This window comes from Silene latifolia, chromosome X, assembly GCF_048544455.1.
Source record: "Silene latifolia isolate original U9 population chromosome X, ASM4854445v1, whole genome shotgun sequence".
Lineage (NCBI taxonomy): Eukaryota > Viridiplantae > Streptophyta > Magnoliopsida > Caryophyllales > Caryophyllaceae > Silene > Silene latifolia.
Genome location: NC_133537.1, coordinates 323,986,330 through 324,242,937, shown reverse-complemented (window position 1 = coordinate 324,242,937; position 256,608 = coordinate 323,986,330). Strand labels below are relative to the sequence as shown.

The 256,608-nt window shown below is 37.8% G+C and overlaps 7 protein-coding genes and 5 long non-coding RNA genes across 21 annotated transcripts; 9 read left to right on the top strand and 3 right to left on the bottom strand.

Moving 5' to 3' along the window:
- Window positions 1–6,443: 6,443 nt before the first annotated feature.
- Window positions 6,444–10,737, top strand: LOC141618167 (putative UMP-CMP kinase 2). Of its 2 annotated transcripts, none has more exons than XM_074435273.1 (9): window positions 6,444–6,697; window positions 8,104–8,157; window positions 8,521–8,575; window positions 8,706–8,823; window positions 8,904–9,060; window positions 9,594–9,674; window positions 9,808–9,915; window positions 10,142–10,207; window positions 10,296–10,737. In XM_074435273.1, the coding sequence occupies exons 1-9, from the start codon at window positions 6,665–6,667 to the stop codon at window positions 10,308–10,310; spliced, it is 687 nt and encodes a 228-aa protein (XP_074291374.1). In that variant the 5' UTR covers window positions 6,444–6,664; the 3' UTR covers window positions 10,311–10,737. The 2 variants fall into 2 exon arrangements, with proteins under 2 accessions (XP_074291374.1, XP_074291375.1); XM_074435274.1 differs by lacking the exon at window positions 6,444–6,697 and adding an exon at window positions 7,913–7,951.
- A 1,447-nt stretch (window positions 10,738–12,184) lies between these two features.
- Window positions 12,185–16,478, top strand: LOC141618165 (putative UMP-CMP kinase 2). 2 transcript variants are annotated; one of them, XM_074435270.1, is made up of 9 exons: window positions 12,185–12,438; window positions 13,845–13,898; window positions 14,262–14,316; window positions 14,447–14,564; window positions 14,645–14,801; window positions 15,335–15,415; window positions 15,549–15,656; window positions 15,883–15,948; window positions 16,037–16,478. In XM_074435270.1, the coding sequence occupies exons 1-9, from the start codon at window positions 12,406–12,408 to the stop codon at window positions 16,049–16,051; spliced, it is 687 nt and encodes a 228-aa protein (XP_074291371.1). In that variant the 5' UTR covers window positions 12,185–12,405; the 3' UTR covers window positions 16,052–16,478. The 2 variants fall into 2 exon arrangements, with proteins under 2 accessions (XP_074291371.1, XP_074291372.1); XM_074435271.1 differs by lacking the exon at window positions 12,185–12,438 and adding an exon at window positions 13,654–13,692.
- A 2,550-nt stretch (window positions 16,479–19,028) lies between these two features.
- LOC141620732 (NAC domain containing protein 50-like) lies at window positions 19,029–19,916 on the bottom strand. The gene has a single exon (XM_074437530.1). The coding sequence runs from the start codon at window positions 19,914–19,916 to the stop codon at window positions 19,029–19,031; it is 888 nt and encodes a 295-aa protein (XP_074293631.1).
- A 30,283-nt stretch (window positions 19,917–50,199) lies between these two features.
- LOC141620731 (uncharacterized) lies at window positions 50,200–51,505 on the top strand. The gene is made up of 2 exons (XM_074437529.1): window positions 50,200–50,361; window positions 50,474–51,505. Exons 1-2 carry the CDS (start codon window positions 50,200–50,202, stop codon window positions 51,503–51,505), a joined length of 1,194 nt encoding a protein of 397 aa, XP_074293630.1.
- Window positions 51,506–58,887: 7,382 nt separating this feature from the next.
- On the top strand, window positions 58,888–64,164 carry LOC141618163 (uncharacterized). Its single transcript, XR_012531320.1, has 3 exons — window positions 58,888–59,157; window positions 60,679–60,760; window positions 60,842–64,164. It is a non-coding gene; the product is annotated as an uncharacterized LOC141618163 (long non-coding RNA).
- A 13,053-nt stretch (window positions 64,165–77,217) lies between these two features.
- On the top strand, window positions 77,218–163,913 carry LOC141618159 (putative UMP-CMP kinase 2). 4 transcript variants are annotated; one of them, XM_074435266.1, is made up of 9 exons: window positions 77,218–77,455; window positions 161,273–161,326; window positions 161,631–161,676; window positions 161,815–161,932; window positions 162,026–162,182; window positions 162,770–162,850; window positions 162,986–163,093; window positions 163,322–163,387; window positions 163,468–163,913. In XM_074435266.1, exons 1-9 carry the CDS (start codon window positions 77,423–77,425, stop codon window positions 163,480–163,482), a joined length of 678 nt encoding a protein of 225 aa, XP_074291367.1. In that variant the 5' UTR covers window positions 77,218–77,422; the 3' UTR covers window positions 163,483–163,913. The 4 variants fall into 4 exon arrangements, with proteins under 4 accessions (XP_074291367.1, XP_074291364.1, XP_074291366.1 ...); XM_074435263.1 differs by lacking the exon at window positions 77,218–77,455 and adding an exon at window positions 151,238–151,479 and having other exon boundaries at window positions 163,642–163,913; XM_074435265.1 differs by lacking the exon at window positions 77,218–77,455 and adding an exon at window positions 151,238–151,479.
- Window positions 114,655–120,560, top strand: LOC141622051 (uncharacterized). Its single transcript, XR_012532851.1, has 4 exons — window positions 114,655–114,780; window positions 114,879–114,988; window positions 119,742–119,806; window positions 120,371–120,560. It is a non-coding gene; the product is annotated as an uncharacterized LOC141622051 (long non-coding RNA).
- Window positions 125,493–127,266, top strand: LOC141622050 (uncharacterized). The gene is made up of 3 exons (XR_012532850.1): window positions 125,493–125,591; window positions 126,387–126,451; window positions 127,017–127,266. It is a non-coding gene; the product is annotated as an uncharacterized LOC141622050 (long non-coding RNA).
- LOC141622049 (uncharacterized) lies at window positions 154,281–154,667 on the top strand. The gene is made up of 3 exons (XR_012532849.1): window positions 154,281–154,360; window positions 154,442–154,494; window positions 154,585–154,667. It is a non-coding gene; the product is annotated as an uncharacterized LOC141622049 (long non-coding RNA).
- A 1,531-nt stretch (window positions 163,914–165,444) lies between the features above and the next one.
- Window positions 165,445–165,975, top strand: LOC141620730 (uncharacterized). Its single transcript, XM_074437528.1, has one exon. The coding sequence runs from the start codon at window positions 165,445–165,447 to the stop codon at window positions 165,973–165,975; it is 531 nt and encodes a 176-aa protein (XP_074293629.1).
- A 4,638-nt stretch (window positions 165,976–170,613) lies between these two features.
- Window positions 170,614–171,509, bottom strand: LOC141620728 (NAC domain containing protein 50-like). Its single transcript, XM_074437527.1, has one exon. The coding sequence runs from the start codon at window positions 171,409–171,411 to the stop codon at window positions 170,614–170,616; it is 798 nt and encodes a 265-aa protein (XP_074293628.1). The 5' UTR covers window positions 171,412–171,509.
- A 63,506-nt stretch (window positions 171,510–235,015) lies between these two features.
- LOC141618146 (uncharacterized) lies at window positions 235,016–237,776 on the bottom strand. 5 transcript variants are annotated; one of them, XR_012531315.1, is made up of 5 exons: window positions 236,973–237,734; window positions 236,602–236,696; window positions 236,274–236,373; window positions 235,979–236,156; window positions 235,016–235,696 (listed from the first exon to the last, which is right to left on the bottom strand). It is a non-coding gene; the product is annotated as an uncharacterized LOC141618146 (long non-coding RNA). The 5 variants fall into 5 exon arrangements; XR_012531316.1 differs by lacking the exon at window positions 236,274–236,373 and having other exon boundaries at window positions 235,979–236,273; window positions 237,502–237,776; XR_012531314.1 differs by lacking the exon at window positions 236,274–236,373 and having other exon boundaries at window positions 237,502–237,776.
- Window positions 237,777–256,608: the final 18,832 nt, after the last annotated feature.

Here is a 256,608-nt window from a genome sequence, read left to right as displayed (position 1 = left end):
AGGATTTATAATAGAATTTTTCATATATATATATATAACTATTATATTCACCCTAATTTTCAATTTTATTCAAAAAATAGCACCTAAAGTATACATAGAAAAGTAAACTAATTGTTTCATTTTTTTATTTTTCTTATGTTTTGTATTAATTTGTTATTATTTTTTGTGTTTATATTAATATTTCAGGAGAATGAATTTTCAACTTTATTCAAAAAATTGGTAGGTAAGGTATAGCTAAAGAACTAAATTAATTATTTTGCTTTTTATTTTTATTATGTTTTGAATTAATTAGAATCTTATTGGTTACTTTTTTGTGTTTATATTAATATTGCAGGAGAATGAATTTTCAACTTTATTCAAAAAATTGTTAGGTAAACTATACAATGAGAACTAAATTAATTGTTTCATTTTTTATTTTTATTATGTTTTGAATTAATTAGAATTTTATTAGTTATTTTTGTGTGTGTGTGTGTTTGTATTAATATTATAGGAGGATGACATACTCACATATCAATAACAATGCACGAGATTCGAAATAATTGCTACGGATCTTCTTTACAAAATTTTTTTCTTGGTTTGGATTACTCTTTCATTTTTGTCAGTTTTTCTTTTTTCTACAATGGTGTATTAAAAATATCGAATGGTAGCAAAAATCTTTAATAAGTTGTTGACATGTTGTTGCATTATTGTCCTTCACTCTTTCCTACACTTTAGTCTCCTTTGTAACACTTATATTCTATTTTTACTTTGTCAAACAGGTTACAAATCAAATTGCTTAGCCAAATTATTAAAGTACGATGCACATGTCAATTTGATCTTATCATAGTGTTATAATATGCATAAATAGTAATTAGTTAGAAATCGATTCTTATTCTCCAATTCATTGTTTCAATTCCAATGCTTTCAAGCCTTTAAATCATTTTTTTGTTTTCCATCAAATATACTATTCTGTAACTCACAATATTTTTTGGATAAATATTTTTTTTGAATGATTTGTTTATATTTTATTTTCTCCTGAATTAGGAAAGGCTAATATTTCGTATAAAGTATAATAGTATTGTTTTGATTATAATTTTTGATGAATGATCAAATATGAAGAAGCTATGTTTAGAATCGTATATACATAAATCTCTATTTATTGCGTGATTCTGAGAAATGTGTAATTAGTTTTGCTCATCTTATACTAATAATAATAATTATTAGGGTTCACCTATAAAGTTTTGATCCTTACTTTACTCTCTTACTTTTTGTCCCAAATCTTATTTTATATATACTACGGAGTATATTATTATAACACAAAATGTGATATTTTAAATATATATAAACTTTCCTTGGAATTATTTGGAATAGTTGTTAAAGTTGCTCACATAAAAGTTCACGACCGTTTCTTTGCAAGATAAACATAGGGCCAAGTACTTTAAAATGCACAAAAACGACAATAAAAACAGTATCTTCATTCAAGCAATAAAGAGGCAAAATGCAATACTTGTTGGTGAAAAAAATCTTTCATATTCTATAATCTTTAAGCCGGTCAAAGCAATGGTTAAATAATAAAGAGACAATTGAAGAATCACTAATTAACTAGACAATTGAAGAACCATTAATTGAACAGGCAATTGAAGAATCATTAGCAACTCAAACGAGAAAATTGAGAGTCATTGATTTTCTTTCTATAAAATCTCATCAAAATACCAATTCATATTGTCTTATTTGATACCAGGTTGTCCAAACCAACATTACTCGTCCTTTGAAAACAAGGGACGACAATGGAGCGCAAATTCATGTTCCAATACTTCTATGGCGTCAAGATTGTCCATAAGATCAGAAGTACCCGGAAATTCAATTTGACGGATTGTGTCCTCGCTTCAAAACAACCAAACTATTCACATTTTGATTTGCGTATCATCCAGAATCAAAAATTTGGAGTGTATTAAACTTTTGTTTTAAAATAGCGGTCCCTCAGTCATGTTCATTTATTTACCTTTTTTTTTAATTATTTGTGAGTGGTTTTTTAATTAAAATTAAACAAATGATTGAGAGAGGGGAACTACTCCATATAAGTTATTCACAAATTAAACACTTAAACACAGTCAATTATTAACGATCCCGTGATTTTTACGGGCTCCAAAACTAGTTGATTATGATTAAGATAAAAATTCCGTATCACTTTCGTGCATATTATAAGAAAATGGTATAACAATTCACAAACACACACAAAACAGACTAATATGAGAGATTTATATGAATAGAATTGTACAATTTCGTGGTAGTGTAACACCTTTGTATACATAGTATGTTAGAAAAAAATCACCAAGGACACAATACGAAAGGAAAGCGGTAGTCTTTTAGTTGGGGTAATTCCTCAAACGTTTGGTGGCTGTAATCACTACAACAATTTTGCTTACTAATTGGATCCGCCATAATTCCAAAAACCATTAATAATTTGTCGGATTGGAACACATCATATTGTTAGAATATGATCTTTCTCACAATTAGATCATCTGAATACTCAAACAAATAGAACCAAATCATGACCACAATAAACTCATCTTAATATGCATGAGGTAATATGAGTCACCCTGTTAATATCGTTACCAATTTTCAGTAAACTTTAAAAGAGGAAATAGAATTCGAAAGTCAGAGTAATGTTCGCACAAATTACAGTAATAAAGAGAATCAGATGGTAAAGTGGTACCTATGATAAAGTTGCGGCGCCGCAAGGTAGCACTTCGAAGACAAAAGTACGAATAATGAAGTAGAATATTACCTCAGTGTCGAGCACGAGATAGAAAAATGGCAACAATAGTGAGATCAAGATAGCAAAGGGAATTGATAGTGAGATAAAGTGACTTAAGGGAGAGGTATGACCGTATGAACTGTGAACAAGAAGAAAGCGAGAAGCATAGGCAAAAGAAGAACCGAGATATAAGAACGGACTGACAATAACGTAATTTATGATGTATTATAGGGTACACGTTGTTTCAAATTTATGCGGATTGAAAATACCGTTGTAAATCAATGTGAGATTATCCAAGGAAACCATTGATGATCAAAAGAGATGGGTAAGAAACGGAAAATGCCAAGCAAAGGTTGGAGAAACAGTAGTCGGTGCTTGGGAAAAGAAAGTGTTCAGTGACATTTTTGTAAATAGTGATGTCAGCGAAGGGCAGAAGCACGCTAAAAGTAGTGTCACACCCCTATTCCCTTTTTTATAAGATATATTGTTTTGAAAATTTGATTTTCCCTAATAATTAATATGTAATTATTTTTTTTGAAAAATAATTACACCATAATTTCTAATTATATATTACATATAAATAATATAATTGTCCAACACTGAAGTTTAGCATAAGGTGGTTGATCATATGATTATAAATAGAAGACATCCTTAGAACCTAAATACCAACTCAAAACCTTCCGAGTCTCTTAAGCATTGTCTTGGAGAGCTATTAAGAGTATATCATTATCTCCACGGTATGATATATATATATATATATATATATATATTTAATATTATGTCCTAGTGATGTTTATAATTTTTATATAAAAACATATACATCTGATTTAGCAGAAAAATAACATAATTTTTTTTTTTTGAAAAATTATATAATTAGATATTAAACTGGGTTAGATGTCGAATTAGGTGCGAAAAAGATGGTGTATTTCTAAGTATATTGTTTGTCCCACATTGAAAAATAATGTAGGTATGGTAAATATACTATATATATATAGTTGAATTGTCCCACATTAGAAGATTATCATGAGGTGAGGTATCACATGATTATAAATAGGCGCCATATTTGAAACTTATGGGTATCAATCCAAAATCTTTTGAATCGCTTAAATATTATCTTAGAGAATTCTTATAAGAATTTGTATTAACGACAAACTTTTGTTACAACAATACCATACAAATATTAATCACGAAGATATTTATAAAAGCGATTATATATTACTATATTAGTAATATTATAATGTTTATTTGAAGACAATCGATAGTATAATAACTTTATTTAAGACAAAATCATAATTAAAAAATAAAATGGGTGCTAAATATACATAATTTGGTTATTATTGTGTCATATATAATGATAATCTATGCACTAAAATAGAAAATTTATGAATTATAATACAATCAAGTGTGCATAAAAAGATCTTGAGTTCATAAACAGATCAATAATGAGTTTTTTTTACTTTGATAAATAGTAGAATTAATTCTTTTTAACTTTTAAATATAGGTAATTATTATGCCTCATTACATTTGAGTAACTAAAACACATCATAATTTTTAACCATTAATCAAAATCGCACCAGAAAAAGAAAATATTTTGCAATTGTTTATACATTTTATTGCTACCTCAATTACATCTTAAAAGTAGGAAAAAAAATGTAATTTAAATCATTTCACTTGTACATATTTTAATTATGACAAAAAATAGAAAAAAACGTGCGAATGTAAATAGATTGTATAGTATTTTCTCATTATTAAATCGGGTTGGATATCAAAATAGATGCAAAAAAGATGGTGTACTTTTACGTGTGATATTTGTCTCACATTGAAAAATACTGTAGGTGTGGTAAATATACTATATATAAGTAGTTCAATTGTCCCACATCAAAAAATTATCATAAGATGGGGTGATCCTAAAAATTAATTTAGGAAAGTATTATAAATAATATATTTCGATGTAAAAAATAAAGTGGAGAATCTTTTAATTATTATTATAATATTTATTTCCTATATTATATTCAAGTGATGTTTCTAATTTTTTATATAAAAACTTTACATTTCATTTGGCAAAAAAATACCGTAAAGAAAATTATGAAAATAACATAATTTGATTCGTGTTAAAAATACTATCATTAGCGTATAGATTTCATAGAATTTGTACATATATAAAATTGTCTACTTCTTAGTATGTTATATGTCTCACATTGAAAAATAATATGGGATTATATAAAAATAATAGTATTGTCCCACATCGAAAGATTAACATAAGATGTGATGGTCTTATGATTATAAATATTATGAGGCATCATTGGAACTTAGGTATCAACCCAACATCTTTTGCGTCTCTTAAATAAGATATTTTGACTTTTGATCATATTTAAATAAATGATTAGACATAAGATGTAAATATTAAGACCTTATAATCAATTTTTTGTTACTAAGTTAATTACCCCGTTGCAACGCATGGGCATCCAAACTAGTTGGTAGTAATATTGACATATTTCTCCTTCCGTTTTTTCTTTGATTTTCTTTACTTTTTTCGATATCATTTTTTTAATAGACGTTTTACCTTTTTTCTATAATAAAATCGAAGTCAATAAATTATTTAGTTGAAAAACCGAACAAATTATGAAAATAGATTTTTAATGTAAAAAATGTGTGGGTATGTTAAAGTAAGAGAGATAAATGATGAAAGAGAATGATGATGAATAAGTGTAAATTATTGTTGGAGGAGTGTTTTGGATGTAAATTGAAAGTTGAGGAATAATAAGATGGATGAGTAAGAAGTGGTAAGAGAGACTGAGATGAGGAAGAGTATTGAGTATGGTTGGAGATGGTCTTATTACGAAACCTAAGTCATTGACAAAGCCATTTCACCTAGAGCTGGCAAGTCTGACCCGACCCAAACCCGACCCGACCCGAAAATATTGCGACCCGAAATCGACCCGATGACGATTGACGACCCGTAGCCTGACACGATCCGATTATCAGTGACTCGAACTAGACCCGACCTGATATTGACTCGATAATTATTAAGCTTAATTTTTATCAAAATGAAAGTGATTTTGTGTTTAGATTTATACGAGTATGTTTTACTTAGTAATGAAGTAATTAAACCAAATAATAGGTTAAAAACTAAATTTAATGGTAAAAAATTGTAGTAATGCGATTAAGTAACTGGACCCGATAATGACCCGGTTCAAACTCGACCCGACCCGATAACGGCCCGAACCCGACCCTACTCAACCCGAAAGGGTATGTTGACCCAATATAACCCAACCCGACGTGACCCGATCTAAACCCGACCCGACTAACCCGATTACCACCTCTAATTTCACCCTACCTAATATCACAAATTGAAATAATATAGTCCGTAACATGCTCATTCCTCCCCCACCCAACAAGCTTTTAACCCAGTGGAAAACTAAAAATCGACTTCCTATTTGATTTTACATGCTGTTTGTTGATTTTTAAGGCTTACCCAATAAAATACGTCACCAGCAGTCAAGCAAGACGAATTTATTTTCTCAAAAAAAAAATGGAGAAGTAAGTACCTATTAATGGCCGGATCGCATATTGACAACATCTAACGGTTCTAAATTTACACATAAAAATAAAAGAAAATAAGGGTAAAATAGGAAATTATTATTTAAGAAATTGTAAGAAAAATGAAGACGGACTATTATTTACCCACTGTTTGGCTTACCCAATAGGGGCACTTCATTAGCATCGCGCGCACATACCATGTGCTCGATGAAATACCCCATTGACCTTGTGACGTTAAAGATGAATTGAAGTACAACAAACTCCATCATCCGTACTACCTAATTTTCAATCTCACCACCTTTTTCTTCTTCTCGTACTTGTTCTTCAAGTTCTAACATCAAAACTAAAAAAACCCCACTCAAAATAATCAATCAAACAAATACAACTATGTTGAGAAGAATTTCTTCCCATCTTAATCAGGTATATTTTTTTGGTTTCCCTTTTTTTCTCTTTGATTAACCAACCAGTTTGATTAATTAATGAATGAGATGGGTTTCTTTGTGTAGTTATGTTCTGGGTTTGCAATTATAAAAGTTGACACCATTGATTTTAGTGTTTGATTGTTTGATCATAGTTTTATTTGGGGGAAAAAAATATGGTCTTTGAATTGGGTTTGTTAATTAGGGAAGAAAGTTGCTTTTTGGCTGTACATGAGCTAAATAAATCAAATTGTTGATTTTTGATTCGATCATATGTTGTGTTGACGGAATTATGAGTGCTTTTTCATCTTATAATGTGGTTGATAGTACTCGCTCCGTCTCATTCATTTGTTTACTTTTATTTTATGTTCTTTGCCAGGGATATGTTAAATTTGTAATCAAAGGTAAACAAATAATTGGGACGGAAAGAGTACTTTACAATCTGGCATTATGATTTATGACTAATGAATATTGTCTTTGAGGTTTTCTTGTGTTTCTGCTTTTATGATCATGATTTACAAGCTCATCTTCGTCATTTGAGATTGCGTAATGTATAGCTCATAGGATAGGCGTAATTCCAAAATCCAAAGTCTAGCTCAAGGTGAATACAAGGGCCGTACGATGAAATGTTATATATTCTCAGAAAACATCATTGGTATCACCTTCTATGTTCTATGTCGGGAAATTACAGAGAAAAGACTGGTGGCGATGATTATCAATGTGTAGCTAGTGGATGATAAATTAGTCTATAAAGTTAGAGAATCTAAACTAAATAGGGGAAGTATTATTGGAAGGAGGTGTTATTTTGGTTTGAATATACTAGGCATAGAAACATAAATAAGGTGTAGAAGTTTTACTGAAAAAAAAACGCTGGATAAAAAAAAATGAAGGTAGCAATTTATTTTGTAAAAAATACACAGCATAGGAGTCAAACACTTGACATGAGCAGCTTATAAAACCACTCCACTCCAACCACTATAGCAGAGAGCTAAGTAATGATCATTAATATAGTAAATATTTGTGGCCCTTCTCTTGTTTGGGCCCTGTTCTACAGAACCAAACTGAACTGGTTGCGGTCCTATCTTGGTGAATATAACACCAACGTTACCCTACTGCCTCAAAGGCTCCTGTAAATTGTGAGGTTGGGTTTCGGATGTACTAAGCCTTACCCCTATCTTAGCTACACAGATAGTTGTTCCAGATGACTTAGAATGAACTACTTCGCAATTAAAAGAGGCGCATCTATTTTAGTGAGGTGAATCCGATTCGAAAGTCATATGTTGGACATTATTTATGTTAACTGTATTGTGTGGTTTCAGGGTTTTCATGAATTTCTTTGACAAATGTAATTTGATTTAGAATTTTCATTGTTTCGGACTTAAAACATTTTTGTTCCTTCACTTGCAGGCTTCTTATTTTTTGAGGGCTCGAGAAGGATTCAGTACAGATGCTGCAACTTTGGTACATCATTGACTCTAGATTTGCTTGGCATCTAACATTACCATTTACTATTTCATTGTATCTGATTGGCCAAGACTCAAATTGAGTGAGATGGTTTATTAATCTGTTATATGTGACTGTGTAATTGCTGAAATTCGATTTGATTATGTTTTACAAGGGATCAATGTAGTCTAGAATCTAGACGGGAATACTCTCATCTTGGTTTTTTTCCTCGAATTTTGTATAGACTCCTAACATACACTCTGAAACATAAGTAAACTTTCCCATGCCTTAGAATAGATCACTAAGCTTAGATTTTGTTGTTGCTTTCCAAGTCATTATTTCAGAAACTCCAGAAGGAAGTGTTTGTGTTTTATTTTGTAGATGCAAGATAAAGCGTTTTCCAAAGAGGTGCCACACTTTATAGCTTTTGTATTAGGTAATTCTCCTCTCTTGTCATTTGCAGTTGTCTATGGTCGATGCTGGAGAGAGCTGATCATCATATTTCTGCAAAATAAGAAATGTTATTTTAAAAACATATGATTAACTGACTAAACTTATGCGCTTAGGTGGCCCAGGAAGTGGGAAAGGCACACAATGTTCCAAGATTGTGGAGACATATGGATTCACACATTTGAGTGCTGGGGATCTGCTAAGAAATGAGATATCGTGTTCAAGTAAAAATGGGTACTGATGCCATGTCTTCATTTGCTGATTGCATAAAGTATTTTGGGACATTTATATAGCCTGGATACTTTCATTTTCAGTTCCATGATTCTTGAACTTATCAAAGAGGGAAAAATCGTCCCTTCAGAGGTTACGGTCAAGTTAATCCAGAAAGCCATCCGATCTGGAGAAAACCATAAATACCTTATTGATGGATTCCCACGAACTGAGGAAAATCGGCTGGCATATGAACGAATTGTGAGTGACCCATACTTTTTATTTCATTGATAATAAGTAGCAACATAAAGTAGAGAGACTAACGGATGAGTAAGAATCTAATAGTCTGCAATGACTACAGAAAACAACATAAGCCTGTTTAGAAGGCTAAGGTGTTATGGTTGGATGCCATGGAATAGCCAAATACTGATATGCTCATACTTAATTAAGTTTCCTTATGGTTTCTCCAATTTATGTCTCTTCCTTTTCTTATTTCCACTTTTTTTTCTACCTAATTAGCTTTGTTTTACTGTCGTGCTCCCCATTCTTGTTTGTTTCATTGTTTTCCCACTTCACAGAAATAATTCCATCCGAAGATCAAACTTTTAACCGACCTCGAATCATTATAGCCTTGCAGCTTTTTTCTTGTTGTTGTTGTTGTTGTAAAGATTAGAAATTTAGAAGTCACTTTCTTTGCAGCTATTGTAATAGTAATATCATCTGATATTTTAACGGTTTCACCAGTTGACTAAAAAAGCCACTGATCTATTTAAGTGTCATCTAATGAAATTCAGATTGGAGCACCGCCAAATCTTGTGCTTTTCTTTGACTGTCCCGAGGAAGAAATGGTGAAGCGAGTCCTAAATCGCAACGAGGTACTTCTATGTGGTTGAATATTCTGGAGCAATTTATTCCTCTAATTTGCCATGCTTATTACGTCCAAATTAATCTTATGTCATTTTTTTCGAGTATCACACATAAGATGATTTGATATCTTGTGTATTACAGGGGAGGGTAGATGATAACGAAGAAATAGTTAAGAAACGCCTTCAAGTGTTCAGAGAATTGAGTCTTCCTGTGGTCGACTACTACTTGAAGAAAGGAATACTTCACAAGGTTAGCACTTGCAATCTTGGTATTAAATCTCAGTTTTGAGGTTCGATCTTGGAATCGGTCATTGCTCCATAAATTTGGTCGGTATTGCCTTAAACTGAATCTCAGAACCTTTTCATAAATTGTTTTATATTGGGTTTGTAATGTTCATATCACAGATCTATTATTTCTCAAGTTTTCTAAACCAAAAAACCGATGGACTCTGATGCTTAATTTTTTTTGGGTGCAGATTAATGCAGTTGGAACAGAAGATGATATCTTTGAACAAGTTCGCACTATTTTTTCTGTATATGAGGTATGTTATAATGGTATACTAATGATGATATGGTTAAACTTGCAATCTTCCGGTAATTTTTATAAATCTGTTAAATTTCAATTGGCAGCCGATTATTACATGATTAAAGCTAAGGAAGAGGTCCTGGATTTTTTGGAAATGAACCCTCCCTTATCAACCCAGTAGTTCTTCAAGCTCTAAGATTGACATCTTATATTAGGCTGGCCGGCGTGGGACCCATGTTTTGACCCGACCAGTATTAACCCGACCCTTTGAGACCAGTTTGACAGGTTTAGGGATCAAGTGGAGTCTAATGAAATACAAGTCGAATTAATTTGTAATCAAAAACCAATTTGTAATAGGTGTGATAGGGCATTGATTGACATTTCGAGTGCAATTTATTTAACAATGCTCTTGTCAATGCTGGTGTTGTCTTCATTATCTTTCCATCGTCAGCGCGCAAATGTAATACAGATTATACACTGATAATACTTATTTCAATAATGCATCTCTCTATGTATAATAGAAAGTTCTTGATTAAGAAACCACATCAATTATTGTTTCATGAGTAGTTTCTTTGATGTGGCAAAATGACCGATAGAAAATAGTTAACACATACAAATGGGGAGATGCTATCATGAACGATCCCTGCTCACGGGAATGAAATAAACTTCTTGGTCTGTTACTTTTTCGTGAAAGTATACGTCAAGGGGATTATTCACTGTTGTCAATGGTGGACACCTGGGTTAAACAAATTGTTCCCAAAGTACCCAATTCCCGTGATTTGAAAAATCGACAATTATATTTTCTTCGCGAAGTGATCTTCTTTACGGAAAAAATTATAGGACAAGCAGGACCACCATCGAGAAATCAAGAGTTAAGGATGCTCCTGATTACGTAGTGCAAACAAACCGAACCATGGTTTTGACTCGGCGACCATGGCTTCGAAAGTCTCAAGTGTGAAAATTCTGATATACATCAGTTGCAATTATCTCACTACTAGCTTCACTTTACCCCAGTTTCACACTTGACAAATGTTATTTCAGGCTTCATCATCATCTTGCTAATTTGCTACGGAGTATATGCTAATTCTTCTGGTAACAATGCTTTTAGAAAAACGTTATCATAATTTATCTCGGATTAAATAATTATAAAGGATTCCTTATTCTAAGTACTATCAAGTTTAGTCCGGATTCGATAAGGGTAAGACTTGATTTATATCCAAATTCGCTTACCTATAATTTGCGAAAGCTTTCGACACAATCCGATTATCAGTGACTCGAACTAGACCCGACCTGATATTGACTCGATAATTATTAAGCTTAATTTTTATCAAAATGAAAGTGATTTTGTGTTTAGATTTATACGAGTATGTTTTACTTAGTAATGAAGTAATTAAACCAAATAATAGGTTAAAAACTAAATTTAATGGTAAAAAATTGTAGTAATGCGATTAAGTAACTGGACCCGATAATGACCCGGTTCAAACTCGACCCGACCCGATAACGGCCCGAACCCGACCCTACTCAACCCGAAAGGGTATGTTGACCCAATATAACCCAACCCGACGTGACCCGATCTAAACCCGACCCGACTAACCCGATTACCACCTCTAATTTCACCCTACCTAATATCACAAATTGAAATAATATAGTCCGTAACATGCTCATTCCTCCCCCACCCAACAAGCTTTTAACCCAGTGGAAAACTAAAAATCGACTTCCTATTTGATTTTACATGCTGTTTGTTGATTTTTAAGGCTTACCCAATAAAATACGTCACCAGCAGTCAAGCAAGACGAATTTATTTTCTCAAAAAAAAAATGGAGAAGTAAGTACCTATTAATGGCCGGATCGCATATTGACAACATCTAACGGTTCTAAATTTACACATAAAAATAAAAGAAAATAAGGGTAAAATAGGAAATTATTATTTAAGGAAATTGTAAGAGAAAATGAAGACGGACTATTATTTACCCACTGTTTGGCTTACCCAATAGGGGCACTTCATTAGCATCGCGCGCACATACCATGTGCTCGATGAAATACCCCATTGACCTTGTGACGTTAAAGATGAATTGAAGTACAACAAACTCCATCATCCGTACTACCTAATTTTCAATCTCACCACCTTTTTCTTCTTCTCGTACTTGTTCTTCAAGTTCTAACATCAAAACTAAAAAAACCCCACTCAAAATAATCAATCAAACAAATACAACTATGTTGAGAAGAATTTCTTCCCATCTTAATCAGGTATATTTTTTTGGTTTCCCTTTTTTTCTCTTTGATTAACCAACCAGTTTGATTAATTAATGAATGAGATGGGTTTCTTTGTGTAGTTATGTTCTGGGTTTGCAATTATAAAAGTTGACACCATTGATTTTAGTGTTTGATTGTTTGATCATAGTTTTATTTGGGGGAAAAAAATATGGTCTTTGAATTGGGTTTGTTAATTAGGGAAGAAAGTTGCTTTTTGGCTGTACATGAGCTAAATAAATCAAATTGTTGATTTTTGATTCGATCATATGTTGTGTTGACGGAATTATGAGTGCTTTTTCATCTTATAATGTGGTTGATAGTACTCGCTCCGTCTCATTCATTTGTTTACTTTTATTTTATGTTCTTTGCCAGGGATATGTTAAATTTGTAATCAAAGGTAAACAAATAATTGGGACGGAAAGAGTACTTTACAATCTGGCATTATGATTTATGACTAATGAATATTGTCTTTGAGGTTTTCTTGTGTTTCTGCTTTTATGATCATGATTTACAAGCTCATCTTCGTCATTTGAGATTGCGTAATGTATAGCTCATAGGATAGGCGTAATTCCAAAATCCAAAGTCTAGCTCAAGGTGAATACAAGGGCCGTACGATGAAATGTTATATATTCTCAGAAAACATCATTGGTATCACCTTCTATGTTCTATGTCGGGAAATTACAGAGAAAAGACTGGTGGCGATGATTATCAATGTGTAGCTAGTGGATGATAAATTAGTCTATAAAGTTAGAGAATCTAAACTAAATAGGGGAAGTATTATTGGAAGGAGGTGTTATTTTGGTTTGAATATACTAGGCATAGAAACATAAATAAGGTGTAGAAGTTTTACTGAAAAAAAAACGCTGGATAAAAAAAAATGAAGGTAGCAATTTATTTTGTAAAAAATACACAGCATAGGAGTCAAACACTTGACATGAGCAGCTTATAAAACCACTCCACTCCAACCACTATAGCAGAGAGCTAAGTAATGATCATTAATATAGTAAATATTTGTGGCCCTTCTCTTGTTTGGGCCCTGTTCTACAGAACCAAACTGAACTGGTTGCGGTCCTATCTTGGTGAATATAACACCAACGTTACCCTACTGCCTCAAAGGCTCCTGTAAATTGTGAGGTTGGGTTTCGGATGTACTAAGCCTTACCCCTATCTTAGCTACACAGATAGTTGTTCCAGATGACTTAGAATGAACTACTTCGCAATTAAAAGAGGCGCATCTATTTTAGTGAGGTGAATCCGATTCGAAAGTCATATGTTGGACATTATTTATGTTAACTGTATTGTGTGGTTTCAGGGTTTTCATGAATTTCTTTGACAAATGTAATTTGATTTAGAATTTTCATTGTTTCGGACTTAAAACATTTTTGTTCCTTCACTTGCAGGCTTCTTATTTTTTGAGGGCTCGAGAAGGATTCAGTACAGATGCTGCAACTTTGGTACATCATTGACTCTAGATTTGCTTGGCATCTAACATTACCATTTACTATTTCATTGTATCTGATTGGCCAAGACTCAAATTGAGTGAGATGGTTTATTAATCTGTTATATGTGACTGTGTAATTGCTGAAATTCGATTTGATTATGTTTTACAAGGGATCAATGTAGTCTAGAATCTAGACGGGAATACTCTCATCTTGGTTTTTTTCCTCGAATTTTGTATAGACTCCTAACATACACTCTGAAACATAAGTAAACTTTCCCATGCCTTAGAATAGATCACTAAGCTTAGATTTTGTTGTTGCTTTCCAAGTCATTATTTCAGAAACTCCAGAAGGAAGTGTTTGTGTTTTATTTTGTAGATGCAAGATAAAGCGTTTTCCAAAGAGGTGCCACACTTTATAGCTTTTGTATTAGGTAATTCTCCTCTCTTGTCATTTGCAGTTGTCTATGGTCGATGCTGGAGAGAGCTGATCATCATATTTCTGCAAAATAAGAAATGTTATTTTAAAAACATATGATTAACTGACTAAACTTATGCGCTTAGGTGGCCCAGGAAGTGGGAAAGGCACACAATGTTCCAAGATTGTGGAGACATATGGATTCACACATTTGAGTGCTGGGGATCTGCTAAGAAATGAGATATCGTGTTCAAGTAAAAATGGGTACTGATGCCATGTCTTCATTTGCTGATTGCATAAAGTATTTTGGGACATTTATATAGCCTGGATACTTTCATTTTCAGTTCCATGATTCTTGAACTTATCAAAGAGGGAAAAATCGTCCCTTCAGAGGTTACGGTCAAGTTAATCCAGAAAGCCATCCGATCTGGAGAAAACCATAAATACCTTATTGATGGATTCCCACGAACTGAGGAAAATCGGCTGGCATATGAACGAATTGTGAGTGACCCATACTTTTTATTTCATTGATAATAAGTAGCAACATAAAGTAGAGAGACTAACGGATGAGTAAGAATCTAATAGTCTGCAATGACTACAGAAAACAACATAAGCCTGTTTAGAAGGCTAAGGTGTTATGGTTGGATGCCATGGAATAGCCAAATACTGATATGCTCATACTTAATTAAGTTTCCTTATGGTTTCTCCAATTTATGTCTCTTCCTTTTCTTATTTCCACTTTTTTTTCTACCTAATTAGCTTTGTTTTACTGTCGTGCTCCCCATTCTTGTTTGTTTCATTGTTTTCCCACTTCACAGAAATAATTCCATCCGAAGATCAAACTTTTAACCGACCTCGAATCATTATAGCCTTGCAGCTTTTTTCTTGTTGTTGTTGTTGTTGTAAAGATTAGAAATTTAGAAGTCACTTTCTTTGCAGCTATTGTAATAGTAATATCATCTGATATTTTAACGGTTTCACCAGTTGACTAAAAAAGCCACTGATCTATTTAAGTGTCATCTAATGAAATTCAGATTGGAGCACCGCCAAATCTTGTGCTTTTCTTTGACTGTCCCGAGGAAGAAATGGTGAAGCGAGTCCTAAATCGCAACGAGGTACTTCTATGTGGTTGAATATTCTGGAGCAATTTATTCCTCTAATTTGCCATGCTTATTACGTCCAAATTAATCTTATGTCATTTTTTTCGAGTATCACACATAAGATGATTTGATATCTTGTGTATTACAGGGGAGGGTAGATGATAACGAAGAAATAGTTAAGAAACGCCTTCAAGTGTTCAGAGAATTGAGTCTTCCTGTGGTCGACTACTACTTGAAGAAAGGAATACTTCACAAGGTTAGCACTTGCAATCTTGGTATTAAATCTCAGTTTTGAGGTTCGATCTTGGAATCGGTCATTGCTCCATAAATTTGGTCGGTATTGCCTTAAACTGAATCTCAGAACCTTTTCATAAATTGTTTTATATTGGGTTTGTAATGTTCATATCACAGATCTATTATTTCTCAAGTTTTCTAAACCAAAAAACCGATGGACTCTGATGCTTAATTTTTTTTGGGTGCAGATTAATGCAGTTGGAACAGAAGATGATATCTTTGAACAAGTTCGCACTATTTTTTCTGTATATGAGGTATGTTATAATGGTATACTAATGATGATATGGTTAAACTTGCAATCTTCCGGTAATTTTTATAAATCTGTTAAATTTCAATTGGCAGCCGATTATTACATGATTAAAGCTAAGGAAGAGGTCCTGGATTTTTTGGAAATGAACCCTCCCTTATCAACCCAGTAGTTCTTCAAGCTCTAAGATTGACATCTTATATTAGGCTGGCCGGCGTGGGACCCATGTTTTGACCCGACCAGTATTAACCCGACCCTTTGAGACCAGTTTGACAGGTTTAGGGATCAAGTGGAGTCTAATGAAATACAAGTCGAATTAATTTGTAATCAAAAACCAATTTGTAATAGGTGTGATAGGGCATTGATTGACATTTCGAGTGCAATTTATTTAACAATGCTCTTGTCAATGCTGGTGTTGTCTTCATTATCTTTCCATCGTCAGCGCGCAAATGTAATACAGATTATACACTGATAATACTTATTTCAATAATGCATCTCTCTATGTATAATAGAAAGTTCTTGATTAAGAAACCACATCAATTATTGTTTCATGAGTAGTTTCTTTGATGTGGCAAAATGACCGATAGAAAATAGTTAACACATACAAATGGGGAGATGCTATCATGAACGATCCCTGCTCACGGGAATGAAATAAACTTCTTGGTCTGTTACTTTTTCGTGAAAGTATACGTCAAGGGGATTATTCACTGTTGTCAATGGTGGACACCTGGGTTAAACAAATTGTTCCCAAAGTACCCAATTCCCGTGATTTGAAAAATCGACAATTATATTTTCTTCGCGAAGTGATCTTCTTTACGGAAAAAATTATAGGACAAGCAGGACCACCATCGAGAAATCAAGAGTTAAGGATGCTCCTGATTACGTAGTGCAAACAAACCGAACCATGGTTTTGACTCGGCGACCATGGCTTCGAAAGTCTCAAGTGTGAAAATTCTGATATACATCAGTTGCAATTATCTCACTACTAGCTTCACTTTACCCCAGTTTCACACTTGACAAATGTTATTTCAGGCTTCATCATCATCTTGCTAATTTGCTACGGAGTATATGCTAATTCTTCTGGTAACAATGCTTTTAGAAAAACGTTATCATAATTTATCTCGGATTAAATAATTATAAAGGATTCCTTATTCTAAGTACTATCAAGTTTAGTCCGGATTCGATAAGGGTAAGACTTGATTTATATCCAAATTCGCTTACCTATAATTTGCGAAAGCTTTTGACACAATTTTTGTTTAAGATTTAGAAGTCGTCGCTAGACGTAAATACGGTCGAGTCGAGTCGTTAGCGATTTCAAAAAAAAAAAAAAGTATGGAGTTGTTTGTAGGGAAATCATTTCCTTCATTTAGAGATTACGGTCTTATCTTTTCGAAAATACTACAAAATGCAAAAGGTAAAACCACATTATTATTGTAATTTGTAAAGAACCATCTAAATAGCCTTTAGCCATACGCGACAACTCAATGACCAATTACAAAAGAGTTAATGAGTTATTAGCATTTTTCATGTTTCCATTATATTGGTCATTTTTTTGTGCACGAGACCAGGATAAAGGTCGATTTTATGTAAATTCGTATTTTTTATGACCCATAAAGAAAAATAAGTCGAGAATAATGCCGAAACTATAGGAGTATCTTTCAAAATTATTATTTTTTTTTTCTGTAAAACTATGAACAAAAAATTTACAATGATAAAAAAAAAAAAAGAATAGATAGTTATTTTTCTAATCTGAATATAAATACCTAATTAAATAATACCTCCAAACTTAATGAAACCTTAACTCTAATTTGGCCAATCCTAATGGATAACCGGTTCTAGTATAGACCCAATCTCCTAATATAGTTCTTGTATAAATCGTATTACACAAGTGCTGTAAAATCAAATACTGATATTTTACCTAAATAATAACCCCATGTAACTTAAATAACTATCATCAACGACCACTTTTTTCCATAATAAGATCATACTAGTCTTTTGTATAGGATTTTACAATAATTTTTACTAGTTTTAAACCCGTGCAAAATTGCACGGGTATATATTTGGGCCAGTATTAATGTTTTTGAATGTATATTTGTTTTTGCATTTCTATTGTAGTTATCTAGTTGGTCTAAATCTACGATCTACATAATTTATGTTTAAATTTGTTACAAACACGTGTTCACATACACTGGTTTGTAAGGAAATAACGTAATCTACTCTTGTAAATAAAAATTGCATACATAAAAAACTTTACATCCGGATAAAAGAAATATAATCTAATATAATCAACTTTAACATATGTAATTCATTTGCGTTTTATGTTCAATCCCGTATATAAATGTTATTCCTTCTTGAAATTATGTAATTTTATTATTATGTAATTTTGTTTTAAAAGTTATGTAATTCAATTTCATTTACTCGCATTTGTAATTCATTCTGCGTATATGTTATTAATTTTATTTACACGGAATATATAAAATTATTTCATAATATTAATTCATAGAATTTTTTCATAATATTACTTCATAGAATTTGTTGTAAGACAGAATTTATCGCATGTTTGAAAAGACGGAAATCTGAAGAAATAAATACATTGCACATTCACGGGTCCCACCATAACATGAATTTCCAAAAAAAAAAAAAAAAACTGCATTAATGACGTGGCGCGATGAGGATTGAGTATTGTCTTTTGTATTAATATAGATAAGATTGTAAAACCATTTTATAGAACACTTACTCCTTGAATAATGCTAGAAATTATGACACCTCGAGGTTAAAAATCACAGAAAGAACAACTAATTTGTTAGTTTCTCATACTCAACATTAAAAATCTTGAATATTCTTGATGACCAAGATACAGTAAAATTTGATGGCATCGTATTAAGAATATAACATTACAATCTAAAAGAATTTGCTCATGACGATAACAAAAAAAAAAAAAAGACTTGAAAAATTGCATGAAACTTTGTTTACAAAGTACGTAGGCAACATATATAATTAATACTAGAGTATTACATGATTCTTGTGCCTTGTTGGTTCAATAACATAACATTATTATTTGTTGCATGGAGTATAAAAATTAAGCCATTAACACAAGGCCTCCAATCTATTTAACTCTTCTTGAGCCCGTGGATCCAAGTTACTTGTTGTCCATGTTAACTCGTCGGCAGCCATCTCCCCGTCTGGAATCCCGATGACCTGGTGACCGTCTTGATGATCTTCTTGTGCAACAATTTGTTCCATTGCAGACTTGTACCCATCCTCGAACAATTTTAAAGACTCGTCGTCTTTTACTCCTCCATCAGCACATTCATCCCCAATAATGTCGTAAGAGATCAAGTTTAATGGATCTTCGTCATTCCATGCAGTATATGGATCAACCCGACTTATCTTACTAGGACCCGCTTCATAATCCAACAACTGATCCACTACCATGTTTATCTTACGAGCCTTAATACTCTTATTATGAGAATTATTATAATCTTTTTTGTTAGTAATATGGCACAATACCATTATATCTTTGTCTTGGTTGTCTTGGTTAGGTAAAAGAGAGTATTCATGCATCATCCACTCGTCTTTGTTCAACATGCTGTCTTTGGATTCAGAAACCGGGTTAAACTTGTAGTACTTGTGGATCCCAATAACCTCGTTCTGATAACATATCATCTTTGTAGCGGCTTTCTCTAACCAAGTCCCATGAGTAGGGATATGGCGCTTTATTCTCTTGCCATTCTTAGAAGTCGTCTCGAGAGAGCTGAAGAAGTAACCTTGTTGAAAACCGTCTTCTTCTACCTTTCTTTTAGTTAAAGTCATGATCTTCGAGGGATGATGACTGTATACATCAAAGTCTATGATATGATCGTTGTGGAATGATTCCAATGGTTGTCCTCTTAGCTTTCTTGTCAGGAAATACCCGACAAGTTCTTCCTTCGACGGTTCGAACTTGTAACCCAATGGTAGATCATAAGCTCCCATTTTACAAGATACTTATGATCAAAGAAAGCTGGAATACAAAACCCTAACCGAAGCTTATTATTTCTTTGTGTATGGAAAATTTTGTGAAATTTTTGTGTTGTAATAGTGAAATAGGGTAACATACGTTGTGTATATATATTAGGACAAAGCATACTTTGAGAATTCGAGTAGGATTCAATTATCTTGAATATCTTTGTTGTTTTTCCCATAGTTAGGGAGATATTTGTAAGGACTAAATAAGTTTGTTAGAAAAAAATATTTAAATATTACTATTAGGATTAGTAATCATGCATGTAAAACCCTAATTACGTGAACTTATTAGACATGGGAGTATATATTAATCAATAATAATAAACAACGGAAATACTCATACGGATAAATAAACAAGTGAGGCATTTATATGTATGATATGTAATCAACTTGGAATGAAGGGTCGAATACGGGAGTGTGCTCAAGTTAAAATGAAGTGTGGAGTGTTATACCAATGTTCTGAGTGTCGGACAGGGATATGTGCGCTCAAATAAAGTGTAGTACTAACCTATTCATAAGTAAAAAAAGATAAATCTAAGAATACGATAAAAATGAAAAAAAAAAAGTTCAATTATTCGTCTTTAATCTCACTCAAAAATGTGTAAAACCAAAACCATTTATTTTATATATACTCTTAAATTATAGCAAATCTAATAATAGGATCATAGTTTTTTCATGATTTTTTTTCTACTTCGTAAAATTAAGCGTCAATTTTTTTTAGGTGAAAAAAAAAAAAACTTACAATGGATGAGGAGGAGTACATGGTACTCGTAACAGAAGAAGAAACTGATGAAGTTTTTGTTAATTATTTTTTTGCTTTTAGAATTTAATAATCTTTTATTAGTTAATTATAATTTTGTTTTCTTAAAATTTGACCTTATGAGTAGGTAGCCGGTTTACCGGTTACCTTAAACTATTATGGGAAGGTACGTTGCATAAGATGAATTTAATTAAAATAATTGATAGGTTAGAGAAATTTAAGCAGGCCACCATAGGATGGATTATTCCTATATGAAATAACCCTATTTAAAATTAAAATTACATTTCTCTCAAAAAAAAAAAAATTAAAATTACATCAATAAGATAAGCTATAACAACGAAATATTGATGATAACGGACATAAAGGACATGGTAAGCTTCCACATCCAAGTCAACAGCAAGGCAAACAACTTCTACCGGCCATTGAGACAATTGAGGTTCAAAGAAGTAAGACCAATATACACTTACGCTACAAGAACGTAGAAAGACAAAGAAGAGAACATGCCACGAAGTAAGTCCCGCCTCTGATGGAGAGAACTCTCCTACATCAAGGTAAATAGGTCTTGCAAATAACAACCCCACAACAAAAAAAAACTCCCCCTATAGATGAGATGGAATAAAGAATACCCATTAGCCCATCGAACAACCACCTTCAAACTAGAGGAGACCTAAGACGAACTAAAGGACATGACCCCCAAGTTCGAATAAGTCATTATTATCACATATAACGAAATTATTTGGGGAAATGAAAATAAAGGCTTTTAAGATAAATTGACATTTAATTTTGAAGAACCACCGCAACCGACACACCCAATAACACAGACCACCACATATTGACACAACTACACACCATTTTCGAACTGATTAACACATAATACTAATTTAAAACCAGGACAAATCAGAATAGGCACGAGAACCACCTTCCTAACCAACTATAACAAGAGATAACAAAAGCTGCATAAGATGCACCCAACATCCAAACAGGCAAAATTGAGAACCAACAGTCAAAGCCAAACCGAACCCAAACAAACCAACAAGCCTAAAATAGTCAATCAAGACCAATTCAAGAAGGAAAAGGATTGGACAACAGACAAAGGAATTAAGACCTATAACTCAAGGAGACATACAAGACTGAAAAATGACACCCGTTTCACCAATCGACACCTCCCAGGACCACCGCCTTACATGTAGCCATACCAAACTAGAGGACGACACTGACAGACACTAGTGATAAAGTAAATGAGGCCGATTGGTAGGGGAAATTAAGGGGGGGGGGGGGTCACTAGCTCTGGGATGTACACAAGATCGACGGTGACAAGATAAGGGAACAGAGGAACGGGAACTTCAAAGAGTCAGATGCATGAATAGCCAACCAAAATGATCAATAACACCACGAACCAACCATCTCGGAGATTGTCAACTCAGACGGAAAGAAATGAGACGGAAATGACGATGACCACAGATAACAAGCGACCACAACAAAAAGAGAACGACGACACGCGACTTAGAACCTTGATTATAAAAGGGAAGACAAGACAAAGACTCAATCCCATCAAGAAAAAAGGGAAAAATTGGTATAGAATGAATTAATCAAAAAAGAAAATGACGGTTCGCCGGAGATGACCGCAATCAAAGCCTGATAGCCTCATCTCCAGCAAAAGGTGGTTAGATATGAGGTAGGGGATGAAAGGGTGGCATCGGCGGGGGTACAATAGAAAAGAGGGGGGTTAGGTTGTTTTTGGGTTTTTTTAGATAGGATTTTTAGAGAAATGAGAGAGATAGAAAGTGTAATACTACGGATTTTATAGGCTAGTACTCGACCGAATATGGCCTACTCGGTCGAGTAAAGTATGTCGTGTATTCTGTTTGGCTACTGCCCAAGAACACTCGGCCGAGTATGTGGAATACTCGACCGAGTAGAGGGTACTCGGCCGAGTATACTCTATACTCGACCGAGTATCCGGTCTAACGAGGGTTTTTCCGCGGTTTGATTTGGAGATGATTAGAATTATATAATACGCATAATCAGTTTCTAATTACACTTTTACAAAACCTAAAACATTTTACGACGCTCTAATCATCTCTGAATCTCTCCTTTGGGTGTGGTGATCATAACAATTGCATCTCTTCCTTTGATTCATCGTCGGTAAGTCCTCGTCTTCATATTCTAGGGTATATATTTTAGGGTTTATCTTTGATTATGAATTGAGAGAAATGGGGTTTGCCTATAGTGATTGTGTTATGTGATTATTGATTAGGCGGAGACTTCGTAGATGAGCCGTTCTAGATCTATTGCTCGCATTCCTTGCTGTTGTGTTAAGGTAGGGTTTCCTACTCAGTTTCTGGCTAATTGATTTAAGATGCTTTGTTGTATTGTGTATATTGGTTGTTTGCTGATCATCGTCGGAGTGTTGGTGCGGTGGTGGTGCGGTGATTGTGATGTTGTTGTGATGTTTGTGGTGGAGTCACTTGCGGGAGTGGCTTCACACCCTAGTTCGCCCTCCGTGGAACCCGCCACGGGAGGGGATATGCACATTAAGGGACAGGGATATCGCTCGTTGATGAGCGAGATTTAGGTGGGGATTGGCTGCGGTCCCCTACTGGAGGTGAGGATTACCTGTTGCGATGGGTAATCTGGCAGGGCTACACACTTTGGTGTGTAGTCGGTTACTGTGTGAGATCGGAAGACTGGGAATGGAGGATGATCAGCTGGTTGCTTTATATGCTTGTCTTATTTTAATTTACAGTAACTGACCTCGTGTTGTTTTATAAAATCTGTGTGATCCATTCGGAGATGGTGAGCAGATTGTGACAGGTGATGCACTTGATGAGCTTGGGGGCAGTTATGGGAGAGTCACCACGCCAGATTAGTTATCCCGTCGAGAGTCTTAACGGTCTTTTCATAATTGCTAGTTTGGATATTACTTTTATCGGTTTTTGAGACAATGTAACTTTTATAACTCTCACACTTTAATAAATGTGTTTGGACTGTTGCTTATGATATATTCTAACCTCGGGCAACCGAGATGGTAACAACCTTTCATGCTAGGGTAGTCCTGGTAAGGTACCTTGGTATGAGGGGGTGTTACATAAAGCAACCAAATATGATTCTTAGTGACCAAATATGATTCTTAGTGACCAAATATGATTCTTAGTGAGCGTCAATTCTTAATATCAATCATTTTCATTATGTCTGATTTTTAATTGTGTATTCTTCAAAAATGATTTATTAAAATTTTACTCTATTTTATTTTACTAGTTTTAATATCACAATCAAATGCATAACTCTCGTAGTAATTTATAAGCAAAAGAGTTTGTATATTGATTTGTGTGTCATATTTTTCAAAATGTTAAGCCAACATTGATTGACCCGTAAGTATAATTGAGCAAAAGTGGGTACCTTACCCGGATGAGGTGGCACAAGGTAGATGAGTGAAGAGATGCACATGACCGTTTACTTTTTGTTTTATTTTTTGCCACATGTCAAACTTTTGATGAATGTGACAGGAAGTGGGACAAATTTATGGAACAACTGATCCGGTCTGGTTGTGAACCTGCTTTGGAGAGAAAGAAATTATAGGATCTTCCACCGGAGAAAATCTGAAGCTAAGGAGATTATTCGGAGGATAAAGTTTCTTGTCTCGGTTAGATTACTAATGAAGGCTAACAATACGCCAAATCGGACCATCAATAAGGAGCATATCACAACGGTTTAATACATTTAATAACGACACTTAGATTACCGTTTTCTAAGTATTGACGGAAACCTAGACCGCGCTAATAGGAATAACGGTTTCCCTCGAAAAACGTTGTTATTATAATTTGACAACGGCTGATTAACAAACCGTTGTCAAAAGCTTTTAACGGTTTCCAAAAAACTCGTTATAGAATCACTCTTATAAACGATTGTTAGAAAACCGTTACCAGTTTAAGATATCGGCATTTGAAAACCGTTACTAAATTAACATCAGCAACGGTTTTTGTTACCCGTAGTTATGTTATTGCTACGAATTTTTTGTAACCGTTATTATTGTCTATTATCAGATAACGGTGTTTCAATTCAACCGTTGTCAGTATTTGATTAGATTTTTCAATTTGATTACTACATTCAAAACTGAACTTTAATAAATATTCAATTTGACCAATAGTATTCAATTTGACCAAAATAATTCTATAAATTTGTCTTCATAATGTTTTAGGTCAAAAATTAAATAATCAAACATTTAATTTCTAATTTCTTTCTAAATATATCTCTAAAAAAATATGGCTGGTGAGCTACAATCACGTTCTCGTTACGCACAACCTTTTACTTGCATTCTCCATAATCTCCTGGTTCATTATGATGTGAATGGAAAGGGTTTAAACCCTAATTTTGGGTGGTTGACGGAAATGCTTCATAACTCCGGTTTCACCGCGGTTAAAAAAGTGTACCCTGTGTCTACAAACAAGCAAGGTTTTGTAGGCTTCACTTTTATCGTGTTTGGCGATGCCAACTGCCATGATAGTTTTCGTCAGGCAAGAAAATTAGGAGCTAGATTTGCGGGGGAAATGCGGGGAAAGATGACTTCTATTCGGATAATAAACAACAAGGCCCTTATCTATGGGTTGCGATCCATCTTGATCATCATCTGCTGAAACATTACAGGACGCATCACATGCTTGCCACCGTGCCTATGTCATGGGAGAGAGAGGCCATTTCACCTGCGCTTCCCGGTGATAATGAAGGGCCATTCTACGACTTGCTCTGTACCGAAATTCATAATGAGTATCCTAATACTTCATCAGATTCTAATAATTAAGTCTTTAATTATTATCTGGCATTGTAAGTTGTATTTAGATTATGGCGGTGGTTTGAATTAAAGTTTAATTATTTATGTTTTTTATTACCCTATCCTCTGGAATTCAGAGACAATATCACCACAAAAATATCAAACTTTTATTATAATGACCTAGATTTTTAGGAGTACATTAAAATATCAAGCTAAAGAAAAAAATCGCGTAAAACAAGCGTTGACAAACATGAAAAAGCAAATGTGTAGTGTGGAGTTGAATGGAGGGAGTATGTTTTTTGTTACCCCATCCTCTGGAATTCAGAGACAATATCACCATATATGTCTCTTTCACCTTCAGCCCAATCCACACAGTCGTTTTCCCATTGCAACAACACTGTCCCCTGCTCGGCAATGCGACCTTGGCGGTGCAGAATCGGAAGTAGTAGGAGACGGTCAGATTTATTCGCAACCCATAAATATGGGCCTACCCGCTGTTCATCCTGATCAAATCAGAGTCTCGAAGAGTCATTGTTATAGAATGCCCGCTCAAATTTGCGAGCCTGATGAAAGCATTCACTACTACAAATACAGGCAACCACAACGGCCCTTTAACAACGGTTATTCACGAAAATCACCAAAAGACGTTGTAGAATGGTTAATTATCTTTGCGCGAAATTTTACTAAACTTAATTACAACGGTTACGTGTTGTGAACCGTTGTTATTGGTTTTAACAACGGGTCTAACTTTCACAACCGTTGTTAATATAAAAACTAATAATAACTGTTTACTCTGTAATACATTATAACCGTTGTTAATAATTTGGCGCAAAATGGGTGAAACGTAATTACAACGGTTATATTAGTACCCGTTGTTATTACGTTTTAACAACGGTTGTAGACGCAATAACCGTTGTTATTGAAGTTATGAAGATTAAAAGAACAAACACCACGTACAGATCACTTTATTTTGCTATACGCTACAAAACACAATCACAAGCTAATACAGCTATACAAATATCATCCTCCATTCCTCCCTGATCGTCTCTCTCTGTCTTCATCTCCGTCACTGTTGTCACCGTCTTCTCTCCCTCATCGTGTTTATCAATCAGGTATATATGTTTCTTATTAACTATTTCTTATTAAGATTTTCAAGCTATATATATATATATATATATATATATATATATATATATATATATATATATATATATATATATAGAAGAGATCAACTAAGGTCCACATTTATTTTGAGTCCATAAGTTCTATTATGAGCCATTGGATGGAGGGAAATGGAGGGATGAGATCAACCCCAAAAAGTGTGTTTATAAAGCTAATCTCACCATCTCTCTCCTCCTTCACTAATTCACTCTAATTAATCACTAATTTACTTTATAATTCTTTTCCACTCATCCATTTCTCTTTCATCTTACACATTTCATTTCTCTCTTCTCTCAAACTCTAAAAAAAAAACCCAAATAAATAAAAAAAACCCAAAAATCCAAATAAATAAAAAACCCAAAAAATCCAAATAAATCAAAAAACTCAAATAAATCATTCATTCCTCTCTTCCTCATTCACCACCACCCACCACCACCCCACCCGACACCAAATAACCACCCGTCGCCGCCACCCCACCGCCGCCGCCCACCGCCGCTGACTTTTTTTTTTTTTTTTTTTTTTTTTTTTTTTTTTTAACTCGTTTTTTTTTTTTTTCGTTTTGTATTAATTTGTATGTTTTTAGTTGTTTTTTCCATTTATTATTTTTTTTGTCTTTTATTTTATTTTAGTTGTCTTTTATTTTGTTAGTTATCATTTTTTAGTCATTTTCTTAAATCAAATAACAATAAAAAAAATGTATAACTCTAGTCATACAATGTATAACTCTAGTCACAGTTTGTATAACTCTAGTCATACAATGTATAACTCTAGTCACTTTGGTTCATTTTTGTATAACTTTAGTCCAATTTTTGTATAACTTTAGTCCATAGTTGTATAACTTTAGTCCATAATTGTATAACTTTAGTCCATTTTTGTATAACTCTAGTCCTTCATATGTATAACTTTAGTCCATATTTGTAAAACTTTAGTCCAAAATTGTATAACTTTAGTCATATAATGTATAACTCTATGCATATGATGTATAACTCTAGGCATATAATGTATAACTCTAGGCATTTAATGTATAACTCTAGTCACAGTATTTATAATTCTAGTCAAAAGATGTAAAACTCTAGTCACAATCTATATAACTCTAGACATACAATGTATAACTCTAGGCATTTAATGTATAACTCTAGTCAAAAAAAAAAAATAACAACAAAAAAACAAAAAAAATAATATGAAAAATCTAAAACAAATCTAAAAATCTAAGGTCCATTATATATTTGAGTCCATATTTTTGTATAACTTTAGTCCATAGTTGTATAACTTTAGTCCATTTTTGTATAACTCTAGTCCTTCATATGTATAACTTTAGTCCATATTTGTAAAACTTTAGTCCAAAATTGTATAACTTTAGTCATATAATGTATAACTTTAGTCCAAAATTGTATAACTCTAGGCATTTAATGTATAACTCTAGTCACAAAGATTTATAATTCTAGTCAAAAGATGTAAAACTCTAGTCACAATCTGTATAACTCTAGACATACAATGTATAACTCTAGGCATTTGATGTATAACTCCATAAGAGTATAACTTCAGTCATAAAATGTATAACTCTAGTCATACAATGTATAACTCTAGTCACAGTTTGTATAACTCTAGTCATACAATGTATAACTCTAGTCACTTTGGTTCATTTTTGTATAACTTTAGTCCAATTTTTGTATAACTTTAGTCCATAGTTGTATAACTTTAGTCCATAATTGTATAACTTTAGTCCATTTTTGTATAACTCTAGTCCTTCATATGTATAACTTTAGTCCATATTTGTACAACTTTAGTCCAAAATTGTATAACTTTAGCCATATAATGTATAACTCTATCCATATGATGTATAACTCTAGGCATATAATGTATAACTCTAGGCATTTAATGTATAACTCTAGTCACAGTATTTATAATTCTAGTCAAAAGATGTAAAACTCTAGTCACAATCTGTATAACTCTAGACATACAATGTATAACTCTAGGCATTTGATGTATAACTCTAGTCAAAAAAAAAAAATAACAACAAAAAAACAAAAAAAATAATATGAAAAATCTAAAACAAATCTAAAAATCTAAGGTCCATTATATATTTGAGTCCATATTTTTGTATAACTTTAGTCCATAATTGTATAACTTTAGTCCATTTTTGTATAACTCTAGTCCTTCATATGTATAACTTTAGTCCATATTTGTAAAACTTTAGTCCAAAATTGTATAACTTTAGTCATATAATGTATAACTCTATGCATATGATGTATAACTCTAGGCATACAATGTATAACTCTAGGCATTTAATGTATAACTCTAGTCACAGTATTTATAATTCTAGTCAAAAGATGTAAAACTCTAGTCACAATCTGTATAACTCTAGACATACAATGTATAACTCTAGGCATTTGATGTATAACTCTAGTCAAAAAAAAAATAACAACAAAAAAACAAAAAAAATAATATGAAAAATCTAAAAATCTAAAAACTAGATCTAAATAAATAACAACATAATAAGTAAATAACAAAAAAAAAAAAAAAAAAAAAAAAAAAAAACAACCCAACCCAACCCGAAATCCCGAAAAAAAAACCAAATAACAAAACCAAATTTAAATATCGTGTGTATAACTCTAATGCACATAGTGTATAACTTTAATAGACAAGATGTATAACTTTAGTCCAAAAAATCAAATAACAATAACAACCAAATAAAAAATAATAACAAAAACCAAAAAAACTCATAATAACAAAAACAAAAAACCAAATAACAATAATAAAACCAAAAAACTAACAACCCAACCAAACCCGAAATCTAAAATAAACCAAATAACGATAAAAAAAAACCAAATTTAAATATCGTGTGTATAACTCTAATGCACGTAGTGTATAACTTTAATAGACAAGATGTATAACTTTAGTCCAAAAAATCAAATAACAATAACAAAACCAAATAACAATAACAAAATAAAAAAATTAACAAAAACAAAGATATGAAGAATGAAGTTATACAAAAATAACAATAACAACCAAAATTACAAAAATAACAATAACAACCAAAATTACAAAAATAACCAAATAAAAAAACGAAGAACAAAAAAAATGAACTAAAAAGAAAAAAGGAAAAGTGAATCTGAAAAAGTGAATTGTGAGGCGTGATGGTAAGCAAAAACCAAATAACAACAAACAAATAACAAAAACAAATAAGAACAAATAACAAATAACAAAAAAAAAAAAAAAAAAAAAAAAAAAAAAAAAAAAAAATGAAGAACAAGAAAATGAAGAACAAAAAAAAAAAGAAAGGAGAAGGGAGAGGCGGCAGAGAGGGTGACGGCAGGAGGAGAGGAGGGTGACGGCAGGAGGTGCGGGGGGTGGAGGAGAGGAGGGTGACGGCAGGAGGTGCGGGGGGTGACGGCGGGTTTGGTGGCGGGTTGTTGCGGCTGTGGTGGGTCGGCTGTGGTGACGGCGGGTTTGGTGGGGGTGGTTGTGGTGGGTCGGGTGTGGTGGAGGAAGGAGGGGTTGTGGCAGGCGGGTTGGTGCGGCTGTGGTGTGTGGTGGGGTTGTCGTGGGTCGGGTGTGGTGGAGGAAGGAGGGGTTATTTTGGGTTTTTTTTTGTTGTTGTTTGGTTTTTGTTGTTATTTTTTGGGTTTTTTTTTTGTTGGGAGAGAATGAATTAGGAGAGAGGGGGTGAATGATTGAAGAAGTGAATGAATGAAATGGATGATGAGTGGGTGAGTGAGTTGGGAGAATTAGAAGGAGGATGGGTGGATTAGTAAGAACTTTAATTGCAATGAGGAGCAAATTAGGGTAGATTGGTTAGTGGCCATCCAATTTAGATGTAATCTCACCCCTCCATCCCTTCCATCCAAGGGTTCTTATAAGGACTTAGGGCCTTATATGGTATGAAGACCTTATAAGAACCCTTCTCTCTATATATATATATATATATATATATATATATATATATATATATATATATATATATATATATATATATATAGAGCAAAGTTCTTCTAAATCCCTTTTTTTTTTGAGTCCATAAGTCCCTCCCACAACCCTTGGATCATGCATGGTGGAAGGTTGAGATTTAAAGCAAAAAACACACTTAACACTAATTAATTCACCTCTCTCTCTAGTTTTAATAATACATTCACTAATTCATTATCATACACAATTAACACCATATTTTGTCTTATACTTCAAAGTTTATGAAAATTTTGTTAACATTTTTCCTGTTTCGATTTTTTTCGTTTTTTTTTCGAGACAAGTTTTCGACATTTTAGGATTTTACGAGTGTAATTCTAACAGCAAAAAGTGTAATTTTAAGGAATATTTTCGATAATTTAGCGTTTTACAAGTTCAACTTCAATCTTTTCCGAGTGATTTTAACGAATAATATTTTGAATTTTTGTCATTTTATCACAAGTTATTGTAATTTAGCATTTTACAAGTGTTATTTTAATGACAAAAAGTGTTATTTTAGTCCAGGTAAGTGTAATTTCAGTCCAATGAGGTTGTTATTTTTAGTCAAGGAGAATGTAATTTTAGTCCAGAAAAGTATAATTTTAGTCCAGAAAAGTATAATTTCAGTCCACTGAGAATGTAATTTTAGTCCATTGAGAGTAACATTAGTCCAATGAGAATATGACCAAGTCCATGGAGAATGTAACATTAGTCCAATAGTAGTAAGTGTAATTCTAGCAGAAAAAGTGTAATTTTAGCCGAAAAAAAGTGTTATTCTAGCAGAAAAAAGTATAATTTTAACAAAAACAAAAAGTGTAATTTTAATGGAGAAAAGTGTAATTTTAACAACAAAAAGTGTAATTTTAATGAAGAAAAGTGTAATTTTAACAGAAAAAAGTGTAATTCTAACGGAAAAAGTGTAATTCTAACAACAAAAAGTGTAATTTTAGCCAAAAAAAGTGTTATTCTAGCAGAAAAAAGTATAATTTTAACAGAAAAAAGTGTAATTTTAATGGAGAAAAGTGTAATTTTAATGGAGAAAAGTATAATTTTAACAAATTATATGAGAAGTACTTAGTAAATGCAAGACTAAAATAAAAAAATTCACAAGATAAAAACAAGAATGCGATTTTTTTTATGTATAGAGAAAAGTTGTAACAAGAATGCGATTTTTTTTTATGTATAGATGGTAATAAACAAGAATGCGATTTTTTTTTAAAATATACATAAAAACGAGATCTGAAAAAAATAGATCTATTACCATCTATACATAAAAATGATATTTAAATTTAATAATAGGAAAAAATGTAATTTTAATAGAAAAAAGTGTAATTTTAATAGAAAAAAGTGTAATTTTCTAAAATTTGAAAATTTTAACAATAATGTAAGATCTATTTAATAGATCTAAGATTAAAATAAAAAGATAGCATAAAATAATTAAAATTATAATTTAAGATCTAATAATAAAAAGGAGATCTCATCTATTACCCTTTCAAAAGTACATCTTAAAAATGAAACTCGAAAAAAAAAGGGTTAAAAATTTAGATCTCATCAAAAACGGAATTCACTAAACCAACAAACAAACAAAAAATAAACATAAATAAACAACAATAACCTACCAAAAATAACCACCACCATGTACTTTTTTAAATTGAAATCTGAAAAAAAAGAAAAAAAAAATAAAGAAATCTGAAAATGAAAAAAAAAAGGTTAAACTAGATCTAGATTTAAATTTTCAACAACCCACAAAAAATCTACAATAACAACTAGATCTAAGAATAAAAAACAACAAATTATACTTAAAAAATCAAAAATCTACTACATATTATGTAGATCTAAGATTTGTAAAAAACAAAACAACAATAAAAAAAACGAAAAAACAGAAAGAAAAAAAAAAAAAAAAGGAAAAACGTGGACTGGTGGTGGCGTGGCGTGGGGCAGTGGTTGAGGGGAGGTAGGTACCGTGGGTGGTGGTGGTTGGCATGGGGCAGCAGGCGAGGTGGTGGTTGGCGTGAGGGTGTGTGGGGCTGGTCATGGTGTTGGGTCGGGTGAGGGTGGAGTGGTGGTGTGCGTGAGGGTGTGTGGGGCTAGAGGGTGGTGGTGGTGTGCGTGAGAGTGAGGGATGTGGTGGCGGTGATGGTGGTGAAGGGAGGCGGCCGTGGGCTGGTTGAGGGAAATGGCCGTGGGTGGTGGGGGTGGCCGGCGGGGTTGAGGAGGGAGGGGTGATTTTTTTTATTTTTTTGGGTTTTAAATTTTTGGGATTTTGAGATTGAGAGGTTTTGAGAGAGAGAGTGGAAGAGGGAAATTGTGAGGATGAGAGATGGGTAGATGGGTGGAAAAAAGTATATATATTAAATTAGTGGTTAATTAAGATTAATTAGTGTTGCTAGTGAGAGAGTGGTTTAATTAGCTTTAATCCCCTTTTTTTGCTTCTAATCTCAACCCTCCATCTTCCTCATCCAAAGGCTCTAATGGAGACTTATGGACTCAAATGTAAGAGGTGGACTCAAATGATCTTTACACTATATATATATATATATATATATATATATATATATATATATATATATATATATATATATATATATATATATATATATATATATATATATATATATATATATATATATATATATATATATATCGGTGGATCTTTCTAGACATCGGGTAAGAAGAGGAAGTGAAGGTTCGAGGTGGATGCGCGGTCAGGGTGAAAGGGTAGCCCCTGGCCTCCCCTAATGTAATCTCGGGGAAATCGTCGGTGCGGTGGAACGAAACGGATTCGAACTTCTCCTAGAATAGTTTCCAGTGCGAAATCAAAATCATAGGATATATCTGAGTAATTCAAAAGAGAAATTTCCCATTTTCTTTTTTAAGATTTGCCTTACTAAAGCCGATGAATCAAAGAAGTTGAAAGGCCAGTTCAATTCGATGATGTCACGAAATCTCTTTTCACCCTTCTTTTTATCCGCTGCACCCGTATAGCACTTTGACCTGCTTGGAACATTATTGAAACCATGCTTCGCTTGTCTGGCACTTTTATACGCTATGCAATACCACGCATATATATATATATATATATATATATATATATATATATATATATATATATATATATAGTAAGGTTCAAATGAGTCCATCAAATATATTGAGTCCCTAAGTCTTTATAGGAGCCATTGGATGAAGGGGATGGAGGGATGAGATTCAATCAAAATGAATGACCACAAATTCATCTTAGCTAATAATCTTCTTAACCCAATCAGTCAATCACTCCCTCACTAATCATTCATCCCCCCTTATTCTAACATCTCCTCTCTCTCTCTCTCTGCCACACTTCTCTCATTTTTTTTCCCAAACAAAACCCCCTCTTATCTAATGATCTCCTCACTCAAACACCCGATCACCACCACCCCACTGACAAAACCCCCTCCTCGGATCCACCGCCGCCCTCCACAACCACCACAGCCCCTGCTCTCGTCCCCTGCCTCACCACCAACCACCACTTCCTCGCCACCTTACCACCCTCTTCTCCCTCATCTCTCTCTTTTTCCAGATTTACAACTGATGCGTGTCTTTTATATGATGTTTTACATCCCATTTTCCACGCATTTCAGAGCTCATTCATGTAGTTTATGCTGCATTTCTCCCTATTTCCGTCTACTTCCGTATTTTGTACATTATTGTAGAAATGTGAAAAATCCAGCGGAAATCGAGCTAAATCCGTCCCCGAGTATCCTGCATTGCATATGACGTGAAGTATTCACCCGAGGAACGAGCTTGGTGCGCAATTCAAGGCCCAAAAGACAAGTCCACGAGTTCATAGAAGTCAAGTAGCAGCTCAAGCAGTCGATCGACCACCACATTCAGTCGATCGACCAACCCTCGGGTTACAGAGGCTACTGTTCACTGCCAAGCGGTCGATCGACCCCTCCCATCAGTCGATCGACCAAGATGCTATTCCAGACGGGAATTAAAAGACTGAGGAAACGCAAGCCCATGATGCTAGGTTTAGGAAATAAGAAGTTACGTTAATTGCTATATAACGTAACCTAAAAACATTCAGTTAGGTATCCAGTTTTATCTAATCTAGTCTTTAATCAAGTTTTATTCAGTAGTTTTACATTAAGTTTCACATACAGTTCTTTATAGTTATTTAGGGTTTGGGATTATTGTTGAGCATTGGATCTTTGGTTCTTATCAATCTTTCCTCTGCAAATTCGGTATTCATCTACCCTAATCTTAGTTTATTGCTTTATTTTATCATTAGTATAGAATTGGTAGCTAGATTCCCGCAACCAATTTTATCGTTCATGTTAATTGTTTACTTTATCGTTTCAAGCATGAATTCAGTAATCCTTATCGTTAATGTTATTGTTTTTACCCTTAGCATGAGTAGCTAAATAGTTTGTGCTAGGATGTAGGCGAGTTTTAGCATAGGCGGCAAAGTATTGAACACGGACTGATTCGCATGTCAGTCGATCGACTGACATTCTCGGTCGATCGACTGACCTCGTGAGGTTACCCTTCGTTTTAGTTGATTTTAATGTTGTATTTAACGGATCGAATGCATGCGACCAGTTAGATGCTTATTTTATGACTGACCCATTAGATCGAAAGATAGGGGAAGTTATTTGACCACCAATTAAAATGACTAAACTGTGCTGAGATCGAAAGATAGGTATAGTTTAGACCGTTTGTCACTTTTCAGGACGAGAGTCAGTATTAGTGATATTAGGGACCTATAGCGAGATCGAAAGATGCTATTTGTTAAGAGTGGACCGAGAGGACCTCTTGTTTCCCGCCTCACTTGTGTTCGATTTAGACCCGTTTAGTATGCTGCCGCCGAAGCTTTAATAAACCGATCATCCTAGTACCCCTTCTTTATCTGTTTAAGCCATCTTTTATTGTTTTTATTTATTCTTAGCTTTAGACCAAATCAACTCAAACCCCACTATTGTTACCTTAGACTGAACTTAGACAACTAGAATTTACATCTGCCTCCTTGTGGTTCGACCCTGTTACCACTAGCCTAGGTTAGTCTTAATCTTATTTTTGGTGCTCACAACGACGGGTATCAAATTTTGGCGTCGTTGCCAGGGAGGCAATAGTTCTAATTTTAGTTGTTTTATTTTTAGTCTTTCTCAGTTTAAGGGACTTCTGTTCCTTAAACTTTTCTTATATTCTTTTGTAGTTTCTTCTTATGCGCAGGTCACAGGGTGGTGAACTAGTACCATTTGACCCTGAGTTAGAGAAATCTTTGCGCGAGTTGAGACGAGCACGAAGGATACTATCGACAGAGGAAGAGCTGAGTACTCTGTCAAGCTATCACGAGCACGATCTGTTCGAGGAAGACCAACAGTCTTCACCCATTTCCACCTCTTCAGCCGAGACAGTTACTTTCCCAGAAATTCCAGTCATGGCCGAGGAAGCAAGTATAGCTAGTCATTCTGAGCCGACAGCTGACAACTTATATAAGGGGTTCGAATTACTAGGAGATGCCAGGAAGTTCGAACCAAAGCCTTCATACATCGATATGGTTGAGAGAAACCAGTTCGGGGGAGCTGCAAATGAAGATGCAGCTAAGCATATGGAAACTTTTATTGACTACTGCTGTTCCATATCCCCACCAGCTGGCGTGACCCAAGACCAGATCAAGGAGACCATGTTTATCTTCTCCCTTCGTGATGCTGCAAGGGAGTGGTATAGAGATCTGGACCGAGCCGTTCATGGGATTACTGACTGGAATTCCTTGGCATTGGCATTCTACAAGAAGTACTTTTCTGCTTCTAAGACGATTGCTATTAGAGCCCAAATCACAAGTTTCAAACAAGGGCCGAATGAGAACTTCCACGAGGCATGGGTCCGATTTAAGAAGTTGGCGCGAACCATACTGCACCATGGTTTCGAAAAATGGAGCTTGTGCAATCATTTCTATAATGGGTTGTACGACGATCGGAGGGCCATTTTGGATGCTGCAACCAATGGCCGATTTGCTGAAAACTTGGGAGCAACCAAGGGGTGGAAGATCATTGACGATCTAGCCACCCACAAGGCTGAGTACGGGAATTCCAGAGGGAACCAGAGGAGAGCTGCTGAATCTTCCTCTGTTGCTGCACTTGAGGCTCTCACTGCGAGATTTGACAAATATGAATTGAGAGGCGCTTCTAAAGGTGGGATGTACCAGGTAAATGCTGTGTCAGACGGTCCCTTCGTCTGTGAAAGGTGTGGAGCTGAGGGGCACGTTTCGAAGAACTGCCCTAGTCCCTTTGAGTCTTGTGCTGCCTTTCAACACTATAGGCAGTCAAACACCTACTATGAGCCGAATACCCATCCAAACTTGAGTTGGAGGAGCCAAAATGTCCTGAACCTAACTCAAGCTCCGCCGCAGCAACAACCCTATGTACCCCCTCATCAAAAGCAACAACAATATCAGAAACCTCCCTATGTGCCGCAGCAACAACAATCACAGAATTCTGAATTTTCCGAGCTCAAGAACTTGTTGCTAAAGGAGTCCCAAGCAAGAGAGGCCGGGATGAAGCTACTAGAGAGCCAAATTGCTCAATTGGCTAGCAAAAGTAACACTCGCGCTCCTGGACACTTGCCAACTCAAACCGACCAAAAGTAGACCCTAAATGCCATCACCTTGAGGAGTGGGTCCACCCTTGATGGTCCTGCCATGGTCGAGGACGCTGTTAAAAAAGATGAGCCGGAATCAAGTCAAAAGAAAGCTTCAACGAATAAATCAAAGAAACAGGCGTCTACCAGGTATATCAGTCGATCGACTGATGTACCCGGTCGATCGACTGATACACGGGTTACAGGAGCTTCTGGAACTGTACACAGCGGTCGATCGACTGGGGATAGCGGTCGATCGACCGAGATCACTGCTGATAGCGAGATTTTTCGTCCTCCGATGCCCGATAACTTGAGAGACCATTTATTTCGGGGCACGACAACTCCGAAGGTGTCAGGACCAGACCCGAGTGCTGATGGGTCCATCCCGGTTCCGAAATTTGACCCGATGACGGTCAATGGCTCACATTTGAGACGGTCCGAGGAGGGTTCAAGCTTCAATAAGGAGAAAGCAGTGGACTTCCAGCCTAAGTCCACGGATGCCGGCATGCGCAACCTAGAGGAGAGGGCTTAGGTACTTCTTACAGCCCCATATCCGGAGAGACTAGTGCCGACAAAGGAACAGGTATCTTTCAGTAAGTTTGAGAAAGTTATTCGTAGCTTGAATGTTCAGGTACCCTTCCTTGAGTTAGTGAACCAAGTGCCAGCATACACTAAGTTCATGAAACAGTTATTGTCTAAGAAAAAGTCGCTTGAACATGTTCACACTGTCGCGTTAACTAAAGAGTCTTGCTCTTACCTGTCTCACACTGCACCCCATAAGTTAGAGGACCCGGGTAACTTTTCTGTTCCTTGCAAAATAGGTACCTTCTCTATTGAGAAGGCATTATGTGACCTAGGAGCTAGTATAAGCGTTATGCCTTTGAGTCTAGCTAGGAAGCTTAAATTGACTAGGTTCGCAGTGACAGACATGACAGTTCAGATGGCTGACCGATCTGCGGTCTAACCCATAGGAGTCCTAGAGGACATCCCTGTCCAAATAGGGAAGTTTTTTTTCCCTGTTGACTTTGTTGTACTTGACATGCCTGAGGATGCTCATATACCCATTATTTTGGGTAGGCCATTTCTACACACTGCTGGTGCAGTCATAGATGTCGGTCTAGGTACCTTGACTTTCAAAGTAGGCAAGCATTCTATTGTCTTTGCCCAACCGGCTAAGAAAAAGGATCCCATGTGGCCGGTGACCTGTAATACGGTTTCTGAAAAGAAATCGTACTTTGTGCTTCCTGATTTACCTGTCTCTATTACTACTCCTGTGCTAACCCCTCCGCCCCAGACTGGGAGCAAAAAGGAGGAAGAATATGTTGTTTTAAATGTTGCAGGAGCTGGTTTGGGGAAGGAAGTGCTGCAAGTTGTTCCAGCTATAAAGAAGCCGATCATTCAAAGAGGAGGTCTTGGTTGCCTGAGCTATGGGATTGATGAGGAGTTGATGACGAGCCGGTCAAGGTAAGGGAGTCCGACTTGGATTCCGGTGAGCCCGAAGAGATCCTTGAATGGGGAGATGATGAGAGTGTTGATCCGTTGAGCCATACGGACGTGGAAGCTAAGAAGGGTGCAATCGCTCAAATAAGTACCATTGAGGCTACCTCTAGTAGCCAGAAGCCGACGAAGTGGGCCATACCATGGTCTTTCTTGATCAACTATTAGTTGATCAAGCTCGTTATAAACTTCATTTTATTTGCTTTTGTTAGACAATCTTTTATTGCTTTTGTGTGCGCGAAAACTTCGCATTTTATTTTGTTTGTTTAGGATTTTTAAGCACTTTAGACTTTATTCTGGGTTTGGCGCAGTTTTGGGCGCGTATTATTGTGCATTTGCAGGTTTTTAGACCTCATTTACTCAAGTTATTGAGCAAATACGAAGAAATAAGGAGTACAGCAGTACTTTCAGTCGATCGACTGGCCATCCCGGTCGATCGACTGAGTTGCGCTTTCCAGGAGCTTCTGTTCCTGTTCATCTAGTCGATTGACTGCCATCCTTGGTCGATCGACCGAGGACACTGCTGCACCTATTCACGACCTTTCCCCTGCTGAGTTGGGTTGATTTGCGGACTTGAGGGAGTTTTCTACTCCACTTTATTTTCCGTCAAATTATTTATTTCTTCTGATTTTCTCCTTCGTGCACAATTTTACCGCTTCATTATTGTCTTTCTCGGTTTTATGCGTGGTCTTGCTTGTCTTTCAGGTACCTATTAGTAGCACTGCTAGCTACTGAAACCTCCTAGCTCACGCTGGTTTGGGGAGGTTTCCTTTGCTGCGCTTAAAGTCTTGTGAGTTCCTTGTTTTCACTTCATGTCTTATTTATTTTCTCGCAAATTCCCATTTCTCTTTTCTTCATTACATGATTTTGCACAATGGGGACATTGTGCGATTTGGTTTGGGGAAGGGTTTTGCGTCGCATATCATTTGCTTGCATTCACGTTTACATTTTGTTTTGCATTGTCGTTTATTTCTTCATATACATCAAAATTCAAAAAAATTGAAAAATTTCAAAAAAATTCCCATAAAATGCACGTTTATTTTAGCATATAGTTGAGTCGGAACGGTAGTATTTCAAGGATGAAATAGCAATTGCACTTGTTTTGCCTGAGCCTTGCTTGATTAACATGTTATTAGTAGAATCATATAAGTGCATATCTACGAGTTTTCGTTAAATTTCTTGCTGGACTTGAGACTTGACTTAGAAAATTGGCAAACTACATCATATTTCTAAGATTTAGAGCCTATAACTGGTGACATTCATGACCGGTTTATCTAGGATGTGAGTAGTTACTCCTTATGAGACGTGTCACATAAATGTGCATAAATATGAACTTAATCTGCTTAATACCTGTATGCATTCGGTCTGTGGTTTGTCGACACATGTGGTAGAGGTTTCCCCTTTCTCATTTTGCCCATAAGCTCCACACTGCCAAAAACATCCTTTTTGCCCTATTTACTACATCCTACATTTAGTCTGTCCTTTGTCAAGCTAGTAGTCTGTGTTCTTGGGGTTGTTACTCATTTTTGGTGGCACATGCTCATGTTTGAGATGATATTGGGAAGATGAAATGAAGGAGGAAAGAAAGAAAAAAGAAAAAAAAATGATGAAAAATGATTCGAAAAAGAAAATGAAAAAAAAAAGAGTTATGTACTGGTTAAGCAGTCGATCGACTGCCCCTATAGGTCGATCAACTTAAGTTCGAGAAAGAGAAAAAAAATCAAATTCGCATAATTCAAAATCCTTATCTTTTGGCGATTTTTGCTCCCATGTTTTATTCTTATTTCGTGGGGAGTTAGTTGATTACTTGTATCTCTGGAAATTGTGAGATTTGTGCTTGATGTACCACCGTTTCGTTTGATTATGAGCAAGAAGTTGGATATTGCCATTTGGTTCCGTTTTGGTGCTAGCTTGATCACCTGTACCTCCACATTTCCATAAAATGTTTTGCCTCTTCTTACCCATACCTCACATATCCACATATATACCTCGGCATGTGTCATGGTCTCTTGTTGGTTGGAATGCATATGTACGGTTGTAGAGATTACTTTCATATTAGATTGCAGGCATGTTCTTATAGGTCGTAGTAAGGTGAGCGTCACTACAAAATTAATTCTTTCTATCTTACATATATTCACCTGTACTTATTGAGCGATTTGAGCGACCCGTGAGAGTCCAATTTGATAAGTCTCTATAGTTGTCAGTTCAGCAATATTTCTAACGACCCCATAACTCGTTTGCATGATTCATTTGCTAATTGATTGTTGGTTAATGCATTAAAATGGTTTAGGCTTTGCATGTTGCATTTCGCTCTGAGATTGAACTCGTTCCATTAGGTCATTAGATCGAGTCTAGTTCTTGCTTGAGGACAAGCAAGGGTTTGGTTTGGGGAAGTTTGATGCGTGTCTTTTATATGATGTTTTACATCCCATTTTACACGCATTTCAGAGCTCATTCATGTAGTTTATGCTGCATTTCTCCCTATTTCCGTCTACTTCCGTATTTTGTACATTATTGCGAAAATGTGAAGAATCCAGCGGAAATCGAGCTAAATCCGTCCCCGAGTATCCTGCATTGCATATGACGTGAAGTATTCACCCGAGGAACGAGCTTGGTGCGCAATTCAAGGCCCAAAAGACAAGTCCACGAGTTCATAGAAGTCAAGTAACAGCTCAAGCAGTCGATCGACCACCACATTCAGTCGATCGACCAACCCTCGGGTTACAGAGGCTACTGTTCACTGCCAAGCGGTCGATCGACCCCTCCCATCAGTCGATCGACCAAGATGCTATTCCAGACGGGAATTAAAAGACTGAGGAAACGCAAGCCCATGATGCTAGGTTTAGGAAATAAGAAGTTACGTTAATTGCTATATAACGTAACTTAGAAACATTCAGTTAGGTATCCAGTTTTATCTAATCTAGTCTTTAATCAAGTTTTATTCAGTAGTTTTACATTAAGTTTCACATACAGTTCTTTATAGTTATTTAGGGTTTGGGATTATTGTTGAGCATTGGATCTTTGGTTCTTATCAATCTTTCCTCTGCAAATTCGGTATTCATCTACCCTAATCTTAGTTTATTGCTTTATTTTATCATTAGTATAGAATTGGTAGCTAGATTCCCGCAACCAATTTTATCGTTCATGTTAATTGTTTACTTTATCGTTTCAAGCATGAATTCAGTAATCCTTATCGTTAATGTTATTGTTTTTACCCTTAGCATGAGTAGCTAAATAGTTTGTGCTAGGATGTAGGCGAGTTTTAGCATAGGCGGCAAAGTATTGAACACGGACTGATTCGCATGTCAGTCGATCGACTGACATTCTCGGTCGATCGACTGACCTCGTGAGGTTACCCTTCGTTTTAGTTGATTTTAATGTTGTATTTAACGGATCGAATGCATGCGACCAGTTAGATGCTTATTTTATGACTGACCCATTAGATCGAAAGATAGGGGAAGTTATTTGACCACCAATTAAAATGACTAAACTGTGCTGAGATCGAAAGATAGGTATAGTTTAGACCGTTTGTCACTTTTCAGGACGAGAGTCAGTATTAGTGATATTAGGGACCTATAGCGAGATCGAAAGATGCTATTTGTTAAGAGTGGACCGAGAGGACCTCTTGTTTCCCGCCTCACTTGTGTTCGATTTAGACCCGTTTAGTATGCTGCCGCCGAAGCTTTAATAAACCGATCATCCTAGTAACCCTTCTTTATCTGTTTAAGCCATCTTTTATTGTTTTTATTTATTCTTAGCTTTAGACCAAATCAACTCAAACCCCACTATTGTTACCTTAGACTGAACTTAGACAACTAGAATTTACATCTGCCTCCTTGTGGTTCGACCCTGTTACCACTAGCCTAGGTTAGTCTTAATAGGAAATTATAAATCTTATTTTTGGTGCTCACAACGACGGGTATCAACAACAATACGCCACCGCAGCCACGACAACAGCAACAACACCCCCGGCCGCTTCCACTACCGCAGCAAATACCACCACCGCACTACCTTTTCTTCTTCCTCCTCTATTTCTGGATCTTGGTTTTTTAATTTCAAATTTCGATTTTGATTTTTTTTTTTTAGATTTCATTTTAACAAAGTTGTTGGGTGGTAGTTTGGTGGGTCGTGGTGGTCAGAAGGTGACGGGGGAAGGGGTGAGGGTGGTCGTGGTTGGTATTGGTGGTGGTTACCGGTCGTTTTTTCTATTTTAGATATCGGTTTTTTTTAAGTTTCATATTATTTAATTTTATTTTTAAATTAAGGGTGGTTGTGGGTGTTGTTGGTGATATTGTCTGCGGTTTCTAAAGTTAGCGAATATGGGTTGTTGTTTGTTATTTAAAATCTGTTTTTTTTATTGTATTTTTTTCAAATCTATTGTTTTTCCAATTTTAGATATAGTTTTTTTTTTAAATTTTAGATTTTGGTTGGATTAAAGTTAATAAATTTTAGATTTTAGTATTTCTGACTAAAGTTACACTATTAACGAGTAAAGTTACACCCTTGAAACATTAGAGTTACATAAATTTGGACTAAGTTACATAAACTTGACTAAACTAAATAAATTTGAAATACTAAAGTTACAAAAATTTGGGTTAAAGTTATATAAACTTGGACTAAAGTTACAGTCGTAAAACTTTAAAGTTACATCAAAATGATTGGAAATTATATAATTTTTTTGGTAACTTTGAGACAAATTTAAATCATTAATAGTATAACTTTATTCCATGACAATATAACTTCAGTTCATGACGGTATAACTTCAGTCATTTCAAGTCATTTTTATATAAAAATTTGAATTATAATAACTTTTCAAACATATATTTTTTATATAACTTTAATGTTTAAAGAGTGTAACTTTAGCTATTAATAATATAACTTTAGTCGTATAGTCCATTTTATACATTATTTTGAGTTTATGTAACTCTAGTTTTTCTGGTTATAACTTTAGTCCGTGACGGTGTAACTTTAGTCCATAATAGTGTAACTTTAGTCCATAATAGTATAACTTTAGTCCTTTTTTAGAGAAATTTATATAATTTTAGTCTTAGTATAACTTTGGTCCCTGACAGTATAACTTTGGTCCATGACGGTGTAACTTTGGTAATTTAATATAAAAATTTGAATTATAAGCTCTTTTCAAACTTCTATTTTTCATTTAGTAGATTTAGGATTAAAAGCAACACATTATATGAGATCTATTTTAGTAGATCTATAATCAAAAGAAAAGGTTCTTATAAAAATAGAGATTTGAAAACCAAAATCTAAAATAAAAAAAATGTATGACAAGACAAGATTTGAGAAAATAAATAACAAAACGAAAAAAAATAACAAGACGAAAAAAATAACATATAGAATAAATAAAGACCAACAAAAATAACAAATAGAAAAACCGACCCCAAACATAAAAAATAAACACCATAAAAAAAAACCGGAAAAAAAACCCGGAAAAAACGAAAAAAAAAATACATCGTGGTGGTTGGGTAGGCGGCGGCGGTAGTGGTGGTGGTGGTAGTGGTGGTGGGTGGTGGGTGGTGGGTGGTGGTGTCGAGTAGGTTGGTGGTGGATGGTGATGAGGAAGAGATGAGTTTGAGATTTATTTGGTTTTTTGATTTATTTGGTTTTTTGGGGTTTGAGAGAGATGAGAGGATTATTTGGGTTTGGGTGAGATGAGAGGAGTGAAATGTGTGAGATGAGAGAGAGTGTTTGAGAGAAAAATTATACTATATAGTAGTAAATTAGGGAATAATTAGGGTTAGTATTTTTTTTTGGTACATAATTAGGGTTAGTATGAAAGAGTGTTTAATTAGCCTCTTAATGACCTCTTTTTGTTTTAATCTCTGCCACCCATTTTTTGAGATCCAATGGGTAGGATGGGGACTTAGGGACTCAAGTCATGTAAGAGGACTTTGATGATCCTTACTCTCTCTCTCTCTCTCTCTATATATATATATATATATATATATATATATATATATATATATATATATATATATATATATATATATATATATATATATATATATATATATATATATAGGATTGTTCAATTTCCTGGCCTATGAATGTCGATTATTTTTGAATTTGTGAATTTGTTGGGTAATTATCTATTTTGTTGATAATTTAGCTTAATTATTTTCCTGAATTTCGTTTATTTGTTTGCTTATTATTGGATTTTCTGAATTAGTTGCCTATATATTACGAATGTAGAAAAATGACTCGAACTTGGATGATACCGCGAATAACGGGACACCCAGCCGATACCCCAGCACACTACGTTAAGTCCTCTCGTTCATAGTCTGCCCCAACCCTGAGATAGGAACCACACGTAACCAATCAGAGGAGTGAGAACCCTACTGATACTGCCATAAAGCGATCTGGCGTGGTGTCAAAGAAAAAACAGACTCTGAGGCAGCAACAACCGTCGTGAAATAAATATCTGCCAATTTCTTCATAAGTTTGGGGGCAGCAATTTCACTAGGGTGACGTGAGGTCTAAAGGTCGACGTGGGGTGGTTGTTGGCAGCCAACGGTGGAAGAAAACCCAAGAACCCCGATGCCCTAATCGAAAACACCAATGCCCTAATTCCAAACACGGTCCTAAGACAGCCAACGGTCACCAACAAAGCCGACGAACACCGGCGAAGGGATGGCCGGTGTGAGACGGCAAGGATGATGATGGAGAAAGTGGCAGCCGTGAAGAAACGCCTGGAGAAGCCTGGTGATCGTGAAATCGCCCTAAACACCAATGCCCTAGTTCGTCCTATTGTTGTCGGTACGGTCTAGAGACGGCTTGTCTCTAAGGTTGGTGCTTCTATGGTTGGCCCGTCTTTATCTTCTTATTTTGATGGGCTTCAGTTCGGGGTGGGTGTGTCCGGTGGAGAGAGGCTATCTTGCATGCCTTGAACCGGCTCATTGAGGATCGGGGGGATCAGGTGGGGCTTTCTATGTTTCTGGTTGATTTCCAGAATGCGTTCAACCTTGTTGACCGTTCGACCATGCTTCAGGAGGTCCGCTGTCGGTGCCCGGCTCTCTCCCATTGGGTGGAGTTTTGTTATTCCAGCCCGGCCCGCCTTTTTTATGGGGAGAACTGCTTGTGGTCTTGTCAGGGTGTTCAGCAGGGTGATCCTTTGGGGCCTTTGCTTTTCGCGTTGGTTTTGCATCCCTTGGTTTGCAAGATCCGGGACACTTTTGACCTCACTTTGCAGGTATGGTACTTAGATGATGGCACCATTGTGGGAGATACTTTGGAGGTGGGGAAGGTGTTGGACTTGATTAGGTTGGATGGCCCTCGTTTTGGTTTACACCTAAATGTCTCCAAGACGGAGGTCTTTTGGCCTGCTGAGGACCCACAGAGCCGACTTCCGGGGGTTTTCCCCACTTTTATTTCTCGGCCATTGCGCGGTGTTACCGTACTGGGAAGACCTGTCAGTACTTGTCCTGGGTTTAGCAGTGAGATTGTGGCGACGAGAGTAACTAAGACCATTGAGCTGATGGACTTGGTTGCGAGGATTGAGGACCCGCAGTGTGAGTTGCTTCTTCTTCGAGCTTGTACTGGTATATCTAAGCTCTACTTCTCCCTTCGTACTTGCTCCCCTAGTGTTTTTGGGTCTGTCCATCTTCCTTTTGATGTCGCTCTGCGTTCTAGCTTGGAACATATTGTCACCGCGTCAGGGCCGGGTTTTGGGGATTGGCAGTGGCGCCTTGCTACATTCCCTTTTCATCTTGGTGGCCTTGGTGTTTATGCGGCCGGAGATGTTCTGTTCTATGCTTTTATTGCATCCCGCTTGCAGTCTGCTGGTTTGCAGGCTAAGCTCCTCGGCCGTTATGGCGTTGTAGCTGCTGGCCCTGCTTTTGATGATGCCGCACAGGTGTTTACTGCGACTACAGGTTCTGATATATTAGGTCACCCTAGTGAAATTTCTGCCCCCAAACTTATGAAAAAATTGGCAGATATTTATTTCACGACGGTTGCTGCTGCCTTAGAGTCTGTTTTTTCTTTGACACCACGCCAGATCGCTTTATGGCAGTCTCAGCAGGGTTCTCACTCCTCTGATTGGTTACGTGCGGTTCCTATCTCGGGGTTGGGGCAGACTATGAACGGGAGGACTTACCGTAGTGTCTTTGGGGTATCGGGGTGTCCCGTTATTCGCGGTATCTAGGCCCCGTCCGCTTGCTCTCGGGTTTTTCGAGGATGTTTTTGGGGACCACGCTGTTTCTTGTCTTACTGATCGTGGGCGTTAAACATCGGCATAACCTTGTCCGTGACACTCTTTTCGACATCTGCTATAGATCCGGTATTTCTGCGGGGAAGGAGGTTGATATCGGTTTGGTTGATGGGCATGGTGGCTCTCTTCGTCCTGCGGATTTATTGCTTTATTCTTGGGACGGGGGCGTGATGTGTGCGTCGACCCGACGGGTTCTTCACCTTTGACTCGGTGGGTTGGGTTGATTTTGTGCGGGCCGGGTTGTCGGCGATCTTTGCTCGGCGAAAGTGTGCTAAGTATGGGGATTTGTGCGCGGTAGCGGGTTATGGTTTCCTACCTTCCTCTTTCTCTTCACTTGGGGAGCTGGGTTCGGATGCTATTGCCTTGCTCAACCGGATCCAGAAATTCTCGGTATCTCAGGATGCGGGGGCTCGGGTGGCCGCTTACATTTTTACTAGACTTAGCTTTGCTATTGCTAAGGGTGTGGGAGCCCAGATTGTCTCTCGGCTCCCCACCAATTTCATGTAAACTTTTATTTCTATTTTAATGAAAGCTGCGCGCATCCCTTTATAATAAAATAATAATAATAATAATAATAACAATAATAATAATAAATGTAAATTGATAATCAGTACCAATATAATCACCATTTTTCATAATCAGTACCAACATAAAATTTAATTAATAAACAGTACCAACTTAAGTGCTCCGATCAATAAGTAGTACCAAATGGCCTGAAACTGCCACTTATACAATTATACTACCCTAAAATGACGAAATTACCCTTATTTTAACCTTTAACCCATCATCTTCCTCCTATTTCATTTCATTCAGGCCAAACTTACACGATACGCAATCCCTTCAGTTCGTCATCTCAAATATCCCTAATTTTCACTTCATCATTCTTCATCACCAGTTTTCGATTACCACCATTCCGACAAACCATCATCTTCAACCTTCAACCTCACGAAATCAAGTGCGGTATGATTCTTCATCTAACTATTGTAAATAATTACACGATTGTTTGATTATTGATCTACTGCAATAAAGTGATTATTGTTGTCTTTTTTCAACATCATTGTTGACCTTAATTTCTGTTACTCTTCATTATTAGTGTTTGATTTCCAGTTCTTTAAAAGTGTTTGATTATTCATCTACTTAATGATTAATTAATGTCTATGTAGGATGAACTATGACACGCCAATTAGACTTGATATTAGGATGCATTTTGGGGGGAAATTTAGATATGCCAAGCATAAAACTGAATATTTTGGAGGTTCTACTAATGTCACCCAGGGGGTTTACTCGAATCAATTGAGTTGGTTGTTTTTGGTTGATCTTGCAAGAAAAGTTGTCCCTAAAAATGTTCTACCAATTGTTTATTTTAGAAAGTTTGGTAAGAATCTCACTAGTGGTAAGACAGTGATATGTAAAGATGAGGACATGGATGAGGTCATCAAGTCCAGGGATAAATTTAATAGGATTGATTTATATGTTGAAATTTGGACCATGCCTTTAACTGCTGACACCTCCAAGATTCCCTCAATAAATTCCCAAAATCTGAACATTGACAAAGACCATAAAGTGTGTACAAATACTACCTCAACAAAAAATTCTCAACCACATTTAAAGCCCAAACCTGTTACTCCTACCAGAAAAAGCCCAAGAAACCATACTTCTCCTATAAAACTCAACTCACCCTCACCCACTCCCATACTCAGTGTCTTAAATGATAGTACCAATAAATGAACTCAATTAAGAAGGCAAATTGTTGGTGCAAAAGTCAGTAAGGTAGTGAAATCTGAGGGTGCTGGTTCTGTTAGAGAAACAAATATAAGTCTGAGGTCAAGGGATATACACTTGGGGAAGCCTGAAGCTGTTGTTGGAAAGGACAAGGGTAAGGCAAACACTGTAGAAAAGGGTAAGGGCAAAGCAAGGAAAGTAGACTTTGGCAAGGGTAAAGCTAAGGTAGTGGACTTTGAAGATGAGTTTGATGAGCTGTTTGACTATACTGGCCATGGTTTAGAGACCAGATCTACTGAGGCTGGTATATCCCTGGGTCCTAAGTCAAAGTTGAAGCCAAGGAGAAAGCCTAAGAAATTAAGTAAAGGTAAGGAAAAGATAGTAAAAGGTGATGAGGGTTTAGATGAGGATTTTGAGGTATCTGAAGAAGATTCAGAGGAGGAGCAATCAGATGTTGATTTCACTTTGGGAGAGGAAGATCTAAGGGCAGAAGAAGTGTTTATTCAACAAGATGAGGGATCATTGATAAATAAGGTTGATCAGTCTCTTAGCCTAGTTAGATTCAGAAGAGGTTTGGAGGTTGTGGAGCCAAGTATTGAGGAAGAAGCTAATATTGATGATGATGATGAACTAAGAAGCTTGAAAGGATCAGATGATGAAGCTGATGATTGTCCATCTTTTAATCCTGAGGTTGACTTCAAGGGGCAAATTGCTTTGCTAAGAGGCCAAAAGTTCCCTGACAAGCATGTACTGAAGAAAGCCTTAATACACCATGCAGTGCAAAACAGGTATGATTTCTACTATGAACACAATGGAAATAAGAGAATAACTACATATTGTAGAAATAAGTGTAAGTGTATTTGGAATCCCATAACTTCAAAATTTCCTGAGTGTACCTGTGGCTTTAAAAGAAAGTGCACATACACTGTTTATGCTACACCAATGGGTTCTGCTGGGAATTGGCAAATAAGGACCATAGACTTAGGTTATCATTGTGTTTTTAGGGGCATCAATAAAAAGGTCAATGCAGAGTACTTAGCTGAGAAGTACTTGGAGGATTGGAGGATAAATCCCAATTGGAAAATAAAAAACTGGCAGAAAAAAATTAAAAGGGATTTAGGGGTAGATGTTAAGTATGCTATGTGTTGGTTAGCAAGATCAAGAGCCAAACTGACCATCTATGGTGATTGTGCTCACCAATATGGGAGGGTGTGGGACTATGTTGGTGCTGTTATAAAGCATATACCTGGCTCCACAGCTATTGTTGCTGTTGATTCAATTGAGAGACCCCCACCCTTTTTTCAAAGAATGTACATATGTTTGAAACCTGTTAAGGATGGGTATTTGAATGGGTGTAGACCTATAATTGGGATAGATGGTTGCCACTTGAAGGGGGCTTACCCAGGGATATGTTTGGTGGCTGTTGGAATGGATGGGAACAACAACATATACCCAGTTGCTTGGGCGTTGTTGAGACCGAAAATGCTTTGCCACATGGACTTGGTTTCTAAATCTGCTTATGGAGGATTTGGGTAAAGTGGAAGGTTTAGGGATGACTATAATGTCAGACAGACAGAAGGGTATATTGGAGGCTTTCAATATTGCAACTCCTAAAGCAGATATCAGGTATTGTGTAAGATATATCTGGGCAAACTTCAAGCTCCAATTCACAGGAACAACATTCAAAGACTCATTTTGGAAGGCTACTAGAGCAGGTACAAAGGTATTGACTTCTACACTTTGCTTTCATGTAATTAGTTTGTTATAAACATTCCTTTCATCTAATTAGTTTGCCATATAAACAATGAACAATATCCATGACAATCTTTTTGCAGGCTGAGTTTGATTTTCAGATGCAAGGAATCAAATTTCTTAGTGATAGGGCATACACCTATTTGTCTCAGATTGGAGACCATCATTGGAGTAGGTATGCCTTCAACACCAACTGCAAGTCAAACATGTTACTAAATAACATGTGTGAAGTCTTTAATCATGTTTTAAGGGAGTGTAGAGACAAGCCAATATTAACTCAGATGGAGTGGATGAGACGGTATCTGATGAAGAGACACTATGAGAAGAGGGAAGGGGTGAGAACTTATGAAGGTAGGGTGATGCCTTATGTGGATAAGTTCTTAATATGGGCTCTTAAAGAAGCAGATTATTGTGATGTTTATGCTTCAAGTAATGAGAAATTTGAAGTTGAGTATATGAGCAAACAATATGTTGTTGATTTGACAGCACACACTTGTAGTTGTTTCCACTGGCAGTTGTGTGGCCTTCCATGCCAACATGCCATGGCTTCTATCAATCATCAAAGGGCTAACTATGAAGACTTTGTGGATGAGGCTTACACAAGAGAGAAGTACATGCAATGTTATGGCTTACCTATACCACCAATGCCTGATATAACTCAGTGGGAGAAGGTGGATCTTGCTGAGCCTTTACCACCGCCTATTAGAAAACTGCCAGGCAGACCAAGCCATAAAAAGAGGAGGAAGGAAGCTGGTGAGGGAACCAGTGGGCAGGTGCCTAAGAAGCCAAGGCTACAAAGGACATGTAGAAAATGTGGCCAGCTAGGGCACAATGTGAAAACATGCAAGAACTCAGAACAGGCTGCTTCTGTACAATCAACTAGACCAAACTCTGAATGGACACAAAGGTATAGAGCTCAAGTTGAAGCGAGAAAGGCAAAGAAACAGCATGATGCTGAGGTGCTTGCCATGATTGCTGGAGGAAGCCAAGCAAGTCAGCAGCAAAGCCAACCCAACATCAGCCAACCAAGTCAACCAAGTCAGCAACAAAATCAACCTCAGAGCCAGGCATTAAGGCAGAGAAAGGTCACCAAGAAGAGGGTCAACAAGAATTAGACAAGTTCTGATCTTTTAGTTCTAATCATTTAAATTTGTTACTATGTCATTTCATTTTGTACTGAACAAGAATTAGACAAGTTTGGAACAATGTTTCTGAAACAACTTTTTAATTTAGTTTGGTATTTGGACACATCAATGCCTCATGAGTATATGTCATTTCATTTAGTTCATGTTTTCCATTGAATAAAAACAAAATGATTGAAATAACCTTTTCCATTAATTGAAAAGAACCTTACACAAAATGGCTCATGAGTATATGTCATTCATGAGCTAACCTTACACCTTACATGAGGAACTAACTAATACTTAAACAACTTAGCCAACAATATCGCAACAACCACTAACAAAATGATTGAAACCATCTTACAAAAGAAGCTTTTTCCTGTTTTCTCATACAAAGGGAAAATTAAATCTCTTTCCAAATCCTTGATTTTGGACCTTAGTAATCCATTTTCAGCCTTAAAGCTTTCAACTTTCTCCACCAAGTGTTGATTCTCAGATTTCAACATGTCATTCTGACTTTGCAAGAGTTTCTTATCCAACATAAGGCCATTGATAACATTCTTCTGCCATTCACTCTGACTTTCGTCTACCCAATGCCAAAACTGACAATGACGAAACTTGCAGGCCATGAATCTTCTTCCAGGGTTTTCACAGGTCCATGATTTCAGTATAGCAACAGGTACACGACAATGGCATTTCAGGTTTTGGGGAAGATCCATAACCTGTTTCAGTCAATAGAAAAAGGGAGAGGAATGAATTAAAGTTTAATAGTGTAAATAATGGAGTAAAATAAATTCACAATAAAAAAGAAGGAGAGCATAAGAGAATAAGATGGACATAGAATAAAATAAGATAAGAAGAAAAGAAGAGTAAAACAGAAGGCAGCAAAAAAACGAGAGAGAAGCAAGCAAGCAAAAAAGGTAGAGATACATACCTTAAATGGTTAAAAGAGAGGAGGAAATGATAAAGAAGAAAGGAAGAAGTAAGGAAGGGAGAATGAAGCAGTAATGGAGGAGATGAGATGTTTAATAGCAAAAAGGGAGGGGTAGAATGGGAATAAAAATTTAGATAATTACGGGAATATTCAAATTCAAATTTTAAGTGGCAGTTTCAGGCCATTTGGTACTACTTAATGATCAGAGCACTTAAGTTGGTACTGTTTATTAATTAAATTTTATGTTGGTACTGATTATGAAAAATGGTGATTATATTGGTACTGATTATCAATTTACACTAATAATAAGGACGAATTGATAATAACCCCCTAATATGTTGCACATCTTTGAAATTACCCCCTAATAAAACGTTTTTACAAACTTACCACCTAATATGTCTGTTTTATTTTAATATTAACACTTTTTTTATTTTCCGGGGAGAGAAGATTTTTTAGGACAGTTTTACCCTTCCCTTATATGCCTTATCCTCTTCTAATCTATCTATACCATTTATTCCTCTTCTTTTGACCGTACTCTTACTTTTTCACTTTCAATAACTTGCAAAAATCCAAAATTGTACTCCAAAATCGTGTGGTTGCATTAGCATCATCTTCAATCTTGTAATACACGCATCATCTCTCCAGTAAGTTCTATTAATTTTTTGTTCAGTCATTATTTTTTAAACCCTAATTTCTGTATTTAATTTGTTTTTAATATTTCAATGTTGATGGCATATAGTTAATTACAATATTGTTAATTGTAGGAATGCATCCTGATTCACATGGTGTTAACCTAAGAATATATTATAATGGTAAATTTGAGGTTAAAAATGGTAAAACTGAGTATGTTGGCGGGGATTTAAATTTGCAGTATGCGGTGTCGATTAACAAGATAAATTTGGAGTTTTTGAGAAATGTAAGTCGTAATTTGATGGGTGATGATGTTGAGATGTGGTATAGATCACCTGGGTTTAATCTCACTGATGGTAAAAGGATGGTTTTTAGTGATTATGATGTTGTTAACCTATTGAAGTCAAAGGATAAACATTCAATAGTGTGCCTGTATTTAATTCATCCATCACTATCACTTTATGCAATTCTTCCACAAAATTTAAAACCTCCAACAACCAAATTGCTAAATATGGCCCCTATAAGTTCTCAAATAAAGGCCTTTCCTAGCCCTTTTAAAAAGCCCACAGAAAAGCTCAATATCACAGCTCCAAACAAGGTTGTCCCCTCCCCAAACCCAAATGCTCTTATTCTTAGAAGAAGCCCTAGAAAAACAACAGCCTCTTCTGTTACTGAAATTAAAGCACAACCTTCAAATTTTGTCGTATTTCAAGAGAAGTTACCTATTAAAAGGCATTTACACTTTGGTGAGAGTGGTGGTGGTGACTTATTAGGTAGGTTAGAGATCTGTGAAAAAAATGAGCAACTGAGTCAGGAAAAGAAGGGGAATAAAAAGGCTGATGCTAAAGCAGTAGTTGGGACCAAGTGCAGGAACAAGAAGAGGGCATCTCAGGAAGGGAAGAAGAAATCAGGAAAAAAAGCTTTATCCAGAAGGTTCATAAGAGGTGAGGGTTTAAGGCAGAAAAATATAGTGAGTGAAGAGTTAGATGATGAAGAAGAGTTTGAGTATAGTGATTCAGAAGAGAGTAACTTTGGTATAAGTGATATAGAATGGCAAGTTGGTGATGAGGATAACAATGTTGTTGAAGAATTGTTCAATGACAATAAGAGGAACTCCATTTTGGGATCTGTTGAGGATAGCCTAGGTTTGAATACCTCTAACCATCAACAAAAAGCAGGAGCAAGTCAATCAGTTCCACAACATATTTGGGGAATAGATGAGCTAGAAGTGAATGTGGATGCAGAAAAAGAGTATGAGTCAGATGATTTAAGAAGCTTGCAAGGTTCAGATGATGAGGTAGACCTTTATCCAACTTTTAATCCTGGTTTAGAATTTAAAAAACCTGTTGTTTTAAGTCAAGGTTTGAAATTTGCAAATGTGCAACTGTTTAGGACAGCTTTGATTAGGCATAGTGTTGAGAATGGGTATGACTTTTACTATAGTCATAATGAGGCTGGTAGGGTGAATGCATATTGCAGATTTAGATGCAAATGCCCTTGGAATAGTAAGAGATCCAGATTTCCTAAATGCAAATGTGAGGTGAAGAATGAGTGTGCCTTTAGGGTGTATGGAGTGAAGTTAGATGATGAAGATACCTTTCAAATTAAGACTTTAAACCTTAAGCATAATTGTCCAATGTCAAAATACAATAGAAAGGTGTCATCAGAGTACTTGGCAAATAGATATTTGGAGTTTTGGAGGACAAACGTTGACTGGAAGTTGAAGCACTTCCAAGAACATGTTTTAAAAGAGTTAAATGTACATGTCACATATTCTAAATGTTGGCTTGCTAGATCTAGGGCTAAGTTGGTTATCTATGGAAATGGTAGAGATCAATATGCTAGGATATGGGATTATGCTGTAGCATTAAAGAAATACAATCAAGGGTCTTCAGCATTTGTTGTTTGTGACAATATTGAGAGACCTCCAGTTATTTTCAAGAGGATTTACATATGTCTAGAAGCTTGTAAGAAGGGTTTTGTAGAGGGATGTAGGCCAATAATAGGGGTAGATGGCTGCCATTTAAAGGGTGCATATCCTGGAATGTGTCTAGTAGCTGTTGGAAAAGACGGGAACAACAATATCTACCCTGTGGCTTGGGCAGTGGTAGAAGTGGAAAATGCTGACACTTGGAAATGGTTTCTAGAGCTTCTCGTCGGTGATATTGGGAGTGAAGAAGGAGAAGGTTTAACCTTCATGTCTGATAGGCAAAAAGGTCTTATTGATGCCCTGAAGTATGTTGTGCCTAAGTCAGAAATTAGGTATTGTGTGAGACATATATGGGCAAATTTCAAGCTCAGCTTTGGAGGGCAATTGTTCAAGGAACATTTTTGGAAGGCTGGTAGAGCTACAACAAAGGTGAAACTACTTCTATTATGTACGTTTATTTAATCACTTTATTCCTAACAAGCTACTATTTTTAATCATGAAAAAACATCGTCTGTTAACTGTTAATTATAGGCTGAATTCACCTCACAAATGGAAGAAATTAAGTCTTTGTCAACTGAAGCATGGGCTTACTTGGATGCAATCCCAGCAAAGCATTGGTCAAGGCATGCATTTGCCACCCAAAGTAAGTCCAACATGCTCTTGAACAACCTTTGTGAGACTTTTAATGTTGTGTTAAAGGATGCAAGAGACAAGCCTATTTTAACACAAATGGAGTGGATGAGACGTTATGTCATGAAAAGACACTGTGAGAAGAGGGATGGGGTGTCTAAGTATGATGATATTTTGATGCCATATGCTACAAAATATTTAAAGTGGGCTGGAGATGAGTCAAGGTATGCAAAAGTTTCAGCAGCCTCTGATGTAAAGTTTGAAGTAGATTTACATGGAAGAAGTTGGTCAGTGAATCTGAAAGAGAGGACATGTGACTGCTATCATTGGGATTTAACTGGACTCCCATGCCCACATGTAATGGGAGTCATTTTAGACCAGCGTATGCATGTGCCTTACTTCGTTGATGAAGCTTATACTAAAAAGAAGTATTTCAAGGCATATGAGCCTGTTGTATCTCCAATGCCAGGAGTGCAACAATGGGAGAGAAGTGGGCTTCCTGAACCTCTGCCACCACCAATAAGGAAGATGCCGGGAAGGCCTAAATCAAAGAAGAGAAGGAGAGAAGCTGGTGAAGAAGAAAACAAGTATGTAAAAAGACCCAAGAGGTCAAATAAGTGTAGCAATTGTGGAAAACCTGGTCATTCTAAAAGGACTTGCAAAAACCCGTCAGCGCCACCAAAGACAAGAGATGTAGGTGGTAGACCTGAGAGTAATTCTGACTGGGCAAAGGAAGGAAGGATGAATGCTGCAAGAAGGAAGGCGCAGAAAGCAACATATGCTGCTGCACATCAACCAGCCTCCAACAGTCAAGCATATGCCTCAAGCTATCTACCAAATGAAGTCCCAACTCAGTCAAGTATGGTCATACCAGCATGGGCAAAGGAATAGAGTTCTATTTAAGGCCTTCATCATTATCTGTGTTTGTCTATTAAACTGAATGATATTAACAGCCTTTGTTTGCTTGTAATGTATGGACCATTTAAATTTCAGAATGTCAGTAGTTGTTATTTCAATTTGAACAAACTCAATTGTAATGTGTGCAACAAACTCAGTTCACGGAGTTGTTTGTTATCTCATTATCTGTGTTTCTATGGAACAATTTTAGGCTTAATTGATCATTTTCAACATTTTGTGAACACAATTTATCACATAAAATAGGTTCTTTCATTCCATTATGCAGAAAAGTACAATTTTAACCATACACAAACACACCAATTATTATCTAATACAACTTTGACTAAAAGTAAAACGAAAATGACAACACAAATTGGTTTTAGGAATTGTTTCAATACATATTGCCCAGTCCTAATTTCGTCATGCTCCTGCTTCTTAGGCTTCTCCTTTTCAAAGCCAAATTTCAACTCCTTCTCCCTTAACAGTTGGTTGATTATATTTCTTTGCCAATCAGTTTGGTTTTTATCAACCCAACAAAAGAAATTGCAACCACGAATTTGCTTGCTTGAGTCGAAATTGGAGCATGCTTGGAATCGTCTCCCAGGATTGTTGTTTGTCCAAGAGGTGAGTAAGGAGACTTGTTTACCACAAAAGCATAATGTAGGGTATTGATTTCTACTGTAGGAACTACAATTAGAGGAGGAAGACATTGTGGTATAAACTGAGAAAAGGAGGAAGAGAGAGAGAGAGAGAGAGAGAGAGAGAGAGATGAATGAAGATGAAGAAAGAAGAAGGGTGATTTTGAATACATGTTAGAAGGGTATAATGGTCAGATAACATCTTTTTTAGACGGAAAAGTACACGTTCATCTACTTTTGTCACCGGAATGCAGTTTTGGTGTCGATATTGAAATAAAAAAGACATATTAGGTGGTAAGTTTGTAAAAATGTTTTATTAGGGGGTAATTTCAAAGATGTGCAACATATTAGGGGGTTATTATCAATTCGTCCTAATAATAATAATAATTGTTCATCGGTAGGGATGACAATGGGTCGGGTTGGATCGGATTTTGTCAGATCCAAACCCGATCCACTTACTTATTGGATCACCGATCTATATCCAAACTCGATCAATATCCAAAATTTTAAAATCCATACCCGATCCATTATACTTTTTTTCAAATTCATACCCACCCAAAATCCATACCCGATCCACCATATAATCCAAAATCCAATTCGAAACTTGATTTACTATATAAAATGTTTATCTTATATGAAAAAAAATTGAAATTTCGAGCTTAATAAACCCTAAATTTTGAAAAATATTTGATTGGATCGGGTTCGGGTATGAATGGATCGGGTTTGGATATGGTTCGGATTTTCTAATAGTGGATTTGGACATGGGTTTTTAAGTAGTGGATCGATTACGGATTTTTAAAAGGTGGGTTTGGATTGAATTTTCTCCTCCAGTTCGATTCGGATTCAGTTCGCTTTGGGCCACAATTGCCATCTCTATTCATCGGGACTCATCGCCATTTTATTGTTCTACTACCTCTTTTATTTTATAAAGAAAACTATTAACTCTATTTTAATACACAAATTTTCATTATAGACGAGAGATATTCGCCTATAGTTATAGACGAGCCAAATATTCACCCACTTTAAGCATAAGACAAGCAACAAGTTGCATGGTAGACCCAAAAATGTCACCAATTTAAGCATATTTAACCGATCTTTTACTATAGACGGATATATCCGTCTATACTGAGATTAATTGATTTTAATATTATTTTTATTATCACGATTTCTTTAGCATTACAATTAAATTGTTAATTTAATATCATAAATAATACGGAGTACACCAAAAAAGAAAATTTTATAATTACAATGCATATATTGCACGTGATCTATACCGGTTACAATCTAGGGAGAATTTTTCTTTTGTTTTGTTAATGAGTGCAACTGTGCAAGGCTTAATATCATGCAGCTATCCTGGCACTTAAATGGGCCTTGGACGAGGGATACCTTCATGTTAGACTTGTTACGGATTGTCTTAACTTGGTTTTGCAGGCTGCGGGAGCGGAGAAGCCGATTGCATCTATCAACGGCATTATCCTTGATATTAAGTCTATTGCGTCTCATTTTCATTGTTGCTCTCTTAGTTTTTGTCCTAGGGGAGTGAATAGGATAGCTCATAATCTTGCTCAGGGAGCTCTTGTGTAAGCTATGCTATTTGTTGCTGTCAAAAAAAAAATAGAAAAAAAAAAATAAAAATAAATATCTGATTAGATTAAATCTTTAGATAAGATTAAGAGCCACAACCAAATACACTTTCTTTGACCAAAGTCCCCCCCGATCACACCATTTAACAAAACTACCAACACAACACTCACCTTCAGGCTTCATCTTCACTAATCTCTAATTAACCTTCTTCAAAACCCTTAAAAATGGCGGCACTCCTCACATTTTCCAGATAAATCTTCCACCATAAACATATTCATTATCGCGTTCAATTCTTCCGTACATCTGCTGCTGCAATTGATCCTAAACAAACCGGACTCTACGGTTTTTCTCACTTGAAAACTCCTCAAGGTTTTCAACGCTTTGTCGACGATGCAATCGCCAGGTTCATACATTCTTCCCTAACTAGGTTTGGTGCCCGGCTTCGCCCGGGCTACCTCTATTTACCGTTAAAATTTATTTTCAATGAACTAAACTATGTTGGAGTTGTCTAACTCACACGTTTACTATTTGTAATATATTTTTCTACGGCATATCTTGTAATTATGATGAAATGTAAAATTTATTTTCAAATTATGAGACACGTTCACTACCCCGCTATTAATATTATTACTTTCACGACATTCTTTCTTAATATCATTACGTTCACCACTCCCGTGGTTACTATTGTTTCTTTTACTAATTCCTCTATTTTTTTTCTTTTAAATTCATTATTCCCGTTAATTTTATTCGGCCTATATTTAAATAAATAAAATATTTCCTTGAGTCAATTGATTATTTAATTGTTCATACTTTTTCTCATTGTTACCATTGTTACTTTCACTACATTCGTTTTTACTTTCACTACTCCCACCATCATTATTATAACTGTCACTACTCCCACATTAATACCGTTAATTTTATTAATCTTGTTGCTGCTACTATTACTTTTATTACATTTAATTTAATGTATAATTTTATGATGATATTAATTAATTCCATAAGTGGGGCATGTTAATTTTAAGGAAAATCACTATATTCTTGTGTTTTCTAAATTTAATTACTTTAATTTAATGTAATTTCCATAAATATTCTTCATCAAGGCATCTTTATATTATACTTTTAACCAAAACTATATAATATTTACATTGAGGTCCCTTTATCAGGTCCATCACACGGTGCTATCGATTTAAACTATATAGTATAATTATTTTGTATAGATTTCTTTAATTATATTGAAGTCCCTTGGTTTCTGGAATTAATATATAGTATTGATTATTTGATTATTTTCGTTATATTACTTTTTATTAATTTAAATAATACTGTCATCAATTTGTCCTTGATTTTTGCTACATGCTCAATCTATTTCTCTAATAATTTCGAAAAGTACTTGTTTAATCTAATATTGTGATCAATTTGTTGCTGATTGATGTTAAGTTCATTCTATTTCTCGAATTGTTTTGTTATATACGTTGTTTAATGTAATACTGCGATCAATTTGTTGCTGACTGATGTTAAGTTCATCCTATTTCTCTAATTATTTCGTTGTTTAATCGAACATTGTGATAAATTTGTTGTTGATTGATGTTATGTTCATTCTATTTCCTTAATTGTTTCGTTAATTACATTGTTTAATGTAATACTGTGATCAATTCGCTACTGATTGATGTTATATGCTCATTCTATTTCTCTAACTATTTCGTTATATTACGTTGTTTAATGTAATACTATGAGCTAATATGTTACTGATTGATGTTATATGGTCACACTATTTCTCTACTTATTTTGTTAATATGTTGTTTAATTTAGTACTCTGATCAATTTGTTGCTGGTTGATGTTCTAAGTTCGTACATTTTCACTAAAGATTTCGCTATTAGAACTCGTTTGATCTAAATTTGTGACTCTTATTGATTGATGTTTCTGTAGGTCTGGTGAGCTAATTAATTACATTTCAAGTATGCCTTCTTCCGTCGAAGTTATTCGTGCTATGGACGAAATTTCCGACACCGTGAGTATTTTCGATGTAAATTAGGTTTCGTATGTGTTGTTTCGATTAGTTTTTGATTAATTAGTATTTTTGATTGGCTAGGTGTGTTCAGTGGTAGATTCGGCTGAGTTATGCAGAAACACCCATCCTGACAGGTAAGTTTTGATTGTTTTTCGGTTATTTGATTTCGATTTTAGTTTGGTTGCAAATGAATGAGGATCTCGGTTGTATTTGAATGTTGTTAGGGATCGATTTTTGGTGACAAGAAAAAGTCGTTAATTGTAAAACGTCATATAATAAAAGTTGGAGGGAGTAAAATCACAAGAATTAACGATTTTTTCTTGTCACCAAAAATCGATCATCTTCATCATCTGAATTCGGAACGATAATTTCCTCTTAACTCTTCTACAAATTTTGGCTCTTCTCCGTTGCTATTGTACAACGCCGGGATTAATGTCTTCAACATACACTCGGTGATTAGATTAGGATAGCGGAATATGGCCTCACCGAACTTTTCTGTATCCCTTATTTTCCCTCCGGGCATTAATAATTTTTTGTAAATTTTCTTCAAATTTGGCTTCTCTCCATCCTCCGATTCTTGGATAATTACTTCATCTGCCGATTTTTCAGAATATGGCAACACCAAATTTTTTTCCGCCTCTAATTTTGAAGCAGGTAACTCTTCATAATTTGATTCCGGAACGATAGTTTCGAATAATTCATCTTCAGAATCTGGTATTACCAAGCTTTCTTTGTCTTCAACTTCATAATCGTGGTCATCCGTGGAAAATATTCAATCTCAAATAATTGGAGAAAAGGATTGATAATTATTGAAAGGGAAGTTAATCATCCATTGAAGGATAATTATATACTCGTACAAGTGAAAATTGAAGAGGTAGATACAGAGTACTTTGCTTTGGAATTGAAAAAGTCATGTGAAAACTTTGAATTTAATAGCAAATTTATTGAGAAGTGTAAAACGTCTATCTTATAAAAAAAAAATTATGAAAGGCTTAAACGTCATATAATAAAAGTTGGAGGGAGTAATTACCTTAATAAGTGTGCAATTGAGTAAAACGTCATATAATAAAAGTTGGAGGGAGTACAATTACTACGTCATTAGACTTTAGACATTGAATATTTGTAAGGGCTTGCTTGGATTGAGGGTAAAAGGAGGGGAATGAATATGGGAGTAATAGTTAAGGTGCATTTTCCATGTTTGGCATGAGAGTAATTATTCACCTCCTGAATCTATTACCCTCATTAAAGGGTAATACATTACCCACCCACCCTCCCCCCTGGGTAATGATTAAGGGAGTAAAACATCTACACAGTAATTATTACCCTTATGCAACCTATCATCAATAAACTCATTACCCAAGTAATTAACTTCCCCGGTAATTATCACCCAATTAAAATTTACCCCCGAATTATTCCATGGATTCTAGGCAAGCCCTAAGTCCTAATTCTTGGTATCCTATCTGCCACCATTTCCCAATCCGTATTAGAAACAAATTATTTTGAACTCTTCAAGATTCCCTTTTATCTTTCCATTTGATATAAATGCTTCTTTTAATGTGTTAATATTTGTTGCTTTGTTTTGATAATATACATACCATATAGAAAAATTTGCCTCTATGTTTGTTTGACACCATATATCATAGCTGATGCCTGATGATCTTTCCCATCATTTGATGTCAAATTTTTCCCACCACTGGCGAGGTTTCGGTGTCATATGCGTGTATAAGTTTTTAGCTGTTCGTTTTTTAATCTTTATCTATTCATTCACTGGTTTAGTAGCGTTAGTAATCGGGTTATTGTCTAAAATTCTAACCCCATCAAAGAAGATGGTAGGTATATCACAATAATATTAGATAGTTTGTAATATATGTTCTAGAACCGTCTCACGTAAGTATTTGTGAAAGTCACAACTAAAGTTCGAGTTTGGTTTAGGACTTAGGGTGATATTGACGGGATTCAAAATGCCAATCTTGCTACACAAAAAATTAAATCCTAGACTCGCCCCTGGTGATAACAATGATGTTTTCTGAGAACATATTAACATTTCATCGTATGGCCCTTGTATTCACCTTGAGCTAGACTTTGGATTTTTGAATTACGCCAATCCTATGAGCTATACATTACGCAATCTCAAATGAGGAAGATGAGCTTGTAAATCACGACATATATGGTTTTATAACTCTATTAGCTTTTCTTTCAAACATTTAAACTCTAAAACCTTCTTGACACGAAGAGTACACACAGCTTTACTTTCATGATCATAAAAGCAGAAACACAAGAAACCCTCAAAGTCAATATTCATTAATCATAAATCATAATGCCAGATTATAAAGTACTCTCTCCGTCCCAATCATTTGTTTACCTTTGATTACAAATTTAAAATATCCCTCACAAAGAACATAAAAGTAAACAAATGAATGAGATAGAGCGAGTACTATCAACCACATTATAAGATGAAAAAGCACTCATAATTCCGTCAACACAACATATAATCGAATCAAAAATCAAGAATTTGATTTATTTAGCTCATCTACTGCCTAAAAGCAACTTTCTTCCTAATTAACAATCTCAATTCAAAGACCAGGTTTTTTCCCCCAAATAAAACTATGATCAAACAATCAAACAGTAAAATCAATGGTGTCAACTGACAACACGATATTTTACTCGTTTTTGGCCCCCTTTTACATCTTATTTAGTCTAATTTACACCTCGACTTAGTATTATTAGCTCGTATTAGTAGAATAAAAGCTTATTAACCATCTTGTTTTAAATAAAGATAAATTACCTGCTTTGTCGGGAATTGGTACTGTTTTCGATGTTTTATTTTTGTAAGTACCAATTGGAGCGAAGATCAAGCAGAAAAGCGGGTCAAGGATGAGCAAATTGGACGTGTGACTTATTAGGCCAAGAAAATTGCATTTGGGCTGTTCACGTGAAGCTCCATTATGATTTCAGCACTTGGGCCGCATTCTTGTTTCCGAGGTCAACTACATGGACTCACCATTATACCAATTGTTATGAGTGCTTTTGTTGGACATCATTTTTGGCCCCACCAAGAAGAACAAAACCAGGGAAATTAAAGTAGTGAGGGCTGCATTTTTTTGGGGGGACACAGGCAGAAGAAAAAGGAGAGCCGTCATTTGTTGGGGTAAGCAGAGCCGAAGACGAGGCAGAGAACAAGAGAGCCCCCATTTTCAGATTTTATTTTAGGGTTCTTTCGTTAGTTTTGCCCAAAAATACTCTCTTAAATTAGTATAGGAATAGATTAATTAGTGCCAAGATTTGATCTTTTGGGTTTTGTAAGAGCAATTCTACCTCATTTATGCACTTTTCTTTCCATTGTTGGTATAAATTTTTTCCCTCTTTCATTATTTGTTCTTGTTTTATCATTTATTGATTTCATAGACTTAATGTTTAATTTAATTAAAATTTTAATCTTTACTCCCTTGTTATGTTTAGTGTTATTGTTATTTGTTTAATTTGGTCTAGTTAATTTAGTTTACTAAAGTTTTAGTCTTTATTGCTCTTACCATGTTTAGTGTTAATTTATTTATGTTTAGTCATTAGATTAGTTAAAGTTTCAATCTTTATCACTTTATTTTATTTAATGTCATGTTTATAGTAATTATAAGTGTATTTAGTGTTAGATTAGTAATGATTAGTGAGTAGTATTTTCACTAGGATTCGATTTAACCCCGACATGTGTAATTTACTTGATTAAATCCCATATTAATTAGTTGTTGGGGTGTAGTAAAAGTTGATTAGGGGACTTGATTTGTCTTGGGCTTATTTGTGGTAAGTATTGACTCTTGACCGTTGTCCATTGGCGAGAGCCGATTAGGTTGGGAATCGGGTTACCATATTTAAGTTTAATTGCCAACCTAGGTTGAGACCGAGAGGGAGAACCAAGGGAGGGCACCCTTAATCTTATGTTTGAAATCAACCTTCGAGAGAAGGGGAGGGATGACCCGGAAACCGACGTGGGCTTAATGACCTTAGTCAATACTAGGCTACCGTTGCCGGGGAGATCAACGGATTGATATTAGTTTAGCTTTAGATTTGTTAGACTACGTATTTGTTACTTTTACTTGTTACTTGAAACTTGTTGCATGTTACTTAAGTGTTGCATTACTTGTTTTCTTGTGACTTGTCTCTTATTTGTCACTTCTTTGAGCATACATGACAATGTCTTGCATACGCGATCATTGTAGACCAAACCTTACTCATATTAACCGACCTATTAATATTGGGGTGGTGGATGTTGATTATGAGTTTGATATAGGTCTTATTGAGTTGATTCGGCAAGATGTCTTTTGTGGTTTAGATAGTGATGAAGCAATTGACCATTTAGAGACTTTTGAGGCAAATTGTGACCTTGTTAAGATGGAGGGATTATCAGACCAAACCATTAAACTCTTACTTTTTTCCTTTAGTCTTAAGGGTGAAGCTAAAAGATGGTTACATTCTCACTCTTCTAGCACCTTTTGCACTTGGGATGACTTAGCTCAAGCCTTTTTAAACAAGTTTTACCCTCCCTCTAAAACCGCCTTTAGGAAACGTGAAATTTATAATTTTCAACAAGGCGAGTTTGAGACTTTGAGTGAGACTTGGGATAGGTTTAAGGGTTTGTTGAGAGCTTGTCCCCACCATGGTATTTCACCTTGCGAAATCATGCTTGTCCCCACCCTTTGAGAAGATGAATGTGATGGAGGATGAGGATGATATGTGGTTGAATGAGCCAAATAGTCTTCCTAGTGAGAACTTTGAGGATGTTGGTTTGTGTGAATTTGAAGAGAAAGTGGAGGAGAATGATACTTTTAATGGTTCTTGGGAAAGAGAGAGTGCACACACATTTGATGATAGCATTGAGGTGAAGTGTGATAATGATGTTGTGGATGTTATTTCTTTAGGAGAATCCATTTTTGAGAGCTTCCTTGAGGAAGCAACCGTGACTACCCCTATACTTGAGGATGACTCTCTTATTCCCATTGTTTTGCATCTACTTGACTTTCGTACCTCTTCACTTGAGCCCATGCTTATTGATGATGATTGTGAGAATCCTACCAAAGAGGTTGTTTTGGCTCCTTGTTTGACTTTTAATGATTATTTGAGTGAGAATTTGGAGGATAAGATTGAAGAGGAAGTGAAGGGCAAGGAGACTAGTGAAGTCTCCAATGTTGTTGATCGTCCAAGTGTTATAGGGTTTGATCATCCTCCTCCCACAAGAGAGGATATATTTTACACCATTGAATTTGAAAGTGAGGTGGAGAATGATCAAACTCTAGATGAAAGGGGGAAGCTTAAAGATATGAGCTTAAATGATGATGGGAAGGCGATGAGTGGCCTTGGCCATAGATTGTGGGATCCCGGCTAGTTAATGGATCCACTTGTAGGTTTGGCGGTTTCCTTAAAACCGCGCTTCTTGGGAGGCAACCCAAGCTTTGTTTTTATGCTCTTTTTCTTTTTGAAAATTTTTCCGAAAATAGAAAAACATGTTTTACCTTTCTTATTTCCTTCCTACACTTGGTCCATTGAGGACAATGTACATTTTAAGTGTGGGGAGGAGATTTATTCCTAAAAATACAAAAAAAAAAAAAAAATGGAAATTTTCAAAAATTACAAAAACATGCTTTTATTTATTTGCATTCCCTTATGTAAACGAATAAGTGTGGGGAGAAAACTCCCCTAACATATGTATATATTGTTGCTTTTGTGTAATAAAATGCATAGGTACATTTGGAACATCGGAGGCATATGCTAAGGAGTTAGAAGACGCTTGGTATAATCGTTATTATCTCTTCTCCTTTCTCCCTCTCTTTTCTCTTATTTATAATTGAGGAGGTTGGGCTTTGTATGTTGAGGAGGATGTTCCAATTTTGGAACTTGGTGATGTGTGCCTATGTGTTGCTAGGGTTAGATTGCATTAGTTTACTTGGCATATAGTTTGATAGTTGCACTTGCACTATAACATGTATAGACTAGTTGCATCCATGGCATATAGTTGCATGCATTAGGGAAAATGTTTTGGAAAAGTGCCTGATGGGGCATATTCTGCACCCGCTGACCAAGTCAACATATTGACCAAGGTCAAAGCTAAAAGACAACAAGTCAAAAGAAAAACGGCCTAACCGACAAAGCCTGTCGGCCTGTCACTTGGGTCTCGGCTCGGCAACTAGCCGGCCAAGAGGCATATCCGTATACTCGCATCCAGTCCCCTCGGCATGGAGTCAACCAGGCCTGCCGGCCTGTCATGGGTCCCTCGGCCGAGGGTAAGACAGTCTTTCCACCTGCTACGCCACTTGGCCACTACGTGACAAAAGGTGAAAGTATATAAATACTCCACATCTCTCATTGAGAAATAAACTGGAAAAATCTCTCTAAACTCCCTTATCTCTCTACAATATACTTTGCCAAGTTAAACATACAACTTATCTCTCTAAGTTTACTGACTTGAGCGTCGGAGTGAGTACGCTCGGCCCCAAGCCGAGCCCTCAGTTTGTTCATCTTTACAGGAAAGAGTAAAAGGAAGAGACGAGCAACGACATCATTCTACATGCTCAAGTGGTCACAATCCTGCTCCGGAATTACACCCGGAACAATTGGCGCGTTCTGTGGGAAATACGTACTAAAAGCTAGTCACCTACATTACCAAAAAAAAAAAAAAAAACCATTCAGCGAGCTAAGAAGATGTCAAAGCAACAAGAAACTGTGAATGAAGGAACTGCATTCTTCCAGGATGACACGTTCCGTAATTCTGAGATCGGGCAGTCCCCCACCGGCCGAGTCACTGACACGGCGTATGGGATGTCGAAAGAGCCAGGAATACCGCTGCCTACCGACCAAGTCACTGTCATGGGACATGCGGTCGATGCGGCCAAATTAAATCTATTCCTGGACCTGATGGGTGGTACGCCGATTACCCCTGTCACTACGACGGGGACGGCAGCGCATCCACAGGTGACCAGGGCCCATAGAGTGACCCCGAACAACTTGTCCGGAGCGATACAAGGAGTCAAGCGTGCTAGAACGCCGGCAGAGCCCGTGGTGCCGTGCGGACTGAGTCCTTCCCCCACTCGTGGGAGGACAGCGTCGCCGCGGCAACAACGAGGCCAGCCCCGAAGGAATGAAAGAAGTCCGACTCACCAAAGTCGGACAAGAAGCCCTTCCCGCCAGAGGGAGATAAACCGGACTAAGGTTGCGAGGAGCCGATCGCCGCGTGTCGTTCGACACGTGGTCGGGCGACCCCTCGGTACCTATGTCCTCGAGATCCCCGTGTCTTGACTAAGCCGAAGCCGCCCCTTATCATACAATGGGGATAGCGACCCGACCGACCATGCCGAGGCTTTCGAGTCGTACATGTCGGTATGGGAGCGACGGCGATGAGGTGTGGTGCGAGTCTTCCCAACGACCCCGCATGGGATGGCTCGAGTTGGTACAAGGGGCTACCTAATGGCTCGGTATACTGTTATGCCGACCTGAGAGACAATTTCATAGCCCAGTATGCTTGCAACAAGAGAAGGGCCGTGGAAACATCTGATCTCCTAACTATCCGACAGGGGGAGGACGAGTCCCTCCAAAGCTACGTGAAAATATTCGACGCTAAGGTTCAGCAGATTCGTGAGCTGAACACCGAACTGGCGGCCTTCGCGCTGATGAAAGGCCTCCCGAAAGGCGAGTTCAAAAACGAGGCGATCAAGTGCGAAGACCTCAACTTAGACTCACTTGAAAGATGGCCGACCGAGCCGTAAAGGTGGAAGACTATCACAAAACCTGGGTAGGCCACAGTGAAGCTGGGCACCCAGAGAGGAAGAGCCGCCAGGACAACATAGATGAAGGTCGCCGTGACGGGAATAGGTCACGGCCTGAGAGATCTAATAGGAAACAGCACTCGGCGGGCGCCGGGGGGAGTTCGGGACCATTCACCAGAAGCGGTACAGTAGTCTCACCCCCCTGGTCACATCTCCAGCCGATGTCTTTACCCTAAGCAAGAATGATGGACAGAAGTGGGCAAGGCCCCCCAAGGCGAGAGGGGACGGTGACACAAGCCAGTTTTGCGAGTACCACGGCCACACCGGCCATAAAACTGACAACTGCCGACATCTAAGGAACGCCATCGAAGAGCTAATCCGAAAGGGGGCCTCGGCAAGTATGTAGGCGGAGGCCCAGAACAAGCGCCGACGGGCGAATAGAAAATCGCTTTTCCAACGGATGTGAGTAATCCAGGTTGTCATCGGGGGAAATGAGAACGGTGGGTCAGATAATGGGCACAAACGGCACCTAAATGAGTTATACCAAGCCATCAACTTTGTGCCTAAAACAGCGATCCCCGCTTCCACCATCCCCGATATAACCATTGGAAAGAAGGACTACGAGGGAGTCGTCGCCCCGCACAGCGACCCGCTTGTAGTCCACCTGGATATAGCCAACCACTTGGTCAAAAGGTGCCTGATTGACACAGGCGCCTACAAGAACATCATGTTCAGAGAGTGCTTTCTCAATCTCGGTATGAAGATTGGAGACCTGAGCCCCTGCATTAACCCGCTATACACTGACTTCTGCCGGGGCGGCACTGGTACCCCAGGGTCAATCGATGCCGGTGATGTTCGGCCAAGGGGGTGCGGCTAAAAATGTTTTATCTGAGTTCGTGGTTATCGATGGTTCGTCTGCCTACAATGTTTTCATAGGCCGGGTCACTTTGAGCGAGGCCGATGCAGTGATGTCCATCCGGGCCCTGACATTGATGTACGTCTCGGACCGGGGGGAAAAACAAAAGCTCATCTCAAAGGACGAGAAAGATGAAATACTCAATATCCAAGTGTCTGCCGGGGGTGCAACATGCAATCCCTCAAATTGGCGAAGAAATCGGAGAAAGGGAAGAGCCCATCCTTGCAGCAGGAGGGCGATCCGATGAATACCAATGTCGGAATGGTCGAGGGAGCCGAGACCGAGGAAGTGGAAATTGACCCAGGGCGCACCGTAACTGTCGGTGTCAACCTGGAGCCAAAATTCAGGGCTGATCTCCTAGACCTACTGAGGAAGAACAAAGATGTCTTCGCACACTCAGCTGCCGAAATGCCAGGCGTGAGCCGGGAGGTGATCGTTCACAAGCTGAACGTACTCTCCACCACTCGGCCGGTCAAGCAGAAGATGAGGAACTCCTCGGCCGAGAAGGATGAGGCCATCAAAGCTGAAATAGACAAATTATTAGCGGCGGGCTTTATCATGCCTTGTACTTACCCTGAGTGGCTAGCAAATGTTGTAATGGTCAGGAAATCGTCAGGGGCGTGGAGGATGTGTGTTGATTTTACCAATCTTAATAAAGCGTGCCCTAAAGATTGCTATCCCTTGCCTCGAATAGATGGTTTAATTGACGCCACGGCAGGCTACACTATGCTAAGCCTGCTAGACGCCTTCTCAGGGTATCATCAGGTATTTATGGCCGAAGAAGATATGCCTAAATGCGCATTCATCACCAGTCACGGCACATTCATGTAAAAAATGATGCCGTTCGGTTTGAAGAACGCTGGCGCAACTTACACTAGGTTGGTGGACAAAGTGTTCCAAAATCAAAAAGGGCGAAACATCGAGGCTTACGTCGACGATGCTATTGTAAAAAGCAAGTCTGACAGCGAGCACTTAGCCGATTTAGGCGAGACATTTTGTTCACTAAGGAAATATAAAATGAAGCTTAACCCAAAGAAATGTAACTTCGGTGTCCGGGCCGACAAGTTCCTCGGCGTGCTTGTCAGCGCCAGGGGAATTGATGCCAATCCGGAGAAAGTCAAAGCAATACTAGACTTACCGGAGCCGAGAAATCGAAAAGAGGTTATGACGCTGACCGGAAGGATGACGGCTCTCGCCCGCTTCAGCTCTCGGTCGGCCGACAAGAGCACCCCGTTCTTTAAAGTGCTGAAGAGGAATAAAAACTTTAGCTGGGGGGAGGAACAGAGCACGGCTTTCAGGCAACTGAAAGCCCACCTTCTGACACTACCGACCCTGTCCAAGCCGACGCTGGGGGAGATGCTATATCTATACTTAGCGATTACCTCGGCCCGGTCGATCGATCGCCGTCGTCGTCGGGAAGAAAATAAGCAACAATACCCAATTTACTTTATCACCCATACACTGGCGGCCGAAAAAAAATTACCCATTAATCGAAAAGCGCCTTCGCCGTCGTCGTTGCGTTGCGAGGAAGCGAAAACCTACTTCGACGCACATCCCGTGACGGTCTTAACTGACCAGCCATTGGAGAAAGTATTAGAAAAAATCGAAAAATCCGGCAGACTTATCAAATGGGCAGTGGAGCTCTCCGGCTTTGGCATTCAGTACAAGCCGAGGCCTTCGATAAAGGGGCAAGCGCTTGCAGACTTCCTGGCCGAGTGCACGTATCAAGAAGAATCACATCCCGGGGTGTGGGAAGTGTATACCGACGGGCCCTCCACGGCGAACAGCTCAGGAGCCGGCATCCTTATCATCAGCCCTAACGGAAACGAGTTTGAGTACGCTTTGAAGTTTACCTTCTCGGCCTCAAATAACGAATCCGAATATGAGGCGGTGATAACTGGAGTCGAGTTAGCTAGAGCTGCCGGGGCGGATCATATTGTGTTGAAAACAGACTCGCTCTTAGTGACTAATCAAATCCGAGGAGAGTATGAGACTCGAGACGATGGGATGGTAAGGTACCTGGAGAGGGTAAAAGCCGACACCTCAAAATTAAAATCTTTCCAAATACAGTGTATCCCCAGGTATGAGAACAACCGAGCCGACGCTCTCTCAAAACTTGCCAGTTGAAGCATCAAAAATGTCAGTCGAACCGTGCTGGTGGATATCAGAAATGCTAAAAGCATCACTGAGACCGTCGGCATGGTGGGCGACATCGAAGCCGAGACGACGTGGATGACTCCGATAATGAAATACAAGCTGACAAAAGAGTTGCCGGAGGACCGCAGTCTGTCTCAGAAGATAAGAAGGATCACTGCAAGGTACTTAGTGTTCGAAGGAGAATTGTACAGAAGGTCCGTAATAAGACCACTCTTGAAATGTGTCGGCCCAGCCGACGCGGAGCTTATACTGACAGAGATTCACGAAGGCATCTGCGGACATCACATGGGGGCGAGAACGCTAGCCCACAAAGCTCTCCGAGCCGGCTACTTCGGCCTACCTTGCTTGAAAGATTCCAGGGCAAAAACCAAGAAGTGCAAGAATTGTCGATGCATGCTCCGTGTCACATGCACCTTCCCGAGATCTGCAAACCAGATGCTTAATCCCCTACCATTTGCACAGTGGGGATGGATTTATTAGGACCATTTCCGACGGCCTCCGGAGGAAGGAAGTACTTGATTGTCGCCGTTGACTACTTCACCAAATGGGTCGAGGCTGCAGGTACTGCAAAGACCACGACGGTAGTAAGAAAGGTGATTTGGGAGAACATCATAACTCATTTTGGGTTACCCCAAGTCATTGTATTTGACCACGGCCGAGAGTTTTGGAGCGACATGGTGATGAATTGGTTGGAAGAGCTCGGTATCAAATTTGCATACTCCTCCGTCCCCGCCACCCTCGGAACGGCAACGGCGGCGGAGGCGAAAAAAAAACAATACTGAACGGGTTGAAGAAGAAGGTTGAAGATCTAAAGGGAAGATGAGCTGATGAACTACCCGACGTCCTGTGGTCACTTCGAACCACGGAGAAAGAAGCAACAGGGTACAATCCATTCCACCTTGTCTATGGGTCTGAGGCCGTCCTGCCAATTGAAGCAGCGGTGCCGACATTCAGAACGCAAACCTTTAACCCAGTCGAAAATGAAGAAGGCCTGAGAGGCTCCCTAGACCTGGTCGAAGAAAGTCGAGATACAGCACGACTTAACTTGGCAGTATATCAAAACCGAATGAGAAGAGCCTACAACCGTAGGGTCCACAAAAGGAACTTGAGAGTAGGAGATCTATTCCTGAGAAAGTCGACCGCAACCAACAAAGGAAACATCCATGGTAAGATGACGGTCAACTGGGAGGGACCATACAGGGTGGTTGAAGAAATGAGGCCGGGGACATACCGACTAACTGACATGGAGGGTGTGCCTCTAATGAGCCATTGGAACACAGACAACCTTAGGAAATATTTCGTATAACGGCGGAGGTGTCCGGGACTGTTTTGGGCACCCCAACGCGTGATTATATCTTATGAAGAATGATCCAAGTTTTCCATCGAAATGCTTGTCCCCTCCGTAGTCGTACCAAAGTAGACGCCACGGCCAAAGCCGGGCAGTCACTACAAATGCAATTGATACTCATGGCGACCAACATGCTTAAGAACGTATAAGTACAGATTGAGAAACGCAAAATCGATGCCCGGCCAATTCGGGAGTGGCAGAGGAAGTGATCAATATGTCTATAGATACGAATGCAGTCGAGCCGTAACCTCGATTACCTCGGCCAAAGCCGGGAGTGACGGGGAAACGACCGATATGCTAACATGTTTACAATAGCGGTTGGGAAGCGCAAAGGCGGCCGCCTCGGCTGCACCGAGAGTGGAGGAGGAAGCGGCCGACATGCCAACATGTTCTTTGAGCAAATTGGGAAACGTGAATCTTGCTACCTCGGCCTTCAGGTCGCGGCGGCAGAGGGCACGACCAATATGCTAAAAACGTTTAAGTACAGTTGAGATACGCAATCTAATTGCCTCGGCCAAGCCGAAGGTAAAACGAAAAAAGCGCTCAATATGTTTAAAAACGTAAGAAGACAACTGAATGGAGAATGAGATCAAAGCCTCGGCCAAGCCGGAGGCAAATAAACAAACTTCATTGAAAATGTTTACAAGTGAGACAAAATAAAGTCGACGGCCGTCCCCATAAGGATAGCCTAAACTTAACCTACCAAAGTTTAACAAAAAAGAAGGAACAGCAAAAATTACAACATTAAGACATGAAGCGCCAAAAGGATGGCGGGGAGGAAAGGCTCAAGCGAGGCCCCGTCAGTGAAGCTGTCCGAAGGGCCAGTGAGTCGATGACGACCGCCCGTCTCCCTATGCTTGTTGCCGCTCGCCACCGGCAACAAAGCAGCAAAGATCACCGTCGGTGGACGGCCCGAGAGGACGACTTGGCGGCTTCACGTGCCCTTGCCTTCTCGGCCTCCTCTCTAGCCTCCTTCACCTTAGCATCACGGGCCGCCTTGGCCGCAGCTTCCTGAGCAGCCTTCGCCGCCTTCGCCTCAGCCGCGACCTTGGCCTCCTCAGCAGCCGCCTTCTCATCCAGAAGTTTGTCAAAATCTTGCCACGGAAAAGTGCCTTCAGGAAGGAGCTCCTTAATCGCATCCCTTGTAGCATCTTCAGCTTGGTCCCGGTACCGGGCACACATTTCAGGGATGATGACGGTTTTCAGCAGCTCAATATCCTTCTCCCTCTGAGCAAGGATAGCCTTTATGCCCTTATGTTCCTTCGCCTCGGCCAAATGCAGGGTCTTCCATCTTTCCCTCTGCTCAACCATGGCCTTATAACCGCCCTCAAGTTTGTTTCTCTCCTCCCGCAACTTAGTAGCATCAACCAACGCGGACTCAACCTTAGCTCTCTCGGCCAGGACCACCTTCTCAGCGTCCTCCTTAAGATTTCGCTCAGCGAGGAAGTCCTGCTTCGTCTTCTCGGCCTCCTCCCTAGAAGCGGCAAGCTCAAGCCTAAGCCGTTTGAGCGTAGGGGCAGTTTGAGCCACGAGCTTTTCTTGCTCGATAAGACAAGTGCCGGCAACATCAGCCCACTTCAGCAGCCTTTTGGCCAACCTCATGCCGTCCTCCCTGAGCTTAGCGGGGGAAGCCTTCTTGGACGAGGTGTCGGCGGCGACATTTTTGTCGCCCATCTGCACAGGCTGCTTCTCCAATTGCCGTTCGGTGAAAGCAACAGCTGGCGACGGCTGATCTAGAAAAAACCCAGACAAAGCGTCCATGTCAACATTCATCGACATATCGAAAGCTTCGTCATCGAGAATGAATAAGGAACTGCTAAATCCGAGCCATGGGTTAGATCCGTGCCAGTCCTAGCCTTCTTGGATAGAGGGCCTGACCCCTTCTCTTTTTCCCGCCTCGGTAACGGCGGCGGGCGTTGTTTCTTTCCTCTTATTTGAAGGAGGAGGACCCTCCAGAACGGTGAGGTCCTCGTCAACATTGACGACCTCCTTATCTTTTTGGACTATGGGGATTGGAGATCGAGTTGGAGTTGACGTCGTAGCCGCCGAAGACGTTGCTTTTGGTCTCCGGCGCGGCACGTTACCGCCAATCTCTGCTTGAGTCGCCCCCACGTCCATTGCTTTCAACGCCTGCTCCATGAATTCGTGCGAGGCCTGCTTGCGATCACGCGACGCGGCCTTAGGGTGCAGTTCAACAACTCTCCTGTCCTGGTCAAGTTCCAACTTGCTTAGGATGGAGACAGAGAGATCCCGGCCAAATCGATATGCAAGAAACAAAGCAGGAGTTAAGCGAAAGAAGTAAACCGAGGCTCAAATATCGAAGCATAAAAGCAAAGGGGGGCCTCATACCGACCCCACTCACCCTGGCCGAGGGCCGATATGAGGCCGACGTGACAAAGCGGCTCGTCTTGAAGGACGATCTGCGTCGGAGGCATCCATCCCTTCGGCGTGCCATCCTTCTTAGCCTCGAACATGCTCATTGTCCGCACTTCGTCGTCTTTAAGATAAACTTTCTTGGCGTCCATCTTAATCTTATTACGGGAGACATATCTTTCATGCTCCCCCTGACTCTCACAGCGCAAATTGACGCGGCGCTGGAAGGACTGGGCGATGGATAGTCCTCCGGAACCTCGACATATACCCACCGCCCCTTCCGGTCTTTGCGGGATGTCGGCTTGGAGACGGTCACGTAACCCGGCTCGGTGTGCACGCTGTTGTACCACCCCATGACGCCTTGGGTAGACAAACAAGATGATGGAGCCGGCGGAAAAGGTTCACCGTTGGGGCCACCCCCTTAAAGAGACAAAACCATACGAAGCCAATAATCGTCCTAATGGCCAACGGGTGCAGTTGTGCCACGGCGACATTCATGGCTTTGATTATGGCCGAGACGTGTTCATTAAGAGGAAAACGGAGCCCATACTCCAGATGTCTAATATACACGCCTATACAACCTTCGGGAGGGCAACAGATGCTGATCACCCACAGGACAATAATTCTATACCCCCTGCCGAAGTTGTAGTGGTCTTCGAAAAGTTCAGGCCCGGAGACACGAGCGAACTTGTTCGTCCAAACGAGATCAGGTTTAATCGAGCAGGCTTCGTCGTGCCACAAGTAATGTGGCCTCTCTGAATCAGATTGGGTCTTTTCCTCCTCATCATCATCAAAATCCTCGAGATATTTCTCGTGGATTTCAGGAGAAGACGACTTACGACCCCCGAACCCTACCGGGGAGGCAACCAGTGACTCCTGCTCAGCGGGATGCGGCGGTTCGTCCCCCGGGGTTGAGGTACTAGGTGGAGCGTCAACAGCATACATGGTGGCAACGAATACTTAACAAATAAAAAGTTGGGGAAGAATTTGTTTTTACCTTGAAAGAAAGTGTTACGCCGAGTAACGCTTCGAAAATTAGAGAGAGAAAACTCTTCGAAAACTAGAGAGAGAGGAAATTTTTCTTGAAAATGAAATTTGCACAGCAAAATGAGGGGCATACTGCTCTATTTATAGAGCAAAGCCCATTCAGTGGACCAATCAGAGCAAAGCCCATGAAGCGTCCACCAATCAACACCAGGCCACGTGTCAAGCATGCATCCGCAGAATGTCAATCGACATACAGTGACCCATCTTCTTCGACACGCTCCTTGGTATCTATTTGCCAAACGGCCAGCTGATCAACCAGGCTTGGCAGCACCGGCCGGGGGCAATCAAAAGCACACGGCACTCCCAACCTCGGTCTTGGCCAGCGCCATTTTCTTTTCCACATTCGATGTCCATTACACAAACAATGTGGAGGGGGGATATGGTACGGCCTGAACAGGACCAAGCCGAGGAAGAAGTTCGACATGCGCAGAATACGCTCAACACGCATCGAAGGTCCATACCACGGCATAGACTACGCTGGGGGCAAATTGATGGGGCATATTCTGCACCCGCTGACCAAGTCAACATATTGACCAAGGTCAAAGCTAAAAGACAACAAGTCAAAAGAAAAACGGCCTAACCGACACCCAACATAGATAATACTCCGTACCATGCTCAAATTGCTCATTCCTCCCCACCCAACAAGCTTTTAACCCATTGCAAAAAAAAAAAAAAAAAAAAAAAAAAAAAATCGGCTGTCTATTTGATTTTACACAAATTTTCGTTTGTGACGGATTTTGCTTGTGATGTGAGACAAAGAGTAAGTGGGAAGAAATTGTGAGAGTTTGTGACCGTCACAAACAAGACGGGGGTGTTGATTTTACACTGTTTGTTGATTTTAAGGCTTACCCAATAGAGCCACTTCATTAGTACATCGCTCGCACAGACCATGTGCTCGATGAAATACCCCATTGACCTTGTGACGTTAAAGATCAATTGAAGTACAACAAACTCCATCATCCGTACTACCTAATTTTCAATTTCTTCTTCTCGTTGTACTTGTTCTTCCAAGTTCTACCATCAAAACTAAAAATCCCCACTCAAAATAATCAATCAATCAAACAAATACAACTATGTTGAGAAGAATTTCTTCCCATCTTAATCAGGTATATTTTTCTTGGTTTCCCTTTTTTCTCTTTGATTAAGCAATCAGTTTGATTAATGAATGAATTAATGAAATGAGTTTCTTTGTGTAGTTATGTTCTGGGTTTGCAATTATAAAAGTTGACACCATTGATTTTACTGTTTGATTGTTTGATCATAGTTTTATTTGGGGGAAAAAACCCGGTCTTTGAATTGGGATTGTTAATTAGGAAGAAAGTTGCTTTTAGGCAGTAGATGAGCTAAATAAATCAAATTCTTGATTTTTGACTCGATTATATGTTGTGTTGACGGAATTATGAGTGCTTTTTCATCTTATAATGTGGTTGATATTACTCGCTCTATCTCATTCATTTATTTACTTTTATGTTCTTTATGAGGGATATTTTAAATTTGTAATCAAAGGTAAACAAATGATTGGGACGGAGAGAGTACTTTATAATCTGGCATTATGATTTATGATTAATGAATATTGACTTTGAGGGTTTTTTGTGTTTCTGCTTTTATGATCATGAAAGTAAAGCTGTGTGTACTCTTCGTGTCAAGAAGGTTTTAGAGTTTAAATGTTTGAAAGAAAAGCTAATAGAGTTATAAAACCATATATGTCGTGATTTAAAAGCTCATCTTCCTCATTTGAGATTGCGTAATGTATAGCTCATAGGATTGGCGTAATTCCAAAATCCAAAGTCTAGCTCATGGTGAATACAAGGGCCATACGATGAAATGTTAATATGTTCTCAGAAAACATCATTGTTATCACCAGGGGCGAGTCTAGGATTTAATTTTTTGTGTAGCAAGATTGGCATGTTGAATCCCGTCAATATCACCCTAAGTCCTAAACCAAACTCGAACTTTAGTTGTGACTTTCACAAATACTTACGTGAGACGGTTCTAGAACATATATTATAAACTATCTAATATTATTCTGATATACCTACCATCTTCTTTGATGGGGTTAGAATTTTAGAATATAACCCGATTACTAACGCTACTAAACCAGTGAATGAATAGATAAAGATTAAAAAACGAACAGCTAAAAACTTATACACGCATATGACACCGAAACCTCGACAGTGGTGGGAAAAATTTGACATCAAATGATGGGAAAGATCATCAGGTATCAGCTATGATATATGGTGTCAAACAAACATAGAGGCAAGTTTTTCTATATGGTATGTATATTATCAAAACAAAGCAACAAATATTAACACATTAAAAGAAGCATTTATATCAAATGGAAAGATAAAAGGGAATCTTGAAGAGTTCAAAATAATTTGTTTCTAATACGGATTGGGAAATGGTGGCAGATAGGATACCAAGAATTAGGACTTAGGGCTTGCCTGGAATCCATGGAATAATTCAGGGGTAAATTTTAATTGGGTGATAATTACCGGGGAAGTTAATTACTTGGGTAATGAGTTTATTGATGATAGGTTGCATAAGGGTAATAATTACTGTGTAGATGTTTTACTCTCTTAATCATTACCCGGGGGGGGGGGGGTAATGTATTACCCTTTCATGAGGGTAATAGATTCAGGAGGTGAATAATTACTCTCATGCCAAACATGGAAAATGCACCTTAACTATTAATCCCATATTCATTCCCCTCCTTTTACCCTAAATCCAAGCAAGCCCTTACAGATATTCAATGTCTAAAGTCTAGTGACGTAGTAATTGTACTCCCTCCAACTTTTATTATATGACATTTTACTCAATTGCACACTTATTAAGGTAATTACTCCCTCCAACTTTTATTATATGACGTTTAAGCCTTTCATAATTTTTTTTTTATAAGATAGACGTTTTCCACTTCTCAATAAATTTGCTATTAAATTCAAAGTTTTCACATGACTTTTTCAATTCCAAAGCAAAGTACTCTGTATCTACCTCTTCAATTTTCACTTGTACGAGTATATAATTATCCTTCAATGGATGATTAACTTCCCTTTCAATAATTATCAATCTTTTTCTCCAATTATTTGAGACTGAATATTTTCCATGGATGACCACGATTATGAAGTTGAAGACAAAGAAAGCTTGGTAATACCAGATTCTGAAGATGAATTATTCGAAACTATCGTTCCGGAATCAAATTATGAAGAGTTACCTGCTTCAAAATTAGAGGCGGAAAAAAATTTGGTGTTGCCATATTCTGAAAAATCGGCAGATGAAGTAATTATCCAAGAATCGGAGGATGGAGAGAAGCCAAAATTTGAAGAAAATTTACAAAAAATTATTAATGCCCGGAGGGAAAATAAGGGATACAGAAAAGTTCGGTGAGGCCATATTCCGCTATCCTAATCTAATCACCGAGTGTATGTTGAAGACATTAATCCCAGCGTTGTACAATAGCAACGGAGAAGAGCCAAAATTTGAAGAAGAGTTAAGAGGAAATTATCGTTCCGAATTCAGACGATGAAGATGATCGATTTTTGGTGACAAGAAAAAATGTAATACTGTGAGCTAATATGTAATACTGTGATCAATTCGCTAATTACATTGTTTAATGTAATACTGTGATCAATTCGCTACTGATTGATGTTATATGCTCATTCTATTTCTCTAACTATTTCGTTATATTACGTTGTTTAATGTAATACTGTGAGCTAATATGTTACTGATTGATGTTATATGGTCACACTATTTCTCTACTTGTTTCGTTAATATGTTGTTTAATTTAGTACTGTGATCAATTTGTTGCTGGTTGATGTTCTAAGTTCGTACATTTTCACTAAAGATTTCGCTATTAGAACTCGTTTGATCTAAATTTGTGACTCTTATTGATTGATGTTTCTGTAGGTCTGGTGAGCTAATTAATTAACTTCCAAGTATGCCTTCTTCTGTCGAAGTTATTCGTGCTATGGACGAAATTTCCGACACCGTGAGTATTTTCGATGTAAATTAGGTTTCGTATGTGTTGTTTCGATTAGTTTTTGATTAATTAGTATTTTTGATTGGCTAGGTGTGTTCAGTGGTAGATTCGGCTGAGTTATGCAGAAACACCCATTCTGACAGGTAAGTTTTGATTGTTTTTCGGTTATTTGATTTCGATTTTAGTTTGGTTGCAAATGAATGAGGATCTCGGCTGTATTTGAATGTTGTTAGGGAGTTTGTGGAGCAAGCTAATATGGCATCTATGAGAATGGATGAATATCTACATGTGAGGTGGCTTCTTACCTACTTTTCGTACTTTTGCACTGTTCTTTTGTTTTCCATGGCTGCATTTGGATATGCATGGAGAGCTTCTGATTGTAGAACTGTGTGTGTGTGTATGTGTGTGTGTGTGTGTTTGTTTTGCGATTAGAAAATTATTCCATGTTCTAGTTTCATTTGAGTTTAGTGACTTCTAGTGAATATGCAAATAGTGAGAACGACAACAAAGCCCATTATGAGAAACCTGAAATAGAAGGAGGTAAATAGAGAATAAAAGAAAGAGCGAGACATAAAAGAGGACAATTGAAAATATTTTAATCCTCTGTATTGCTTGTTATCCGCAAATAATGTGAATGAGAAAAATATACGGAATACTCCGCCCGTCTCATTCATTTGCTTACCTTTTTTTCTTTGTGATGACAACTTTAATCAAAGGTTGTGATGGAGGGAGTATAAAATAACAAAGCCATGGACTTGTTGAGGTGAGTTACGCATTGGCCTAGAAGCTTTCACCAAAGGGTGACTGATCAAGGCGATGTATTGTTTCTGATTTAGGGGAAGGACTGCAGGTGTGAACAATGCTAAAATGGCCTCACTGGCCCAGAGGGCCAGAGTACTTAGTCGTGTCTAAATATAATTTGTGACTGAATTCTTGAATATTTCAAATTATAATAATATTCATTATTGCGTAGTGATCGGCTGATATGCATAATAGGTTAGCTTTGGCCCCTATTTTTGAAGATGGGGGTCTGACAATTTCTTGAATAAATCTTATAAAGCTCTTTTATAGTTATATACGGAGTAGAATTTTGTCTTCATTACTATGCTTGTATGTTACTCTTTCTTGACTTCACTCTTTTACAGAAATTCAAATGATACAGTTTCTAATCCTGCTCAGCTGCCACATACTCCTTCAGTTTCAAATTTTTGGCCTATTTTAAGTTTTTAACTAGGATTCACTATGAAGATAATGTGTTAAAGTGTTATTTGTACACTTTGGATAAGAGTAGTATGGGTTGAGAAACTAGGAAATAAGGGATACACAGTCATTACGAGGATAGTAGAGAAAATTGTAAATATAACATACTAGGAAATAACATACTAAACGGATAGTAGAGAAGAGCCAAAATTTGAAGAAGAGTTAGAGGAAATTATCGTTCCGAATTCAAACGGTGAAGATGATCGATTTTTGGTGACAAGAAAAAGTCGTTAATTGTAAAACGTCATATAATAAAAGTTGGAGGGAGTAAAATCACAAGAATTAACGATTTTTTCTTGTCACCAAAAATCGATCATCTTCATCGTCTGAATTCGGAACGATAATTTCCTCTTAACTCTTCTTCAAATTTTGGCTCTTCTCCGTTGCTATTGTACAACGCCGGGATTAATGTCTTCAACATACACTCGGTGATTAGATTAGGATAGCGGAATATGGCCTCACCGAACTTTTCTGTATCCCTTATTTTCCCTCCGGGCATTAATAATTTTTTGTAAATTTTCTTCAAATTTTGGCTTCTCTCCATCCTCCGATTCTTGGATAATTACTTCATCTGCCTATTTTTCAGAATATGGCAACACCAAATTTTTTTCCGCCTCTAATTTTGAAGCAGGTAACTCTTCATAATTTGATTCCGGAACGATAGTTTCGAATAATTCATCTTCAGAATCTGGTATTACCAAGCTTTCTTTGTCTTCAACTTCATAATCGTGGTCATCCATGGAAAATATTCATTCTCAAATAATTGGAGAAAAGGATTGATAATTATTGAAAGGGAAGTTAATCATCCATTGAAGGATAATTATATACTCGTACAAGTGAAAATTGAAGAGGTAGATACAGAGTACTTTGCTTTGGAATTGAAAAAGTCATGTGAAAACTTTGAATTTAATAGCAAATTTATTGAGAAGTGCAAAACGTCTATCTTATAAAAAAAAAATTATGAAAGGCTTAAACGTCATATAATAAAAGTTGGAGGGAGTAATTATCTTAATAAGTGTGCAATTGAGTAAAACGTCATATAATAAAAGTTGGAGGGAGTACAATTACTACGTCATTAGACTTTAGACATTGAATATCTGTAAGAGCTAGCTTGGATTGAGGGTAAAAGGAGGGGAATGAATATGGGAGTAATAGTTAAGGTGCATTTTCCATGTTTGGCATGAGAGTAATTATTCACCTCCTGAATCTATTACCCTCATGAAAGGGTAATACATTACCCACCCACCCTCCCCCCCGGGTAATGATTAAGGGAGTAAAACATCTACACAGTAATTATTACCCTTATGCAACCTATCATCAATAAACTCATTATCCAAGTAATTAACTTCCCCGGTAATTATCACCCAATTAAAATTTACCCCCGAATTATTCCATGGATTCCAGGCAAGCCCTAAGTCTTAATTCTTGGTATCCTATTTGCCACCATTTCCCAATCCGTATTAGAAACAATTTATTTTGAACTCTTCAAGATTCCCTTTTATCTTTCCATTTGATATAAATGCTTCTTTTAATGTGTTAATATTTGTTGCTTTGTTTTGATAATATACATACCATATAGAAAAACTTGCCTCTATGTTTGTTTGACACCATATATCATAGCTGATGCCTGATGATCTTTCCCATCATTTGATGTCAAATTTTTCCCACCACTGTCGAGGTTTCGGTGTCATATGCGTGTATAAGTTTTTAGCTGTTCGTTTTTTAATCTTTATCTATTCATTCACTGGTTTAGTAGCGTTAGTAATCAGGTTATTGTCTAAAATTCTAACCCCATTAAAGAAGATGGTAGGTATATCACAATAATATTAGATAGTTTGTAATATATGTTCTAGAACCGTCTCACGTAAGTATTTGTGAAAGTCACAACTAAAGTTCGAGTTTGGTTTAGGACTTAGGGTGATATTGACGGGATTCAACATGCCAATCTTGCTACACAAAAAATTAAATCCTAGACTCGCCCCTGGTAATAACAATGATGTTATCTGAGAACATATTAACATTTCATCGTATGGCCCTTGTATTCACCTTGAGCTAGACTTTGGATTTTGGAATTACGCCAATCCTATGAGCTATACATTACGCAATCTCAAATGAGGAAGATGAGCTTGTAAATCACGACATATATGGTTTTATAACTCTATTAGCTTTTCTTTCAAACATTTAAACTCTAAAACCTTCTTGACACGAAGAGTACACACAGCTTTACTTTCATGATCATAAAAGCAGAAACACAAGAAACCCTCAAAGTCAATATTCATTAATCATAAATCATAATGCCAGATTATAAAGTACTCTCTCTGTCCCAATCATTTATTTACCTTTGATTATAAATTTAAAATATCCCTCACAAAGAACATAAAAGTAAACAAATGAATGAGATAGAGCGAGTACTATCAACCACATTATAAGATGAAAAAGCACTCATAATTCCGTCAACACAACATATAATTGAATCAAAAATCAAGAATTTGATTTATTTAGCTCATCTACTGCCTAAAAGCAACTTTCTTCCTAATTAACAATCCCAATTCAAAGACCAGGTTTTTTCCCCCAAATAAAACTATGATCAAACAATCAAACAGTAAAATCAATGGTGTCAACTTTTATAATTGCAAACCCAGAACATAACTACACAAAGAAACTCATTTCATTAATTCATTCCTTAATCAAACTGATTGCTTAATCAAAGAGAAAAGAGGGAAACCAAGAAAAATATACCTGATTAAGATGGGAAGAAATTCTTCTCAACATAGTTGTATTTGTTTGATTGATTGATTATTTTGAGTAGGGATTTTTAGTTTTGATGGTAGAACTTGGAAGAACAAGTTCATGGAGAAGAAGAAATTGAAAATTAGGTAGTACGGATGATGGAGTTTGTTGTACTTCAATTGATCTTTAACGTCACAAGGTCAATGGGGTATTTCATCGAGCACATGGTCTGTGCGAGCGATCTACTAATGAAGTGCCTCTATTGGGTAAGCCTTAAAATCAACAAACAGTGTAAAATCAACACCCCCGTCTTGTTTGTGACGGTCACAAACTCTCACAATTTCTTCCCATTTACTCTTTGTCTCACATCACAAGCAAAATACGTCACAAACGAAAATTTGTGTAAAATCAAATAGACAGCCGATTTTTTTTTTTTTTTGCAATGGGTTAAAAGCTTGTTGGGTGGGGAGGAATGAGCAATTTGAGCATGGTACAGAGTATTATCTAGGTGAAATGGCGTCGTTAATGACTAAGGTAAGTTAGGTTTGGTTATAAGTGAAGCCTCTTGGTATAATTTTATTTTGTGGATTATAAATGAGAAAAGCATGTATAATGTGTTCAGTGTTAGTACATCAATCTTTCGTAGAGTAGAGTAAAATAGAGTAGACTATGACTCTATGAGTATTGACGAATTTCATAAGATTTTTTTTTTTTTTTTATAAAAGAGGTCTTAGTTTAGTGGTCAAGACTAAAGTATTAAAATAAGTCTCCCGAGAAACGGTCTCTCAGTAAGTTTTTTGAGATTGAACCCTCTCCCACCTATATAATATACTCCCTCTTATCCACACCAAAGATTACATTGACTTTATCACACTTGTCGAGACGCGTTTTGAAACGTGAATATTTTTAGTTATACATTATTAAAAATTATAAAAATTTGATATTCTTATAGCATTCATGACGATAAACCAAACAAGATCTCATATGAATATATTTTCTCTTATAGATTACGAATAATATCAAAAATTCTCTACGACCATGAATAGTGCCAAAAAGTCAATGTAATATTTGGTCTGGATGAGAGGGAGTATTGTACTTTGTCTTGTTCCTCATTTAATCATTTATTTACCAGAAAAAGGAAGATTTAAGCCGGTAGCTCTATTGATAAAACTTTATGATTTTATACTTGTGTCAATCACGTTATAGCGTCATGTCGAGTTTATTTGTAAAACAGTTTTTGTAACACGTATTCACTAGACACGCGTTAATGATCTGAAAAAACATGTTTTGAAAAGTTTTCTTATTTGTGTATTTTATTTTATTTTTGGTACTTAAGAGGGCATAACCCGAGAACTAAGAAACAAAGCGAGGGATAGCTACACCCAATAAATCTCTACGAAGAATCGATCAAAGGGTGGGGGAGGGACTTCAATATAACTGACAGTAGTAGATAATTATCTCCTTGGATGGCGAGCCGTTCGCTTCCCCTGTTAGCGTGCCGAAAAAACGTGTTGTGCCCAGACCCCCCAACCTGCATCTCGGATCAATTCTTTACACCGATGAGCTAGGTAGCGAAGGCTATTACTAAGTTGTTCTTCCAAAAACAAGCTTAACACAAGTCTCATTATCCATATGAACCGAAAGTTTGTCGATGCGGAGTATCTTTGCTCTTTTCGATGTGGAGTGTCTTTGCTCTTTCGAAACCAGTGACCACCGCAAGCATTTCAGTGCGCATCAAAGTGCAAAACCCGCATGAAAAAAAATAAGCCGGAACGAAATCACCCTTATCGTCTCTAAAGATGCCGCCACAAGGCCCACGACTAGTCGGCCTCGAGTTCCCTTTAGATGCCCCATCCGTGTATAAAAGATGCAAACCGTGGGAAGGAGGATGCCAAATTGCTAACGAATAAACACCTTTATGCGTAAAGAACTGACAGTAGGAATAAATTTTATCTAAAACACTCTTGAAGTTTTCTTATTTGTAAAAGTGATTTAATTTTTATGTTTTTCATTATATTTTTCTATACGTATATTTTTGAATCGTTATTGTGTGCCTAATAAACATCGAATAGAAAACTTGTTCTACAATAGCATGAATTTTTCACAACATACAACATATGAGATTAAGCCTAATATATTTTTTTGTGTGTACCGATTAAGCATTCTCCCCTACCTACAGTTAGGTCAATCTTCTTCAGGCTACTAAAGAAATTGAATAGTACATATTATATGCATAGTTCTATTTATACAAGTTAGGAGAACTACTTGAAGAGATCACGTTATGTTCTATATCATAATCTACACATCTGTATAAAGACGGTCACTCGACATGACGCTATAATATGATATGATACCATGGTCGAACTAAAACCAAACGTGATTGACACAAGTATAAAATCATAAAGTTTTATCAATAGAGCTACCGGCTTAAATCTTCCTTTTTCTGGTATATAAATGACTAAATGAGGCACAAGACAAAGTACAATACTCCCTCTCATCCAAACAAAATGTTACATTGACTTTTTGGCACTATTCATGGTCGTAGAGAATTTATGATATTATTCTTAATCTATAAGAGAAAATATAGTCATGTGAGATCTTGTTTGGTTTATCGTCATGAATGCTATAAGAATATCAAATTTTTATAATTTTTAATAATGTATAACTAAAAATATTCACGTTGCAAAACGCGTCTCGACAAGTGTGATAAAGTCAATGTAACCTTTGGTGTGGATGAGAGGGAGTATATTATATAGGTGGGAGAGGGTTCAATCTCAAAAAACTTACTGAGAGACCGTTTCTCGGGAGACTTATTTTAATACTTTAGTCTTAACCACTAAACTAAGACCTCTTTTATAAAAAAAAAAAATTCTTATGAAATTCGTTAATACTCATAGAGTCATAGTCTACTCTATTTTACTCTACTCTACGAAAGATTGATGTACTAACACTGAACACATTATACATGTTTTTCTCATTTATAATCCACAAATAAAATTATACCAAGAGGCTTCACTTATAACCAAACCTAACTTACCTTAGTCATTAACGACGCCATTTCACCTAGATAATACTCCGTACCATGGTCAAATTGCTCATTCCTCCCCACCCAACAAGCTGTTAACCCATTGTAAAAAAAAAATCGGCTGTCTATTTGATTTTACACAAATTTTCGTTTGTGACGGATTTTGCTTGTGATGTGAGACAAAGAGTAAGTGGGAAGAAATTGTGAGAGTTTGTGACCGTCACAAACAAGACGGGGGTGTTGATTTTACACTGTTTGTTGATTTTAAGGCTTACCCAATAGAGGCACTTCATTAGTACATCGCTCGCACAGACCATGTGCTCGATGAAATACCCCATTGACCTTGTGACGTTGAAGATCAATTGAAGTACAACAAACTCCATCATCCGTACTACCTAATTTTCAATTTCTTCTTCTCCTTGTACTTGTTCTTCCAAGTTCTACCATCAAAACTAAAAATCCCCACTCAAAATAATCAATCAATCAAACAAATACAACTACGTTGAGAAGAATTTCTTCCCATCTTAATCAGGTATATTTTTCTTGGTTTCCCTTTTTTCTCTTTGATTAAGCAATCAGTTTGATTAATGAATGAATTAATGAAATGAGTTTCTTTGTGTAGTTATGTTCTGGGTTTGCAATTATAAAAGTTGACACCATTGATTTTACTGTTTGATTGTTTGATCATAGTTTTATTTGGGGGAAAAAACCTGGTCTTTGAATTGGGATTGTTAATTAGGAAGAAAGTTGCTTTTAGGCAGTAGATGAGCTAAATAAATTAAATTCTTGATTTTTGACTCGATTATATGTTGTGTTGACGGAATTATGAGTGCTTTTTCATCTTATAATGTGGTTGATATTACTCGCTCTATCTCATTCATTTGTTTACTTTTATGTTCTTTATGAGGGATATTTTAAATTTGTAATCAAAGGTAAACAAATGATTGGGACGGAGAGAGTACTTTATAATCTGGCATTATGATTTATGATTAATGAATATTGACTTTGAGGGTTTTTTGTGTTTCTGCTTTTATGATCATGAAAGTAAAGCTGTGTGTACTCTTCGTGTCAAGAAGGTTTTAGAGTTTAAATGTTTGAAAGAAAAGCTAATAGAGTTATAAAACCATATATGTCGTGATTTACAAGCTCATCTTCCTCATTTGAGATTGCGTAATGTATAGCTCATAGGATTGGCGTAATTCCAAAATCCAAAGTCTAGCTCAAGGTGAATACAAGGGCCATACGATGAAATGTTAATATGTTCTCAGAAAACATCATTGTTATCACCAGGGGCGAGTCTAGGATTTAATTTTTTGTGTAGCAAGATTGGCATGTTGAATCCCGTCAATATCACCCTAAGTCCTAAACCAAACTCGAACTTTAGTTGTGACTTTCACAAATACTTACGTGAGACGGTTCTAGAACATATATTACAAACTATCTAATATTATTGTGATATACCTACCATCTTCTTTGATGGGGTTAGAATTTTAGACAATAACCCGATTACTAACGCTACTAAACCAGTGAATGAATAGATAAAGATTAAAAAACGAACAACTAAAAACTTATACACGCATATGACACCGAAACCTCGCCAGTGGTGGGAATAATTTGACATCAAATGATGGGAAAGATCATCAGGCATCAGCTATGATATATGGTGTCAAACAAACATAGAGGCAAGTTTTTCTATATGGTATGTATATTATCAAAACAAAGCAACAAATATTAACACATTAAAAGAAGCATTTATATCAAATGGAAAGATAAAAAGGAATCTTGAAGAGATCAAAATAATTTGTTTCTAATACGGATTGGGAAATGGTGGAAGATAGGATACCAAGAATTAGGACTTAGGGCTTGCCTGGAATCCATGGAATAATTCGGGGGTAAATTTTAATTGGGTGATAATTACCGGGGAAGTTAATTACTTGGGTAATGAGTTTATTGATGATAGGTTGCATAAGGGTAATAATTACCGTGTAGATGTTTTAGTCCCTTAATCATTACCCAGGAGGGGAGGGTGGGTGGGTAATGTATTACCCTTTCATGAGGGTAATAGATTTAGGAGGTGAATAATTACTCTCATGCCAAACATAGAAAATGCACCTTAACTATTACTCCCATATTCATTCCCCTCCTTTTACCCTCAATCCAAGCAAGCCCTTACAGATATTCAATGTCTAAAGTCTAATGACGTAGTAATTGTACTCCCTTCAACTTTTATTATATGACGTTTTACTCAATTGCACACTTATTAAGGTAATTACTCCCTCCAACTTTTATTATATGACGTTTAAGCCTTTCATAATTTTTTTTTATAAGATAGACGTTTTGCACTTCTCAATAAATTTGCTATTAAATTCAAAGTTTTCACATGACTTTTTCAATTCAAAAGCAAAGTACTCTGTATCTACCTCTTCAATTTTCACTTGTACGAGTATATATTTATCCTTCAATGGATGATTAACTTCCCTTTCAATAATTATCAATCCTTTTCTCCAATTATTTGAGACTGAATATTTTCCATGGATGACCACGATTATGAAGTTGAAGACAAAGAAAGCTTGGTAATACCAGATTCTGAAGATGAATTATTCGAAACTATCGTTCCGGAATCAAATTATGAAGAGTTACCTGCTTCAAAATTAGAGGCGGAAAAAAATTTGGTGTTGCCATATTCTGAAAAATCGGCAGATGAAGTAATTATCCAAGAATCGGAGGATGGAGAGAAGCCAAAATTTGAAGAAAATTTACAAAAAATTATTAATGCCCGGAGGGAAAATAAGGGATACAGTAAAGTTCGGTGAGGCCATATTCCGCTATCCTAATCTAATCACCGAGTGTATGTTGAAGACATTAATCCCGGCGTTGTACAATAGCAACGGAGAAGAGCCAAAATTTGAAGAAGAGTTAGAGGAAATTATCGTTCCGAATTCAAACGGTGAAGATGATCGATTTTTGGTGACAAGAAAAAGTCGTTAATTGTAAAACGTCATATAATAAAAGTTGGAGGGAGTAAAATCACAAGAATTAACGATTTTTTCTTGTCACCAAAAATCGATCATCTTCATCGTCTTAATTCGGAACGATAATTTCCTCTTAGCTCTTCTTCAAATTTTGGCTCTTCTCCGTTGCTATTGTACAACGCCGGGATTAATGTCTTCAACATACACTCGGTGATTAGATTAGGATAGCGGAATATGGTCTCACCGAACTTTTCTGTATCCCTTATTTTCCCTCCGGGCATTATCAAGTTTTTTGCGGTTGGAATGTTTAATTGCTCATTTTCGCCGTTTTAGTATGTTATATTTACAATTTTCTCTACTATCCTCGTAATGACTGTGTATCCCTTATATCCTAGTTTCTCAACCCATACTACTCTTATCCAAAGTGTACAAATAACACTTTAACACATTATTTTCATAGTGAATCCTAGTTAAAAACTTAATATAGGCCAAAAATTTGAAACTGAAGGAGTATGTGGAGCTGAGCCGGATTAGAAACTGAATTATTTGAATTTCTGTAAAAGAGTGAAGTCAAGAAAGAGTAACATACAAGCATAGTAATGAAGACAAAATTCTACTCCGTATATAACTACAAAAGAGCTTTATAAGATTTATTCAAGAAATTGTCAGACCCCCATCTTCAAAAAAAAGGGGCCAAAGCTAACCTATTATGCATATCAGCCGATCACTAAGCAATAATGAATATTATTATAATTTGAAATATTCATGAATTCAGTCACAAATTATATTTAGACACGAGCCAGTACTCTGGCCCTCTGGGCCAGTGAGGCCATTTTAGCATTGTTCACACCTGCAGTCCTTCCCCTAAATCAGAAACAATACATCGCCTTGATCAGTCACCCTTTGGTGAAGGCTTCTAGGCCAATGCGTAACTCACCTCAACAAGTCCATGGCTTTGTTATTTTATACTCCCTCCATCACAACCTTTGATTAAAGTTGCCATCACAAAGAAAAAAAGGTAAGCAAATGAATGAGACGGGCGGAGTATTCCGTATATTTTTCTCATTCACATTATTTGCGGATAACAAGCAATATAGAGGATTAAAATATTTTCAATTGTCTTCTTTTATGTCTCGCTCTTTCTCCTATTCTCTATTTACCTCCTTCTATTTCAGGTTTCTCATAATGGGCTTTGTTGTCGTTCTCACTATTTGCATATTCACTAGAAGTCACTAAACTCAAATGAAACTACAACATGGAATAATTTTCTAATCGCAAAACACACACACAAACACACACACACACACACACACACACACACACACACACACACACACACAGTTCTACAATTAGAAGCTCTCCATGCATATCCAAATGCAGCCATGGAAAACAAAAGAACAGTGCAAAAGTACGAAAAGCAGGTAAGAAGCCACCTCACATGTAGATATTCATCCATTCTCATAGATGCCATATTATCTTGCTCTACAAACTCCCTAACAACATTCAAATACAACCGAGATCCTCATTCATTTGCAACCAAACTAAAATCGTAATCAAATAACCGAAAAACAATCAAAACTTACCTGTCGGGATGGGTGTTTCGCATAACTCAAATTAATCTACCACTGAACACACCTAACCAATCAAAAATACTAATTAATCAAAAACTAATCGAAACAACACATACGAAACCTAATTTACATCGAAAATACTCACGGTGTCGGAAATTTCGTCCATAGCACGAATAACTTCGACGGAAGAAGGCATACTTGAAATGTAATTAATTAGCTCACCAGACCTACAGAAACATCAATCAATAAGAGTCACAAATTTAGATCAAACGAGTTCTAATAGCGAAATCTTTAGTGAAAATGTACGAACTTAGAACATCAACCAGCAACAAATTGATCACAGTACTAAATAAACAACATATTAACGAAATAAGTAGAGAAATAGTGTGACCATATAACATCAATCAGTAACATATTAGCTCACGGTATTACATTAAACAACGTAATATAAGGAAATAGTTTGAGAAATAGAATGAGCATATAACATCAATCAGTAGCGAATTGATCACAGTATTACATTAAACAATGTAATTAGCGAATTGATCACAGTATTACATATTAGCTCACAGTATTACATATTAGCTCACAGTATTACATTTTTTCTTGTCACCAAAAATCGATCATCTTCATCGTCTGAATTCGGAACGATAATTTCCTCTTAACTCTTCTTCAAATTTTGGCTCTTCTCCATTGCTATTGTACAACGCCGGGATTAATGTCTTCAACATACACTCGGTGATTAGATTAGGATAGCGGAATATGGCCTCACCGAACTTTTCTGTATCCCTTATTTTCCCTCCGGGCATTAATAATTTTTTGTAAATTTTCTTCAAATTTTGGCTTCTCTCCATCCTCCGATTCTTGGATAATTACTTCATCTGCCGATTTTTCAGAATATGGCAACACCAAATTTTTTTCCGCCTCTAATTTTGAAGCAGGTAACTCTTCATAATTTGATTCCGGAACGATAGTTTCGAATAATTCATCTTCAGAATCTGGTATTACCAAGCTTTCTTTGTCTTCAACTTCATAATCGTGGTCATCCATGGAAAATATTCAGTCTCAAATAATTGGAGAAAAGGATTGATAATTATTGAAAGGGAAGTTAATCATCCATTGAAGGATAATTATATACTCGTACAAGTGAAAATTGAAGAGGTAGATACAGAGTACTTTGCTTTTGAATTGAAAAAGTCATGTGAAAACTTTGAATTTAATAGCAAATTTATTGAGAAGTGCAAAACGTCTATCTTATAAAAAAAAATTATGAAAGGCTTAAACGTCATATAATAAAAGTTGGAGGGAGTAATTACCTTAATAAGTGTGCAATTGAGTAAAACGTCATATAATAAAAGTTGGAGGGAGTACAATTACTACGTCATTATACTTTAGACATTGAATATCTGTAAGGGCTTGCTTGGATTGAGGGTAAAAGGAGGGGAATGAATATGGGAGTAATAGTTAAGGTGCATTTTCCATGTTTGGCATGAGAGTAATTATTCACCTCCTGAATCTATTACCCTCATGAAAGGGTAATACATTACCCACCCACCCTCCCCCCCTGGGTAATGATTAAGGGAGTAAAACATCTACACAGTAATTATTACCCTTATGCAACCTATCATCAATAAACTCATTACCCAAGAAATTAACTTCCCCGGTAATTATCACCCAATTAAAATTTACCCCCGAATTATTCCATGGATTCCAGGCAAGCCCTAAGTCCTAATTCTTGGTATCCTATCTTCCACCATTTCCCAATCCGTATTAGAAACAAATTATTTTGAACTCTTCAAGATTCCCTTTTATCTTTTCATTTGATATAAATGCTTCTTTTAATGTGTTAATATTTGTTGCTTTGTATTGATAATATACATACCATATAGAAAAACTTGCCTCTATGTTTGTTTGACACCATATATCATAGCTGATGCCTGATGATCTTTCCCATCATTTGATGTCAAATTTTTCCCACCACTGGCGAGGTTTCGGTGTCATATGCGTGTATAAGTTTTGTGGACAGCGGGCCGCCCACGGGGGCGCTTGGCGAGAAACGAAACAAGCGTTTGCATTTTGTATGGAGTCGCCACCAATTTTTATGGGAAATTGGAACCGTTCGAATACCTCATGTCATGTCAAGACATAAAGTAGTGACATGAACACTAAGCAATCGTTACCCTTAGCATTCTATGTCTAGAATGACTCTCGCGGATGCCAATGAACACGGGTGCTCACGGAGATCTGGAGTAAGGGGTGAGGGTACGTATTAGGAAGCTCTTTTGATCGAACACCTAATCCCGCCCGCCTCGATAGCGGCCTCTACTAATGATCAGGGAAGTTATTCGTACTTGATATATCGTCGGCTATATGCATGCAATGCAACATCCATAGATTAATCCTAACATGTGAGAATTAGGCTAAGTCGGTTGACACGTAATTAGCATACAATTGGGTCGATGTAGGATTTAATGTCGATTCATATGTGAAAGCATTCAAACAATAAAAGAAATACAATAATTACGAATTACAATAATTACATTGGAATACGCGATTTATGTCGAAAATACCTTTAAAACGGATAATTTGAGAAAAAGAATAAAAGAACAAATACAAAAATTACGAACAGAACAGAAGTGATATTACGGATAATAGTCGATTAATACGAGCTAATTAAACTAGGTCAAGGCAGAAACGGAGTTCAGGGACAGAAATCATCCTGGAACAGGCGCAGCAGGACTGCGCCCTTCGGAAGAGGCGCAGCAATTGCTGCGTCTGTTCCAAGGCTGAGTTCTGGCTATGAAGCCGGAACTGCAATTTGTTAGTATTCGTCGGTGAATTTAATGATTGATTAATACTTCCTCCATTTTTCTATGTTTGCCCCATTTCATTAAAATATACCTCACATTTCATTATTTTATGGGGCAAACATAGGAAATTGGAGGGAGTAGTATTTACTCGGATGAAAGTGATTTACAGGTTAATTACATGTGAATGATGGTCATAAAAGCGATAAACATGAATGAGACGGACATAAACGAATTAATTACATGATTGAACGATTAATTGGTGAAAGACATTAATGAGTCCTCTATTGAAATTAATTAACTAGGCTAAATACGATGGATATACAACGAATATGTGACGAACATGCGAATAAACAGATGAAAACTATATCAATGGCGAATTCCAGAAACTCAATATGATTAAATTGAATCTCTAAAATCCGGGTTTGAATTTTATGACGAAAACCCGCAAATATTGGATTATTTAGGATTTAAGTCGGATTTATGATGATTAAGACATGTTAATGATGAATGAATAATATACATGTGATTATTAAATTATCAGGTGAAAGAATTAAAGAGAAACATACGGAAACAAATGAGAAAGACGAATTACAGAGGACGAAGAAGGAGAAAAGAAGCAGGAACTGCGGCAGCCTCACGAAGAGGCGCAGCAGGAACTGCGCTCCTTCGAATAGGCGCAGCAGTTGCTGCGTCTTTTCTCGACTGTCAGTCTTCTGAAAAATCCGTAAAAAAAGGTTTTAAAGACGGTTTTAGAAATCGGTTTTAATGAGGTATTTTCGACGTAAACCTTAAATGAGTGATACAAAAAAGTAAAATACAATAAATAAATAAGGATTATACACCCTCAGACTTACATGTTGACGAAACGAGAAGGACTAAGATATCGATTAGTGATGCTCGACGCGAATGCAAAGAGAGTGCCCTCGTAAGAGGAAAACGATTAAGTTGATTGATTAATTAGATTGATTGAGTGTAGTTGGTCAAATTGGTCAGTCATGCAACGGAGAGGCTGGTACCCGGAAGGATCCGAGCTTACGTGGTCGAATGTTCAAGCACGTAGGCGCCAATTAGTAAGAACAAAGTCTAGAATGCAAAGGGAGAAGAGAAGGGCGGACACTCGCGTGAGAAATATGAGGAACGAAGGCTCCTATTTATACTAATCACGTGAAGGAATAGGGTTTCGGAGACTCTTTGGAAGTGAATCTCGGAAAGATATGAAAAAGATACGTGAAACATGCAGAGAAGGGCCTGGGAAGAGGCGCAACAAACCACATCGCGTCTCTTGGAAGAGGCGCAAGACTGGCCGTTGCGTCTATTCCCAGGAGGTTTCCTCCTGCTGAAGAAAGATTTCCGCGTTTGAGTTATGGTAGGACGGAAATAATTCGATTATCTTATGAATATTACAGGATATTATTTGCCAAAAGATAAAACTTGTAAAATATGGAATAGAAATACCCGGAACATTCCAGAACATTCCGACTCGGGATTTAACAGTTATCAGAAAATGGAGACGGTTTTTGACCCGGACTCCGAATGTACTCTAATTACTGCCAAAACGACCGTATCGGTACGTAGATAACAACTAAGAGGTCGACATTTAATATTTGAGCAATCACTTGACGATAATCTTATGAACTGTCACAAATCGTTCCGCGAATCAAACATGCGGCCCAATCATCACCGGTGGTTTGCGGGAGGTGCGAAATGAGGTATCTCTGAGCCCCCACTTTGACCGAGGCTTGGACAAGGCGAAAGTCAAAGTATAGCCATCAGTCAATCAAGATTACAACCTGACGACTATGGCGACGCGAGGCGGCTCAAGGGGTCTCAACCAAGGACCTGTCGTCGGGAACATTTTAGAGTCTGTCGACTTCGGGGAGGGTCGTTTAAAGTCCATTAGACTACGTAAGGAAGCTCGCCACCATAAGAAGAGACCATACCCGAGATACCCCGGTGAAACGGATCAAGACGCTTGCAAAAAACTCTCTGGTCTGAATATAACTTGGTATCTGAAGGCATTAGGGGTCACAAGGATTCTGAGAAAACTTCTTAATACTTCTGAAGGCTAACTCTGAAGGCTACCTCTCTCTGAAGGACAACTCTCTCTGAAGGACTGAAAGGGTACTTCTGGAGAACGGCACCCTGGTCGATCTCCGCGGGGAAACAAGAAATATTGAAAGTAGCAGGACGTTGGTAGAAACTGCTGGGGAATCCGCTTGCGTCGGTCTCAAGCGAACTCTGGCAAAACTTGAGGTTGAATCTGCTTGCGTCAGTCTCAAGCAAACTCTTGCTGGGGAATATTTTGACGACTATGAACATCTTGATCGTCATGGGAGAAATCTTGAGTGAGCAAGATCTTTGCAAAATACTATCGCTACTGGATAAAAGGATTTTGAGCAATACTGCAAAATACTGCTGCGCTGGATGAAAGGATTTGAGCAATACTGCAAAATACTACTGCGCTGGGTATAAAGATCTTGAGCAATACTGCAAAATACTGCTGCGTCAGATAAAAGGATTAATAATATGCAACAGTCCGTCGTTGGCTGATGAAATGTGGGCCGGAACGAAAAAAAATCATCGAAACGGACCAAAAGAACATAACAGCGTCAAGGAAGAGGCGCACCAAAGATGGGCCCACAAATAACGAACTCATAACGAATTTTTGAAAATCCGTATGGAGGGAACACAAGGAAGAGGCGCAGCAAGAGCTGCGTCTCTTGGAAGAGGCGCAGCGCCTGCTGCGTCTTTTCCCCAAATTGGCTTTCCTGCGTAAAAACGCGAAATCAGAAGGGATTGTATTCATTATTTCGAAACACAATTCTTGCAATTTCTCTCTCAAATCTTCACCATTTCCGTCGAGGTTTGATCTAAAAGCTTTCATTAAACATGACTAATCGAGGTATGTATTCCAATCTTGCATTAATCATCTACATTTGTTGAATTTTGAGCCGCGAGATTTAGGGTTTTCGACCCTTTTGATCGAAAATTTGGGGCTTTTTCCCCCAAATGGATTTGCCATGCCAAATTGATGTTAGAAACGGATAGTAGGCAATGTTAGGAACATAACCATGTGTTTGCTTCGAATTTTTGTCGAGTTTTGAGCTCTTGAGTGAAATTTGAGACTGCAGTTTTTACTGACTAAACCGTAAATTGCTTCGAAAATAGCCTTAGGACTGCCCATTTGTGATGAAATTTGATATTTGGGATCCTTGGATGATGGGCAAACTTTCTACCATCTCGGAATTTTGGTTTGTAACAACTTTTTCGGGACACCTTTCTAGGGCATAATCGCCGTTATAGCGGAATGCTGCCGAATTTTCGACTCGAACTCGGAACTAGGCTTCGGATTTGGACTTGACTTGACCCAATTTATCACATGAGTGATCGGGTTGGTGGGAATATGGCCAAAGATGGCATGGAAGGGGTGTTTTCAGGACTTTGAAGGCTCGAAAACTCCTTAACAAAGGCTTGTCGTTATGTGACGCGGCCTGAATTTACTTTAACGTTGCAGGTGATGATGCTTCTACTTCTGGGAGGACTCCCATGGAGATAGACGCCACTACTGTTGAGGAAGCTTTAGAGCAAGCCTTCACCGCCGCGGTGATGGCTGCTGAGTTTCACGAGGAGGAGGCCGTCGAGGAGGAGGAGATCCCGAGACGAGCCAACGTCGGGCGAGGGGGTCGTCAGCTGAGGGGAGCCCCTGCGTGGGCCGAGACCTGGGAGAGTAGGCACCTCGTGTGGGCTGCAGAGGGTCACCTGTCCTACAGGACGGTGAAGAGCCTGGTAAATAAGAATTCACTACTCACTACCTGTCCTTTTTCATTCTTTTGTCCAAATTTCTTTCAAGTTTCAGCCAAAACTAAAGATAGCTTTGTTTCAAATCATTATAGGAGGCCGGGAACATCAGGTCGTTCTCGGGTTACACGACAAATGATGGAGCACTACGAGCGGCTGTCGTCGGAGGAGAGGGCCATGATCGAGCGTGGAGCGTTCGGTCCTTCCGGTTCAGTCCGGAGGGATATCGTGAAGATGAAGTTGCGGGCTAACCTTAGCCTGGTCCGTGCTTTCTTGGATCGATTCTGGGATACGACTTCCACGTTTCACCCGCCTTTTGGTGAGGTGGGAGTCACTTTGAGGATTACAAAGATGATCTCCGGTCCGTGCCGTGTGTGGGGCGAGGAGATGGTATGGCGAGAGACCGCCATGAGGGCGGACTCGACCGAGGCGAGGAGATTGATCGGCTGGAACTTGTCGCCGAAGGTCAGGCTGTTGCGATCTTGGGTTTGTTACCCAAGACTTACGTTCGAGACTACTTTGCGGGGAAGACCCCGGCGCTGGTCACGATCGAGGGGAGGGAGACGCTCCTCCTCCCCCGCACACAACCGAGCAGAGGGGGCTCGCCCGTGGGCGTGGTGGTTTCTCTTCTTCGATTTACCTCGGAGACAAGGGTGAGAGGTCATCGACGAAACTTCTTCCCTTTCTTTCGACCCGAGTTCCCTAGGGCGCTGGGACTGGTCATCTTCTGGTTTTACGGTCCTCATCCGCTTCATGAGGGCCATGGTTCGTCCGGAGTTGATGGAGAAGGGGACTTCTCCTGGTGCCGTCGGACCTGGACTACTGTTGGAGGTATGAACCTTCCTTTAGACCAAAGTAAATTCCTTTCTTTATTGAATTACGAAAGATCGTCATTGATTATTCTGTTTTACAGGCGTGGGTGTACTCCTACTTCCCGAGTCTCGCGCCTAAGAGGACGGAGCCACTGGAGAAGGCCTATCCCGTGGTGAGGGATTGGGTGATGTGCCGGACGAAGAGCAAGCGTTCTTCTCACAATGTCTACCGGCGGGACGTGAACGCCCTTCAGCTGAGCAGCGTGAGTATCCCACTCATATTCATTTATATTTCTTATCCTTCGCCTTTACTTGATCATAGGAATGATCTTCGTCTTATCTTGTCGCAGTGGGTGCCCAGACCTTGGGCGGAGTACACTGGAGCGCCTCCTTTTGTCGCTGAGGTCCTTCGACCTAGGAGCCCGAGTCGGCTGCTGTTGTGGACATCGATGGGTCCTGTGTGGTATCTGGGTGAGCGTTTGGCTCGTCAGTGCTTACGGGACGCGTTGACGGTTCCCGTTGATCCTCCCAGGACGATGTTTAGGGAGCCTTCTGATGCTGAGAGGGAGGCGGACCTGGCTGGTGCCAGTGGCGACGACCTTCTTCTCCCTGGCGAGGATTACTCGGCGTTCCTTTACGGGAGGTCATGCGTCGGCGATAGTGGTGAGTATTTTTTACTTTTCCTTGATTTGATTTTGAGAATTACGACGAAAGATCATCGATTAATGAGAGCTTATTTGTCTTTGCAGGAGGTCGAGGCGGCGGGCATCGAGCCCCCAGTGTACCCCGAGACCCTTGAGTACACTGACGCGACCGGGAGGAAGACGATCTTCGAGCTGCGTGACTTTGACGTAGCTGTGAGGGATGCTGGCATCTGATTCGCAGGGTGAGCCTCCACCTTATATATCTTTCGTGTAAGAACACATTTGATTAAACTTGTTCAATTTGCTGAGAATTTCTTTTGAAATGCAGGTCGCGTCGTCCCGGTTCGTGGCACTATGGAGGGTGGCCAACCGGCTACGAGCTACCGCCATCGAGGCACTCATCGGTGGTCGAGGTCGTCGGGTATGAACCTCATTTGATTTCTTTTGATTTTTGATTTCCAATTTTGCTTGAATTGATTGACATGAGCCAATTTACTGCTGTTTACAGGGTGACCGTGAGCTGGAGCGAGAGCTGACCCAGTCTCGGGAGGAGACAGCTCGCTTGTTGAGGGAGCTCGAGGTTCGGGACGCCGAGATCGCCGTTCTGGTGGCGAGAGTTGCCGAGTTGGAGGGCGCCCAGCAGTAGTTTTGTGTAGTTTTGTAGACTTGTACATTTGGACATCTGATTTGAACATTTTTGGATTTTGTTTGGGGCGCAAGCCCCCAGTTTGCTTGTACATTTGCTCTGTTTGGTGTATATACGACGGCCTGAGTGCCTTTGCTGCTGGGTTGTGTTGCTTGTATCTGCAGGTTAGTTCTTGAACAGGTTTGGTAGATAACGGTTTACGCCGTCATGCTGCCGAAATTTACATGGAAATCACGCAAAACATACATTTTATACATATGGCCTTAATTAGCGCAAAAAAAAAAGACTCAAAAGAACACAAAAATGCAAAACTTTTGCCGGAAATGACCGGAGAAATGACCGGACGGTAGGGAGGGTTACCCCCTAAAAAAAAAGAAAAAAGAGAAATCTATAAGTGTAGAAATGAAATGTTGAAAACAAAAGAAAATTATTTTCCTAAAAAGAAATGAAATTTATTTCCTAAAAAATAAAAAGGAATTAAGTGTGATGAAATGGCAAAGGTGTCGACGTTGCCTCGACATGCGTGCCCGCGAATTTAGGAAACTCGAAACATGGTAATCTTCTCGCATTTACCAAAATAAAACCTCGCGGGAATAGGAAATCATGCTTTATAGAATTAGGAAAGATCCAACGCGGAAATCACAGAAGTGAGACTGGGGAAGAGGCGTAGCATGAGCTGCGTCCCTTTGAAGAGGCGCAGCAGGTGCTGCGCCTGTTCCCAAGCTGGTCCGTTCTGGCGGATTTTTTGGAAACAACAATTAGTATAAATAGAAGCGTCGATGGAGTTTTAATTCACCTAGATCTTCCGTCCTTTCTTCGTCTATTCACATAAAACTCCCAAAATAAATTTTCAAAAGAAAATTATCATCATGAATACTTTGGAGATCCGCTTGAAGGAATGGACCAATGAATTTTCAAATATGGAGAAGCATGACATGGGTGCTTATAACCTTGGGTCTTTATTGAGTTTGAAACTCATTAAGATTGTAAAACCATTCTTGGACGCTTGCCTTGACTATTGGGACCCGAATTATCATGTTTTCGCGTTCCCGTGGGGTGACATTTGCCCATTTCCAAGAAAATTGTCGCTATTGGTGGGTGGGACCCCGAACATTTACCCGCCATTCCTTCCACTTCACAAGGGTACAAGAGCAAATTCGAGACTTGCTTGACCGACCGGACTTGAGGTGGATCGTCTAGTTACCCCGAAAGGCGTGAGAATGTTGGACTTTATTGATCGATTTATCAACAGGGCCGACCCTACTGTCTCTCATGTTGCTAGGAGGAGAGCATTTGGCTTTTGTTTGTTGCATGTGTATGTCTTCCAAGGGCATGTTGATGAAGATTTGAGAGGTGACCCCTGTCTTTTGGGTCTTATTGAGCAAATGGAGCTGCGCAGGAGCCCAGCTTGTTTATGCTTAGGGGAGATTATTTTGGGCTTGGATAATAGGAAATCCAACCGTGATCTGCCGTTTTTGGGGAGTCCCGTCATTTTGCAGGTAAAAGACACCTTTTCTTTTTTTCTTTCTCTTTTCGTTTTTTTTTTTTTTTTTTTTTTTTTTTTTTTTTTTGGTGTCTAATACCTGCTTTTGGTAGGTTTGGCTTATGGAACGGCTCCGATTGATCGAGCCCCCAGTTCATGCACTTTCCTATCATTCCCGTATGATTGCGATGAGGACGCGGTTGTATATGGTGGACTTCACCCGGTCCGATTATTGGAAGAACAAGCTGAAAAGTTATGATGGCCCGTTGATTAGGTGGGTCGCACCGTGGTGGCACCTCAAGTCCACACCGGAGTGTCTTCTTTGGATCCTACTAGGTCCGTGCACATTCCGGGATTGGAGTTCATGGTATGCATCTTTCCGGAAAGATTGATGAGGCAAGTTGGGCTGAAGCAGACGATCCCGAGGCTTGACACCGTCCCGCAGATTGCTATGGCGCTTACTACCGAGAGCCGAAGAGAGTGGGATATTAAATGGGCCCAAAGAAACATGTGGTTCTTGAACTTCTCCGGTAATGCTTTATGGGTGTCAGATTCCTATCTGAGGTGGAGAAAGGCTGCAACTCCGGAAGAGCGCGAGAGACTGAGGAAACGCGAACCTGTTGATTACAAAGTGCGCGAGGGAGAGAAAGAGAAGGAGAAGCATCTGACAGAGGGAGAAGAAGAAGCCGGGCTTCAGGTCATTCGTCCTTCAAAGAAATCAAAGACTACTCCTGTTGCAGAGATGGTGGTTGGCAAGAATGGAAGAGTCAGGCCTCGAGAAAGACCGTTGGTGATTAGGTCTGAAGTGGTGCAAGAGCGCCCAGCTCGAGGTCGTGACGGGAAATATGACAAGAATGACAAGGGCAAGGGGAAGATGGAGGAATAGCCCGAGTCTTTATTTATTATTTGATTATTATTATTATTGTTGTAATAAAAAGGTGGGGATTTTTAGAATCCTAGCCTATTCTATTTTTATTATGTAGCGTACTACTATTATTTTGGAAATGAATAAAAGGTTAAATGGTTATGAAACCGTTAAGATTTTCTACTTATTATTCTTGTCGAATTTCAAATGCAATGCAAATGTCCTTCTATTTACATTTTAGGTATAATGGGTTGAATCCTGTGAAGGATTGCCTACGTATTCACTTTAAAAAAGCGAAATCAAACCCTTGCGCGTAGTTCGAGTAAATGTAAAAGAATAATTGTTCGAAGCAAGAGTTTGTAATGAACTTAGAAAATAAGCATGAGCTTTTGCTTGTTCTCAAGGTGCTAATTTAGTTTATTTGATGATATGAGGATGACATATTTGTCAAAATGCAAGAGCACAGTGACATTTAGCTTATTTCAGCTTGGCCAGGGGCCATTTATTCAGTGCCACAAGAGCGACACATGGGTTTACGCGAGGCGCGTGTTTGGTCCTATTCTAGGCATAACACCGTTTCAATTGGTTGAGGTTTGAAAACTCATTCCCATCTAGGTCTGTGATTCTAACCGCACCCCCTGGGAGTATGTATTTGACTAGAAATGGTCTGGCCCAATTAGGTTTGAATTTTCCCCTTGGGTCGACAGGTAAGAGAGCTCTAACCGATTTGAGTACTAAGTCTCCTTCTTTGATGTTTCTTGGCCTAACCCTTTTGTTGAAAGCTCGTTTGATACGTGCTTGATATGTTTGGACATTGTGCAAGGCGCGCAGCCGACGTTCATCCAGGAAGATGAGTTCTTCATACCTATCCTTCTTCCAATCGGCCTCCGGGATTTGACTTTCTAGTAGAATACGCAAGGATGGTATCTCTAGCTCGACTGGTTGTACAGCTTCCATGCCGTAGGTCAAATAGAAAGGAGTAGCCCCATGGGCGTCCCTAATCGATGTACGATACCCCCATAAAGCAAAGGGTATCTTGCTTGGCCAATCTCTATAGTTGTCAATCATTTTCTTGAGAATTGTGACAACATTCTTGTTCGCCGCCTCTACCGCACCGTTAGTCTGTGGTCTATAGGGCGAAGAGTGGTGGTGCTTAATCTTATATTTGGCTAGCAATTGCTCGGTTTCAGCTTGGAAGTGTGATCCATTATCGCTAATGATCTCATGTGGGCACCCATATCGACAGATAATGTTGTTTTGTATGAACTTTGCCACATTTTTAGCTGTAAGACCAGTGTAGGAAGCCGCTTCTACCCATTTGGTGAAGTAGTCAATTGCTACTAGAATGAAACAGTGACCTCCTGTTCCGGCTGGGGTTATCTTTCCGATTATGTCAATTCCCCATGCAAAAAATGGCCAAGGAGATGTCATTGTATAGAGCAATGAAGGAGGGACATGTTGCACATTCCCGAAGATTTGGCAGTTATGGCAATGTCTTACGTACTTGATGCAATCGGATTCCATTGTGGTCCAATAATATCCCAAACGTGTGATCTTCTTTGCCATCATAGGTCCACTCATGTGGGGACCGCATTCTCCATCATGGACTTCTTCCATCACCTTTCGTGCCTGTGAATGATCAAGGCAACGTAGGACTACCCCAAGAGGTGTTCTTTTGTATAATTCTCCTTGCATCAGAATGTATTGGGAAGCTAATAGGCATATAGCACGTTGTCCCCTCTTGTCCATATCCGGTGGATAGGTACCATTGAGTTTGAAATTCAGGATTGCTTGGAACCAGGGTTCCTGTGCGATTTCCTCTTCGTCGGTGATTTGATGGACGTAAGCCGGCTCTGACCGTCGTTCGATGCACAAAGGCATGTCTATCATGTGATCTGGCATATTTATCAAAGATGCAAGTTTCGCAAGAGCGTCTGCAAATTGATTTTCCTCCCGAGGTAGGTGTAGGTATGTTACATGATCAAAGAATTGAGCGACTTGGTCTATCCTAGCCTGATAGGGTGCGAGACTTTCACTTCGGATTTTCCAACATCCTGTAACTTGGTTGATGATCAGTGATGAATCCCCATGTACTCGGAGGTTTTTGATGCCTAAGCTTACTGCCACTTGTAGTCCAATGAGACAAGCTTCATATTCTGCGGCGTTGTTTGTCACCTCGAAGTCGAGTTTGACAGCAATCGGTGTATGCTCACCTTCAGGAGAAATGAGCAACACTCCTATTCCGAATCCTCTTAAGTTTGATGCTCCATCAAAGTACAGATCCCAGGAGTCTACATCTGTTTGAAGTATATCCTCGTCGGGAAATGACCAAGTATCTATGGTTTGTGCGTCGTTGATAGGATTTTCCGCGAAGAATTCGGCGACGGCGCGACCTTTTATGACTTTCGGTGGCACATATTTGAGGTCGACCTGAGAGCATCGAGTCCATCTTGCCGGCGTCCGTTGAGGACGGGTTTCTCGAAGAGGTATTTGACTGGATCCATTTTGGAGTATATCTTGATGGAGTAGCTAAGCATGTAGTGACGTAGCTTCTTCGTTGCCCACACAAGAGCGAGGCATGTCTTTTCGAGTTGTGAGTATTTGCACTCATATTCCAAGAACTTCTTACTTAGATAGTAAATAGCTCTTTCTTCACTTCCTACAGTTTGAGCCAGCATAGCGCCCATGGCGGTTTCAGTTACTGTGAGATATAAACCAAGAGGTTGATCTCGTTGTGGCGGCATGAGCACTGGTGGTTTAGCCAATATTTCCTTAATTCGGTCAAACGCCTTTTGACAATCATCATCCCACATGGTGTGGTCTGTTTTCTTGAGTTTCTTGAAGATAGGCTCACAAATCATTGTAAGTTTCGATATGAATCGGCTTATGTACTGTACTTTTCCCAGGAATCCTCTGACTTCTTTTTCTGTTTGAGGTTGTGGCATTTCGATCAGAGCTTTGATTTTGGAAGGATCTATTTCTATACCTCTTTGACTAACCACGTATCCCAGGAGTTTGCCAGATGTTACCCCAAACGTGCATTTCTGAGGATTGAGCCTCATGTTGTATTTTCGTAGCCTTGCGAAGAATTTGCGAAGGTTCGCAATATGTCCCTCTCTTTCCTTGGATTTGACGATCATGTCATCTACGTATACCTCAACTTCTTTGTGCATCATGTCGTGTTGGAGTGTAGTTGCGGTGCGTTGGTATGTAGCTCCGGCGTTGATCAATCCAAACGGCATTACTGTATAGCAGTAGGTTCCCCATTGGGTGACGAATGCGGTCTTATGCATATCTTCCATGGCCATCTTGATTTGGTTATAACCCGCATATCCATCCATGAAGGATAGTAATGCGTGGTCTGCAGTATTGTCCACTAATATGTCGATGTGAGGTAGAGGAAAGTCATCTTTTGGACTCGCTTTGTTCAAGTCCCTAAAGTCAACACAAACACGGATTCTCCCATCCTTTTTGGGCACGGGTTCTATGTTAGCTACCCAGTCAGAATACTCGGAAACTTTTATGAACCCGGCTTTGAATTGCTTATCAACTTCTTCCTTAATCTTTAGAGCCCATTCTGTTCTCATTCGTCGAAGCTTCTGTTTCACAGGTTTGAAACCTGGCTTAATCGGAATCCTATGTTCGGCAATATCCCTGTCGATCCCTGGCATATCTTTTTGGACCAAGCGAAAACTTCTTTGAATTCATTTAGGAGGTCTATGAAATCGGCCCTTTCGGTAGAGCTCAAGGTAGTCCCTATCCTAAGTTCTTGGGGTTCTAGTTCGGTTCCTACGTTGATGGGCTCGGTGTCCTCTATTACTGGTCCCCCTTTCCCTTCCTGTAATATTTCTTTGGCTACGTAGGGAGGTATTTCGGTTAAGTCTGGGTCTTGGTCATCCTCGCATCATCATAAAACAGAATTGCACTCAAGATAACACAAAGAGTAAGCAGAACCCGATTTATTCATATTAAGATTTGAGTAAAGTTGAAACAAAGAAGCCCACCGATCCATGGTCAAGGCGGCAAAAGGACGATAATTAGGCATTTCCCGAACTACTGTGACTACTCGAGGCTAAGCTAGGAGAAATGAAGGGAGTGGGGATGACAACAGGAGTAGACTTTCTAATGACTTTTCTAGACTCCGACTCTGACTCCGACTCGAACTCATCGTCTTCTGGTTCTCCTTTGAACATCTCTCCTTCTCCAGTGGTGAGCTTGAAGAGTCTTCCTTGGTTGTTGGTCCACTTGATTGATTTTCTCCATCCTTTCTGTTGCTTTGTGTCGGTTTCTGTGATCAACGCGGTGGGGTTGAAGCGATCGTCCTGAAGTATCATGGTAATGATCTCATCCTGCGCGGCCCTAACGAATCGGTCCTCTCCAAACAATAGGCTAACAGCTTGTTCGTCTAAGAAAGGTGCTTGACGGGTTTTGACGGTGGGAACCGTTTCTGGAGGAATGAAGTAGCAATCGTGAAAGATCTCGATTCCGGCTAACTTCCTCTCAAGATAATGCCAAGGTTCGGGAAATCCATGAAAGAGCTCTGAACTTCCTTCTTGAACAAAATACCCATTTAAGGTAGGGAGATAGGGCCTCATTTGGACTCCCACGTGCTTGCGGTTTTGGACTTGGGCCAGCATTTCGAGGACTTCCTCTTTTGTAGGTTTGTACCCTAGTCCAAGTGGTATCCTTGTTGAGTTGCCTTTCTTGTGTGGTGCGAAGGTATTCTTCCGAATTGGGTTCAAAGGCATTCCAGGGAAGTATCCCTGGGACTTGAGTATATGGTTGACCACCAAGTTGGAGTAGGGATTATAGTATAAGGGTGCCAACTCACTTTCTATGACATTTACACTTTGGAAGCCCCCAAGTTCGTATACGGGATCCGCAAGGACTTGATTGTTTGATTGTTTCTCGATTATTGCCTTGATGAGTGACGAAGTGATCGTCACTACTTTGCCATTTAGTGGGATCTTGATCTTTTGGTGAAGGGTGGATGTTACCGCTTTGGAAGCATGAATCCAAGGCCTTCCCAGAAGTATATTGAATGAAGCTTCGATGTCCACTATTTGGAAGTTAACCTTTCGTTCGATCGGTCCCGTGGCTATGGTTAGGCTAGCAAGTCTAACCACTTTTAAATCGTGTCTTGTCATATGCACGTACACCTTGATTGGTGGGAGTCCAATCCGACTCTTTCATGCCTAGCTTGTACGCCGTTTTGAGGGGTATGACGTTGACCGCGGAGCCATCATCTACCAAGGTCATTGGCACATTCTTCTTTAGACAAATGACAGTGATGTATAGAGCAAGGTTGTGACTAGCGCCAAAAGGTGGCAAGTCTTCGTCTGAGAAAGTAATAGGATTACTTAGCTTTGGTGATTCTTGGAAGACCAAGTTGACTACATCCTCAGGAGTGGAGTTATGTGCTACACTTAGCTTGGCCAAAGCTTGCAGTAAAGCTTGGCGATGTGGGAATGAGCTTGCTATTAATTGCCAGACTGAAAGATCAGCCTTGATATTTTGTAATTGCTTGAGCAAATGATCAGTGGGGTCATCTTCGTTGTCATTTGGTGTGATGACGTTGGTTGGACCGTTTTGAATAGTATTTTGATATGGGCGACCCGAACGAGTTAGGTGATCCACATCTTGGTCTTCACCACTTTGGACTATTTCCTTGACTACGGAGTTTTCAATGAGATACTCGTCCTCATCATTATCGGCCCAAACCCCATTGATTGCAGCTAGTTCCCTCATTCTCATGATATCACTTTCTAGTCGTATGATTTGATCGACTAGTTCATCAACCACGGTGACTTCTTCTTGCATAGTGGCATTTTGAGAGAAGGTTAGTGGCGCATGTTCTTCGGGTATTGTATTGGGGTTGCGTAAGGTTGTTACCATGCTCTCTAGTTCCCAAACTTGTCTATCTACACTCCTTGCCCATGTGATAAAGTCGAAAATGGTAGGGGAGATGGTAGAGTAGAACCTCTCTTTCTCGATTGTATGAATTTCATTTTCGGTGGGAGAAATGAGGTGTGAGCAATCTAAGGTAGATTCGTCACTTGTAATCACTAGAACTCCAAGAGGATTCTGAGTGTTGTTGGGCTTACCTCCTGGTGGTATTGGGAGTCGACCATCTTCAATCATATCTTGAAGCACGTGTTTCAACTTGTAGCATTTTTCTGTGTCGTGCCCTTTGCCCCTATGGTATTCACAGTATGAATTTTCATCCCAGAACTTGGATTTCCTTTCGGGTTCGGGAGTAGGTCCAATGGGTTGGAGTTTACCTTGCTTTATTAGCCTTTTTAGAGCGTTGGAGTAAGTATCCCCAAGGTTTGTGAACTTCCTTGGTGGGGTAGTTTTCTTGGATGGCTCGAGAAGGTTAACCTCATCGGTCTTGCTAGTAGAGCCGTATGAACGACTCGTGGACCCTTGATATCCTCGACCTACCGTTTTGGACAAGAGTCCTTTACGGATGTCATCTTCAATTCGTGTCCCTAATACGGTTAAGTCCTTGAAAGTCTTGATGTTTTGATATCTCAAATGGTTGGCATATATGGGCTTGAGATTATCCACAAACTTTTCCACAAGAGTAGCCTCATCCGGGCGTTCAACTAGTTGGGTGCTAGTTTTCCTCCACCTACTTAGGAAGTCGGTGAATCCTTCTTTGTCATTTTGGGTAAGAACCTCTAGAGTACGCATGTTGACTTGGATCTCGGCATTATCCGCATATTGTTTAGAGAACTCGATTGCGGCGTCTTCCCAAGTAGCGACCTTCTTGTGATCTAAAGTGTAGAACCATTGCTTCGGGATGGTGTCAAGAGATGAAGGAAAGATCCTTAAGAACATTTCGGGTTTGATGCCTTTGATAGACATGTAATCCTTGAAGGCATGGATGTGGTTCAAAGGGTTCTCATGTCCTTTGAACTTAGGGATATCCGTCATGCTAAAGTTAGTTGGCAATTTGGAATTGACGGCTTCATACTTGCGATTGTTTTCCCTATAAATGTCATCCCCCTTAAGGTACATCAATTGCTCCTCTAGGTATTGGAGTCTTTTCTCAGCTGCAGTCGTCCCTATGATAGGATTCTCATCTTTAAACTCGTCATCGGAAAAACGTAGTACTTCACCTTTAAGGGGAGGCAACCTTCCCTCTACATCAAAGATACGACCTTCGATAAGTTCAAGGCGGTCATAGGTTTGTTCTTGAGTAATTTGCATTTGGGCTAGCGCGGCTAGGATTCGATCATTACTATCTTGAATTTGCTGGAGGTTTGTTTCATCACTTGATCCGGGCATCTTGGAAACTGGATAAGAGATCGGCGACGAATCAAAACACGATCGACCATTCTATCACACTTGCTAAAAGAGGAAAAGTTTTGACTCGTGAAGTGGGTGTGTGCCACTTGTGTTGAGTGAGTTTTGGAGAAAGACAAGGTCTTTGAAAATGTGTGTCCTAGTCAACTGTAGTGTAGTTGTAGGAGTGGACTCGAAGTGAGGTTTGAAATGGGCTTGTGGCCCGAATTTTGACACGACAAACGGACAGGGTTTTGACCGGATTTTGCGCTAATTGAAGGCCTCTTTCGAAATTCTTGTTTGAAAAAGGATTTTGATTTTTTGAAAATTCGTCATGGTTTTGTTTAGAAGTGGTGATCACGTAAGGTTTACACATTTATACAAGCAATATAACGGGATGCTGAGTGCATTTAGAAGGGTTTTGGTTTAAAGGGTGGGTTGCCATACCGAACCATCAAACCCGAAGTCTGTGGAGAGGCTCGTGCCAAACAAGAGTAAGGCCGATTCCTAGTCCATTTCCTCAAGTAGTGAAGGCCCTTGACACAAACAAGAGTAAGCATCATGGTATGGATGACGTCAATCGCTATCCATCCATAGGCCCAAATAAGAATTAGGACCGTTTAGACGGGACGATTGGTCGAATGGGTTGGGTTGGGCCTAGGAAGGCCGAATTAAACGATCTAGGAAGACCGAGTTATGAAAACCGACAATTGTCTTGTACAAACTATTCCCTAACCTTGTTCGAGTTTCACCCTAGCTACACGTAAGTGTATAATCCCCAGCGGAGTCGCCAAACTGTGGACAGCGGGCCGCCCACGGGGGCGCTTGGCGAGAAACGAAACAAGCGTTTGCATTTTGTATGGAGTCGCCACCAATTTTTATGGGAAATTGGAACCGTTCGAATACCTCATGTCATGTCAAGACATAAAGTAGTGACATGAACACTAAGCAATCGTTACCCTTAGCATTCTATGTCTAGAATGACTCTCGCGGATGCCAATGAACACGGGTGCTCACGGAGATCTGGAGTAAGGGGTGAGGGTACATATTAGGAAGCTCTTTTGATCGAACACCTAATCCCGCCCGCCTCGATAGCGGCCTCTACTAATGATTAGGGAAGTTATTCGTACTTGATATATCGTCGGCTATATGCATGCAATGCAACATCCATAGATTAATCCTAACATGTGAGAATTAGGCTAAGTCGGTTGACACGTAATTAGCATACAATTGGGTCGATGTAGGATTTAATGTCGATTCATATGTGAAAGCATTCAAACAATAAAAGAAATACAATAATTACGAATTACAATAATTACATTGGAATAGGCGATTTATGTCGAAAATACCTTTAAAACGGATAATTTGAGAAAAAGAATAAAAGAACAAATACAAAAATTACGAACAGAACAGAAGTGATATTACGGATAATAGTCGATTAATACGAGCTAATTAAACTAGGTCAAGGCAGAAACGGAGTTCAGGGACAGAAATCATCCTGGAACAGGCGCAGCAGGACTGCGCCCTTCGGAAGAGGCGCAGCAATTGCTGCGTCTGTTCCAAGGCTGAGTTCTGGCTATGAAGCCGGAACTGAAATTTGTTAGTATTCGTCGGTGAATTTAATGATTGATTAATAGTATTTACTCGGATGAAAGTGATTTACAGGTTAATTACATGTGAATGATGGTCATAAAAGCGATAAACATGAATGAGACGGACATAAACGAATTAATTACATGATTGAACGATTAATTGGTGAAAGACATTAATGAGTCCTCTATTGAAATTAATTAACTAGGCTAAATACGATGGATATACAACGAATATGTGACGAACATGCGAATAAACAGATGAAAACTATATCAATGGCGAATTCCAGAAACTCAATATGATTAAATTGAATCTCTAAAATCCGGGTTTGAATTTTATGACGAAAACCCGCAAATATTGGATTATTTAGGATTTAAGTCGGATTTATGATGATTAAGACATGTTAATGATGAATGAATAATATACATGTGATTATTAAATTATCAGGTGAAAGAATTAAAGAGAAACATACGGAAACAAATGAGAAAAACGAATTACGAGAGGGATTTAAGAAGGAGAAAAGAAGCGAGAATCTGCAGGCCTCACGAAGAGGCGCAGCAGAATCTGCGCTCCTTCGAATAGGCGCAGGCTTCTTTGCGTCTTTTCTCGATCATCGATCTTAAAAAATCCGTAAAAAAAGGTTTTAAAGACGGTTTTAGAAATCGGTTTTAATGAGGTATTTTCGACGTAAACCTTACATGAGTGATACAAAAAAGTAAAATACAATAAATAAATAAGGATTATACACCCTCAGACTTACATGTTGACGAAACGAGAAGGACTAAGATATCGATTAGTGATGCTCGACGCGAATGCAAAGAGAGTGCCCTCGTAAGAGGAAAACGATTAAGTTGATTGATTAATTAGATTGATTGAGTGTAGTTGGTCAAATTGGTCAGTCATGCAACGGAGAGGCTGGTACCTGGAAGGATCCGAGCTTACGTGGTCGAATGTTCAAGCATGTAGGCGCCAATTAGTAAGAACAAAGTCTAGAATGCAAAGGGAGAAGAGAAGGGCGGACACTCGCGTGAGAAATATGAGGAACGAAGGCTCCTATTTATACTAATCACGTGAAGGAATAGGGTTTCAGAGACTCTTTGGAAGTGAATCTCGGAAAGATATGAAAAAGATACGTGAAACATGCAGAGAAGGGCCTGGGAAGAGGCGCGCAGCCCATCGTCTCTTGGAAGAGGCGCAGACACTGGGCGTCTATTCCCAGGAGGTTTCCTCCTGCTGAAGAAAGATTTCCGCGTTTGAGTTATGGTAGGACGGAAATAATTCGATTATCTTATGAATATTACGGGATATTATTTGCCAAAATATAAAACTTGTAAAATATGGAATAGAAATACCCGGAACATTCCAGAACATTCCGACTCGGGATTTAACAGTTATCAGAAAATGGAGACGGTTTTTGACTCGGACTCCGAATGTACTCTAATTACTGCCAAAACGACCGTATCGGTACGTAGATGACAACTAAGAGGCCGACATTTAATATTTGAGCAATCACTTGACGATAATCTTACGAACTGTCACAAATCGTTCCGCGAATCGAACATGCGGCCCAATCATCACCGGGTGGTTTGCGGGAGGTGCAGAAATGAGGTATCTACAAGTTTTTAGCTGTTCGTTTTTTAATCTTTATCTATTCATTCACTGGTTTAGTAGCGTTAGTAATCGGGTTATTGTCTAAAATTCTAACCCCATCAAAGAAGATGGTAGGTATATCACAATAATATTAGATAGTTTGTAATATATGTTCTAGAACCGTCTCACGTAAGTATTTGTGAAAGTCGCAACTAAAGTTCGAGTTTGGTTTAGGACTTAGGGTGATATTGACGGGATTCAACATGCCAATCTTGCTACACAAAAAATTAAATCCTAGACTCGCCCCTGGTGATAACAATGATGTTTTCTGAGAACATATTAACATTTCATCGTATGGCCCTTGTATTCACCTTGAGCTAGACTTTGGATTTTGGAATTACGCCAATCCTATGAGCTATACATTACGCAATCTCAAATGAGGAAGATGAGCTTGTAAATCACGACATATATGGTTTTATAACTCTATTAGCTTTTCTTTCAAACATTTAAACTCTAAAACCTTCTTGACACGAAGAGTACACATAGCTTTACTTTCATGATCATAAAAGCAGAAACACAAAAAACCCTCAAAGTCAATATTCATTAATCATGAATCATAATGCCAGATTATAAAGTACTCTCTCCGTCCCAATCATTTGTTTACTTTTGATTACAAATTTAAAATATCCCTCACAAAGAACATAAAAGTAAACAAATGAATGAGATAGAGCGAGTACTATCAACCACATTATAAGATGAAAAAGCACTCATAATGTAACGCCCCGTAATTTTGGACCGTTAATATATTTCGGAAATAATTTATTAATCAAATAAAAGTGGATATTTAAGTATTTAAAGTAAAAATAATTCAAAGAAATATAATTTTATTATATTTTGAAGAAAAGTATTTATTTTGATAATTTCGAGATGTTTAAAAATAGTTTAAACCGTGTAAAACTTTTTATTTCGAAATAAGGGCGTATCGGGGGGAAATGACAATTCTTTTGAACGTTGGGTAAACGAATTTGGAAATGGGTCGTATGAATACTCAATTTTATTGTAATCTCGTGTTTAAGAACTTTGGTCTTGACGGAATTTGCGTTCGACTTACGGTTTTAATTATTATCGAAACGAGTCAAAACCGACTCGAAAAACCCCGACTCAAACCCGCTCTCCTCCTTTCCTTTATTCCTTTCACGCGCACCAAACCCCCCTTCCCCTTCATTTTTCTGATTTCTTTGATCTTCATCACCTAAAATTCCCAAAACACCATTTTTCATCATTTCAAGCTAAAATCGCCCTAATTTCTTCGTTTCTTATCGGTTTTTCGCATAATTTACCTTTCCGGAATCCCCTCGACGAGATCTACAACTTGGTATAATTTAATTTCAGTTTTCTTGAAGTTTTTTTAGGATGAAATTTCGGTATTTTCGGTTTTATGTGCTTATTATTGTGTTTTAATTGTTTATTTAGGTGAAGGATTGGAAGACGAGTTTGGGGACTCGTATATTATCGAAGATAGCGGATAGTTGCTAGTTAGGCTTTGGGTTTGAGGTGCTAATTGCTCTTTTTACTAGCTTAAGGTAACATATTTCGAGTTACTCGACGAAAGATCGTCACATACTGAGTTGTTTTTGTATGTTTGGTGATTTTTGTTTGAGTAGTAGTTTTCACATGTTAAAATTTGCTGCATGTATGCTTAATTTGTGCCTTTTAATCGAGTCAAAAATCAAGAATTTGATTTATTTAGCTCATCTACTGCCTAAAAGCAACTTTCTTCCTAATTAACAATCCCAATTCAAAGACCAGATTTTTTCCCCCAAATAAAACTATGATCAAACAATCAAACAGTAAAATCAATGGTGTCAACTTTTATAATTGCAAACCCAGAACATAAATACACAAAGAAACCCATTTCATTAATTCATTCATTAATCAAACTGATTGCTTAATCAAAGAGAAAAAAAGGGAAACCAAGAAAAATATACCTGATTAAGATGGGAAGAAATTCTTCTCAACATAGTTGTATTTGTTTGATTGATTGATTATTTTGAGTGGGGATTTTTAGTTTTGATGGTAGAACTTGGAAGAACAAGTACAAGGAGAAGAAGAAATTGAAAATTAGGTAGTACGGATGATGGAGTTTGTTGTACTTCAATTGATCTTTAACGTCACAAGGTCAATGGGGTATTTCATCGAGCACATGGTCTGTGCGAGCGATGTACTAATGAAGTGCCTCTATTGGGTAAGCCTTAAAATCAACAAACAGTGTAAAATCAACACCCCCGTCTTGTTTGTGACGGTCACAAACTCTCACAATTTCTTCCCACTTACTCTTTGTCTCACATCACAAGCAAAATCTGTCACAAACGAAAATTTGTGTAAAATCAAATAGACAGCCGATTTTTTTTTTTTGCAATGGGTTAAAAGCTTGTTGGGTGGGGAGGAATGAGCAATTTGAGCATGGTACGGAGTATTATCTAGGTGAAATGGCGTCGTTAATGACTAAGGTAAGTTAGGTAAGTGAAGCCTCTTGGTATAATTTTATTTGTGGATTATAAATGAGAAAAGCATGTATAATGTGTTCAGTGTTAGTACATCAATCTTTCGTAGAGTAGAGTAAAATAGAGTAGACTATGACTCTATGAGTATTGACGAATTTCATAAGAATTTTTTTTTTTAATAAAAGAGGTCTTAGTTTAGTGGTTAAGACTAAAGTATTAAAATAAGTCTCCCGAGAAACGGTCTCTCAGTAAGTTTTTTGAGATTGAACCCTCTCCCACCTATATAATATACTCCCTCTCATCCACACCAAAGGTTACATTGACTTTATCACACTTGTCGAGACGCGTTTTGCAACGTGAATATTTTTAGTTATACATTATTAAAAATTATAAAAATTTGATATTCTTATAGCATTCATGACGATAAACCAAACAAGATCTCACATGACTATATTTTCTCTTATAGATTAAGAATAATATCGAAAATTCTCTACGACCATGAATAGTGCCAAAAAGTCAATGTAACATTTGGTCTGGATGAGAGGGAGTATTGTACTTTGTCTTGTGCCTCATTTAGTCATTTATATACCAGAAAAAGGAAGATTTAAACCGGTAGCTCTATTGATAAAACTTTATGATTTTATACTTGTGTCAATCACGTTTGATTTAGTTCGACCACGGTATCATATCATATTATAGCGTCATGTCGAGTTTATTTGTAAAACAGTTTTTGTAACACGTATTCACTAGACACGCGTTAATGATCTAAAAAAAGATGTTTTGAAAAGTTTTCTTATTTGTGTATTTTATTTTATTTTTGGTACTTAAGAGAGCATAACCCGAGAACTAAGAAACAAAGCGAGGGATAGCTACACCCAATAAATCTCTACGAAGAATCGATCAAAGGGTGTGGGAGGGACTTCAATATAACTGACAGTAGTAGATAATTAGCTCCTTGGATGGCGAGCCGGTCGCTTCCCCTGTTAGCGTGTCGAAAAAACGTGTTGTGCCCCGACCCCCCAACCTGCATCTCGGATCAATTCTTTACACCGATGAGCTAGGTAGCGAAGGCTATTACTAAGTTGTTCTTCCAAAAACAAGCTTAACACAAGTCTCATTATCCATATGAACCGAAAGTTTGTCGATGCGTAGTATCTTTGCTCTTTTCGATGTGGAGTGTCTTTGCTCTTTCGAAACCAGTGACCACCGCAAGCATTTCAGTGCGCATCAAAGTGCAAAACCCGCATGAAATAAATAAGCTGGAACGAAATCACCCTTATCGTCTCTAAAGATGCCGCCACAAGGCCCACAACTAGTCGGCCTCGAGTTCCCTTTAGATGCCCCATCCGTGTATAAAAGATGCAAACCGTGGGAAGGAGGATGCCAAATTGCTAACGAATAAACACCTTTCTGCGTAAAGAACTGACAGTAGGAATAAATTTTATCTAAAACACTCTTGAAGTTTTCTTATTTGTAAAAGTGATTTAATTTTTATGTTTTTCATTATATTTTTCCATACGTATATTTTTGAATCGTTATTGTGTGCCTAATAAACATCCAATAGAAAACTTGTTCTACAATAGCATGAATTTTTCACAACATACAACATATGAGATTAAGCTTAATAACTGCGTAATATGTTTTTTTTTGTGTACTAATTAAGCATTCTCCCCTACCTACAGTTAGGTCAATCTTCTTCAGGCTACTAAAGACAATTGAATAGTACATATTATATGCATAGTTCTATTTATACAAGTTAGGAGAACTACTTGAAGAGACCACTTTATGTTCTATATCATAATCTACACATCTGTATAAAGACGGTCACTCGACATGACGCTACAATATGATATGATACCGTGGTCGAACTAAAACCAAACGTGATTGACACAAGTATAAAATCATAAAGTTTTATCAATAGAGCTACCGGCTCAAATCTTCCTTTTTCTGGTATATAAATGACTAAATGAGGCACAAGACAAAGTACAATACTCCCTCTCATCCAGACCAAATGTTACATTGACTTTTTGGCACTATTCATGGTCGTAGAGAATTTTTGATATTATTCTTAATCTATAAGAGAAAATATAGTCATATGAGATATTTTTTGGTTTATCGTCATGAATGCTATAAGAATATCAAATTTTTATAATTTTTAATAATGATAACTAAAAATATTCACGTTGCAAAACGCGTCTCGACAAGTGTGAAAAAGTCAATGTAACCTTTGGTGTGAATGAATTAATGAAATGAGTTTCTTTGTGTAGTTATGTTTTGGGTTTGCAATTATAAAAGTTGACACCATTGATTTTACTGTTTGATTGTTTGATCATAGTTTTATTTGGGGGAAAAAACCTGGTCTTTGAATTGGGATTGTTAATTAGGAAGAAAGTTTCTTTTAGCCAGTAGATGAGCTAAATAAATCAAATTCTTGATTTTTGATTCGATTATATGTTGTGTTGACGGAATTATGAGTGCTTTTTCATCTTATAATGTGGTTGATAGTACTCGCTCTATCTCATTCATTTGTTTACTTTTATGTTCTTTGTGAGGGATATTTTAAATTTGTAATCAAAGGTAAACAAATGATTGGGAAGGAGAGTGTAATACTGCGTTTAATATTCAATTTGGTGGGTGCCTTACATACTTTTGTATATGCGTTTCATAATTCGTTTGCGTTGGTTGGTAGAGAGGGTAAACTTCGTGACGAAGTTCTTTTAAGGAGGGTAGACTGTCATACCCGGTATTTTAATATGATATTATATTAGGCCGAGTTACCAGCTGGGTCGTGTAGTGTATTTGTGACTCGGGTAACTATGTGACTCGGGTTTTAATTAATCTAACTAGGCCAGACCCGTATCGTCTTAATAGCACCTATCCTATATGTATAACTCATCTAACCAAACCCTAATCTCCCTATCACCATATTCACTTTAACCATGAGAAAAGAGAGAAAAGAGAGAAGAGGGAGCCGTGTGTGAAGGGAGCCGCGTGAGGCATTGCGAGGCGATTTCTCAGCCTATTCTCATCCTATTTCGTAAGTAGACTATCCTATTACCTCTTTATTCAATTATTAGCATAATTATAGTAGTATTGGAATAATTTTTGTAACCCTAGAAATTGGTTTGGGGGTTTTGATTATAAATTGTATGAGATAAATGAATAGAATAGTTACAGCAATTCACAGATTCGTTGGTCTGTGTTATTTGAGTGTTTTACATGTCTTAAATTCGTGGGATGCAAAAAGTTAAAGAAGAGACTCATGTTTATTCCAAGCCTAGTTTATGCCTGTGAAAATTGGTAGCATTTCACCGTGTAGTTTTTTCTGAATAAATTATTTGTGAACGTCTATCTAAAAAGTCCGCGAATCAGTAGAGGCTAAACGATTACTTCTAAAACATAATTTAGATATTGAATTGGTGCTGGGTCTTTTTCATATATTTAATTTAAAGAGTTTAGATGAGTTAGGCGTTGGTTTTACTTAAAAATCTTTTGTCAAACTCGTTTTATGAGTCTATACTTTTTATGCGACGGTTTCTGTCAGTTTTTGGAAATCTGTCTGAAAACCCTTGATAAGTCTGGAATTTGAGAAAAACACGTTAGATATAATTTGTAGCTAAGACTCATGGGGTTCCAATTCAGTTGGCCTTGCATCAATTCGAATTTTCTGGAATTAGTTATTCATTTCATACCGAGTCTGCCATGTGCGGAAAGTCGGAAAAATCGTGTTTGTTCTTTAAATTGATATTTCTATTAAGTGATGATGAGTCTAGGTTATGTGCATGATTAATTGACTGAGTAGGTGGTAATTATACATAATTATGTTATGTAGGTGATGGATATGTGAAGGATCATAAGTGATTGCTTGTGTGTGCTTGGATTTGCTGGCACTTTGAGGTAGGGAAATACACTTGACTTATTATCGTTGATGTTGAATTGTGTTGACTTGTTTGTGTTTCATATGACCAAACTGTGAACGTTGACTTGATTCGTGGTTGTTGATTTATGTTATGATTCATATACTGGAAAGTGATTGACTGAATTGACCGTATTGAGTATGTTATCACAACATTTGGTAACCGGCATGATTTATGATTGATCAGTTCAATGATATATATATTGCGTTGCATTAATTTCTTTTGAGCATTCATATGCATTGGAGATGGAGGATGTTGTGTTGATGTGGTGTGGTGAAGATGATGTTGTGATAAGGCCCAGGCGGGTTCTGCAGGACTTGCCCTAGTGTCCTCAAATGCGAAATGCGGATCGGCTACGGTCGATATATAGTCTACCGGGGATCGGTATGGCTGGGTGTTCCGGGTTATGAGTTGTGATGAGATGTGGTGGTGATGGAGGAGCATGCATATCATACATACTTGTTGCATTGTATTCCCTACTCAACCTCGTAGTTGACCCTGTGTATTCGTGAACACCTGTGACGATCCAAATATTGGGGAGCAGTCTTGACAGGTTTATGAGACAGGATGGGAGCTTGATGGGCGTGAGACACTGGATCAGAAGACTTAGTAGCTAGATCATCATTTAGAAGACTTTCACTTTCATTCATGTTAGTTCTTTGTAATTTGAAAAAAAAGGGTTTTGTAATAATTAAGTTAAAGTAATTATATAATTTGCCTTGGAGTTTAATTTGTTATTCACTACCTCGGGAAACCGAGATGGTAACAGTCCGGTTTATTAGGGAATATCTTGCTAGAGGCTCCTTCATAAATCGGGGTGTTACAAAGTGGTATCATAGCGAACGATCCTCAGGCCTAAACCAATGAACCCAATGAACGTAGGATGCGTCTAAATAAAATGAACCCCTGGGAATAAACTGTTAGGAGCTCACAGTGCGGTTAAGAAGGCGCCCTTAATGCGTGCTCTTTTGCCCTCTCAGTTTTGAACCAGGTAACCCGAGAGAAATCGAGTGAATGGGGTAGTTAGAAGGAAAACCTTGGATATAATCGAGTGGGTGTACACCTTAAGACCCATATATTCTAACCATGCTGCAGGACAACGTTACGGTAAGTATTTTGTATGAATGATGACGTGATCATATGATGTTGTGGAGATGAGAAATAAATTTTCTTGTTTAGGTTGATAATCAATGAAGTGTTGGATTGTGTAATCATGAGCGTGAAAATAATTGCGAATTGATGATATTTATCTGGATGGATGTTGAATGATGTGTTGATAGTACTACTATGTCTAGCGATATGCGGTTATGTGATCCCGAAGCCATGCTAGTATAGTATTGTGATAGTAATCAGAAACACTATTGAATTGCATGTTTCTAGTCATAGCAATCGTGATTTAGATGTAAGGAGTAGATCGAGATGCGAAGGGATTCTATGGGATAGATGTTTACGTAAGTACAAAGTGTGAGATTTAAGTTGGGATGGGTTAGTATACATAGTATGTTCATAAGAGCTTGTAACATAATAAAGAATGACCTAGTGCTGAAACTCGTTTTGTTTGATTTTACTCTTTAATTGACCTTACTGCCATTTCTTTTCTGTTTATTGCCTATGGATGAAAATTTTATTAAAGATAGCCTCGTGAGTTAGTATTCATTTGGCGTTGGTTTCATGCTTATAGGATATACGGATTAGGAGTAATAAATATTTTAGTGGGCTGTGGTCAGGAAATTCCTGTGCATTGATGTTTTGACCAACGATTTTGTAAAAATCGTCATTTAAATTTTATTAATAATTTTTACATAATTCAAACTCCATCGATCAGAAGATTCGCATATGTTTTCAAATTGATAAGCCACGAAAATTATTGATGTCTCTATATTAAATGGTAAGTTTTGCAAACTGACCCAAGTTTCGGACCAATTGCTGTCACATACTTGTTTGGACCAACTGAGTTGTAAAATTCTTTAAAAATGGAATTCTTGTCCTTTAGACCTAATTCTTTTTCCCCTGTGTTTTTAACTCTCCGTATTTTATAAAAGTAATATGAATCAAGTTTTAATCGAACGGCTATTTGTTCGTGGTCTTTGGAAGTTACAACGTGAATCATGACTTGTAAAATGTGCGTTCTATGTTGAGTTTTCATACAATTGTTTGGTTATTTCATGAGCCTTATTAATGTGACCTTATAAAGTTTTTATATGATGATAGTAGCATGCATGTTCAGTAGTTATGTATCTTAACACGTGATAAAATTAAAGTTTAGTTGATAACATTGTTGGCATGATAGTATGAGTGAAATTGAATAGCTTAATTTGATTCTTAATCGAGGGTGAAATATTTTATACGAGTCCAGTTGTTTGCATATTTTATATATGTTTGGCATGTTGTAATATCTCTGGTGTGTTCATCATATTTGTATAGTGGTCGGATATATATAAATATAAAACTATATTGTCATATCTTGGTAAAGTTGGTGGCGTTAAATGTTAACTTGATTGTTCTAATATGCTCGCATGAATATTTATAATAATTATGTTTAAATATTTACACATGGATGGTAGTAATGAGTATGTCTAAATGTTCACACATATAGGATGTCATCTGAGTTCTAATGTCTTTTGTGTGAGTCTGTGTGCCTATAGTTATACTTATTACTTTCATTGCATTAATTTATTTAAGTTGAACCTAAACTTATGATATGATAATAAAATAGTGTTGTTGTTCCTTATTGGATATGTTCATAGTTGTATTGTCATGAAATGCTAGGGTGATTGTTGCAATTGTCACGATATTTGTAATATAGTTTGATATAGTTACGATATAGTTACGATATTTGAAATATATTCTCGAACCGTCGCTATGAATTATATTTTGACGACCCTTTGATGATTCACATGTTATGCGTATGTTTAAATGATAGTCGTTATAATTACGTTTAATTGAGCCGCGAGTTGTCTATTTGTTCAAACCGTGCAAACCAGAGGACTTGTTCACCTTGCCAATCTTTTGTCATAGATAATGTTTTACAAGTTATATGATGGTATATGTACATGTTTAAGTTGTTTATGCGATATCTTTTATTTTGCTGAAAATGAATTATACTGAGTTGATGGATACAATTGAATGGTATGGTTACTAAAAATGTTAAACATATGTGTGATATGGAAGTAATTTTGTTGTTATTGTGAATCATATAACTATTAATACTCAATTGTAATTTCAGTTGTTTGACTTCTACATTATTAAGTTAATTACTCATGACGCACAGTCGATGGTTCCGTAAGGAGTTTAACTGGGAATTTTATAATGTGCCTCCGATCTAAACTAGTAATCTTCTTATATTGACTATATGGTTAGAATCTTGTCTAGTTCTTATGACGTGATAAATCGTTTTAAAATTTAACATGTGATTGAGTTGGTACTTATACTTTTGTGTGACCATGCAACCTGTGATAAATAGATCTGTAATAAAGAGGTAAAATTTTGATTGAACACAGTTAATTTGTAGTTACTTGTTTTACATTATGGTACGAATCGTATGCTTTGATGAGACGTCACCAGGGAATGTGTACCATCTAAGAGGTCTCCGATTAAATGTTGTAGTCGTGTTAGCCGTGAATATAACTGAGTAAAGAAGTGCAACTAAAATCCTGATGTTGAGGTAATAGTCGTTCATTAGTAAAGATAGGACTGAAATGAATAAGATGAACCTGTAAATTACGAAATATGAGTCGACACCTAAGCTTGTATTGTTTGAAGGAATTGAATTAAGTTTATCTGATTTTGAGTTTCGTAGTAAGCTGTAAATGGATTCTATGGACGGCTCTGTTATAAGATTTATGTTAAGGAAGTTATTCACCGTCCAGTGTGAAAGTAAAAGTTTAGAAAATGAAATTAAATTTTGTCGTGTGAGTATAAATTCGGAATGAGATTTCCAGCCAGTGTCTGGTTGTATGGTTTCATGATATTTGCTAGTCTGGAGGAATGAAGCTAGAACGGAGTCACAAATAGTGGGTTAATTTAGTCATGTTGTTCGTTCATGTAGTGAATTGGTGGGTTGTGGTTAGTTACGAATGTCAAAACGGGAAATGTAATGTGGTGATTTAAGTGAGTTATGTGTTAACATGGTATGTTGATATTAGTATGATATGTAATGAATATTTGTAAAATTGGTGTAGTTAAATACATTTAATTTTTTATGTCATTGTGTTGGGTGCAGTTTATATATATTTAACACCAAGAACGAAATTTTATGTATGATAGTCTTGTATGTTAACTTTCCAATATCGCTGTTTACTCGCTTGATTGACTCGGCCAATAAGTTTGTAAAATTTGCCAATCAATGTGCATTCGTCATTCGTGAATAAATCCCAAACCCTTTGTTATGAGGATTAAAAATATTTCTAGGACGATAAGTGCTGCGAAACTGATTGTCTTCATTTTATGGGTGATTCTGTGTCTTGACCTAAATCTGTACAGTTATGTAAAGGAAAGTCAGACTGGACCTATTAGGTTACAAATTTTCATAAATCGATTTATTAAGTTTTGACCCTAATTCTTTTCTTATGTTGATTGATTCCCTATGTTTATAAGGTATGAGATTACAAAGATTAGTGAAGTGAATAATTACTAATGATTTTACTGGTAACCTTGTAAAGCATTGTTCCATTCATAATTTGATTATTCACATGAATAAATGTTACCAATATTTCTTAGAAAATATGCTGCCACGAGAATACGCCGGGTAGGATTATCGTGGTATGTTACGTTAGTGATCTTGCTTAGTAACCTTGATGAAACGATGTTATTTGACATGAACCATATGTGAGCACCTAGGCATCTTCATCTTTGTAACCTGAGTAGTAATGTATAAATTAGATTGACAAGCAGATCCTGTGAATGTTATTGCATGTATTGATTGATATGAAGAGTGTCTAGATTAATACTGAAATGTCTTAAGTTATTCAACGTGGCTTTTGCTCCAATCCGTGGCGATGTGCTATAGCAGCAGTAACTGTAGCTTCCTTGGGAGAGCTTGTATATTGATTGTCTTTAGTAGGGATTAGTGAACTTGAGCATGAGTTGTGAATCTTTTATCCTCTTTCAGTTGTTAGAAGTAGTTTGAGAACTTTTGTTATAATAATGAAGGTTACGGGGACGTAACCATGTTTAAGGAGGGTAGGATTGTAAAATCTTTATGCCTTCATGTGTGATTTCTCAGTTTGGCTATATTGGTTATGCGTTGTGTGGGTTATGTTGGAGTGTTACATGATGTGTTTCTGTTATGGTTAAACTTCGGGGACGAAGTTATTATAAGGAGGGTGGAATGTAATACTGCGTTTAATATTCAATTTGGTGGGTGCCTTACATACTTTTGTATATGCGTTTCATAATTCGTTTGCGTTGGTTGGTAGAGAGGGTAAACTTCGTGACGAAGTTCTTTTAAGGAGGGTAGACATTCATACCCGGTATTTTAATATGATATTATATTAGGCCGAGTTACCAGCTGGGTCGTGTAGTGTATTTGTGACTCGGGTAACTATGTGACTCGGGTTTTAATTAATCTAACTAGGCCAGGCCCGTATCGTCTTAATAGCACCTATCCTATATGTATAACTCATCTAACCAAACCCTAATCTCCCTATCACCATATTCACTTTAACCATGAGAAAAGAGAGAAAAGAGAGAAGAGGGAGCCGTGTGTGAAGGGAGCCGCGTGAGGCATTGCGAGGCGATTTCTCAGCCTATTCTCATCCTATTTCGTAAGTAGACTATCCTATTACCTCTTTATTCAATTATTAGCATAATTATAGTAGTATTGGAATAATTTTTGTAACCCTAGAAATTGGTTTGGGGGTTTTGATTATAAATTGTATGAGATAAATGAATAGAATAGTTACAGCAATTCACAGATTCGTTGGTCTGTGTTATTTGAGTGTTTTACATGTCTTAAATTCGTGGGATGCAAAAAGTTAAAGAAGAGACTCATATTTATTCCAAGCCTAGTTTATGCCTGTGAAAATTGGAAGCATTTCACCGTGTAGTTTTTCCTGAATAAATTATTTGTGAACGTCTATCTAAAAAGTCCGCGAATCAGTAGAGGCTAAACGATTACTTCTAAAACATAATTTAGATATTGAATTGGTGCTGGGTCTTTTTCATATATTTAATTTAAAGAGTTTAGATGAGTTAGGCGTTGGTTTTACTTAAAATTCATTTGTCAAACTCGTTTTATGAGTCTATACTTTTTATGCGACGGTTTCTGTCAGTTTTTGGAAATCAGTCTGAAAACCCTTGATAAGTCTGGAATTTGAGAAAAACACGTTAGATATAATTTGTAGCTAAGACTCATGGGGTTCCAATTCAGTTGGCCTTGCATCAATTCGAATTTTCTGGAATTAGTTATTCATTTCATACCGAGTCCCCATGTGCGGAAAGTCGGGAAAAATCGTGTTTGTTCTTTAAATTGATATTTCTATTAAGTGATGATGAGTCTAGGTTATGTGCATGATTAATTGACTGAGTAGGTGGTAATTATACATAATTATGTTATGTAGGTGATGGATATGTGAAGGATCATAAGTGATTGCTTGTGTGTGCTTGGATTTGCTGGCACTTTGAGGTAGGGAAATACACTTGACTTATTATCGTTGATGTTGAATTGTGTTGACTTGTTTGTGTTTCATATGACCAAACTGTGAACGTTGACTTGATTCGTGGTTGTTGATTTATGTTATGATTCATATACTGGAAAGTGATTGACTGAATTGACCGTATTGAGTATGTTATCACAACATTTGGTAACCGGCATGATTTATGATTGATCAGTTCAATGATATATATATTGCGTTGCATTAATTTTTTTTGAGCATTCATATGCGTTGGAGATGGAGGATGTTGTGTTGATGTGGTGTGGTGAAGATGATGTTGTGATAAGGCCCAGGCGGGTTCTGCAGGACTTGCCCTGGTGTCCTCAACAAGTGCGGTGCGGATCGGCTACGGTCGATATATAGTCTACCGGAGATCGGTATGGCTGGGTGTTTCGGGTTATGAGTTGTGATGAGATGTGGTGGTGATGGAGGAGCATGCATATCATACATACTTGTTGTATTGTATTCCCTACTCAACCTCGTGGTTGACCCTGTGTATTCGTGAACACCTGTGACGATCCAAATATTGGGGAGCAGTCTTGACAGGTTTATGAGACAGGATGGGAGCTTGATGGGCGTGAGACACTGGATCAGAAGACTTAGTAGCTAGATCATCATTTAGAAGACTTTCACTTTCATTCATGTTAGTTCTTTGTAATTTGAAAAAAAAGGGTTTTGTAATAATTAAGTTAAAGTAATTATATAATTTGCCTTGGAGTTTAATTTGTTATTCACTACCTCGGGAAACCGAGATGGTAACAGTCCGGTTTATTAGGGAATATCTTGCTAGAGGCTCCTTCATAAATCGGGGTGTTACAGAGAGAGTACTTTATAATCTGGCATTATGATTTATGATTAATGAATATTGACTTTGAGGGTTTTTTGTGTTTCTGCTTTTATGATCATGAAAGTAAAGCTGTGTGTACTCTTCGTGTCAAGAAGGCTTTAGAGTTTAAATGTTTGAAAGAAAAGCTAATAGAGTTATAAAACCATATATGTCGTGATTTACAAGCTCATATTCCTCATTTGAGATTGCGTAATGTATAGCTCATAGGATTGGCGTAATTCCAAAATCCAAAGTCTAGCTCAAGGTGAATACAAGGGCCATACGATGAAATGTTAATATGTTCTCAGAAAACATCATTGTTATCACCAGGGGCGAGTCTAGGATTTAATTTTTTGTGTAGCAAGATTGGCATGTTGAATCCCGTCAATATCACCCTAAGTCCTAAACCAAACTCGAACTTTAGTTGTGACTTTCACAAATACTTACGTGAGACGGTTCTAGAACATATATTACAAACTATCTAATATTATTGTGATATACCTACCATCTTCTTTGATGGGGTTAGAATTTTAGACAATAACCCGATTAATAGCGCTACTAAACCAGTGAATGAATAGATAAAGATTAAAAAACGAACAGCTAAAAACTTATACACGCATATGACACCGAAACCTCGCCAGCGGTGGGAAAAATTTGACATCAAATGATGGGAAAGATCATCAGGCATCAGCTATGATATATGGTGTCAAACAAACATAGAGGCAAGTTTTTCTATATGGTATGTATATTATCAAAACAAAGCAACAAATATTAACACATTAAAAGAAGCATTTATATCAAATGGAAAGATAAAAGGGAATCTTGAAGAGTTCAAAATAATTTGTTTCTAATACGGATTGGGAAATGGTGGCAGATAGGATACCAAGAATTAGGACTTAGGGCTTGCCTGGAATCCATGGAATAATTCGGGGGTAAATGTTAATTGGGTGATAATTATCGGGGAAGTTAATTACTTGGGTAATGAGTTTATTGATGATAGGTTGCATATGGGTAATAATTACCGTGTAGATGTTTTACTCCCTTAATCATTACCCAGGGGGGAGGGTGCGTGGGTAATGTATTACCCTTTCAGGAGGGTAATAGATTCAGGAGGTGAATAATTACTCTCATGCCAAACATGGAAAATGCACCTTAACTATTACTCCCATATTCATTCCCTTCCTTTTACCCTCAATCCAAGCAAGCCCTTACAGATATTCAATGTCTAAAGTCTAATGACGTAGTAATTGTACTCCCTCCAACTTTTATTATATGACGTTTTACTCAATTGCACACTTAATAAGGTAATTACTCCCTCCAACTTTTATTATATGACGTTTAAGCCTTTCATAATTTTTTTTTATAAGATAGACGTTTTGCACTTCTCAATAAATTTGCTATTAAATTCAAAGTTTTCACATGACTTTTTCAATTCCAAAGCAAAGAACTCTGTATCTACATCTTCAATTTTCACTTGTACGAGTATATAATTATCCTTCAATGGATGATTAACTTTCCTTTCAATAATTATCAATCCTTTTCTCCAATTATTTGAGACTGAATATTTTCCATGGATGACCACGATTATGAAGTTGAAGACAAAGAAAGCTTGGTAATACCAGATTCTGAAGATGAATTATTCGAAACTATCGTTCCGGAATCAAATTATGAAGAGTTACCTGCTTCAAAATTAGAGGCGGAAAAAAATTTGGTGTTGCCATATTCTGAAAAATCGGCAGATGAAGTAATTATCCAAGAATCGGAGGATGGAGAGAAGCCAAAATTTGAAGAAAATTTACAAAAAATTATTAATGCCCGGAGGGAAAATAAGGGATACAGAAAAGTTCGGTGAGGCCATATTCCGCTATCCTAATCTAATCACCGAGTGTATGTTGAAGACATTAATCCCGGCGTTGTACAATAGCAACGGAGAAGAGCCAAAATTTGAAGAAGAGTTAAGAGGAAATTATCGTTCCGAATTCAGACGATGAAGATGATCGATTTTTGGTGACAAGAAAAAATGTAATACTGTGAGCTAATATGTAATACTGTGATCAATTAGCTAATTACATTGTTTAATGTAATACTGTGATCAATTCGCTACTGATTGATGTTATATGCTCATTCTATTTCTCTAACTATTTCGTTATATTACGTTGTTTAATGTAATACTGTGAGCTAATATGTTACTGATTGATGTTATATGGTCACACTATTTCTCTACTTATTTCGTTAATATGTTGTTTAATTTAGTACTGTGATCAATTTGTTGCTGGTTGATGTTCTAAGTTCGTACATTTTCACTAAAGATTTCGCTATTAGAACTCGTTTGATTTAAATTTGTGACTCTTATTGATTGATGTTTCTGTAGGTCTGGTGAGCTAATTAATTACATTTCAAGTATGCCTTCTTCCGTCGAAGTTATTCGTGCTATGGACGAAATTTCCGACACCGTGAGTATTTTCGATGTAAATTAGGTTTCGTATGTGTTGTTTCGATTAGTTTTTGATTAATTAGTATTTTTGATTGGCTAGGTGTGTTCAGTGGTAGATTCGGCTGAGTTATGCAGAAACACCCATCCTGACAGGTAAGTTTTGATTGTTTTTCGGTTATTTGATTTCGATTTTAGTTTGGTTGCAAATGAATGAGGATCTCGGTTGTATTTGAATGTTGTTGGGGAGTTTGTGGAGCAAGCTAATATGGCATCTATGAGAATGGATGAGTATCTACATGTGAGGTGTCTTCTTACCTGCTTTTCGTACTTTTGCACTGTTCATTTTTTTTCCATGGCTGCATTTGGATATGTATGGAGAGCTTCTGATTGTAGAACTGTGTGTGTGTGTGTGTGTGTGTGTGTGTGTGTGTGTGTGTTTTGCGATTAGAAAATTATTCCATGTTCTAGTTTCATTTGAGTTTAGTGACTTCTAGTGAATATGCAAATAGTGAGAACGACAACAAAGCCCATTATGAGAAACCTGAAATAGAAGGAGGTAAATAGAGAATAGGAGAAAGAGCGAGACATAAAAGAGGACAATTGAAAATATTTTAATCCTCTATATTGCTTGTTTCCGCAAATAATGTGAATGAGAAAAATATACGGAATACTCCGCCCGTCTCATTCATTTGCTTACCTTTTTTTCTTTGTGATGGCAACTTTAATCAAAGGTTGTGATGGAGGGAGTATAAAATAACAAAGCCATGGACTTGTTGAGGTGAGTTACGCATTGGCCTAGAAGCCTTCACCAATGGGTGACTGATCAAGGCGATGTATTGTTTCTGATTTAGGGGAAGGACTGCAGGTGTGAACAATGCTAAAATGGCCTCACTTGCCCAGAGGGCCAGAGTACTGGCTCGTGTCTAAATATAATTTGTGACTGAATTCTTGAATATTTGAAATTATAATAATATTCATTATTGCGTATTGATCGGCTGATATGCATAATAGGTTAGCTTTGGCCCCTTTTTTTTGAAGATGGGGGTCTGACAATTTCTTGAATAAATCTTATAAATCTCTTTTGTAGTTATATACGGAGTAGAATTTTGTCTTCATTACTATGCTTGTATGTTACTCTTTCTTGACTTCACTCTTTTACAGAAATTCAAATGATTCAGTTTCTAATCCTGCTCAGCTGCCACATACTCCTTCAGTTTCAAATTTTTGGCCTATTTTAAGTTTTTAACTAGGATTCACTATGAAGATAATGTGTTAAAGTGTTATTTGTACACTTTGGATAAGAGTAGTATGGGTTGAGAAACTAGGAAATAAGGGATACACAGTCATTACGAGGATAGTAGAGAAAATTGTAAATATAACATACTAAAACGGCGAAAATGAGCAATTAAACATTCCAACCGCAAAAAGCTTGATAATGCCCGGAGGGAAAATAAGGGATACAGAAAAGTTCGGTGAGGCCATATTCCGCTATCCTAATGTAATCACCGAGTGTATGTTGAAGACAATAATCCCGGCTTTATACAATAGCAACGGAGAAGAGCCAAAATTTGAAGAAGAGTTAGAGGAAATTATCTTTCCGAATTCAAACGGTGAAGATGATCGATTTTTGGTGACAAGAAAAAGTCGTTAATTGTAAAACGTCATATAATAAAAGTTGGAGGGAGTAAAATCACAAGAACTAACGATTTTTTCTTGTCACCAAAAATCGATCATCTTCATCGTCTGAATTCGGAACGATAATTTCCTCTTAACTCTTCTTCAAATTTTGGCTCTTCTCCATTGCTATTGTACAACGCCGGGTTAATGTCTTCAACATACACTCGGTGATTAGATTTGGATAGCGGAATATGGCCTCACCGAACTTTTCTGTATCCCTTATTTTCCCTCCGGGCATTAATAATTTTTTGTAAATTTTCTTCAAATTTTGGCTTCTCTCCATCCTCCGATTCTTGGATAATTACTTCATCTGCCGATTTTTCAGAATATGGCAACACCAAATTTTTTTCCGCCTCTAATTTTGAAGCAGGTAACTCTTCATAATTTGATTCCGGAACGATAGTTTCGAATAATTCATCTTCAGAATCTGGTATTACCAAGCTTTCTTTGTCTTCAACTTCATAATCGTGGTCATCCATGGAAAATATTCAGTCTCAAATAATTGGAGAAAAGGATTGATAATTATTGAAAGGGAAGTTAATCATCCATTGAAGGATAATTATATACTCGTACAAGTGAAAATTGAAGAGGTAGATACAGAGTACTTTGCTTTTGAATTGAAAAAGTCATGTGAAAACTTTGAATTTAATAGCAAATTTATTGAGAAGTGCAAAACGTCTATCTTATAAAAAAAAAATTATGAAAGGCTTAAACGTCATATAATAAAAGTTGGAGGGAGTAATTACCTTAATAAGTGTGCAATTGAGTAAAACGTCATATAATAAAAGTTGGAGGGAGTAATATTACTACGTCATTAGACTTTAGACATTGAATATCGGTAAGGGCTTGCTTGGATTGAGGGTAAAAGGAGGGGAATGAATATGGGAGTAATAGTTAAGGTGCATTTTCCATGTTTGGCATGAGAGTAATTATTCACCTCCTGAATCTATTACCCTCATGAAAGGGTACTACATTACCCACCCACCCTCCCCCCTGGGTAATGATTAAGGGAGTAAAACATCTTTACAGTAATTATTACCCTTATGCAACCTATCATCAATAAACTCATTACCCAAGTAATTAACTTCCCCGGTAATTATCACCCAATTAAAATTTACCCCCGAGTTATTCCATGGATTCCAGGCAAGCCCTAAGTCCTAATTCTTGGTATCCTATCTGCCACCATTTCCCAATTCGTATTAGAACAAATTATTTTGAACTCTTCAAGATTCCCTTTTATCTTTCCATTTGATATAAATGCTTCTTTTAATGTGTTAATATTTGTTGCTTTGTTTTGATAATATACATACCATATAGAAAAACTTGCCTCTATGTTTGTTTGACACCATATATCATAGCTGATGCCTGATGATCTTTCCCATCATTTGATGTCAAATTTTTCCCACCACTGGCGAGGTTTCGGTGTCATATGCGTGTATAAGTTTTTAGCTGTTCATTTTTTAATCTTTATCTATTCATTCACTGGTTTAGTAGCGTTAGTAATCGGGTTATTGTCTAAAATTCTAACCCCATCAAAGAAGATGGTAGGTATATCACAATAATATTAGATAGTTTGTAATATATGTTCTAGAACCGTCTCACATAAGTATTTGTGAAAGTCACAACTAAAGTTCGAGTTTGGTTTAGGACTTAGGGTGATATTGACGGGATTCAACATGCCAATCTTGCTACACAAAAAAATAAATCCTAGACTCGCCCCTGGTGATAACAATGATGTTTTCTGAGAACATATTAACATTTCATCGTATGGCCCTTGTATTCACCTTGAGCTAGACTTTGGATTTTGGAATTACGCCAATCCTATGAGCTATACATTACGCAATCTCAAATGAGGAAGATGAGCTTGTAAATCACGACATATATGGTTTTATAACTCTATTAGCTTTTCTTTCAAACATTTAAACTCTAAAACCTTCTTGACACGAAGAGTACATACAGCTTTACTTTCATGATCATAAAAGCAGAAACACAAAAAACCCTCAAAGTCAATATTCATTAATCATAAATCATAATGCCAGATTATAAAGTACTCTCTCCGTCCCAATCATTTGTTTACCTTTGATTACAAATTTAAAATATCCCTCACAAAGAACATAAAAGTAAACAAATGAATGAGATAGAGCGAGTACTATCAACCACATCTATACAATATAATTAAAAGGCTAATGTGACATGGCAAATTAAATGTGACATGGCAAATGTGACAATGCAAAATTAAATATGACATGGCAAATTAAATGTGACATGGCAATATCATAATAGACATATTATCAATCTATACAATATATTTTAAAAGACAACATAAAACATTAAATTTTATTCCATGAGCCATTTTTACAATTAATTTGTATTTTGTATTTGATTATATAATATTTGCTTAGTGACAAATTACAATACAATATTGACGTCTTGACGGATAATTCTTACTAAAAAAACACACATTGAATGATAATTGAGTTAGCGCCTCGCCAAAAAAAAAGTAAAAGCCTATTTGGGGAGGTGTATATCAATTATAAATAATTTTCTATAATAAAAAAAATACCACATGAACACCGAAACTTTGACTATTTCTAATATAATACTGTTTATTTTGAATGAGACCATTAGAAGTAACTAAATTACCCTACAAAGTAATATTTACAAATTTTTGGGATCAGCTTAAAAATAGTTTAATTATTTGTGACTTAAAAATTGAGAAAATATTGCGGTCATACAAAAGAACGGTCTCACAAAAAAAATTATCTTTATGTAGAATTTAGAACATAATCAACACAAATATTTATTATAATATTTATGTCATAATAATGAAAAAAATGATGCTCAAAAGTCATGAACTTTGCTCCATATTTATGCCTATATTAAATGTGATAATAATGAAAAAGGATGTTCAAAAGTCATAAAAAATATCCTTAATTTTTTATATATTTTTGATGAATGACAAAATTTGTGAGAACAAAAAAAAAATCTAAAACATTAAATACAAATAGCATAACAAACATTAAAATTTGGCATTTTTAATTTCTAGATAAATTTAACAACAATTAAAAATCAAATAAAATTCATACTAAATTTTTAATTTCTACTTTATTGTTAGAATATTCTAAGCAACACATAAATATCACATAATTCTAATTTTACGCCGTTTATAAAATAATAAAGAATTTGTAAAGATTAAGGGCAAATAATAAAATACTTAACATTAAACATTGACCTTTTAATTTTTCAAACTATAATAAGTTAAACGACAAATAAAAATTTATATCACTCTAATTTTAAACTGTTTATATGTGCAATTCTCTCTTAAATCTTATTGCAATAAAGTTGCTCAATTTCATTAATTGGATACATATATAAATCTATAAATATAATTTATAAATAAAAAACAAGGCAAAATATCTACCATTTTTAGTTTCGTAAGATGACTCCCTAAACAATTCTTATGCAATGTGGATTTTTTTTTAAAATAAAAATAAAAAATTAGAGCAAACATTTTATATTTTATTTCGCCTTACTCTATATTTATGTCTATATTAATATTTACTAATAATGAAAAATAATGCTCAAAAGTCAAAAACCTTTACTACATATTTATGTATATAGTAAATTTGATAATAATAAAAAGAGACGCCAAAAGTCATAAAACACATCCTCATTTGGCTATAAATGTTTGATGGAAGACAATATTTGTGAGCCAAAATAAGCCAATATAATTTTGCCCCCATCATCAAAAGAATTGTAAATATGTGTCAATAATTGTTCTTATCATTTTATCAGCATCAAGTTAAGTGTATTAAGGTTTTAAATTAATAATTTATTTATTTTTAAGTTCCATTGGTTATGAAGTACTCTTCATATTTTTAACCTTCTCATATATGTTGTTTTATTCCATTTAGGGCATATCAAAATTTGTGGAGTTGTGTTATTTAAAGGTAAATACACTTACATCTTTATGATTCAATGCCCTCTTTTTTTCATTATTTACGGGAAAACTTAAATTATTAACGATAAGATTAATATTACATAAATCAAATTCCAATATTTTGTTTGTTGTTAATCACTCAATGGTTTTTTGTTTTTTGTTTTTGTAGGGATATTTTATTGGAGAAAGAAGACTATATGAAGAAGAAAATACTAGAATTGCATAAATAAATACTCCCTCCATTCCACTGAATACTATATTATAAACTAACTACAAGATTGACAACACGAATTGAATATGAATGACTAATTGATTTTAGGTTCATAAATTTTTTTAGGATTTCAGAAACTTTCAAAAGTATGTTTTATTTGGGTATGTGTTGCTTTTTTATTCATCATTTTTTCTTTGAATAATAGCTCTCATATAATGAAATTGGAGTTGCGAGGATCTCAATCTTATTAACAAGTTAGACAAAGAAATCTAATTAACATAGCTAAGGGCTAAATGTAAATTATTATCTAATATTTATGCATACATGTCATTATCTATCTAAGTATATATACAAAACATATAATGAGATTGCAATAAAATTTGTAGCGGGCTACTATATATTTAACTCATTTTATCATTTATGCAAAAATTTAAAATTTAGGATTTTTGACAAATTGATATAGATGATATACTAAGACTAGCATTTATTAAACTTCATAACTATGTTACTATAAAAAAATATAATTTATGAGAATTAGAATATTGAGAAGATAAAAAACCCTATAATCATATATATTTTAAACTCCTTACATTGTGAGATTTATCCTTCTCAAAAAAAGAACGAAAAAAAAAAGAGAAAATAATTCAACATTATGCATTGATTTGTCCTTTCATCTTCACTTATTAACTTTATTTATCCTAAATGACAAAAGGACGTTAAAACTTTCACATAGAAATTCTAATTAAAACGCAACCTTAACCAATTTTTTTACATGGATGCCATGAATTACTAAACTCATTGATGATTACTATTGCCATGGAGTATTTAAGCAGGGTATTGGCTTATGTTACTGAAAATATGGAATTTAGATATCATCCTATGTGTGGTCCATTGAAGCTTTCTCATTTAATGTTCGCTGATGATTTACTATTGTTCAGTAAAGGGGATGTGAAGTCCATTATGGTGTTGCTGAGGGGCTTTGCTACTTTCTCTAAAGCTTCTGGTCTTCAAATGAGTCCTGCAAAAACCAGTGCTTACTTCAATGGAGTTCCTGGTTGGATTAAGGCTGATATTCTGGAAGTTGCAAGGTTTACAGAAGGGGAGTTACCATTTCGTTATTTGGGCATTCCAATCACTGCTGGGAGGCTCTCCAAAGCTCAGTGTCAAATATTGGTTGAGAAAATTACATCCAAAATTGCTAGTTTTGGGACTAGGCATTTGTCTTATTCTGGGAGGCTCGTCCTAGTTAATGTAGTGCTTACCTCCTTGTATACTTATTGGATGAATGTCTTTGTTATCCCAAAGAATGTGGTGAGTAGATTGAATGCAATTTGTAGGAATTACCTATGGGATGGTACAGTTGATTACATGAGGGTTCCTAATGTTAGCTGGGATAAGAGCTGGTCACCCAAGGCAGAAGGAGGATTAGGGATAAAGGATAGCTATGCTTTGAATAGTGCTGTTGTTGGGAAGTTAGTTTGGTGGATCTATTGTTGCCCTGATAAGCTATGGGTGAAATGGGTCAACCAAATCTACTTAAAAGGCAAGAACCTGGATGATTACACACCTACAGGGGATATGAGCTGGGGGTGGAAGAATGTTTGTAGAGTCAAGGAGAAGTTGAGTTCAGGTTACTGTCATGGTCAATGGTTGTTGGATCTTAGAGGTTATTCTGTTAGTAGTGGGTATGAGCTACTAAGGAAGAAGTATACACCTGTACAGTGGCATAAGTATATTTAGCATTCGTGGTCTGTACCTAAGCACAGATTCATTGGCTGGTTGATTACCAGGGAGGCTTTGCAGGTGAAGGAGAAACTGTATGCTTTGGGGATCAGTCCTGATGATCTCTGTTTACTGTGTGGGAGAGAAGCTGAATCTCATCATCATCTTTTCCATCAGTGTGTTTACAGTAGAGGTATCCTAGAAGGGATGGCTAGATTATGTGCTGTTAACATTCCAACTGATGACATCCTGCTGTGGATATGGCATCAGCATTGGTCTAAAATCAAGAAAGGTATTCTGTGCTGTGCGTTTTTAGCCTGCTTTTACCACATATGGATGCAACGGATTCAAGCTCGTCATGACAACTGCCTTCTGAGGCCTGCTGTAGTGCTGGAGCAGATTAGAAAGATAGTTAAATTGCGGATTAGTACTCATTGTAACCAAATTATTGGAAATGATAAAATATGGTTAGGGAGTATTGACTTATGTAAATAGAGTTTCGACTCTATGTGAAATCGGTTGTATGGAAAAGGATAGGTTGTAATAACCTTGTTTGTGCTTAATGGAATCTTACATTTCACCAAAAAAAACTCATTGATGATTTGAAGGTATTTTTTTGTTTTTTTAAAACCACATGTTATTAGTATATTAATCAAAACAATAACTAAAGTACAATATATAGTCTATAAATAATATAAAAAGGCAAGCTTATAGTATAATAACACACCATTCACTTTTTTGGAGAGTTCTAAGCAAACCATGTCATCACCTATTATTTAGAAAAATAAAAAAAAAGATAAATTTCATAATTAAATTTTAAACTGAGTTAAACACCAATAGTATAATTGTTAAATTTTTCAATATCTATATCAAAGAAACCGCGTATAAACTATTTTGTAATAACACAATCATCAAATTTGGCTTTTCATTCTAAAAGTAAAACTAAATAGTCATTAAACATCAAAATAAATACTAATTAAATTTTGGAATTTTATTATTATAAAAATTTGGCTGACAAAATCATCATTTAGTTTTTTCAGCATTTATAGTTCTCACGTATTCTTTCAAAACAATGTTAACCATTCAATCTATTATGAATTATAGTTCGTGAATAAAAATATAGAAGTTTCTATTTTGAAAGTTTTCTTTTATGTTGAAAAATAACATAAATCAACTGTTTTAAATGAAATAATAATAAAAGGTAGAAAAATGACTGACACGGATGAAGTATAATAAAAAAAAAAAGAAAACAATAATAACAATAATCATTGCAAAAATACTAAAAAAATAGAGCAATATCCGTGGCAAAATACAAATAATCGTGGGCAAAAGTTTAGTAAATTGTGATTATATACATAACAATAAATATATGCGCATTGATTAATATTTTTTCCTTACGAGTCTATTGTTGGGAAATGTGTCCTCAACAATAGTGCGATCACATGATTTAAATATCATCATTAAAATCTCATTTTAAGAATACATGTGGGATGTAATATTTTACAGTCAACTGGTCCACACATATCGGTAATGATTGGCTGACTAGAGTTTGACATTACTGTCGTGCGACGGTGGTGATCAGTTGATCCCCTTAGGTCATACCTATAGGGAAATACTCTTAATTGATTATTTAATTAATCGTATACTGATACGAGTTAATTAAATTGCTTAAAATTGACGGATGATTTTGTGAGTATAATTTACGTATCTTATTGTAGATATGATTAAATAAGACGCGGTCTAAGTAATCGAATTATTTTATTACTTGGATGAAATTATTGTTTATAGAAACAAATGAAACGGAATGAATAAATTATTATAAATACAGAATGTTGTAGTTTATAATTTGGAAACATTTTTGGTACGAGTAATTACGAATTACTAGTCAATTTTGTAAATGACATATTTTATGAGTATGTTGATTTTTAATATGATAAAAATACATTACATTGTAACATGTCATGTAACATGTTACATGTGACAAATTTGACAAATGACAAAATAAAATGGTTTCTCCATTTTATACTTAAAACCGAAAATATGGGTGGGTATATAGTTTATATTGTGTTATTTATCTTAAATGGAAACACAATCATGAAACTAGGTAGTAGGCTTTGCATGCTTGGTCTCTTGTGAAGAGCAAAAATGAAAGCTATTGGGCAACCTACCCAAGGCCATTTTTTCGGCCATAATGAAGAGAAAAGAAAGAGTTTTCTTTTCCTAATAAATTCATTCATTCAACATCTTATTTTCTAGTGTAAAAAAATCCAAAAAAACTCTCTACAATTTATGAGAATTCTAGAGAAATAAACTCACAAATATTACCACCTCTTGACCGAAATTTCAAGAGTGAAAATACAATTTATATTGTATCAATTTTATTGTAAAACCATTATTATTACTAGATCTAAATAGTTTTGGTTTATTAAGATGTATTCCTTGGGTATATGCTTTTGGGAGGGATTCTACACTTGAATCCTTGTTCTTCCATTTGGAAAGCTCAAGAACAAAAGAGAAGGAGATCTCTTTTGTGCCCATAAAACCGAAACATCCATTGTAAGAATACGATTTCTTCTCTTTTTGTTTATTTGTTTGCATGCATAAAATCCGTAATTAATTTTATGACAAATTATTTCGACATATAAGAGTATGTTTGTATGTATATGAATCTACATTTCCTTCAATCGGTATCAGAGCCTCGGTTGTTTGCATGCAAATTGGTTAAAAGTTTTTCCAAGTTATAAGAATAACAAATAAAACTTGTAAAATTTGTGTTATTATGAGATATCACTAAATTAATCCATGCATGTTAATATTTCTGGTCCTAAAATGTTTTAGGATATTTTGGTTAATTTTACGGATTTTTATTGTTCATATTTCTCTATAATGACATTTAAATGTGATTTTATGAGTAAAAATGTCATTTTTGGTCGAAAATTAGCTATACTTCGAATTTTCACTTGATTTTTGGATATGTTGTTACATATATTATTTTGAGATGACCTGTAAATTTTCATAATTTTTGGACTTGTTATGCTCGAAAAATGAATTTTTCATTATTAAATTCGGATTTAAGAGAAAAATAGGTTAATATGAGTTAAATTTCGAATCTGGTCATAGAAAATTAATATGTTGTCACATGCAATTTTACAAGATGTGTGTAAAATAATTGGCTATAAAGAAGTCTTTTAGCATGATTTATGAATTTTTGAAGAAAAATAGCATAAATAGTGACATTATTAGTGGAAAATTAATAAAACATAATCTATGATTTAGGAAAAACGTGTAATGTTGCATTTTATTATCTTTTTCAGATCTAAAATTGAAAAGTTAGTGAAAATAATTTTTCCATGTTTTTATGATTATTTTATTATAAATCGATAAACCGCAACATTGTTTTTCCCGAAAAATTTCGAAATTTTTAACCTAAGATTTTGAACATTATGAGTGTCATGGAATTTTTCCAGAATGTTCATGAATTTAAATTTCAAATTTTGAATTTATTTGAAATTTTGGATTTATTTGAAGTTTAATAGCTTATTTTTGTAATTTTTGGTCCATTTATGAACAATTTTGTAAATAAAGGTTAATTATGGTCAAATTATTAGTGAAGACTATATTTTGAGTCCTAAGAGGTTAGGGTAATTAACTTATACATAAATATGAGTTTATGTATTTTTGTGATTATAAAATGTTGAAATCACGCAAATCCGTAAAAGCCGAGTAATATACGATATTGGCTAATTAAAGGCGATTTAGCATAAAATTGAGCATGTTCATACATATTATAATGCTGCATTTTCTTTATGATTGTCATAATTTTAATTTATGTAATTTTGAATTATGTAATTTTACTTAGTATGGCCTTAGATTTAATTGGTATTTCCCGAAATGTATGGGAATATCGATTCGGTTGTAATTTTTAATTGTGATCTCTTATCACCGTTTTGTAATTTAATAGATTTATTTTATTTTAGTTACAAATGTATAATAGGAAATTATGTAATTTATTATGTAATTTTATTCATTCCGGAGTTCCAAAAGACGGATTTCTTCAAGAATGACGATACATAAAGACGGTGTTACCTCGAGATGCGTGCCATAACCGGAGTTCAAGGGACCAATGGAGTTGGTTTCCGAATTTGTAATAGTTAAATAGTTTTCTATTTTAGGAAGGCCATACTAGGATTTATTTATTTATTTTTATGCTTGCATTTTATTTTATGTCACATGCATCGCTAAATCGCCATAACTAAAACATGCATCTTTTTATCGAGTTTTTCGACCGTGTCAATTCGAATTATCGTAGTTCACCGCTTTAGTTCACTTAAAACGTGATAGATAATAAATTGGCATGACCTCTCGCTAAAACAATCAATTGAGACATAGCCTTACCAAATATTAGAAACCCATGAAGTACCGGTTTCGCAGGGAGTTGAGTCGAGCTTCTGCTTTACCGTAAGACAAACCTTGTTACGTTGGTGAAGTGGGGTGATAAATGTCTATCCACCGAATTTATGTTAATGAAGGGTATTTCGGCACACCGTGCCCTAAGTTGATATGAGTTTGGATCATGGACACATTTATTCGAAATTTGGATTGAACTCAACGAAAGTATTCACGACGTATTTCCGGATGTGTTTCGGGCTAAAGATAAATATTAATGTAATTTTATCGACCAAGAGTTCTAAAAGTAGAATCGATTAAAGAGTTAATCCACCGAGTTATATTGATGAGGGTATTTCGCACACCGTGCCCCAAGTTAATATGAATTTGGGTCTTGGAATCATTTATCATAGTTGGGTAGAGGTCACTATGTAAATGCTATACTTGTTTACAAGTATTAATAAAACGATAAATGTTAAGTTTTCCACTATTCCGTTGTTGTTATTGTTCTATTTCTTTACCACAATTCATATACGATATCATTTCGTTTTTGATTCAAATCTCCATTAAAATATCGTGACTAAAGACAAATTTGAATTTGCTTCTAAAACCTCATATGAACCATTGCTAAGGATCTCTTGTAAAGAGTATAGATTAAAGTTATTCATTATCAAACAGGTTTTTGATTCTTGACTAACACATCTACTTACAATGGATTATTTTTCCATGTACTTAATTGAATTAAGTACCTTGAAGCGATAAATTGTTTTGGTGATTAGATTTTCAGAATTCGCAATTGACCAAAATAACGCAACCACTTCAATGAAAGTTTTAAGACTAAAACGAACAAATGAAGAGTGATCTTCGTGAATTCAATTTTGCTTCTCAAAGCAAAGACTCATTGAAATAAGTGGGAGCATTCTCTTAAACTGTTAAGATGAGGACGAGGTTCAAGTAGTAAAAGGAATTGATACAAGGTAATGTTAAAAGTAAAGTTGTTGAGAATGACGATACTAAACCTATCAATCCCAACCGATAAAGTTTCCATTGTCTTAAATGTTGGACACGAGAAAGGAAACTACCCCAAATTATTGAAGAATCAGCAAGTTAGTTGTGGGACATCTAATGGGACCTTCTTCTTTAAAAAGTGTTTATTTGATTAAACATAAATTTTGCTAGTGCCACTTCGTCAATATTAGAAACCAGTGGAGGTTTTCATCATTGTATTCGACACATAAGATGATTAGAATATGACGACTAGCAACAATAATGTTGAGAGATAGAGTCATTGTGTACTAAATCTAGTTTTTGGGTTTGGAGTTGTGCTTAATTATGACTATTAAGTACATAAACTCTAAATTAGAATACAAACTTGTTACGATACAAAAGAGGTTTCACTTTTGTGACCCTATACACCACGATTTGATGTATGGCTAGCCCATTATCAAGGTGAATATATTCTAAACCAAACTAGAATAATATATCATGAAGATGATGCAAGACTCAAATTGGTAACCCAAGATCAAACCTTAAATTTTGGAATGATGAACGCAAAGAGTTATCGAGCACTCTTGAAACCATTAGATTGTTAATGGTATATGCGTATCTTGTATTCAAAGCAAGATATCTCGTGCCTTTTGGTTGAAAAGGAGATCGAGGTTATAAATCATTGATCCAAAATAGGTTGATCATTTTCTTTTACCAACGATTTAAGTTGACGCTAATATGTTCACTTAATAAGGTAAATAGAGAAATCTTTGAAGAATTTCAAAGAGTTCAAGGAATCACGATTTAGTCGTGATGGGATTATCAAAGTGAAGACTTTGATATAAGCCAAAGGAAATGTGATATAGTATCACAAGTTGATCTCTCTTAGCACGCATCATGGATTAATGTGTGGTTGGATATGAATTCAAACGCTATTCGATATGGTTTGGACTTCAATCAAGTTACTTTGAGTTACTTGATCCTTTTGGGGAATTTATCAATTTTGTCTAAATTATTTTTCCACTAAATCGAATCATATGAGATATGAAATGGTAAGGGTACCATGGTTGTAAGTTTTCACAAAGAAACAAATGCTCATTTTTCCCTTTTCAATTATCACGAGTACGACGGGTTTGCGGCTCGTGAAGCTGTCTTTCTAAAATACAAGTTTATTTTTAGAAGACAGAGTGGGAGAAATTATTCAAGAGCCACAAAGAATGCCACAAAGAATGTTATGTCGCAAGAAACTGGTCTTTCTTGGCTACATGAGACGTTTTGTGTAAGACATTGTTTCTTCAAAACCTAGGAGGTTAAATTCGTCACTTGTTAAAAATGATGAATTCATGCTACTTTTAAGAAAGTAAAGAGCTTATAACTTACTAAAGAAATTGTTTGATTCAAGTTGATTACTTCTGGAAAGTAATCGACAAAGGACTTACATAAGAGTGTTTAAGTCACAACTCAATACAAGGCTTAGAGCCATGAAAATCCGAAATAAAAGGCTTGATTAGTGACAAAGGGTTTTGCACTAATAAAGAGATATTTCAAAGCAAGATTGGTTGCAAAGAGTTTTGCACTAATTGAAATGCTTAAGTATATTTGGATCTTCTTAGGAATTGTGTTTCAATATTATGAAATACATAGCGAATGAATCTAAAACTCACTTCTTCAATAGAAGGAATGTATTCAATACATATCATGAGTTTAGTAGATTCTTGCAATCCTAAGATAATGTGAAACTTAAGAGAGAGTCTTAAGTAGGACATCAATGAGTTAGAATCAACATTTTGATCATGTGATAAAACATTTCTCCATAAGTCGAGAAGTTGTGTTTATACATGAAGTTTAGTGGGAGTTACGGAAATTTTAATTAGTCCGATATGTGGATGACATATTGATCATTGAGAATGATTTAAGACTTTTGGAGTATTATAATACATCTTTAATATCCGGATTTATGGAGATCAATCCACATGATATTAGCATCAAGTAAGAAGTCTTATGTTGATAAGATTCATGACTAGTTCAATTAAATTGAACATATTTGATTGATTCCATTCGCTTCCGCTGCCGGATCAATTAAATGAATAATGATGTATAACACTTCATATACTTTGAGTATGATGAATTGTTTTCAAAATCGAATTTAAGTAATCTTTGCCAAGTACGCCATAAAGATTGTCCTTAAGTGCTTGCAGAAGCATTAAGGCTATAATGCAAAGTGTTTATGATGCAATTTTGTGTAAGGGTGTTACACAAGTGACAATTGACAATTGAGGTTGCGCATGGTTTCCGACAAAACCATAATCAAAACACATTAGGATGGTTAAGATACCATTGTGGTTATGATGGTTAAGATACCATTGTGGTTATGATAATTAAGAAGTAGATTTTCTAGAATCGTTCTAGGCAATAAAGAACAATGAGAGATATTTACAACGAAATTGAGTACACTTGCAATCATGAGATGTGCAAGAAGGATGAGTCCCGCACACTGTGAAAACAGTGGGAGCTATTCTTAGGCTAGAGGGCCTATGTCTTGATTGGATCTCGACACGTACTCAGAAAGTTTTGTGATGCAAATGTATACATTACAAAGGAAAACGAGTATGTAGTGAGGTTGAGTAAGGTGCAAGAAATTGATAAAACCTACTAACCAAAGCATTTTCAAAGGCTAAACATGATGAGTCATGTCATTTCAATTGAATTGAAATGAACAACTACAAGATCAAATTAGATTATAGAACATGAAATAGTAATCGGGCATTGACTATTCATGTGTGATAATCGCATTTGTCGTTCGAGTTTTATTTTAAAACTCTTTTATTATACTTTGTTACATCCAAACGGGTTGTGGAGACAATTGAACCCCGTTAAAGTGAACACGGATTAACATTGTATTTGCCCATAGTTACTTGCATGAGGTGACGTCTCGAAGTGACTAGAGTGTGAGGCGATTGATGGCAAGTTCAAGTGCCATAGAGTCATGTGAGATGACTAGTCGATCACATAGGCGATGATTTAGGAACATTTTGTCGGGCCTTATGACCGCTTATAGAGTTCTGGCAATTTATATATAGCCTGGTCGTGGCGAGAGCTACTATAGTATTCTAATGAGTCGATTCTTTTGACTAAAGACTATTCACCTAAGATGGCACGATTTGATTAACTTTGATTTGTGTTACTACGACCTTCGTAAATGGGGTCAAATGGGCATATTTTGGGTTATGAGGGCTGTGGCTAGTCGAAGGGAATGAGTGCGATAGGAATTGTCCATCCCCTTGTCAGGGTTAAAACAATATCTCGGGGCCACTCGAGGAGTAATGAATCGAAATGCGTGGCCACGCTCGGAAGGTATCCGTGGATAAATCCGGTCAATCGATTATTCTCCAGGATCGAGGAAACCATTCTTGATATGATCACTTGCAAGTACGACCTGAAAGACACCTTGCATTGAGTGGGAGATAGTAATAGGACAAGAGAATTGGTGACGCACACTTGTCGAGGACAAGTGGGAGATTGTTGGGAAATGTGTCCTCAACAATAGTGCGATCACATGATTTAAATATCATCATTAAAATCTCATTTTAAGAATACATGTAGGATGTAATATTTTACTATCAACTGGTCCACACATATCGGTAATGATTGGTGACTAGAGTTTGACATTATTCTTTGTCGTGCGGCGGTGGTGATCCGTTGATCCCCTTAGGTCATACCTATAGGGAAATACTCTTAATTGATTATTTAATTAATCGTATCCTGATACGAGTTAATTAAATTGCTTAAAATTGACGGATGATTTTGTGAGTATAATTTACGTATCTTATTGTAGATATGATTAAATAAGACGCGGTCTAAGTAATCGAATTATTTTATTACTTGGATGAAATTATTGTTTACTGAAAACAAATGAAACGGAATGAATAAATTATTATAAATACAGAATGTTGTAGTTTATAATTTGGAAACATTTTTGGTACGAGTAATTACGAATTACTAGTCAATTTTGTAAATGACATATTTTATGAGTATGTTGATTTTTAATATGATAAAAATACATTACATTGTAACATGTCATGTAACATGTTACATGTGACAAATTTGACAAATGACAAAATAAAATGGTTTCTCCATTTTATACTTAAAACCGAAAATATGGGTGGGTATATAGTTTATATTGTGTTATTTATTTTAAATGGAAACACAATCATGAAACTAGGTAGTAGGCTTTGCATGCTTGGTCTCTTGTGAAGAGCAAAAATGAAAGCTATTGGGCAACCTACCCAAGGCCATTTTTTCGGCCATAATGAAGAGAAAAGAAAGAGTTTTCTTTTCCTAATAAATTCATTCATTCAACATCTTATTTTCTAGTGTAAAAAAATCCAAAAAAACTCTCTACAATTTATGAGAATTCTAGAGAAATAAACTCACAAATATTACCACCTCTTGACCGAAATTTCAAGAGTGAAAATACAATTTATATTGTATCAATTTTATTGTAAAACCATTATTATTACTAGATCTAAATAGTTTTGGTTTATTAAGATGTATTCCTTGGGTATATGCTTTTGGGAGGGATTCTACACTTGAATCCTTGTTCTTCCATTTGGAAAGCTCAAGAACAAAAGAGAAGGAGATCTCTTTTGTGCCCATAAAACCGAAACATCCATTGTAAGAATACGATTTCTTCTCTTTTTGTTTATTTGTTTGCATGCATAAAATCCGTAATTAATTTTATGACAAATTATTTCGACATATAAGAGTATGTTTGTATGTATATGAATCTACATTTACTTCATCTATTTCTCCTTAAGGTCCAGTGCGACCGTAAATTCAGGTTTGCATGACACTATCGACAACATAGCTAGTCCCGTGAATTTCACGGGTAATAAAACTAGTTATAAGATGAAAAAGCACTCATAATTCCGTCAACACAACATATAATCGAATCAAAAATCAAGAATTTGATTTATTTAGCTCATCTACTGCCTAAAAGCAACTTTCTTCCTAATTAACAATCCCAATTCAAAGACCAGGTTTTTTCCCCCAAATAAAACTATGATCAAACAATCAAACAGCAAAATCAATGGTGTCAACTTTTATAATTGCAAACCCAGAACATAACTACACAAAGAAACCCATTTCATTAATTCATTCATTAATCAAACTGATTGCTTAATCAAAGAGAAAAAAGGGAAACCAAGAAAAATATATCTGATTAAGATGGGAAGAAATTTTTCTCAACATAGTTGTATTTGTTTGATTGATTGATTATTTTGAGTGGGAATTTTTAGTTTTGATGGTAGAACTTGGAAGAACAAGTACAAGGAGAAGAAGAAATTGAAAATTAGGTAGTACGGATGATGGAGTTTGTTGTACTTCAATTGATCTTCAACGTCACAAGGTCAATGGGGTATTTCATCGAGCACATGGTCTGTGCGAGCGATGTACTAATGAAGTGCCTCTATTGAGTAAGCCTTAAAATCAACAAACAGTGTAAAATCAACACCCCCGTCTTGTTTGTGACGGTCACAAACTCTCACAATTTCTTCCCACTTACTCTTTGTCTCACATCACAAGCAAAATACGTCACAAACGAAAATTTGTGTAAAATCAAATAGACAGCCGATTTTTTTTTTTGCAATGGGTTAAAAGATTGTTGGGTGGGGAGGAATGAGCAATTTGAGCATGGTACGGAGTATTATCTAGGTGAAATGGCGTCGTTAATGACTAAGGTAAGTTAGGTTTGGTTATAAGTGAAGCCTCTTGGTATAATTTTATTTGTGGATTATAAATGAGAAAAGCATGTATAATGTGTTCAGTGTTAGTACATCAATCTTCCGTAGAGTAGAGTAAAATAGAGTAGACTATGACTCTATGAGTATTGACGAATTTCATAAGAATTTTTTTTTTTTTTTTATAAAAGAGGTCTTAGTTTAGTGGTTAAGACTAAAGTATTAAAATAAGTCTCCCGAGAAACGGTCTCTCAGTAAGTTTTTTGAGATTGAACCCTCTCCCACCAATATAATATACTCCCTCTCATCCACACCAAAGGTTATATTGACTTTATCACACTTGTCGAGACGCGTTTTGCAACGTGAATATTTTTAGTTATACATTATTAAAAATTATAAAAATTTAATATTCTTATAGCATTCATGACGATAAACCAAACAAGATCTCACATGACTATATTTTCTCTTATAGATTAAGAATAATATCAAAAATTCTCTACGACCATGAATAGTGCCAAAAAGTCAATGTAACATTTGGTCTGGATGAGAGGGAGTATTGTACTTTGTCTTGTGCCTCATTTAGTCATTTATATACCAGAAAAAGGAAGATTTAAGCCGGTAGCTCTATTGATAAAACTTTATGATTTTATACTTGGGTCAATCACGTTTGGTTTTAGTTCGACCACGGTATCATATCATATTATAGCGCCATGTCGAGTTTATTTGTAAAACGGTTTTTGTAACACGTATTCACTAGACACGCGTTAATGATCTGAAAAAAAAACATGTTTTGAAAAGTTTTCTTATTTGTGTATTTTATTTTATTTTTGGTACTTAAGAGGGCATAACCCGAGAACTAAGAAACAAAGCGAGGGATAGCTACACCCAATAAATCTCTACGAAGAATCGATCAAAGGGTGTGGGAGGGACTTCAATATAACTGACAGTAGTAGATAATTAGCTCCTTGGATGGCGAGCCGTTCGCTTCCCCTGTTAGCGTGCCGAAAAAACGTGTTGTGCCCGGACCCCCCAACCCTCATCTCGGATCAATTCTTTACACCGATGAGCTAGGTAGCGAAGGCTATTACTAAGTTGTTCTTCCAAAAACAAGCTTAACACAAGTCTCATTATCCATATGAACCGAAAGTTTGTCGATGCGGAGTATCTTTGCTCTTTTCGATGTGGAGTGTCTTTGCTCTTTCGAAACCAGTGACCACCGCAAGCATTTCAGTGCGCATCAAAGTGCAAAACCCGCATGAAAAAAAAAAGCTAGAACGAAATCACCCTTATCGTCTCTAAAGATGCCGCCACAAGGCCCACAACTAGTCGGCCTCGAGTTCCCTTTAGATGCCCCATCCGTGTATAAAAGATGCAAACCGTGGGAAGGAGGATGCCAAATTGCTAACGAATAAACACCTTTCTACGTAAAGAACTGACAGTAGGAATAAATTTTATTTAAAACACTCTTGAAGTTTTCTTATTTGTAAAAGTGATTTAATTTTTATGTTTTTCATTATAGTTTTCTATACGTATATTTTTGAATCGTTATTGTGTGCCTAATAAACATCCAATAGAAAACTTGTTCTACAATAGCATGAATTTTTCACAACATACAACATATGAGATTAAGCTTAATCACTGCCTAATATGTTTTTTTTTTTTGTGTACTGATTAAGCATTCTCCTCTACCTACAGTTAGGTCAATCTTCTCCAGGCTACTAAAGACAATTGAATAGTACATATTATATGCATAGTTCTATTTATACAAGTTAGGAGAACTACTTGAAGAGATCACTTTATGTTCTATATCATAATCTACACATCTGTATAAAGACGGTCACTCGACATGACGCTATAATATGATATGATACCGTGGTCGAACTAAAACCAAACGTGATTGACACAAGTATAAAATCATAAAGTTTTATCAATAGAGCTACCGGCTTAAATCTTCCTTTTTCTGGTATATAAATGACTAAATGAGGCACAAGACAAAGTACAATACTCCCTCTCATCCAGACCAAATGTTACATTGACTTTTTAGCACTATTTATGGTCGTAGAGAATTTTTGATATTATTCTTAATCTATAAGAGAAAATATAGTCATGTGAGATCTTGTTTGGTTTATCGTCATGAATGCTATAAGAATATCAAATTTTTATAATTTTTAATAATGTATAACTAAAAATATTCACGTTGCAAAACGCGTCTCGACAAATGTGATAAAGTCAATGTAACCTTTGGTGTGGATGAGAGGGAGTATATCATATAGGCGGGAGAGGGTTCAATCTCAAAAAACTTACTGAGAGACCGTTTCTCGGGAGACTTATTTTAATACTTTAGTCTTAACCACTAAACTAAGACCTCTTTTATAAAAAAAAAAAATTCTAATGAAACTCGTCAATACTCATAGAGTCATAGTCTACTCTATTTTACTCTACTCTACGAAAGATTGATGTACTAACACTGAACACATTATACATGCTTTTCTCATTTATAATCCACAAATAAAATTATAACAAGAGGTTTCACTTATAACCAAACCTAACTTACCTTAGTCATTAACGACGCCATTTCACCTAGATAATACTCCGTACCATGCTCAAATTGCTCATTCCTCCCCACCCGACAAGCTTTTAACCCATTGCAAAAAAAAAAATCGGCTGTCTATTTGATTTTACACAAATTTTTGTTTGTGACGGATTTTGCTTGTGATGTGAGACAAAGAGTAAGTGGGAAGAAATTGTGAGAGTTTGTGACCGTCACAAACAAGACGGGGGTGTTGATTTTACACTGTTTGTTGATTTTAAGGCTTACCCAATAGAGGCACTTCATTAGTACATCGCTCGCACAGACCATGTGCTCGATGAAATACCCCATTGACCTAGTGACGTTAAAGATCAATTGAAGTACAACAAACTCCATCATCCGTGCTACCTAATTTTCAATTTCTTCTTCTCCTTGTACTTGTTCTTCCAAGTTCTACCATCAAAACTAAAAATCCCCACTCAAAATAATCAATCAATCAATCAAACAAATACAACTATGTTGAGAAGAATTTCTTCCCATCTTAATCAGGTATATTTTTCTTGGTTTCCCTTTTTTCTCTTTGATTAAGCAATCAGTTTGATTAATGAATGAATTAATGAAATGGGTTTCTTTGTATAGTTATGTTCTGGGTTTGCAATTATAAAAGTTGACACCATTGATTTTACTGTTTGATTGTTTGATCATAGTTTTATTTGGGGGAAAAAACCTGGTCTTTGAATTGGAATTGTTAATTAGGAAGAAAGTTGCTTTTAGGCAGTAGATGAGCTAAATAAATCAAATTCTTGATTTTTGATTCGATTATATGTTGTGTTGACGGAATTATGAGTGCTTTTTCATCTTATAATGTGGTTGATAGTACTCGCTCTATCTCATTCATTTTTTTACTTTTATGTTCTTTGTGAGGGATATTTTAAATTTGTAATCAAAGGTAAACAAATGATTGGGACGAAGAGAGTACTTTATAATCTGGCATTATGATTTATGATTAATGAATATTGACTTTGAGGGTTTTTTGTGTTTCTGCTTTTATGATCATGAAAGTAAAGCTGTGTGTACTCTTCGTGTCAAGAAGGTTTTAGAGTTTAAATGTTTGAAAGAAAAGCTATTAGAGTTATAAAACCATATATGTCGTGATTTACAAGCTCATCTTCCTCAATTGAGATTGCGTAATGTATAGCTCATAGGATTGGCGTAATTCCAAAATCCAAAGTCTAGCTCAAGGTGAATACAAGGGCCATACGATGAAATGTTAATATGTTCTCAGAAAACATCATTGTTATCACCAGGGGCGAGTCTAGGATTTAATTTTTTGTGTAGCAAGAATGGCATGTTGAATCTCGTCAATATCACCCTAAGTCCTAAACCAAACTCGAACTTTAGTTGTGACTTTCACAAATACTTACGTGAGACGGTTCTAGAACATATATTACAAACTATCTAATATTATTGTGATATACCTACCATCTTCTTTGATGGGGTTAGAATTTTAGACAATAACCCGAATACTAACGCTACTAAACCAGTGAATGAATAGATAAAGATTAAAAAACGAACAGCTAAAAACTTATACACGCATATGACACCGAAACCTCGCCAGTGGTGGGAAAAATTTGACATCAAATGATGGGAAAGATCATCAGGCATCAGCTATGATATATGGTGTCAAACAAACATAGAGGCAAGTTTTTCTATATGGTACGTATATTATCAAAACAAAGCAACAAATATTAACACATTAAAAGAAGCATTTATATCAAATGGAAAGATAAAAGGGAATCTTGAAGAGTTCAAAATAATTTGTTTCTAATACGGATTGGGAAATGGTGGCAGATAGGATACCAAGAATTAAGACTTAGGGCTTGCCTGGATTCCATGGAATAATTCGGGGGTAAATTATAATTGGGTGATAATTACCGGGGAAGTTAATTACTTGGGTAATGAGTTTATTGATGATAGGTTGCATAAGGGTAATAATTACAGTGTAGATGTTTTACTCCCTTAATCATTACCCGGGGGGAGGGTGGGTGGGTAATGTATTACCCTTTCATGAGGGTAATATATTCAAGAGTTGAATAATTACTCTCATGCCAAACATGGAAAATGCACCTTAACTATTACTCCCATATTCATTCCCCTCCTTTTACCCTCAATCCAAGCAAGCCCTTACAGATATTCAATGTCTAAAGTCTAATGACGTAGTAATTGTACTCCCTCCAACTTTTATTATATGACGTTTTACTCAATTGCACACTTATTAAGGTAATTACTCCCTCCAACTTTTATTATATGACGTTTAAGCCTTTCATAATTTTTTTTTATAAGATAGACGTTTTGCACTTCTCAATAAATTTGCTATTAAATTCAAAGTTTTCACATGACTTTTTCAATTCCAAAGCAAAGTACTCTGTATCTATCTCTTCAATTTTCACTTGTACGAGTATATAATTATCCTTCAATGGATGATTAACTTCCCTTTCAATAATTATCAATCATTTTCTCCAATTATTTGATTCTGAATATTTTCCATGGATGACCACGATTATGAAGTTGAAGACAAAGAAAGCTTGGTAATAACAGATTCTGAAGATGAATTATTCGAAACTATCGTTCCGGAATCAAATTATGAAGAGTTACCTGCTTCAAAATTAGAGGCGGAAAAAAATTTGGTGTTGCCATATTCTGAAAAATCGGCAGATGAAGTAATTATCCAAGAATCGGAGGATGGAGAGAAGCCAAAATTTGAAAAAAATTTACAAAAAATTATTAATGCCCGGAGGGAAAATAAGGGATACAGAAAAGTTCGGTGAGGCCATATTCCGCTATCCTAATCTAATCACCGAGTGTATGTTGAAGACATTAATCCCAGCGTTGTACAATAGCAACGGAGAAGAGCCAAAATTTGAAGAAGAGTTAAGAGGAAATTATCGTTACGAATTCAGACGATGAAGATGATCGATTTTTGGTGACAAGAAAAAATGTAATACTGTGAGCTAATATGTAATACTGTGATCAATTCGCTAATTACATTGTTTAATGTAATCTTGTGATCAATTAAACTCTTGATTGATGTTATATGCTCATTCTATTTCTCTAACTATTTCGTTATATTACGTTGTTTAATGTAATACTGTGAGCTAATATGTTACTGATTGATGTTATATGGTCACACTATTTCTCTACTTGTTTCGTTAATATGTTGTTTAATTTAGTACTGTGATCAATTTGTTGCTGGTTGATGTTCTAAGTTCGTACATTTTCACTAAAGATTTCGCTATTAGAACTCGTTTGATCTAAATTTGTGACTCTTATTAATTGATGTTTCTGTAGGTCTGGTGAGCTAATTAATTAACTTCCAAGTATGCCTACTTCCGTCGAAGTTATTCGTGCTATGGACGAAATTTCCGACACCGTGAGTATTTTCGATGTAAATTAGGTTTCGTATGTGTTGTTTCGATTAGTTTTTGATTAATTAGAATTTTTGATTGGCTAGGTGTGTTCAGTGGTAGATTCGGCTGAGTTATGCAGAAACACCCATCCTGACAGGTAAGTTTAGATTGTTTTTCGGTTATTTGATTTCGATTTTAGTTTGGTTGCAAATGAATGAGGATCTCGGTTGTATTTGAATGTTGTTAGGGAGTTTGTGGAGCAAGCTAATATGGCATCTATGAGAATGGATGAATATCTACATGTGAGGTGGCTTCTTACCTGCTTTTCGTACTTTTGCACTGTTCTTTTGTTTTCCATGGTTGCATTTGGATATGCATGGAGAGCTTCTGATTGTAGAACAGTGTGTGTGTGTGTGTGTGTGTGTGTGTGTGTGTGTGTGTGTGTGTGTGTGTGTGTGTGTGTGTGTGTGTGTTTGTTTTGCGATTAGAAAATTATTCCATGTTCTAGTTTCATTTGAGTTTAGTGACTTCTAGTGAATATGCAAATAGTGAGAACGACAACAAAGCCCATTATGAGAAACCTGAAATAGAAGGAGGTAAATAGAGAATAGGAGAAAGAGCGAGACATAAAAGAGGACAATTGAAAATATTTTAATTCTCTATATTGCTTGTTATCCGCAAATAATGTGAATGAGAAAAATATACGGAATACTCCGCCCGTCTCATTCATTTGCTTACCTTTTTTTCTTTGTGATGACAACTTTAATCAAAGGTTGTGATGGAGGGAGTATAAAATAACAAAGCCATGGACTTGTTGAGGTGAGTTACGCATTGGCCTAGAAGCCTTCACCAAAGGGTGACTGATCAAGGCGATGTATTGTTTCTGATTTAGGGGAAGGACTGCAGGTGTGAACAATGCTAAAATGGCCTCACTGGCTCAGAGGGCCAGAGTATTGGCTCGTGTCTAAATATAATTTGTGACTGAATTCTTGAATATTTCAAATTATAATAATATTCATTATTGCTTAGTGATCGGCTGATATGCATAATAGGTTAGCTTTGGCCCCTTTTTTTTGAAGATGGGGGTCTGACAATTTCTTGAATAAATCTTATAAAGCTCTTTTGTAGTTATATACGGAGTAGAATTTTGTCTTCATTACTATGCTTGTATGTTACTCTTTCTTGACTTCACTCTTTTACAGAAATTCAAATGATTCAGTTTCTAATCCCGCTCACCGCTCACATACTCCTTCAGTTTCAAATTTTTGGCCTATTTTAAGTTTTTAACTAGGATTCACTATGAAGATAATGTGTCAAAGTGTTATTTGTACACTTTGGATAAGAGTAGTATGGGTTGAGAAACTAGGAAATAAGGGATACACAGTCATTACGAGGATAGTAGAGAAAATTGTAAATATAACATACTAAAACGGCGAAAATGAACAATTAAACATTCCAACCGCAAAAAGCTTGATAATTCCCGGAGGGAAAATAAGGGATACAGAAAAGTTCGGTGAGGCCATATTCCGCTATCCTAATCTAATCACCGAGTGTATGTTGAAGACAATAATCCCGGCGTTATACAATAGCAACGGAGAAGAGCCAAAATTTGAAGAAGAGTTAGAGGAAATTATCGTTCCGAATTCAAACGGTGAAGATGATCGATTTTTGGTGACAAGAAAAAGTCGTTAATTGTAAAACGTCATATAATAAAAGTTGGAGGGAGTAAAATCACAAGAATTAACGATTTTTTCTTGTCACCAAAAATCGATCATCTTCATCGTCTGAATTCGGAAGGATAATTTCCTCTTAACTCTTCTTCAAATTTTGGCTCTTCTCCGTTGCTATTGTACAACGCCGGGATTAATGTCTTCAACATCACTCGGTGATTAGATTAGGATAGCGGAATATGGCCTCACCGAACTTTTCTGTATCCCTTATTTTCCCTCCGGGCATTAATAATTTTTTGTAAATTTTCTTCAAATTTTGGCTTCTCTCCATCCTCCGATTCTTGGATAATTACTTCATCTGCCGATTTTCAGAATATGGCAACACCAAATTTTTTTCCGCCTCTAATTTTGAAGCAGGTAACTCTTCATAATTTGATTCCGGAACGATAGTTTCGAATAATTCATCTTCAGAATCTGGTATTACCAAGCTTTCTTTGTCTTCAACTTCATAATCGTGGTCATCCATGGAAAATATTCAGTCTCAAATAATTGGAGAAAAGGATTGATAATTATTGAAAGGGAAGTTAATAATCCATTGAAGGATAATTATATACTCGTACAAGTGAAAATTGAAGAGGTAGATACAGAGTACTTTGCTTTGGAATTGAAAAAGTCATGTGAAAACTTTGAATTTAATAGCAAATTTATTGAGAAGTGCAAAACGTCTATCTTATAAAAAAAAATTATGAAAGGCTTAAACGTCATATAATAAAAGTTGGAAGGAGTAATTACCTTAATAAGTGTGCAATTGAGTAAAACGTCATATAATAAAAGTTGGAGGGAGTACAATTACTACGTCATTAGACTTTAGACATTGAATATCTGTAAGGGCTTGCTTGGATTGAGGGTAAAAGGAGGGGAATGAATATGGGAGTAATAGTTAAAGTGCATTTTCCATGTTTGGCATGGGAGTAATTATTCACCTCCTGAATCTATTACCCTCATGAAAGGGTAATACATTACCCACCCTCCCCCCTTGGTAATCATTAAGGGAGTAAAACATCTACACAGTAATTATTACCCTTATGCAACCTATCATCAATAAACTCATTACCCAAGTAATTAACTTCCCCGGTAATTATCACTCAATTAAAATTTACCCCCGAATTATTCCATGGATTCCAGGCAAGCCCTAAGTCCTAATTCTTGGTATCCTATCTGCCACCATTTCCCAATCCGTATTAGAAACAAATTATTTTGAACTCTTCAAGATTCCCTTTTATCTTTCCATTTGATATAAATGCTTCTTTTAATGTGTTAATATTTGTTGCTTTGTTTTGATAATATACATACCATATAGAAAAACTTGCCTCTATGTTTGTTTAACACCATATATCATAGCTGATGCCTGATGATCTTTCCCATCATTTGATGTCAAATTTTTCCCACCACTGGCGAGGTTTCGGTGTCATATGCGTGTATAAGTTTTTAGCTGTACGTTTTTTAATCTTTATCTATTCATTCACTGGTTTAGTAGCGTTAGTAATCGGGTTATTGTCTAAAATTCTAACCCCATCAAAGAAGATGGTAGGTATATCACAATAATATTAGATAGTTTGTAATATATGTTCTAGAACCGTCTCACGTAAGTATTTGTGAAAGTCACAACTAAAGTTCGAGTTTGGTTTAGGACTTAGGGTGATATTGCCGGGATTCAACATGCCAATCTTGCTACACAAAAAATTAAATCCTAGACTCGCCCTGGTGATAACAATGATGTTTTCTGAGAACATATTAACATTTCATCGTATGGTCCTTGTATTCACCTTGAGCTAGACTTTGGATTTTGGAATTACGCCAATCCTATGAGCTATACATTACGCAATCTCAAATGAGGAAGATGAGCTTGTAAATCACGACATATATGGTTTTATAACTCTATTAGCTTTTCTTTCAAACATTTAAACTCTAAAACCTTCTTGACACGAAGAGTACACACAGCTTTACTTTCATGATCATAAAAGCAGAAACACAAGAAACCCTCAAAGTCAATATTCATTAATCATAAATCATAATGCCAGATTATAAAGTACTCTCTCCGTCCTAATCATTTGTTTACCTTTGATTACAAATTTAAAATATCCCTCACAAAGAACATAAAAGTAAACAAATGAATGAGATAGAGCGAGTACTATCAACCACATTATAAGATGAAAAAGCACTCATAATTCCGTCAACACAACATATAATCGAATCAAAAATCAAGAATTTGATTTATTTAGCTGATCTACTGCCTAAAAGCAACTTTCTTCCTAATTAACAATCCCAATTCAAAGACCAGATTTTTTCCCCCAAATAAGACTATGATCAAACAATCAAACACTAAAATCAATGGTGTCAACTTTTATAATTGCAAACCCAGAACATTCATTTGTTGATTTTTGATTCGATTATTGTATAACGCCGGGATTATTGTCTTCAACATACACTCGGTGATTAGATTAGGATAGCGGAATATGGCCTCACCAAACTTTTCTGTATCCCTTATTTTCCCTCCGGGCATTATCAAGCTTTTTGCGGTTGGAATGTTTAATTGCTCATTTTCGCCGTTTTAGTATGTTATATTTACAATTTTCTCTATTATCCTCGTAATGACTGTGTATCCCTTATTTCCTAGTTTCTCAACCCATACTACTCTTATCCAAAGTGTACAAATAACACTTTGACACATTATCTTCATAGTGAATCCTAGTTAAAAACTTAAAATAGGCCAAAAATTTGAAACTGAAGGAGTATGTGGCAGCTGAGCGGGATTAGAAACTGAATCATTTGAATTTCTGTAAAAGAGTGAAGTCAAGAAAGAGTAACATACAAGCATAGTAATGAAGACAAAATTCTACTCCGTATATAACTACAAAAGAGCTTTATAAGATTTATTCAAGAAATTGTCAGACCCCCATCTTCAAAAAAAAGGGGCCAAAGCTAACATATTATGCATATCAGCCGATCACTAAGCAATAATGAATATTATTATAATTTGAAATATTCAAGAATTCAGTCACAAATTATATTTAAACACGAGCCAGTACTCTGGCCCTCTGGGCCAGTGAGGCCATTTTAGCATTGTTCACACCTGCAGTCCTTCCCCTAAATCAGAAACAATACATCGCCTTGATCAGTCACCCTTTGGTGAAGGCTTCTAGGCCAATGCGTAACTCACCTCAACAAGTCCATGACTTTGTTATTTTATACTCCCTCCATCACAACCTTTGATTAAAGTTGCCATCACAAAGAAAAAAAGGTAAGCAAATGAATGAGACGGGCGGAGTATTCCGTATATTTTTCTCATTCACATTATTTGCGGATAACAAGCAATATAGAGGATTAAAATATTTTCAATTGTCCTCTTTTATGTCTTGCTCTTTCTCCTATTCTCTATTTACCTCCTTCTATTTCAGGTTTCTCATAATGGGCTTTGTTGTCGTTCTCACTATTTGCATATTCACTAGAAGTCACTAAACTCAAATGAAACTAGAACATGGAATAATTTTCTAATCGCAAAACACACACACACACACACAGTTCTACAATCAGAAGCTCTCCATGCATATCCAAATACAGCCATGGAAAACAAAAGAACAGTAGAACAGTGCAAAAGTACGAAAAGCAGGTAAGAAGCCACCTCACATGTAGATATTCATCCATTCTCATAGATGCCATATTAGCTTGCTCCACAAACTCCTTAACAACATTCAAATACAACCGAGATCCTCATTCATTTGCAACCAAACTAAAATCGAAATCAAATAACCGAAAAACAATCAAAACTTACCTGTCAGGATGGGTGTTTCTGCATAACTCAGCCGAATCTACCACTGAACACACCTAGCCAATCAAAAATAGTTTCGAATAATTCATCTTCAAAATCTGGTATTACCAAGCTTTCTTTGTCTTCAACTTCATAATCTTGGTCATCCATGGAAAATATTCAGTCTCAAATAATTGGAGAAAAGGATTGATAGGATTGATAATTATTGAAAGGGAAGTTACTCATCCACTGAAGGATAATTATATACTCGTACAAGTGAAAATCAAAGAGGTAGATACATAGTACTTTGCTTTGGAATTGAAAAAGTCATGTGAAAACTTTGAATTTAATAGCAAATTTATTGAGAAGTGCAAAACGTCATCTTATAAAAAAATATTATGAAAGGCTTAAACGTCATATAATAAAAGTTGGAGGGAGTACTAACTAGTGGTAATTTAGTATTTAATGGTGGAGTTATTGCTCCTTTCTTAGATACGGAGTAGTAAATTGTCTGGGAATGGTGTAGCAATTGGTTAATTTAATGCCTAACAACAGAGTAATTGTATCTTTTTCTCAGAATTTTTTTTGGGAATGGTGTAGCAAATGCTACACCATTGATGAAGGTGGCCTCGCCCCTGGTTATCACCTTCTATGTTCTATGTCAGGAAATTACAGAGAAAAGACCGGTGGTGATGATTATCAATGTGTAGCTAGTGGATGATAAATTAGTCTATAAAGTTAGAGAATCTAAACTAAAATAGGGGAAGTATTATTGGAAGGAGGTATTACATCAAAGGTGTTATTTTGGTTTGAATATACTAGGCATAGAAACATAAATAAGGTGTAGAAGTTGTACTGAAAAAAAAAAAACGCTGGATAAAAAAAACCGAAGGTAGCAATTTATTTTGTAAAAAATACACAGCATAGGAGTCAAACACTTGACATGAGCAGCTTATAAAATCACTCCACTCCAACCACTATAGCAGAGAGCTAAGTAATGATCATTAATATAGTAAATATTTGTGGCCCTTCTCTTGTTAGGGCCCTGTTCTACAGAACCAAACTGAACGAACAGGTTGCAGGCCCGTCTTGGTAAATATAACAACATCATCACCCTACTGCCTCAAAGGCTCCTGCAAATTGCGGGGTTGGGGTTCGGATGTACTAAGCCTTACCCTTATGTTAGCTACATAGATAATTGTTCCAGATGACTTAAAATGAAAATTGTGTTAAGACTTAAGAGCATTGTACCTAATGACTACTACTTGACAGTAAAAAGAAGCGCATCTATTTAGTGAGGTGAATCCAATTCAAAAGTCATATGTTGGTCATTTTATGTTAACCCTGTATTGTGTAGTTTTGGGGTTTTTCATGAATTTTTTTGACAGATGTAATTTGATATAGACTTTAGAATTTTCATGATTTCGGACATAACCTTTTTGTTTCTTCACTTGCAGGCTTCTTATTGTTTGAGGGCTCTAGAAGGATTCAGTACAGATGCTACAACTTTGGTACACCATTGACCCTAGTTTTGCTTGGCATCTAACATAACCGTTTATTATTTCATTGTATCTGATTGGCCGAGACTCAAAATCTGTTTGAGCGAGATGGTTTATTAATCTGTTATATGTCTAATTGCTGAAATTCGAGTTGATTATGTTTTACCATGGATCAAATAGTCTAAATGGGAATACTCTCATCTTTCGGTTAACTCGAATTTTGTATAGACTCCTAACATAAACTCTGAAGCATAAGTAAATTTTCCCATGCCTTTCATTAGATCACGTAGCTTACATTTTGTTGATGCTTTCCAAGTCATCATTTTCCAAAGAGGTGCCACAGTTTATAGCTTTTGTATTAGGTAATTCTCTTAAATACCTCTATTGTCATTTGCGGTTATCTATTGTCAATGCTGGAGAGAGCTGATCATCATATTTCTGCAAAACAAGAAATCTTATTTTAAAAACATATGATTAACTGACTAACCTTATGCGGTTAGGTGGCCCGGGAAGCGGGAAAGGCACACAATGTTCCAAGATTGTGGAGACATATGGATTCACACATTTGAGTGCTGGAGATCTGCTAAGAAATGAGATATCGTGTTCAAGTAAAAATGGGTACTGATGCCATGTCTTTCATTTGGTGATGACATAATATTTGCTACTTCCTATTTTGGGACATTTATATAGCATGAATACTTTCATTTTCAGTTCCATGATTCTCGAACTTATCAAAGAGGGGAAAATTGTCCCTTCAGAGGTTACAGTCAAGTTAATCCAGAAAGCCATCCGATCTGGAGAAAACCATAAATACCTAATTGATGGATTCCCACGAACTGAGGAAAATCGGCTGGCATATGAAAGAATTGTGAGTTACTCGTACTTTCTATTTCATTGATAATAACTAATAAGTAACAACATATAATATAGAGACTAACAGGGTAAGTAAGAGACTAATAGTCTGCAATGATAACAGAAAACAACATAAAACGTTTAAAAGTCCTAAGGGTATGGTGTAATGGTTGGATGGCATGGAATAGCCAAATAATGAATGCTCATACCGAATAAAGTTTCGTTATGGTGCCTTAGCAGGATAGTTCTCCCATAAAATCTTCTCTGAACTCTTATTCAAATGGTTTCTCCAATTTATGTCTCTTCCTTTTCTTATTTCCTCTCTTTTTTCTTCTACCTAAATAGCTTTGTTTTACAATCGTGCTTTCCGTTCTCGTTTTGTTTTCCCACCTCATAGAAACAATTCCATCCGAAGATCCAGCTTTTAACCAACCTCAAATCATTTTAGCCTTTAAGTATTTTTTCTTACTGTTGTTGTAGATTAGAATTTTAGAAGTCATTTTCTTTGGAACAATTGTATTATTATTATCTGATATTTAAACGGATTCACCAGTTGACTAAAAAAGACGCTGATTTATTCAAGTGTTGTCTAATGCAATTCAGATTGGAGCACCGCCAAATCTTGTGCTTTTCTTTGACTGTCCCGAGGAAGAAATGGTGAAGCGAGTCCTGAATCGCAACGAGGTACTTCGATGTGGTTGAATATTCGAGAGCAATTTATTCCTCCAGTTTGCCATATCTATTACGTCCAAGTTAATCTTAAATCTTTTTTTCCCGGAATTTCACACATAATATGATTTGATATCTTGTGTGTTACAGGGGAGGGTAGATGATAACGAAGAAATAGTTAAGAAACGCCTTCAAGTGTTCAGAGAATTGAGTCTTCCTGTGGTCGACTACTACTTGAAGAAAGGAATACTTCACAAGGTTAGCACTTCCAGTCCTGGTATTAAATCTCAGTTTTGAGATTCGATCTTGGATTCGGTCATTGCTCCATAAATGTGATTGGTACTGCCTTAAACTGCAATCTTAGAACCTTTTTCATAAAAATTGTTTTCTACTGGGTCTGTAATGTTCATATCACAGATCTATTGCTTCTCAAGTTTTCTAAGCCAAAAAACTGACACTCTGATGCTTAATTTTTTTGGGGTGCAGATTAATGCAGTTGGAACAGAAGATGATATCTTTGAACAAGTTCGCACGATTTTTTCTGTATATGAGGTATGTTATACTAATGATGATATGGTTAAACTTGCGATCTTCCGATGATTTTTATAAATTCGTTAAATTTCAATTGGCAGCCGATTATTACATGATTAAAGCTAAGGAAGAGGTCCTGGATTTTTTTGGAAATGAACCCTCCCTTATCAACCCAGTAACTCTTCAAGGTCCAAGATTGACATCTTATACTAGGCTGGTCGGTGTGGGACCTATGTTTTGACTCGACCATTATTAACCCAACCTTTTGTGACCAGTTTGACAGGTTTAGGGATCAAGTGGAATCCAATGAATTACAAGTCGAATAAATTTGTAACCCAAAACCAATTTGTAATAGGTAGCGCATTGATTGACATTTCGAGTGCAATTTATTTAACAATGCTCTTGTCAATGCCTGACGAACAATGATGGTGTTGTCTTCATTATCTTTCCATCGTCAGCGCGCAAATGTAATACAGATTATACACTGATAATACTTATTTCAATAATGCATCTCTCTATGTATAATAGAAAGTCCTTGATTAAGAAACCACATCAATTATTGTTGCATGAGAGTAGTTTACAGTTTTTTTTTTCATTAACAGTAAGTTGCGCGCATTAGACTAGCCATCCTCTTAGATGTGGCAAAATGACCGACAGAAAATAGCTAACACATACAAATGGGGAGATGCTATCATGAACAATCCCTGCTCAGGGGAATGAAATAAACTTCTTGGTCTGTTACCTCTTCGTGAAAGTATACGCGAAGGGGATTATTCACTGTTGTCAATGGTGGACACCTGGGTTAAAAAAAATTGTTCCCAAAGTACCCCAATTCTCACGATTTGAAAAATTGACAATTATATTTTCTTCGCGAAGTGATCTTATTTACGGAAAAAATAATAGGACAAGCAGAGCGCCATCGAGAAATCAAGAGTTAAGGATGCTCCTGATTACGTAGTGCAAACAAACCGAACCATGGTTTCGAAAGTCTCAACTCTCAAGTGTGAAAATCCTGATAAGATAGCGATAGAGCGCCACCGGATGGCGCCCAAATTGGGTGCCACCCTCTCACATGCATTCTTAATTGAAGGGGTTCTCACTCATCCCATGTGAGAGGGTGGCGCCCAAATTGCACAAATTGGGTGTCACCCGGTGACACCCTTTTATTTTCCATCCTGATATACATCAGCTGCAATAATCTCACTACTAGCTTCACTTTACCCCAGTTTCACACTTGACAAATGTTATTTAAGGCTTCATCATCATCTTGCTAATTTGTTATATGCTAATTCTTCTGGTAACAATGCTTTTAGTAAAGTTATCATAATTTATCTCGGATTAAATAATTATAAAGGATTCCTTATTCCAAGTACTCCGAATATATGCAAACTAGCTTAGGACCTGTGCATAATATTATAGATGAAAGGGGTAAAAAGGTACGGTAGCATTTTACATAGCTTAACTTAATTATTTAATTAAATAAGCTAATTGTTAAACACTAGTAAAAATTAAGGTAGCTGAGATTTTGGTCAAACAAACGACATTGATCAAATAAGCTACACGAAATACCTTGTCATACAGACTCTTAGTAGCCTGATTAAAATCAAATTATTATTAGATCTTCCACATTTATAATGTATAGATGATGCTTGAAATTCATCTATGACACTCTTATTATTGTATTACAAGTTTTATTATTTATTTTGTGTTGACTGATAATAGTTTGTTAAGATTATTATAGAGGGGATATGATTGCATCATAAGGGAGAATTTATTAATGTTGTTTTACATCGATATATGTGAGGTATTTATTAGTAAATATTATTAGAAGATTGTATGTATCTTTATATTTACCATGTATTTCCTTAGTTAGGATACTAACTTAATTAGAGAGATTCTCTCCATGTAATTAGGTAACCTCTTGTACATGTTTACCTATTTAACCATCAATGATATGAAACCCTAATCAAGGATTCATACACTTTCATGGTATCAGTAACCAGGTCTCATCCTTTGTGATTTTTGCCCACTGCCACACAAAGCGACACCTCTCAAATCCGGACTAGCCTCACGCCAAAATGCCCGGAGAAGAGAAATCTGAAAACCAAAAGTCCTCCCTTCACCCCGTCTACACGGTTACCAACATCCAGAATAAGGTCCGTGTCCTCGACGGCGTCAAAGTCTCCTACTCGTTGTGGGTAGACTTATTCACCCTTCATGCTCGCGGCTACAAGGTTCTGCATCACATTGACGGTACCGCTCCTCCGGCTAAGTCGGACTCGTTGTATGACTCTTGGACGGAGGTTGACGCCATTGTTCTACAATGGATATATGGCACATTGTCAGACGATCTTCTTCCCCGTGTTCTCAAGCGTGACTCCACAGCTCGTGAAGCATGGACTCGAGTCGAGAATATCTTTCTCAACAACAAGGGCGCCCGCGCTGCTAGCCTCGAACATGAATTCGTCAATATCAAACTCGGTAAATTTCCTAATTTCGATTCTTATTGTCAACGACTTAAGGACTTATCTGTTATGTCGATGTCGGTTGCGCCGTCACGGATCAACGATTGGTCTTGCAATTGGTACGCGGTCTCCCAAGGAGTATGATATCTTGTTGCGCCTATATAAAACCAATCGCGCCCAATTTCAAACCGCAAGGAGTATGATCGAGCTTGAAAACCACCGCCAGGACAGCCGAGAAGAACCCGCGGCCCTGGTCGTTCCAAATTCCCCCCTTGCCGACACTCGCACCTGGGAAGATGCACCCAAGTCCGGCCAGAATCGCAATACCCGCAACAATGGTAAACGCGGTCACAAATCTGGTGGTCACAAGGGTGGGGGAAATCGAAATTCCACAACCCAGGCCTCGTTTTCTGCCTCGCCTCAGATGTGGGGCCCCATGCCGGGGTGGCCACCTTCGTGGACCCCCCCCGTGTCCCTACCCCACCTATCCCGGGTGGACACCACAGTGGCCGATGCCACAAGCTCCTGTTTTTCGCCCTCCATCTCGCAACAATGCAAACAGAAATGGCAGTGCTGCTAATTATGGTCAGGCGCATGTTGCAGCTACTGATGACGGTGCTCAAATGACGGATATGGGACAAGCTTTCAATGCCTTAACTATGCAGCCCTACAGTCCGTTTTACATGGACACCGGCGCATCGTCTCACCTTAGCGCGGACGCAGGTATGATACATTCCCCTCTTACTTTTAGCACGATTAAATCTATTTACGTCGGGAATGGTGCTAGTATTCCAGTACACGGTTCCGGACAGACCACCATTGACACACCTAACCGGTCCCTTCGCCTTACAAATGTCTTATACACTCCCCAAATTATCAAAAATCTTATATCCGTAAGACAATTTACCAAAGACAATAACGTATCCGTTGAATTTGATCCTCGTGGTTTTTCTGTGAAGGATTTAGCGAATGGGAATCTGATTCTGAGGAGCAATAGTGACGGTGATCTTTACCCCGTGTCCGCCGTGTCCACTGCGTCCCAACAACCCAAGTCCAGCCACACTTTGCTTGCTTTTTCACCCGATGTCCGGCATACTTTAGGCCATCCGGGTTCGTCTATTTTAAATTTGCTTCAATCTCGTTCTCATATTGATTGTATTCGAAAAACAAATTCTTCCTTATGTCATTCATGTCAAATAAGCAAACACAAGCGTTCTGTTTCATGATTCATTGTCTAACACTCTTGCGCCTTTTGATATTATACACAGTGATTTATGGACATCCCCAGTTAAAAGCAAAGCAGGCTATAAATATTACTTAATTTTAATCGATAATTTCACACAGTTTGTTTGGGTATATCCGCTAAAATTCAAATCCGAAACGTTCTCCAAATTCATCAATTTTCGGAATTATGTAAAGACCCAATTCAATTGTCAAATTAAAACTTTCCAATGTGACTTAGGCCGAGAATTTGATAATAATGATTTTAAGAAATTCGGTGACCAACATGGCCTAGTTTTCCGTTTCTCATGCCCCCAAACATCCTCCCAAAATGGTAAGGCCGAGCGTATGATCCGACGTATTAATGAAATTGTCTTAGCATTGCTACATCACGCTTCTATTCCTCTTATTTATTGGGTTGATGCTCTACATACTGCTGTCCACTTACACAATATTTTACCAACCAAAATCCTTCATTTCCGCTCACCCACTTCCGCCCTTTTTCACAAACATCCCTCCTATTCCCATCTTCGCGTTTTTGGTTGCGTATGTTACCCAAATCTCACAGCCAAGTCACCCCATAAACTCGCCACACGCTCCACAAAATGTGTCTTCCTCGGCTATCCTCAAGAATTCCGGGGTTACAAATGTCTTGACCTATCTAGTGGTAAGCTCATTATTTCCCGTCATGTTACTTTCGATGAGTCGGTTTTTCCCTTCGCTACATCACCGTCACCAAACCCGGATCACACCCGTAACCAAACCAATGGCCAGCTCACCCCGACCCTTATCAAGCCTTCCTTCAACCCATCACCCACCATCCACCTCGACCAACCCGTGTCCCCACGAACTCCAACCCCTGCCCCTCCACCTGACACACCTCCCCACTCCCCACCCACCACCAACGAACCTCCATCCAAATGACCACGTCCACACAAGAACCCCACCCACAACAACTTCTACCCCTGCCCCTAATCCTACCCCTACTACCCCGCATACCCCTGCCACCTCACATGCTTCAAATTATTACCACCACTCCCCTGACCCACCTCCTGCCACCCATCGTGACCACCGTATGACGACCCGAGCCATGAACGGGATCTTCAAACCTCGTGCCCTCGCTGCCACCTCTAACCAAACCCTCTCCCCACTGCCCAAAAACCCACGGGATGCCCTCCGGGACCCTCACTGGAATACCGCCATGAATGACGAATATCGTGCTCTTATTAATAACCAAACATGGGAACTCGTGCCTCGTCCATCTCATGCTCCCGTCATTCGTTGTATGTGGCTCTATCGTCACAAGTTTAAATCCGATGGCACTCTTCAACGCTACAAAGCCAGACTCGTAGTTAATGGTAAATGTCAACAAGTAGGCATTGATTGTAATGAAACATTTAGCCCGGTAGTTAAGCCAACGACTATTCGAACTGTTCTCAGTCTTGCTGTCTCACGCTCTTGGCCTATACACCAGTTAGATGTCAAGAATGCCTTTCTTCATGGGGATCTTGCCGAAACGGTTTATATGCATCAACCCCCTGGTTTTGTGAACCCGACTACACCGAATTATGTTTGTCGCCTCCGCAAGTCTCTATACGGTCTTAAGCAAGCTCCCCGAGCTTGGTATCAACGGTTTGCGACTTTTATTGTCTCCAAAGGGTTCACGAGTAGCATTTGCGACCCCTCATTGTTCATCTATAAAAACGGCTCACACACGGCCTACATGCTACTATATGTTGACGATATTGTTTTGACGGCTTCTAGCACTTCCTTGCTTCGTCGAATTATTTCTGATTTGTCACAGGAATTTGCTATGAGTGACCTCGGTAAGCTTCATCATTTCCTTGGGATTCAAGTGACACGATCCTCTAACGGCTTATTTCTATCTCAAAGTCAGTATGCCCGTGAACTTCTTGATCGTGCATCAATGGCCTCATGCAATCCCGTAATGACCCCTGTTGAAGCTGGGTCAAAGTTAAGCTCCACGGCTGGCCCTTTAATTGCCGATTCTACCTTATATCGGAGTTTAGCTGGAGCACTACAGTACCTCACGATTACCCGACCTGATATCACCTATGCGGTTCAACAGGTTTGTCTTTTTATGCACTCCCCACGTGAGCCTCATTTTCAATTCTTAAAACGCATACTGCGTTATATTAAAGGGACTCTCGAACTCGGCATTACATTTACCAAATCAGCCGCCACTTCCTTGATCGCTACTCCGATCTTTGATTGGGGTGGGTGTCCCGACTCACGCCGTTCTACTTCCGGGTACTGTGTTTTCCTTGGGGATAACTTGGTGTCTTGGTCTTCCAAGCGTCAGGCTACCGTTTCTAAATCTAGTGCGGAAGCAGAATATAGGGGTGTTGCGAATGCGGTTGCCGAAACAAGCTGGCTACGTAATTTACTGTTTGAACTTCATGTTCCTATTTCCTCAGCTAGTATTGTTTATTGTGATAATGTATCCGCTGTCTATCTGTCTGGCAACCCGGTTCAACATCAGCGAACTAAGCATATCGAGATTGACATTCACTTTGTTCGCGATCAAGTCCGCCTTGGGAAAGTTAAGGTACTCCACGTCCCAGCTGAGTACCAATATGCGGATATTTTCACCAAAGGTCTTCCCAAGCCGCTTTTCACGCGCTTTCGGTCCAGCCTAAGCGTTCGCTGTCCTCCCGCTTCGACTGCGGGGGTGTATTAGTAAATATTATTAGAAGATTGTATGTATCTTTATATTTACCATGTATTTCCTTAGTTAGGATACTAACTTAATTAGAGAGATTCTCTCCATGTAATTAGGTAACCTCTTGTACATGTTTACCTATTTAACCATCAATGATATGAAACCCTAATCAAGGATTCATACACTTTCAGTATTTATAATACCTCTCAAATTAACCCTAATTTGGCCAATTAACCAGTCCTAGTATAGACCCAATCTCCTAATATAGAGTTCTTGTATAAATCGTGCTACACAAGTGTTGTTAAACAAATGATATTTTACCTAAATAACCCCACGTAACTTAAATAACTACATTAACGACGACTTTTCCATAACAAGATCATATACTGCTAGTCTTTTGTATAGGGTTTTACAATAGTTTTTTTTTGTAAACCGTTTTATAGAACACTTACTGTTCAATAATGCTAGAAATTATGACACCTCGAGTTTAAAAATCACAGAAAGAACAACTAATTTGTTAGTTTCTCATACTCAACATTAAAAATCTTGAATATTCTTGATGACCAAGATACAGTAAAATTTGATGGCATCGTATTAAGAATATAACTTTACAATCTAAAAGAATTTGCTCATGACGATAACAAAAAAACAAAAGACTTGAAAAATTGCATGAAACTTTTTACAAAGTACGTAGGCAACATATATAATACTCGAGTACATGATTCTTGTGCCTTGTTGGTTCAATAACATAACATTATTATTTGTTGCATGGAGTATAAAAATTAAGCCATTAACAAGGCCTCCAATCTATTTAACTCTTCTTGAGCCCGTGGATCCAAGTTACTTGCTGTTGTCCATGTTAACTCGCCGGCAGCCATCTACCCGGCTGGAATCCCGATGACCTGATGAACGTCATGATGATCTTCTTGTGCAACAATTTGTTCCATTGCAGACTTGTACCCATCCTCGAACAATTTTAAAGACTCATCGTCTTTTACTCCTCCATTAGCACACTCATCCCCAACGTCGTAAGAGATCAAGTTTAATGGATCTTCGTTATTCCATGCAGTATATGGATCAACCCGACTTATCTTACTAGGACCCGCTTCATAATCCAACGATTCGTCTACTACCATGTTTATCTTACGAGCCTTAATACTCTTATTATGGGAATTATTATAATCTTTCTTGTTAGTAATATGGCACAATACCATTATATCTTTGTCTTGGGTGTCTTGGTTGGGTAAAAGAGAGTATTCATGCATCATCCACTCGTCTTTGTTCAACATGCTGTCTTTGAATTCAGAAACCGGGTTAAACTTGTAGTACTTGTGGATCCCAATAACCTCGTTCTGATAACATATCATCTTTGTAGCGGCTTTCTCTAACCAAGTCCCATGGGTAGGGATATGGCGCTTTATTCTCTTGCCATTCTTAGAAGTCGTCTCGAGAGAGCTGAAGAAGTAACCTTGTTGAAAACCGTCTTCTTCTACCTTTCTTTTAGTTAAAGTCATGATCTTCGAGGGATGATGACTGTATACATCAAAGTCCATGATAACATTGTTGTAGAATGATTCCAATGGTTCGCCACTTAGCCTTCTTTTCAAAAAATACCCAACAAGTTCTTCCTTCGACGGTTCGAACTTGTAACCCAATGGTAGATCATAAGCTCCCATTTTACAAGATAATTATGATCAAAGAAAGCTGGAATACAAAATCCTAACCGAAGCTTATTATTTCTTTGTGTATGGGAATTTTTGTGAGATTTTGTGTTGTAATAGTGAAATAGGGTGATGTACGTTGTGTATATATATAAGGACAAAACATACTTTGAGAATTCGAGTAGGATTCAATTATCTTGAAGATTTTTTCTGTTATTAGACACGTTAAGTTGTTTTTCCCATAGTCAAGGAGATATTTGTAAGGAGTAAATAAGTTTGTTAGAATAAAATATTTAAATAATACTACTACTATTAGGATTACTAATCATGCATGTAAAAACCCTAATTACGTGAACTTAAACACGGGAGTATATATATATTTTTTTTTTGATGACGAGGGGGTTGAGTCCCCCCGGGCTCATGCATTCCCGGACCACCACATGGACCATGTAAGCCACCCCCTTCGAGGGCTGCAGTGGCCAAGTGATCATCGCCTCAGCTGGTAGTCGAACCTGAGACCTCTCAACTCCTGCATTTCTGCAAGCTTCAAGGTTTAACCCAGCTACCACTGGAGTATATATTAATAATAGTAATAATAAACAACGGAAATACTCATAACAATAAACAAATGAGGCATTCATATGTATGCTATGGAGTCAACTCGGATGGAAGGGTCGAATACGGGTGTGTATTTAAGTGTTGGACTAGAAAATTTTATGGAACATGGATTTTTGTCTAAAATGAAGTGTGAAGTGTTATACCAATGTTCAAGTGTCAAGTGTCGGACACGTATATACGAGCTCAAATGAAGTGTCGAACTAACGTACTCATAAGTGAAAAAAGATAAATCTAAGAATAAGCTAAAAATGAAAAAAAAGTTCAATTATTCGTCTTTAATCTCACTCAAAAATGTGTAAAAACAAAACCACTTATGACATTGTTTTTTATAGCAAATAGCAAATCAAATAACGATTTTTCTATCCTATACCCATAAGACATAGGATAATAATTCAGTTACTCAAGCATAGGATTACTATACTACTTTATTATCCACATATATTGACTTTTCTAGTGAATCCAAATTAGCATTTACTAATCTTTTTTTTTTTTTTTCTCTCCCCTTCCTAATTTCTCTCTTTCTCCGTTTTTTTATGCACATTTCTTACTCCCATATTTTGTTAGGTTATAATTCGTAGTGTTGAGATCATATAAGTCCACTCTTTAAGTGTGAGTCCATAAGTCCTCATCCAAGCCATTGGATGAGGAAAATGAATGGGTGAGATTGAACACAAAAATGAGGATTAAGGAGGAGTTTTAACACCCTCTCTCTCTACAACACTAATTAATCACTAATTCCTCACTAATTTAATATATATACATTTTTTTTCTCTTTCTACCTCACTTCTCCTCATTTCACACTACAATCCTCTCAAAAACCTAAATAAATCCTCTTAAAAAAATCCCAAACAAATCTGAGAAAAATAAAATCCCACCACCCATCCACTCTAAAACGAACGACCCATCACACAGACCTGCCACCCGACACGGCCACCAGCCCTCACGGCCACTTGCCCTCACTGCCACACTTACCAACCGACCACCAATACTCCCCCGTCACCACCCACAACAACAGGCGCGACCACACCACTCTAGATCCGACCCCCACGACCACCTCCATCAACCACTAACCACTCACGGCCTCACCTCCGTCGCCCTTTCCACCTGACGACAACCCACTAATCCATCCACTCTCCAACCCGACAATCACCACCACTCTTTCTCACCATCCACCACCCGATACCACAACCACCATCTGCACGACACAACCACCACCCAACCTCTTACCATACTCGCCCCAAAAATGCCACCAACAACCACCAAAATTCAGATCTGAATAAGTTACCACCACCAACAACCGCATCAACCTCCATTATCGCGCTCCCACCACCCGACAACAACATTATCACCACCACCCAACACAACACGCCCTCCCCATGCTCGCCCGCCACCACCCCGACAACATCACCACCATCCGACGCCACACCACCCATCACCATACGCACGTCCGACATCCTAACACCACTTTCCTCTCCTTCACCTATTTTTTCAGATCTGAAAGTTTTTTGTTTTTTTTTTTAATTTTTTTTTTGTTTATTTTGTTTTTGTTTTGTATTTTTTTGTGTTTATCAGATTTGTTTTTTATTTTGATCTTTACCTACTTTTTTTGTTTTAGTTTTTGTTTTATTTTTTTGTTTTTGTTGTGTGTCGTGTCTTTATTTTGTTTTTTTTTTTGCTTTTTAAGCTTTTGTTTACAGGGAATTTTTTTACTAAAATCCAGTTTTTCAACTTTTTTTAGACCTTTGATTTAAATGTTAGATCTATCAAATAGATTTGTTGTTATTAATATGAAGTAAATTTTTTATTTTAATCTTGGATCTATTAATATGAAGTAGATTTTTGACATAATCGTATTAGATATATTTTTAAAATTGTAGATCTAGGTTTTGAAAAAACTTATCTTTTTTAAAGTTACTCGTATTAAAGTTACATTTTTCTATATTAAAGTTACACTTTTCTCTATTAAAGTTACACTTATTAAAATTACCATTTTCTCTATTAAAGTTACATTTTTTTCTGTTAAAGTTACACTTTTTCTGTTAAATTTATATTTTTCTCTATTATTAAAGTTACACTTTTCTTCATTAAAATTACACTTTTATCTATTAAAATTACACTTATCTCCATTAAAGTTACACTTTTTTCGGGTGTTAGTATGACATTAGATATATTTTTAAAATTTTAGATCTATCTCTATTAAATTTTAGATCTAGGTTTTGAATAAACTTATCTCTATTGAAAAAACTTATCTCTATAAATGTTCGTATATATTAAAGTTACAGTTATCGCTATTAAAGTTACACTTTTTTCTATTAAAATTACACTTTTCTCTGTTAAAGTTACATTTTTCTCTATTATTAAAGTTACCCTTTTCTCCATTAAAATTACATTTTTTTCTATTAAAATTACATTTTTCTCTATTATTAAAGTTACACTTTTCTCCATTAAAATTACACTTTTTTCTATTAAAATTACACTTTTTTATATTAAAATTACATTTTACTCTATTATTAAAGTTACAATTTTCTCTATTAAAATTACACTTTTTTCTATTAAAGTTACATTATTTCTGTTAAAGTTACATTTGTCTCTATTATTAAAGTTACACTTTTCTCCATTAAAATTACACTTTTCTCCATTAAAATTACACTTTTATCCATTAAAATTACACTTATTTTCATTAAAGTTATACTTATCTCTATTAAAGTTACCCTCTCAATGACTAAAGTTATACTCTCAATGGACTAAAGTCACTCTCTCAATAGACTAAAATAACACTTTCAAAAGACTAAAGTTACACTCTCAATGGACTAAAGTTACACTTTTAATATGGACTAAAGATACACTCTTAGTGGACAAAAGTTATACTTTTAAGATGGACTAAAAATACACTCTCAATGGACTAAAATTACAATTTAATGGACTAAAATTACACTTTAATGGGCTAAAATTACACTTTTAAAAGACTAAAGTTACAGTATAAGTGACTCAATTTACAATGAGTTGTGTTAAAATTTGAAAAACTCAAAATAATATTTGTCGTAAGAACTAAAGTTACACTCGTAAAACGCAAAATTTATCGTAAACTTGCTTCAAATTTTCAAATTTCAAAATAATATCCGTCAAACCGCTTTTTTTTTGTTAAAGTTACACTTTTTTTTCGTTAAAATTACACTTTTAAAACAGTGAAAGTGTTGTAAAATTTGTATAAATTTTTTGTCAAAAAAAAAATTTTGTGCTCAAAAAAAAAAAATTGTGTATAATTGATGCGTGTCTATAATATGATGTTTTACATCTTTATTTCCACGCATTTTATGTCCATTATTAGTAGTTTATTCTACTATTTGCCCCTTTTCGTCGACTTCCGCCTTTTCTGGTAATATTGCAGATTATTGCGGAAATGAACAGAAAATGAGCCAAATCTTGACCCCGAAAGCTAAGCTTAGGAAGGACATGAATATTTGACTCAGACTTGAAGTTTAGAATGCATTTCAAGGCCTGACGATAGCAAAAGCATGGGTGCGTACGAGTTTAACAAGCAAAGAAGCACTTCACAACATTGCAGGCTGCTTCAGATGGCTATATCTCGAGTTTTAGAGCAGATAATCGAGTGATTCCAGTTGGAGGTGAAAGGTTATCCTCTTAGCTTTCCACACCACGTAGAACGCCTGATTTGACCAAGTAACGAAGAAATGGCAGCTGTTTTAAGATCGGTGCGCGCTGCAGGAATCGTCGAAATGCAATGCATACAGTACGCTGTTGGTCGATCGACTGGTCCAAGTGGTCGATCGACCACTCCACGAGTCTGACGAGAATTTAAAGACGAGATTTAGCTTAAGCCCATTGTGTATTAGGTTTAGGAATAATAGGTTATGTTATTTTCCTATATAACGTAACTTTACCTGCGGCTTGAGCATTCATTCCTTGACTCAGTTTTTCAGTTTTGTTTTGGTACGTTGCTTTGCGTCGCTTGGAACGGCTGCACTGTTCTTTTCTTCCCCAAATTTCGTTTGTAATCTCTTACTCTTAAATTCTTAATAGTTAAATTCTTATTCTCTTATTTCATTTGTTGCTCTTTGTTCTTGTTATTAGATTAATTTATTTTATGCCTTTTTATTTATTCAATTCGATTATTATGCCGTTTAATTCAGTTTGTTCGCAATTTATTGTTATTTCAATTATCAATATGAGTAGCTAGATTCCCTTCGCTAGGATGTGAGGAGATCTATAGTGTAGACGGCTTAGGATATTGTAGGATTGTTTAGGTCGGTAATTTATTTATCAAAGTTAATTAATTTGCATCGTTTAATGAAGAGACCAAGAGGAGAATTGTTATTTGATTTGGGAATTCTAGACCTATATCGTGAGATTGGAATAGAATAGACCTAAAACTATGATAATTAGTCTACCCTTGAGACCGAAAGGGAATAGGAATTTCTTGAGACCGAAAGGAGATAGAAGTTGCAGACTTAGTTACACTGACCGGAACGAAAGTTAGATAGTGTGATTTAGGGAGGGAATTCAGACCGAAAGGGTGTTTCCTGTTGACAGTGGACCGAGAGGACTCGTCATTTACCCGAATACCGTACTCATATCCGACCTACTTTAGATTAATTCCGTCGAAACTGTAGTGAACCGATCGTCTTAGCTATTTCTCTATTATTACTTTCATCTTTTTACAGCATTTTATTTCACTTGCAACTTAGTTTAAAACCAAATCAAAACCCCCCTTTAAATTGTTACTTCAATAGATTAAAAATTAGCAAACATAATTAACCTTGTCTCTCTGTGGTTCGACCCGTACTACCACTAGCTTATGTTAGTTTAGTTCGGTATTATAAATTTAAATTTTGATACTAAACGACGGTATCAAATTTTGGCGCCGTTGCCGGGGAGACGGTGTAATTCTGTTTGCTTTATTTTTGTTTATTTTTCTTGTCTCAAGGAACTTTGGTTCCTTGAGGCCGTTGCTTACCTTTGCTTCTAGTTTTGCTTTTGCAGAGTTAGAAGTAAGATTTTGAGAGGAAGGCTTGAGTACTCTCAGTTCTATTGCAATCATGCCTACTATATCTGATAATCTTGGTAAGACAAGACACGACCTTCCAAAAGGATTTACTCCCCCCTTTGAAATTCGTCCTTCCTATATCGAATTGGTGGAGCGAAATCGGTTCTTTGGTCTACCAGATGAGGATCCTTGGAAGCATATGGAGTTATTTACGGATTATTCTTTGTTCCATACCCGTCTGCTGGAGTGACACAAGATGAAGTTAAGGAGAAGATGTTTCTTTACTCTTTGAAAGATTCTCACGTCAAGTGGTATCGCTACCTTGATAAGGTAGTAGCTAGAGTTCTGATGGACATCTCTGGCATTGGCTTTCTGAAACAAAGATATTTCGCCTGCGAAAACCAATGCTTTGAGAGCTCAAATTTCAAATCCAGCAAGGACCCGATGAGGAATTTCATGAAGCATGGGCTCGTTTTAAGAAGCTGATTCGATCTGTTCCTCACCACGGTTTTGAGGAGTGGTACCTTTGCGACCAATTTTATAATTCTTTGTATGATGACTACAGAGTCATCCTTGATTCGGCTGCAAATGATAGATTTCGAAATAATGTAGCTTATGATAAGGGTTGGAACACTATTGAGGAGATGGCAGTCCATAGAGCCGAGTTTGGAAGTTCGCGTGGAAATTCGCGAAAACAAAGTGATGAAATGAGTGCCATTGTGACACTTATTACTTATATTACTGCCCGTCTCGAGAAGTTCGAGATTTCTGAAGCTTCCGAAGAGAAAGTTGAAATTCCTGTCCATAACTTAGATGAGGCCGAGGAATTGAGAGAAATGGTCCGAGGTCTTTTGGTTCAAGTCGCGAAAATAGAAGCAGCTGGGATTGAATCTTCAAAGAATTTTGTGAAGCAGTTGGAGAATATTGAGGCTAAGCAAGTCGCCAATTCTTTGAGCAATTGTGAGGGGCCAATTGAAACGATTAATGCCATTAATCTCAGAAGTGGCCTCTCTTATGAAGGTCCCGACAAGCCAAGAGGAGACTCGGGAAATGATGAAGAGGCTAGTTTAATTTCTGGTGAAAAAATGAGCTTATTTGCGAAGTACCACCGATCGATCGACCAGCAAAAGAATGATCGATCGATGTCGAATGGAAAAGTTTCTGATCAGAAACTATTCACGCCCAGCATAAGCAGTCAATTGACCACTCCTATCAGTCGATCGACTGAAGCTCCTGACGAAATTAATTCTGATCAGGAAATGTTCACGACCAACCAGATTGGTCGATCGACCGAGACCAATGGTCGATCGACTGGGTTTTGTATGCAGGACGCAAATCCGTCAATTAATCTGCATGATTCTATACTCATTGATGATTTGACGGAAGTTTTAAACTTACGGAAGCCGAAGGTTGCTGATCCTACGGCCAGTGTTGCAGTCTCGTATCCGGAGCGTTTGGAGAATGCAAAGTTGGAGCGTCAGTTCGACAAATTTTTGGAGATCGTCAAGGGCCTTGAGGTAACTGTTCCTTTCACTGATTTAATTACCCATGTACCGTCTTATATGAAGTTTATGAAAGATATTCTATCCCGTAGACGATATATAGAGGATCATCATGTGGTAGCCTTCAACTTGCGGCAGACACTTTGCTCATCTTCAAAATAAGCTGCCAAATAAAAAATTTGACCCGGGTAGTTTCTCCATATCTTGCTGTATTGGGACCCACTTGGTCGATAACGCCCTATGTGATACAGGGGCTAGTGTCAGTGTTATGCCGTTGTCTCTTGCTAGTAGACTTGGTTTCGCTAAATTTCGTATTACTGATATTACCGTGCATATGGCCGACCGTACCCAATCACGGCCAATAGGTATTTTCGAGGACATACCTGTGCAGATAGGGAAATTCTTTATTCCCGTTGACTTTTTGGTTTTGGATATTCCCGAAGACCGACACACTCCTATCATTTTAGGACGACCATTCCTGCGCACTGTTGGTGCAGTGATAAATTTCGGGGATAGGACCATGACTGTGCAGGTAGGGGATGAAAATTTGACCCTTTACCAGACCGGCGTTCATAAGGCACCGATGCAAGTCAAACCTTGTGACGCCATATCCTCTATAGATCCTATTACGGATCCTCCTAGTGCTATTACTGAGTTATATTCTGCTGTACTGACACCTCCGCCCCAGTTTGGGAGCAAATTGGAGGACCATGTCTTTAATTAATTGTTGCTGCGGTCATGGCGAGAGAGGGCATAGGAGATCCGGGTGATACTAGTGAGACGGAATTCGAGCAAGTCACTTTGAGAGAGAGAGGCCGGGCAAAGTGAAGAAGCGTGTCATTTATTTTGCGACACCAGATATTCTTCCTTCGACTAAGCCTGTTGTCTGGAAGCCTAGAGTAGCGGTCCATACTGCTGAAAGGACCACTTTTGGTCAAGTGCCCTGCTTTGGGGTAGCTTGTTATTGAGCCGTAGTGCTATTCGGCTGTAATTATTTTGTAATTTTGGGTCTTTGCTGAACTATTTATTGCTTTTATTAGGACGTTTAGTTTTAGCTTTAGTTTAGTTTTTTTGAGTTGACTTTGGACAAGTTTTGGTATTGGTATTTTTGTATTTTGCATATTTGTGAAATTTTCAAGTAATATGGAGTTGATAGAGGATAGGAAATCGTTCCATGGAGGTTGCCACGATCGAGCCTGCGCCGATTCTTGATCGAGTTCTTGCATTGCATTGTGCAATTCGAGATAGAGGAGTTTTTCTCCTCTTCTCTCTCGTTTATTTCTCCTCCTTATTTCCTTTGTTTTTAATTTTTACATGCTACGTCCTTTACCTGAGTTTTACAAATTTTTGCAATTAAAATTACCATTTTGTTTACCCAAATATTTTTCAAGTTTTAATTAAATCAATTTCCGCTGCTTTTATTTTGGTTTAATTATGTTTTGTTGGGTAATTAATTTGAGTTCTTTCTCCCTATTTCTAATTGATTTATTGCAATTCCCTTTTGTCGGGAATTGGTTTGGGGAGGTTTGCTTTATTGTTTGATTACTTATAAGAACTCAAGTTGTTTGCAGGATTGGATTGACGCGAGTCACTGCTAGTGCACCTATTCTGTTGTGGCCCCTGTTGTTGCCACGACGATGTATGCTCGTGATCCCTACTGTATCACGATTGATTTTCTCTCCCCCGTTTCACGGCTGGTTTGGGGAGGTTACATTTTGTAAGTTTCCAGCTCCATTTCATTTCCTCTCTTTAGTCTAGTTTGCATTTTCGGTTTGCATTTGTCCCACCTTTTATGCTGCTGCTGTTGTTTGCTGTTAGGTAGTAGTTGGTCCAATGAGGACATTGTCCGATTTGGTTTGGGGAAGTTGGTAATGCACACTTGAGTCTGCATTTGCATTTGTTTTGCATTTACGTTTATACATTTCTGTTGGCATTGTATTTATTTCTTATATATACAAAAATTCATAAAAATCGAAAAATGTCATAAAATTCAAAAAAAAAAAAATTCACGTTTCTTTTGCATTTTAGGTTGGGTCTGATTGGAGTATTTCATTGCTGAAACTGTTATTTGCTTAAGCCTTACACTTTATCACCTCTTTTAGCAAAAGTCTGTTGCAATATCTCGAATTTCGTTTCAAAATCTGTTGAACTAGTAGGCTTGACTTGAAAATTTTGGCAAACTACAAAATCTTTCTAAGGAATTAGAGCCTTATAAATCGGTGACATTTATGACCGATTTCATGTAGGATGTGAGTAGTTCTCCTTATTTGACATGTTACATTAATTTGCATAAACATGAATTTGATCTGCTTAGTGCCTGTATGCATCCGGTTTGTGGTTTGTTGACACATGTGGGAGAGGTCTCCTTTTCTCATTTTACCCATAAGCCCCACATAGCCAAAATTGCCTTCTTATCCCATTAGCTACATACTGAAATTAGCCACCTTATCTGAGCTAGTACTTGTGGTTTTGGGAATGTTTTTATTGCATTTTGGTTATATTGCTCTATGTGAGATGAGTGGTGAAATGTTGAAAGGGAAGAAAGAAAGAAAAGAATTGAAAAAAGGAAGAAAAAAAGAAACAGATTACGAAAAAATGAAAACCAGTTCGATATTCAGTCGATCGACCTCACCCTTTGGTCGGTCGACCAGGCTCTGCAGAATTGAAAAATCGCATGAATTGAAATTTCATTATATGGCGATTTTTACTCCCATGTTGTTATTATATCTTTTGGGGAGTTGAAGTTTGTTGGAGATTGTGAGTGTTCCGGGTGTAATTTCGGAGCAGTGTTTTGTGACCACGTAAGCTTGTGGAATGATGTCTTCGCTTGACTCTTTCTTTCGCTCTCTCCTGTAAAGATGAACAAACTGAGGGCTCGGCTTGGTACCGAGCGTACTCACTCCGACGCTCAAGTCAGTAAACTTAAAAGGGATAAGTTGTATGTTACTTGGCAAAGTATATTGTAGAGAGATAAGGGAGTTTATACCAGATTAATAGTGAGTTTTAGGGTGAATTGTGGATTATCGGATCGTTTTCTCAATGAGGATTGAGGAGTATTTATAGACTTTCACCTTTTGTCACGTAGTGGCCAAGTGGCCAAGTGGCAGAGCAGGTGGAAAGACTGTTCTACCCTCGGCCGAGGGACGCATGGCAGGCCGGTTGGCCTGGTTGACTCCATGCCGAGGGAACTGGATATGAGTACGCGGATTTGCCTCCCGGCTGGCTAGTTGCCTAGCCGAGACCCAAGTGACTAGCCGACTGGCTGCGTCGGTTAGGCTGTCTAATACGTTGACTTGTTGTGGATATCTTTGACCTTGCTCAATATGTTGACTCGGTCAGCGGGTGCAGAATATGCCCCATCAATTTGCCCCCAGCGTAGTCTATGCCATGGTATGGACCTTCGATGAGTGTTGAGCGTATTCTGCGCAAGTTGAACTTCTTCCCCGACTTCTTCTTCCTTGGCTTGGTTCTGTTCAGGCCGTACCATATCCCCCCTCCACATGGATGTGTAATGGACATCAAATGTGGAAAAGAAAAAGGCGCTGGCCGAGACTAAGGTTGAGAGTGCCGTGTGCTTTTGATTGTCCCCGGCCGGTGCTGCCAAGCTTGGTTGATCAGCGGGCCGTTGGCAAGTAGATTCCAAGTAGCGTGTCAAAGAAGAGTGGTTACTGTGTGTCGATTGACATTCCGTGGCTGCATGCTCGACACGTGGCTTGGCATCGATTGGTGGACGTTTCATGGGCTTTGCCCTGATTGGTCCGTTTCATGGGCTTTGTTCTATAAATAGAGCAGTGTGCCCCTCAATTTTCCGCACAAATTTCATTTTCTCAAAAAATTTCTTCTCTCTAGTTTTTCTCGAAGAAACTTCTCTCTAGTCTTCAAAGCGTTACTCGGCGTAGCACTTTTTCCAAGGTAAACAAACAAATCTTCCCAACTTTTAATTGTCAAGTTTTTGTTGTCATTATGTCTTCTGCTGATGCTGGACCCAGTACCTCTGCGCCGGGGGGCGAACCGTCGCATCCTTATGAAGAGGAGCCACTGGTTGTCACCCCGATAGGGTTTGGGGGTCCTAAGTCGCCTTCTCCTGAGGTTGATCCAAAAATTTTGGAGGGTTTTGAGGATGATGATGATGATGAGGCGACCCCTTCTGTCGTAGAGAGGCCGCATCTCTTGGATCACGGCGACGCCTGTTCGATCAATCCTGATCGTGCTTGGACGAATAAGTTCGCTAGCTGTTCCGGTCCTGATCTTTTTGAAGATCATTACTCCTTCGGTAGGGGGTATAAAATTGTTATCCCTGAGGAAGGTCAGGCGGTGTTGCCCTCCTGAGGGCTGTATCGGCGTGTACATCAGACACCTGGAGTATGGGCTCCGGTTTCCTCTGAATGCATACGTTGCGGCCATCATTAAAGCCATGAACGTCGCCGTGGCACAACTGCATCTGTTGGCCATCAGGACGATTATCGGCTTCGTGTGGCTTTGTCTTTTTAAGGGGGAGGCCCCAACGGTTAACCTGTTCCGCCGGCTTCCTCATCTTCGGCCGTCTACCCTCGGTGGCACGGGGTGGTACAGCGTGCAGACGGAGCCGGGTTATGTTACCGTTTCCAAGCTGACATCTTGCAAGGACTAGAAGGGGCGATGGGTATACGTCGAGGTTCCGGAGGATTATCCACTGCCCCGGTCCTTCCAAAGCCGCGCCAATTTGCGGTGCGAGAGTAAGGGAGAGCATGACAAATATGTCTCCCGGAGTAAGCTTAAGATGGACGCCAGCAGGGTCTATCTTAATGAGGACGAAACGCGGGCAATGAAGCTGTTTGAGGCTGAGAAGGATGGTACGCCGAAGGGATGGATGCCCCCGACGCAGATCATTCTTCAGGATGAGCTGCTCTGCCACGTCGGCCTCATACCGGCCCTCAGCCAGGGTGAGTGGGGTCGGTATGAGGCCCATCTTTGCTTTTTATGTTTCGTTTTTTTTTTTTTTGAATTTTGGTTTATTTCTTTTGTTTAACTCCTGCTTTGTTTCTTTTGCAGACCGATTTGGCCCGAAACTGCCTGTCTCCGTTCTCCAGAGGTTGGGACTTGACGAGAACGGGAGAGTTGTTGAGCTGCATCCTAAGGCCCAGCCACGTGATCGCAGACCGGCTCCTAACGAACTCATGGACCAGCAGTTGAAGGCACTGGATGTGACGGCGGCTCAGGCGCAGATTGCCAGTAACGTGCCGCGCCGCAAACCAAAGACAACGTCTGCGGCGGCGACGGCGTCTACTCCGGCTCGGTTTTCAATCCCCGTGGTCCAAAAGCAGCAGGTGGTCATCGATGTTGAAGAGGAGGTCACTGTTGCGGAGGCTCCTCCTTCTTCGAATAAGAGAAAAGAGGCCGAGTCTGCCGCCGCTGCTGTTACCGAGGCTCGGAAAGAAAAGGGGCCAGTCGGCCCTCTGTCTAAGAAGGCCAAGACCGGTACATATCTAACCCAGGGCTCGGATTTAGCGGGCTCTTTAGGCATTCCTGATGACAGGCTCTCTGGTATGTCAATGAATGTTGACATGGATGCTTTGTCTGAATTTTTTGTAGATCAACCGCCGCCGGCTGCCGGTCCCACTGAACGGAAATTGGAGAAGCGGCCTATGCAGATGGGCAATCAAAATGTCACCGTCGACTCCTCATCCCTGAAGGTTTCCGCCGCTCAGCTTGTGGCGGAAGGCACAAGGTTGTGCAAGAAGCTGGCGAAGTGGAATGAACTAGCCGGCGCTCATATTATTGAGCAAGAAACGGTCATGGCTCGAGCTGCCCCTGCGCTTGAACGGCTTAGGCTTGAGCTTGCTGCTTCCAAGCAAGAGGCCGAGAAGGCGAAGAAGGACTTCGACGCCACCATGGAGAACTTCCTCACTCAGCGAAAGCTTAAGGAGGAAGCTGAGAAGCGGGTCCTAGCCGAGAGAGCCAAGGTTGAGGCTGCGTTGGCTGACGCCGCTAAGCTGCGGGAGGAGATAGAGAAGCTTCAGGGCGGTTACGATGCTATGGTTGAGTAGAGGGAAAAATGGAAGTCCCTGCATCTGACCGAGGCGAAGGAGCACAGGAACACAAAGGCCATCCTTGCTCAGAGGGAGAAGGACATTGAGACGCTCCAAACTGTCATCATCCCTGACATGTGTGCCCAGTACCGGGACCAGGTTGAAGAGGCCACCAGGGATGCGATTAAAAAGCTCGTTCCTGAAGGCTCCTTCCCGTGGCAATATTTTGACCGGCTTCTGGATGAAAAGGCCGATGCTGCGGAGAAGGCGGCTGCGGAGAAGGCGGAGGCGGCGAAGGCTGCTCAGGAAGCTGAGGCCAAGGCGGCCCATGCTGCAAAGGTGAAGGAGGCCAGGGAGGAAGCTGAGAGGGCAAAGGCGGTGAAGGCGCCAAGTCGGCTCTCGGGTCGCCCATCGATGGTGATGCTTTCTCTGCTGCCGGTGGCGAGCGAGAAACAGGCATAGGGAGACGGGCGGTCGTCACCCGGATTCACCGGCCCTTGAGACGGCCTTCGGCTATTCGGGGGCCAACTATTGAGCCTTTCCTCCCTGCCATCCTTTTGGCGCTTCAAGTTTTATGTCTGTAACCTTTTGTTGTAATTTTTTGTTTTTGTTAAACTTTGGTAGGTTGTGTTTAGGCTATCCCTATGGGGACGGCCGTCGTCTTTGTTTCGCCTTCACCGGAAACATTTTTTTCAATAAAGTTTGTTTATTTTGCCTCCATCCAGTTGTCTTCTTACGTTTCAACATATTGAGTGCTTTTTCGTTTTTACTTCCGGCTTGGCCGAGGCAGTTAGAAGGCGCATCTCAATTGTACTTAAACGTTTAAACATGTTGGCATGTCGGTCGCTTCCTCCACCACCCCCGGTCTTAGCCGAGGCGGTCGATTGCGCTTCCCAACCACCGTTGTGAACATGTTAGCGTATCGGTCGTTGTGTCCCCGTCGCCCCGGCTTTCGCCGAGGTAAAACGAGGTTACGGCTCGACAGCGTTCGTATCTGTAGACATATTGATCGCTTCCTCTGCCGGGCCTTCGGTTGGCCGAGGCGGCTAGATTTGCGTCTCAACTGTACTTATACGTTCCTATTAGCGTATCGGTCGTTGTGTCCCCGTCACTCCCAGTTTTGGCCGAGGCAATCGAGGTTACGGCTCGACAGCGTTCGTATCTGTAAACATATTGATCGCTTCCTCTGCCGGGCCTTCGGTTGGCCGAGGCGGCTAGATTTGCGTCTCAACTGTACTTATACGTTCCTAAGCATGTTGGTCGCTTTCGCGAGTATCAACTGCATTTGGCGTGACTGCCCGGCTTTGGCCGTGGCGTCTGCTTTGGTATGACTGCGGAGGGGACAAGCACTTTGATGGAAAATTTGGATCATTCTTCATAAGGTATAATCAAGCGTCGGGGTGCCCACAACGGTCTCGGACACCTCCGCCGCTATACAAAATATTTTCTTAAGTTGTCCGTGTTCCAGTGGTTCATCAAAGGGACACCCTCCATGTCTGTCAGCCGGTATGTACCCGGCCTCATTTCTTCAACCACTTTGTAGGGTCCTTCCCAGTTGGCCGTCATTTTTCCATGGATGTTTCCTTTGTTTGTGGCGGCCGACTTTCTTAGGACTAGATCTCCTACTCTTAAGTCCCTTTTGTGGACCCTTCGGTTGTATGCTCTTCTCATTCGGTTTTGATAAACTGCCAAGTTGAGCCGTGCCGTGTCTCGACTTTCTTCGACCAGGTCTAGGGAGGCTCTTAGGCCTTCCTCATTTTCGAATGGGTCAAAAGTTTGCGTTCTGAATGTCGGCACCGTTGCTTCAATTGGCAGCACGGCCTCAGACCCATAGACTAGGTGAAATGGGCTATACCCCGTTGCTTCTTTCTCCGTGGTTCGTAGTGACCACAGGACGCCGGGTAGTTCATCAGCCCACCTTCCCTTTAGATCTTCAACCTTCTTTTTTAGCCCGTTCAGGATTGTTTTGTTAGCTGCTTCCGCCTGCCCGTTGCTCTGAGGGTGGCAGACGGAGGAGTATGCAAATTTGATTCCAAGCTCCTCCAACCAATTCATTACCATGTCGGTCCAAAACTCTCGGCCGTGGTCAAATACCATGACTTGGGGCAACCCAAATCGAGTTATAACGTTCTCCCAAATCACTTTTCTTACGGCCGCCGTGGTCTTGGCAGGTACCGCGACAGCTTCGACCCATTTGGTGAAGTAGTCAACGGCGACAATCAGGTACTTTCTTCCTCCGGAGGCCGTCGGAAATGGCCCTAATAAATCCATCCCCCACTGTGCAAAAGGAAGGGGACTGAGCACCGGTTGCAGGTCTCGGGAAGGTGCATGTATCACCGGAGCGTGCATCTGACAATTCTCGCACTTCTTGGTTTTTGCTCTGGAATCCTCAAGCATGGTAGGCCAGAAGTAGCCGGCTCGGAGAGCTTTGTGGGCTAGCGTTCTTGCCCCCATGTGATGTCCACAGATGCCTTCGTGAATCTCTGTCAGTATTAGCTCCGCGTCGGCTGGGCCGACACACTTCAAGAGTGGTCTTATTACAGACCTTCTGTACAATTCCCCTTCGAACACTGAGTACCTTACAGCGATCCTTCTTGTCTTCTGCGAGAGACTGCGGTCCTCCGGCAACTCATTTGTAAGTTTGAATTTCATTATCGGAGTCATCCACGTCGTCTCGGCTTCGATGTCGCCCACCATGCCGACGGTCTCAGTGATGCTTTTTGCATTCCTGATATCCACCAGCACGGTTCGACTGACATTCTTGATGCTTGAACTGGCAAGTCTTGAGAGAGCGTCGGCTCGGTTGTTCTCAAACCTGGGGATGCACTGTATCTGGAAAGATTTCAATTTTGAGGTGTCAGCTTTTACCCTTTCCAGGTACCTTATCATCCCATCGTCTCGAGCCTCATACTCCCCTCTGATTTGATTAGTCACTAAGAGTGAATCTGTCTTCAACACAATATGCTCCGCCCCGGCAGCTCTAGCTAACTCGACTCCAGTTATCACCGCCTCATATTCGGATTTGTTATTTGAGGCCGAGAAGTTAAATTTCAAGGCATACTCAAACTCGTCCCCGTTAGGGCTGGTGATAAGGATGCCGGCCCCTGAGCTGTTTGCCGTGGAGGACCCGTCGGTGTATACTTCCCACACACCGGGATTTGATTATTCTTGATATGTGCACTCGGCCAGGAAGTCTGCAAGTGCTTGCCCCTTTATCGAAGGTCTCGGCTTGTACTGAATGCCAAAGCCGGAGAGCTCCACTGCCCATTTGATAAGTCTGCCTGATTTTTCGAATTTTTCTAAGGCTTTCTCTAATGGCTGGTCGGTTAAGACCGTCACGGGATGTGCGTCGAAGTAAGGTTTCAGTTTCCTTGCGGCAACGACGACGGCGAAGGCCGCTTTTTCGATCAGTGGATAATTTCTTTCGGCGGCCAGCAGTGTATGGCTGATAAAGTAAATTGGGTGCTGCTGCTTATCTTTTTCTCTGACAATTACGGCGCACTGACCGTGGCCGAGGTAACTGCTAAGTATAGATATAGCGTCTTCCCCAGCGTCGGCCTGGACAGGGTCGGGAGTTTTAGAAGGTGGGCTTTCAGTTGTTTGAAAGCCGCACTCTGTTCGTCCCCCCAGCTGAAGTTTTTATTCCCTTTCAGCACTTGAAAGAATGGTGTGCTCTTGTCGGCCGACCGAGAGATGAAGCGGGCAAGAGCCGCCATTCTCCCGGTCAGCGTCATAACCTCTTTTCGATTCCTCGGCTCCGGTAGGTCCAGTATTGCTTGGACTTTCTCCGGATTGGCATCAATTCCCCTGGCACTGACAAGTACGCCGAGGAACTTACCGTCCCGGACACCGAAGTTGCATTTCTTTGGGTTGAGCTTCATTCTATATTTCCTTAGTGAACAAAATGTTTCGCTCAAATCGGCCAAGTGCTCGCCGTCAGACTTGCTTTTTACAATAGCATCGTCGACGTAAGCCTCGATGTTTCGCCCTTTTTGATCTTGAAACACTTTGTCCACCAGCCTAGTGTAAGTTGCGCCAGCGTTTTTCAAACCGAACGGCATCATTTTATACATGTATGTCCCGTGTATGGTGATGAATGCGCACTTAGGCATGTCTTCTTCGACCATGAATACCGATGGTACCCGAGAAGGCGTCAAGCGAGGCTCGATAGTGTAGCCTGCCGTTGCGTCAATTAAACTATCTATTCGAGGCAAGGGATAGCAATATTTAGGGCATGCTTTATTAAGATTGGTAAAATCTACACACATCCTCCACGCCCCTGATGACTTCTTTACCATTACAACATTTGCTAGCCACTCAGGGTAAGTACAAGGCATGATAAAGCCTGCCTCTAATAGTTTATCTACTTCGGCCTTGATGGCCTCATCCTTCTCGGCGGAGGAGTTCCTCATCTTCTGCTTGACAGGGCGAGCGGTGGAGAGTACGTTCAGCTTGTGAACGATCACCTCCCGGCTCACGCCTGGCATCTCGGCTGCTGAGTATGCGAAGACATCTTTGTTCTTCCTCAACAGGTCTAGGAGGTCGGCTCTGAATTTTGGCTCCAGGCCGACACCGATAGTTACGGTGCGCCCTGGGTCAATTTCCACTTCCTCGGTCTCGACTCCTTCGACCATGCCGACGTTGGTGTGCATCGGATCACCCTCCTGCTGTAAGGATGGGCTCTTTCCCTTCTCTTATTTCTTTGCCACTTTGAGGGATTGCATGTTGCACCCTCTGGCAGATACTTGGATGTTGACAATTTCGTCTCTCTCGTCCTTTGAGACGAGCTTTGTCTTCCCGGTCCGAGACATACATCAATGTCGGGGCCCGGATGGACATCACAAAGATCGGCCTCGCTCAAAGTGACCCGGCCTATCGAAACATTGTAGGCGGACGAACCATCAATAACTACGAACTCGGAAAAAACATTTTTGGCGCGCGTCCGCTTGGCCGAACATCACCGATCGATTGACGCCCGGGGGTACCAGGCCGGCCGGAGAAGGCATGACAGCGGGTTGGTGCGAGGGGCCGAGGTCTTCAATCTTCGAGACCGAGATTAAGAAAGCACTCCAACGAACATGATGTTCGTGTAGGCGTCTGTGTCAATCAGGCACCTCTTCACCAAGTGGTTGGCTATGTCTAGGTGGACTACGAGCGGGTCGCTGTGCGGGGCGATGACTCCTTCGTAGTCCTTCTTTCCGATGGTTATATCGGGGACGGTGGAAGCGGGGGTCGCTGTGGTGGGCACAAAGTTGATGGCTTGGTAAAGCTCATTTAAGTGCCGTTTGTGCCCATTAGCTGACCCACCGTTCTCGTTTCCTCCGATGACAACCTGGATCACTCCCATTCTCTCGAATACGATTTTCATTCGCCCCGGAGCTTGTTTCCGGGCCTCCGGCTACATACTTGAGGGGCCCCCTTTCGGATTAGCTCCTCGATGGCGTTCCAAAAATGCCGACGAGTTGTCGGTCTTATGGCCAGTTGGCCGTGGTAGTCGCAGAATCGCTAAGGTCGCCGTCCCCCTCGCCTTGGGGGTCGGCCCACTTCTTCCCTTCATTCTTGCTCGGGCAAAGACCTCGGCCGGTGACTTGACCAGAGGGGTGAGACCGCTGTACCGCTTTGGGGTGTATGGTCCCGAACTCCCCCCGGCGCCCGCTGAGTTCTGTTTCCTGTTAAATCTTTCAGGTCGTGACCTATTCATGTCACGGCGTCCTTCATCTACGTTGTCCCGGCGGCTCCTCCTTTCTGGATGCCCAGCTTCACTGTGGCCTACCCAGGTCTTGTGATAGTCCTCCACCTTTATAGCTCGGTCGGCCATCTTTCTGGCGGAGTCGAGGTTGAGGTCCTCGCACTTGATGAGCTCGTTTTTGAACTCGCCTTTAGGGAGGCCTTTCATCAGCGCGAAGGCCGCCAGTTCGGTGTTCAGCTCGCGGATTTGCCGAACTTTAGCGTCGAATCTCTTGACGTAGCTCCGGAGGGACTCGCCCTCCCCCTGTCGGATAGTCAGGAGATCTGATGTCTCCACGGCCCTTCGCTTGTTGCAAGCGTATTGGGCTATGAAATTGTCCCTTAGGTTGGCATAACAGTACACCGAGCCATTAGGTAGCCCCTTGTACCAACTCTGAGACATGCCATGGAGGGTCGTTGGGAAGACTCGGCACCACACCTCATCAGGTTGCTCCCATACCGACATGTACGACTCAAAAGCCTCGGCATGGTCGGTTGGGTCGCTATCCCCTTTGTATGATAGGGGCGGCAGCTTCAGTTTGGTTGGCACCGGGACTTCGAGGACATAGGCATTGAGGGGCTGTCTGACCACGTGCCGAATGACACGTGGCGATCGGCTCCCCGCATTCCTAGTTCGGCTTCTCTCCCCGTGGCGGGAAGGGCTTCTTGTTGTCCGACTTTGGAGAGTCGGACTTCTTTCTTCATTTCTTCGGGGGTGGCCTCGTTGTTGCCGCGGCGACGCTGTCCTCCCGCGAGTGGGGGAAGGACTTTGGTCTGCCACTAGCACCACGGGCACCGCCGGCGTCCTTGCATGCCCAGCTCCTTGTATTGCTCCGGTCAAGTTTTTCGGAGTTACTTTGCGGGCCCTGGTCACCAGTGGAGGCGCTGCCGCCCCTTTCGCCATGACAGGGGTAACCGGCGTACCACCCATCAGGTCCAGGAATAGCTTCAGTTTGGCTGCATCGACCACATGTCCCATGACAAAGATGACACTGGCCGTGAGCGGCGGTGTTCCGCTCTCTTGGCATCCCGTACATCACCGACTCAATCACTCGGCCGGTGGGGGACTGCCCGATCTCAGAATTAGGGAATGTGTCATCCTGGTAGAATTCGGTTTCTACACTCACAAGTTCTGGCTGTTTTGACATCTTCTTAGCTCTTTGAATGGTTTTTTTGGTTTTGGTTGTTTTTTGTTAGGTAGGTGATCAGCTTTTAGTATGGTTTCCCCACAGACGGCGCCAATTATTCCGGGTGTAATTTCGGAGCAGTGTTTTGTGACCACGTAAGCTTGTGGAATGACGTCTTCGCTTGACTCTTCCTTTCGCTTTCTCCTGTAAAGATGAACAAACTGAGGGCTCGGCTTGGTACCGAGCGTACTCACTCCGACGCTCAAGTCAGTAAACTTAAAAGGGATAAGTTGTATGTTACTTGGCAAAGTATATTGTAGAGAGATAAGGGAGTTTATACCAGATTAATAGTGAGTTTTAGGGTGAATTGTGGATTATCGGATCGTTTTCTCAATGAGGATTGAGGAGTATTTATAGACTTTCACCTTTTGTCACGTAGTGGCCAAGTGGCCACGTGGCAGAGCAGGTGGAAAGACTGTTCTACCCTCGGCCGAGGGACCCATGGCAGGCCGGCTGGCCTGGTTGACTCCATGCCGAGGGGACTGGATGTGAGTACGCGGAATTTGCCTCCCGACTGGCTAGTTGCCTAGCCGAGACCCAAGTGACTAGCCGACAGGCTGCGTCGGTTAGGCTGTCTAATACGTTGACTTGTTGTGGATATCTTTGACCTTGCACAATATGTTGACTCGGTCAGCGGGTGCAGAATATGCCCCATCAGTGAGTTTTGTGCATCAATTTGGCACTGTTTTGTATAGTTCACATTGAGTTTGAAGTTGGAAAGTGCGTATTATTTGGATCCCGTTGTTGCTAGTTCGGCCTATTAACTCCACGTATCCAAAACGTTTTAGCCCCTTCTTACCCGTTACCTCACATATCCCATATATACCTCGGCATGTGTCATGGTCATTTGTTTGGGTGGAATGCATATGTACGGTCGTAGAGATCACTTTTATGTTATACTGCAGGCATGTTCTTATAGGTCGTAGTTAGGTGAGCGTCATTACAAATTTACTTCTTTCTATCCTTACATAATTTACTCACCTTGTGCTGTATTGTGTGATTGAGTGACCCGTGAGAGTCCGATTTTGAAAGTCTTGCAAGGTCGAAAGTTCAACATCTTTTTGAAATATGTATAAATTCGTTTGCTTGACATTGCGCTGTTAGTAGTTGATTCTGTTGCATTAAATTGGTTTGAGTAGTCGGTTTTCAGTTTGTCCATGTTTGCTCCTTTCTATTTTAGTTCATATTAGTTGCATTAGTTTGCTTGGGGACAAGCAAAGGTTTGGTTTGGAGAAGTTTGATGCGTGTCTATAATATGATGTTTTACATCTTTATTTCCACGCATTTTATGTCCATTATTAGTAGTTTATTCTACTATTTGCCCCTTTTCGTCGACTTCCGCCTTTTCTGGTAATATTTGCAGATTATTGCGGAAATGAACAGAAAATGAGCCAAATCTTGACCTCGAAAGCTAAGCTTAGGAAGGACATGAATATTTGACTCAGACTTGAAGTTTAGAATGCATTTCAAGGCCTGAAGATAGCAAAAGCATGGGTGCGTACGAGTTTAACAAGCAAAGAAGCACTTCACAACATTGCAGGCTGCTTCAGATGGCTATATCTCGAGTTTTAGAGCAGATAATCGAGTGATTCCAATTGGAAGTGAACGCTTATCCTCTTAGCTTTCCAACGCTGCGTAGAACGCCTGATTTGACCAAGTAACGAAGGAATAGCAGCTGTTTTAAGATCGGTGCGCACTGCAAGAATCGTCGGAATGCAATTCTGTACAGCGCTGTTGGTCGATCGACTGGTCCAAGTGGTCGATCGACCACTCCACGAGTCTGACGAGAATTTAAAGACGAGATTTAGCTTAAGCCCATTGTGTATTAGGTTTAGGAATAATAGGTTATGTTATTTCCCTATATAACGTAACTTTACCTGCGGCTTGAGCATTCATTCCTTGACTCAGTTTTTCAGTTTTGTTTTGGTACGTTGCTTTGCGTCGCTTGGAACGGCTGCACTGTTCTTTTCTTCCCCAAATTTTGTTTGGAATCTCTTACTCTTAAATTCTTAATAGTTAATTTCTTATTCTCTTATTTCATTTGTTGCTCTTTGTTCTTGTTATTAGATTAATTTATTTTATGCCTTTTTATTTATTCAATTTGATTACTATGCCGTTTAATTCAGTTTGTTCGCAATTTATTGTTATTTCAATTATCAATATGAGTAGCTAGATTCCCTTCGCTAGGATGTGAGGAGATCTATAGTGTAAACGGCTTAGGATGTTGTAGGATTGTTTAGGTCGGTAATTTATTTATCAAAGTTAATTAATTTGTATCGTTTAATGAAGAGACCAAGAGGAGAATTGTTATTTGATTTGGGAATTCTAGACCTAGATCGCGAGATTGGAATAGAATAGACCTAAAACTATGATAATTAGTCTACCCTTGAGACCGAAAGGCAATAGGAATTTCTTGAGACCGAAAGGAGATAGAAGTTGCAGACTTAGTTACACTGACCGGAACGAAAGTTAGTTAGTGTGATTTAGGGAGGGAATTCAGACCGAAAGGGTGTTTCCTGTTGACAGTGGACCGAGAGGACTCGTCATTTACCCGAATACCGTACTCATATCCGACCTACTTTAGATTAATGCCGTCGAAACTGTAGTGAACCGATCGTCCTAGCTATTTCTCTATTATTGCTTTCATCTTTTTACAGCATTTTATTTCACTTGCAACTTAGTTTAAAACCAAATCAAAACCCCCCTTTAAATTGTTACTTCAATAGATTAAAAATTAGCAAACATAATTAACCTTGTCTCTCTGTGGTTCGACCCGTACTACCACTAGCTTCTGTTAGTTTAGTTCGGTATTATAAATTTAAATTTTGATACTAAACGACGGTATCAATAATAATCAATTAGTGAATGTATAATTAAAGCTAGAGAGAGAAAGTGGGATTAATTAGTGTATAGAAAACTCATTAGTGTTAAGTATGCTTTTTTGCTTTCAATCTCAACCATCCTTAGTGGGATATCTAAGGGATGTAGTGAGGACTTATGGAATCAAATATATAGGTGGACTTATAAGAACTTCACTCTATACTTCGTATATATATATATATATATATATATATATATATATATATAGAGGAAGGATCAACTAAGGTCCATTACATATTTGAGTCCATAAGGTCTTTTGTGAGCCATTGGATGGAGGGAGATGGAGGGATGAGATGAACCCACCAAAAGTCATTATACAAGCAAATTAACACACTTTACTAATCCACCCTAATTAACCACTAATTTACTATATATTTGTTTTCTACCCACCTATTTCTCTCTCATCTCACACATTTCACTCTTCTCTTCTCAAAAAAAAAAACCCAAAAAATCCAAATAAATAAAAAACCCAAAAAATCCAAATAAATAAAAAAAACCCAAAAAATCCAAATAAATAAAAAAACCCAAAAAATCCAAATAAATCAAAAAATCCAAATAAATGAAAAAACCAAATAAATCATTCATTTCTCTCTTCCTCATTCACCACCACCCACCACTATCCCAACCGACACCACCCACCGCCCACATCCACCGCCACCTCCACCACCGCCGTAATATATAAACTCGTTTTTTTTTTTTTTTTTTTTTTTTCAGTTTTTTTTTTTTTTTTTTTTTTTTTTTTTTTTTTTTTTTTTTTTTTTTTTTCGATTTCGTGTTTTAATTCTCGTTTTTTTTTGTGAGATACTTTTTTTCATCTAAGAGTTATACAGATTGTGACTAGAGTTATACATTGTATGTCTAGAGTTATACATTATATGCCTAGAGTTATACAGATTGTGTCTAGAGTTTTACATCATATGCATAGAGTTATACATTATATGACTAAAGTTATACAATTTTGGACTAAAGTTTTACAAATATGGACTAAAGTTATACATATGAAGGACTAGAGTTATACAAAAATGGACTAAAGTTATACAATTATGGACTAAAGTTATACAACTATAGACTAAAGTTATACAAAAATATACCAAAGTTGTACAAAAATGAACTAAAGTTATACAAACATGAACCAAAGTTATACAAAAATAGACCAAAGTTAGTCATATAATGTATAACTCTATGCATATGATGTATAACTCTAGGCATATAATGTATAACTCTAGGCATTTAATGTATAACTCTAGTCACAATATTTATAATTCTAGTCAAAAGATGTAAAACTCTAGTCACAATCTGTATAACTCTAGACATACAATGTATAACTCTAGGCATTTGATGTATAACTCTAGTCAAAAAAAAAAACAACAAAAAAAAAAAAAAAATTAATATGAAAAATCTAAAACAAATCTAAAAATCTAAGGTCCATTATATATTTGAATCCATATTTTTGTATAACTTTAGTCCATAGTTGTATAACTTTAGTCCATTTTTGTATAACTCTAGTCCTTCATATGTATAACTTTAGTCCATATTTGTAAAACTTTAGTCCAAAATTGTATAACTTTAGTCATATAATGTATAACTCTATGCATATGTTGTATAACTCTAGGCATATAATGTATAACTCTAGGCATTTAATGTATAACTCTAGTCAAAGTATTTATAATTCTAGTCAAAAGATGTAAAACTCTAGTCACAATCTGTATAACTCTAGACATACAATGTATAACTCTAGGCATTTGATGTATAACTCTAGTCAAAAAACTTATAACTGTTGTCCAAATGTATAACTCTAGACATACAATGTATAACTCTAGGCATTTGATGTATAACTCTAGTCAAAAAAAAAAAAATAACAACAAAAAAACAAAAAAAATAATATGAAAAATCTAAAACAAATCTAAAAATCTAAGGTCCATTATATATTTGAGTCCATATTTTTGTATAACTTTAGTCCATAGTTGTATAACTTTAGTCCATTTTTGTATAACTCTAGTCCTTCATATGTATAACTTTAGTCCATATTTGTAAAACTTTAGTCCAAAATTGTATAACTTTAGTCATATAATGTATAACTCTATGCATATGTTGTATAACTCTAGGCATATAATGTATAACTCTAGGCATTTAATGTATAACTCTAGTCAAAGTATTTATAATTCTAGTCAAAAGATGTAAAACTCTAGTCACAATCTGTATAACTCTAGACATACAATGTATAACTCTAGGCATTTGATGTATAACTCTAGTCAAAAAACTTATAATCGTTGTCCAAATGTATAACTTTAGTCCATATTTGTATAACTTTAGTCAATTTTTGTATAACTCTAGTCCTTATTTGTATAACTTTAGTCATTCATATGTATAACTTTAGTCCAAAATCCAACTTTAATCCAACAAACTTATAAATCGTTGTCCAAATGTATAATCGTAGTCTAAAATTGTATAACTTTAGTCCAAAAATTGTATAACTTTAGTCCAAAAATAAAAAACCAACAAAACTGAAAAAATAAAAACCAAATCTCGCCAATACTAGATCTAAAATAAAAAAAACCCGCCAATCTAACCAAAAAAACCCGTCTAAGAAAAAAACCAAATAACTAAAAAAACCAAATAACAATAACAAAATAAAAAACCAAATAACAATGTATAACTTTGGTCATAAAATGTATAACTTTAGTCATAAAATGTATAACTTTAGTCATAAAATGTACAACTTTAGTCATAAAATGTACAACTTTAGTCGTATAGCCCAATTAAATCAACAAATTATATATATAACAAAAAAAAATGTCATTAAAATTTAACAAAAAATCACCAATAGATATGAATAAAATTAATACCAAATCTAAAATAATAAAAAAATATCTAAACCAAAAAAACTATTAGAGGTAAAAATCGAAAAAAAACAAAAAAAAAAAAGAAATCAGGAAAAAAAAACAATAACAAGAACCAATAATAACAATAACAAAACAAAAAAACAAATAACAATCACAAAAAACATAAAACATAAAACCAAAGGAAAAAACAAAAAACAATCTAACAAAAAACATAAAACCAAAGGAAAAAAAAAAAAAAAAAAAAAAAAAAAAACGCAAAAAAAGAACGCATAAAAGGAGAAAGGAAGAGCAGGGAGGGAGAAACAAAAAAATCGACCAACAAAAAAATCCGGCCAAAAGCAAAAACAACACACACAAAATTCGAAAAAATCGACCAACAACCAATACTCAGATCTGGAAAAAACGATAAAAAATTGAGAGAAATAAGAGGTGCAGGAGGTGCGTTGGTGACGGATCAAAATCAACAGTGGAGCAGTTGTTGTGGATTGTTGGCGGGTTTCGTGGTTGGTGGGTGGTGGATCTAAGGTTTGGATCACGGTGGAGGAAGAAGAAAGGGAAAGAGGAGGTCGTCAGTTTCGTGGGTGGAGGACAGTCGGGTTTGGCGATTGTTTCGTGGGTTGTGGGTGGCGGCGTCGGGTCTGGTGGTGGGCGCAGTTGTTGTGGGTTGTTGGCGGGTTGTTGTTGTTGTTGGTTGTTGTTGTTGTTGGCGGGTTGTTGTTGTTGTTGGTTGTTGTTTCTTGATATCCGTGGTGTTGGCGGTTTTTGGGTCGGGTGTGGTGTGTGGTGGGGTGGTGGTGGGCGGCAGTGGGTCGGGTGTGGTGTTTGGAGGAGGGGTTGTGTTTGGGTTTTTTTTTTTTTTTTTTAGTTTGGTTTTTATTTTGTATCAACTTGGTTTTTTTTTTTTAGAGAGGGTGGGAGAAAATGAGAGAGAAAGAGTGAATGTGAGAAATGAGAGAGGATGAGTGAATGAGGGAGTGAGTTGGGAGATTAGATTGGTGGTAGAGTTATACACAATTAGTTAGAGTTATACATAATTAGGGAAGGAGATTAGGGAGGGAGATTTGTAACCCTTCAATGAGATGTAATCTCATCCCTCCATCCCTTCCATCCAAGGGCTCTTATAAGGACTTAGGGCCTTATATTGTATGAGGACCTTATAAGAACCCTTCTCTATATATATATATATATATATATATATATATATATATATATATATATATAGAGAGAGAGAGAGGTAAGATCCTATGAGAACGAACACTCGGTGAGAACGGTGAGAACAACCTTATTAACAATGGAATTTAAAAAAATCACGGCCCACCTTTATATCACAAGTCACAATAACTCCAACCCATTCTGTCGTCTCGTCTATCTCTTCTTGTTCTCACACAAGACACCACTCCTAAATCCCCCATTCTATCATTTGTCATTCCCATCCACCACCACCCGTCGCATGCCGTCGCTGCCACCGACATTCACTAGCAATGCCTGAGAATCACCGATAACATCCAAGACGCCGGATTAACTCGCCGACACCATCGAGCATCCCCGACCCGACATTTCTGTTTCGTGAACCTCGGACCCAGTGCTTCACTCTCGGACCACCGCGCCGGGCCGCCGGCACCATCAATGGCTGCACAACTCGTCGAAATTAATGATTGTCAATTTGAACTACACGAAATTGATGTATATGGTAACTATATTGATGTATCTGGTAACTATATTGATGTATCTAGAACCAATTTTTATGTACCTAGTGATTAATTTTGTGTATCTATGTAAAGATACATTAAATTAGTAATTAGATACATCAATAATTGGTGGAGATACAATGAAATAATGGGAAACCAACGAAGGGGAGGATATTGTCGGAGCTCCATTGACGACGGGATAGTGCCAGTTGTTTCCGGTGAGGATATTGTCGGGGATCTCTCCACGAATGCTATTACCGTTCTCCGGCGTTGCTGGTTGATAAAGGAAAGAATGTTGGAGTTTTAATCATTGGCGGTCGCCGGCGACGTGCTGTCGAACCTCCGGTAATCTCCAAACAGTTTTAATCATTATTGATGCGTTAATAGTGATGAATGACTGATGGTGCCATGGTGAGGATTAATGACGTAGAGTATACGATTTAGGATTGTGTTTGTATGAGGTAGAATATAAGTATATAACTCCCTGACTCACTCATATTTCCCCATACATTTCAATCTAATTCAACACCTCAGTCATTCTTATTAATCACCGAACCTCTCGTCGGAGTACAACGCTACCTTGCCGGAGTACAAAGTGAGAAGGAAGACCGACTGACATCTAATGAACGAACTGCAACGATAACATCTCTGTTGAGCTTATTGTGTTGATGATGACAAACCAAATGTTACTAATGTTTTTTCTTAAGTTTACTTAATAGGAATTGTCGATTTGTTGATTCAAGACGATTGAAGCGTTGGATGAAGACCGCCTTGTATTTAATTTGGGTCATTAGAATTGAGATAAAAAATATTGAGTTTGCTATGTCAAGGCAACAGTGTCGCCTTTGTTCTGTTCTAGACGGATAAACCATGCTTTTCAAAGATGTCTTTTAAATTGTTGAACAAGTTTGTGAGGAATCCTAACCAACTATTCTGAGTAATTGGTTTAGTTGGTAACTTGTAAACTTTGCCCAAATTGGTTAAATGTTTTAGGATTGATTTTTTGAAAGCACTTTCAAAGCCTTCCTTTCTTGTGCAAGTCACATGTGTGACTCTTGACAAGGAAAGGAAATTTTACTTTTCAAAAGCTTATTTTTCAGATTAACCACTTTGGTGCAAGTAAGAAAAACTGAAATCTTTTGTCACATATTACTTGTCTTTGGATTGACTTTCAAACTTGATTTTTTATATTAAAAGACTCCTCCTTTTTCTCTATAAAAGGAGTGCTTCACTCCTTGAGAAACACACACTACACATTGCTAAAATCTGAGAAAGAGATAGAAAACATTTGCAAAAGCTCTTAATATTTTCAAGTGTCTAAAATCTTTTGGTTGCAAATTTTTCTTATTTCTTACAAGTCTCAAAATGGTTTATTCATCTAGTATGACATAGCTCAATATCTTCTTTCTCTTAGTTAGATCGACATTGAGTCTCTCCCGTTCTTAAGTGAACAAATTAGAGACATTTGATCTTGTAACTACTTGAGAATTAGATGAGCTTTAGAAACGGAGTAGTTTCTTGAATAGCACAATCGGAGTAGATTGTGGGGATCTCATTGTAATAGAATAATTGTAGTTAGAGTTAATTACATTATCAAATTATTAATGAGAAGTAGATTGGACGTAGGCCTATAGAGTGTAGGCCGAACCAATTCAAAACTGATTGTGTTAAACTTATTTCGTTTATTTATTTCCGCTGCAATTCTTAGTTTGTCGTTTTATTATCTTCAAGAATAGTCTCTACTATCTTTCACGTTGGTCCATTGTTTACGATTTATACAAAGACAACAAGTTACAGTCCATTACACTGTTGCCTTCATCATAACCAACGACACTTCTTTTAATCTCTATTTAAAAGAGGTTGTGTTAGGTATTTGAGATATCATTTCATTTAACTAACTTAAATCAATTAAGTTGAGTTAAAATTTTAAAAGGTACCTAATTCACCCCCTCCCCCTCTTAGGTACTTCGGGATCCTAAACTCTTCAATTGGTATCAGAGCCTCGTGCTCTTGATCGAGGTTTATCACCTTAGAGTTTGAATCTTGGGAAATGGATCCCTCAAAACACTCCAAGATCCCGGTCTTTACCGGTGAGAATTTTGGATGGTGGAAGCTCAAAATGGAGCATTACATTAAAAGTATTGATTATCATTGTTGGAAAATCATCGAAAACGGACCTCTTACTATTGAGGAAACCGACATCCTTACGGGTTTTACTAAGGTCAAAAATGAGAGAGATTACAATGAAAACGATTTTAAATTGGCCGAGAAAAACTCAAAAGCGATGTCGATTCTTCAACGGTGTGTCGGTGAGGCCGAAGTGAGTCGGATTTCTGGATGTCCTACGGCTAAATTAATTTGGGATTCCCTTGTGCTTGCCTATGAAGGGACGTCTCAAGTTAGAAAACACCGTATTGACCTTCTCATGCAACAATATGAGATGTTTCACATGTCAAAGGACGAGTCCATAAATAGCTTTTCATCTCGCTTTTCGTGTATTATAAATGAACTAAAAAGCCTAGGAAGAAATTTCGAGTCCGAGGACATCATTCGAAAAATTCTTCGTAGTTTTACCACTAAATGGCAACCTAAGGTTACCGCCATAGAGGAAGCCAAAGATCTATCCACTCTATCTCTTCATGAACTAATGGGATCACTAATGGCTCACGAGTTCAATCTCGATAAGCATTCTAGTGAATCCTCAAGGGGAAAGAGTCTTGCTTTAGCATCCTCTTCAATTGATGATGAGGATGAAGAAGAGGATGAGTTTGCTTTGTTCTCTAAGAACTTAGTTGGAATGGTGAATGGCCATGGTCATAAAAGGTTCAATAATAACTACACGAAAAAACGCTTTCCAAAGAAAAGACCCTCCACCACTATTGGATGCTTTAAATGTGGTGACAAATCACATCAAATTAAAGAATGTCCTAAGTGGGATGATATTAAGTCTAAAGATAAGCGAGATAAGGCTAAAAAGGACTACAAAAACCGAGTCATGTCCGCCATATGGGGAATGTCCGACTCCGAGGACGATGAAATCATCGAGGAGGAATTAGAGGCTAAAATGTGTATTACAAGTCGTCTCAAGGACAAAGTCTCAAAACCCTCTAAAACCGAACATCTTAGATGTCTTATGGCTCACCCCGATGATTCCGACTCCGATTCCGACAATGAGGTAAAACTTGTAAAGGCCAAAGCTAGGACTTACTTCAAAGAAAAAGTATGTAAGCTTCTTGACAAACTCTTTGATAAGTGTCGTTCACAAACTGAAAAGTTGGATCTCATGCAAAATGAAATAGAGGAAATTGCTCAAGAAAACTATCATCTTAAAAGTGAACTTAAGGCAACATGACAACAAGGCATCGTTGCCTCTGATGAGGTGAAAAGAGTAAACAAATTGAACAAGGAGTTGTCTAACGAACTAGAGTGTCTTAGGTCGAACCCCAATGATGTTTCTGATCTTGAAAATGTCAACACCACTCTGATTTTACAAATGTCCATGATAACTAAGGAACGTGATGAACTTCTAAATGAACATTCCATATCTAAAGGTGTAATTAATGACTTAGTTGATGAGATAGAAGAACTTAAAACAACAGTGTCTCAGACTGTTGACTCTGACAATGTCAAGGAAGTGTCAAATGAACTAGTCACTAATTTATCTAAAGAGAATGAGTGTCTCAAAGTCAACTTAGATGCCTACAAAAGGGAGATTAGATTGCTTCATGAAAAACATGTCAAATTTCAAAATGAATCTCCCGAATGTAGCTCATCTAGATCCAAAATTGTTCATTTAGAAAATTGTATTTCTAGTCTTAAGCTTAATGTTCAAGATAAGATGAAAAATCTCATGGAATTGAATGAAAGATTTGTCAAAATGAGATCCAAGTACGAAGAGTCAAAGGAGAAAATGGGTTACCTTGTGTCTAAACTCAATGACCAAACCCGTGACATCATAGTTGAGAAAAGAATGTCCATTGAAAGTGAAAACAATAATGATCTTAAAAGAGAAAAGGAGAAGATTGTACATCTCACCACTAGAGTCAATGATTTAACCAAGGAACTTGTTGAGGCTAAGAATGTGTCTAAAAATTGGGAAGGAAGTCAAAATGTCTTAAATTTCCTCACTAATCAGTCCAAGAGATGTGACAAAACTGCCGGTCTTGGTTTCAAATGGAACAACAACGATCCATTGTTGCCTCGAACCGGATCCAACTCAAACCGACTTTAGAAGAAGGAAATATGTTGGTCTTCCCGAGTACATCATTTGCAACTATTGTGGTAAAACCGGTCATGTCTTTAATGCTTGCAAGAAAAGACATAGTGACATTAACAAAAATATTAAGGTTGTAAAACAAGTTTGGATTCGAAAAGATTTGTTGCAAAATGTGAAGGATAAAAAGGGACCCAAATTTATTTGGGTTCCTAAACTCAAAGTCTAATTTTGTGTAGGGCTTGGTGAGAGGCGGCCGCAATTGGTACTTGGATAGTGGATGTTCTCGTCACATGACGGGAGATAGAAGCCAATTCCTCTCACTAGAAGCTTATGATGGTGGCAAGGTAACTTTTGGCGACGACAAGAAAGGTGAAATAATAGGCATGGGAAAGGTCGGTAAGTCATCGTTACTTTGTGTCGACAATGTGCGGCTTGTCAAAGGTTTGAAACATAATCTCCTTAGCATTTCTCAACTTTGTGACAAAGGTAATATTGTGGAATTTAGTGCTAATTTGTGTCGAATAATTGATGCCACAACTCATGAAATTATTCTCGAAGGGAGACGTGTCAAAGATGTTTACCTAACCGACTTAAACACGTTATCCCATTCATACCATGTCATGCATGAGTGTAATGAAAAATGATCCTTGGTTGTGGCACAAAAGGTTTGGACATATGTTAGTGCTAAAACTCTTAATACTCTTAAAAGACTTGACTTGGTAGAAGGATTTCCTAACATGAAATTTGACTTTGATAAAGTATGTGATGAATGTGCTAGATGTAAACATGTTAGAAGTTCCTTTAGGTCTAAAAGAATTGTGAGTACTCTTCGCCCATTACAACTTTTGCATATCGACTTATGTGGACCAATGAGAACTAGAAGTAGAGGAGGTAGTCGTTATGTGTGTGTCATTGTTGATGATTATTCTAGGTTTGTTTGGGCACTTTTCTTGAGTTCCAAGAGTGAGGCATTTGATGAATTTTTAATTTGGTTGAAAAAGATTCAAAACAAACTTGATTTCAAACTTGTTTCCATAAGAACCGATCATGGAACCGAATTCGAAAATTCATCATTTAGCGCTTATTGTAATGACAATGGTGTAGACCATAATTTTTCGGCTCCTAGAACACCACAACAAAATGGAGTGGTCGAACGAATGAATAGGACCCTTGAAAGTATGGCTAGAACCATGTTGTTGTGTAGTAAATTGCCTAAAGACTTTTGGGCCGAAGCGGTAAACACCGCTTGCTATATTCATAATCGAGTCATGATAAGAAGCATAATCAATAAAACACCCTATGAAATTTTACGTGGTAGAAAACCCAATATCTCATACTTTAGATGCTTTGGGAGCAAGTGTTTTGTTCACAACAATGGTAAAGACAACTTGGGAAAATTCGATCCTCGTAGTGATGAAGCGGTTTTTATTGGTTATTCCGACCATAGCAAGGCCTATAAAGTTTATAACAAACGAACCATGCTAATTGAAGAAAGTGTCCATGTCATATTTGATGAATCTAGCATTCTTGGACAGGTACAAAATGATGGAGAAGACGATGAAGATGATGAAGATGATGAATTTGAGATAGGTCTTGTAAGAAAAGACTTTGTGTTTGAGGATGAAGAAGCTCCAAACAATGACGTTGGGCAACAGTCACAGACACTGTTTCCTTCTGATGCAAGCACCAGTTCAGGGGGAACAAACAGAGACACTGTTGCCTCTGTTTCAACATCTCATTCAAAGAACAGATTCCCACGATCGTTGCCTCCACTTCCGAACAAAGACACAGTCTTGACACCGTTGCCTCGGGAGAATCCTCGGACACTATTCCAGATCCTTCCTCTAATCAACAGACAACGATCTCGAGATCATTGCCTCCGAGGGGAAGAAACCCCTTTCGTCCTAAGAAAATGGAAGCATCAAAGCTCTCACCCTCTTTCCAACTTGACAAGTGATCTAAATTCCTAATAAGAACAAGGGCATCCTTACAAAACTTTTGTGCTCATAATGCCTTCTTATCCCAAATCGAGCCTTCAAATGTGACTATCGCCTTAGCCGATGATGATTGGCTAGTTGCTATGCAAGAGGAACTAAATCAATTCAAAAGGAACGAGGTATGGCACTTAGTCCCTAGACCACCCAACCATATCGTCATTGGTACTAGGTGGGTCTTTCGCAATAAGCTTGATGATTCGGGTGAAATTGTAAGGAATAAAGCTAGGCTAGTGGTGCAAGGTTATAATCAACAAGAAGGAATCGATTATGATGAAACCTATGCACCGGTAGCCCGGCTTGAAGCCATACGATTACTCATTGCTTTTGCGGCTCACAAAGGCATTAAACTCTTCCAAATGGATGTCAAAACCGCTTTCTTAAATGGATATTTGGAAGAAGATGTCTTTGTGGAGCAACCTCCTGTTTCTTAGACAATGATTTTCCTAAACATGTTTTCAAATTAGACAAAGCTCTTTATGGTTTAAAACAAGCACCTACTAGGTGTTGGTATGATAGGTTGTCTAAATTTCTCATTGAAAACGGTTTTAGAAGAGGTTCCGTTGATAAAACATTGTTTTTAAAGACACATCTGCTGAAATCGTTGATTGTCCAAGTATATGTTGATGATATTATATTTGGTGCAACTAATGAACTTCTTTGTGTCTATTTTTCTAACTAATGAAATCGGAATTTGAAATGAGCATGATGGGTGAGTTAGGATTCTTTCTTGGGCTCCAAATCAAGCAATCTAAGGATGGAATCATGATCCATCAACAAAAGTACATTAAAGAAATGCTAAAGAAATTTGGGATGACTCAAGGTAACTCTCACGATACACCTATGGTACCCGGATCCAAATTGGACAAAGATGAACATGGTAAGAATGTTAGTGAAAAGGTGTATAGAGGTATGATTGGATCGCTACTTTACCTAACCGCTAGTCGTCCCGATATTCTCTTTAGTGTTTGCTTATGTGCTAGATTTCAAGCAAATCCGAAAGAATCCCATTTCAAAGCGGTCAAACGAATTCTTCGGTATTTGATTGGAACACAAAATCTTTACCTATGGTATCCCTTATATTGTCCCTTTGATCTTATAGGTTATTCCGATGCGGACTATGCGGGGTGTACGGTGGATCGTAAAAGTACATCCGGTGTTGCTACTTTCTTGGGCCCATGTCTTGTTTCTTGGGCTTCGAAGAAGCAAAATACGGTCGCTCTTTCTACGGCCGAAAGCGAATATGTCGGTGCGGTATGACCGTTGCTCTCAACTCTTATGGGTGAGACAACAACTTTCCGACTTTGGTATGTTTTACGATTCCGTTCCCATTATGTGTGATAATACAAGTGCTATAAACATTTCAAAAAATCCCATCCAACACTCACGAACTAAGCATATTGAAATCCGACATCATTTTCTTCGTGATCATGTAGAAAAAGGTAATATTAATCTTAAATTTTGTAAAACCGAGGATCAAATTGCGGATATTTTCACTAAACCACTTGCAAGAGCACAATTTGAAAAACTTAGGTTAGAGGTTGGCTTGATTAATAACATGTAATCACTTTATTTATTCACATTATCTCATATGATTGACTAATTAGAGTGTATAAGTGCAAAATTTGATCACCCTGGCAAAGCATTTTAAGAAACCTGGTTGATGATTGTGTTTAAGTGTATTTATTCAAATTTGTGTTTATTTTCCAAAGATTTTTGTATTTTATGATAATGCAAGTCTTCCTCTACACACCTCCACAAAACTCCCACCCACTGTCCACTATTAAATCCAATTAAAACCTCATCTAACATCCTTCATTACTCTTCCCTTTTAAACCTGATAAACCCAACATACATTTTAAACCCTCCATCACCTCCAAGTTAAGTCAACAATGGCAACCACCCACATCTTCATCACCTCGTAATCCATGATAGCTACAATTTGACCTTGAAGAAGAGGAAAAGGAAAATTCACTCCAAATGCTCATCGACTTGCTCCTGAACGCCATCGCCAAAAGCGATCCAAGGTGACATGATCTGAAATCGTCAAAAAAAAAAAAAAAAAAAAAAAAAAAAAAAAAAAACGCTGCTCTTCATTCATATGCTGAAACGAAATATATGAATATGATTGAAGATGACCCAATGATTACAAAGGCTTGTGTGAAAGTTTCCAATAATCTTATGTTGGATTGAAGAAAAGAAAGTGGAAAGAAATCAAAGGTTTTGAATGTAAGGGATGAAGGAAAAGGTATCTTAATTGAAGAAATTAAGAAGGAATTTGTGGACATATGTCAAGATTAGATCTGAATTGAATACTCAACCGTTTACAAAGCTTGCCAAGAGTGGAATTTGTGTGTTCGAAATAGACCAAATCATTTTTGCTCCGGTCATTGTTTTGCGTTCTCCGGGAATGAATCTTCCTCAACTTTGAAACCCGGTTTCTCCTAAGCCTAACCCACAAATTAACCCCTTATTTTGCTCACTTGCTTTATTATCTTATCTTAAATTATTTGGTTTATTTACATTAATTTGCCTTCATATGTTTAAATACTCTCTATATCCTAACCTTGGTGCTTTGTTGTGTCCGTCTTCTTTTGCCTTCACTCTCTTGATGATGTCAAGAGGGGGAAGTGGATCTATAATGTGTACGGATGGTATTGTTCATACTCTTGCTAGTGTTCATAAGTGTTTAATATTAGTAATTTTATTCTTGTGTTTACTCTCTTTAATTTCTAATATGATCTTATCTCATTGCTCACTAATTCTAATGACTAGTTGATTTTGATTATCTTGTTAAGGGGGAACCAAAAGGGGAAAGACACATTATATTTGGCTTGTCATCATCAAAGGGGGAATTTGTTGAGCTTATTGTGTTGATGATGACAAACCAAATGTTACTAATGTTTTTTCTTAAGTTTACTTAATAGGAATTGTCGATTTGTTGATTCAAGACGATTGAAGCGTTGGATGAAGACCGCCTTGTATTTAATTTGGGTCATTAGAATTGAGATAAAAAATATTGAGTTTGCTATGTCAAGGCAACAGTGTCGCCCACTGTTGCTGTTCTAGACGGATAAACCATGCTTTTCAAAGATGTCTTTTAAATTATTGAACAAGTTTGTGAGGAATCCTAACCAACTATTCTGAGTAATTGGTTTAGTTGGTAACTTGTAAACTTTGCCCAAATTGGTTAAATGTTTTAGGATTGATTTTTTGAAAGCACTTTCAAAGCCTTCCTTTCTTGTGCAAGTCACATGTGTGACTCTTGACAAGGAAAGGAAATTTTACTTTTCAAAAGCTTATTTTTCAGATTAACCACTTTGGTGCAAGTAAGAAAAACTGAAATCTTTTGTCACATATTACTTGTCTTTGGATTGACTTTCAAACTTGATTTTTTATATTAAAAGACTCCTCCTTTTTCTCTATAAAAGGAGTGCTTCACTCCTTGAGAAACACACACTACACATTGCTAAAATCTGAGAAAGAGATAGAAAACATTTGCAAAAGCTCTTAATATTTTCAAGTGTCTAAAATCTTTTGGTTGCAAATTTTTCTTATTTCTTACAAGTCTCAAAATGGTTTATTCATCTAGTATGACATAGCTCAATATCTTCTTTCTCTTAGTTAGATCGACATTGAGTCTCTCCCGTTCTTAAGTGAACAAATTAGAGACATTTGATCTTGTAACTACTTGAGAATTAGATGAGCTTTAGAAACGGAGTAGTTTCTTGAATAGCACAATCGGAGTAGATTGTGGGGATCTCATTGTAATAGAATAATTGTAGTTAGAGTTAATTACATTATCAAATTATTAATGAGAAGTAGATTGGACGTAGGCCTATAGAGTGTAGGCCGAACCAATTCAAAACTGATTGTGTTAAACTTATTTCGTTTATTTATTTCCGCTGCAATTCTTAGTTTGTCGTTTTTATTATCTTCAGCAACAGTCTACTATACTGTCACGTTGGTCTGTTGTTTACAGTTTATACAAAGACAACAAGTTACAGTCCGTTACACTGTTGCCTTCATCATAACCAACGACACTTCTTTTAATCTCCATTTAAAAGAGGTTGTGTTAGGTATTTGAGATATCATTTCATTTAACTAACTTAAATCAATTAAGTTGAGTTAAAATTTTAAAAGGTACCTAATTCACCCCCTCCCCCTCTTAGGTACTTCGGGATCCTAAACTCTTCAATCTCACTCTCTCAGATGCGTGAGACACCCTCATAGTCATGCTGCTTTGTGCATATAACTGCTGCTTGGACATGGGAATCTTGCATAAGACTGTCATTTTGTAACAAAACAATGACGAGATTAATAAAAATGTGTGCAATCTTATCAGCCTATCATAAGATTTCACTTTTATATATCTTAAAAACTCGAATTTTCCATTATAATGCCCCATAGGATTGTGCTTTTCTTTTGTTTGAAGGACGAGGAACCCGTACTATTGTGATGCTTTGCAAAAACGGTGCGGAAGAACAGAGAAAAAGCTCTCAAATCAGTCATTTTATGTCGTTTGTGCGCTGCATAATTTCTCAAGCGCGAACCACGGCCTCGGAAAATGAAGCCAATCAAATTGAAATGGAGGGAACATCAATAATACAAAAAGAAGCAATACCATCTTCAGATCTCTCAAAGTTTTGGATACATAATAATAGGATTGTTTCATAAATAAACCTCCATAACAAATTCAAGGAAATTGAAATGGAGGGAATATCAATAATTGAATGTACCTCGAACATTCCTGAATCATAAAACCTGAATCATGAAAATAAATATTTCAACCTCCAAGTCGTCCACCGATAATCTTGTTGAGCAAGGAATTTTCAGTTCTTTTCTCACATCAAGTAATACATTTCTATATGAAGGCCTCCGCCCCCTGTAAAAAAACAAAAAACTGTGATCAACTAGAGTACTAGGGGTGTAACGAGCCGAGCTGAGCTCGAGCTCGGGTGGCCTGGTTCGGCTCGAATTTTTTAGCTCGGGCTCGGCTCGAAGCTCGTCGAGCCTAAAAAATTGAAGCTCGAACTCGGCTCGGGAAAAGCTCGAGCTCGGCTCGAGTTCGAATCGAGCTCGTTTTGTCATTATATATTTTCACTTTCTCACCTTTTAAATCTAACTAAATATAAATATTTTTGAAAAACAAATAGAATTATAAAATACTAAAACTTAATATATTATAACATACTTATATAAATGTTTAAATAAAATATAATTTAAAATAATAATAATATTACAATATATAGATTATACAAAAAAAATTATAAACCAGCCCAAACGAGCTTTCGAGCCGAGCCTTGTTGAGCTCGGGCTCGACCCGTATTTAACCGAGCTCGGCTCAAGCTCGAGCTCGGTTTGACCGAGCACGAGCCGAGCTTTGACCGAGCTGAATCCGAGGGCTCGACGAGCCGGCTCATATCATTGACAGCCCTAAGCTAGACAACTTGCCATTGTATGAAAAATTATCGATTGGCAGGTATAGTGAATTTTCTGCGCATTTTGAGATCAAATCACGGCAACATAAGTATAGGGCCGCCTCGGCCAAGAAGAAGACTGGTTACAGCCACTTCTTAGTCTTGGATGCACCAACATAAAATAAATATTCATATGAAATATACTACAACATTTTTGGAATATTCTCTACAGGGAAAAACTAATCACCTATAGCACTAATTGAAAGCGAACATTAAAATGAGTGACTAATTGTCTTTTGATTCCAATTAAGATAAGAAGGCAACATACAAAACAACAGTGATATTTAAGCAAAAGCACAGTCATTCATAATCAAGATCCATTGTTCCACATACACTTTTAAAGGGAAAAACCGTGAATCCAAAGTGGCTTTTGTCATTGTTCAAAGATATCAAACTTGTTGTACATTATGCCTGGTTACTTTGAACTAATTTATCGAAAAAAATAGCTACTGAGAAATAGGGAATTTCACAAGAACAGTTTATGCAATCATTTTGAAGATCCTCTAGGATGGAGGACCCGAAGAACGTTCGCACACTTAGTGCGGAGTTAGACTAAAAAAAAGGGATATGAAATTTCATCATGTGCTCACAACCATAGTACTCAGTATTCTACTTTTCTTACTTCTCAGTTGACCTATATAGCCGTGTTTGAAGCCTACATGATCAGTTTGTCGGGTTTGAGTAGTTTAATGCCGGCAAAATGCTATTTAAGACACTATAGTGAAGAAGATAGAGCTTAGAGACCAAAGCGATCGAGGAATAAGTAGAAGACTAAACCCAGATTTTAGTCATCCACAACTAAGTCATTTTAGGAAACGAATGTGTCTAAAGCTAAGTAAACTTGTAATGATATTGAAGATTAATTTCTAAAGAAACTAAAAGGCATGACTTATTGACTAATTTCTTTTTCAGGCCCTGTATCATATTAGAACTCTCGCACATATTAGAGGATACTCCTTACGATCCCACCTTTGAGGAGTGCGGTCATTTTATGTATGCAAATTACCCCCTATGTTAGCAACACATAGAGTCGGTAGCTATGTGTGCGGCCTTACCCCCTATGTTAGCAACACAGAGAGTTAGAGAGGCTATTTCCGAATGACCCAAAATGTAAATTGCATTGCAAATGACGGTAACTTCAAATTAAAGGAGTGCGGTCATTTTAGTGAGTCGTTTAATTTAGTCCATCATATTCCAGAATCAAAGGTTAATCTTTGGCGGTCTTCATGTGTGTAGTTCATGCTAAAAAGGCAATGAGTTGAGAGGAATGCCTGATTGTCTTCTGTTTAGAACAATTTCATTTAGTTGATTAATCTAGAGATTTCTGTGTGACAAAGGTGGGATGTATGGAGATTTATACATGTGTTCCTAACACTAACAAAGTGAGTGCGAGAAAAACTCGTGATTCTACCGTGTACAACATCTCGATTCAATTGATAAGCAAGGTACATCTTTGTTGTGTAACAAAGGCGGAATCTTGAAATAACATCTCGGTTCAATTGATAAGCAGGGCATGTATTATTGTGTAACAAAGGCGGAATCTTGGAATAACATCTTGTTTCAATTGAAACGCTTGTGGGATATGGTTATGGTGTAATTTTGTTCACTTGTTACTCTATTGCACCGCTCACTTAATTACGCACATTTCGACATTAAACTGGATGTTGGCGTATGCTATTCGCTGCACATTTGTTCTTATTACCAGTCATTCTCGATATAGTCTCTGTGTTTTCAACACTTTGCTTATGTTCTACACCATGGAATCTGCCATACGATTGTGTTGTTGTCGTTTTTTGGTTGTCAAGTCTTTTCTTGATTTAGTTGTTGTTACACCACCGCTTTGAGTTTTACATTTCACATCAAAGGTGGGATCGTAAGGAATAATTGCTAATTGACTACCCTTTAATCATATTAGAACTCTCCTCCGCCGGAGACCGATTATCGCCTGACGACCTCCAATGATAACTCTCGCACATTATCCATGGTGATAACTCAGGTCCACTACCGTCTCTGTCTTAACTTATCCCCTCCGTTTTTCACATCTATTAGATGTATCTATACCAATATTTGACGTATCTACCCACTTTTTTTATGTATCTTACCATTGATACACAAAATCAGTTATTAGGTACATTAAAAATGGGTTGAGATACATCTTTATAGAAACAAAATACACCAATTGCGTTTTGCTTAAACTGATAAGAGTGTTCGGCAACGGTCGCCGTTGATTATCTATAGTCGGCGACATCATCAGAAGTGGAACAGTAGTGTTCGGCGAAGGAGCATGCGACAATGGTCGTGCGATCGCGGATGGAGTTATGAGAGGCCATAAAGATTAGTCGGCGTTATTCCTCGCTGGCGATGGTGACCGGAGTAAGAGTGAGCGACGACTGAGGATACAAGTGAAATTGCGATAGGATTTATTGGAGAACCTGGGGAGTCGAGGTCGGCATCGCTAAAATCTATGGTGGTCGCCTGAGATGTTCCGGCAACTCCACTCGCCGGCCAGCAGTGAGGTGGGCAGTGGAGGCTACCGTCAGTGTGGGTGGTCGTGTTAAGGTGTGAGAGATGATGGGTGGTGGGTGTGTGGTCAGAAGGGTTAGATATTGTGATTTAATAATGACGTAGACAAGTAGATTGATTATAATTCTTTGTTTAGTGATCGTTCTCACCGTTCTCACCGAGTGATCGTTCTCACCGGATCCTAAATCTATATATATATATATATATATATATATATATATATAATATTAGGATCATGTAAGTCCTCCTCTTACATGTGAGTCCATAAGTCTTTCTTAGAGCCCTTAGATGGGGGAGATGGAAGACTGAGATTTGCACAAGAAAAAAGGGGATTAAAGCTAATTAAACCCACTCTCTCACTACCCTTACTAATCCACATTAATCAAACACCTAATTCACTATATAAGATTTATTTTTCTACCCACTTATCTCTCTTCTCACACAATTACATTTTCCTTATCTATCTAAAATCCAAAAAAAATCAAAAAAACCCAAAAATAAAACACTCCCTTCCTCACTCACCACAACACACCCGACCACCTTTCAACCACCCACCCTACCACCCACCAACCACATGACCCACAACCCACCACCACCCAAATCCGCCACCCCACGGCCAGCCTCGCCCAAAACCAACTCCACCCCACGACCAAGCACAACGCATCCCACAGCCCACCACAACCCGACAACAATACCACCCACACCACCACCACCGACCATCACACCCACCGCACTGCCGCTACCAATCCGCCTGCCCTCTCTTCCTCCCTTTCTCTTTCAGATCTCGTTTTTTTTTTTAAAATATAATTTTTTTTTGTCAGATTTGGGGTTATCTCACCCCGACAACAACCACCAACCACTCACTGCACCCTCTCCTCTAACCCACGCCACCACGTCCTCCCATCTCTGACCCAGAAACTACGCCTTCCGCCACCCTCTCCTTCCGCCTGCCGCTTTCCTATTCTACTTCTCCTTTTTATTTTTCAGATATCATTTCACTCACTTTTTTTTTTCAATTTTTGTCGATTTTTTTGTTTTTGTCGGGTGATGTTGTTGGATGTATCTGATTGTGCGTGTGTTACTGTTTCTTAAAAATTGCTTATTTTCCTCCCTTTTCAGATCTGTTATTTTATTTTTTTATTTTTTTTATCTCTAGTGTTCATGATTTTAAAAATTTTGTGTGGTTAAAAAAAAATTTGTTACATGCAATTTGTTATTTTTATTTTCGGGTGTTAGTATAATATTAGATATATTTTTTTTTGTTCAAATACACGGTTGTTTTGTTTTAGTTGTTTTATTTTCGGGTGTTAGTATAATAATATTGTTGTTATATTAGATCGTTTTATTTTAGTCTTAGATCTAATAAATAGATCTAAGGTTATTTGTTGATTTTCATCTTAGATGTGCATTTTTTTCTCCTAGAATTACTCTTTTTTCTGCTAAAATTACGCTTTTTTCTGTTAGAATTACACTTTTTTCTACTAAAATTACACTTTTTTCTGTTAAAATTACACTTTCTTCTGTTAAAATTACACTTTTCTCCCTTAAAATTAAACATTTTTCTGCTACAATAACACTTTTTTCGGCTAAAATTACACTTTTTGTTGTTAGAATTACACTTTTTCTGTTAGAATTACACTTTTTTCTGTTAAAATTACACTTTTCTTCATTAAAATTATACTTTTTTTTTGCTAGAATAACACTTTTTTCGGCTAAAATTACACTTTTTGTTGTTAGAATTACACTTTTTTCTGTTAGAATTACATTTTTTTCTGTTAAAATTACACTTTTTTCATTAAAATTATACTTTTTTCTGTTAAAATTATACTTTTTTCTGATAGAATAACACTTTTTCTGCTAATATTACACTTTTTGTTGTTGTTAGAATTACACTTTTTTCTGTTAAAATTACACTTTTCTCCGCTAAAATTACACTTTTTTCTGTTAAAATTATAATTTTTTCTGGTAGAATAACACTTTTTTCGGCTAAAATTACACTTTTTCTGCTAGAATTACACTTACTACTATTGGACTAATGTTACACTTTCCATGGACTTGGTCATATTCTCATTGGACTAATGTTACACTCTCAATGGACTAAAATTACATTCTCAGTGGACTGAAATTACACTTTTCTGGACTAAAATTACACTTTTCTGGACTAAAATTACATTCTCCTTGACTAAAATGTTACACTCTCAATGGACTAAAATTACATTCTCAGTGGACTGAAATTATACTTTTCTGGACTAAAATTACACTTTTCTGGACTAAAATTACATTCTCCTTGACTAAAAATAACAATCTCATTGGATTGAAATTACACTTACCTGGACTAAAATAACACTTTTTGTCATTAAAATAACACTCATAAAATGCTAAATTACAATAACTTGTGATATAATTACAAAAATTCAAAATATTATTCGTTAAAATCACTCGAAAAAGATTGAAGTTAAACTTGTAAAACGCTAAATTCTCGAAAATATTCCTTAAAATTACACTTTTTCCTGTTAGAATTACACTCGTAAAATCCTAAAATGTCGAAAACTTGTCTCGAAAAAAAAAAAAATGAAAAAACCGAAACAGGAAAAATGTTAACAAAATTTTCACAAACTTTGAAGTATAAGACAAAAGGTGGTGTTAATTGTGTATGATAATGAATTAGTGAATGTATTACTAAAACTAGAGAGAGAAGTAAATTAATTAGTGTTAAGTGTGTTTCTTGCTTTAAATCTCAACCTTCCACCATGCATGATCCAAGGGTTGTGGGAGGGACTTATGGACTCAAAATATATAAGAGACTTATTTGAACTTGACACTATATATATATATATATATATATATATATATAGAGAGAGAGAGAGAGAGAGAGAGAGAGAGAGAGAAAGGTAAGATTTAATGAGTCCTCCTCTCAAATTGAGTCCATAAGTCCCTCTAAGGGCCATTGGATGGACTCAATGAATGGTTGATATGCATTTGATAAGGGCTATTAAAAAGAAAAGGAAAAAAATGTGGATGGTTGGATTGAGATGGGTGGTTGAGATTGAAAATTACCAAAAAAAATTACCACTAATCAAATTTCTATACATTAATTAATTTTTCTTTCTCTCTCTAGCCCCTAATTAATCAGTTTTGAGTTTAAGATTTCAGAAGTGTAAATGTAATGTTGTATGGGTTTTACAAGTGTAAATGTGATGTTTTACGAGTGTATGAGTTTTACAAGTGTAAATGTGATGTTTTACGAGTGTAAATGTAACATTTTAAGAGTGTACATTTGATTTTTTGTGACGGAAATTTTGAATTTATATAATTTTAACATTTTACAAGTGTAAATGTGAAGTTTTACGAGTGTAAATGTAACATTTTTAAGAGTGTAAATTTGATTTTTGTGACGGAAATTTTGAATTTATATAATTTTAACATTTTACAAGTGTAAATGTGAAGTTTTACGAGTGTAAATGTAACATTTTTAAGAGTGTAAATTTGATTTTTTGTGACGGAAATTTTGAATTTATATAATTTTAACATTTTACAAGTGTAAATGTGAAGTTTTACGAGTGTAAATGTAACATTTTTAAGAGTGTAAATTTGATTTTTTGTGACGGAAATTTTGAATTTATATAATTTTAACATTTTACAAGTGTAAATGTGAGGTTTTACGAGTGTAAATGTAACATTTTTAAGAGTGTAGATTTGATTTTTTGTGACGGAAATTTTGAATTTATATAATTTTAACATTTTACAAGTGTAAATATGAGGTTTTACGAGTGTAAATGTAACATTTTAAGAGTGTAAATTTGATTTTTTTGTGACGGAAATTTTGAATTTATATAATTTTAACATTTTACAAGTGTAAATGTGAGGTTTTACGAGTGTAAATGTAACATTTTAAGAGTGTAAATTTGATTTTTTTGTGACGGAAATTTTGAATTTATATAATTTTAACATTTTACAAGTGTAAATGTGAGGTTTTACGAGTGTAAATGTAACATTTTTAAGAGTGTAAATTTGATTTTTTGTGACGGAAATTTTGAATTTATATATTTTTAACATTTTACAAGTGTAAATGTGAGGTTTTACGAGTGTAAATGTAACATTTTAAGAGTGTCAATTTGATTTTTTGGTCCTTTAAGTGTAATTTTTGGTCCTTTAAGAGTGCAACTTTTGTCCTTTAAGAGTGTAACTGTAGTCCGACCACCGACAAACACCATCACCGTCCTTCACCAGTCACCACCAACTCATACTCACAAAAAATATCTATAGCAGATCTGGAAAAAAAAAAGTGTAAATGTAAAGAAATACGAGTGTAAATGTAAAGAAATACGAGTGTAAATGTAAACAAGTGTAACTGTAAAGAAATAGGAGTGTAAACGTAAAGAAATACGAGTGTAAATGTAAACAAATACGAGTGTAAATGTAAACAAATACGAGTGTAAATGTAAAGAAATACGAGTGTAAATGTAAAGAAATATGAGTGTAAATGTATAGAAATACGAGTGTAAATGTAAAAAATTGAGTATAATAAATATATTTATTAGATCTAATAATAAAAATTATGATAATAAAAAAAACAAAAAAAAAAAACATTAAACGAAATCCGGAAGAAAGGAGAAACAAAAAACAAAATGGACAACAAAGACAAAAACTCAAATATAAAAGTGTAAATCTAAAAAAAAAGAGAAAAAGAAAAAAGAAAAAAAAAAAGAAAAAAGAAAATCTAAAACTACATCTGCAAAGTGAAAACAAACGACACAAATAAACAAAACCCATTACCCACAAGCCACAACACACAAAAATTGGAAAAAGCAAAGAAACAAGACAAAAAAGACGTTCAACCACCATTACTAGCCGACAAACAAGACAAAACCAGAGAAGAAGATGGTGGAGGGTGGGTCGTGGTGGCGGCGCAGATCTGGTTTGTGGGAGGGGATGGCAGATTTGGTCGGAGGAGGGCGGCATAGGGTAGTGGCGATGGTGGAGGTCGTTGGAGGAGATAAGGTTGTTGTGGTGCGAGGTGGGTTACGGTGGTGGTGGCAGACAGAAGGGACGTGGAGGGAAACGGAGTTTGTATTGTTGGCGCGGTCGTTGTTGGTCATTGGAGGTGAAGATAACAGTGGTGAGTCGTGGTGGTGGTGATGGTTGGTGGCAGATCTGGGGGTGGTTGTTTACGGTCATTTTTTTTTTTTTTTTATTTGGTGGTGGCGGTTTTCGGTGGTGGTGGATCTAAAAGGAGGTGTATTGTTGTTGTTGGTGGTTGTTGTTGATGGCGGTATTGGAGGATACGAGAAGGGTGGTTGGTGGTGTTGTGGTGGCCGGCAGGAGAGGTGCGTCGTGGTGGTGGTGGCGGGTGTGTGAGTGGTGGGTGGTGTATGGTGATGACTGATGAGGATAATGAGAAAATGAGGGGGAAATTTTTTTTGATTTTTTTTGAATTATTTGGTTTTTGATTTTTGTTGGATTTTTGAGAGGAATTGAGTTGTTTTGATTTTTAGAGAGATGAAATGAATGATAATTGTGAAAGATGAGAGAGAAGTGAGTGGAAAATAAATGATATATAGTAAAATTAGTGGTTGATTAGTGAAGGTAGTGAGGGAAAGTATTTTATTAGCATTAATCCCCTAATTTTTGCACTAATCCTCCCTTTTTCTCCTTCAATCTCAGCCCTCCATCCCATCTTTTTAATGGCTCCAAAAAAGACTTAGGGACTCAATGATAAAGGGTGGACTCACTTGATCCTTTCTCTCTCTCTCTCTCTCTCTATATATAGAGAGAGAGAGAGAGAGCTATATATATATATATATATATATATATATATATATATATATATATATATATAGAGAGAGAGAGAGAGAGAGAGAGAGAGAGAGAGAGGAGTTCTAATGAGTCCACCTTTTCAATTGAATCCATAAGTCCTTTTAAGGGCCGTTGGATGGACTCATTGGATGGTTGAGATGAATTTGATTAAGGGCTATTAAAAAGAAAAGGAAAAAAATGTGGATGGTTGGATTGAGATAGGTGGTTGAGATTGAAAATTACCAAAAAAAATTACCACTAATCAAATTTCTATACACTAATTAATTTTTCTTTCTCTCTCTAGCCCCTAATTAATCAGTTTTGAGTTTCAGATTTCAGAAGTGTAAATGTAGTGTTGTATGAGTTTTATAAGTGTAAATGTGATGTTTTACGAGTGTAAATGTAACATTTTAAGAGTGTAAATTTGATTTTTTGTAACGGAAATTTTGAATTTATATAATTTTAACATTTTACAAGTGTAAATTTGATGTTTTACGAGGGTAAATGTAACATTTTAAGAGTGTAAATTTGTTTTTTGGTGACGGAAATTTTGAATTTAAATAATTTTAACATTTTACAAGTTTAAATGTGATGTTTTACGAGTGTAAATGTAATATTTTAAGAGTGTAAATTTGATTTTTTGTGACGGAAATTTTGAATTTATATAATTTTAACATTTTACAAGTGTAAATGTGATGTTTTACGAGTGTAAATGTAACATTTTAAGAGTGTAAATTTGATTTTTTGTGACGGAAATTTTTAATTTATATAATTTTAACATATTACAAGCGTAAATGTGATGTTTTCCGAGTGTAAATGTAACATTTTAAGAGTGTAAATTAGATTTTTTGTGACGGAAATTTTGAATTTATATAATTTTAACATTTTACGAGTGTAAGTGTGATGTTTTACGAGTGTAAATGTAGTATTTTAAGTGTAAATTTGAAGGTTTTAGAGTGTAAATTTGGTCCTTTGAGTGTGACTTTGGTCCTTTATAAGTGTAACTTTGATCCTTTTACGATTAAAACTTTAGTCCGACTACCAACAAACACCACCAACGCCGTCCTCCACCACCAACTCATATCCACGAAAATATGAGTGAAAATATATACAAATTTAACGAGTGTAAATGTTCAGATATACGAGTGTAAATGTAAAGAAATATGAGTGTAAATGTTAAGAAATATGAGTGTAAATGTACACAAATACAAGTGTAAATGTTAAGATTTACGAGTGTAAATGTAAAGAAATATGAGTGTAAATGTTAAGAAATATGAGTGTAAATGTACACAAATACAAGTGTAAATGTTAAGATCTACGAGTGTAAATTTAAAGAAATATGAGTGTAAATGTTAAGAAATGTGAGTGTAAATGTACACGAATACAAAACACCACCTTTTTATATTATTAAAACACCACTTATTCGAAAAAAAAAAGAAAAGAAAAAAAAAAACGACACAAACATGAAATGCAGGACAACAATGAAAACAAAAAAACAATATGAATCACCATCAACAACAACGACAACAATAAAAAAGAGTGCAAATGAAAAAAGAACCCAACAAACCAGATCTGAAACATAAATCTAAAAACAATATACAACAAGACGACTTATTATAAGACGAGATTTGAAAGGAAAAAAAAGAAAAAAAAAAAAGGAAAAAACAAAACACAAATCGTGTTAAACAAAAAGTAAAAACCAAAACAAACAATATGACATATACCAAAAATATACCAAAAAAAAAAAAAAAAAAGGAAAGAACAACAAAACAGCCGACATAAAAGAAACAAAAGAAATTTTTTTTTTTAAAAAAGAGATATGAGCAACAGCACCACCTCCACCGTTACCAACAACAAGCATACAAAAAACGAGCTACATCCGGCCACCATCATACAAACACCATCACGCAATCCCAGTTAGATCTGCGTTTTTTTTTTTTTTTTAAAAACGTGTTTATAGGGACTGTGTTGGTGGATTCAGATCTGGAAAAATAGGAGGATGTTATGGTGGTGGTGGAGGGCGGCAGCAAGTCGGGTGTTTGTATGGTTGAAAAAATAGGAGGATGTTATGGTGGTGGTGGAGGGCGGCAACAAGTGTGGAGGTGGTGGGCTGGTGATAGGTGGTCGTGGGTTTGAGTGGTGGTCGTGGGGTGGGTGCGCGTTGGGTGGTGGCGGGTGTGGGGTTTCGGCCTCAAATCTGGAATGGTGGCAGGCGGGCGTGAGGGTGGTGTGTCGTGGACTGCGGTGGTGAGGGAGGTCGGGGCAGTGGTGGTGGCGGATGATAGATCGGGGTAGGGTTGGGTGGGGTGGTCGGTGGTGGTGAGTATAGAGGAGGGAATTTTTTTTTTTGGGTTTTTTGAGATTTTTTGTTTTATTAATTTTTTTGGTTTTTAGAGAGATGGAGGGATGATATTTTGTGTGATAGGAGAGAAAAGTGAGTGGAAAAAGAAGGGTTATATAGTGAAATTATGGGGTGGATTAGTGATGGTAGTGAGGGAAAGTGATTAATTAGCTTCAATCCCTTCCATTTAGCATTAATCCCTCCCTTTTCCTCTTCAATCTCAACCCTCCATCCTATCTTTTCAATGGCCCTTAAGAGGACTCATGGACTCAATGAATTTGGGTGGACTCACTTGATCCTTCTTCTATATATATATATATATATATATATATATATATATAGAAATAGGATCTCGTGCGAACTTAAAGTTCGGTGCGAACTTACGAACTCAGCTAAAGAGCCGTCAGATTTGAGTTAATCACATAACTCTCGTTAAACAAACCCCCTTATCTCACTTTCAAATCCATATACCTTCCACCATCAACCAGTCAAAAGCATTTGTCGGAGCTCCGACCAACGCACTCTTCGGCCAATACTCGTCACCGGTGGACCATACCAACTTATCCCTGATCTCAACCGCCGTCAAGTCATCGGAAAACTCGAAAGTCAGTGAATCACACTATAAACATCGTGAGTTTCGGATATCTAATGTTATATCCGATCCTACTTTCAGATTCATGGATAGCTGCCGTAAAAGCAGTCGTTATTGTTTGGGTAGAAGGTATGATTTTGATTAGTACTCTAACAATCTCTTAATTTATTGTTTCTGTTTTTTTTCTCTGCTTACTTCAGTGGAAAATTTAAAATTTTCAATTGAAAATTATGAACTGTTATGGATAAAAATGTCAATTATTGTCCGTGACATGGCAGAATATTATTGGCGAGAAAAAGTGACAAGGGAAGCCGACGTGGCGCGCGACAATTGGAAGAAGAGGGGAGAAAGGGATTGCTGAGGTGGCGCATTGTGGACCATGGGATAGAAAGCAAACAAACACAAATTATATAGGATAAAAACCCACGTGCAAAGGAAGAAAGGGACCTTGTCAACAACTACCCCCTATTCCTTAGGGAGTTGACCAGGAATTCCGCAACAGAAGCAGAAGCAGCCTTCAAACCCTAAATTGTGACTCCAACAGCTATAAAAACAAGAGCAAAGCAACGTACAAGGGGCATTCACAAGTGTCATCAAGCAGCAACTCCACCCAAAAAATCATTGGCAATTGGTGATAATTATCTAGCAACATTATACTTGTATTTCCTTACTTGTTCATAAAATCTCGATTATAGTGCAATAATTGGCGGGATTCCGACTCCCCCCGCGGTTGTTCCCACACCGGGTTTTCCGCGTCACCAAAAATCCTCCGTGTCCTTCTCTTCGTTTATCTTTATTTCGTCGTTCCTTTCGTTCGTACTTTAAACGTAATTGGCATTAAGGATAATCACTATCACTCACACAATTAATTCATAGTCGGTAAATTTTTACCAAAACAGTTTGGCGCCCACCGTGGGGCATAGTGATCATTTTCTATAGCCAAGCCTCGAAAAACCGAACAAGCCATCACAATGTCTGGAACCAGCCAGAGTCCTTCCAGCAGCCAGAGTATGTCAGCCCTATCTTCCGCAAAGCAGAATGATTTACGCATCTGCAGACTGGACCCGGTCATGCATCCCTGGCATCCAGCCAAACGATCCCTGCTAGCATGTCGACTAGAGCCATGCCCCAGCCTCAGAAACCACCGCAGATTCCAAAGGCAAGCAGTGTGCATCCAATCGATCCAAATCCAAAGAGGAGAGCAGCCCCAAAGAGAGGAGGAGAAGCAGATCCGAAGCCCGACCCAGAAAAATTCAGCGAAGTTCTCCGGCGAGGATCTCCAAGACTTGATCCGATCGGTGATGATTCGAGGATGGACATTCTGCGTCGGGCCGTTGAGGATCTGAGGAAAGACAACCTGAATATGATGGCTCAAATCGTGACAAATTCCAGTCCAAACCAAAGACGCACACAGGCTCAAAGAAGAACCGGGGCCGTGGAGGACTGGGTCGACCAATCCCGTCGAACTAGTTACCAGTGGGATCTTGCAGAGTAGCACCCCAACCAATCGAGCCAAGAGGATTGGGATGTCTGTCATTTGATAACCCACCCAGTCTGCAGCAGACAACAGGTAACGCGTTATTTAGCACCTCTTCTGGATCTGACCTTCCACCCTTTTCAGGTACCCCCGCACACCAGACACCAGGATGGCAATCTGGACCTGTCCCCCACACCGCAATCTCATCCTGCAACCAGTTCACCAGTGGAGCCTGGATCGGAGGATTACAAAGCAGACACCAGGATGGCACCGATCCATAATCGCAACACCAAAGAACATCGGCCATCCAAGATCGCCAACCTTCCGAGCACCCTGGCTAGGAGGTACACCTTCTGGTTCCTTCCCGCCTGTTTCTAACCCTCTTGCAGGAGCAGGTAACTCGCTGGAGCAGCAATACCAGGAGCTGAGGGAGCTAATGTATAGGATACCAGGCATAGCCCGTCCGCTGAGAAAGCAAAAAAGACACCTACGCAGACTCACCTTTCGTGGATGATATAGCTCTAATCGGTGTTCCTAAAGGATGTGTGCCGCCACTATGACACTCTATGACGGGACCACGATCCACTCGACCATATCAACCACTATAAGCGTAAAATGATGGTGATAACCGCAATCGGATTTCTAAAGGAAGTTTGCATGTGCAAGGGTTTCGGATCAACACTGTCAGAGCAGCCTGCAGTGTGGTTAAATCGGCTTGCCGAACAAAAGCATATCCAGGCTTCGCCGACCTAGTCAATGCCTTCAACCAAAAGCCACAGCGAGAAAGCCGTGAGAAGCGGATCAACCTCTCTACCGGCCGGGTGCAAGGGTTCGAGGAAACCACCCGCGATTACTTAAACCGGTTCAACAAAGAGAAGGTGTCGATTCCAAGGTGCGATATAGCAACCGCTATACAAGCCTTCCGTCGAGGGCTACACCAGATTCACACTATACAAGGAACTAACCATGCACCCATGCACTACCTTTGAGGAGGTGCAATCGAAGGCAATTCTTTGTCATGAGGCCGAAGAAGACTCGCACCAAGAAGAGGCACCTATGACTCAGGCCCAGTATCCAGAAAGGCTCCAGTAGAGAAGAAAAGTGAAAGATCCAAACCCTACAGCAGGAGCGTAAATAAAATTTCTGGAAATGCAGAAGGAAAATCCGAAGCAGATCTGCCTCCGAAAGTAAGTGAGTATGGTTTCACTACCAATCTTGCAGGGTTATTCAAAGCCTTGAAGGAGCTGGGACGCAGAGTCAGATGGCCAAAACTTCCAGAAGGAAACCCCAGCAGCAGAGACACAGGCAAAAAGTGTGAGTTCCACGGCAAGAACACTCACAACACCGATGAATGCCACTCCCTCAGGAAGGAAGTCAAATTTCACTATGACCAAGGAAACCTGGATCACCTCCTACCCAGAAACACAACCAGAGTAAATTCAGCGGATCAGGTTCTGCCCTCCCCTCCTCCTCATTGTTCTAGAACTGTGAATGTCATTACAGGTGGATCGGAGTTGTGTGGGCTGACTTACTCAGCAGCTAAGAGGCACGCAACCAGGGCTAAGGGAGACAGACCAGAGAGCTCCTGCAGGATTAACCATCAGAATCTGCCGTCAGTCACATTCGACGAAACAGACGCAGGATCTACTCCTGAACAGCACCACGACGCTCTAATCATCACGCTTCCCATAGGAAATTGCAAGGTAAAAAAGATCCTGGTGGATACCGGAAGCTCCGTCAACCTGATCATGATGGAAACACTCAAAGGAATGGGATTCACCGAGAAAGATCTAGCAAAGAAGGCAATTCCCTTGGTTGGTTTCAGCGGCGAAACAAAGCACTCCCTAGGAGAAATCATCATCCCGACCTACGCCGGAGGTGTAAACAAACAGGTAAGATATTTGGTTATTGATGGGCCCTCTACTTACAATGTAATCCTTGGCAGGCCCTGGATCCACGAGATGAAAGCAATTCCCTCAACATACCACCAATGCCTGAAGTTTCCAACACCTTGGGGGGTGCAAGAAATACGTGGGGACCAGGAAGAAGCTAAGGATTGCTACAAAGTGGCTCTGAAGCCCACAACAGGTTCGCCCGCATAGCAATTATAGAGCCAGCGCATCCAGGACGAGTACATTGAACCTCAGCAAGCAGAACTAGACGAAGTCATCGTGGACTCGCTGCATCCAGAGCGAACTGTTCTCATTGGATCCGAATGTAGAGGTAAGATTCGTGAAGAACTCGTTCGGTTGTTGAGAACTAACATAGATTGCTTTGCTTGGTCACATGACGATATGATAGGGATAGACCCAAATGTGATAACTCACAAGCTAAGTGTGGATCCAAGCCATAAACCCGTGCAGCAGAAAAGAAGAAAGTTTGCTTCTGAAAGAAACTAGGTCATAAATCAAGAAGTAGATAACCTGCTTGCTGCTGGAAAGATCCGTGAAGTAAAATACCCAGAGTGGTTGTCTAATGTGGTAGTGGTCCCAAAGAAGAATGGCAAGTGGAGGGTCTGCGTCGATTTCACGGACTTAAACAAAGCTTGCCCAAAGGATCCATTCCCTCTACCACACATAGACGCCATGGTAGATGCTATCGAGCCACGAGATGCCGACATTCTTGGATGCCTGGAGCGGATATAACCGATAAAGATGCACCCCAGTGACCAGAAAAGACAAATGTTCGGATCCGAGAGAGGTATCTATTGTTATAATGTCATGCCTTTTGGACTGAAAAATGCAGGATCCACCTACCAGAGGTTGGTAAACATGATGTTTAAAGAACAAATAGGCAAAACTATGGAAGTATATATAGACGATATGGTCGTCAAATCGAAGCAGGCTTCACAGCACCACCAGCACCTGGAAGAAACTTTCAATACCCTCAGGAAATACCAAATGAAGCTGAATCCTACGAAGTGCACCTTCGGAGTATCCAGTGGAAAGTTCCTAGGGTACATGGTGACCCAGAGGGGAATAGAGGCCAGCACCGAGCAAATAAGAGCAATCCCGCACCGGAGTCACCGCAAAACCAAAAGACGTCCAAATACCGACCGGGAAGAGTAGCGGCCTTAAACAGATTCATATCCGATCCTCGGACGATGATGCGAGCTATTCTATGATATACTCAGAAAAAGCCAAAAATTTGAATGGACGGACGACCACGAAAAAGCATTTCAGAGTCAAACGTTATCTCAAAGACCCGCCTCTCCTGTCGAAACCAGAGCCGGAGAGCCACTGTCCTGTATCTCGTCGATCACGAAGCGTGATCGGTGCGGTGCTAGTGCGAGAGCAGAAGGATCACAAAGATCCGGTATACTACATCGCAAGTCTCTCGCTTTCGGCAGACCAGTACACATCCCTAGAAAAACTTGTCCTTGCACTTGTTACGCATCCTATAAACTGCGTCCCTACTTTGAATCTCATACAATTTCTGTGATAACTAATTATCCTCTTAAAACTATCATGAGAAAACCAGAATTGTCAGGACAAATGGCTAAATGGTCCGTGCACTTGAGTGGATACGATTTGAAGTTTGAACCCCGAATGACCATAAAGTCTCGTGCTCGCGCGGTTTTTGTGTCCGACTGCATCAAAGACCTCCGCACCCAGCCGAACAGACATCCTGAATCTGGAAGAAGACAAAGGAGAACAAGTGTGGGAGTTACATGTGGACGGAGCCTCAAACGCCAAAGGAGCAAGAGTAGGGCTGGTCCTCAAATCACCCCAAGGAGACCTCATAGTCCAGGCCGTACGATGTGAATTCAAAGCCACAAACAACGAAGCAGAATACGAGGCACTAATCCTGGTCCGAAGCGCTCGGATCCGAAAATCGACACCTTCGTGGTTTGCAGTGATTCTAAGCTTATAGTTAACCATGTGAATGACTGCTATGAGGCCAGGGACCCCAGGATGATGGCATATTTAGATGTAGCAAAAGAGCTGAAAGTCAAATTTGTCACATTCAACATCAAGCAAATCCCCAGGGAGCAGAATGCAGAAGCAGACGCACTAGCCACCCTGGGGGCAACCTTCAAAACAGGAACTATTTCCACGATACCAATTGTCCACGTCTTGGAGCCAAAGAACACCGAAATCTCAGCAGGAAGCGAAAAAAGTGTGCAAAGACCAAAGAGAAGAAAGTACTCCGGACGGAGGAAACCCTATCTAGACCGGGTTTGCGAATGACATCCTACCAAAGATAAAAAGGAGGTAAAAGGCTTTAAAATGAAAGCATCCAGATTCCTACTAATCGACAACGTTCTTTTCAGAAGTCCCACGCTGGACCCTACCTCAGTGCCTGGATCGAGAAGAGTCTCAGTCGTTTTGCATGCTATCCACAAGTGGAGAATGTGGAAACCATGCGGGGGAGAGCCTCCAACAAGGCACCGAGGTAGGGATACTTCGGCCCACAATGCGCAAAGATGCCATGGAATTCGCAAAAGATGCGACGCTTGCCGAGACACGCCCATGTTAGCCACCACCAACCAGAGCCTCTCGCACCAGGTTATTTCACCATGGCCTTTCATGAAATGGGGGATGGATATCGTGGGACCATTACCCAGAGCACCAGGAAATAAAGTCTACATGCTCGCCATGACGGATTACTTTTCCAAATGGATAGAAGCGAGAATCATCCTCCCAGGTTACGAAAAACCCGGTGATATCTTTCATTAAACGCAATATCATATGCGGTTTGGCATTCCATCCAAATTATATGTGATAATGGGTCCCAATTCATTGGAAATAAGACTGAAGCTTTTTGTGCTAGGTGGAATATCTCGTTAAAATCTACTCCCGGGAACCCCCAATCCAACGGACAAGTCAATCCAAAGAATAAGATTATCATTGAAAACTTGAAAAAGAAACTAGAGGAGATTGGGGGCAAATGGGCAGAAGAGCTACCTCTGGTTCTCTGGGCCGACAGAACCACACCAAAGGTTGCAACGGGGCAAACCCCCTTCACCGGTGTTCGGAGCGATGGTCATTCCATCTGAAGTCAGGGTCCCAACCCACATATATGGATGCATCACAGAAGATCGGAACCAGGTAGAAATGGCAAGCAGTCTGGACACAATAGATGAACTCAGAACCAGTGCCCAGATCGGGATGGCTTCCTACCGACAAACTGTGGCTAAAAGCTACAATAAGAACGTAAAAGTAAGAACTCTGCAGGTAGGAGATCTGGTCCTAAGGAAAGTCTTCCAGAATACCAAGAACCAGCAAGCAGGAAAATTCGCCTACAACTGGGAGGGACCATACCAAGTAGAAAGCACAGTTGGAAATGGAGCCTACCGACTCATGACTATGGAGGGGCAAATGGTTCCCAGATCCTGGAATATCACCCACTTGAAAAAATACTTTATATAAGTCACCAAAGATGGTCAACACCGTGGTACTCAAATTCGGCCTACGAGATCTGATCCGGCCAGGTTCTAAGTATTGCCTTACATATTTTCTGGCTCTGAATATTTTTCTGCTTTTCTATGAGTAAATATTTTTCTATGAGTAAATATTTCTATGGGTTCGTATATCTTCTGATTCTAAATGTCTTCTGGATCTAAAACGTTGTTTTTGGATTCAACATTTCTGGCTCTAATAGCCCTGCTCGTATTTTAATTCTAACAAACTTTAAGTCGTAAAATCACCTTGAATAAATGAAATTTTTTCAAATAAGCCAATTAAATAAGAGGCAAACTAATCTGGCAGGATTTGTATTCACTACAGAAGGCGTGTGTCCGTGGCTAAGCACGTATAACCGGGACAACCAGCCTCCCGCGATGCATTAGCACCCACGCAAGCCTGGCTCCTCTAAACGAGTGGGCATACTAGACCCCTTAGCCAGCATCTAGACAGCGATGGCCAAACAAACGACGTGCATGCACAAATCAAAGCACCAGAAAACGGTACGACACAAAGAGATAACCATCAGAAATTACTTAAAAAGCAAAATATGCCTGGCACCAGAGCCAGACCAAAAGTACATAAACTGTTCAAAATAAAGATGTCATGCCCCGTAGGGCCAAAAACTAAGTAAGCACAGCATAAGTCTTTCAGATGCAGAAAAATACTAATCTACGTCAATGTGCACCACAGCTTCAGAAGCAGCTGCCTGAGCATCAGGAGCAGGAGAATTGACCTCCTCCTCAGCGCCTGGATCATCAGCAGGAACAGTACCAGGCTCCACCAAGCCAGCCAAGATATCCAAATTCAGACCATCAGGAAAAGTAGCAGCAAGCCTCCCCTCTTCATCTCCTAAGTCCCAGGCCGAATGTCCTCCCTTCTGGAACACCTTTATACAGTCAATCTTCGTTTCCAAAGCAGCATAAGACAAAGCATCCACCAAGGTCCTTTTCAACTCCTGCACCTCAGAAACCCTCTCCTCCTGAATCTGGGCAGCACGGGCTTCTGCGTCAGAAGCACGTTTCTCCACCTCCGAAATACGCCTTTCAGCATCAGCAGCCTTCTCCTTAGCGTCAGCAGCCTCCTTCTTAGCATCAGCAGCCTCCTTCTCAGCATCAGCGGCTTTCTTCTCAGCATCAGCAATTTTCTTCTCAGCACCAGAGATCCGCCCCTCAGCAAGAGAAAGACTGCGTCGCAAATTCCGCTCCGAGTGGCCTCCTCCAACAACAAATCCTGAGACTTGTTTAGATCAGCCTGAGTTTTCAGCCTATCCTCATTGGCCTCCTTCGCGAGCTTCCGGAGTTTCGCATTTTCTGCTACCAGGAGAGACACCTTCTCCCGCAAGTACAGGGCCATCTCGAAAGGACCGGTAGACCAAACAAAGCGTCAAAAAAAAAAAAAAAAAAAAAAAAAAAAAAAAAAACGGCCAATGATTGTTTACCTCGAAAGAATGCTCGATGTAGCACGATCCACCAAATCAGCAGGAGGAGTGCTATCCAACGCAGACCTAGGAGCTGGAAGAAGCATCCGCTCATTAAGTCCAAGCTACTCGTAGACTTATTCCTACCGAAATTATCCGGAAGCGTAAAAACAATAACCCCAGGAGCGATTTGGAGCCGTATAGCCCCAGAAGCGAGAGCGGCCCCCTGTAAAGCGGGAGTAGCTCCAGAAGCAGGAGCAGCAACAGAAGCAGGAGCAGCTTTAGAAGTGGAAGTAGCTCCAGGAGCAGGGATGGTTTCAGGCGTTGGAATCACATCAGACGCAGCCTAGTTGGAGCCGAGCCGAACGACTTTGAGGTCAAAGCATCTCTAGAAGCAGGACATCCGTGCCCGAGTGCAATGGAGGCCTCACAACCAGAGGTGTAGCTTCAATAGGGACCTGCTCCTTAGCCCGGTCCGCAGCAGCAGATCTCCTTTTGGGACGAGGTCCAGAACCAGGGGCAGGAGTAGACTTTCTCTTCTCAGCAGGCTTGGGGGCAGCCATAACCTGCTCTTTCACTTTCTGAGCCAAAACATCTTGCAGCGAGATTCTAGATTTTGCAGAACCTGGAAGCAGCAAATATCAGGTCAGAACCAGATATACGAAGAATCCAGAAACAGAACCAAGTCAAAAAAGGGAAAAGTAACGCACTAGTCGACATTGAATCTTTTTCTTCAGCAGCTGTTTTCTTCACCGCAGCAGCAGAATCCTGGATCAGATTGGGAAAGGTCCTATTCTCTGGAGGTGGACTGAATAACTTGGAAAGCGAGGCAGTCTTGTCAGGAGACAAAGGCAAGGGGCACAGACCTACACAATAAACCAAGTAAGGAAGTATAAGCGCCAAAGAAAAATGCACAGGAGTAAGGGCATGCAAGTACCGTCTGTTGATCGCCAGACACTGACAATGTAGTCAGTCGGAGCAGGAAGAGTGTCAATTTTCACGAAAATAAAGCGGGAGAACCACTTGCTGTCATCCGGCTTCACGGGGAAGATGATGCAATTCTTCTCCCCGTCTCGAACCCGAATGGTCACTTGACCCCGAGCAAGGGACCTGACGGAGAACAAATGTGCAAGGTCCGAGAGACCAATCTCATAGCCAAAACGGTTATTCATAGCATCGATCGCAAGCAAGGTCCGCCAGGTATAAGGAGCCACTTGGCAAATAGCCAACTGATTCAAGTTTAGATACTCTTGAACCAAAGGAGGGAAAGGAAATCGCAGACCCAAACGAAAAGCGTATTCATACAAGCAAATCCACCCCTTCCTCACCGAATCGGCTTTCTGGCCGGGAGTCGGAATGTGGAACACCACATCATCAGAAAAACCGAAGGTTTTCTTGATGTAATCAAAGTCCTCGGAGGTGAAGTCAGAGTCACAAGAATGTTTGGCGGAGAGGACGCCGCCAGAAAGGAAAGCGTCGGACGGCGTTGCCGGATCCGAAGCCGAGGTCGAAGAGGCCGACTTTTGTGACATTATATGCAAAAAAGATGAAAAGAAAAACAAAGTTGAAAACAAAGTACCTGTGGAAAAGCAAACCGGCGGAGGGTAAGAAAGTTTTTAGAAGGGACAAAGGTGATTGATGGTGAAAAGTAGAGAGAGGGAGTAATAATGAGAAAGGATAGAGAAAGAGAGGGGATACCGAGGGACTTATTAAAGAAGGCGGTTGAGGAGTTATGGTGAGGGGAGAGTTCCTAGGGAAGTGGGAAAATGGCGGCAGTTTGTCTCAAATGGGGAGTTGTAATCATCAGGAATAACTGCCCAGTTACGTCAGTTCTCCGCATCGCAAACAGAAATTCCCGCCTAAAAATATTTGAGACGGAAATTTGGGGGCAATTGTTATGGATAAAAATGTCAATTATTGTCCGTGACATGGCAGAATATTATTGGCGAGAAAAAGTGACAAGGGAAGCCGACGTGGCGCGCGACAATTGGAAGAAGAGGGGAGAAAGGGATTGCTGAGGTGGCGCATTGTGGACCATGGGATAGAAAGCAAACAAACACAAATTATATAGGATAAAAACCCACGTGCAAAGGAAGAAAGGGACCTTGTCAACAACTACCCCATATTCCTTAGGGAGTTGACCAGGAATTCCGCAACAGAAGCAGAAGCAGCCTTCAAACCCTAAATTGTGACTCCAACAGCTATAAAAACAAGAGCAAAGCAACGTACAAGGGGCATTCACAAGTGTCATCAAGCAGCAACTCCACCCAAAAAATCATTGGCAATTGGTGATAATTATCTAGCAACATTATACTTGTATTTCCTTACTTGTTCATAAAATCTCGATTATAGTGCAATAATTGGCGGGATTCCGACTCCCCCCGCGGTTGTTCCCACACCGGGTTTTCCGCGTCACTAAAAATCCTCCGTGTCCTTCTCTTCGTTTATCTTTATTTCGTCGTTCCTTTCGTTCGTACTTTAAACGTAATTGGCATTAAGGATAATCACTATCACTCACACAATTAATTCATAGTCGGTAAATTTTTACCAAAACATGAACCATATTCAATTTTAACTTTTTCATGTTGAAATAATAATTTATGCTTGGAAAAAGGTCAGATTAGTATGTATTGTATACCTCATAGTGTTAATTCTTGATATTCTTATTTTAATTGAATTACCCAGGTCATGACAATAATTGACTTCCCGATTGTTTAGTACTATTGGTTGGTGGTAAGCTGGTTGCAGTTGTGTGGAGTGTACGTAGTAGTGGTCCTAATGGCAGAAGTGGCGGTGGTGGACGGTGGTCGGCTTGGTGGATCGTAGTGGAGCGGTAGATACACAAAATACTAGCCAGGATACATATGGTATTAGTACGGGATATCCCGTAGTAATACCAAATGTATCTTCGGCATCGAGTGATGTTTCAGTAGTTGGCCTGAGGTTGTGTGTGGTGGGTTTGGGTCTTCTATGGGACAATTGGTTGTGCTGGTGTGCAAAAGAATTTAGGACCATCTAGTGTGACTGTTTTTATTGTTGGCAACGATTTTATCGGCTTGTGCAGGTTAATACTCCAATTATGCTCGATTATAAGATCCACGCTGAGAACAAATTGCTTTATAATACACCTTCGTACTACGGTATCTACATGTGCGGTTTGGTTTTTGAGGATTTGATGCAGCAGGGTAGACTAGCACATGTAGAAAAGAACAATAATGCCAAAGCTCAGTTATTGTATGATGCGATTGATAACAGCCAGGGATTTTTCCGCTGACTTGTCGAAAAGTCAGTCATGTCACTCATGAATGTGCCTTTTAGTCTTGCCAACTCGAACAAGGAACCCGAGTTTATCAAGCTGATGGTGGCTCTTAAAGGGCATAGGTCTTTGTCGGTGGAATGAGGGCCTCTATATACAAGTATATTTGTGTATCTAGAGTAAGTGACTTCTGTATCTACAACAATAGACTTGTGTACCTAGGCTCTTATTCCTTATAGAAGATGACACCACTGGTGTTTTTTCATGCAATTGAGATTACAGATAGATTTTGATATAGTAAAATTTCTGTTGTACCAAAGGTCGGATTTTAGAAGTCGTTGAAGTTCCGATAGCTGTCATTAATTGTTTAAGACGATTCATACCAAAATCCTAAACTTCGGTTTCGAGTTCTCGTTGTAATCAAGATTCGAAAGGGTGTAGTACTTGCTAGTGCTTTGTTTGCTGTATGATTAACTTGTAATGAACCGTGAATGTAATAAAGAGTTTCATTTTTATCAGATGTAATACAAAAGTTATTCGCAACAGGCCGACACCTAGTTGATAAACATTTCTATAAATTTTCGTAGAAATGCAAATGTAAAAATTAAGTGTCATTTGCTAGATACAAACTTTTGGCATGCTAGATACATACCTATAGCTAGTTAGATACACTCCTCTAACTTGCTAGATACATACCTCTAGCTAGCTAGATACACTCGTCTCACTTGCTAGATACATATCTTTAATTATCTAGATACATGTATTTTTTGTTTATGTTATTTTTCTTAGTTCCTATGCACAAATCATAGCTTATTTATAGCAAGGTAAATATTCTCTTTACAGTCGTATTTTTCCGAGAATAAAATTTGGGATTCTCTTGTTCCAATGCATGATATATCAACAATGGACACGCATTTAAATTAAAGTGTCGAATTAAGATACGCTAGATCGATGAGGAGATAAACTGCATCATCATTGGTCCCTATTTTGCAATCTTCTAATTGAAGATAAATGCTCATCTACCAAGAGATAAGGCCACTTTTATTGATGCTAGCTTATCATAACCTCTATTATCTGATGCTGTTACTGAGGAATGATGCTTTTTTTATGCATTGGATTGACTTAAAATACACATTAATCACTTCATTTGTTTGGATAAAATTGTTATCTGGCTGACTTTGGTAGGTTTGATTAGCTGATAATGACAAGACTAATAAAATACAGTAGTTTACTACCAAATCAATGCTAGTGTTGTATCACCCTTTTCGCTTTCGTATTTCCTGCACTCCTGCACACATCACTGATAGTAACAGCTAGTGAAACGGGTAGCTCGGTTCCTCTAGTGGATTGTGAGCATTATTGAGTACACATATAATGGTAGGCTAAAAGAAAACTACTCGTTCGATTGTGATCAAACAGGTCGCTCGTTTGATCCTATTGAGTTACTAGATACAAATTTTTGGTATGCTAGATACATACATTTAATTGTTGATACACTCCTTTAACTCACAGATACATACCTACCTCTGGATCTTTGACACTGGATACACTCACACTTGCTAGATACATACATCTAATGCTAGAAGATCACTCCTCTCAAGATCTTGAGATACATACATCTAACTAGATCTGACACACTCCTCTCACTTGCTAGATACATATCTCTAATAATCTAGATATTTTTTGTTTATGTTTTTTTTCTTAGTCTATTTGCACAAATCATAGCTTATTTATAGCAAGGTAAATATTCTCTATACAGTCGTAAATCCGAAGAACTTGAAGCTGTTGGAGTGATCCTTCAACACTAGCCAGTAAATCGGTTGAAATCACATAAGTCCAACTCAAACCCTCTAACTGGAGGCAATTGAGAGCCATAAACTGATGCAGAGGGATGAGGTTCAACTCAGGCAGAGAAAACAAATATAAAGTTTTCAGCTGCAAACAAATTATTGATGCAGCGGCAGAAACAATGACGCCACAGCTCTCGCTTTCAAATAACTCTTTTAAGGACTCACTTTCCCCAACCCACAATTCTTCCAATCTTAGCAGCTGAGAATACATGCACACAAATTTTCCGCTGGCTGTTGAAACATATGACGTCAAGAATACAACTTCGTTTTGAAGGTAATGGATTTTACGACAAGACTAATGCTCCAAGATTATGGAAGGAAGCAACCTCAAGGCATCTGTACCACCAATTGTCAAGTTTGTTAACACTGGAACACGATTTATAGTGACAGTTTTTCCATCCTCCCTTGTAGATGTATTCCAATCCCACATCAGCCTCTTGACATGGTTTTCATCATTACTCACTTGCAGCTCCTCCAAACAAGGAAATTAACCTGCAATTCAAAACAATTAAACACATGCTACTACAACTTTTAATCAACTAATAGACACCCAAATTCCCCATGATTCAATACTCTAATTTTCACTTTTGTAGACTCGAGATTATACCTCAGCAATAGATGATCAAGTGTCATTTATACCCCCCTCACAGTTGAATTTTCTGACAATGGTACTGTCTTGATATTTACTTGTCCCATGATTTTTCATGAGAGATTTCCAATTAGAGACTCGAGATTTCCAATTAGATTTCCAATTAGCATGACTCGAGATTATACCTCAGCAATGTATATGGATGGTGATAAAATGGATGTTGAAGATGAATTTACGGCTATGTGGCCTGAAGGTGTAAATAAAGCCGGGACTCAATTCAACGTAGATAGGCCGAGGGAAGATCAGGATATGTTAAAGGAAGTTGCAATCAATTCGGAACCTTCTGAGGGCGATTTGGAACATCTGCAAGAAATGAGGGGTCAAAGTGAGAAGGGTTCGTCTCAGTTGTCATACTTGGTACAGCACTGGGAATACAAGCAAGCGAATGCTGTTCGCCTGCTGAAAGAAGAGGTTGACCACCTGAGCAAGCAGAGAGAAGAGGCTGAGCTCAAGAGGTTGGAGATCTTATAGCAGTATCGTTTTGAAAATGATAGAATTGCTAGCGAAAGGCATCCTATTTCTGTACTTGAAAAGCTATACGATTACAATAAAGTCGCGCCAAAGAAAAAATATGAGGTGCCTGCAGAAAGTAAAGGGCTAGAGATAGATGCAGAATATGATACGGTTGTGTACTGGAAACAAAGGGCAGTGTTCCTGGAGAAAATGTTGGAGGAAAGTAGGCAGAGAGAACGGGCATTAATGGAGAAGTTGGAGGATAGCATTAAGAATATGGAGAAACAATCTTCACCTGTTCAAGAATTGTCCGACATGCTCAAAAGAGCTGATAACTTCATACACTTTATCCTTCAGAATGCACCCATTGTTCTTGGTCATATGGTAAGCCTGCAAACAATTGGTAATCAATACGAGTACTATTTATGCATTTTTGGCTCTAATAGGACGGTAATCAATACGAGTACTATTTATGCATTTGATTTAGTTAACTTTCTAGAGAATCAAAACATCATGATTCCATAATACATATATAGACCCAAACAAATAAATAATACATTAAAATCAATCAAATTTCTTAATAAACCAAGAAAAAACATATTGCAAAAATATAACCGCTCATTTACATACATTCAACCTTAATTTATATAATCGACCATCGTTTACCTGTCGATTTTCCCAATTCGCAGCATCTAACAGTACTGAGCTTGAGAAAGAAACAAGTTGCATCCAGAAGCAACAACTTACAACCCAAAATGCTACTTATTTTATATGTTCTATTCAACGCATTCATGTGGTATCATAAATTAATACTCCAGATACACAAGTCGATTTGTGTATCTGGTAGTACTAGCTTGTGTATCTGCGGTCATATATTGTGCAACCACCACTCACCACCTCACGACCACCATCACTGATGAACCCTACCCACAACTAACACCTGACCCACCACGCAACACCGTCCACTAACCCCACCCATGAACCATCACCACCAATATCAACACCGACTTTCAACGGCGAACTTCCTCCTAGCGGCGACCCTAAATTTAATTAAATTCACCCCTAACGATCAATTTTTTTGATTATAATCTTATGTTTTCGCATTAAAATACTTCTTATAATCTTTACAATTGAGTAGATTCAAAATACTAAACAAATCTTCAAAGATTAAAGTAAGATAAGAATTGAATCTAACCTTCTTGCTATAATACACTGAAATTCGTTCGTGGGAAGGGTCATAGACGAAAATATAGGTGGTAAAAAAGGCGGTGGGAGTGGCGATCAACGGTGGTAATGACGGCTAGCGGTGGAAGTGGTGGGAGGCGATCAAATTTAAGTGTTTTTGGTGGGTGGGTGTGTAATTGTTTCAGGTGGGTAAACAATTAAGAAAGCGCGTTTGAAGAATTGGTTTAATTGCTTAGTTCGTAAGTTCGTGCAACTTTAGTTAACTTACTGACACGATATATATATATATATATATATATATATATATATATATATATATATATATATATATATATATATAAATAGATCCCGCGCACCTAAAGTTCGGTGCGAATTCTGAACTAAAATTATAATACTCAAGTCAACATAAAACTCAACGGACCACACTTATTCTCCTCACTGCCATTTCACATGCCTTCAATTTCTAATCACCCCTCCCAATTTATCTCCTCCTCCCCCACTCAACCTACTCCGCCGACGACCACCGGAACTCAGGCAAGCCAAGTCGCCGTCAACTAATGCCAACACCGGAGTATTGGAAACCTTCACTGTCAGCTGTTATCTCGCCCTGCCGACGAGTCTATTTTCTGCCTGAGTCACCGGAGTTCTATTTGTCGGCGATGAGACTAGGCCGTGGATGAAGACCATTTTTCACCTCTATAATTCCGAGCAACTTCGTCGGCCTAGTAAAGCTTTTGAAATTTAACTTCATTTTATTAGATCTGGATGTCAAATTAGATAATATTAACAAATAAAGACTATTTTCAAAAAATCAAGTACGCCGGGGTTCTCGTCGGAGTATTTCGAATAAGATTATGTTATCCCCGGTCAGAAATGGCGCACTGAGTGTCAGAGGTGGAGGATCTGAGGCGGCTATGACGGTGGTGGTGCGCAGCAGGTTTCACGGATTGAGTGTTTGACTATGGAGGTGAGTAAGTGACTCGTGTGGTGTTGTGTGGTGTTATTTGGTGGCAATGGTGGTCAGTGTGGCGGCTGAATTCCACTGGTGTGAGGGATTATGTTAGAAAGGCATGCGTGTAGCTTTTTTGAATATATATTGGATGGTGTACCTCTTTTCACAGCTTAATGATAAGTTTTTGAGAGGATAAACTTTTAGAAAGCCTGTTGTTTTGATCTGAGAAGGGAAGTGGTATTGTTTTGTATTTTGTAGCTTAACGTGCTCCCTTTCTTTGCAGAGGAAGCATTGACAGACGTTGGAATTGTCCGGGAAGTTGGTTGTTTCTGCAAAATCTTTGTTTCCAGTTCTTGCTGGTCCTAGATACACATAATATCGGCCCGGATACACATAGTATTACTGCGGGATACATGTGTATCTAGTAGTTATATCATGTGTATCAAGTATCCGACTTTAAATGACATGTGTATCTGGGTTTGAAAAGATGTGTATCTAGCTTTACTGTCATGTGTATCCGCCAAAAATATAAAATGTATCCGCAAAAAAAAAAAAGGTATCCAAGAGTTAGAGTTAAAACTTGTTGCAATTTCCATAAAGTGTATCCGCTAATAATATAAAGTGTATCCGCAAATACTATAAAATGTATCTCGGAGTTGTCTTGAAACTCCAAAAAAAATTAGTGTAAAAAAAAGTGTAAAAGTGCATTTAGGATTTTAGGGTGGAAAAAGTGTATCTACATATGTTATAAAATGTATGTGAATAAGAGGTGTATCTAGTAAAGAAATAAAATGTATCTACAAAAAAAAAAAAAAAAAAAAAAAAAAAAAAAAAACTGGGTTGAACCTAGTTCGTACGGTTCGCACCGTACTTTAGTTCGCACTTTTTGACCCTATATATATATATATATATATATATATATATATATATATATATATATATATATATATATATATATATATATATATATATATATATATATATATATATATATATATATATGTCTATGCCCTTGTCATTTAACAATTAATGAGTATCCTAAACAAAAAAGTGCATGTGTCAATAAGTTTTTGTTGGAGTAAGTGTCCCCGACAATAATGCGATCACAATTGTCGATCATATTGATCACATATTTAAATCTCATAACAAGAATACGAAAGGGATGATACATTACATATATAGTCAACTGGTCCACACATATCATTAATAATTGGTCAAGCTAGAGTTTGACATTACTGTCGTGCGACGGTGGTGATCAGTTGATCCCTTGAGGTCACACCTAAAGGACGATTCCCTTAATTGAAAAAGGTTAATTAATTGTATGTCGATACAGATTAATTAATTCCTTAAAATTGAACAAATTATTATCATGAGAGAGAAAATGACATCATATTATAATGTGATTAAATAAGATTTTATTTAGTAATTTAAGAAGTTATAATACTAAAATTAATCGGTGTTGCGAAACACGCGAGATGAGAATGATAAGTTAGTTATAATTACAAGATGTTGTGAATTATACTAACTAGTATTTAAATGACCATTTTATGTGAAGGTAATTTTGAATTACTAGTCAATTTGTTAAATGTGATTTATTTAATTTGTAAATGATATTTAATTTGTTAAATATGCATTTTAAATTAAAACATGACATAAGATATGTCACATGTCACATGACATACAATTGTACAATTGACAAAAATAAAATGGACTCCATATTACACATGATAACCAAAAAAATTGGTGGGGAATTTTAGAAGTTTTGTCTTATTCATTTGTCTATGACATTTGATAGTGACTTGACTATGACAAAGGCTTACACTAATTAGTCTTGTGAAGACAAAACGGAAAAAGAAAAAGGGCCTAAAACCCCATATACCCACCGGTTTTTAGTGTAACATTTGAGAAGTTTTTCTCAATTTTTATTCATTCTCTCATGTTTTATGAAAAACACACACACTCTCTCTTGTTCTTCATAAAAATTATTTTTATGAATCTAATTTGTACAAATCAATCACTAATAATACTAGTAGTAGTATATGAGTATTAGTAATCGATTTTAAGGTAAACCACATTACAAATATCTAGTACATATTATTTTGTGGGATTTTGGGATAGTCTTGGATGCTACTTATTGGAGGGCTTCTATTTGAAGTCATGGATGATCATCCTAAAGTATTTTTGAGCTCAAGAACAAATGAAGGTAGGAGACCTTCATTTGTGCCCATTTGACCGAAATATTCATATGGTATGAAACCATTTTTCCTTACTCTTATTTTAGTTTTCATTCATAAGATCAACAATTTATTTTATGACTAAATAAATTTGAACATATATGAATATGTTATATAATGAGATTAATAATTTCTAACAAGCGGTATCAAGAGCCTTAGGTTGTTTGCATGCAAATCGGTTTATAGTTTTTCCGAGTTATATGATTAACATACAAAACTAATTAATTTAGTTTTATGAAGATAAACCTAAAAATAACCTTGCATGTTAAAAGTTTCTGGTCCTAAGTGATTTTTAGGACATTTTGGTTTATTTATGGATTTTATTGTTCATTTTATATAATATTGGCATTAAAATGTGATTTTTATGATAAAAATGTCATTTTTGGACGAAAAATAGCTAAACTTCGAATTTTTCAGTGGTTTTTGGATATGTTTTCACATATATTATCTACTGATGGCCTGTAATTGTTTATAATAAAATGAGTTGTATTGCTCGAAATATTGATTTTTCAAGTTAAAATCGTATTTAAATGGGTAAATAGGTTAATATGAGTTATATTTCGAATATGGTCATGGAAATTTAGTATGTTGTCACATGAAATTTTATAAGATGTGTGTAAAATATTTGTCTATAATGAAGTCTTTATGCATGATTTATGAATTTTTGATGAAAAATCACATAAATAGTGACTAAAATTAGAAATAATGCTAAAACATACTTCATGACTAAAGGAAAAACGTCACATGTTGCATTTTATCATATATTTTAGATCTAAAAGTGAAAAGTTGATAAAAATAATTTTTTCTCATATTTTTATGGTCATAATTGTTAAAACCGATAAACCGCAACATTGTTTTTCTCGATAAATTTTCGAAATTTTTAACCTAAGTTTTGAACATTATGAGTGTCATGGTATTTTTCCAGAATGTTCATGAGTTTAAATTTCAAATTTCAAATTTCGAAATTATTTGAAATTTTTATAATTTAATTTGAAGTTTATAGCATAATTTTGTATTTTTGGGTCCATTTATGAACAATATAAAGAAATCAAGTTTAATTATTGTCAAAATGTTAGTGGATACTAATTTTGAGTCCTAAGATGGTTAGGGTAATTAACTTGTACATAAATATGAATTTATGTAATTATTGTGATTTTAATAAGTTAAATCACGCAAATCCGTAAAAACCGATTAATATACGATATTGGCTCTTAAAAGGCGATTTAGCATAAAATTAGGCATGCTCATACATATTATAATGCTGCATTTTATTTATGATTGTCATATTTTAATTTTATGTAATTTTTGAATTATGTAATTTTACTTAGTATGGCCTTAGTTTTAATTGATATTACCTGAAATGTATGGGAATATCGATTCGGTTGTAATTATTGTGATCTCAAATCACCGTTTTGTAATTTAATAGATTTTTTTTATTTTTAATTACAAATGTATAATAGGAAATTATGTAATTCATTTTGTAATTTATTTATTCCGGAGTACCTTGAAGACGGTGCCACTCGAGAAGGCGATCCATTAAAGAAAGTGTTGCCTTAAAATGCGTGCCAAGACCGAAGTTCAAGGGACCAAAAGAGTTGGTTTCCGAATTTGTAATAGTTTATTAGATTTACTATTTTAGGAAGACCATACTAGGATTTTATTTATGCTTTGCATTTTATTTATATGTTGCATGCATCGCTAAATCGCCATAACTAAAACATGCATTATCATTTTAAATCGAGTTTATCGACCGTGTCAATTACAATCATCGTAGTTCACCGCTTTAGTTCACTTAAAACGTGATAGATAATAAATTGACATGATGTGGACATGGGGCCACGGGGGCGCTTGGGAAACAAGCGTTTGCATTTGTGGAGTCACCACCAATTTATTGTGGAAAATTGGAAACCGTTCGAATACCTCGTGCCATGTCAAGACACAAAGTAGTGACATGAACACCAAGAACTCGTTACCCTTAGCATTCTATGTCTAGAATGATTCTCGTGGATGCCAATGAACACGGATGTTCACAGAGATCTAGAGTAAGGAGTGAGGGTACGTATTAGGAAGCTCTTTTGATCGAACACCTAATCCCGCCCGCCTCGATAGCGGCCTCTACTAATGATTAGGGAAGTTGTCTATACTCGATATGTTGTCGATTATATGCATGCAATGCAACATCCAACGTTTTAATCCTAGCATGTGAGAATTAACTAAGTCGGTGAACAAGTAATTAGAACATAAATTGGGGTCGAAATTAATGTTAGATTAATTACATGTGAATGTCAAGTAAATAAATCATACATAATAAATACGAATACGAAATAAAGAAATAAATTACAATTGATAAACTTGAATTTACGTCATAATCATGCCCAAAAAAGATTTGGAAATAAAAGAAAACAATTAGTGAAATAAAAAAAAATTAGAAAATTGGAAAAATAAGGAAATTTGGAAAATAAGGAAAATATGGAAATTATGGTGAATTTGGAAATTATGGAAATTATGGAAAATATGGAAAATATGAAAAATATGTCGAATTATGGTGATAATAAGAATAATGGTTAATTAAAATCCTAATTAGAAACCCTACGTCAAAACGAGAAGAGTTCAGAGGCAGAAACCACCTCGGAAACAGGCGCAAGATCTCTGCTGCGTCCTGCGGAAGAGGCGCAGCACTTCCTGCGTCCGTTCTTGAGTTGGGTTCTGACTGTGAAAGTCAGACTCGCGGTTTTTTAATGTTCGTTGATTAATTTACATTGATTTATTGATTGGTAACTCGAGTAGAAGTGATTAATTGATTTACATGCATCTGAGATCGTCATGAAGTGAAAGAAAACAATTTAATACGAATTATTATAAGTTAGATATTATTTACGATGTTGGAATTGATTTATTTACAAACTTGAAGTTAATGGTGGAAACAAAAGATTACGACCTGATGAAGAAAACAGATTTAAAACATATATCAAAGACGAAATCAAGGGACTTGATATGAACGAATCGAGTCTCTAAAGTCCGAGTTTGAATTTGTGACGAAAACCCACAAATATTAATTATAAGGGATTTAAGTCGAAAATTAATGAAAAGGATTCATAAAAACTAATTTGAAAATTTCTAGGTGAAATAAGGGAAAGAACGAAGAAAGAAAAATAAAAGACGAAAGGAACAAAAACCCGAGGAAGAAGAAGAAGTGCATCAATCGAAACGGAAGAGGCGCAGCAGATGCCGCGCCCTTTCCAGAAGGCGCATCAGTTGATGCGATTCTTCCCCACGTCAGATCTGTGTTACTTCCGTTAAAAAAGGGTTTTAAAAGACGGTTTCGAGCATGCTTATGACATAAATTCTTACATTAATTATAATACAGAAAATAAATACATTAAATAAAATACATTAAATAAAATTGGGATTTTACACCCTCAGACTTACATGTTAGCGTCGCGAGATTTAACTAAATCTGTTTTTAGTGGTAACTCGACTCGATCTATAATGCAAATATGAAAAGTGCCCTTGAAAAAGGATTTAAAAGCAAATTGAATTGATTAATTGATTATGGTGTAGTGGAGTTGGTCAAATTGGTCGGTCATGCAAAACGAGGCTGGTACTCGGAAGGATCCGAGCTTACGTGGTCGAAAGTTCAAGCACATAGGCGCCAATAAGCAAGAGCGTGGTCTAGAATGCAAACGGAGAAGAGAAGGGCGGACACTCGCGTGAGAAATATGTGAGACCGAAGGTCTCTATTTATACTAATCACGGAATTAGGGTTTAGGAAAGGAGAGAAAGATCCGGAAATAACCGACTTAGGTTAAACACGGAAACTTGGACAAAAATAAAACCTTGAGGAAAAGGCGCAGCAGGTGCTGCGTCCCTTGGAAGAGGCGCAACACTTGCTTCGTCCTTTCCTCAGCGGGTTCCTCCTGCGCAAGAAAGCGCGTTTGACAGCCTGTCGTATTTTAGGCATAACTTTCTCTATAAGACTCGGAATAAGGTGCTTTCAGTGGCGTTGGAAAGCTAAGAAAGAGATCTAGAACTTTCTGTGAAATAGGCCTGACCTCAAAAAGTCGTTATCACCTCGTAAAACGGGCCTAAAAGTCGGGTTGTCATTTTAACTAAATGAAATGCACATTTTGTAATGTAAACTTTTAGTTTAGCCTAATGAAGTGACATGAGACCCAAAATGAGATATACCCAAGACATTTTATGACATCTTAACCTTAGGTAGACAAGCACATTGCTTAGACTCGAGATTTGACGAGTTTAGGAAATGAAGACGGTTTTTGACCCAGACTCCAAATGTACTCTAATTACTGCCAAAACGACCGTAATGACACCTAGATGACGACCATGAGGTAGACACAAGTGTTTGAGTTACCTTTTATTAACCGATTTATGAAACGTTATAAAATCACGACATATGCTAAACATGCGGCCCAATCATCACTGGGTGTTTGGCGGGAGGTGCAGAAACGAGGTGTCTACAGAGCCCCCACTTTGACTGAGGCTTGGACAAGGCGAAAGTCAAAGTATAGCCATCAGTCAATCGAATATTACAACCTTGACGACTATGGCGACGCGAGGCGGTTCAAGGGGTCTGAACCAAGGACCTGTCGTCGGGAACATTTTAGAGTCTGTCGACTATCGGGGAGGGTCGTTTAAAGTCCATTAGACTACGTAAGGAAGCTTGCCAGCCATAAGAAGAAACCATACCTGAGACTTCTTTCTCAAGATGTTTCCAGAGGTGCATATGAGCTAAGGTTAAGCGTAGGAGTTAAGGTTAAGCGTAGGAGCTAAGGGTAAGCATAGGAGCTAAGGGTAAGACCTAAAAGATATATAAGGATTGTGCTAGGGTGTGGGACCCTAAAGGAAAGCATCGACGGGAAGGAGGTCAAATATAATTTCAACTTAAAGGGTAACCAAGGTTTGAGTGTAGGAACTCTAAGAAAAGGATGATCCTAAAGGAATATGATCCTAAAGGGAAAAGGTGATCCTAAAGGAATATGATCCTAAAAGGAAAAGGTGATCCTAAAGGAATATGATCCTAAAGGGTATAAATATATGAAATCTAGGGAGTTTGGGAACCTAAAGAGCTAGGTGTATGAACCTGGGTATATGAACCTAAAAGGACGGCTGGTATGGGAACTTAAAGGCTTATGAACCTAAAAGGATTTGGGATTCTAGGGTAAAGTTTAGGAACTTACTGGGTTACTAATTCTTGTTTTAAACGCGTGCGCTTAAGCTTTCTGAGGTATGAGAACTCCAAAAGGATTTATGGGTTTATGAACCTAAGGATATTGTTGTGGGGGCTTAAAGGCTTATGAACCTAAAGGAAGCCATTTTGGGATCTAAGAATTTAGGGGTAAGAATCCTAACTTTGGGTTTACGAACCTAAGGAAGAAGGCTCTGGTTTGGGAACTTCTGGAGAACGACACCTTTGCCGAACTCTGTGAGGAAACAAAAATGTCAAGGGTAGCAGGACGTAGGCGGGAACTGCTGGGGAAGCTGCTTGGGTCGTCTTCAAACAAACTTCGATAAGTCTTGGGGTTGATGTTGATCTCCACGTATTGAGAGGGATGATTGTCTGTCCGTGTACTCTCGTTGGGGGAACATAATCGGGAAATGATCTCCATGTCTCGAGAGGGGCGATTGGCTGTCCGTGTACTCTCGTTGGGGGAACATAATCGGGAACTAATCTCCATGTCTCGAGAGGGAATGTCTATCCGTGTACTCTCGCTGGAGGAACATAATCGGGAACCGATCTCCATGTCTCGAGAGGGGCGATTGGCTGCCCGTGTACTCTCGCTGGGGGAACAGAATAGAGGTGTGTCGAAACACCTGTCAAAGAATATTCGCTCGTTGTGGCAAGCGAGGTTTTGGTAAAGTACTGCTTCCGATACTTACCTGCATGGTTACTAGCCACACAAGAATGCAATCTAATATATGCACGTAAGCGATTATTACATGGACCTCGAATGAGGAAACACATAGGTTTTGTAAAAGTCGTTTCTTTTTAAAAGTCGTTTAAAACTTGTTCAAAGAAGTTTGTCGTTTGTAATGCGTCATGCATATTCAATGGGCTTTAGACATAGGACTTGACATGACACAGGTCTACTAGGACGCGACGCGAAATGTAAACTTAGGTTTGTTTGACGCGATACTAACTTAGACGCGACACAGAGATGACTTTGACAGACTTTGTTTAAGTATGCGCAACCCCTAGCCAAGTGTGGGTGACAATGCGTATCGATTCCAAAGGTAGAAGAATTGCAAGAATGATAAAGGCATATAAAGGCAAGGCATGAGCCATGGAGGAGCTATCTACTTGGGCATCTTTCACCACCGTTTGCTGTAAAAGAGACCCCTCTTGAGGCACGATGACTTGGAGAATTGATCTAACATCTTTGTCATTGTCCGGACCGAGTACTAGCTAGACTTAGAGGAATAAAGGAAGGGTGACATCTTGGAAGAGAAGCCCCCAGGATGAGAAGATGACTCTGGACTTTGGTAAAAAAGAGATTGGGCGACAAGAAGGAGCCCCCAGTATAGAGGTGTTGGTTGTGGAAGGGATGTTAATTGAGGTTGAAAGGTTGAAAATTGTGATGGTTGAGATGGTTGTGTCCTTAAGGACTGCCTACGTATTCACGTGAAGTGAAATCAAACCAGATCGTAGTTCTGAGGTTTGGTTAATTTTGTTTGGGTGTTGTGGTTGTATCCTTCTTGTGTAAGAAAGGACTGCCTACGTATCCACCTGAAAAGGTGAAATCAAACCATGCTCGTAGTTCAAGTGTGTGCCTAAGCTATGTTGTTAGGACCTTAAAGTGCAGGGGTCACAAGGGTAATATTCCTTTGGTGACTCGAAGAACTGATTTGAGATAACTCCTTCTGATCATAGACCAAAGAGGTATAATTAAGTTTGTAAAAATTTCCTTGTCTTGTGAGCACACTTAGTGGACCCTAAGGATGATATGAGTATGTCCCGTTCTGGGTAGCAAAGTATTCGAAGACTCCGTGTCCGGGTCAAAGTGAAACTGGATTGGATATTTGGAATGTGGAGCTTGGACATAAGAGGCTTTGATGAACAAATCTCTGGAGCTTGATTTTGTGGAGTTAAGGCTTAATGGGGCTATGGCTTGTAATGTGGCTTGGAAATGGAGTCTCTTGGCTTGATGTAGCCTGAGCACATAAAGGTAGGTTAAAATGACGTGGGTTCAAGTTTCCATGTCTTGGCCTTAAAGGATGGGTATACTGGATGAGCTTGAGAGGTTTCTCAAAATTCCTAACTATCTCCCTGTAACGGTCTCGAGAAGGACTTAGGGTGTATGAAATGTGAAAGGCTAAGTGGGTTGCTAGCTAACCATCTTCATCGATGTCTTGATTCTACATAGACTTCAGCAGTATTCCGTTCAATATTATTCTTGATTCAGACTCAGACTCTTGGTCTAGAATATATCTTTGCTTTTTGCTCGGATTCTTGATTCGGGTTTTTTTGAGGATAACATTGACTTTCGATATTGACTTGTTTGATTGAGCCTTCTTCTTTTGACTCTTTTGTCTTGGATTACGGGCATAATTGTGGCCTTGGATATTGACCTCAGTTTCTCTTGATTGAGCCTTTTGTCTTTCATCATGGCTCGTATCGTCTTGGATTTGCTTGTTATCATGGATTTGGGTCAGACCAGCACCTTCAGTGTGAAACGGGTTGGTCTTTAGTAAACAGGGTTGTTTATTGTGGGGAATGGGCTTGCCTTCCGTCATGGATTGTCAACAAGGGAGACAGTCTGGATTCGTCCTAGAATCTCTTGAGATAGGCTCGTACTAAACTAGGGTTATATTGTGGTTTCTATTGCCAGACATGGAATAGGTAAGAAAAGAACACGGAGTTTCGGGTCCTCTACAACTTGGAATGGAACATCGTTTAAGCGTACTCACATCGACTGTCATGTGTTGTCGTTCATTTTAAAATGTCTCAAATCGATTCTTGTTGTCGCAGGAAAAGGATAAAGAAGAGATATGATAGAATATGTGGAGTGAAAATTGTATTTTTATTGAAATGAGTAATGAATGTATTTAACATAGACTCGAGGAGACACGTGACTCGTGGGACAACCCCCAGGTTGTCACTAGAAACGGAAATGGACACGAAGAAAGACACTATGACAAAATTATGGGATATAAAGCCTAAGACTCGGACTCGGACTCGGACTTTGACTCGATTTCAGATCTAGACTCGTAATCATCGGCCCACGCTTGAACGTTTACTCTTCCAAGAATCGGCCGGCATCGACTTTGAGCATTCACCCATTTGAGCACCCCGTCCTCATTATTGGGAACACTGGAAGGATAACAGTCAAGAAGAGTTTCCTGATAAGTGGTGTATCCATGAGGATTGCCTAACCTGTCGTGTAAGTTAAAGGTTGAGAGAGACAATTTCTCGCTTTCAATCATATCTTGGATCACATGCTTGAGATTTATAGCACATCTCAGTATCGTGTCCTTTGCCCCTGTGATATTGGCAATATGCATTCTCATCCCAGAATCTAGACTTCTTTTCTGGATCAGGTGTAGGACCGATAGGTTTCAACATTCGTCGCTCCATGAGTCTATGAAGGGCATCCGTGTACGTAATACCAATGTTGGTAAAATTCTAGGGGGTGTAGCCTTCTTGTCGAAAGCCTTTATAAGTGACCTTAGAGATTTGTTAGGTTTCTTTGACGAAGGGTCCATGAGGTTGCCTTTGTTGATTTTGGTCCTTGGATGAGAAGAACTAGGAGTGGATTACCCACTTGTTGCTTTCTCCTTAAGACTGTCAAATTGAGGGTTTGTCTGGACACTTTTCATTTTGAGAGGTTGGACATTAAGCTTCTTAGCCATTTTGGCGAACTGGTTTTCTATGTTGGAAAGCCGAGAGTTTACGCTATCAATAGCTCCCTCTATTTCGGAAAATTTATTGTTAAAGGCAATGGAAAGCATGAACATTCCACTTTGGATATCGTCGTCTTCAAGCACGTTAATCTCTCCGTCATCATAAGGATCGAGGAGATGAGAAAAGTCTAGAGATGATTCTTCGTCATGTTTAATGATATTAGACCCAAGAGGGTTGATTTTCTTAGATTGCGCGACAGAAGGTGGCTTAGGAAGCTTGCCTTCTTTGATCATATCTTGGATGGTGTGTTTCAAGAGAAAACACTCTTCAATATCATGGCCTCTACCTTGGTGATATAAGTAGTATTTGTTACCCTTCCAGAGGTTCACCTGTTTCTCTAAAGGTGGATCCGGAGTCGGTCCTATTGGATGTAGCTTGCCTTGGGCAGAGAGTATCTTCAAAGCATCGGCATAAGACATGCCTAAATCAGTAAGCACCCTTTGATGCCTCCCAGGTTCCCTTTCAGCTGTTTTCGGCTTTCTAGGACGATGGTTATTGCAAGAGGTAAGCTTTGGACGACCTAGACTAGAGGTTTCTCTAGGTGGTGTGTTATTTTCCACCATTCCATTCTCGAGGGTGAGGACGCGAATGCTCAAATTTTCAACTTTAGCTTGAACTCGTAGGACCATGGCATAAACGTCTTGGAGAAACACGGTGATTGTGGCTTGAGCTGCTTCGTGACCTTGCTGATTGACGGAACTTGCTGGATTCCTACTCGATAGAAATGACGCGTATTACACTCGATTCGACATGGGATCACGCATACTAAGGCAACAAACAAAGGAAGGGACAAGACGAGATGACTAGACTCTTGACTTGTGAATCCAGGAAATGTCGTGAGTGACTTCTCGTGTTTGGACTCACGGTGTTTGACCTTGACCTTAGACTCGAGTGTTAACTTTGACGAAGTGATCCTTATATGATTGACCTTATTGACGGGATTGATGACACGTGTTAATTCTAAGACGTGTGTTTAAGACAGACTTGACTCGAGGTTCGGGTATGTGTGTCCCGAACGTGTCATTAGGAGAATTCAAGAAACGGATATTGGAATGACTCGATGTGTTAGCCTCGAGTGTGTGAGTCGAGGTGTGGAAATGTTTAGATCCTAACTGAATTGGGGTAGGGGGTCCAAAATGACGGCGTGACACCTTAGGACTTGACTTGAATTTGAAAAGACCCAAAGTGTAAAGGAAGACGGGTTTATGACTCGATAAAGTTCTGACTAGGACATAGTCGGTTTTGAATTTGACTCTAACTTAGCCCAATTGAATTTACACATTTACATTTACATGCTTTGAAAATATTTTGGTTTTCTTTTTTTTCTTTTTTTTTTCCGGATCTTTTTTTTTGTTTTTTCGTCCTTTTTTGTTGTTGTTTTGTATTTAGTTTTGAAATGGGTTTTAGGCCCGAAGTTTGACTCGACATATGGATAGAGCTTCGGCTTATTTTGCGCTATTTTGAAAATGTTTACATTTCGAAAATGATTTTTGATTTTACAAAATTCGTCATGGTTTTGTTTACAAAACGGTGATCACATATGATACAAGCATTTATACATGCATTATAACGGTATGCTGAGTGCATTTAAAAGGGTTTTGGTTTAAAGGGTGGGTTGCCATACCGAACAATCAAACCCGGGGTCTGTGGAGAGGCTCGTACCAAACAGGAGTAAGGCCGATTCCTAGTCCATTTCCTCAAGTAGTGAAAGTCCTTGATACGAACAAGAGTAAAGACCATGGTATGGATGACGTCAATCGCTATCCATCCTTAGGCCCAAATAAGAATTAGGACCGTTTAGACGGGACGATTGGTCGAATGGGTTGGGTTGGGCCTATGAAGGCCGAATAAACGGTCTAGGAAGACCGAGTTATGAAAACCGACAATTGTCTTGTACAAACTATTCCCTAACCTTGTTCAAGTTTCACCCTTTTGGCTACACGTAAGTGTATTATCCCCAGCGGAGTCGCCAAACTGTGGACATGGAGCCACGGGGGCGCTTGGAAAACGCTGTTTGCATTTGTGGAGTCGCCACCAATTTATTGTGGAAAATTGGAAACCGTTCGAATACCTTGTGCCATGTCAAGACACAAAGTAGTGACATGAACACCAAGAACTCGTTACCCTTAGCATTCTATGTCTAGAATGACTCTCGTGGATGCCAATGAACACGGATGTTCACAGAGATCTAGAGTAAGGGGTGAGGGTACGTATTAGGAAGCTCTTTTGATCGAATACCTAATCCCGCCCGCCTCGATAGCGGCCTCTACTAATGATTAGGGAAGTTGTCTATACTCGATATGTTGTCGATTATATGCATGCAATGCAACATCCAACGTTTTAATCCTAGCATGTGAGAATTAACTAAGTTGGTGAACAAGTAATTAGAACATAAATTGGGGTCGAAATGAATGTTAGATTAATTACATGTGAATGTCAAGTAAATAAATCATACATAATAAATACGAATACGAAATAAAGAAATAAATTACAATTGATAAACTTGAATTTACGTCATAATCATGCCCAAAAAAGATTTGGAAATAAAAGAAAACAATTAATGAAATAAGGAAAATTAGAAAATTGGAAAAATAAGGAAATTTGGAAAATAAGGAAATTATGGAAATTATGGTGAATATGGAAAATATGGAAAATATGGAAAATTATGGTGATAATAAGAATAATGGTTAATTAAAATCCTAATTAGAAACCCTACGTCAAAACGAGAAGAGTTCAGAGGCAGAAACCATCTCAGAACAGGCGCAGCATCTGCTGTGTCCTCTGGAAGAGGCGCAACACTTCCTGCGTCCGTTCTTGAGTTGGGTTCTGACTGTGAAAGTCAGACTCGCGGTTTTTTAATGTTCGTTGATTAATTTACATTGATTTATTGATTGGTAACTCGAGTAGAAGTGATTAATTGATTTACAAGTATCTGAGATCGTCATGAAGTGAAAGAAAATAATTTAAAACGAATTATTATAAGTTAGATATTATTTACAATGTTGGAATTGATTTATTTACAAACTTGAAGTTAATGGTGGAAACAAAAGATTACGAATTGATGAAGAAAACAGATTTAAAACATATATCAAAGACGAAATCAAAGGACTTGATATGAACGAATCGAGTCTCTAAAATCCGAGTTTGAATTTGTGACGAAAACCCACAAATATTAATTATAAGGGATTTAATTCGAAAATTATTGAAAAGGATTCATAAAAACTAATTTGAAAATTACTAGGTGAAATAAGGGAAAGAACGAAGAAAGAAAAATAAAAGACGAAAGGAACAAAAACCCGAGGAAGAAGAAGAAGTGCATCAACTGAAAGCAGCCCCTGGAAGAGGCGCAGCAGATGCTGCGCCCTTTCGCATGGCGCATCGATTGATGCGATTCTTCCCCACGTCAGATCTGTGTTACTTCCGTTAAAAAAGGGTTTTAAAAGACGGTTTCGAGCATGCTTATGACATAAATTCTTACATTAATTATAATATAGAAAATAAATACATTAAATAAAATTGGGATTTTTCACCCTCAGACTTACATGTTAGCGTCGCGAGATTTAACTAAATCGGTTTTTAGTGGTAACTCGACTCGATCTATAATGCAAATATGAAAAGTGCCCTTGAAAAAGGATTTAAAAGCAAATTGAATTGATTAATTGATTATGGTGTAGTGGAGTTGGTCAAATTGGTCGGTCATGCAAAACGAGGCTGGTACTCGGAAGGATCCGAGCTTACGTGGTCGAAAGTTCAAGCACATAGGCGCCAATAAGCAAGAGCGTGGTCTAGAATGCAAAGGGAGAAGAGAAGGGCGGACACTCGCGTGAGAAATATGTGAGACCGAAGGTCTCTATTTATACTAATCACGGAATTAGGGTTTAGGAAAGGAGAGAAAGATCCGGAAATAACCGACTTAGGTTAAACACGGAAACTTGGACAAAAATAAAACCTTGAGGAAAAGGCGCAGCAGGTGCTGCGTCCCTTGGAAGAGGCGCAGCACTTGCTTCGTCCTTTCCTCAATGGCTCTCCTCGCGCAAGAAAGCGCGTTTGATGACTGTCGTATTTTAGGCATAACTTTCTCTACAAGACTCGGAATAAGGTGATTTCAGTGGCGTTGGAAAGCTAAGAAAGAGATCTAGAACTTTCTGTGAAATAGGCCTGACCTCAAAAAGTCGTTATCACCTCGTAAAACGGGCCTAAAAGTTGGGTTGTCATTTTAACTAAATGAAATGCACATTTTGTAATGTAAACTTTTAGTTTAGCCTAATGAAGTGACATGAGACCCAAAATGAGATATACCCAAGACATTTTATGACATCCTAACCTTAGGTAGACAAGCACATTGCTTAGACTCGGGATTTGACGATTTTAGGAAATGAAGACGATTTTTGACCCAGACTCCAAATGTACTCTAATTACTGCCAAAACGACCGTAATGACACCTAGATGACGACCATGAGGTAGACACAAGTATTTGAGTTACCTTTTATTAACCGATTTACGAAACGTCATAAAATCGCGACATATGCTAAACATGCGGCCCAATCATCACTGGGTGTTTGGCGGGAGGTGCAGAAACGAGGTGTCTACACATGACCTATCGCTAAAATAAACAATTGAGACTTAGTCTTACCAAAAAGTAGAAACCATGAAAACCTATTTCCTGAGGGAGTGCACTCGGCTTTACCGGGGTACAAACCTTGCTACGTAGGGGAAGTGGGTGATAAATGTCTACCCACCGAATTTATAAAGATGAGGGTTGTATTCGGCTTTACCGATGCCCAAGTTGATGTAAATTTGGATCATGGACACATTTATTCGAAATTTGGGTTGAACTCAACGAAAGTATTCTCGACGGTTGCCGGATGTGTTTCGGGCTAAAGATAAATATTAATGTAATTTTAACGACCAAGAGTTCTAAAAGTAGAATTGATTAAAGAGTTAATCCACCGAGTTATATTGATGAGGGTTGTATTCGGCTTTACCGATGCCCAAGTTAATATAAATTTGGATCTTGGAATCATTTATCATAGTTGGGTAGAGGTCACTATGTAAATGCTTTACTTGTTATTTACAAGTATTAATAAAACGATAAATGTTAAGTTTTCCACTATTCCGTTATCATATTGTTCTATTTCTTTACCACAATTCATATACGATATCATTTCGATTTTTGATTCAAATCTCCATTAAAACATCGTAACTAAAGACAAATATGAATTTGCTTCTAAAACTTCATATGAACCATTGCTAAGGATCTCTTGTAAAGAGTATAGATAAAAGTTATTCGTGATCAAAAGGGTTTTTGATTCTTGACTAACATATCTACTTACAATGAATTGTTTCTCATATGCTTAATTGTGTTAAGTACTTGGAAATGTTACATCATTTTGGTAACTAGATTTGTTTGAAATCAAAATTGACCAAAATACCGCAACCGCTTCAATGAAAGTTTTAAGACTAAACAAACGAATGAAGAGTAGTCTTCATGAATTTCAATTTTGCTTCTCTTAGCAAAGACTCATTGAAATGAGTGGGAGCATTCTCTTAAACCGTTAAGAAAAGGATAAGGTTTTAAAGAAGTAAAATTAGAATGAAATTGATACAAGGTAATGTTAAAAGTAAAGTTATTGAGAATAACGATACTAAACCTATCAATCCCGACCGATGAAGTTTCCATTGTCGTAATTGTTGGACGCTAGAAAGGAAACTACCCCAAATTTTTGAAGAATCAACAAGTTAGTTGTGGGATATTTAATGGGACCTTCTTCTTTAAATGTTTATTTGATTAACATAAATTTTGCTAGTACTACTTCGTCAATATTAGAAACCAGTGGTGGTTTTCATCATTGTATGCGATACATAGGATGATCAGAATATGACGACTAGCATCAAATAATGTCGAGAGATAGAGTCATTGTGTACTCAATCTAGTTTTAGGGTTTATAGTTGTACTTAATTATGACTATTAAGTGCATAAACTCTAAATAAGAATATAAACTTGTTAAGATACAAAAGAGGTTTCACATTTGTGACCCTATACACCATGATTTGATGTATGGGTAGCTCATTATCAAGGTGATTATATTCTAAACCAAACTAGAATGATATATCATGAAGATGATGCAAGACTCAAATTGGTAACTCAAGATTAAACCTTAGATTCTGGAATGATGAACGCAAAGAGTTATCGAGTACTCTTGGAACCATTAGATTATTAATCTTATGGTATATGCGTATCTTGTATTCAAAGCAAGAGGTCTCGTGCTTTTGGTTGAAAAGGAGATCGAGAATGTAAATCATTGATACAGAATAGGTTGATCATTTACTTTTACCAACGATTTAAGTTGACACTAATGTGTTCACTTAATAAGGTAAATAAAGAAATCTTTGAAGAAGTTCAAAGAGTTCAAAGAATCACGATTTAGTCGTGATGGGATTATCAAAGTGAAGACTTTGATATAAGCCAAAGGAAATGTGATATAGTATCACAAATTAATCTCTCTTAGCACGCATTATGGGATAATGTGTGGTTGGATAAAGAAATCAAACGCTATTCGATATGGTTTGGACTTCAATCAAGTTACTTTGAGTTACTTGATCCTTTTGGGGATTTTATCATTTTGTCTAAATTTTTTTTCCCACTAAATCTAAAACGAATCATATGAGATATGAAATGGTAGGGTACCATGTTTGTAAGTTTTCAAAAGAAACAAATGCTCATTTTTCCTTATTATAATCACGAGTACACCGGGTTTGTGGCTCGTGAAGCTGTCTTTCTAAAATACAAGTTTATTTCTAGAAGACAAAGTGGGATAAATTATTCAAGAGCCACAAAGAATGTTATGTCGCAGTCGCAAGAAACTGGTCTTTCTTGGCGACATGAGACGTTTTGTGTAAGACGTTGTTTCGTGTAAGACGTTGTTTCTTCAAAACCTAGGAGGTTAAAGTTATCACTTGTTGAAGATGATGAATTAGTGTTACTTTTAGAAAGTAAAGAGCTTCCAACTT

What these genes read in the sequence shown, in the direction of transcription:
- LOC141620732 (XM_074437530.1), bottom strand. Translation starts at nt 19,916, where the DNA reads ATGGGAGCTTATGATCTACCATTGGGTTACAAGTTCGAACCGTCGAAG.
- LOC141618165 (XM_074435270.1), top strand. Translation starts at nt 12,406, where the DNA reads ATGTTGAGAAGAATTTCTTCCCATCTTAATCAG. An exon ending in TTTCTTCCCATCTTAATCAG is followed by an intron (nt 12,439 to 13,844) that starts GTATATTTTTTT and finishes CTTCACTTGCAG; the next exon opens with GCTTCTTATTTTTTGAGGGC. An exon ending in GTACAGATGCTGCAACTTTG is followed by an intron (nt 13,899 to 14,261) that starts GTACATCATTGA and finishes TTTATTTTGTAG; the next exon opens with ATGCAAGATAAAGCGTTTTC.
- LOC141620731 (XM_074437529.1), top strand. Translation starts at nt 50,200, where the DNA reads ATGTCAGACAGACAGAAGGGTATATTGGAGGCTTTCAATATTGCAACT. An exon ending in CTACTAGAGCAGGTACAAAG is followed by an intron (nt 50,362 to 50,473) that starts GTATTGACTTCT and finishes ATCTTTTTGCAG; the next exon opens with GCTGAGTTTGATTTTCAGAT.
- LOC141618159 (XM_074435263.1), top strand. Translation starts at nt 151,447, where the DNA reads ATGTTGAGAAGAATTTCTTCCCATCTTAATCAG. An exon ending in TTTCTTCCCATCTTAATCAG is followed by an intron (nt 151,480 to 161,272) that starts GTATATTTTTCT and finishes CTTCACTTGCAG; the next exon opens with GCTTCTTATTGTTTGAGGGC. An exon ending in CGATTTTTTCTGTATATGAG is followed by an intron (nt 163,388 to 163,641) that starts GTATGTTATACT and finishes TTTTGTGACCAG; the next exon opens with TTTGACAGGTTTAGGGATCA.
- LOC141618167 (XM_074435273.1), top strand. Translation starts at nt 6,665, where the DNA reads ATGTTGAGAAGAATTTCTTCCCATCTTAATCAG. An exon ending in TCGTGTTCAAGTAAAAATGG is followed by an intron (nt 8,824 to 8,903) that starts GTACTGATGCCA and finishes TTTCATTTTCAG; the next exon opens with TTCCATGATTCTTGAACTTA. An exon ending in GAGTCCTAAATCGCAACGAG is followed by an intron (nt 9,675 to 9,807) that starts GTACTTCTATGT and finishes TGTGTATTACAG; the next exon opens with GGGAGGGTAGATGATAACGA.
- LOC141620728 (XM_074437527.1), bottom strand. Translation starts at nt 171,411, where the DNA reads ATGGGAGCTTATGATCTACCATTGGGTTACAAGTTCGAACCGTCGAAG.
- LOC141620730 (XM_074437528.1), top strand. Translation starts at nt 165,445, where the DNA reads ATGCCCGGAGAAGAGAAATCTGAAAACCAAAAGTCCTCCCTTCACCCC.